Here is a 288,358-nt window from a genome sequence, read left to right as displayed (position 1 = left end):
AAAATGGAAGATTAGAAAGATAAAAAGGGCACATATCCATCTGAACTCTGGAATTTCCCACCTTTATACTTTTTGATATGTGTGATATCTTGTTTGCCCAAAAAAATCAGATCATAATGCAAAGGGCTAATATGCCCCTTGTTGGGTGGTGCAATATCAGAGAACACATGTGGGGGGCAGGGAGAAGGAAGTAAGTAAGGAGGAAGAGCCAATATAAGAAAGCATTATCAAGTTGGCTGCCACTAAGTGTGACTGTCTCCTAAGAAGCCATGTAAACTGCATCTCAGGCCAGTGCTTCTAGAGGGATGGGGTGTGGGTATACTTTCTCCACCAGCTCTCATCTTCCATTGATTAAAGTTTTGCCTATGGTGTATTGATTGCTTCAAACTTCTGAGTTTTGCCTGCCAGGGTACCAGCTCATGTCCCACAGTGTCCAAAAGCTTGGCATTAGTCAGGAAATCTTGGGAAGATGAGAAATGTGTGACCCAGGTGCAGGAATGAGTTGAAGTACAGTCAAATTGCACCTAATTCTCATTAAATCTCAGTGTTGGATAGGAGTCAGGTAAAATGGTGTCTCATGTAGTCCACCCCTTGCATCAATAAGATCCCCCTCTTGACCTCTGCTTTTGAAACAAGATGTCCTTACTTCTTCCCAGAGAGAAAATGTGCAAGTCTAATTAGTCACAGAGTCCCCTTCAAGCTGGTACCCAGCTAAATTCTCTGGTAAGATAAGAGAATTTGTAAAACTATGATCTCGGCTATTGCAGTTGGTTGTGAGCTCATAATTCATGTTCTTCATCTTCACCCTCTACTACCATGCTAGATTTCTCTGAGCCCTTGCCCTTATTGGGCCCTGGTTCCTAAAATTGCCAATTTTCTATTAACTTGGGGCATGGGAGCACCAAAAGATGCTTCTGGAAATTCTCCCTACCCCTATTCTGTATTTGCACACCTAGTGCTTCTACTCAGAATCAATTAACCTCACTGGCACTGTCACTTGTTTCTTTGGCTCCTGACCCACAGGCATGAGGAACCCAGTGCACTGAGAGGATCAGAGTGGCACATGTGAGGCTTTGAATTCAATAGTAAATACTCTGTTGTTTAAGCCACTTTGAGGTGAATTTTGTTTTTTTTCCTGGCAGTCTAAAGCATCCTTAGTAAACATCAGAGGAAGTGACAACTGAGGTTGAGATTTGAAAGAATAGGAGAAATTAAAATAGGCAAAGATGTTGGGCATGTATGTTTCAGGCAGATGGAAAAATGTATAAAAATCTGTAGGGGAATAAAAATGTAAAGTGTTTGCAGTGCTTAAAATGGTGCAGTATGGTCAGAATCAGGATTATTAAAAAAGTTGCTTGTTCAAGCTTCTTGTACAATGTTGGCAACTTGCAAAGGAGAGATTAGTGCCTTTGCAAACCCATCATTAAAAGAAACCTTGTGTCACTAAAATAATAGCTGAGATTGCCTTGTCTTTTGAGAATTAAATAACATTGGCTCATGTCCCTAACTGCATCTCATGCTATTGGATTAGTCTTCCCCAAGATTTTCCTAAATTTTATGGCTTCTGTTCATATCTCCAGCTCTAATTTCCATTACTTTTGGGTGCATTTATCTTTTTCTTTCTGTGGCTATGCTCTTCTCTCTCTCTTTATCTTTCTCTTTTTATTTTTTATTTTTTTGCATCAGCCCAAATACGCAACAAAGCTACTTTTTCCCTGCCTCTCCAAAATGCCAGTCAACTAAAAGAACTGCATAAAGTCGATATTCACTTAACATTTTTGTCAGAGAGGGGAGAGAGGGAGAGGTAATAAAAGGGGTTCGATTATAGCACAGCCAGTGGTTTAAGAGGACATCTTATTGTAAGGTCGCTCTGCCAGGCCTACCAGAATATGAAGGGACTTATCTTTCCCTCACATCATCCTTCAAGTTCTGTCCTGCAGCCATGCTATTACTTTCACTTCCTGGCATCCTTACTGCTCATCTTGCCCAGCAGTTTCCAAATTCCTCTTGTATTATTATATAGAGTCATTCATTTTTTCATGGATGTCCTAATCCTTCCAGACTCAGAGGACCATCTCTCCACAACCAAAATTATTCATCAGTGTGGTTTTACTAAACAATTGCAGTCCTCTGCCCAAATCTCAATTCTTAATTTGAGAATTGTTTACTCTACCTTTCACTGAAGAGAGAAGGAAAACCTGGGAGTAGGAAGGGTTTGAGGAGGGGAACATTCTTAGAGGGGTTGCTAATCCTGAGCTGAGTCACAGAGGTGAAGTTGCAGTTAACTAGAGAAAGAGGTGACCAGAGAACATTTGTTTTGAGCAACGACACTGAGGCATGAGAGTGGTGAATATCCATTCCCTCTGTCTTATTCCCCCTCCCCTTGGAGTATATTTTAACCTTCAACAAATCATTTGAGCCAGTGGATGAGAGAGGAACCCTATGGACTTAATCTGAAAGGCCACCAGTCCAGAGGCCACTAGCGCTAACTCTAACACAGGCGAAAGTTCCTTCAAGCTGTGAATGCGATCATCTAGGGGCAAAAACAGTCAGATGTGTTGAACATTCCTTTTAGCTTCCAGCCAGGCTTCCTACAATGTAGAAGTTAAGTGTACAGACTTTGGAGAGTCAAATCCTGGCTCAACCCCTTGGGAGCCATGGTATCTTGGGCCAGTCACTGAACCTCTCTGTGTGTTGGTTTCTTCGTGCATAACATTGGGATAATGATAACACAGGGTTTTCTGAAGATTAAATAAGTCATGTCTATGTCAACTGCTCAGAACAGGGTCTGGAAGAAAGTCAAACCCTTGTTTACTATTAGCTCTTAATGCAAATCCTTAACTCAGCTCATTGACAGTGCTGGTGGCTTGTGGTACCTCATGTGCGAGGCATGAAAATGAGCTCTTCTTCCACACAAGTTTGTATAATGAGAAATGGATCAGATACCATCAATTGAATTGATGGACATGGCTTGCCTCACTTATACCTCTGTTGCATATAAAGGGAACAAAATTGGGAACCTGAGCATGGATATCAAAAAGAAAAATCATCTCATACATTGCAAAGGAACACCCATCTGCTTCATGGAGCCATTTGTCTGCCTGTTGAGGACGTGGTCTTTAAGTTCCTTTTGGTTGCTACAAACTGTGATGCTCATGGGAGTTTCAAAATATACTGATGCCAGAACTCCACCTTCATGAATTCTGATTGAATTGGTCTGGGTTGTACCCTAGACTTTAGGATTTTTTTAAAAGATTTTATTTATTCACGAGAGACACAGAGAGGCAGAGACATAGGCAGACAGAGAAGCAGGCTCCCTGTGGAAAGCCGGATGCAGGACTCGATCCCAGGACCCCAGGATCATGACCTGAGCCAAAGGTAGATGCTCAACCACTGAGCCACTCAGGCATCCCAACTTTGAAATTTTTAAAAACTCTCCAAGTGGGGCACCTGGGTGGCTCAATCAGTTAAGCATCTGCCTTTGGCTCAGGTCATGATCCCAGGGTCCCGGGATGGCCCTCGCGTTGGGCTCCCTGCTCAGTAGGGAGTCTGCTTCTCCCCTTGCCTGCCTTCCACACCCACTTGTGTGTTCTCTCTCAAATAAACAAACAAACAAACAAATAAATAAATATCCTTATTCTTAAAAAAGGATAAAAACTCTCCAAGTGACTCTAATTGCAGCCAAAGTTGAGAACCATTGTTTTAATTAAAATACACACAAGCAGACCACACCCTGAATAAATTAAATCAGAATCATGTGGGTGAGGCTTGGGCATATGCATTTTTAAGAGCTCTCCTGGTGATTTATTGTTCAGCAAGTGTTGAGAACCACCACTCTCGAGGCTCATTGATTTGGGTTTGATCTCAAGTACTGCTGAGGATTTGCTCAGCACTGTGTCAGTTTTATAGCTTGCAGTGACAAAGTAAATATATCTACCATAAAAAAGAAAACCTTGTGAGCAATATTTCTGCCAAATCCCACCCCCACACTTAAAACTTTGGCTTTGCAACTCTGACATTGTATTTATAAAGTGATTTTTGATAATGTGAAATTTTTTAAGATCACAAACCTCCTCCTAATAATAGTGGACTGCTATGCTTTGATTTCCAGAATTTACCATTCCTCTGGTAAAATTATCCCAATAGTTTTCTTTTCTCTTTATAAATTAAATTTATTTAAACTAGAAGAAAACATAAACAGTTCCTCTATTTCTCCCACCCTCTGCCTCTGGCAACCACCAATCTGTTCTCTGTATCTACAAGCTTGGTTTCTTAATTTATTAAAAAATTTTTTTAGATTTTACATATGAAAGAGATCATACAGTATTTGTATTTCTGTATACTTATTTTACTCAGCATAATGCCTTTGAGATCCACCATGTTATTGCAAATGGCAAGATTTCATTACTCTTCATGGCTAAATAATATTCCATTGTGTGTATCACAATTTATTTATCCAATCATCCATTTAATAGACAGGTTGTTTCCATATCTTGGCTATTATGAGTAAAGCTGCAGTAAACATGAGAGTGGAGATATCGTTTTGAGTTAGGGTTTTTGTTTTGTGTGGATAAATACCCAGAAGTAGAATTGTTGGATCATTAAATTGCTAGATCATGTTCTATTTTACATATTTTGAGGAACCTTTGTACTGTCTTTCATAGTGGCTACACCAATTTACATTTCTGCCAATAGTGCACAAGCATTCTTTTTCCTCCGATTCCTCATCAACACTTTTTATTTCTACTCTTTTTGATAATAGCTATTCTAACAGGTGTAAGGTGATATCTCACTGTGGTTTTGACTTGCATTTCCCCAGTGATTAATGTTGTAGACTATCCTTTCATATACTGGCTGGCCATTTGTATGTTTTATATGTCTTTTTTTGAAAAGTGTCTACTCATATTTTCTGCTTGTTGGATTGTTTGTGGGTTTCTTGGCTATTGAGTTGTATTAGTTCTTTATATATTAGGATATTATCTCCTTACCAGATATATGATTTACAAATAATTTCTTCCATTCAGCAGGTTGCCTTCTCATTTTTTTGATGGCTTCCTTTGCGGTACAAAAGCTATTCAGTTTGATGTAGTCCCACCAATTTATTTTTGCTTTTGATGACAGATTCAGAAAATCATCTCCAAGACTTATGTTGAATTAATTTTTGTGTATGGTGCAAGATAGTGGTTCAGTTCCATTCTTTTGCATGTGGCTCTTCAACAGAATTTTCTTTGAAAAACCGTTCTTCTTTAACCCTTAGCTTATGCTTTTCTTTCTTTTTTTTTTTAATTTTTGTTTATTTATGATAGTCACACAGAGAGAGAGAGAGAGAGAGAGGCAGAGACACAGGCAGAGGGAGAAGCAGGCTCCATGCACCGGGAGCCTGATGTGGGATTCGATCCCGGGTCTCCAGGATCACGCCCTGGGCCAAAGGCAGGTGCCAAAACGCTGCGCCACCCAGGGATCCCAGCTTATGCTTTTCTTTGTTTGTTTTGCTTGGTTGGGTAAAAATGAGGTTCTGACTACCTAAGAAAATTAACATATTCTATCCCTATGGGTATAGTGATTGATTTAAGGCAAGCACATGGTCACTTCCTGGCCAATGAGAGTTGAACTCAGGTTCAGCTCATGGGAAAGAGGAGTTTCATCTCAGTGTGATGGGAAGGTGAGAAGGTGTGAGGTCTGGGGCTGTTGAGATTGGCCAGGCTGTCTGAGAATGAAGCCTACACACACAGGGAAGCTGAGTAGAGTCCTGGCCAACTTTGTTCTGTTTACTTGGTAAAGCCCCTGGGACAGGGGCCAGATTACTCTCTATTTTTTCTTTTACCTGAGTCAATGAATTCTCTGTGAAAGCCAGTTTGAACTAGGGTTTTCACTTAATCACCATAACCATCTATGACATAGCAGAACAGAGGAGAGAATTTAAATAACACAGTTTAGCTTTTCAAAGTAATTTCTTGCCTACTTCTTCATTTGGTCCTTGCCACAATGCTATGGAATCAGTGTAGCAGGTCCCTAGACTGTCGGCTTCATGGGGACAGGAAGCCAAGGCGCTTTGTTCCCTCTCCCCATCACCAGACACAATTCCTCACACAGGGCAGGCACTCAATAAATAATTGTTGAGAGATGAATCATTTCAAAATTTTCCCAATATGGTTTCAGCCTTACTCAGGACTCCCCTTTATCTCAAATGACCCACTCACCAGTCCTTGAATTGACCTGATATTTCTTTGCTTTTGACTGAGAAGGAATCTTCTACCTTGAATACTGTGTCTGCTTCCTTTGCCTTTCAGATTCTCTTAAACTCTTCAAGACCCAGGATAAATGCACCTCCTTTGTGAAGCTTGCTTTGGTTCCAAACAGTTTGATTAAATGGCATTCTTACTCTTTAAATTTCTGTGGAAAAAGTGATAAATACTCAAACAGACTTAGAATTTCCATTGTGTTACTTCCTAGCAGGGTGACTTTAGGCCAGCCATTTAACCTCTGTAAGTCTGGATTTCCTCAGTACAATGTTGGGATAAAAAAATTAAAAAGCAAAACAAAACAAAAAAACCCAACATCCTGCCAACTTCACATACCTGTTTGGATAAAGATGAAAAACACACAGTGTAGAAATTTTCTTTGGATTCTGGTACAGACAAGACAGCAATTTTAAAAGGTATTATTATTTTTTCTAAAGATTTTTAAAAATTTATTCATGAGAGACAGAGAGAGAGAGAGAGAGGCAGAGACAGAGGGAGAAGCAGGCTCCATGCAGGGAGCCTGACATGGGACTTGATCCCGGGTCTCCAGGATCATGCCCTGGGCTGAAGGCGGCACTAAACCACTGAGCCACCAGGGCTGCCCTAAGAGGTACTATTATTAACCCTGTTCACAGGTGAGGTATTGTGCAATTAAGTAATATCTGCCTAAAGTCAAGAGTATTCATTCACTGGTTCATTTATAAGTCATTTATTGAGCTCCTACTATGAGTCAAGCATTCTAGGTGCTAGGGATAGCATGGTAAACAAGTCAGATAAAACCCCTGTTCTCATATCCATGAGACAAAGTAGATCTGACATAAGCAGATAATCATGTATAATGAATGTGACCAAGGAGGAGTATGGAGTACTATAGGGAGGAAATATCAAGAGTTTGGAACTTGGCCAGAAGACTTCCCTGAGTCATGACACTTAAATTGAGATGGGAGAAGCATGGGGATTCTTCCCCGTTACATAAAAATCAGGATCAGCCTTTTTGTTCCTGATCCTGGGGGCTCTGATTGGGCAGCCTGGCAGCCCTTCTCTGCAGATCCAGAGATCTTAGCCAGTTCCAGGGGCATGTGGCAACCCCTTGCCTCCAAAGTGGAGACCATAGGAGGAGGACAGTTCTCTTCATGACTCTGGTTTATCTGTTTCTGGCTCTCCTTTATCAGTACTGCTAGTAATTCTGTCTGCTGCCTCCACCCACCTCTCCTCTCTGACTAGACTTATGATGATGTTTCATTGTTCTCTGAAATTACCTCCATGAGATCTAAATAAAAATGAGAAATGGCCTCTTACAGCCTCCATATTGGCTCCACATTAGTTGCAATGTTTCTTTTCCTTCCCCCACACCACAATCAATGAAGTCTACACGGCCCCTGTTTGAAGACCAGCCTTTTCCAGAAGCTTCTGAGGAAGGATGCCAGAGATTAAAGGGTTATAAACAGGCGGTGCACAGACTGTTGGCACACAGAGTAGTTAAAAAAAATCTGGGAATTTCACATGCAAATCCATATTTCTGGCTTCTCCTGAAAAGTCAGAAGAATTGGCAGCACCATTCCTACAACTCCAAATGGCAATAATCAGCTGTAGGTGAGTGGTATTGTCTTCTTTAGACCCAGCCTGAAAGCCACAGTTCACCTCAGACCGCACTGCTCTCTATTGTCTCTCCAGCCCAGCCTGCTTCAGTCAGTTACCATACATACTTTCTTGGTCTCCGAAGGTACTCAAGTTTGCATTGAATTTTAATTTGGATTTAAAATGGCTCTGGCACAGTGTAAATGCTGAATTAAGAGGAGCTATTATTAATAGTAATCATGGTCATAGTATTCAAAGAGTAGAGCCCTAGGGCTAGATTTAAAAAGAAAAATAGATATAGGACCTTTCCTGCATAGCAGTTGGGCAGGAATAGTGATCACTCAACCAAATATTTAAAATGACACCCTCTGTTCTTCCTAATCAAGACTACTACCTTTGAATATTTCTTAGTAAATTGCACAAAATCCTTACCCATAATAGAAACAGAGCATGTTGCAGCTAGGTTATTATTATTTACCATCATCATATAATTAGACATAATTTCAATAATTGCCCAAACAGAAACTACATGAATAAATATTCCCTAGGAAAATGCAAATTAATGAAAAGACAACTCAAGTTTGTGGTGTTATCTTCAGGGTCCAGAGGACACTTTCTCTTTCTGGTCAGGTCAGGGTGATATGCACAGGGAAGAACCCTCAGGGATGTGAACAGCCAGGCATTTAGTCTTTTTGAGAATGGATTCAGGGCAGTAAATTTTCTCTGGCTCGTCCTCTAGCAAGGTGGCTCAGTCCATCAGTGAGTAGGAATATTAATTTCGCTGAACTTGAATCTACTTTCTGCTAAACTGATGAATGCCTTTCTGCCCCAGCTGATTTTTCCCTCCCTCCCTCCCTCCCTCCCTCCTTCCCTTTCTTCGTTCCTTCTTTCTCTCTTTTCCTCTTCTTCCTTCATTCCTTCCTCCTTCCCTCTCCCCCTCCCTCCTTCCCTTTCTCTTCCTCCTGTCCCCCTCTTCCTTTCTTCACTCTTCCTATGGTCTTCAGGTAGCTGCCACCTGCTGTGGGCGCTGTCCTCCATGCTGGTAACACTGTGGGGCACAAGACAGCCACTGAGACTTCCTTGTTGGGGTTTACAATGTAGCATCCTCCTTCCCTTGGCTCTTGGGAAATGAGATTCAGTCTGTCATTCCATATGCACTTATTGATCACCTATTATGTGCCAGTCAGAGAACTAGATGCTGAGTAATCTGAGGTAATCAAACCAGATATGGTCTTCCTCTTTTGGAGTTCACATTCTGGAGGGAGGAGGAGACTGATAAAACAAATAATCAAAGCAAGAAAATAGCAGGTACTGACAAGTGCTATGATGAAAATAAAGTGGTGTTAGAAGTACCTGAGGAGGAGTGCCTGGATGGCTCAGTTGGTTAACCATCTGCCTTTGGCCCAGGTCATAATCTCAGGGTCCTGGGATCAAGCCGGGTCGGGCTTCCTACTCAGTGAAGATTCTGGTTTTCCTTCACCCTCTACCCTTCCCCCTACCTTGCTCATGCTCTCTCCCACATTCTTTCTCTCTCAAATAACTAAAGAAAAAAAGAAAAAAATTGCTTCTTTAAAAAAATAAGTATCTGAGGAGACACACTTCCAACAGAGCTTGGCTTGTGGGCACTTAAAATAAAGGTTCGGTTCCAGTTTTATTCCATATCTAGACAACCTATCTGATCTTTCCCTTCTCAATGGGTTCCATTCTTCTCTCTCTCTTTTTAAAATATCCTCTTATTTACTTTTCATTTTTGTTAATTTTTTAAGATTTATTTATTTATTTATTTATTTATTTATTTATTTATTTATTTATGATAGACAGAGAGAGAGAGACAGAGACACAGGAGGAGGGAGAAGCAGGCTCCATGCTGGGAGCCTGACGTGGGACTCGATCCTGGGACTCCAGGATTGTGCCCTGGGCCAAAGACAGGCGCTAAACTGCTGATCCACCCCGGGATCCCCCATTTTTATTTTAATTCCAGTATAGTTAACATACAGTTACATTAGTTTCAAGTGAACAAAATATTGATTCAATAATTCTATGCATTACTCAGTGCTCCTCATGGTAAGTGTGTTCTTTAATCTCCATCATCTATTTCACCCACCTCCCACCAACCTCCCCTCTGGTAACCACTAGTTTATTCTCTGTAGTAAAGAGTCTGTTGCTTTGTTTGTCTCTTTGTTTTTTCTTTGTTCATTTGCTTTCTTTCACAGATGAGTCAAATATATCGTATTTGTTTTTCTTTGACTTATTTCACTTAGCATTATACTCTCTAGCTCCATTCACATTGTTGCAAATGGCAAGATTTCATTCTTTTTATGGCTGAATAATATTCCACTGTGTGTGTGTGTATGTGTGTGTGTGTGTGTGTGTGTACCACATTTTCTTTATCCATTCATCTATCAGTGGACACTTGGGCTGCTTCCATAATTTGACTATTGTAAATAATGCTGCTATAAACTAGGGGGGATACATGTATCCTTTTGAATTTGTGGTTTTTATATTCCTCAGTAAACATCTAGTAATGCAGTTCCTAGATCACACAGTCTTCTCCCTTTTTGTCTTCGGGTCTGGAATCAAAAAAAACTTGTGTTCAAATCCCAGCTCTGCCAATATTATGTGTCCTTGAGCAGTTTGCTTAATATCTGAGCCTTAGTTTCTTTATCTATAAAGTGGGTGTAGGGATAGCATCTGCCCCTCAGGACTGAAGTGAGAAATAATGAAATATCACATGCAAAGCATGTATATGATGTCTGTCACATATTAGGCATTCAGGAAATCTTAAAGTGGGTGAATGATCTACTTGTGCTTCCCAAGATCAATTCAAGTCTCACCTCTCATATACAGCATTCTAGTTGTCTTCCCCCACCACCCATCACCACTAACACACACAGTACTGTTGCTATTCTAGGACCAGGTGGCATATTGTTTATTTATTTTACCTGCTAATTTTGTCTCACCAAACCCAACTAAGGTCTTTAGTCTTTTTTGCAACCCCCACTCCCATGCACTGAACACCCTACTGAGTCCTTGGTAGGTACTCGATGCATGTCTGTCGACTGACAACATGCACACAAGTTGATTTTCTTTGTCCTGAAACCTAATCATTTTCTGTAGACCCAGTGGAAGGGAGTGCTGTGTGTCACAGTTTTACGATCACATTAGGAACCCCCTCATTCTGTATAATGATACTGACACATGTGTAAAGCTATTGGGACTATAGTCCTCAGCTTTACAAAGCCTGAATGCAGTGGATAACTCCCACCTTTCTTGCATGAAGGAGAAATAAAGGATAATCGCATAGCTTTCTTCAGCTCCATTTGTGTGTGTGAGGAGCGTTACACTGGCAGTAATTACAGAAAGGAAAGGAAATGGAATAAGTAGCAAAGGAAGAATTAGTTGTACTCGACCTAATTAAAATCCCATGGAAAGAATTCTTCTCTTATTTGGAAAGGTGATCTAACATGACCTTGAAGCCATTGTATTAAACACAGTACTTTTCAGTTTAGGGGGAATAGATGGCAGAAAGATCATTTGGGGGAAGGCAACCCTTCACTTGCCCTTCAGAAATTAAATGACCTTGATTTCTGAACCACTTCCTCCCAATGAAATTAAATTTTATTGAATCTTGTCAGTTAACAAGCGGCAGCTAACCAAACCATAGAAGGACTCACCTAACTGATTCTCTAGCAGGAGGCAGGGGCCTTTGGGGATGAGACAAGGAGCAGTGGGGGTGAGGGCCTTGGGCCTTTGGTCAAAATCAAATGAGTTTTTCACTTTGTTAAAACACACACACACACACACACACACACACACACACACACACCACTTACATGCACATTGAGGAAATGTAGTCTTTCTTCCCAAGCGTTTTTATACTGTATCATGTGTCTCAATAGTAGGGAGGTATTTTCCTACAATCTAGAATTGTTAAGAAAATTTTCAGGCAGATAATCTACCCAGAAGGAGGCTGTGAAAGTCATGTTATAGCACAATAGCTATAACATGTTATAGCACATGTTTTTCTGATTGTACCAGGCCATCTGTACATATTATCTCATTTAATTTTCAAAACTATTCATACTAGCTGCTATTTTCCACTCATTTTACAGATAAGAAAACTGAGGTTCAGAGATGTTGAGTAATTTGTCAAAGGTCTCACAGTTTAATTGAATCCAAGTTTGCCAGATTCTGAAACCACCATGGGTCTTTTTATTTCCCTCAACTAGGTTGTACCTCTATAGAAGTGTTTTTCCCAGGCAAGATGTCAAAAGTTCTTGAATCCTATGTGGGAGGTGTCTTTGGCATACATTGCTCTGGTTTGGTAATGGCAATATATTCTATAACCTGTATTTAGTAGCTGCTCATAATTTCAACTAGTATAAATTGGCATTTGAGAAATGCCTTAGGTAAGGTCAGAAGAGACAGTGTGACTCTTCATGGACTGGTAATAGCTTATCCATCCAAATGTAGAGAATACAGCTAGCAGCTGGGGTAGCTAAGAGACACAGCAATATAGTGTAGCAATTATGAGTGCATGTCCTGAATGCTTGAGTTTTAATCCTGGATCCACTACTTTGTAGTTATGCAACTTTGGGCAAATTACTTAAGTTCTCTGTGATTCTGTTTTTCACCTTCAGAATGGAGGAAATAATGGTACCTACTGCATAAGGATATCATGAAGATTAAATGAGACAGTTATATAATTAGCAAATAGTAAGTGCCTACGGTATATTAGCTATTAGATATAACATTTGGTCTCTGGTCATGGGAAAACCTGAGCTTCTGGAAGAAGACAGAACTGATCAGTTCATTGAAGCTGGTCACCAAGGGAAACTTGCTTGGTGACAATTTGGGATTGAGCTAACCAGAGGAAAAGGGAGCTAGGAGTTAGGATGTGGAATGGTTCATAAGGCTTGCTGCATTCTCAGCAGATGTCTGAAGTAGGTTTCCTAGGAAGGGCTTCTCTCGTGAGAAGAGGGCAGAAGAGAATATAGCTTCAGAGACTCTCTGTATCTTTCTATCATTCAATCCATTCATCTTTCTATCTTCCTATGCTTCTATCCTTCTATCTTTCCATCTCTTCATGCATTCCAGAGTCTGCCATCCTTTCTAGACTTCAATCCATCCTTCCACTTTTCTGTCTTTTTGTTGTTCCATCTGTTCATTCATCCATCCCATCTACCTTCCTATCTTTTTACCTTCAGTATAGTATATGGTCAAAGGGACAGAATATAGAGATGGAGAGCCTGGGTTCCAGTACTGTCATTCATGACTTGCATGACCTTGGACACATTTATTAGCCTCTTCAAGCTTCAAATTTCCCATTTGTAAATTGGGTCTGTCTCCTGAAGGCAAAAGGCAGTGAGTGACACAATAATATTTGTGTTTTTGCAATTTTGGTTCTTCTGCTGTCGGGAGGATGGAGTGTAAAGAGGGAAGAGCAACAAGAGGAAGGTCAGTTGAAAGGTGTTGCCAACAACCAAGACAGAAGATGATATAAACACAGACTAAGTGATGATAGCTATTTCTTACTATAGGTTTAAGGGGTGTCAGAAACAGTGCTCTGTGCTTTGCTCAAATTATTTCATTGGATCCTAATAAGTCTAGAGTTAGAAACTAATTTACATTTTACAGATATGAAGAATGAGGCTAAGAAAGTTTAAAGAACTCACTAAGATCATGTAACTGCTAAGTAGCAGAGCTGGGATTCAAACATAGACCATTTGACTCCAAAGTATGCTCTGTATCTATAGTAGGATCCTTCTGGATGAGGATAGTGAAGATGAGGATGAAGAAAAGGCAAGGCTGAGGAAGTGACTCCACTTCCAAGAGACACTGCTGATGTCAAAAACAACAATATAATCTAATCAATAGTAGGAGGTACTAGTAATGCTGGTAGCTCTTTGGAGGAAAAATGCCCTGGTTTGTAGTCTTTGCTGGCTTATATGGTATAAATCCTACCATCATGGCTGCTTTGAAGTTATTAACATGATGCCACTGAATGTGGATTTGGAAAGAGAGAGTGGAGGGTTAAGGATAAGAGCCAAGAATGCCTCAGGAGTTGTCAGCTTGTGGCTGAGTACAGGTAGGTGTGGTTAACTCTTACAGGGTGTTTCTCATTTTCCTTGGGTCAGATACAGTTTTCAGAATCCCTTGAAAGCTGGGATACCATTCCCCAGAAAACTGCTTATTGTCACAAAATTCTCAGAGTATTTCGAAGTTTTTATTGTTATATAAAGCCTTTACGTTGCATTAAAAAAAACCCACTGGCATTTAATAAATAAATCAACAACAAGCATATATTAGTTGCCATATTTGTGGCTTGGCTGGAGTCCAGGTGATCTAGGCTGAGCTTGACTCAATGGCTCTGCTCCATGTTTTTCTCTCCTCCACCACTCAGGACCAGCAGGCTAACCCAGCCATGATCATGCAGCAATGATAGAAACCCTAGATGGTAAATGGAAACAATCAAGGTCTCTTAAGCCTTAGGTTTCAACTGGCAGCCTATCACTTCCACCTCATCCTATTAGCCAAAGTAAGTAACATATTTGGACCCAAAGTCAAGAGTTGGGGAAATATATTCTGTCCTTTTAGTGAAGGGAAGTAAAAGCCATTTGGCAAAGGGAGCTGTTGGGGCATCTGGACCAATGATTCAGTCTACCACAGGGGCATCTCTCCAGGTGAGCAGAGCAAGTTATGCCCAAAAGTAGTAGTCAGACTTCACCATTTCCTCCTCAGGATATACTTCTAGCCTTTGCTTCACCTCTGTATTTCCTTTACAGGAGGAGAGAGGATGGGAGAGCCTAGAGGTTTGGGCCTCCTTATATTCCTCCTCTGTTCTTGGGAAGGCTGGTTTTGTCACACAGTTTAGAGACCTAAGCATTACATCATCCCTCCTTTGCCATTTTGACAAGCCAAGCGACTTTCTCCCCCACTTAGGGTTTCGAGCGAGCCCTTCAGAAAGGTGCTGTGGATGCAGCTTTCTCTAATGCGTCTTAAAATTAGTGCCTTTTTTTTTTTAAACAAATAGGCCTTATTTATACCACACACACAACAACAAAAAAGGGAAGATAATTAGGCATACACACTGCAATCAAGCATATTGGGTTCGTTGGAATCATTAAACTTAATTACTTTCACTTGTTATTCCTGGGGGCTATAATATCAGTATTAGATGCCAATGGAATCTGCACTATGTTTGATTTAGCTGAAACAAGGATTCAGTAATTTACTGCCTCTCTGAGAGATTTTTATCAAAGTGAGAAATATGCTGAGTGCCTCCTCTTGCTTTTCATGAGGCCTGCTGAAAAACACCTTTGCCAAAAGACTGGGATACTGGCTGGCAACCTATCTTGATGCCATGGGAGATTCTCTCCTTTAAGACTCCTGCCCATTTCTAGTGGAGTTAACCACAAAGGCTAACTACATGTATTAAGCCCTTACATTGGACATTAAATTTCATAATTACCTCATTTTACAGAAGAGGAAACTGAGATCTCACAGTTTATAAGAAGCAAGTCCAGGATTTTTGCTAAGGGGGAAGTTTTCTGAGTCTAGGATGGGTGTTGTGGCTCCTCAAATCTTGGTGTTGGTTTCCCTTCCAACTTCTTGATAAGTCTTATCAAAGACTTCTTGATAAGTCTTATAAATTTTCTCAAACTTAAAAAAAATTTTTTTCTCAAACTTGAGTCCTAAAAAAGCCAAGATTCATGAATATTTGCCATGTACCTGTCACTATACTAAGAGTTTTAACTACTTTCGCTCATGCAGACATCCCGATAATCTTATTCTATAGCATATGATCATAATATGTTATTGTTACTATACTTGATACATTGACACATCCATGTGTCAGGCTGATGTCAGTATCTGTATCAGGAGTATGTTCAGATGGGGCTGATATCTGCCCATGGTGGTTTCATCAAATAGGGCTTTATTTTTTGCCGTAGCAGCAAATCCAGAGAGGCAGCCCAGGCTGTCATGGCTGTCTGCAGTGCTCTTAAAGTCCCACACTCCTTCCATTTTTCAGCTTAGTCATCTTTGGAGGTTGGCTTTTTTCTTCATGGTGGTAAAATGGTTGCTCCACTCCCAGCATCAGTCTTACAGATAGGAAGAAGGAGAAGGTCAAGAGGTGGAGGCAAAAGTGCCCCCATGTGTTATTTGTGAGTGTTATCCTTTCTGAGGTCAACTACTACTTCTCCCCAAAAAGCAGCATGTCATGGGGCCACTCTTCTCTCAAGGGATCCTGGGGAAAACATTTCATTTTAGTTGCACATGTGGATGCCATGAACAAAAGCAGGGTTTCTGTGGTAAAGAAGAGATTGGATGTGGGCAGGAGAGGGAGAACTGTGTCTGGCACAACGTCCTCAGAGGAAAAAATCAACAGGCTCTGCTTATCTAATACAGGTTGAGGTTTTTCCCCTTGAAAAACTTCCTTCCATTCTCTATTATTTCCTTTAATCCATACACAACCTTTTGAGGACGTTAGTTCACTTTCATTCCCAGGTGCTCTCAAAGAACATTTTCCTCAGAAATGAGGAGCAGAAGGAGGAGGAGGGACCATCCCTGTCCTGGACAGACCTGAGCAAAGATCACATCTTCCTCTGACTGCCTATCAATGAACAGGAATGGCAGGCTGGGGAGAGCCTTTTAGTTTGGGAGCTGGGATGGAGGATGGGTGGAGATTTAATGATGCGATTAGCTGGGCTTGGAGTCAAACCTCTCAGCATGCTCCTAATTAATTATCAGATGCACCACCTGCCAACCTTCTCTCCTCCAAAGGCTCCCAGAATGCACTGTGGGTGCAGGAGAGAGCATAGAGTGTGCTCACGCTTGGGGAATTGGGGAGCTCCCTATTAAGTGGGTGTGCAGTCAATTAACATATGAGTCCAGGGACCCTCTGAGCATGCCTCATAATGATCAATTAGGATGAGTGATGAGGGCTACTAGAAAGAGGGAACTGTTTTAGTTTATTGATTATGTGGCGGGGGGGGGGGGCACTTGGTACACAGTGGTAATTTCCAACAGCCATTTCCAGCACAGATAAATTCTGTATTCCAAGGAGGAATGGGATAGGGAAAAAAAAAAAATAGCAACAGAGCACAATGATGACATGGGTTTGCAAAGGTTTTTTTGTTTATTTGTTTTGGTTAATAATTTTAAATTATAAAAACTATATGTACTACTAATAATGTATAATAGCATTTTTTGAATGATCACTATGAACGAGACACTGTGCTCAATGCTTTGCTTCTGGTTTTCACTTAGTGCTTATAAGAACTTATGAGAAAGTTTTTTGTTTGTTTGTTTTTTAGCTTATGAGAAAGTGAACACTTTGTGCTCCAGATGAGGAGAGAGAGGCTCAGAGAGGCAGAGATGCTTGTTCCACAGCCGTGCATACAGGAAGTGGAAGAACAAGAATGTGAACACAGTTTTATCTGACTCCAGAGCTGACATCTATAAGCGCTAGTCATTCTATCCCTAACTCATGTCATTTTAGGAAAATTGGATCATGTTAACAATTATAAAGAAAGTAATCATCCATAATCTCAACACTGAGGGACAGTCTGTACAAGATATACTAATCTTTTCCTCCTGCTGTCTTCTTAGCCTCCAGATCATTTCCATCTCTCTTTCATCTGCCCAACTCCTTTTCACTATAACAAGTGCTAGTTACATCAGGGGCAGATAGCTGACTCATGCTGGGCCAGTTCCATCTGTCTCTCCCAAATTTAGCGTAGAGGTCACAAAGACTGTTAACTGGGGAAAGGGGCAGGGTTGCTAAAGTACAAAGGCATGTGGACCCAATGTGAAGGATCCCATTGTGGGGCGGCCACCAGGGCCTCCATGATGGATCTTGAGGAAGGCAATGAATGAGCAAGCAGTAGGGCTGCAGAGGGTGAAGGAAGAAGAAAGGATGAGGCCACTTTGAGAGAGCAAGTGGTTCTGATAGAGTGAGGTGAAAGGGCACCCAAGAGTACAGCTCTATGAGGCCAGCCTGAACTGTCTACCAACCCTCTTTTAATTTAAGCTTCCTTGAGTGAGTTTCTCTTCCTGGTAATCAAAGGCTCCCTGACTAAAGTACAACTTTAGCTGTACTTTAGCTGTACATTTTGGAGTATCTCCTTCTAGTTCCTTCCTTCCACTCTTGTCTATAACCTCAGATGCAGAGAGCTGAGTTATTCATACTTCCCAGCTCATAGCACATAATCATTGGTTTAGGCAATGCTCCTCTCATTTTACTTATCATCCCCCACCCTGTTCATCCCCAGTCCTTATTCCCAAACCCCTCCCTCATGGGCACCCACTCTAATATTTTTGATATATAACCCTAAAGCTAGTTTACATATAAAATATGCAGGGTTGTTTTCTATGTGCATATTATTTTATTTCATTTTTTTAATAATAAATTTATTTTTTATTGGTGTTCAATTTGCCAACATACAGAATAACACCCAGTGCTCATCCCGTCAAGTGCCCCCTCAGTGCCCGCCCCCCAGTCACCCCTACCCCCTGCCCTCCTCCCCTTCCACCACCCCTAGTTCATTTCCCAGAGTTAGGAGTCTTCATGTTCTGTCTCCCTTTCTGATATTTCCTACCCATATCTTCTCCCTTCCCTTCTATTCCCTTTCAGTATTATTTATATTCCCCAAATGAATGAGACCATATAATGTTTGTCCTTCTCCGATTGACTTATTTCACTCAGCATAAGCATATGATTTTAATACACTTAAATGGTGTTGTGTGATAAATCTCCATCAGTTTTTTTTTTCCCTTTCTTGTAGTTAATTACGTTTTAAAGTTCCAACTCAGTTTATCCCTATGTATCTTCTCAGGGTTTAAATTTCAAATCATCCTTTGTATATAATTTCATGTCCACTTTTTTTTTACTTATACTTTTATGAGAGGAAATTTTGTTTCTTGTAAGGTCTGGCTTTGTACCACACACCTTTCTCCTAAGAGCTCATATTGAAATATGTCTTCAAAAATACCCAACATGGTGAGACAGTCTTATCCTAAAGCCATGCAAGAGGACATTTCTCAAATTTCTTTCCAGTGTCACTGAGAAAGATGATGGAGTAAATTGACAGAAAGGATTCTGGGTCTAAGATTAACTGAATTGTTTGCTCTGCTACCTGGGTGGAGAGCTAGCTAGTTGGTGGGGATTTTAGGAGCTAGATGACATAATGGACTTTACCCAAGTCTGAGCTCAAGCCTTTAGAAGTTCTAGGAAATAAGACTGGTGGGTGGTTGTATTAATTAAGACTCTTGATAGAAATGACAGTAGCTGAATTCAAGTTAGTTTAGGTAAAAAGGGCATTAGTACTGACACATGTACCTTGATGGTCTATGGTAGTACAGACTTCAAGCTTGGCTGTACTCAATGCTGAAAATAAACTGGGGGTAATCAAGGATCAGTCTCTCCCCATTGCTTAGCATTGCTTTCTCTGTTGACTTCATTCTATAGCAAGTTCTCCCCAAAGGGAGAAAGGCATGGCTGTGGATAGCTCCAGGCTTATGCTATCTCTCCTTAGCAGCTCCAGCCAACAGACAGCACCCCCTTTCTCAATAATTCCAGCAAAAGCCCCCAGATTTATTCCAGTTGGGCTAGGACGCATCACTGTGACTGCTTGCCTAGGCCTAGGTTGTATGTGTGGGATCATCTCCATCTAAGCATGTGGATGGAGAAAAGATAAGGGATACCAGCATTCTATTAAAAGAAGAAAAGGGAGTGAGTGGTGAGCAGGCAATAAGCAATAGATATATATTAGCATGGACCAAGGGCAGAACAAACAAATCCTTCATGCGTACATTTAGGGAGTGAGAAAGTAGGAGCAAGAAGTAGCAGGTTAAAGCAGGTAAGCAGAGAAACTTGAAGTACAATAGTTTATCCAGTGCTAAACCTGCATGGGTACCCTATTGCCCATTGTAAAGGCCAGAGTCAAAAGAAGCCACAGAATAAAGTACAGTCTTTGGATTTAGGGAGACCTGAGTTCAAATCCTTTACTTTTTGATTCAGGCAAGTCCCATCCCCCCGCTTTGAGCTTCGTTTCCTGCAATTGTAAAGTGGAGATTCATGTGTAAATACAAGACAGTGACATAATGACAGGACAGTGCCTAGCCAGCCACAGACTCAGCAGTTATGGATGTTTACCTTTCCAATCACATCACTTGCCATGATGTGTCCAAACAATGTATCTGTACATTTATTTCCCTCATTCCTGTGGATATTTTTATTTTATTTTTTTAAAAGATAGTGTGCATGTCCAATGGAGGTAGGGGAGGGACAGAGAAAATCTTAAACAGGCTCCACACCCAGCAGAGAGCCTGATGTGGGACTCCATCTTATGATCCTGAGATGATGGCCTGAGCTGAAATCAAGAGATGGACCCTTAACTGAATAATCCACCCAGGCACCCCTGTGAATACTTAAAAAGCAAGAGCTATGGATACTCAATTTCTGTCTTGCCAATACTTAGAATATAGTAGATATTCAACAAATATTAATTAGATAAATGAACTTTGTTTATTTGGAATCTGGCTTAGGATTAGATGGGTGGCTAGTAATGGAAATGACCCAGAGAACAGGATTCCTTCAGAAATTTCATTTTCATTCTCATTTTAACCTTGACCAGAGCTTCATATCTTTACCTTCATCTAAATCTAAATCCTACTCTGAACCCACCTAAATGCTGAGTGCCAGGTGGACATTAGCCAGTCCTTGAGGTTTATAGAGAGAAAGGTCAGCTAATAGTGAAATTGGGGAGGGCTTTATATGTGAGCAATAGTGTAAGCCGTATTTTATGAGAACTCATAGAGAAACAAATACTCTTTGTAAATTTAGCATGGCAAGATTTTAATAAATGAGGCTGTTGGGATGTGTGGGGCTTTATATATCATGCCCCATATTTATATTCCTGTCAACTTTCTTCACTTAAGCAATATATTTATTATAGTACATTTCACCATTTCTCACAAGATAGATACTGTATCATGTCAGACAAAAAGAAGTGGGGTGGGCGTGGGTCTGAAATAATGAAAAGACTAGCAGAAGAATTTGAAGCAGAAGACATGAGAGTAGTTTATGCTTAAAAAAAAAAAGCCAACAACAACCATTCTCTTTTTTGCTCAAGCAAGCAGGAGGAAGGTGGGTTTGGGTCCTAGGAAAGTCACCAGCTCTCAAATTTTGGGGGCCTTAGTAAATGACAGGTTGGAATAATCTTCTGATAAGCTGAGAAAAGGTAAGAGTTTGTTCATTAGCCTAAAATGTATTCAACATTTTATACCCAACTTCAGAACACTGGTGAAGCCTGATTGGTTCAACCAATGAATGAGGTGATCTCCAAACCAATCAACCGTCGGGTCAAATTGTAAGCTGGTATCTCTGACTGCTGCCATGTTAAAATGGTGGTGATTGGAGGGAGGGTGGAAAAGTTTCTAGGGTAGAGGAAGGGGCTTTTGCTAGAATGATTCCTCCAGGCATCATATATAAAGTGTTGTTGTTTTAATCTGTCTCCTCCTTCACCTCTCACTCTCCCTCTTATTCTCTATCATGATTTCCAAGATGTGCTGTGATCTGACTCCCACCTACTAATACATGCCTATCTCTATTTCTCAATTTGCTCTCTTAAGTTCCAGACATGCTGAACTATCTCTCTGCAGGTCCCAGGACCTGATGTTGTCCATCATGCCTCTAGGCCTTTGCACATACTGTTCCCTGGCCAGAAATACCTTCCTTTGAATTTTCACACAATGATCTTCAAAATAGCTAATGGATTGCCTAGTTCAGAAAGCTTTCCCTGACTTTTCCTCCTCATCTCAACTCTCTCTACCAAGCTGAGAAGCTGTTAGGTTTTTCCAAACATCTTGCTCATATTCTCTCTGCCTCTCTTTCATGCACATTACACACATATATCTCCTTTGCATTGCAATTATGTCTATTTCCCTACCCCACCTATTAGACTGTGAGCTTCTTGGGGTCAGGGACGATCTCTTATTTCTATCTTCAACACATAATCCAGTACTCACCACATAGGAGCTCAATAACTGTTTACTGAATGAAAGAAAGCCCTCTAAGAGCTGAGCCTTATCACAGATCAGAGGAGAAGGTTTGCAATTAGAATTCAGGGCTAGGCACCTAATGATGCAGGAATTATGGCCCTGTAATATTTAGTGGAAAATTTTCAACAAGAGCTTCTTTGGTTTCTAATGAGGGGAATTATGTTAATGAGCCACCTTGCAAAATCTCTGATAATCATGTTCCAGACTTACCCCACTGGGTCTCATTTAGATGTAAAGGATAGCAGAAACACTCTGGTAATGAAGACGATTTCTGGCCTCAATTAGCACGTGCTGCCCTTATTGCACCCCGAGGACCTCCCATCAGCTAAACACAAAAAGCAGACTCAGCAGACCGCAGCCTTGGGGCTTTTCCAAGTCCACTCTTACCTCTTCATTGCACAGTTGCTAAGTTTTCCCTCTCTCAGACTCAATATGTATTTAGTCCACTGATCATCTTTATGGCACTGTCTGACATTAATGTCAAATATTGATTCTTTGACTGTCTCAACAAACATTCAGCAAATGATCCCAGCATCTGGGGAGACATGAATGGGGTTCCATGGAGGTTTTGGCTTTCAAGGTGTTGGCACGTGAATATTAGCCAGAAATACAAGATGACAGGTAAGGATGTGCAAATTCACTTATTCATTCACTCTATCTTTATGTCATGTAGGAGGCATTTGTGTTTATCCACTTAGCCCTATAATGTTCTATAAGAACATTCTATCCTGTGTCCCTCAGTTCATTCAAAATGGGCATTGGACTTCCCCAGGAACTGATAAAGAGAGTCAGTCTGTCTCCAACTGTGGGCATTGTAAGATGTATAATTCAGGAGCTGTCACAATGCAAAAGAGATGACAGGCAAAGAGAGCAGAGATGAAGATGGAAGGAGAGTCTGTCCTAGTTCTCCTTGTTCTGAGGCCCAGACTGTCCCTGCCCTTCATGAGGTTTGATTGTTAACCACATTTTAGGGATTATATGAAGCAATAAATGGCCTAATCTTGTTCAAGGTGGTGATGATTTTCTCCTAATGTCCATTCTTCCTTTCTTATTTAAGACCTCTGATTTCTGGCTGTACACATGGCTACTCAAAATAAAGACCATATTTCCCACCTGTCCCCTTACAACTGAGTGATGCTATGACTGGGCTCTGGCCAATGGGTGCTAACAGAAAGCTTGTGTGTAATTCCTGGGTAGTATCCTTGAACAAAAAGGGTGGATTTTCCCCTGCCTATTTTATTTCTCCCCCTCCCTGCTGACAGGAATGTTGATGTGGCCATAAGTTCCCTTGCATCATAATGATGAGGGCCGCACCCAAGGGATGGTAGAGCAACAAGACTGAGGGAGCCTGGATCCCTAACTTGATGGATCTGCTATGTCAGCCCAGGAATGCTTATACCTAAACTAATACATGGCCTTAATTTTTTGAGCCTCTAGTACTCAGTCTCTGGGACAGCAGCTGAAATTATATTCTAAATAATAGAGTGGGTTTCTGTGGTTTGTCACTGTAAAAATCCTTAAGAATTCCATTATTTATTAAGCATCTACTACATACCAGGTTCTGAGGGATACACTAAAAGAGAAAATAAACCTTGTCCCTGCCTTCATGGTGGTTAAATTTTAGCAAGGGGATATGCTTGTAATTAATTAATTACACAAAAAGCTTTGTAATTTTAAATTTACTCAGTAAAATACAGGAAAGAATACTCTAAGAACAAATACAGGAGGAAACTAACTAACTCTGGACATAAAAAATTGCATTCAGTGAGTCTGTCAAGCAAAGACAGCAAACTGGAAGAAGAAACAGCCTATATAACGTCCCTAAGAAGGGAAGGAGCTCATTCAAGGTTCAAAGAAGTTGAGAGAGCAAAATTCAAAGCTAAAGTTATGGCAAGTGATGGAGGGAAGAAAGTGACCCAAGGTGATGTTTGGGGGTTGACAGTGTTCAGATCCTGCAGGGCCATCTAAGTCAATATTAAGAGTTTTGTTTGTTTATTTGTTTGTTTGTTCTCTCTTAAGAGCAAGGGGAAGCCATGGAGGGCTTTTAGGCAAGATCAGATGCACATTTTTAAAAAGTGACTCTATATGTCAGTGAAGAATGGGGTGGGGGGGAGGTCAAGAGAAGATGTGGGGGAAACAGACAAAGCTCTTGTAGTAGCCATTTCAAGAAATTATGGTGCCTTGAATTAGGGTGGCAGTGGCTGAGATGGGACATCTTAGCCTGTAAGGCTCTGATAATTTCTCTAAGGTCGTGTCTTTAACTCTTATGTAATGGGTGACATTGGCTGCCGCCCACCTCCACCTCCCATCCCTATCAGCATCTATTTATCTCTTTCAAACAGATCCCTGTTTTTTATTAGCTTCCCCTCCCTGACCCAGGAATGAGTGTCAGGGGAAGCTGAACCCAGCCTCAGCACAAGGAGTGAATTTAGTTCAAGGGTAATTTGATATCTCTAATCAGAGAATGGTTCAGAATGAACATATGTCCCCAAAGCAGCCAATAGGAAATGGCAGTAAATTTGCTAGGGACTTCTAGGAAAAGCTTATGGCTCCTAAAGGAGAGAAATGGGAGGAAGTGGCCTCTCTTTTTTGTTTTAGATATTTATCATCTGAAAATAAAGTAGCCCCAACCTGAGGACACTAGACCCTAGGATAACTGAGAGGAGAACTGAAAAGAACCTGGGTCCTTGATAACTGCTGAGTGGCTGAATCAACCACTCCTGAAGCCCACTGTCTTTGGGATAACTGTAGGTGAAAGGAGAGTTTCCCAGCCACTGAAGCCAGTTAGAGTCCTGAATTCTGCTACTTGCAGCTGAGATCATCATAATTGGCATTTTCCCAAATATACACAAAGAAAAACTACTGGGCACCCCAGGGCTTTCCTTGGCCAAAGATCTGGATTCTTTTACCCAAGACATTCATTTTGTCAGCTCAGCTTGTCTGAAGTGGAGATGAACTGGGGAAAAGGGAAAAAGACGATATTTATTGTCAAGCAGAAAAGTTTAGATTTTGTACTGGAGGCAAGGAACAGCCCTAAAGAGATTATGAGCAGAGTAAGAGCAGGGAAGTGGTATTTCACATAGATGAGCTGCAGCTTTGCAAGGGAGATGCTGGTGGGGACAGCTGGGAGAAGGAGGTGTGGGCAGGGCTGATGACATAATGTGAGTATGAGGTGAGGAGGACAGGGGCTGAGATGGTGACTGTAGGGACAGTGAGGAAAGAAAGACCTAGATTTGAGAAATATGCTGGTCTCTTTCCCTTTCCCCACAAGAAGCTGTGGGGAAGGAGGGCACTGAGCTCCTAACTCTGTGGGAGCTTTCCAGGTTCTTGGAACAGTTGGAGACAGAGCTGGTTTAGAGACTTCTAGCCACTTAGACAATCGCAGATACTCTATCTCAAGAGGACACTCTTTGTGGAAGTTTCATTCGTTGATTACTTTCATAGCTTTTTATTGAACATTGTTATAGGAAATACAAATAGTATTTGTGTCTACACCGGTTTCCTTAGCCATGGCAGACATCACTCATCAATCACTCTTGTCTTTCTCAAGGAGGCCAGGCATTACTGCTTGATCTGTGTTAGTTGAGTGTGAGATCTAATGATCTCCTTGACTACCACGTGCCAATACATGTGCAAAGCCCTTGTATTAGTTTCCTATGACTGCTGTAACAAATTGACACAAACTAAGTGACTTTAACACAAATTTATTCTCTCATGGTCCTGGATCTTCCTTTCTCTGCCTCAGTATGCTCACTTGTAAAATAGAGATTATAGTATTTTCTTCACTGGGTTATCGTGAGTGTTAAATGGTAGGGGCGCAATGGATGTGGCTCTTATTATTGGTGGTGGCTGGAAGCTATTCAGGGAAGCCAGTCTGATAAAGCACCTCCAGTTGTTTCTCACTCCAGCAGCTCCAGGGATGAGATGGGTGGGTGTTGGCTCCTGCAGACAGATTCCAGGTCTTTTTGTCCTATACAAAGCTTCCATTATTAAAGCATTCTGTAGAAGCAAGCAGCTCCTGGGATTCTGAGAATTCCACTTTCAGGTTCTAAAAGGCCCTTTGTCCAACTTGAAGGTGGGGGTCTCTTGGACACTGAGGAGGGCCAGTGAAGTGGTGGAGGCCCCTCCCATTGTCTGGGAAGGTACTGGGCCTTGGCCCCACTCCCGTTCTCACCTCTCCTCCTCCTCTTCTCCCTCCCCTTTCCCTCCTCTTACTCCTTTTTGTCCCCGTCCTGATCCTGTCTCTTCCTTCTTCCTTCTTCCCTCCTCTCCTTCCTCCTTGCCCACCAGGGAGGCAACTGGCTGTGCTGGAGATTGGCGATTCTCTTTGCATCTGCCAAGCTGAAGCAGCATATTGATGTTGGCCTGTGAATGTGAAATAGATGGGGAGTGTTTTGCACTTCAGTAGGATAACAGGTGTTATTTCTCCATGGATGGTGGAGGATGGAACTGACTTCTCTTCCGTTGGGATGCAGGGGAGGTGAAGGGAGTCTCCCACTTCACCTGTGCCTTTGAAGATTTCTGAGCACCTGTTGCATACTTTCTGTTTGCTTGCCACTTTACATATGGTATGTTTTACAATGTTCCTCAAACAAAGCCTCCCAGGAAAGAAACACTTATCCTTAAATTTATAGATGCAGAACTCAAGGTGCTGTAAAGAGACACTATATCAATGTGAGATTTCAGTATCTGATTTTGAAGCTTTGGTATTCTCCAGTACTCCACCACTTTGTGCTTGGGAAGACATGCTGAGGGGGTGACATTTGGCTTTCTCACAGCATGCCACATGCCACCTCCTTCAGGTGCTAGACCAGGGTTTGATAAACTTTTTCTGTAAAAAATCCAGATAGTAAATATTTTAAGTTTTGCAGGCCATATGATCTCTGTTCCAGCTATTCAGTTCTGCAATTGTAACAGGAAAGTAGCAGTAGACAATAAGTAAATAAAAATGGGCATGTGTTCCAATAAACTTTATTTACAAAAACAGGCAACCAGCCAGCCATGCAATAATTAGTCAATCTCTGCAATAAATTCCTGAATCTGACTCTAGCCTTTTCCAGTTATGAGTTGTGTGATATAATTTAACCCCTGTGCCTCAGTTTCCTCATCCGTAAAATGGGAATGATACCTGGTAATAATTGTCATAGTTGTAATACCTTACAAAGTTGTTGTGAAGATAAATTAGTTAAATCATGAAGAGCTCTGCCTTAGAGTCAGGGGCTGGTCCCAAATGGCATTATTTTTAGTATCATCATCATCTTCAGCAACATTGAAAAGGTCTGAAGTTGTAAAATAGATATAAGACCTACTTCACAGGGGTTTTTTGAGAGTAAAGAGAGAAAATGTATGCAGAATACCTTAGGCTGTGCTTAGTATATAGTGATTACTCAGTGACCCTGCAGGTGACTCCGCAAGCTCTTATCAGCTCTCCTCTCCTAGTTACTTCTATAAGCCCCTTCCTGCTATTAAAAGAAGAGGGGAGGGACCCAGGGCATGCCCTTAGACTGTTCAAGTCTTAGGGAAGACAGAAGTGTGGGAGAGATTAAGAGAAGCTTCAATCAAACAGGCAAATGACATGAACAAATTTCACCAGAGAAGACCTAGACATGGCCAACAAGCACATGAGAAAATGCTCTGCATCACTTGCCATCAAACCACAATGAGATACCAGATACCACCTCACACCAGTGAGAATGGGGAAAATTAACAAGACAGGAAACAACAAATGTTGGTGAGGATGTGGAGAAAGGGGAACCCTCTTGCACCGTTGGTGGAAATGTGAACTGGTGCAGCCACTCTGGAAAACTGTGTGGAGGTTCCTCAAAGAGGTAAAAATAGATCTGCCCTACGACCCAGCAATTGCACTGCTGGGGATTTACCCCAAAGATACAGATGCAGTGAAATGCTGGGACACATGCACCCCAATGTTCTCCTGAACCCCAATGTTCATAGCAGCAATGTCCACAATAGCCAAACTGTGGAAGGAGCCTCGGTGTCCATCGAAAGATGAATGGATAAAGAAGATGTGGTCTATGTATTCAATGGAGTATTGCTCAGCCATTAGAAATGACAAATACCCACCATTTGCTTTGACATGGATGGAACTGGAGGGTATAATGCTGAATGAAGTAAGTCAGTCAGAGAAGGACAATCATCACATGGTTTCACTCATACAGGGAATATAAAAAATAGTGAAAAGGATTATAGGGGAAGGAGAGATAATGAGTGGGAAAAATCAGAGAGGGTGACCAAACATGAAAGACTCCTAACTCTGGAAAACTAACAAGGGGTAGTGGAAGGGGAGGTTGGTGGGGGGATGCAGTGACTGGATGACAGGCACTGAGGGGGCACTTGATGGGATGAGCACTGGGTGTTATAGTATATGTTGGCAAATCGAACTCCAATAAAAAAAAATATACAAAAAAAGAGAGAAGCTTCTATCAGAAGCAGAAATTCAGGGCTGCAGAGAAGAGAAGCCACATATCTTAAGCCCAGGGGAGACAATCTTCCTGTGGAGGGCACCCTATAGCAGTTGGGCTTAGAGGTGTTGGAAGGGAACTGTGGGGACTGTTTCCTATAGAGACAATCATCACTAACTGCCACTGTGATTGCAACAAAAGGAAATCCTCATCTCGTTGTACCACCCAGCACTGGAAAACCCATCATTGCTGGTTACTGTAAAGCCTGTCCTGGTTTTCCAGCAGATGGCATAACCCTGTGCATTTCAAGGACTTAGTAAATGTCCATATATGTTAGAAATACTCTGTGCACACCCAGGTTTATGGCTTCCTACTAGCTGGCCTCCTCTCCAGTTTCATAGAAGAAGGTAGGTAGAGAGGGCATTTAATGTCTTCTGTAATTTTGAGTTGCTGGTGTCTGCATGTGAGTCTAAGCCATATGGAGGAGGAAGAAGGCAGGCAGAGGCTGAGCTGGGGCTCTAGAGTCAAGAGATTGAAGTTCAAGTCCTCATTCAGCTGCTTGCTCTCTGGGTGACCTTGGGCAGCTTGCCCTGATAGCACATCTGTTTCTCTACCTGTGAAAAAAGGATCCTAACAGGACTCAGGGAAAGTGTACATGGAAGCCCTAGCAAAATGTCTGCCACATATTAAGCTGTTATCATGATGAGGAAGATTGCTAGAACCAAAATTCGGGGGACAGATGGACCTGGATTTGAATTTCATTTGACCTTGGGGATGACATTTGATGCATCTGAAATTCATATTTCTTATCTGTGAGGTGGGTACAGTAATTAAGGATTAAGCATTATAAAATATCTAAGATACTTCATTTAGATCAAAGCCTGACACACTGTACGTAAAAATAAATGATGATAGTTGTTATTTGTATTCGTATTATGGCCTCAGTGGGGCACAGCTTGGATATAACCAGAGCAAATGGCAGGATGTAGGCAATCTAAAGGAGAGAAAAGTCCCTGTCATTGGTCTGGCTCACATGCGTGGACCAATGACACAGGAGCAGGGGGTTGGGGCTAGGCTCCATGCCCCAGACTTCCAGCCTGGCTTTGAGTTGAGTCTCACCATGTGATTTTAATTTGACCCTTGGCTTTTGAAATCTTCTCAGCCTCCTACTGGGGTTTAGTGCTCTACAACTTGAGCTTAATCTAGAGAAACAATGTAGTGATGTTGTGGTTTAGCACAGAGGCATTTGTGTCCCATTGGCCTCCCTAAGACTCAGTTTCTCCTTCCATTTACAAATGATTATGCTGATTTTTTTTAAAGACTCCACATATAAGAGCGGTCAGATAGTATTTGCCTTTCTCTGTCTGATTTATTTCACTTAGCATAATGCCCTTGAGGTCCATCCACATGTAGCAAAGGGCAAGATTTCATTCTTCATTATGTCTAAATAATATTCCATTATATATGTATATATAATTTCTTTAGCCATTCATCCATCAGTGGACACTGAGGTTGTTTCCATATTTTGGCTATTGCAAATAAAGCTTCAATGAACATAGATACAGAGAACAGATTGATGGTTATCAGCGGCAGAGGGATGGAGATGGGAAAAATAGGTGAAGGGGGTATGAATTTATTAAGTAGAAAATTGAAAAAAAATAATTACGGTGCTGATACCTACTTGGTAAATGCTGTTTATAGCACTTAACGTGTACCAGGCACTATTACAAATAGTATAGACCTACTAAATCACTTAATTCTTAAAACACCCTAAGAGATAGCAAATATAATCCTCATGTATTAGTTTCTGAGGCTGCTATGACAAATGACCACAAGTTTTATGGCTTAAAACAACAGAAACGTATTTTCTTGTGGTTCTAGAGACCAGAGTCTGAAATCAAGGTGTCGTTAGGTCTGTGCTCCTGCCAGAGGCTCCAGGTGGGAATCTCTTCCTTTTCTCTTCTAACTTTGCTGGCTACTGGCATCCTGTGACTTGTGGTCATGTCACTCCAGTCTCTGCTCCTGTGGTCACATTGCCTTCTCCTCTTTTGTGTGTCAAATATCGCTGCCCCTCATTTACAAGGACATCTTTGATGGCCTTCAGGGCCCATCCAGATAATCCAAGATATTTCCTTATCTCAAGATCCTTGATTTAATCACATCTGCAAAAGCTCTACCATATGAGGCAATAGTCAAAGTTCCAAAGAAGAGGACCTGACATCTTTAGGAGTCACCACTCAGCCCACTGCATCCCATTTTATGGATGACACAAGAAGTAGGTGGCAGGATGACCTGGCTGAGTCTATACCCTTACCCACTGTGCTGTGTTGGTTACTCTAGGCTGCCCCTCATAGGTGGTTTTCAGGATTGAGTGAGACCAGTACACCAAAGCCCCTTAGCATGGTGAGGGTGCACGGTGGGGAACTCACGGATGGGGTCAGGATCTGAGATGAGGCACAGAGATGCCTGCTCTGTGCTGTTACTAGTAATGAAGAAATCAGTGCTTTTGAGGCTTTGCCAGAATAATCCCTATGGTCAAGTCCAAACCACAGCTAAATGGTGGCTACCAGATGCCACACTCACAGACTGACATCCCTTTCTCTCTGGGACTCTCAGAACAAATGGGTTTTTGCTCATCAGAAAGCTCCAAACCAGAGAAGTCATAAGACATGACTCACCCTTCTCCTGACATCTTGCTCTGGTCCTTACTTTGGTCTCCAAGCTCCTCAGCCTTTGACTGAGAGGAAGTGACTTCAGCCATAGGTGGTAATCCATGTAAATGAGACTGATGCCTTGGCACAGGAAATCTCTCTTGCCCTCTTAATCGGCTTCACCATATGCTCCATGGGCTCTGCGACCTGGTGTCCTTAGCATAGACCAATGTCCTTTGGGATGTGATTCTGTGGCAGTGTCTGTGATGAGTAAGGCTCACCCCTCCCTAGGCAGCCTTGGGCTCGCTGAGGTCACAAATCAAATGCTTTGGGGTCCTTGGCTTCTGGGCCAGATGTTGTTCTCACATTAATGCATAACATTTCAGATGAGGGATTTTCTGTTCCTGCTCACTCCACTGCTGCTCCTGCAACCTCCCGGGGAGGATGTTGTGCTCTAGACATATAGGGGCAGCCAACTCAGAGCCTTGGAGATCCCTGGGGCTGGCATTTGGAAATAATGACCTTCAACAGCTCTTTTGACCCCAGAGCCTCCTAGAGACAATGGGTACCAGTGTGCAGATGGGGGCAGCACTGAGCTAGCTTCTCCTGTGAAAGGGCTCAGTTCAGTCCCAAGGAACATCTACTGCCTAAATACCATTGATTGAGAAACACACAACTATGGGTTGTATACCAACATGTTTCTGCACAAGTATGTTTTTATTCCACTGGCCAACATCCAATGGGTGTCCTCTCTGTTAATTTATAGGGAATATGTGCATGTGGGAACGCTTCATCTGCACAACCCATTGTGTTGGGCATTGTTAGAAGTCTTCTTAAAAGCAACATCAACTCTTACATATTGGGGTGGCGCTGTCATGAGGCCAAGATGTGCTTTGTGCTTTGTACTTTGTATACCCAGTGCATCATGAGACACACTAGCAGTGTGTCCTTGAACAAGCAGGAGAACAACTGACAGTAATAGTAATAAAACACATGGGCAACATGAAGTTTCTGCAGTACTACTGATCATGCCACCTGCACTGTTAGAGATGTTCATTAGTGACTTGTTATTGGACCAATAAAATCACCCACCAACAGCCGATCAGAACAACATCAATGTCATGATGTGAATGAGCCCCAAGAATACCAAAAGGGAGACAGTAGAGCAAAGTGATTAAAAAATCAGCTAAGCTTAGGTTTAAATCCTGACTCTGCCCCTTCTTAGATATATGGCCTTGAGTTAGACTATTCTCACAATCCTAGTTTCCTAATCTGTAACATGGAGATCATTGTTTTTTCTCATAGGACTGTTGTGAGGTTTACATGAATTTGTGAGTATGAATTCTTCAGTGTAGTCTTTGCAGAAAGTAAGCTCTCAGTAAGTGGGAAGTGCATATATATAAAGAAGGGCCTGCATAGTTCTTTCCTTTGTGCACATCTCACAAGGGCTGAGGGGAGGCCGTGGGCCCTTGGAGTTGCTTGTGAATCACAAAAGGTGCATTTTAATCCAGGTAGCACTCTTGCTGTTGCTCCCCTGCTTCTTCAAGAGGCTACTGTTGTGTCCAATGATGCACTGAGTATGGAAAGCATTTCGTGGCTTCAGAGTAGCCCCACCAACCAACAGGAGTCCAACTTATCAAGATGCTCACTTAATGCAAATGGTAGCTTCCAGACAGTGGAAAGAAGCCCCTGACTTTCCTTCTCTTCTCTATCTTAGATTCTGGTTGCAGACCCGGATGATGATATCAGGGTCTCAAAATTGTGGCTGCAGCCCTGCAGGACCCTTGCACATCACAGTGAGATAACAAGTACAATGTGATTTAGTGACAAGGGCACAGGTCTGGATTCAGACTCATGTGGATTTGAATCGTAGTTCAACCACCCATTGCCTGGGTGAACTTCAGTGAGTCATTCTGTGTCTCAGAACTCCACCCTGCAGAGAGAAATGGAGTATCAAAGGAGTGAGATACTTGTCTAAGGTCACACAGCAATAAGCCAAGCAGTTTAATTCAACCCCGTGATGGTCTGACTCTAAAGCTCAGTCTGTTGTTCCTATATCAGACTTTCTGACAGTTTATTAAGACTATTGTTTTAAAATGTAGATTTTATTATTAGTCAACGATGGTGAGACCAATAGGTCATTCATGGCACAAGCTGCCATTGAAAAGATAGTTTGTCACTCAGTTCCCAAGAGGAGGAGTTGCACCAAATCATGCAGGGCCACATTGGGGAAGCACTAGGCTTGGTCAGGTGGCAGAGGAGCAGGAGGAAAGTATGGTCATGGTCTTTATTATGGTTTCCATGGGAGGAAACAGGTGAAGCATGGTAAGCAGATTTAGGATTAGATAGTTTGAATACTTACATTGGGCTCTGCGATTTGGGGATTGTCCTAAATTGTTTTATACCAGGGCTTGGGGAGATTAAGATGAGGGAGTCAGTGGGGCTTTATAGTAAAGAAAGTTGTTGGTGGGGGCATGGGTTTTGGATTAGTTGGTTTGCATATGAAAGCTGTGCTTGCCAGTAAAGTAGTAGTTTGCTCTCTCTAGGAATTAGCTAGCCCTGGGGGGCAGTCTTTCCCAGGTTAGCAAGGCCTCAAGATTTCAAAGCATCAGAAAATAAAGAACATGATTAATATAACTATCCTTGGTGATAGTTATGACACAGCCACTCTTATACTCATGGGGTTTCCAAATGAGTTTGCATGATTTATGCCTGTTTGTAATACAACCGAAACCATGAAGTACAATGAAATGGCTTTAGCCACCAAATAATCAGCTTTAAAAACAATTGCAGGTAAAAAATTTACACCGAAAATCCCCAATAGCTTTCCTACAGGTCAGTAAAAATCAATAATAAAATAAATACAGAATAAAATTTATCACAGTAGAAATGTAACATATCTGGATATAAACTTGATGAGAAATGTATAGATGTTGTATTGTACAGTATTACAAATCTTTATCAAAGGCTGTAAGAGGTAAATAAGTGAAACCTATGTTTTCAGATACATGTCAATTTATCCCAAAGTATATAAATATTATACAATATTAATTAAAATATTAGCAGAATTTTCTTTATTCCTTGACAAAATACTAAAATTCATCTGGAAGAATAGATACATGAAAATATTCTGAAATTTTTTTCAAAAAAAGGACTTTAAAAGACTTGTATCCTTTGGAACAGTAATTCCACATCAGGAAATTGATATGAAAAAAATAGTAAAAGAAGAGCACTCTTCTGTCTGTAGAGGGATAGTCATAATATCTTGAAATTATGTTTTAAGTAATAACAAGTGGAAACAGCCTAAATGTCCTGTGATATTACGCAGCATTAAAAATTATGTTAGGCAAACATATATATTCCCACACAAGAAAGATCTCCACACTATAATTATAATTAGAAAAAAAGGATGTTGCAAAATGGTATGCATAATACAATCCATTTTAGTAAGAAATAATATAATCCTTTTTTGGAAGAAAGATCTAAGATTAGACATAAATTGTTAATAATCATTTTTTCCTGGGTGGTGGAGTAAAGGTGACCTTATTTTCTTCTACTTACTTTTATATGTATCCTGAATTTATTGTAAGGGATGTGCATTTTCATAATCAGAAAAATACTATAAATCTATTAAGAAGTAATTTCTCAGCTGTTTTTCCCCTGAATAGGGGCATTCAGGTGACAGATAGTAAAGAGCATGGAGGATGAAACTGGGTAAAAGGATTCTAGGTTTCCTGCCCTCAATTCTAGTTGCTATGGGCTGAAAATCAGGAGAGAAATTCCTTTGCAGAGCAATTCATTGCTCTGACCTTCACTGTTAAATGAAATTAGAGGCCTGTTGAAAAGAGAATATTTTCCCTCCAAGTTGGCTATAAATATTTAAAGTGGAAAATATGGATTATGTCAGATGTGGTTGAGGAATATGCAGATGTGGTTGAGGAAACTAACACAGAAAGCCCAGGCTCTGTGCGGACACAGGCACGGGGAGGAGGGTAACCAAGGAGGGGAGATGGCCATCTGAAGGTTCAGTTGATTTGGGGTTACTTCCACAGATCAATGGTGTTGATGATGTTGCAGAAATGGCAAGTCTTGCTACACAGTCTTATTAAGCTCCATCATTGAGATCCAAGCATTGGGCTCATGAGGGTAGCACAGGATTTATTATGTTTGAAATGCAAGCAAAGAAGGAGGACATCCCCACTGGCATAATTATGTTCTGGGGCCTCTAAAAGGGTGATTCCTGTTCATTTAGTGACATTTGGTTTCCTAAGCAAGCCAGTCTTGGTAGCTGTCTATCATACAGACATATTAACACATCCATGGAGTCTGCTTTCTCCAGGGCAGGCAGGCATAAAGATGCTAAATAGCTTCCCATTCTCACCAGCCCACCCAGGTATGTTTATAACTTAAGCACCCTTGGGACTCCTGGGCGGCTCCTTCAGTTAACTATCTGCCTTCACCTCAGGTCAGGATCCCGGGGTCCTGGGATGAACCCTGTGCCCAGCATCTTGCTTGGTGGGAAGTCTGCTTCTCTCCCTCTCCTTCTGCCCCTCCCCCCATCCTCATGCTCTCTGTCTCCCTCTCTCTCTCAAATAAATAGATAAAGTCTTTAAAAAAATAAAATAAATTAAGCACCCACCCAAACTTCCAGCTCAGCCCAGTGTCTGGGACTCTGGATGCCATTTTACCTTATAGAAAGCCAAGATGCTGGGATGTTGGAAGCTAAATCAGAAAGAAAAGCAAAATTGAGTCACACTGTTTTTCCATTCATTCACTAAATATTTATTGAGCATAGACAATAAGCCAGGCATTAGAGCTTCAACGATGATCCCTACCTTCAAAGAGTTCACAGTCCAGTGATGGAGATAAATATGTGAACTGGCAATTATAATACCACATGCCCAGGAGGATATATACAAAATATCGTAGACACAGAAAAAGACTTTAGGAAAAATGGTGTCAGACAAGTCTTCCTAGTAGAGAGGATTTTGATGTGATCTTGAAGCATGAATAAAGTTCACTGTATTAAAAAGAAAGCCTGGAGATCTGTGGCAAGGACATTCAAAGAACGAGAAGTATATGTGATGCTTTGATACACCAAAGTCTGTAACATGTTTTGAACATACTGAAAACCCAATAGATATTTGAATGAATAGCTAGATGGTTATCTAGAGGGGAGATTTGGAAAGTAGGCATAGGGTCAAGTTATGAAGGGATATAAATATTTTCCTATGAATTTGACTTTTCCTTGTTTCATAGCTTTGCCAACCCTTGAGCTGAACAAAACTATAGAAGGGAAATCCACGATGTTAAAACAACTGCATTTTCTAGGTTTTCTTCTTGTCCAAATATTCCAGATAATTCAGCCAAAATTATTTCCTAAAGACTTGCAAATGATCTTATCTGGGAGGCTCTGAAATTGAATGAGCTAGGTAGGTTATGTGTAGTAGCAAACAGCTCCAAATAGTAGTATTTAAAATGATAAAGATTTACTAATTGCTTATACTGTATGAGTTCTTGGGTCACTGACTTCATTTTGGGATGTGGGTAGACAGAACCTTTACCATCTGGAGGTGGGAAAGACATGATGAATTATATAACAGCTCTTATAGGCATCCGCCTGGAATTGGCACAGCTCACTTCCACTCATATTTCATTGGCCACTGCAAGTCATATGTCCTTATGGGGTAGAGAGGAGGACTCCTTTCATTTGTGCTCAGGAGGAAAAGAACCAAAATATTTGTGACAACCAATGTTCATACCAGAAGCAGAAGAGTATTTTTCCACTTATTGGCTGTGTTATTTTAGGCAAGTCACTAAACCTTTCTGAGCTTCCTTTTTTTTTTTTTCTTTTCAGTTAAAAAAAAGTACAGGATCGGGGTGCCTGACTGGCTTAGTTGGTAGAGCATGCAACTCTTGATCTTGGGGTTGTAAGTTTGAGTCCCACACTGGGTGTAGAGATTACTTAAAAAATAAAATCTTAAAAAAAAAAAAACCCTATAGGATCTAACTCTAAAATCCTGTTTGTTTTTTCTCTTCTTTTTTCCCTCCCTCTCTAAAGATAAGGATAGGGTGGGACGTGACTGGATACAAAAGGGTCAGGTTTTTTTCTTGGAGCACAAGCAGACGTCACAATGAGCCTGCGAGCAAAGGATGAAACTTAACCTCAGAGTCCATAAAAAATTTACAGAATTGCAAAGCGCCAAGCAAAAAATATAAAAGAGTTCTTTGCACTCTGGGAAATTATTGAAGCCATAAAGATTCCTGCTCTTGCAGATGAGGCAGTTGGTGAGTGGAGCAGAGCAAATCAATAATGTCATACTTCTCACCCGGATCAAAATACTCAAGGAAATAGCTGCAAAGTAAGAGGGAGACAAAGTCTGTCTCAGTCAATCACTGTGCTGGGTAATGCCATAGCAGAGCACAGCCTAATAGTCTGGCCTAGGATTTTGAAAGCCAAAAAAGCATTTAATCAAAATTTGGAGCCATTGTAGATTCTAAAGGATAATTACTCAGCACTCTGGCAGAGGAGAGTCCTGGAGAAAGGATCTGATAGGAGGTTGTGCATATTTAAATGAATACTGGTTTCATAACTATAAAGAATCCTTAGGTAAGACAGGGACAAGAATAATTCCCTTTCAGAGGAATGAGAAATCAGGCATTGCAAGGTGATGATTATAAAAGATTATATATGTGTGTTGCTCACTATTATATCCTTTGCCTTAGCTTGAGGCCAGGGATGTTCATTCATTCATTCATTCATTCACCTGAGAAAATTTATTAAACATTTGCTATGTGACAGGTACAGTTTTATGGTCTGGGGTACAGCAAATGGAGTAGAAATACTAGATGTTTGTCTGCTCTCCTAGAGCTTCCATTGTAGCGGAGAAGACAGATAATAAGAAAATTAATTTTATCCTATCAGATAGTGGTAAACACTATGAAGACAATAGAGTCATGAGCAGGAGGGCTAGGATGCCCTAGGATGCCCTAGGATGCTCAGGACTTTTCTGAGAGGAGATATTTAAGCTGAGACTGGAAAGATAGAAAGATCCAGTCATGACATCCAGAAGGAAGAATATTTCAGGCAGAGGAAAACAACAAGAGCAAAAGCACTGAAATGAGAGCAAATGACAGGTTGAAGGAACTTCAGGGAGGTCAATGTTGAGAGGCCAATGATAGGAGCAGAGGGCAGAGGGGGCCAGAGAGCACAGAATCCTATATGCTAAGACAATAGTAGGTGCTCATAAGGGTTTGTTGAATTATTGACTGACTGAAGTGACTGAATGCAATCATTTACCCTGGGTTACAGAGATATTTGATGATTACGTTGAGACTAGAATTTGAGATGTAGTCTTAGGGTCTTTACATAAAAATCACAGTAACCCCTAGTAGAGTGGGAATAGTAGGAAGTAGTTGATTTTGGCATGATAAATAGTGTATACCTTACATTTATTGAACCCTTATATTCATACATATTTGATCTTCCTACATTGCTGTAGGTAAATGTTATTATCCTTTTTTGATTAATGTGGAGACTGAGGCTCAGAGAGTTTGAGCCACTGTCCTTTTTTTTTTTTTTTTTTTTTTTTGAGCCACTGTCGTTAGTGATCACCAGAAGAGAATGCTCAGTGGATTGTTAATCTCCTGATAGACACCTTTTATTTTGTTCATTGCCTATACCCATAGCTCTTAGCATAGCACCTGTTAAACAGCAACTGCTCGATATATTTTTATTGTATGAACAAATAAATCTGTATCTTAACAGAAATGAAATCATATTCTACAATTAGCTTCTGAACCTACTTTTTCTCTGTGAATATTGTTCACCATTAGTAAAAGTCTACATTGTCCTTTTTTTTAAAATTTTTATTTATTTATGATAGTCACAGAGAGAGAGAGAGAGAGAGGCAGAGACACAGGCAGAGGGAGAAGCAGGGTCCATGCACCGGGAGCCCGACGTGGGATTCGATCCCGGGTCTCCAGGATCGCGCCCTGGGCCAAAGGCAGGCGCTAAACCGCTGCACCACCCAGGGATCCCTACATTGTCCTTTTTAATGGCTGCATTGCATATGATTGTATCTCCATTTATTTTACCAATCTCCTATTATTGGATATTTCGTTGTTTCCATATTTTTACTATTGCAAACTTTTCTGCTGATAAAAAGTCCATAATCTGGCATCTTTGCACATCTGTCTGATTTGTTCTTGAGATAAACTCTCGTAATTGGGTAAAATAGACGCACATTTTAGAAGCTTTAGAGACACAAACTGCCCTTTGGAAAAACTGGGTCCATTTTAGCATGTTCCTTTTGGGATGCTAACCCTTGAGGGGCATGGATAAAGTGCTATGTTTCAGAGGACAGAACCCAAAAGCACACTTGTTATGAGAGAAAAAAATCCCATTTAGGCTGAGAGAGAGGCAGTTCAGGGGAACCCCAATAACAGCCTTCAGATTTGGAAACCTGAGACTCTGATTGCAGAAGGCAAAGAGCCTAGCAGAAACCAAACTTCATGAAAAGTAATCAGTGTTAAGTTTAAATGGTGGAGGCTCTCAGAGAGTGGTCTGGGAGCAGTCAGCCAAGGAGACGTTCATGCAGAAGAAAAGTCATCATGGAGAAGCCATCAGCTGGAAAAATTTATCAGTGGAGTCATTACTGTGAATTGACTTTTGTGAGGCTTTTCCCATATCCTTTTTCCCCCTCTGGGTAGCATGGGGAATGATGATAGTCTTTGGAGATGGGCAGACCTGGGTTTGAACCCAGACTCCATTTACTCACTGTGTGACCTTGGGTTTCCAGATATTTCTAAACAAATGTTTCCAAACATTTCTGAACCTCAGTTTTCATATCTGCTAATTGGAGATAAAAATAAAATCCCTCTCATAGTATGGATAGAGAATTAGATGATATTACTTCCATGTGTGTAATCCAAATGATGAGAACATGAGAACCACTGGCTTCAGCCACATATGCCCCAGTGTGTCTCCTCAAGTATTTCTGAGAGGTTTTTTAAGGGCCCTTCTGAACCACCAATGATTCCATCCCAGTCTCTTCCGCATGCCAGCATAGTGCTGCCTCCTTGTCAAAGCCCTATGAGGGTCAACACTCTGGTGGCCAAAGCTGTCCTCTGCTGATGAACCCAGAGTTACTATGGCCTCAGGAGTGGGGCACTGTTCTCATTCATTCATTCAACACATGTTAATTGAGTACCTACCATGTGCCAGGTAGTGTCCTAGGTGCTAGACATTCAGAAGTGAGAAAAACTGGACGTAGTTCCTGATCCCTGTGATATTTATAATATAGTAGAGAATAAGGACACTGATGAAACAATGCCATGAGTAAATACATTATTACAAATAAAAATATGATAAATAGAGAGTATCAGGGAAAACTTACTGAGTCTTGGGGCAGGGGAGCAGGGGTAAGTAAGGATTAGGAGAGCGTGGCAGGGCTTTCTTGAAGTGACATCCTAGATGATAGCTCAGGGTGAGCAGGAGCGTATAGGCAAGGGTGCTGGGGGCAGGCATTCCAAGCAGATAGGTGTGTGCAAAGGCCCTGAGGTGGGAATAAATGTGGCATTTTTGAGGAGTTGAAGAAAGGCCAGAGTGGTAGGTCTACTTCATCCTAAGTGTGGGGCAGATACTTTGCCTTTATTCTCCACATTAGAACAGACACCAAGATGTAGCTATTAACAAGCTTTTACTGACAATTTGGGACTAGTTGAAAAGAAGCAAAACAGGAAATTATTTACAATAACTGAACAGGTCCAGCTGTCCTCAGCTTCCCTTAACTGCCTGGCTTTGTTCTCTCTTTCAGCCTGTGTTTCCATGCCTGGTCCTGAGTTCCCTCCTTCCTTCACCAGAAATATTCTAGGCATCTCTATACTGTGGAGTCCAGGCCGAACTGACCCCCGGTTTGGAGAGAAGTCCATTCCTCTCACTTAAAACCTATTTTCAGAATCCTCATTTCTTTCTTCAGGATTGACCACTCTTAAAGAGGTTTGACTATGGGAACATTCCTTCTTTTCAGAGGAAACTCCATCCCCACTCACAGTGTTGTAATTTGGTCCTACCACACAGATAGAACAATCCTACATCCCATATTTTAGGTTATTTCATAGTAAGTAATGTTGGAAATGGGGCATGGGCATCCCAGTCTAGATGAGGCTGTTCCTCTATTACAACATCTAATTTTTAGCCTGTACTTATCACAGGTTCAAAAATCTTGCGGTCTAGTCTCATTTAGGATCACCTTATGTGGCACATATTGCTTGTGTTATCCTAATATCTATTATCTTCTTCTTCTATACTAATAGAGCCTCTCACTTCCAACTGGGTGCATGACATCTGAATTAAAGACTATAATTTCCAGCCTCCTTTGCAGCTGGTCATACTCTTTGACTAAGTCCTGGCTAATGAGAAATGTGCAGCTATGCCACCAATAAGTTCATGACTTTAAAGGAAAGGGGGAATTTCTTTCCTACGTTCCTCTTACTAGCTGGCTGAAAGGTAGCAACACACCATCTTGGAAAAGGTGAATGATGGCAATACCCAAAGATGGCAGAGCAACAAGATAGAAGGAACCTGGGATTTCTGACAGCTTGGAGCCCTCACTCACCTTAGACAGCTTACTCCTAGTCAGCTAAATAAGAGAGAAATAAAATTCAGTATCATTTGACTGCTGTAATGTGGGTCTGTCTATTTTAGTAACCAAACTTACAGCCTAAATAACATAATTTACCATTTATAAGATACATATCACATAGTAGGCGCTCACTAAATTGTAGCTACCATTTATTTCTAGAGTTCTCTAGCTGACAGGGAGCAAAATTGCAGGCACTTCAGGAGTATTCATACAGGAATAGCCTTTAAAGGAGTTGCCTTAATGGAGATGGAGCAATATTGGATTAAGATAGATCTTTATGGAAAAAAATGCAAAAGACAGTAATACATTTGGTAAATGTGTGCGGATGCACGAGACATATTTTATGATGTAATGGGGATTTAAATGTGAATTTCAGTTCCAGCAAAATGAAAGCATTGATTTTCTTGAAAAGGATTGGGGCTGGGAGGAAAGAATTGTGGAGAGTCTCTGGAGGCCGTTTAACTTGAGGGTGATCAGCAACCCCTGTGCTGCATCTGCTGTCACAGCCCAGAGCTTGCCCTAGTTTCCCTCAGTTTTCTAAGTTATGAATCCATGAAGCTGCGTTTCTGTTTAACTTCTGTTTATCCAAATCAGTGAGGGGTGTGGTGAGAGCTAAGGTTGTTCTTACAGGCCCACTGCCCTTCAGAGAAGGAGAGGGGGAGAGCATGAAGGAAGAATTTCAGATTTTCATGGGTTTTCCCAAGTAGCCATGCTCACTAAGATGGCCTCAAACCTTCAGAATGGTGGAGCTATCAGCCCAGACTATAGTCTTCTGTCTTAGTGGTCTTTCTGTGAGGGCAGGATTCCAGACCTCCAACAGAAGCCTGTGCTCCAGGCAAAGTGCCCTAACTACCACTCAGAATCCACTTTCAGTAGAGAGAAAAGCACACGGCTTTTGGATTCAGGAAGTTCTGAGTTTGGATTCCTACTCTGCAGCTTCCCTACCAGGTGTGTGAACTTGGGCAAGTGAATTCAGCTTTTTTGAGGCTGGGTTTCCTCATTTGTAATATAGGATTGCTATCTTCTTCATATCACTGCTTATTATTATTCTCCAAGTTGGTTTGGAAGAATACAGTCTTTTTTTAATTTAAAAAAATATTTTATTTATTCATGAGAGACTCAGAGAGAGGGAGAGAGAGAGAGAGAGAGAGAGAGAGAGAGAGAGAGGCAGAGACATAGGCAGAGGGAGAAGCAGCCTCCCTGTGCGGAGCCTGAGGTGGGACTTGATCCCAGGACCCCAGGATCACGACCTGAGCCCAAGGCAGATGCTCAACCACTGACCTACCCAGGCGCCCCTGGAAGAATGCAGTCTTGAGATGAATTTACCAACTCATTGAAAATAAATATGCAAGCTTGACAGAGAATATGATCTTGAACTCTACAGCAAAAATCATTCATCTTCCCTGTGAGAAATCAGGTGGGAATGGGAACTGGGCTTAGCAGAGGGAATGGTTTCTAGCCCTTACTCTATTTCTAACTTAATGTTTGACATTAACTGTGTTCTTCCTATCCTCTGGACCTCTGTTTCTTCGTCTCTGAAGTCCCTTCCATAATTTCTGTTGGTCCAACAAAAGCTGGGCATCAATGGCATGACTTGGTCATGGTCCTAGAGAGAATCAGTAAAGGCCAAGGCTGGACCAAATTCCCAATCTGGAGCTTTGTTCAGTGCTTTTAACATCTCATAACCACCAACTGAGCACTTGTTCTGTGCTGGGGATAGCGGCAGGTGCTATGTGTAGGAAAAACAAGGTTCCAGCTCTCAAAAGGCTTACAATTTAGCTCATGTGACATAGATACAATCACGGTCATTTATCAGGATCCCAGACATCCCTTTCCTGCTCATCATCACTCTATTTGTGTAAAAGAAGTCCCATGAGCCCAGGACAGGCCTGTGGGTCCCAGAGCAGCTACAACCTCACACCTTGCCTCACTGATCCCTGCGCCTCTGCTCTCTCTCCACCTCTAAGCCTTTGCACATGAGAACCTCTTGTTCCTAATCTGCTAGTTTGGCTCTTTGATGTTTATTGTGCACTCATGTTAAGGATATTCTTTAATGATCTTTTGCAAACCCAACATTCACTTTATGAAGTATGGACTATTATTTTTATTTTTACAATTGAGTCAAACTGTGGCACAGGGAGATTTCATTAATTCACTCAAAACACATGGCTAGGAAGTGGCAGATCTGGGATTTGAACCTGGGGAGTATGAATGTGCTAAACCGTTCAGCAGCTGTGTCGTCTATGTTTCTGCCAGTCTCTTGTTTGGGTAACTCAGATATTCCCAGGCTCCCAAAGCTGAGTCTAACAAGGTCATGATTAACAGTGGTCATATCTACTCCACTGACAGGCACCCTTATCTGTATAATAAAGGCCTTTTTGCTCCCTCCCACCCCATTCCACCAAAGTGTCACCCAGGTTCTGCTGGGAGTCCCAAGGAGGTTTCATATCAGCTCTCAAATGACTCTTTCAGGGTATGTTTGCTCTAGGTTGCTTTTCAGTGGCTCTTGCTGGAATAACTTTGACATTAATGTATATGATAGATGGTGTCACCCAGTGGCTCCTCAAAGCTGGAAACCTATAACAGCAGCAAGAATGCAACACATTTAGCAAACACTTCCTATATACCCAGATAAGCCCTCTCTGTGTATTAACTCACTTATTCCTCATAGCAAACTTAGGAGGTGGTCATTATTAATATATCTGGCTTACAGACAAGAAAACTGAGGCACGGACAGGTGAGGGGACTTGTCCAAAGTCAGTTAGGAAGAAGCAAAGTAAGGTTTTGAACCCAGATCCTCCAGCCCATTGCCTGCAACCTGCCCCATGTGTGGGTCCTGCATTCTCAACTTCTTTCCAGAGCAGAAGCCACACTGTGTGCTTGTGCTGGAGTGAGTCAAATCTGCCTGGCTCTGCACGTACCCCACTTTGTCCACTGGCCCTCAAAGTATTGACAGGGGCTCCCTGAGATGCACAGATGCTCCTTCAGCATTTCACCCCAGGGTTCAGACCCTAGCCTTGAGACCAATGGTGACCTCACTTCTTTCTCCCATCTCCACCCATGTCAATCAACTCTTCCACATGGATCACCTCCAGGTGATCCTGAAAGATGGCCTGAAACCCCTTCTTCTCAGATGGAACCCCCATTACATCAAACAAACAACAGCAATAAGAACTCCTATGAAATCTGCTCACTTGACCAATCATTTTCCCAGCGTCCTCTCTCTTTACAGGGAGGCTGGAACCCATCAGAGAGAATATTTACCCAAAGCTCTGAGAATGCTGCTTTAAGAAAATCTTATTTATTTACCTTTTTCAAGTGGGCATTGTTCAGTTGGGAATGTCGGATTGACTTTTGAAGCCAAAATTAAATCTTAGGACCAATTCTGATTTTATGCTACAGAAGATCTCTAAGGAGAGCTGTGATGAGTATTTCATTTTCTCATGCAGTAGGATAGGGATGGAGGCCAAGAGGGTTCAGCCCTTGAAGCTTTCACTGGAAGGTCAATTCCCTCACTGGGTGAAGTCTTTGAAGCTAAAGCAAAGCAGAGCAGAGCGGGGGATGGGGGGGGTGGCAAAGCAGGAGATGAAAGCCTGGAAGCTTTCTGTAAATGCCATCACAGCCCAAGTAAGCTTTGGCTCATCATGATTCCCCAAATCATAATAACAATGTTTAAAACCTGAAGCAAGGCTTTGTTGAGATGCACCTGGCAGGATCTGAGATTGTGCATGCTGGAAGGCTTAGGTTTCAAGGCCTCTGCAGTTGGGAATGATGATGGGGGGTCCAGAATGCTTGGCAGGGACCAAAATCTCACAAGGGGCCAGGGACTCTTCCACATGATTATGTTCACTTCACCTTTCACTTGTGTTTTTTGGTGGTAAAGACTGTATCACTTCTTCCCACACCATTTGCCACAATCAATTTCAACTGTTCCTTGCCCAAACCTCTGCCAAGAAGAAACTTCTTTAGAATCACTGGGTGAAAAATTAGGCTCAGTTGTTAGTCTGAAGGCTGGCAAATTTCACCGTCTCCCCACAGACAATACATCAAATACAACTGCAAATGGGCTTCAAACACAGGCATAATGAATTGGCCACGTACTTAGGACTTGGAGCTGAGCTTGCAGCTCATACTGAGTTTTACGTGTGTTTTCCTCTACAACATTTGGAGTATTTTTGTATAAGCCTCAGTGGAGCTTCCAAAAGTCTTAGGGCATCAAAATCTTCTGGACTCATACATATACTTATCATATGGCCCAGCAATTTCACTGCTACGTATCTACCCCAGGCCAGACATTTGGAAACACATGTACCTAAAAAATCATGACAACATTCTTCATAATAGTCTAAAGACAAGAAACCCCACAAATATCCATCAACTGGAAAATGGATAAACAAAATGTGGTGTATCTATACGATGGAATGCTACTCAGGAATAAGAAAGAACAAGCTACTGGTGCATGCCTGACATGGGTGAACCTAAAAATAATTATGAAACGTTGCAGAAAAAGCCAGACAGAAAAGACTACATAATGTATGATTCCATTTATATGAAGTTTCTAGAAAAGGCAAAATTAGAGAGTACAGAACTGATTGGTGGTGGTTTGGGACGGGAGCTGTGAGCAGGATAAGAGCAAAGGCCAGAAGAATAAGGGATCTTTCTACAACTGGGTGGTGGTGATGGTTTCCTCACTATGGAAATTTACTGAAATGTACTGATTTGTACAATTGCAATGGGTACTTTTCATGATATGTAAATTTTTTAAAAGATTTTATTTATTTGAGTGAGAGAGAACAGATGAGCAGAAGGAGAGGCAGAGGGAGAAGAAGAAGCGGACTCCACGCTGAGCAGCCCGCTGTAGGGCTCCATCCCAGGACCCTGAGATCATGACCTGAGCTGAAGGCAGCTGCTTAACTGATCGAGACACCCAGGTGCCCCCATGATATGTAAATTATATCTCAATAAAGAGACATGACAGCTAAAACCCAAAATCCTCTGGGCTTCCTTCTCTCCTTCCTTCCTCTGTGCTTGATTCTTCTGTTTCCCTAGCTCTCCATTCCTCTCCAGACATTTGCTAAACCTCAGAAATGTTATTGTCCCTGTGCTGGGCACTGCCATCACTCATGCGTCCAGTCACTCAGCAAATATTTATTGAGCATATACTTTGTGCCAGGCACCGTTGAGGATTGAGGAGACAGTAGTAAATAAAACGAAGTCCCTGTCTTTATGGAGCATTCCAGTGGGACACATAGACACATATAAACATCATTTTGGGAAGCCATGAGTGTTTTGAACAGAGAAGGACTGGAGAGGGATAGTCAATGGTCATTCTGGATAGGAGTCAGAGCCTGAATGGAGCAAGTGTTGGGCGGGAGTGTGTGGAAGAACAGGCTGAGGAGTGAGGTGGAGACTCCCTCTGTGTGCCTGATGGGCAAAAATGGCAGGGAGGCCAGTGTGCCTGGAGAAGAGGGAGCACCCATAGAGGGAGGCAGGGGCCAGATGGTGTGGGCCTCTTTTGCCATAGTAAGGAATTTGGGTTTTATTTTAAAAATAAGAAAGCCTTTAAGAAAAAAAAAAAAAAGAATAGAAACTTCTGGATGGTTCAGAGCAGAATATGACCTCATCTGACTTCTATCTTAAAGGGGACTCTGATCCTCTGACTGCTGTAAGGCATAGACTGAAGAAATTGGACATGGGACACAGAGGCCGTTAGGAGGCTGATGCTCTGACGGGAGAGGACAGTGGCTCATGTTCAGCTGGCAGTGTGGTCGGGGTGAGATGTGCTCAGAAATGAGATCTATTTGGAAGGTAGGCCTGACAGGATTAGAAACTGGAGAGCTTGGAGGCTAAAATGAGCTAATAATGTAGCACGGGAAACAGAGCTGTAAAGATAATCGCTATAATGCACAGTTGTAGAGCATTTACTCTGCTAAACACATCTTTTTGATCCTCACTATGAGGTAGATGTTATAATCATCACCATTCTACAAATGGGAAAAATGACACCCCCAGGAGAGTAAACAATTTGCCCAAGGTCAAGCTTCTAGTAAGTGGTGGAGTTGGGTTTGAACCCAGGCAGCCTAACTCAGACCTTACTCTTGTAACCACTGTGCTGTACTGACTCTGTGTGCTGAAGGTTAAAATAGAAGCAAGCAGGAACCAGGGGGGTAGGTAGGTGCAGGTTTGGATGGAGAAGGCAGAGAGGGCTTCCTGGAGGGGGAGACCTTAGACTGTGACTTGAGGAAAGAATAGGAGCTTTCCCTTTCCAGGGGACAAGGTGCAGATGCTGTTTCAGGCAGGGGAGGACATGTGCAAAGTTTCTGGGGCACGATCCAATTTGGCATGAACTTAAAACGGCCTATGATTCCACAAAGTTGGAGTGTAGGAGACCGGGGAAATGAATTTGGAGAGGGAGGCAGAGGGCAGATCCTCAAGTAGTTGGGAATGTCCGGGTGGCCAGTGTTTCCTTTAATAATGGATGCATGGCACATGTGCTAAGCAAAATGGTTACAGGTGATATACAGGCAAGCACCTTGATTTAAATGGTTGTGAATTTCTTATCTATTCATGTTAATATGAATTAGAAAAATATATCATGAGCTCATCAAATCTATGCCTTCATAGATATTGCTTAGGACAGGAGAGAAGTTTTTGGAAACAGTTGATTGAAAGGAGGATGCTATGTCATGAATAGTATAATTGAAAGATTATTCATGCTGTATTGTTTGCTGTATCAAAAGATCAGAAGCCACCTAATTGCTCATCAGTTGAAGACTGGTTGAAGAATGGGGCAAGTGAACACAAAGCAGCCCTAAAAAATAAGGAAGCTTTTTATATTCTGATAATAAAACAAGCTCTGAGGTGCATTGTTAAGTCATAAAAGCAACTGAAAGAACATTATGTCCTATATGCTTCATTTTTGTTTATAAAGGGTGTATATGGGGCACCTGGGTGGCTCAGTCAGTTAAACGTCTGCCTTTGGCTCAGGATATAATCCCGAGGTCCTATAATCGAGCCCCATTTTGGGCTCCCTGCTCAGTAGGGAGTCTACTTCTCCCTCTTCCTCTGCCACTCCCCCTGCTTATCCCTGCATTGTCTCTCTCTCTCTCAAATAAATAAATAAATAAGTAAAATCTTTGTAAAAAATAAAAAGGGTTTATGTGTGTGTGCATGTGTGTTTGTATGTGTGCATCTATTTACTTATATATTAGTAGACATTAGTAGTCTTTTCCTCTGGAAAGACAGACAAGAAACTGATACCAGTTGTCTTTGTTTGCTCAGTCTGCTGTAACAAAATACCATAGGCAGCATGGCTTATAAGGAACAGAAATTTATTTCTCACAGTTCTGGAGACTGGGTTGTAGTAGTAGCCATTGTGGGTTCTGGTGAAGGCCCTCTTCCTGGTTTGCAGCTTGTGTCTTCTCGCTGTGGTGTGTCCTCACATGGTGGGAGGGGCTAGGGATGTCAGGGATGTCGCTGGAGCCTCTTTTATCAGGACACCAATCCCATTCATGGAGGTTCTACCGTCAGGACCTAACTGCCTCCCAAAGACCCCACCTTCTAACACCATCACTTGGGGGCTAGGATTCCAACATGTGAAATTGGGGGGAGGGGAACACATACATTCATACCATAGCAATGGTGGTTGTCTCTGGGAAGAGGATCTGCGTGAAAGGGGAAGGTGAGAGAGTTTTTGCTATGTACCCTTTTATAAGTTTTGCATTTTGAACCATATAAGTGCATTCAAAATAAAGCTTATTTGCTTAATATTAACGCACCCAGGTCATATGTATAGTGAAGATCATTATGGCAAAATATGCAAGTCAGGTATCTGAGACCCATATGGAGGCAGTGAGGAGTTACAGAAGGGCTGAATAGGTGAAGACAGTTTCTTTTCTTTTTTTTTTTTAAGATTTTATTTATTCATGAGAGACTTTAGAGAGGCAGAGACACAGGCAGAGGGAGAAGCAGGCTCCCCTGCCAGAAGCCCAATGCAGAACTCTATCCCAGGACCCCAGGATCACCCCCTGAGCCGAAGGCAGATGTTCAATGGCTGAGGACAGTTTCATAATGGGTTTTACTGAGTTAATCAGTTGTGTGCAATACTTGGCTTCATTTCTTTCATTCTACCCCTTTCATATCTATGTTCATTCCACCCAGTTTCATATCTATGTATCTTATGCTTCCATAAGAATCTTATCTGCTGGAACCCCTCTACAAAAGTAAGCACCATTAATCAGAATATGTGTCTGTGACTCAGACCTGGACCAGCCCTGCTGTGTCCAAGTGGTGTGAGCCACTGGCTTCAATGACCCTGAGCACTTCAGTGTCGGACCTGGTCCAGCCTCTTACTTCCTGGATGAGCACAACCAAGTCATTTCCTTCCATCTCTTGAGCCTCAGTTTCTTCTCTGTAGAGTTGAGATGACAATACTACCTCTGTCCTAGAGATATTGTAAGAAAAGAAAAAGGTGAAACATGCAAAAGGTTTAGCACAGTTCAAGGAAGAGATTAAGGATGTAACATACCTCAGCTCTTGTGTGGGTCATGGCTCATCAGAAAACACCCTCTGGATCAAGAAACATTTGAACACTTACCATAGGTGCTATGGAATATGTAAAGAGCCTTTATCCCTCCAGATTTCACAATTTTGTTACAGAGCCCTAACATCCTCCTGAAAACAAAACATGAAACATGCAAGAAAAAAATAAGCAATGCTGTGTAGTCATGAAGTGGAACTCATGAAGTTATTTTGGGAACTACACAGACAACGATCAGAGCACAAAATGCCTGCATTTCCCTTCTCATATCTTCTTTGGTCTTTCTAAGGTCTCAAGGAGAATATCCCAGTTAGTGCCGATTTGCCTTGAACACCCTCCTAACATTTTCGAATCTCCCTTCATAACAAAGGGAGAATTATACCTTTATACCTTATCCCTTTATATCTTTTTCTCTGGCATATTTATGGCATTATTTATTCATGGTTTTCTTATAATAGTATTGGGTAAAAGATGAAGTCAACTCTAGCGTTGGTATTCCTTGGGTATAGAAAACGTCATGAAGGTGGCACCAGAAAGAACATAAGAGTGAGTCGTGATTCCAGAGGTGCTGGAAGAATGAGATGTGGAAATTCAGAGGATGGTCAGAGTGGCCAAAGTGGGTCAGGAAGCATTTCCTGGAGGGGGCTGTGTGTGATCTAGGGATGAAAGAGCAGAAGGGAAAAGCTTCAGGTTGGGAAGCCAGAGACATGGCATGCTCTCTCCAGACCTCCCAGGAACAAGCTTCCCACACCAGTCTTTCCCTCTGGGTTTCAGTGTCCCTTCTTCAGAGAAGCCTCTCTTGACCTCACTCCAGATCTATCTGGCCCCCTATTTTATCCTCTTGGATCTATCTCTCTTTGCCTTTTTTTTTTTTTTTTTTGCTCAGAATACCTATCACAGTCTGTAATTATATATTTTTTAAAAGCTTTTTAAAAAAATATTTATTTATTTATTTATTTATTTATTTATTTATTTATTTATTTAATTAAAAGAGGGAGAACATGAGTGGACGGCAGGGGCAAGGGAGAGGGAGAGGGAGAAGCAGACTGCCCCCTGAGCAGGGAGCCTGATGCAGGGCTCTATCCCAGGACCCTGAGATCATGACCTCAGCCGAAGGTAGATGCTTATCAGACTGAGCCACCCAGGCGCCCCTGTAATTCCCCCTGTAATTATGTATTTATTTGTATGCTAATTGGATTACTGCCTGAGCCTGCTCACCACCCCCCTATTACACTACAGCTTTTCTAGAGTAGAGACTCTGCTTATTTTTGTTACTGGTACATTCCCGGTGTCCAGCGGAGTGTTTGGCACAAGGTAGGACTCAATCATTTACCTAATCAGTCAATCCGTTAATTCATTCATTAATGACTATATTTTTCACCAAAGGGCAAGGAAAAGAGAACTGGCCCCCAGGGGTCTGAGGCTGTTGTCTAAAGCTCTTGAATGCAAGTATAAAATGTCTTTGAGGCTTTCCTTTTATCTAAGAAGTATACAAGCAGGTGGTATTCTGTGGCACCATAGATCTATTTGCTTTAATCTAACAGTCATGTTTTCAATTACTCATTGATGAAATAATTTAACTTTTTCCCCTAAAACATGTTCTGGTAAATTGACTTTCCAGGAAGACACACCATCTTCATTCTGTGTCTCCAACCACCCCCACTGCATGCCCTGTTTTGAGAAGCATGTCTTTGGAGACCTTTTAAATTTTTTAGCACATTTCATAGCTGTGATGCCAACTCACCTAGGGACAAAGTCAAAGTTGCCTCTGGATTCTTTGGGTCTTTTCTCCCATCCCTCTTTTTTTCCCCCAATTTTGCTCATACTTTCTCCTGCTCTTATCCAGTTTTTTCACCTTGTTCCTCTGATGCACAGCTCGTTGGCTTGAATCCTGTAGCCCAGAGGCTCTCAAACTTGAACATACATTAGAATCGCCAAGGGAGGTTGGAGGGGGCTTGTAAAAACAAATCACTCAAGTTTCTGATTCAGTAGGTCCCTGTGAGGCCTGAGATTTTGCATTCCTAATAAGTTCCCAGGTGATGCTCATGTTGCTGGTCCAGGGAGTACATCTGAGGACCTGTGTTGTCATCTGGACCCTGTTTGCTCATCTAAAACACCTGGGGGACTTAAAAGACCCCAGATATGTAGACTTCCTCCCAGACTCAACTGAATCAGAATCTCTAGAGGGGAGGCTGAGTCACTCATGCATTTAAAGTTGCCTTGGAAATTCTAATGCTCTAAAGCCCAGAGAGGTTGTGATTTGCCCAAGGTCACACAGCACAATGAGGCAGAGGTAAGACGAGAGCCCAGAATTCTTGGATCTTAGAAAAACAACGTCCTCATATACTTTCCCATTGCTAGATTCTTTTATATTCATTAGCATATCTAACCCTTACTTTATAGATTGGCAACTGAGGCTTAAAGAGGCAAAGTCCCCTGCCTGAGTGGGTGCCAATACTACCTGCCTTCAAGTGCTGCTCTGAGGAGCGTATGGAAAAGCCCTCAGCTTTGAAAGCAGAAACACCTGGACTTGCATTCTGGTTCCATTACTTGGTGGGACTTGGTGACTAGGTGAACTCAATTAAATATCAACTCTTCCTTGCGCCTCAGCTCCTCATCTGTAAAATGGGGCTGATGGTATCTCACCCCACAGAAAGGAAATACTCTGTTACTACATGGCCCCATGTCCATCCCTGTTATCTCACACACTGGCCTCCTCACAGCTCCAGTGATGTGTCTTCCTATGGCCCCTCAGGGACCATTCCGGCACCTCCCTCCCCGCTGGACCTAGAGATTCTAGAAGAAATTTCCCTCAGCCACTATACGTATCCGAAGTTAGAAGACAGCTGTTTTAAGCTAACATTCACACATCATCTCCTTTAATCCCTATACCGGCACTCCAAGGTAGATAACCCCTACCCCATTTTCAGAGGGAGACACTGATACTCGGGGGTTGTACTGCTAACAAGAGGCTGGACCAAGAACAGAATCCAGGATCATCTCGCTGCAGAAATTATGCTCTTAACAGGCAAAATGACCACTGTGTGCCAGCAAATCTGCTCATTTTCAAAGTAAGAGCAAAACTCACTCCTTTGGGAAAAAAAGTATTCATTTTCCAAACCAAAGCAGACAGCAGGAGGCTGGCATCCACAGCGATGTTAGTGAGCAGAACTTGCTGCCTTCTCAGTGCCAGCCCTCTCCCCAGTCCCTTCCCCATCCTTCGGGCCAGCTCACACCCACAGCCTCCTGGACACTAACAGCTCCAGTCTGGATGCTGGGGAGCCACTGCTGGGCTTTCGCTGGCTTGGAATTTCTTGAAATCTCTTGGCTTCAAGGGCCACTTGTGTGGTTCATGCTGCCCTCCAGGAAAGCCCAACTCTGTCAACTTCTTGCTTTGCTCTGAAATGCTTCCCCCCACCTTATTCATGCACTACCGTGAAGCCACTTTGAGGGAAAGTGGGGGTGATGTGGTCAGGCTTCTCCAGATCCTCTGGGTGGGACCTTGGCAAAATCCTGTGGCCTTTAGACTAGAAAAAGGAGAGGTTCATTGTTTTGCAACTAGGATTTCTTGTTCACCATTCCTTCTTCTCTTTCTCCTTCTCCTTTTACCTCTCCTTCCTCTTTCTTTTTCCCTCCCTTTCTCCTTCCTCCCTTTCTTCCTCCCTGAGATGAAATCAGTGATAAACTGCTCATCCTTGATAGATCCCCGTGAACTAGGACTCACTCAGAAATCCTCCTGCAGGAGATCTGGATAAATTGAACTTCACTCTCTCACCAACCTGCTCCCCACTGCCTTTCTTGCCAAAGCTTTCATCTTTATGCCAAAACAGTCCCCAAGCTGCTTCCCCCCTCCCCTTGGACAGGAGATTCAGCTCAAGAACTATCTTTCCACTGAGGAGTTTGGAGTCAGAGAGACCTGAGTTCACATCCTAGACTGGTCCCTGACCTTTGCTGTGACCTTGGAAATACACTTAACCTCTCTGAGACTGTTTCTTCAACTGACAGATGGGAATAATAGGCCTCCCGGAGTTGTTGAGATCAAATGGGATACTAAAGTGCCTGGCATCTAATAGGTGTTCAGGGTTTGTTCTCACAGTTACCATGCTCATTAAGCCATCTTTTCTATCAGGGCTGATGGACAGTCACTCAAGTATGACTGTTGATAATTTAAAATATCTACATAATGATTGCTACTTTTAAATGTGCTTTCATTTCTTTCATCTCATTTAATGCCTGCTGTAGCAGTACCTGCCCCGTGTTAATATTCCTCGAAAGCCTACATTTCAGAGGAGGAAACTAAGTCTCAGAGAAGTTGTATAACTTGCCAGCATCAATAAGCCAGTCAGTGTCGGGTTCAGCATTCCAGTCAAGGTGTCAGGGCTCCAGAGCATCTGGCCTGTCCCCTGATAATATGCCAACACGCTATCCTGCCCTGTGGTATTTGCTTCTTTACAAGAAGCTCAAAAAAGTAGTCCCTGGTCCTTTCAGATCTTCTTAACTGGCTAGTGAGAAGACCAACACTGAGGCAGAAAGGCATTCCATAGGGGGTTCTACAGTCCTACAGTCCTATCATGGGGGGCCAGTCCTAAGGGTAGCCTGGCCTTATAAAGCTAACTGGAAAAATAAAAGTTGCTTTTAGAGCTGGAAGGAACCTCAGAGAAAATCCATTCCTTGCTGGCTCTTTCTACATGATGAAGTAGAGGCCTTGAAAGGAATTTGGACCCATGCCTTGTGATCCCCTCTGCAGGTCTCTCTGTATGACTTGAAGTAAAAAGATGACACTTGGCTTCTGTACCCTTGTGCCCCAGTGAAAGCAGCCAGGAAGTCCTCCAGCTCTCAGGGGAACCCTGCCCTCCCTCCTCACCCCATCTTCAAAGGAGCTGGGAGGGAAGCAGGAGGACTCCCTCCTGTCCCCCACCAGGCCCGTTCTCAGGTACTAGGTTGGGGGCTCTGGGGACCTGTGTCATGATTCGGGGAGACTGGGATGATCCCCCACCCTCCCCCCACACTCCCTCACATGCTTCCCACTTCAGGGGAGAGAGACAGGGGGAGGGAAATGGCAGTGACTGAGAACTCCATCCAATGCCAAGCATCGATCTGGCTCTGGGTGTTGTCATGGCAACAGCTCTTCCACTCAGGGAGAGATGGCTCACTACCATGAGGAGACCTTCTCAGCCCCCTCCCCTTCCCAGACCACCCTTCCCTCTCCTCAGCCCCCTAGCAACCTGCCCCAAATAGTCCTAGTCACCTTTCTGTCTTCTCTGGACAATCATCCTGTCCATCCACCACCCCTCTCCCCTCCATCATCCTCCACCGCCACTCTGCCACTCTTCCTTGTGCCCCCCACACACACCTCTTGTCTCCCTGTGCTCTGCTTGCCTGCCATCACTTCTGCAGGCTTTAGAGCCACCTCTCTCCTGGGCACACATAGATTCAGGGAATGGGAAAAGATAGAATCTCCCTCTGAGCCTGGATGCTCAAGGCAGCCTCTTGTTTCCCGCAGGCAGTCCTCCCCACTGCTCCCCAGTAGGCAGCCTTCTCAAGGGGAGCAGGCAAGGTCACTAAAACACTATGTCTGCCTGAGAGGACCCAGAGAGAAAAGAGCTTAGACTTACTATAGGACCATCCTGGGTTCTAGGCCCTGCTCTGCTACTTACTAGCTTTGCAACTGCTGAGAGATTCATTTTCCTCAGCTAAAGAAGAAAATAACAGTATGGTAACAACAGTGGGTTGTCATGAGGATAAAATGAGAGGCCAATAGCAGCCCATATTTACTGAGCCCTGGCTATGTACTAGGCACTGTGCTAGGCACCATATGTGTGTCACTCAATCCTGTGAAATAGCCACATTTGCTGTCCCCAGTTACAAATGAAGAGCTAAAGCTTAGAAAGACCATGTAACTCACCAGAGGCCACCAGCCCTGGAGTTCTGTGGGCAGTCTTTGGTCCCAGTGAGAATGAAACCAAGGTTCTTGGGTTCGAACTCTATCCTTTCTCTCTCCCCATATTAGGAAGGTGGCAAGCAGATTGCCTGGCACACAGTAGGTGGTGGATATTTATCACACACTATTCTGACAGTTAATTAATTAAATCATTTGTTATGTGCCTAACATGTCCTGGGTGTTAGAAGTACAATGATAAATTACACACAATCTTTGTCCTTGAAAGGCTTAAAAGGCTGTAGCAGGAGACAGTCAGGCAGATACTGGCAGTGTGGTATAGGGGTTTGAACCCAGGCTCTGGAGCCACTAAGTCTGAGTACAAATATCACCTGCCCAGGGTACCAGCTGAATAGTCTTAGGTATATCACTATACCTTTCTGGATCCTTATCTCCTCATCTATACAATTAGGTTTTGAATGGAACCTACCTTACAGAGGTGTCGTGAAGACCTAAAAAGAAAATATACACATGACCCAGGACAATCCACAAAATAGACTAAATCCTCCATTAAAGGGCAAAGTCAATATTTTCTTTTTTAGATTTTCTTTTATTTATTCATGAGAGACACACAGAGAGAGACAGAGACAGGCAGAGGGAGAAGCAGGCTCCTTGTGGGGAACCTGATGCGGTACTCGGACCCAGGACCATGACCTGACCCAAAGGCAGATGCTCAACCACTGAGCCACCCAGGTGCCCCCAAAATCGGTATTTTTATTAGCAGCTCAGTTACATTAGAACCGAGAGGAGGAAGTGGTCAGCACTCTGGAGAAATCAGGAAAGGCTACATGAAGGTGGTGAGGCTCTTGCACAATCTTGGAGGGATGGCTCTTGGCCAGGCAATCCAGGAGGGGCAGGTTATCTAAGGCAAAGGATTCATCTGGAGCGAAGGCGTGAGGCAGACTAGTGTGTGTGTGTGTGTGTGTGTGTGTGTGTGTGTGTTTAAGAGTGCACAGCGTGAATAGCAGTAGCAGCATTTATGGAATATTTACTCTGTGCCTGGCATCGCTTGAGGTCAGTGGTTCACTCTCCTGGAGGAATGTTAAAAAAAAAAAAAAAAAAAAAAAAAAACCTATGGAGCTTTGTGTTTGATCTGTTTCAATAAGAATGCTGGACCCTATCCCCAGAGATTCTTATTTAATTGGTCTGGGGTGGCCCCACCATCAGCTCCTTTGGTGATGCAAATATGAATCTTGGATGGCAAAGCTTTAGTCTATGTGTTTTGAAATATTAAATCATCTAATTTCCATGACAACTCTAGAAGTTGGTACCAAGGCTCAGAGAGGTTAAATAACTTGTCAAAAAAAAAAAAAAGCCATAAGGTTGAATTAAGGCAGATCTGACTCCAGGACCCTCTTAACCACTATGCTGAGGATGGAGAAGAGGGTGTTAAGGAATAAATTGGAGATAGCAAGATGGGAAGGATGGTGGGTGGGTGGGTAATAGATGCCATTTGGGCAGCTACTCTGTTGTCAGCTTTGTGATCCCAACTCCTGTGGCCCTAGGCATGGATGCCATCTTCTACAAATATCTCCTGCCTGTGCTTCTGGGGGTCAGGACCTAGGCTGTTGTCCCTAGCCCTAGTCTTCCCTGAGATGTGCACTCAAGATTGAACATATGTATGAACCATCACAGAAAGGATCTTATTAAAATGCAGATTCTGATTCAGTAGGTCTGGGATGGGCCTGGAGATTCTGCACTTCCAACAAATTCCCAGTAGCTCCCAGCAGTTACTCTGCTGATTTGAGTAGCAAGTGAAAAAAAATACAATTCTATCTGTGGGAGCCCATGTGTGTTTGAACTTTGAGAGAGCTCTCTTCTTTATGCCCTTTGAGTGACTTCCATACCTCTACACCCTGTAGAGGCCTCCCCATGCTTCAGAAATGACCGGTTTTATTTGTTCTTCCCTTAAGTGACACTATAGTATTACTTCAGTATGGTTCTCAACTTAAGCATTATATCTGTCAACTTAAGCATTATAAGAGATTATTAATAGAATCTTCTAGAAGGCTTGTGAAAATACAGATTGCTAGGCCTCATCCCAGAGTTTCTGAGTTAGTAGGTTTGGGGAGGGCCTGAGAATTTGTATTTCTAACAACTTCCCATGATGCTGATGTTGCTGGTCTGGGAACCACAGTTTGAGAATGGCTATATTATAGTAACAACTCCAGGACAGCATTTCCTTAGCCATGCCCATTATGGTTAGATGCACTGCCTTACTTGTTCTCTTAATGAAAGAGGCAGTCAGTATAGAGTCAAGTCCCTGGGTTCAAAACCTGGATGTTCCACTAGCTCCATTAGTGACCACATTTGCTATGGACTGAGTTAGCTGCTTATAATGAAAAACCCAAATAACAATGACTTAGACAAAATAAGGGCTTATTTTGGTCTCATATGACATGAAATGCAGAGGTAGGTAACCGAGGGCTAATGTGGTGGGTCCTTGATGCCATCAATATTCCAGACTCCTAACTTTCTGCTCTATTCTCTTTAATTTGTGAGTTTGCCTCATGAACACAAAATATCCACCAGAGCCCTAGCTTTCATGCTTGTGTTCCAGAAGAAGAAAAGGGTAAAAGGCAAAGAGTATGCCTAAGTCAAATCCTCTTTTAAGAAGACTTTTTAGAAGCCGTACCTAACAACTTCCACTTACATTTTATTAGTCAGAACACAGTCACATGACCTTGCCTCCCTAAAAGGGAGGGGAAGCTGGGAAAATAAAGTTTTGTTTTTGTCTTTTTAAAACTGTTCATCATCATCACCAACTAAATCTGGGTTCTGCTTGTAAGGATGAGTAAGAAAATGTCTATTGTGCAGATAACTAGCAGTCCCTAACACAGTTATCCTGGGCAAGTGACTTCCACCCTTGGGCTCCCATCTCTCCAAATATAAAATGAAGTTGGACTTAATGATCAAAGAGATCCCACTCATCTCCAAGGTTGTCAGATTTTATGACTCTATACCTAAACTTATTTATCAGTGACATTCAAGGAAAGTGAAAGAGGCCTGGATATTACTTTCAGATGGTACCCCAGGTATCCTCACTTTTATGAAATGTCAGAAACTATCTTAGCCTGTCCACTCATTCACCTAGACACTTATTACAAATATTTTTGAGTACCTGTTATCTGCGAAGTATGAAGGATACAGCTATGAATAGGACAGATATGTTTTTCCTGCTCTTCTTGCCCTCTTAGAGCTTACAGTTTGGCTAGAAGACAGATATTAACAAATAATGCTGCAAGTGTTCAATAAAGTGCTCTATGAAAGTGGATTGCTACATGAGTGCTATAAAGAAGATGCGGGGGTAAAATTTAGATGGAGGAAACAGAGAAAATCTCCCAAGACTTTATTTTGAAGCTGAGACTGGAAGGAGAAGGAGTGAGTTATGCAAAAAGTCAAAGGAAGTACATTCCAGACACAGAGAACAGCAAGTTCAGACGTAGGCCCTAAGGCAGAAGAGCTGGGCTTATTCTAGGAAATGAAAGATAGCCAGGGTGTCCAAATGTCATCAATGAGGAGGAAGCTGATGTGGAATGAGGATGGAATGGTCAGTAGATACCACAGGCGTAGCTCCTGTAGGCTCTGGGAAGGAATTTGGATTTTATTCTAAGGACAGTGGGAAGTCATTAGTGTGTTTTAAGCAGAGGTGGGACAAGGCTGGTATAATCAAATTTACATCTTTATGGAACCTATGGATGCTGTATGAATAAAAGATTTGGAGGGTAGATTGGAAGTGAAGAACCCTTTAGAAGGCTATTGCATCTATCTGAATAGGAATTGAACAGGGCTTGGATGGGGATGGTGAGGAAAAGTAGTCTTATTGAGAGTTATCTGGTATATTCACCCAGCCACCTACTCATCCATCCATGTATCAATCCACTTGTCCATCCATCCATCCATCCTATTCATACATTCACCCATCTACCCACCCACCCACCTACTCATTCAAGAAACACTTATAAAGTGTCTTTAAGTGCCAGGTTCTTGCTAAATGTGTTGGGTGAATAATATGGTTTATTCTCTCTAGGAGTTCACAAGTTAGAAAGGTAGAGACACATAAACAAATCATCACAGTTCAGCACAGGCCATTATAGCAGTGAGTTCCAAGAGGTGTGGGAAGAGACTCTTACCAGTGGTGATCTGTTTGCCTAGTGCCAATGGAAGGTGAAAAGCCACAGTGTGATTCACAACTCTGGTTGGCAAGGGTGAGGACTTTTCTGAGCCACAGTGAAATAAACATATTTGAGGGCAACAGCAAGATAAGGGAAGTTGACAGCCTTGGAATTTAGCTTGGGAATAGACAAAAATCCTAGGGGATGCTAGGAGTGGACACCTCCAGAACAGATTGAGCTTTCCTATGAATTTATCCTATAGGATCTTTCTGCATAAGTTTGAAGTCTCCGTGTTGACAGCCCATTGGTAATTTATTGGCTAGACTCCAGCAGCTGTCAGAGCAGGACTGGCTATCTCTGCTTTAGGCATTAAACAAGTCCTTCAAACTAGGATGCCAAGGATCTGGGAGCAGAGAAAGTATGGGATCAAAGCCAGATGGGTTCAGGCAGCACAGTATAGCATGATGGTCAAGGATGCAGCTTCTGCAACCCAGCTTCCTGGATTCTAATCCTGCCTCTACTGTATGCTAGCCATGTGAACTGGCAAGTTATTGAATGCCTGTGTGACTTAGTTTCCCATCTTACAGGAGAATATGATTATACCTCCCTTGTGAAGGTTAAAGGACTTAATATTACTGTATACAATGCTTAGATTAATGCCTGCAGCATAATAGACACTGTACATATTTGTTAATAAGATCTAAGATCTGCCCTTAGTTCTTTCTTTCAGGTCTGTAGACAGACTTTCAGGGTGAGACCCATGTGCTTCCTGGCTTCCAGGGGAATAGGACCTAAGAAATGCATCCCAGGGGTAACCATGGAATGTGCTGGTATCAGATGTTGTATTGGGTCAGCTAGAAATCTCTATCTTTCTTCCATTAAACCACATCTTCTGGGTGGCTCAGCGGTTTAGTGTCTGCCTTTGGCCCAGGGCATGATCCTGGAGACCCAGGATTGAGTCCCACATCAGGCTCCCTGCATGGAACCTGCTTCTCCCTCTGCCTGTGTCTCTCTCTCTCTTTCTCTCTCTTTCTTCTCTCATGAATAAATAAATGAAATCTTAAAAAATAAATAAATAAACCACATCTTCTTGGAATGGTTGCCCTAATGACTTACTTCCTGTTCCTTGTGCCTTGTCACTCATTCTCAAGACTGTCACTCTGCCTACCTGTTGCTCCAGTAGGTAGAAAGTATATGGTAGTGGAACAAGCGTGGGTTTAGGAGTCAGACTTGTTTCAACTGCTCAGCTGTGTGTAGATAATTTAACCTCTCTGAGCCCAGTTGATTTAACTTGAACGTGGTAAATTAATGCTGAGTTTGAGAAATCCTAGAATAAAGTAGTTGAAGCCTGAGTTCAGTGACTGATGCATAGTTAGTGGATCAGAGAAACTTGAGCAGATAGAAGCGATGAAGGTCAGAAAGGCATACAACAGTGGTTGAGTGTGGACTCTTGAACCTGACCTCCTGGGCTCAAATCTTCCAATTTCCTCTGTGTTTATGTTGCATTTGGGTCTAGAAAACTATGTGCCCAAAATCATATCTCCACAACTGGGGCATGCCAATGTGTTCTCCTTTGACCATCAGTCCTGGACCTCAGAACATTTTATCAGGCTCTTCTTTCTAACAAATGAGGGTTGTCATCCTCCTTTAGATTTGATAACTGGGGCTCTAAGTTGTGAAGAACTTTGGCCAAGCAGGTGCAGCTGATACATTCTGCTACAAAGTCTACCCAACAAAGTGGCCTATCCTCAGAAAAGTATGAAGTGAATGAATGCTTGTATATTGGGGTTCACACTCCTGTGTCAAGTTTTTTTTTTAATACAAGGTATATGTCTCAAGGTATATGAGAGAACAATATCAGAATTTGGAGATCACTGGGAGCCAAGAGGAGGAATGATAGCCCATTCAAGGTTTATAATTAATAATTTCAACCAATTTCCTTTAAGTTCCAGGCCTAGGTCACCCTGGGTTCCAATTCCTCTCTACCTCTTTCTAACTATGTGATATTGGACACATTTCTTAAACTTGTCTATATTTCCCTTGTCTGTAAATGAGCTCTATTAGTAATAATAACTACCTCATAAGGTTGTGATGAGGAGCTAATTTGTTTGCCTTTGTCAAAATTCCTAACCCAATGCCTTGAACTCAATAGAAACTCAATAAATGCTATGTCCTTTCAAATGACCACATGTGCAGACATATCTATTGACAACAGGAGATGATGAACATCCTTGTTTAATTCTATCCCAGATTCTCCTCCTTGCCCCAGGCACATAAGCACAGCATACTAATATGACCCATAGCAGTTTTTAAGTTTTTGCTTGGTTTGGTTAAGGATGAGGATGGGGCCAGGGAGGAGCCAATTTACCAGTGAGAGTCTTATGCAGACATCCCTGCATGGTAAAACATTTCCAAATTCAGTTACCAGCTGAGCAGTGAGGGCAGCTGTGTTTAGACAAGTCTTATTTTGAACATACTCCCTGCCTTCTACTGTCTGTTCCCTTCTCAACTGTTTTCCCCATGACCTGACTCCTCTTCCCAGAAATGAGTCCTATAAAAATGGCCTTTGAGAGTCAGGCAAACCTGAATTTTGAATATTGTCCCTTGCACCTACTGTCACATCTCATTGACTCTAAGATGACTTTGGTTATAAAACACACCATTTTTTAATGTATCACCAAGAATAAAAGAAAGCTATGACATGCCATCAAGTATAGAACATGTAACTACCTCAGGTTTCATTAAATGTGAAAGAATGTGCTTTTTAGAGTCATTTTCCCTTTCTAAAGAACAAGGTGCTAACATTTAGTAAGCACCAACCATCTACAAGCCCCTTAAGTCATATGTAATTTCAAATTTCATCTTCATCTTCATAATGTGAAAATTAATACAGGGAAACCTCACTAAAGTAGAGTGGGAAGCTAGAAGAGGGAGCCATACCATTCAATGTCAATTACAGGAAGAATTGTCAATTATGGACTCTAACTGAACAATTCTCAATAGGAAAGAATAATCAATTGCAAGCCCCAACAGGAAAAGAAATATGTCTCCTACTAGAAATTGACTACCCCTGCAAGTTAGCCAATGAGAAACCCTCATAACCTTGAACTCCGGCTTTTCTCCAAGGTACTTTGCTTAAAATAACCCCTCCCAACTTCATCCTTCTTCTCCATAAAATAATGCTTTCTCTCCTTTGTTTGTTGAACTTGTCTATGGTTTTGCTATAGTTTCTATGCCCCAAATTGCAATTTTCTGCTATTCCCAAATAAACCATTTTTGCTGGTAAAATAACTTATTTTTATGGTTAACAATAGCAACCCTGTGAGATGGGTATTATCATCACTTATCTCTACTTTAAAGAATAAGAAATTAAGGCTCATGAAAGTTTGGATATTCCTGTAGGCATATAATTTATGACTGACCAAGCTTGGAGTTTTCAGATATGCTGTCTTCTCTGAGCTGCTTAGTAGTGAGTTTCATATCACTGAGGGTAATCAAATATAAGATGGATAACCACATGGTGGCAATGTTGAAGAGATCTAATCAACAGATGGCTGGCACAGTCCTCTATATACTTGTAAAGTACATGCACGAATCTCTATTTTACAAAGGGAGAAACAGAGTTTAAGTGACTAATGAAAGTAAATGGACAAATTGGGACTTGAACTCAGAACTGTTGAGCTCTAGAATCCTTCTTTCACTAAGATCAGAGTCTTGCTGGGAGGAGTGGAAGAGTTGAAGCAGACAATAATATGTAGACGAGTATATAAGCAGAGTTATTATAAACATAATTGTTAAGAGCTGTTAAATATCCTGGGTGATACCATTCAGAGGAAATGGGTGAAGAGGTCTCTCTCAATGGAGTGATGAGGAAAGGACTCTCAGAAGAGAGGGAAACATTGAACCCTCACACTATTCTGGCTTGAGGATTAAATCTTGTAATGCATACGATGCACATAGCATATTTGGCATCTAGGAAGTGCCCAATAATTGGCATCTATTATTAAGAAAAGTAAAATGCTTCCTCAAAGGTCATTGTGGAATCAAAGAAGCAGCATGCTTTGTCCCACCTCCAAAATCCAGATCCTTTGTCATGGAATAGGAGGGAGGAAGACAATTTGGGGAAGTGAGGAGCTTGGCAAATGGGCCTTGGCAGGCTCAGTGCTACAGCATCCGCAGACAACTCTCATTTAGTGCTTGGCCACTCCCCCGCAGAGTGGAGAATGCCAAAGGGCTAAGAGTCATCTCTGCCTTCCAAGCAGTAGCTGGGTGACCTTGGGCAAGTCACGTCTTCTATCTAAGCATCTGTTTGCTCATCTGTAAAATGAAGGTTTGGGTCCTCAAAATGAAGTTCCCTTCCGGCTCTTTCTAATTCTAACCAATACCTCCTTCCTTCTGCAGACATGTTCCCACAGTGCCCTCTGTTGGTCATTCAGTAGAGAAGGGACGGTACACCCTCGAGAAGACAGATGCTCACTATTTAGAGCCTGGGGAAACCAGGCCTGCTAACTCTTTTTTCCCTGTGGAGGATTTAGAAGATTTGGGGGCATATAGGAATCAGCACACCAGGATAAGAGCCAGGAAATCTGACTTCTTACAATCACAGAACCTTGGAAACCTGAAGGCTATTTATTGCAACAACAACCTTAGCTAACATTTGTTTGGTGCTAATCATTTACCAGGCATGGGCTAGATGCTGTGCGTAAAGTGGTGAGTATGACAGGCACAGGGCCTGCTTGAAAGAGGCAACATCTGCACTGAGGCCCAAAGGATGAGTGCTTGCCCATCCTTTAATTGGGCAAAGATTATGACAGCAAGAAAAAAGCATGTGCAAAGTCCCTGAAGGAGAATTCAAAGATCCAAAAGAAGTTCAGTCAATAGAGACTAGATACTGGAGGCCAAAGCATCTTGGAATATTAAAAACATGTCTGGTAAAAGTACAACCATCTTGGACAATCGTTTGTCAGTACCTGCTAAAGCTGAATATACATACTTCACAGAAATGGAAGGCATACTCACTGAAAGGCATACACAAGAAAGCAGCATATCTCACGATAGCTGAATACTGGAAAAACCCATCTACCCGTCAGCAAGGGAAAGGATCAATAAATTAGGTCATATTCTTCCAATAGACTAATGTCAGCAGTTAGAATCATCAAACTGTAATTAAACACAACGACATGGGTCAAGTTCACAAAGATAATATTGAACATAAGAAACAGGCTCAAAAATTGATATCATATGAATCCTTTTATGTAAAATTAAAAAAAAAAGACAAATCTACTCCATGGTGCTCGTAGCTGGGATAGTGGTTGCCTTTGGGAGGTTTTGTAACTGGAGGGGCAAGAAGCAGGCTCCTTGGGGAGTGAGTACTGCTCTATTTCTCAAACTGGGCACTGGTTGCATGTGTTCATTTTGTTAAAATTCATTAAGTTGTGTACATGAGATATGTTCATGATGCACCAATAAAATATAGTAAAAGCACTATGTGGCTACAAAGTGACATTGCCTTTTTCATCACAATCACATTACTGTCACCATCAGCAGGAGCAACACAGCCACGAATATTTTGAGGACAAGGCCCTAAGTGCTACTCTTCCACCTGAGAAATTGCAACCAAAGGAGAACCCTTAACAAGGTAACCAGTTCCACTGAGGTCCCGAAGAGTGAAAAAAGACTGAAAATGGTCTGGCACACAAGGCTCTTCAGAAAATGCTTGAAGGAACAAGGGAGGGAGAGTTTGCCCCCAAGTCATCTCTTAAGTTCCTGGCTGCCTCTCTGCCTGGCATTTCAGAACTAGAGTGGTGCTCTCCTGGGTCCTGAACAACTTGAGAGTTTTCAGCTAAATTTATCAATGGGAATCTGCCTTGAGACAGCCCCAGGCTGGATTAAAGAGGGCCATGCTGGGGCCAGAAGGTTTGACAGCCACAGCCGGTCAATGACAGAGTCATAGACCATTAAGTACAGTGAAGGGGATGTTATTATCTTAATTTACAGATGGCCTGAGGGAAGTTAAGTGGCATTCTTAAGCTCATACATCAGCAGAAGTCAGACTGAAATATGAATTTCTTGATTCCTGGTTCAGTGCCCTCTGGGTGCCAGTTTTCTCATGGACACAAAACGGAGTAGGATTAGATCATCTGTAAATCTTCTCTAGATCTCCTAGGTTTTATGACTCTTTGGAGTTCCTATTGAGGGTGAAAGGAGCTTGAGGATGTCTCAGGATGTCACAGGAAGAGTGTTTTTTATAGTCCTTTAGCCTTGCCATAGTTAATTAGTGGTACACACACATATACACACACACAACATACATGCACACACACATGTAAATACACATGCATAGGTCTTGCTATGATTCTGAGGTAGGTTTTTAGTTGTCAGAGATTAGGCATCATGCAGGGAAGTTTGTCCCTTAGAAAAAAGAGCACGTATTTTAAATTTAAGCAAATCTGAGTCCCAGTCGCCAAGTCTATCACCTCCTCACTGTGCAACCTTGAGCAAGTTATGTAATGTTCCTTAATCACACCTTCTTCATCTGTAAAATGTGAAACTGGAAGTGCTGACTCATCTATATGCACTGAGTAAATGACAAGCATTTGCTGTCTATGTGATGTTGAAGAGTGTCTTAAACCCCTTTATGCCTCAGTTTTTTCCTCCGTAAAGTGGGAACATCACCTATCTTGAAGAATTATTGTGGGGATTAAATTAGATAATAAATGGAAAGTGTTTGGTGCACTGGTTTGTACATATTAAGTGTTCATAAAGTATTCCATGTGCTGAGAAAGGGGATGGTCCCTCCTACGTGCTCCCAGGAGTCCTGTTTCTGGCAAATACAAAGATTCTAAAAAATAGCCCCCTTTTGGTCACATCTAGGAGTTAAGAAGGGAGATAAAGAGGGGTTGCCTGGGTGGCTTAGTTGGTTAAACATTGAACTTGATTTCAGCCCAGGTCATGATCTCAGGGTCTTGAGATAGAGCCCTGCTTCAGAATCTCTCCCTCCATCCCTCACCTTCCTCCCTTTCTAAAAAAAAGGGGGGGGGGGCAAATAAAGAGATGTGAGAAGCAGCTTAATTCATTACAATGGGAAAAACAGTAGGTGATGATGATAATGATGATAATAATACTGCAGTTATCATCTGTATGATACTTCATGCATTGCAAAGTGACTTCACATCCTTTATCGCTTTTATTTCTCTAGCAACCTACTACTCCCATCGTGAAATATAAGAAGTGGGAGTGTTTTCATGGGTAGTTTGGGGCCCAGAACCAAAGGGTTCTGGTCTTTAAAACTGTAGCTCTTCTCAATGAATTTGGAGCCAGATTTAGGCACTGAATGAAATGTGTATGACCAGACCCATCCCTTTCCCTGCAAATCCAAATCACCATATAAAAATATTCCATGGAACAAAAGGAATTCCTCTCTCAGAGAAAGGGTAAGAAGGAATCCACAACAAATGCTTTTGATGCTTGAAAGTCCTTCTCTGTGGCTTTCTAAGATTCGATTGCTGATTGGTTATGAGGGGAGCAGATTTTGCCACCGCACAATATGCCTCTTTGGCATAAGGATTATTTTAAGCTAATTAAAAAAAAAAAAAGATAAAAAATGTAGACAAAGAAGCGGCTCTAAAAACTGAGTAGAAGTTACCCTTTTTGTAAGACATTAACACTTATAAGGGAAATCTCCATTTGAATAGGTTTCTCTCTCTCTGTGTCAAAAAGAGAATGACTCTAAATCTACAGAAACTCTTATCAACAGAAATGGCAAATAGTTTAATCCCCAAAACAATCTTACTCTTGTTTACTGCACTTTTCTTGGTAACTTCCCTGACTCCTTACCTTAACATGTTATTTTGTCTTTAGCTCAAGGTGATATTTAAAGTGATGGTTTGCAAAAAATAAAATAAAATAAAATAAAATAAAATAAAATAAAATAAAATAAAATAAAACAAAAAAGTGATGGTTTGGGGGTGTCTGAGTGGCTTAGTCAGTTGAGCATCTGACTTGATTTCAGCTCAATTCGTGATCTCAGGTCATGAGATCTAGCCCTGCATTGGCGAGGGTGGGGTGGGGTGGTGGTGGTGGTGGTGTCTGTGCTTGGTCAGCAGAGAATCTGCCTCTCTCTCTCTCCCATTCCCTCAACCTTCCCCACTACTCACACCCCACACATTCTCTCTCTCAAATAAATAAATAAATCTAAAAAAAAAAAGTGATGGGCCAAATAAGATAATTACTCAGTTTTCCTGGGTATCTCCCATATATATATGGGAAATAGACTTGTTATTAAAATTCTGTTTATCTTTCTCCTGTTAATCTTTTTTTTTTTAATTGAAAATTGTCTCAGCTAAGAACCTAGAAGTATAGAGGGAAAATTATGTTTCTTTCCCTGCAGCTGTGACATATATTAAGTTCTGGACTTAGTCTTGTGAAACTGAGTAAAGGACACCTCATTTTAAGTGGAGTCAACAGACTAGAAGGGGGAGCTCTAATGTGCTACCATTGTCCTCAATTGTGACCCTAACAGGAAGAGATATATCTTTCATTCCTAGAGTATAAGAAGAAGCCTATATTTAAATACTCCATCAGGAGGAAGGAAGAATGTCTCCCTGGCCAGCAATAAGCTCAGCCAATGAGAAACCATCACCACCCTGAATTCTGACTTTCCTGTAATGTACTTCCTTTCAAAGCAGCCTCTCCTAATGTCCTCTTTTTCTTATTTCCTCTCCTTTCATTTCCCATCTTGCCTATGGTTTGCCATAACTTGCATGTCCCGAATTGCAATTCCTCTGCTATTCCCAAATCAGCCCATTTTGCTGGTAAATAACTAGCTGTTTTACTTTTAAGGTCAACAGTCTCCCAAGCTCTTGACAGGTTCTGTTTTGCTTTTTTGTTTTTTTCCCCTGCTGTTAAGTAGTGATTACTCTCTAGTTCTTTCAATTTATTCCCCACTAATAACCACTCCATCAGCTCCTCAATGAAAAAAATAAGAAAAAGCACCCAAACTTTCAGTCAGCCACCCCCTGAAGCCAAGGAAGATGGGAATTAAAGGGGGGAAGGAAAGTAACCCTTTATAAAATCAGCTGACAATGGGATGGGGTGAGTCTGGGCGAAAGCTCAGAAATCTTGTCTCATGTTCTGATTTGATCCTTTCATCATAATTATCCAAGTGAGAAAGTCTCTTTCGTTTCTGAAATTAAGTGGTTCCTTTCTCTCCTGATAGATGAGAGTGTGATTATGCTGGAAGTAAAGAAATAAAGAAGAAAGGGTATAGCTTATGTCTTCATTTATTCAGTCAGTAATATTTGAATATGGCAAAGCCCTGACCTCAAAGAACTAACAGTCAAGGATGGGGGCTGGGAGGCAGATGTAAAAATAGATCATTTCAGATGCAGATGATGCTTGTGATAATAAGGTTCTGTAGAGAAGTGGTCACAAAGAAGAGTGTGATCAGATCTAGGCCAGGGAGGAGGATCAGGATGGCTTCACAGGAGAAATGACCCTAGAAGCTGTTTAAGGGTGTCATTCCTGGGGGTTAGGGTCTTCCAGACAGTAAGCAGAGTACGTGCAAAGGCAGAGCAATGTGAAATAGGACCAGTCAGGGCATTGTGAGAAATTCAGGGCACCTGAAACATGAGGCATGAAAGGGATAATTAAGTATAAGATCTGAAGCCGAGGAGACAGTCAGGGCTCAGAGGGTGGAAGATTTTGTCTGCCCACTAGCAGGCCAACCTCATCTGATAGAATGTAAAGAGCTGCTGGAGTGATGTAAAGGGAGAAGTAAGCTCGCTGTAAATGCTCAGCAGCTTCTGGGTAGAGAATGGATTGGGGGTGGTGAGACTGGAGAAAGCCCACCTGGGAAGCTATTATAATGGACATTAGCTTAGAGATGGTCAGGGTCAATGGGATTGAAGAAAAATAGATGGATGTAGTAGAGTTTTAGAAGGGAGAATCTAGTATAATGAGGAAGGAAAGCAAAAGGGTGATGTCTAACCTTTTATAGGAGGAAGAGTTTGGAGAAGAAGAAGGGGTGAGGAAAGATTATTAGGTTGGGTAGAACTTATCCTGTAGGGTCCTCATTCCAAATTTTCTTTAGATGACCAGCTTTTAGGAATCTCCTTTCACCCTGCCTTCTCATGCCCAGCTGGTAACAGAACATCTTATAGGGTCTTTTATAGGATTGAGAATGGACATACTACTTCTCTTTTCTGGACCTCAGCTTCCATCTGGAAACTGAAGGGACTAAACTCTGTGAAACAGGTCTTTCCCTGTTCTCCCAAGGGAAGAGTGGAGTTCACCCTTTTCTGGATCTTGCAGCAATGTCTGTCTTGGTCTCACACTGTTTAGCTTTGGCTGCCTAGAATTTGTATGCTCTGGTTTCCCAAACAGACCTTAAGCTTCCGGAGAGTAAGGCTTTCCTACCCTCCTTGCATCCTCCACCTGCTGCTTCTAGGTGCTCCCCAAGAACAGAGATGCCAGTTTCCCTGAATGTGTGTCAGGTCCTTTCTCACTGTCTCCATCATCTTTCTAGTCCAGAACTCTCAGATGCTGGGTCCAGAGCCTGTTTTCACTCTGCCTCTGGTTTGGACTTCTTGTCCCAGGGCCCAGCTGGGCAGGACTAGGGGAAGGAGGAGAGGAAATCTAATGGGAGAGGAGACATGACAAGAGTCTTGGCCTTGGGGGGGAGTGGGATCCAGGTCCTGTGTCTTGTAGGTATCTATGCATATGTTTATGTATCTGAGTGTGTATGTGTGTGTGTGTGTGTGTGTATAGCATAGGATGTGTTTTTTTCTGTACTAAGGTATATGTGTCTGCATTTAAATGACCGTACATAAGTTAGTGTGCATGTTGGCATCTGTACATCCATGAATGTCTATGACTATGTCTGTATGAGGGCTTCTATGTTGGCAAATGTGTGAATGTCCACACATGTCACTGCATATGTATATGTTCCCAGGTGCCTGTATGCAAGTGGATGCATTTATGTACGGTGAAACATGTATGAAAATGAGCGCCTCTTGTGTGTAGGGGGTGCTTTGTGTATAAACAGAGGCAGGATACAGTGTCTATTAAAGCATATTCTCCAAATTCAGGATATCTAGGCCCAAGTCCTTAATTCAGCATTTAAAAGCTATAAGTCCTTGAGTGAGTAATTGCCCTCTTTACGCCTTGGTTACTCATCTCTAAACTGGGAACAAAAATAGTTCCTACCTTCAATATCCAAGGAGAGGGCAGATCGATGCAATGTCCATAATGTGCTTAAAATAATGCCTGGTACATAGGACCTGCTAAAAACGTTAGCTGTTACTAAGTCATTCATGGCAATAAATATGTAAGTGACTGGGCTTGAAAGCCCTGGTGAGGATCTCTGTGTATAGAAATGTGTCTTTGGGTACATACATGAGGTTAGTATGTATGTATGAATCCTATGTCTGAGGGTCAGGGGGTATGCATGTTTGAGTGTGACCTGCCTGTGAGTGCCTCTGTGTGTGTTTGTGCTCCACAGGATTGTGAACCTCTAAAGGCAGGGACTAGACTGTGTTTCATTCATTATTATACCTAGGCCCTTAGGTATAGGATGTAACAATTGCTCAGCCAGATTAGTGTTGACCAAATGAATGAGGTGGACTGGACATTCAGAGATTGTTATTCATTTAGCATGCCCATCTGCGGAAAACAAAAAAGCTGTAACTAGCTAAGTAGATTATAGATATATAGGTAGATAGATGGAGAAAACAAGGCGGCAGGTAAGTAGAGTAGGAGAGTTTGTGATGGATAGATGATAGGTAGGTAGGTAGGTATATACCTACATACATAGATAGGCAGGGTTGGCTCTGGTTGAGTAGAATCCCATGTACTTTACACTGGAAGAGATATTAGATGTGATATATCCCAGGGAGTTCTAGAACTTTGCTCTTGGTAACCGAATGGGTTATCATTGGTTTCTTTGAAGGCCAGAGGATGAGGGAGTCACAGAGGGGAGAGCTAAGCCCCCTATCTGACATCAACAAGAGTCTATTTACATTTAATGTCCACATATTGGGTATTCATATAGAATTATATTTAAAGAAAGGGCTCCACTGTAAATGTTAGAAAATCTTGTTCTAGTCCAGTTCCTTTATTCTATAGAAGGGAGAAGATAAGCCTCAAAGAAGGGAAATGTTAGGGCCACTGACTTCTCTTTCAGGTGCAATGTCAGTGTACCTTCTTCCTTAAAAATGTAGTACCTCTGAATCCTCTGACTTACTGGGATAAAAGAAGCAATTTCTCCCAAGAAATTCTCTTCTTAAGACACCACTATTATAGTAGACTTTTGGGGTATCTGTCCAAGAAACACTGTCATGTGTTTAAAACCTGCCAATTCAGGTTGGCCCATTGGCTATGTTTGCACTAGATGAGACCACTCACCTGGCCTCAGATATTTGCAGCAAGGGAAGCACTTTGACCCAAACAGGGAAATCACATTCCCTCTTGTACAATTTGGATGTAGGATACTAAGTGCTAGTTGGTCTCTGTGGTCCCTGAATTAGAAAGTGAGGTGAAGCTGCAATATCCATATTTAATTAAGACATGATGAGTGAAGAGGAAGAGCTAGTTTCAGAATAAAGAAGACACACCAAAATAAGCAGATATAAAGGCTGTGTGGTTTCAAGACGACCAACATATGAAAAACAGACAAACCTTGGTTTCTGGTGGTTTTCCTCATACAGCCAGGTTGTATCTTCTGTTCTTGGATTTTTTTTTTTTTTGCTCCTATATCCTTATAATTAATTATCCTTTTGCCTGATTTAATTGGAATGGGTTTTTATTTCTTGCAACCATGCTATCTCTGAACATGAGAGCACTTTGGAAAGTCGTTTCCTTCTGGCAGATAAACAGGCTCCACTCCCCTGTGGCCTGGCCCTAATCTGATCATTTTCCCCAAGGCCAGCTTGGAGAGGCCTGTGTATAGCTATGGGAAGGAGAAGCATTCTCTCTTTATGGCATGTTTGTGGAGTTTTTTTGTGAGGGCCCATCAGGGGTTTCCAGAAAGAGACTTCACTTATCCCCCAGGTGCTGCTGTTAGATCCCCATGGCAGGATCAACACAGCATTTTTTGCTGGGACTTTTTGCTTACTCCAAGCAAGCACACCACTCTATTCATGGCTAGAGGTGTGCTCCAGAGTGACAGTGTCTCTGCATCCAAATCAAGCAGTTCCTCCAGCAGGTTTTGGCCTAGTCCTAGGCATATCAAAGCATGTCTATGGTATGGAGGGGGACAGGGGAACAGTGGGAACCGGTCTTCCCTGGAGTAGAGTTTCCAAAAGTGGACCCTTTACAACTTATTCCCATGGTGACTATTGAGACCATGATGGAAATACATCAGAGGACACAAGTAAAAGCAAGGATCAGTCTGTTCAATTCATCAGGAGTAAGAGCAAGGGGTACCTGGGAAGGAAGCATGGGAGGTGCCTTTTTTACAAGCTCATCCCCCTTCTCCTCCCCCACCCAGTGACACAGCCGCTCTTCCCTGGAATTACAGACATAACACATGCTACATTTCTGGTAAAGGCTGGAGCTACAGAGGCACGGAACAAGTCTGACCCCAGGATCCTGGTAATAAATGAAGAAGTCAGGCCAAGACAGGCCAACAGGGCCCCCCACCATGAAAGAAAGAGGAATATAAAAGCACAGAGTGTGTTGAACAAGGCAAAGCTCTTCCCTTTCCCCAAACCTAGCCTGGCCCGGAGTCTATGAACACCAAGATGGTTTCCATGATTTGGAGAGAGAACTGGCATTGCCGATGGGTGACTGGAAGCCATCACCAAAGGGAAGAATGCAAGCTTCAAGGCCAGATGCCCAGCTGAGGTCTCAAAACAGCTCAGCCAGGAGGATAGGCAGGAGAAGCATGGGCCAGGCCACCAGGAACCCTGAAATGCAAGAAAGATGCCTGTCAAGTGTTGGGCTTTGGAACTCAGCAGCCAATGCTAGCTAGCCTCTCTATCCTCTGACTTACAAGGACAAGAAAAGTAATATACCCCTAATATCTGTGCTAGGTTACAGCCCCTAGGAAGTGACAAAGGGGTCATGTGGTAGATGCAAAGCTATCTAACCATCAAACACTTTTTCATATTCCTTTGGGCACACTGGAAACCAATTTTTTCCCTAGCATCCTTTGCAGGTAGGTGAGATCATGTGATTGAATCTGGCCAGTGGAATGTGGGTAAAAAATCACATATACCATTTCTAGACCTGGTCCTTAAAACCTCCTACATGATTTTCCATGATCTTTCATCCACCATCTAGGGACCAGATGCCAAGGATCCAGCAGAGGAATTTCTGGGGACAGTGGAATTGCCAGAAGTTACCAGAAGGTAAGAACCTGAGTTCCTAATGACTGCAAAGCACAGAACTGTATCCCCCAGTGATTTAGTGGGAAATAAACTATTGTGTAAAAACACAGAAAGTTGAGGATTGTTTGTCACAGCAGCCAACATTACTTATGCTGACTAATTACTAAAGAGGCAGAACGACACAGAGGTTAAAAAGAATCTGAGTCCTGATTTCTTAGTTTAGAATTCCAGTTCTAGGGGCCTCTGGGTGGCTCAGTTGGTTAAGTGTCTGCCTTCACCTCAGGTTATGATCCTGGGATCCTGGGATTGAGCCCAGTGTTTGGCTCCCTGCTCAGTGGGGAGTCTGCTTCTCCCTTTCCCTTTGCCCCTCCTCCTTGCTCATGCTGTCTCTCTGAAATAAATATTTTAAAGAAAGGAAGAAAAGAATCCCAGCTCTACAACTAGTTGTGCAGGCCTAGACAAGTTACTGAGCCTCACTATGGCTGAGTTTATCTGTATGCAAAATTAAAATATCATAAGTAGCTATTACCTCATGGGACTTTTGTAAGGCTTAAGTGAGTAAATTCATATCAAGCACTTAGAACAGTGCCTGGCACATGGTAAACACAATATAAATGTTGGTTTTGAAAAATTAGACTCTAAGATCTGGGAGGGTTGGAATCATATTTCCTCTGAAAATGACCATATACTCAGTGATAGTAAAGGGTGGATTCTGAATGATAGTTGCCTTGTACCAGGGGGGTTTGGGAGAGGTATATACACCCCTCCACACCCTACTACAAAGTTATAACATCTCTCCATCCCACAAACTTCAAAGGAACTTGCTAATGTCCTAGAAGGGAGTGAAGAATATCATAATTTTCTGAAATATTAGTGTATGACAATCAGTTTGTAATTATGAAACATAGGCTCCTTTTTCTCTTTGTTTTCAAATATCACCTCCTCTGAACACTTTTCTTGCCATTGACCCATTCTGATATTTATTTTTCCTTCCTATATTATTTTTTTTAAGATTCTATTTATTTATTCATGAAAGACACACACACACACACACACACAGAGGCAGAGACACAGACAGAGGGAGAAGCAGGCTCCATGCAGGGAGCCCAACGTGGGACCCGATCCCAGGTCTCCAGGATCACACCCTGGGCCAAAGGCAGCTCTAAACCGCTAAGCCACCGGGGCTGCCCTTCTTCCTATCTTATTAATAGAACCATCAAACATTGGTTCAGGACATGGCCACCCAGAATAAAGATTACATTTCCCAGCTTCCTTTGTAGCCAGGTGTAACTAAGCACTGACCAATGAGATGTAAGTGGAAGTATAAGGTGTCATCTTCTAGGAATGTTCCTTAACACTCTATAACTTCTTCTATATTCCTTCCAACCTGGTGACTAGATATGAAGAATGGAGCTCTGGCTGCCATCTTGGATCATGAAGATGAAGAAGGTGGAGGAGAGAGCTTAAAAAAACTTGGATTCTTGACAACCCTGTGGTACCTGGATTTCTTGCCTCTGGACTTCATTTATGTGTGAGTAAAATAAATGACTATCTGTTTTTAGACACAATTACTCATGCTGGTAACTTTCTATCACATCACACTCTTCTTTCTAAATTTTCTTGTTAGCTTTTTATTGCCTATTTCCCACACTATAACATAAACCCCATGAGGGCAGGCACCTGGCATATCCTGTTAACTATTATATCTTCAGCATCTAAAACAATGCCTAGCACACAGTAGGCACCCAATAAGTGTTGTTAAATGACTGGCCCCTGCACTAGACTATTAGCATCTCAAGAGCTAGACTTGGGACTGATTAATTTCAGGGTCCACAGTCACTAGCACAGGCTAAATCAATGTGCACTGACTTGAGGAAGAAGAGAGAGTTGGGAGGGAGGGCAGTGAGATAGGAGAAAATGATATACCTGCAGTGCTGGGGGTTCCATCTGTGATGTCAACAGATGCAGAACCTGGGGGCAAGAGCAGAGGTGAAGGTTTCCTCAGTCATGTGCTCATGACTGGCACTGTGGTCATAGCTACTCCAAGTTCTCCCAGACCACCACAGTCATTGACCTGGCCACCCACACTGTTGAGGCATCTGTTACTTAGCAGTTTCCTCTCTAAGCACATTTCATGCTTTTGAAATTTAGTCCTTCCAGCAGATTTGTGAGGCAAGTATTTGTGTCCATTTAACAGATGAGAAGACTGAGGCTCAATTGACCAAGGCCAAGTTGACCTTGTTGTAGATAGCAAAGCTGGGATTTGAACCCTCATCTGTCTGATTCCAAATGAAAGTTCCTAACCTTCCAATTACCCCGTGATACCACATGAAGCTCCAAGTTGAAGGCTTAGTAAAGAGGTAGGACAACTGAAGGCAGAGCCTTCTTTACAAGACAGCCTCAGTTTACTCACCTGGGAAATAGTTCTTACCTCCCTAGGATGTTGTGAGCATTCCATGTGATGATGTATATAAATTTTTGTACCGTGCCAGCCACATGTGTTATTACTATTACTGTCGTTGTTGTTACTAACATTACTGCATCCCAGTTTCTTTAGGACAAAAAAATTGCTTTAATTCCTCTGGGTTTTTTGACTCCTCCATTCCAGCAGGAACAAAAACCAGAAAGTAATGCTGGCCCATGGGTAGGATGGGTAAAAAATTGTGGGACAGTTAGAAAGTTTCCTTTACATCATGCCCCAGAATATTGTAACTAGATTTTGAAAAACATAGTCATTCGCTAGAAAACAAAGTTGAGTTAGGACCTAGACTTTACCCCTTTACCCAAAAGAGGCTGAGGTAAGGAGACCTGGCAGGAGGAGTAAGGGAAAGGACATATGCTGTGGAATCAATCTGAGCTGGGTTCAGTTCTAACTCCAGCTGCTCATGAGCTGAGTGATTTTGGGGTGAGCCACTTAATCTCTCTGAGCTTTAGTTTCTTGCCTGGAAAACAGACTCAGTCAGCAAAATGAAGTGAGTTGATGGATACTTAGAGCTTAGCCTGGTCTCCAGCACATAGGAGGCTCAGCAAAAATGGCAAATGCTATTATTATTACCCAAAGCACCTCATGGAAAGATAGATTCACTTGTAGGGGCTGCAGTGAGGAGGCAGAAAAGGCTCTAGGTTGTTACAATGGTGACCCCAGGCATCTGTGGTTAATTGTCAGCACTTAACCGGCCAGCTTGTCCTCTCACCAGAAGTTGGCCACTTACTTCTCCGAGTGATGGGTCCCAAATCTAGAACCCGAGCTGGGTTGATAGCCACTATTTCACTACGCTGTTGACTTCTCGAGCAAGACTGTGAAGACAGAGAAATCTCATTATATCAAAATTTAGAGTCCTATCCCTGGGATGTTCCTATCCCAGCTGTCCCTGCAATGGGACAAGAATCTGGCCCAAGAATGGGATCCTACCCACCGTGTGGCCTTGACTCTGAGGCTGTGGTTTTCTCAATCTAGAGAATTCTCACTATCATGTCAAGCAAACATGGGTTTGAATCTCATCTCCACCCTCTTCTAGCTGTCCAATTTGGAGCTAATGACTTAACCTCTCTATTACTATTAAACGGTACCTTCCTGTTAAAATGTGCATGTCTGCAATACCCAGGCACATAGTAAGCACTCAACAAATGCCCAGTACTAGCAGGCAGTACCTAACAGGGGTTAAGAACATGGATACTGGAGTTCCCTTTCAGCTCTGATGCTTTCTAGCTGTGCTGGCCCTGGGCAAAAGATCTCTCTGAAGTTCAGTTTCCTCATCTGTACAATGAGGTCATAAAAGAATCTACTTAAAGGGTTGTTGTGAGAATTTAATTAAATAAAGAATATGAAAGTTTTAGTGCAATTCCTGACATGGAATAGCACTTAAAAAGTCAACTATCATGAAATCATACAAAATATATCTTATGCCAAGGAAACCTAGTGGGCAGGCTTCTTCATCTGATCTGCTTCCTGGGGACACAACAATTGCATACACACAGGCTTTTCGGAGGTTGAGTGTCCATCCATTCACCCTTCCCTCCTTCCTCCCCTTCGTTCCTTCTTTCCATCTGTCTCTAATTCCAGTAAATATATATGAAGAGCCTACCAGGTAACAGGCCCCAAGTGAAGCTCTGAATAGTTCACTCCAAAGAGATACTCACCGGCTGGCACTGTTCATTAAGGGAATCGCAGAGATGAATCTCACAATGCAGGAACACTAGGTCATAATTTCCAGCAAACATGAACATCTGAACTGAGAACCGGCTTTCTGAGGACACCCCATTCTCCTCCACATGGATGGTGGAATCATATTGATTTGGGCAGCTGGGAAGGTGACAGGGGCAAGGGGCTAACTTTGAGAACAGCTCAAGGGACCTGAGGCCCTTGGCTATATCTTTAATCTGTATCCAGTATAAAAACATTATCACAGAGAATTAAAGAGTTCCCCCAATTCCCTCCATCCTGACATAGATAGACTTTTATTCCTCTGGGTTTCATTCAAGACATTTATTTATCAGCTCACGTGGTTTCAGTTTTGTGGGGCACAGACTCTGAGGTGAAACTGACTGCTTCAAACTGACTGCTTCGAGCCAGACCCACTTTCTAGCTAAGTGATCATGAGCAGATGACTTAACCTGCCTGAGCATTACTTTTCTTGTCTATACAGACAGTAATCCATACTTCCTGGGGTTGATGTGAGCATTTAGTGACACAGTGCTTGACACATAGCTAAACTCAATGATAAATATTAGCTAGTATTGTTACCATGGTTTGAATCATGATCTATACATATGTATGTTTCCTTTATTTTTGCCAGTTAATCATTTCAATGATATTTTGTCCCATAACACCTGCCATGCCATTTTCACATTGATTAGTCACTGTTAATATCTATATAATAGCCCATCATTACTTAATGGATTCCTATTTTTGAACTATGAACCTATTGCCAAAGTTTTAAAGCATACTGAAATGAAAAATAATTGGCATTTCTTTATCTTGCTGACCTACTTTAAAGCTTTAGGCTAAAATTTCAGGAGTGATATTCCTAGGTCAAAGGTACAGTCATGATATGTAATTCCAGATTATTTTCCAAAAGAGGTAAGCCAATTTACATAACTTCCAGGCAGGGCCAAGGGAACATTCTCCCCTGCAAAACCTTATTCAGGCCAAAAGATAACACAGGGTTGCCCCTTACCTGTTTCTGATGATGAAATATTTCACAGGGTCAGTCTTGTCTTTAGTAGGTGTGGCATAGCAGTTCCTCAACAATAGGTTAAACCGGGAGGTGTCCCCTTTCTCCAAGATGGCACCCACATAGAGCATGGATTCGACAGCCAGCACAGCTGCAGCCCCTTCATAAGGAGATATGTAGCTCTGGTCTTGGAACAAGGCCATCCTGACAGTGAACTCTCCTTCCCCATCCACACTGATGTTCAGAGAACTGAGAACAGGAAAGCCATAAGAGTGTTACCAGTGAGAACAAAATAAATCCATCCCTGCACTTGTGTGAGGCTATGAAGTGAAGGCATGCATATCTTTGATTCCTAAAGGAAGTCTTCAAACACTCAGTTAAATCAAGCATTTAGTATCTCTTAGGCACTAAACTTGATAAGTAGATGAGTGTGTCTCTGGATCTCCACCAGTTCTCCCTGCCTCACAGGGACTGCTATCTCCTTCACTCAAAAATAACTGCCTAGTGCTTGCCTTTGTCTTCCCCTCTGTACAATGGGATCAGTCTTGTGGGTTCATCATTTTAGCAGCAGAACTCCACCAGTGAATCATCCAGTGAAATATCCATTTTAAAAGAGGAATGGCTTTAATTTTTATCTATTATGAAACTTGGGGCCCGAACACAATACAGTCTGAAAACCATTGAACTAGAAAATTTCTAGTCCTAAGAATCCTGCCTCTCTGTGAGCCCAGGAGGCAATGAGGGGATGGGAAGGGCACCCTGGAGTTCTGACACCCTCAGAATGTCCCCCAGCAAGTCTAGGAATGCTGAGGAACCCATTCCACAGGGGCCTCATTCCAGGCACAGTGAGATAGCAGTGACCAAGCATCTTCCCAAGTGGACTCCCAACCAAATTGCTACTTGGTTCTATTTCTAGTGAATTGGGGCTGCTGTTTATCCAGTCAAAGCTGATCCCAGCTTCAATCACCCATGTGCAGGGATGCCTTCCTGTCCCACCATCCCCACACCACCAAGATTAGATCAGGGACCCTTGCTCCCCGATCCCATAGCACCCAGTGCTTCTCCCACATTGCATTCACCTCACTTGTAAATAATTATTGTTGTAATTAGTTCCTTAATTCCTTTCTTCCTCAAGATAAATGAAACCGTGGTATGTTTTTGTTCCTTAGCATATTTAATTAACATTATTTCATGTTGCTGCATTGCTTCATAACAATAATCTTTAATAGCCACAAAATATTCTATGTCTGCCTTGCGCATGCTGAACATTAATCTATGATCAACAAATATTTGCAGAATGAATAATGGGAAGAGTGCGAGTTCCTGAAGGAGGTAGGCAGCATTCTGAGGACATCTTAAGTTGTGCTTGAAGTGAATGTGATCAGTGCCAAGGTTATGGATCAAAGGTTAAGGATCAGTGCCATACCTTACAATGGGATGCAGGGCAGTTTGGAGGCTGACTTTCATGTCCAGTGGGTAGGCACACTGGAAATTGATGTTGAGGATGGTGTCTCTGATGATGAATTCATTGGCCAAGGAGAGGGTGTTTTTGTAGATGGCATGGGTTCCATTTCTCTTTGGCATGAAAACAAGACCACATATATGTTTATGTGTGTGTAGATGTATCTAGAACTCAGGCTTGCCTGACAGCAAGGTTAATGCTCTCAATTATGCTGCCACCCTGCCTTCTGATCTCCAGGAAGCACCCCCACCCGTCAGGCTCTGATGCTTTATGGGAAGGGGAGTGAGAATCCCAGATCAAAAATTAAAACAATAATTTTTGGCCTTTGGAGAGAATCAGCAACCACCATGCTTGCTCCCATGTCGACCTCTCCCACATCACCCCTAATTAAAATAATCATAATGGTAGCTTACATTTATTGAGCTCAAGTAGCAAACCTGTTCTAAGCTCTTTACATGAACCAGCATGTGTAATCTCAGATACTACTAGAAGCCCAGAGAGGGTCAGTGACTTGTCTAAGTTCTCACAGCTACTTAAATGAGTTTCATAGCCCAACTCCCACCCTTTGGCAACAATGGTATAAACACCATTCACCTCCAGAATGTTTCCACAGGCCCTCGCCTGGGTAGGGCTGGTCACAGATATCCAGTTTCTCTCCTCTCTTTGCATCATATTGCTGCAGTTCCAGTCTCGCAGGTAGGCGATGACCTCGTCCCCAAAACCCAGGCCTCCCAGCTGACACTTGTCCAGTGACACCTGGATCTCCTTGGCCCCGCAGTTCAGCCGAGGCTGCAAACTGTGGACATCTGGAAAGTTGAGAAGGAGATAGGTGGAGTGGACAGGGCTTTGGAAGCAGTGGGCAGAGCCCACATTCCGCCCTTTACAAATGCCATCATACCCACTGGGGAGTTGGATAGACTAGTTGGGGCCTGGGACCCATGTAAGATTCACACTTAGGCTTGTGGTAGATGAGGTTGGCAAAAAAAATCCCCTAGTTCAAGATTTCTAAGCATCCTGTGTTTAGGCGTGGGGAGGTCTTGGGAACCCGGGATTAGGGTCTTTGGGGATTGGGGTCTCTAGAGAAGTAGGACTATCCTGTATTCCAGACTAGAATCAAAGGTAGATATATACTACTCTGACTCTCTGGCTTTGTGAAGTCAGCACATATGACCAGGTTCAGGGCCATTGTATTTCATTTGTTCATTCATTCACTAATTCATTCCATTCATTCATTCATTCATTCATTCAACATTTATTCAACAGATACTTCTTGGGCATTTACAATTTTCACTGCTCTAGGTACTGGGAATACAGTGTTTGTCAAAACTGACACAATCCCTACCCTTATTTATGGAGCTAAAATTCTCATAGGGGAGATTAAGTAAACTAAGAGAAATATCAATTTGATTGGATTCATGAATGCTTTCATTCAAATACTTTTAGTAACCACCTTCTGGATGTGCAATGCACATTCAACACAAAAATAAAGAAAACATGGGCCCAACCCATGAGGAGTCCTTGGTCTTGTGTAGGAACCAACATATCAGTAGCTTATTAAGATGCTATATGATTAAAGTACTAACTGAAGTATATTCTAGGTGCAGAGGGAAACACAAGAAGGCATATCTAAGTCTGTCAGCTAAGTCAGGGAAGAATTCACGGAGGGCTGGAACTTGGTTCAGTGGAAGGAGTTTTGCAGGTGCAAGAGAGGGCACCCCTGCCTAAGGGAACAGCAGAGGCAAAAGCATGGTGATGGGAGAGAGGATGTGTGTTTACAGAGATGCAGAGCTCAGGTGTATAGGAACTTAGAATGGGTGGGGGTGGAGTGTGAGAGATGGAGAAGTAAGCAAAAGCCAGATCTCAATGGGGTTGTGCCCAGAAGCAATGGAGACTTGCTGAGTAGCCACCAATGAAGACTTGAGGCAGATCACCTGCCCACTCAATCAGCTGAGAGGACCTGCTAAGGACACCCTTGGAGTCTCCAGGTATAAGGAGGGCATCCTTGAAGTCCAACATCTGATTCTGTGATGGCCCAAAATCTTGGAAACAACAGAGTGTCTGGGGGCTTGCTCACTCAGTGAGCAGAGAGAGCCTTCATGGAGAGCAAGGTTGTTTCCTTATAGTTTCTTGCCCCACTCCACTCTTGCCAGGCACACCCAAGCACTACCTGGTCGACACTACAGCCCAGTTTTCCAAGCATATGCTTGTTCTTGGCTCACTATCTAGGACACCTTCTCTTCCACAGGGACTGGGAGTGTGCTGTGCATGCTTATGCCAATGACAAGAGTCAAAGGCCCTCATTAGACTCCTAGGAGGGAATGAAATAATCTTAATGGGAAACTCATCCAACCCCCATCCAGGGCTTAGGGCTTGTTTATGGCATCTCTACCCATGAGTCATCTGCCTCCTGACTCCTTGCTTACCTCCTGGAACAAGAACCTCATCATCTTCCCAGCCCACCCAATTGGACAACTCTGATTTAATTTTTGTAATTGCTCTTTATGGTGGTTATTTTTACTATTATCTTATTCCCATTTTGCAGATGAGGACATTAAGGCTCAGAGAGTATAGGCGTCTTCCCAGGCCCCAGAGAGCTACTATGTCACAAATCCAGAACTGGCACAGGAGTCTGCCCGTGTCCATCACATGTAGATTCTGCAGCTATTTGAATGAAGCTCCCACATTTGCAGAGTACTCACCTGGCCCTCATGGTCAAGCTCATCCGTGCCAGAGCTGCTTCCTGAACCTGTGATCCAAAGACTGACCTGGAAATTTTTCCCATTCCTGCTCTCCTATCCTTGCAAATGGCTTTGAGAACCTTTATTCCCTGACCTCAGTTCTATCCCCAATGACTCTAGTCCACCTCTTGTCCTCACCCTCTGAAACTCCCTCTCTGCTGTCTTGCCCACTCAGACCAGCATTGTTCCTACTGTCCAGTCCCACTGAGCCACTCACCAGAGCTGTTGAGGTCCGATCTGCAGAAACAGTCCCAGGTGCCATTGAGAAAGCTACAGGCCTCTTCCGGGCGGCAGAGGTTCTTACACTTGTCTGTAGCAGTGGAGGCGTCTGGGGAGTAAAGCACAGAGGAAGAAGATCAGAATGCAGAGCAGTGTGATCTGAGGCCACTAAGGCCAACTCTGTCATTCTACCAGGGTACAGAAGTCCTGCCCAAGGATGTACAATAAGTATGTAATGGAAGGGTCAAACCTCAAACTCAGATTTTCTGATTCCCAATCCAGTGAAATGAGAACCCAGAGGCTGCCATCCTAATGGTTACAATGTGGCAGACACTATTATGAGTACCTTTCACAAATTAGCTCATTCAATTTTCATGGTAATAGTATGAAACTGGGTAGCATAATGGTTAAGTATATAGATTGTGGAACTAGAGTGTCTGGGTTCAAATCCCAGCTCTATCATGTTCTTGCTCTGTGACACTGGGAGAGCTGCTTAACCTCTCGGTGCGCTAGACCTCTCATCAGGTGTAGTTATTTTGTACCTATATCTCATGAGGCTGGTGAGAAGATTAAGTGAGTTATAATCTAAAGCACTTTGGATGGGAGTGAGGACACTGTGCTTTGGCTGTTACTTTTGCCGTCATCCATTTTTACAGATCAGAAAAAGCTCAGAGAGGTAAATTAAGCTGCCCAAATGAAATATAAATCTGAATGAGCCTCAGTTCTTCATATTAGGCTACACATAGAAGATCTATCTTTCAGGAGATTTGGCCCTCAACTCTGAGTTTCTGGCTTTCCTTGAAATGCTGGAAAGCCTGGCAACCTTGGGTGACATCCCCACTGGGCCCTAACAGGCAGGAGCTGAATCGAGGCTGTCCTGCTTAGTCTCCTGGTCTGCTCTCCACTCACTGCTGATGTCTGGGCCCAACTACAGGTAGCCCCACCCCACAGCTGCCTCCAGCTCTCTGCAGCTCACCTGTGCAGTACCTCAGACTACACTTGGGGGTGCCCTCCAGCCGGTACACGTGGAACTCGCCCGGGCAGGCCTTCACCTGCACCACAGTCTTCCAGAGACAGCAGTTGCCGCTCCAGTGGGCACAAGCAGTACGGTTAACAATGCCCTCCGCAAGGGTGGGGTGGGTCCCGTTCAGCCACAGGGGAGCATCTGTCTGGCATCGGTACATTGGGACGCAGGTCTCGGGCATCCTCACTCCTCCATCTCCCACAAAGCGGTACCAGCCATGCTTGTCCTTGTCACACACTTGGCTCCCTTCTGTGTTCTCTGTGCTTCGTGAGGGTTCATCCAGGAGGGTGTAATTCTGGCAGGGGTCATAGGAACGAGTGTTGATGAGGTTTCTGTTACCTGGAAAGCAACAGTGTTTACTGAGCATCCTCAAAGTCCATGGGATTTCAATCCCCCCCCCCTCCACACACACACTCTATTGTTTTTGTTTTGTTTTGTTTTGTTTTGTTTTGTTTTGTTTTGTTTTAGAGAGGGAGAGCAGGCAGGAGAGAGAATCTCAAGCAGTCTCTATGCTTAGTATGGAGCCCAACATGGGGCTCAATCTCATGACCCTGAGATCATGACCTGAGCCCAAATCAAGAGTCAGACACTTAACCGACTGAGACAATGAGGCACCGACACACACTCTCTGTTTTGAATTTTGAATGTGCTTAAGGACCCTAATGAGGACATGAGGCAAACAACCTATTCATTAACCATCACCAGCCTTCATCACCTTAGAGTCAGAATAATATGAGGACTTTTTATGGTATTTTATAGGCATTAAGAACACCAAGGTCTTCACGCTGCACAATTCCAAGGGGCATCCTTATTGAGCTTGGTGCCCTCTCCCTGGCTCTAGAGTTGTGCGGTGCTCCCCTGTGCAACTGTACACTGTGGTCCTCTCTGACCAATGTATTATAAATGTAATATGGGCTCACTGGAAAAACTTCAAATGTCATTAAAATGAATAAAGTAGAAATGAAAGTTGTCATAAGCCCATTCTATTTCCAGAAGTAACCATAAATTTGCTGTACAGTCTTCAGACTTTCTATGCATATGTTTAAAATATAGGGTTTTTAAAGTGGGTTTAAAGCTGTACAGCTTTTTTCCCCATTTACATATTTTACTTACTATATCATAGACATTTTTCCATTATTAATAGATATAGATCTAACACAAGATTCCTCAAGCTCAGCACTACTGATGTTTGGCGTTGGATGATTCTGTGTTATGGGGGACTGTCCTGTGCATTGTTGGATGTAGCTTTCCTGGACTCTTCTTGCTAGATTCCAGTAGTTCCTTCCTCCTGGAAGTTGTCTCCAGACATTGTCCAAATCACCTCCAATGGAGAACCACTGCTCTAACAGGACAATTTCTAATTTGCTGATCTCATGTTTTTGTTTTTTAGGTTTATTTATTTATTTTTTAGACAGAGAGAGGAGAGGGACAGAGGGAGAGAGAAAAGGAGAGAATCCCAAGCAGACTCCCTGCTGAGCACAGAGCCTGATGTGGGGTTCAGTCCCACCACTCTGAGATCATGACCTGAGCTGAAATAAAGAATTCAACCTTAACTGACTAAGCCACCTAGGAGCCCTTGATCTCATGGGCTTTTTTTCTTTCTTTCTTTCTTTTTTAAGATTTTATTTATTTATTTGGAAAGAGAAAGAGAGGGCATGAGTTAAGGGGAGGATAGAGGGAGAGGGAGAAGCAGACTCTCCGCTGAGCAGAGAGCCCAGCTCAGGCCTTGATCCCAGGACCTGGGAAGGCAGATGTGCAACCAACTGAGCCATTCAGGTGTCCTGATCTCATGGTTTCTAACAGATTCAGGAACTATGTTGTGTGAGGAGGCTGAGAGGTCAAGGGGTGGGCTGGCCAGTCAGAGTTTAAATCCAGCTCCACACCTGCTGGCTGGATGACCTTGACAGGTGGTTCAACTCCCCTGAGATTCATCTGCAACATAACACCTGCAGGCTGGTGGTTTCTAAACTCCTTTCCTATGCCTTGAGTCACAATGTTTGCCATATCTGTGTCCCCCTCTCCAATTATCTACTTAATATGTTTCTTTCAATGATTCTCTATAAATTTGTTTCATCTTATGGAATAATATCTGTGATACCATAGGTACGATGTACTAGTTAGATACTCTTAATATACATGAAAAAAATATGCACAGCCATCAAAAAATTCTTTAAGAGCTTGTCATACACCACTGTAGTCCTCTCAGGAGGTGTCCCACATTTTGGGGACATAAAGTCCTAAGGCATTGCTAGAGGATTAAATGAGATAATAAGTGTAAAATGCAAAACACAGCATCTGAGGCCTAGTAGGAGTTCGGGCTGATTCTCTTCTCCAGTTTTGATTTACTGAATTCAGGCTCTCAGTGTAAGAGCCTGAATTATGGACAAATATAGACACAGGATCACATTCTTGTAATACACGTCAGAGGGACTTTTTAGAAAAGGAGATTTTCAAGCCTTGCTTATCTATATGCTTGTTTTAAGAAAAGGAGTCACTGCTGTTCTTGGATTACTTCCCACATACCATCCTTCCCCGCCCCACCACCCCCTCCACAGGTGACTTAGGCAGAAATTTCAGCCTGGTGTTGAGCCTGAAGACCCTTTCTACAAGCATCTGAGATGCCCTGTCCACAGATCTTTGAAAGGACCACCAAGAGATCACTACCTCTAGTCCTTTCTTTTTATAGATAAGCAAACATTCAGAGGAAGGAGAAGGTGCTTGACAAAGCAAGGGCACAGAGTGACTAGGTGATTCATGTCTCCATGAATCTGGGCTCTCTGAGCTCCACATATCTGGGCATGGGAAGTTATGTTAACTGGTTCCATGGTCCTTGAGGGGGGAGATTTCTGATTTGGTTCTTTAAGAGATTATGGCTGCATTCTATTTTCCCTCATCTTGCTCCTCTTGACTTCTAGCTGCTGAGTCTTTGCTTTAGACATGTCCCTGTCCCCTTCACTGACCCTGAACTACCTTCCCTGTGCTCCCCCTCTCCCCAGGTATTACAGAGCATCTGAGATGCCAGGTGAGCAGAGCACACACCTTGCTGTTCTGGAGATGCCAGGGTCAGAATGCAGGAAGCCAAGGCCAGCCACAAGACATAAGAGCCCACCATCTTTTCCATAAGTTGAGGCATGCAGGTCATTCAGCAGCGTGCAGATTCTCCATGCAGCTAGGGGAAGAGAAAGACTCAAATACCATCAGGGTGACAGAGGTTATTTCTCTGGGTATAAGGCTAAGATGGGAATTCACATCAATTCAGCACCATGATTTATACTCAACCCCTCGCATATGTTAGCTCATTTAAGGCTCTGAACCACCCACCAGGGAAGGTACCATTCTTGCTCCCATTTATGGATGAAGAAGGATATTGGACTCAGAGCATATTAATCCCAGAAATATTTACTGAGCTCCTCCTACATGCAGGCACTATGCTGGAAGTGAAACAGCTTGCTTAAGGCCACAAGCCCATGTTCCCAGAAGCAGACCCATGACTTCTTCCATGAAGGGCCATATAGTTTTAAAGCAGGTGTGACTTGCAGAGAGGAGGTGGGATAACGACAGTAGGAGGCTTGCCAAGGGGATGAGGTTGATAGCAAGAAAACCAAAGGCAAAGTTGGTACTGAAGAACATCCTAGAAGGCCTCAGGTTGGCTCCTACTCAAGCATAGGTAGAGGCTCTGGGAGACTGGATGGAATGCTATGAGTATCTACAGACAAAAGTAACAGCTGCTTTCTTAGTTCCGGTGTCTTGGGCACTGCCTTAAGAGACTCCTGAAATGCCTATAATGCATACAGATTTCCTGTAAGGGTAGGACCATGTCAGGCTAGTCCACATTGCTTGCTCCTAGCATGGCGTTTGGCACATATGGGGTGCTCAATAAAGGTCTGAGCAATAAATGAGTAAGTACATGGGAGGTGGGGTAGACAGAAACAAGGAGCTATGAAGAGCCTGTCAACACTAATTAGTAACACTCCCTCTTCAGGGAAACTTTCCTCCAATGAGCAGATCTTTGATGACTTCTTAAAGCCTCTGGAAGACTCAGGTTGAAGCTAGAGATCTATATGTTTCTGGAGCGGATATCATGAATATGTTACTAGAGAGCACCCAGGACTGGTAATTCCTAGGGATGAGATCCCAAGTAGGGGCCTACGTTCCTGGAGGAGGGACAGGCTGAGGGGGGATCTTTAGACCTGGAATAGCCAGCAGGTAGTTGGAACCATGGTTAAGCTGGGCACAGACGACATCTAGAGCACCTGACCGGGCTGAAAGCTCTTCTGAAAGTTTCCAGAAACAAACAACCCTAGCACATCCAGTGAGTCAAGGGTGGTGGGGGAGCCCCCCAAGATCGGAAGAAAGTCTGCTGGGGCTTGAAGTAGGACTTACCTGGGGGTACAAACACAGAGCTGTCCTCCTCTGGTCAGCCATGGGAAAGCCTGCTGTGTACCATACTTTTATTGCAATTTCCCACCTACGTGGCTCTCCATGATTGGTGCCCAGGTAGGACTGGAATTAATCTTCCAGGTAGGTATACATTGGTCTTGTTGGGCGTAGGTAAGATAAGTGATTTACTACAGAAAATAGCAGAAGAATGTCTCCTTCCACAAACCAATGAAACTGGTGCCATATTTATTACCAGAAACCAAACACTGATCAAAAGGGAGCTTAATACCCAAAGGGAAGTGAAAGAAATCAAACAGGCACTTGTTTGCACAATAGATTTCCAATTGTACCTTGTGTTCTTAGCTAATCACCTTAGAACACTTCTGCTTCTGTCTGGATGCCACTCCACTTGCGGCTAGTTAGAGCAAGGGAATAAATAAAGAAGCGGGGGATGGTGTTTCCTATATTTGACCCATAGACTCTACCCACCTTCAGATACTCAGTGTTGAGGAGTCTGGGAAGGGCCAGCTTGGTGAATCATGGAGTTATACCAGAGGACAGACAAACTAAGAGTCAGCATCACCTCTCCTCCAATCCCTCCTAATATGTGGGCTACCCTAGAGATTGGAAGGTATGGAACAGAGAGGAAGCCATAAATCTTGGACTTAGAACTGTCAGGCTTATGCTGAGTGAAGTAAGTCAGTCGGAGAAGGACAAACATTATATGTTCTCATTCATTTGGGGAATATAAATAATAGTGAAAGGGAAAATAAGGGAAGGGAGAAGAAATGTGTGGGAAATATCAGAAAGGGAGACAGAACGTAAAGCCTGCTAACTCTGGGAAACGAACTAGGGGTGGTAGAAGGGGAGGAGGGCGGGGGGTGGGAGTGAATGGGTGACGGGCACTGGGTGTTATTCTGTATGTTAGTAAATTGAACACCAATAAAAAAATAAATAAATAAAAAAAAAAAAAGAAAAGAACTGTCAGGCTTAGACCTGGCTTCCGTAGCATGGTATCTGGACATCAATAAAGAAGTCGAAGCTTTTGCAGAACAAGTGGTCACTGCCTGTTCTGTGTTTCTGTGAGACTCTTTAAGGAGCTGAGGCTACTGAAGGCAGGGAGCACAGAGGTCTTGGCATTGGTCACACCTCCCAGCAAAACCCCAACCCGGGCAAAGAAAAGGTGCTACAAGCCACCTTCTCTACTCCTAGTACATTTGGAGAAAAATCCCCTAAATGTGGAACTTATAACCACCGAAAATGCAGGATTCCATAATTCATCTGGTCCCACAAAACAGTTCCTCCATCCCTCTTCCAACTACTCCATTCCAATCTGAACCATGCCACTAGAGCTGCCCTGTTAAGGCCAGATCTTAAGGTATTTTTTTCTGGCCCCTTAGTACATTTTTTGCTACGTCCTCCAGGCACTCTGCATCTCCCTGTCTCTGCTGTGCCAATGTTTCCTTGATTTGGACACTCTTGCTCTGTCATTATCCTCTTCTTTCAGATGTCCTTAAGAATGCTAGTAGGTCCTATTTTTCTTATCATTCCATATACTGTCACTGGAAGGTGTCAAGTTATCTCCTGGTTTCTAGTATCCTTTACAGGCTGGTGAGTTTCAAATCTGTATCTTTATCCCTGACCACCCCCCTTGAATATCAGATCCATCTGCCCAACTGCCTGCTGGACCTGTCTTCTTGGGCCAAGATGCAGCAGACCCAAATCTGAACTCATCCATTCCCTAAATCTCTCCCCTTTAAATAGCATCGTCTATCTTAACCTATGGTACTGGTATGTACCTGGTCGCCCAAGCTGGAAATGTGGCTCCTTCTTCCCTCACACTTCCAGTAATCACCACAACTTGTTACTCACTTTTCAAATATTTCTTGAATCTATCTTTCCTTCTTTAGCCCCATTTCCCAAACCCTAGTTCAGGCCACCTTCACCTTATGAGGGTGGCTTTAACGGGTGCCTAGTGGAGCTCCTTGCTTTCATTCTTGCCTCCTTTGATTCTGTTACCTCTCCTGCAGCCAGATGCCATAACATCACCTCTCAGCATTACCCCCCACTCCTGGGATCTGACCACTGGCCACAGCTCCTACGTCATCTATAGATTCTCCCCACCAGATTCTATATTCCAGCCAATCTGTGGCTCTCTGAACTCTTCCCCACCTCCTGACTTTTACATGTTTGCTATTCCTTCTGCCTAAATCATACTATGCCTGGCCTCCTACATATTTAGGTCCATCTCTCCCAGGAAGACTTTCCTGAGCACTGTAGGCTTTCTGGTGCTTCTTTTCTCTTCTCCTATGCCTCTATGGGCTGATTCCAATCCCACTCAATTACCACTATTATCTGTCTCCCTCTGAAGGCTGTAAGACCTTTATGGACAGGGATCCTGTCTTTGCAGTTCTAACCAGCACCTAGTAAGTGCTTGTTGGGTAAATCAAAGGAGGAAAAAACATAACATACATGCTTCAGAGCCTCTCCTGTGAGTAATGCTTCAAAACTTATGGCTGTCCAAGTCTTAATGAAACCTTTTGGGGAAGACACAAGATCCTGCCTCAGAGCCTTTACACTTAACTGTAATGCTCTTCCTCAGATATCCTCCTGCTTTGTTCTCTTACTTCTCTCAGTTTCTTTTTATCAGAAAGACTTTTCCTGACTGTCCTATATAAAATAACATCCCCATAGCTCTATTCTCTGTTCCTTATTTTTCCCCCCAAAGTGCTTGTGCCTGACATTTCACATAATTATTGTTTAAATGTTTTCCCCCTTTTAAACATAAGCTCTTTACCAGCAAGGACACTGTTTTGATTACTTGCTATTTCCCTGGTGCCTATTCAGCATTGAATTTATGCTTAAAATATCTATTGAATATTGAGCTTAATACCTGATAAAAAACCAAGAAACTAAAGAAAAGGAAAAAGAACAGAGGAATAAAGGGATTAATTCTAATGTGTTTTCTTTTCCCTGGCTCTTGCCTTTGGCCCCGTTTTTATTTTTCTTTTCTTTTCTTTTTCTTCATGTTCTGTTGTACCTGAGTCAAAGTGAATCTGCACACAATTCAGCCAGTCTCCACTGACCATGGATTGACCATAGACAGGCCTGGGCTCTACCCCAAAGTCCTCCTATATAAAGCTCTTATGTAAAGGCAGCAGGTATAGGGATTTGGTGCATGTCCATATGTCTGCATGTGAGGTCCCTTAACTCAAGATACACATCCCCATAATCCCTGTTTGCTGATACACACGTGTGGTTTTCCCTGAGGTCAGAAGGCTCTAATAATGCAACAGGGCCTTGGTCTGTCCTGGAAAGCCACAGCTGGAGTCCTGGAAAGCAGCTGGTGTCAGGGCAGAAATTTCCCATCAGTGTTGGCTTCCACTGGCCTTGACACAGATGTCTGGCAACCTGGAATATCTTAGTTTCTGATTGTGCCTTCAGTGAGCCTCCTGGAGGACCCTTTGAAGCAACCCTGCCCAAAGAGGGTAGTGGGTCTGCTCTCCACTGCTGCTGCTGCTGTGGCTCTGTACACAGGCCTACATCTTCTGGATGCAGAGGGACGGGTGCAATGGAGGGAGGAGGTCCTTAGGATGTGTCAGTATATCCCCTCTAAAGATTGTGAGACTTCTGAAAACAGGGAGTGCATCTGTCTATTTCACTAGTGTCTCTCCAGCACCTATCACAGTACCTGGCATGTACTAGGTGCTCACATAAATGTTTCTGCAAAGTTCAATGGATCCTGTGAAAGCATCCTTATTATCCCCATTATACAGCACCAGTGGCCTCCAGTTACACCTTCCATTTCTGCCATGCCTGCCACACTTGTCATCACCATTCAAGTTCTCCCTTTCCTGCCATACTATAAGCTCCAGGAGAGAAGGCTTTGCGTTTGGCTTGTTTTCTTCTGTATTCCCTAACACAGTGCCTGACATATAGGAGATGGAAATACTTCTTGAATAAATGGATGAGTGGATGAATGAAAGCATGGGTGGATGAAGCTCGACATCCAGCTGACATGGAGACATTGTGGTTTTTATCTAAGGTTACACAGCAGAACTAATTGAACCCAGTCTCTCCGACTAGAATGTGAACTCCATGAATGTGGGGACATTGCCTGGTTGTTCTCACCACAGGATCCTCAGCACTATGATAAGTTCCTACCTTGGATAGTTGGTGCTCAATAAATACTTATTGAATGAATGAATGACTTCAACGACTGAGCTTTTAAAATTATTATTATTTTGCCACAATCTTTAAGGAGACATGGGGCCTCATGTGCACACATGTCACAAGTCCCATTTTGAAAGAAGGCAGAATTTAAAGATATTAAGATATTTTGTGATAATGAGGATTAAAGGTGGGGAAAGAGGAGCAGGTGACTGAAGTGTGAGTTCCCTTTTCTGTGGCTGGAGCACTAAGCGGCATCATCCCCAGCCAGCAGGAAATGAAGCCACAGAGCACAGGGTTTCCAGCTGCCAATCACTGAAACATCAGGGTCAGGGTGGCCGATAGAAGCAGAGGCAGGCAGACCTTCAGGAACCCTGAAAAGAAAGCAATTACAGGGCTGCTGCAAGCACTGACGTGCCTTTGTGCAAAACTAATGTAAGATGCCCCCTTTAGACTGATCGATTAGGAAAGAACACCCTCTCTGGGCTGGTCAGTTAGAGAAAGGAAGCTTTCTCTTATCTGCCCTGAAAACCAGTTAGAAAAAGGTGCTAGTTGGGGTGGAAAAATAGAAAAAGGGGCCCTCCCAGATGAACCAAATTGGAGAAGACAGCCTTTCCTCTAGCACTGGGATTGGTAGCTCCTCAAAAGGACACTCATGTGCAGTGCCCAAACTACTCAACCATCCTTAGTGACCTCTGATATTCACAGAGGACAAGCCTTTTAGGAACACCTTGAATCTTCAGCTCCAAGCTTCCTGGTGCAGGGTTGGTCTAGATCAGATAAAACACTAGGTTGGTGTAACACTTCTTTCAGATTGAGGTGTCAGAAGCCAAGAAGGGCAACAAGTTACATCAATTCATTTTTCATCCAGATTTTCAGACAAATCAGTGTGTCTGAAATCAAAGGCCATAAAATGCCACCTGTCCCTGGCCTTTGTGGTCAGAGAGGCAGAGAAAGAGGGTTTCTTGTTTATCTAACGTGTTCATCCCGGAACTAAGCATGGTCCTTGGCATGTAGTAGCACTCCACATATATTTGTCACCTGTTGAGTGAACCCTGCAAAAGGTGTTAGAGATGAATCACAAAGCTTCAGGAAGTGCCCAAGGTCTAGATCTAGTGTATGCAGGTCTACTGGGTATAAATTTGTGGAAGTATGTGTATGTCTGTACCTGTAAATATACATGCATGCAACTCTAGCCATCTCTGCATCTGTGTGTGTAAATATGAACACATGCATATGATCTAGTGTGTGTGTGCACACAAACATGTCTGGGTGATGAACACTCTGTGTGCCTGTCTATGCACCCCTGTGTCTGTGTGCACATATGCACTACTGTGAGACAGCACAGGTATATGTGCAGCCCCAGTACCAGGCATTTCCACAGATGCAGTCCCCTCTTTAGAGCTCAAGCCAAGCAGGCCAGGCACTCCAGCACATCCTGGGCCACAGATAAAAGCCCCAGAGGAAGGTTCTAGTGGAGGTCCCCCTGAAAAGAGGACCTGAACTTACCCAAGCTGCTGGAAGCAGCCCTTGAGACCACTGCCTGGACATCTATAAAGGGAAAGAGAAGGATCAGTGCAAAGAGAAGGCATGCAGTTGGCAAGAAACCTGAGAGATATCCCTTCAATTTGCCCTTCTCCTTGCAGTTAGAGTGGTCTTTTTGAAACCCGGATCTGATCATGTCACTTCCCTGCTTTGGACCCTTCAGGGGTTCCCCACTACTTTTGACAGAAAGACCCAAAACCTTAGCAACTTTAAGTCCCCACATGGTCTGAGCCACCTGTATCAGCTCATCCCATACCAATGTCCTCTTACCAGCCTGCCCTTTACTCAGTTCCTCTAGCAGGTTGGGCTACCCACTGCCTCCACCATCCCCCTACCACCACAGGCCCTTTGCCCATGCTGTGCCCTCTGCCTGGGATTCCCTTCCCCTCACCCACTTTCCCTGACCTCTCTTGGTTAATCCCTCCTCAATCTGAATAATGCCTTCTCCACTGGTCTCTAAGCTCCATGTGATCCGGGTCTGTGTCTGCTTACAAGATCCCCAACTACTAGCACAGGATCTAGCACAGAAGAGGTACAAGAATAAATTTGTGCAATGGAATGAATCAATGACGAGGAACCGGTAAAAGGAAGGCAGCTTGAAGTCCACAGAATCCACTTTCTCCAGTTCTTCAGAATCCAGTAACATCCACGTGCCAGGTTCTGGCATCCTTCCTCATCTCCAGAGAATATTCCCCACCAGAAACATGGGGGAGGGAGTGGTTCTCTTACTTTTCCGTGTGATGGGACCCAAGTTCAGGACGCGGCTTTGGTCTATGATGCCTCCACTGCGGAATCTGGTCCCAGAGCAGGTCTGCAGGAAGAGGGCAACAAAGAAATCATTGCATGAGGGAGACTAGATGTGGTCCTGCCATGGGGAATGGGCTGCCCTCCCTCAGGGGCATCCTCCTGCCTCAGGCTGGGGCTTGAGGATGGTCGAGGCAGGAGTTGTCAGGAGATCTGTACATTTGGGTTTATGCCCCACATGATCTTAGGAAAGTCACTTAAGTTCTCTGAGCTGCTCTTGCCATATAGAGAACTAATAACATGCCTCATCTCTAGTTACTTGTGAAGCATTAAAAAGTTAACATAGATAAGGTGCACCTGCTGCTTTAAAATATCCGTGTCTGTTATCAGAACACAAGCTTGCAGATAAGCCAGAGCATTTACCAGCCTGTCACACTGCACTGATCCTGCCTGATTTCCCAACAGTTTTGGTCTCTCACATGGCTATGTCCAACCCCTCCTACTGCTCATTCTCTTCCTGGACTAAAAGGGAAACAGCAGAAATGTTTGTTTTCTTCTGGACCTTGTGGCCAAATGTCTTTGGTTATGGGAGATGGGGAGGAGCCTGAGGGAGAAGAGGCAACTCACAGGTTTGCATTTTTCATTAATGATGTCGCAGAGATACACTTCACAGTGCAGGTAGACCAGGTCGTAGTTCCCGGCAAAACGGAACATCTGGACAGAAAATCGGCCCTGAGGGGACTCCCCATTCTCCACCACCTGGATGGTTGAGTCCGTAGTGCGTGGACATCTGAGGGGGTTAAGTCACATAATGCGGGTGGTGAAGCAAGTGCTCTGGAGCCAAACTTCCTGGGTTCAAATCTCACTCCACCACCTATCAGCTGTGTGTCCTTGAGCAACTTAATTTCTTTGTGCCTCAGTTTCCCCATCTGTATACAGCAATTATTATTGGTGATCCATATCATAAGATAGCTGTGAAGATTCTTTTTAAAGATTATATTTATTTATTCATGAGAGACACAGAGACAAGGCAGAGACAGAGAGGCAAAGACACAGGCAGAGGGAGAAGCAGGCTCCATGCAAGGAGCCCGACTGGGACTCGATCCCAGGACCCCGGGATTATGTCCTGGGCCGAAGGCAGGCGCTCAACCACTGAACTACCTAGGCATCCCAGGTAGCTGTGAAGATTAAACGAGTTAACTTTTCTGATATATATAAAATCTGCTGACATAAAAATGTCATCAGCACAGGGTTGAAATTATGCTATAAAGTCAGTACTTTGGTTCCCCAGGAAATGGCATTCAGGTTCATTAGCTACCATTTGTCAGCTATCTCCTATGTTCCAGCTTCTAATTATAACAGTGGATGCTTCTAAGTCCTGAGGGGCAGTGACCAGATGAGAGAGAGTGTGTGTGTTTGTGTATGTGTGCGCGCGCACACATGCTCCCATGCATAGACATACACAATTGCACCAAAACTCAAAACTGCACCTGCAGAGACTCATGTGTGTGCTGGGCTGGATCAGGATACAAGGGTAGGCAAATTGGGTATTTTCTCAGTTATTTTACATGACTTGCTTGAAATTGATTTAGGAGAGGGGCTGAATGCTGACTGCAAAGAGGAAGAACCAAAAAGGGAACTATGCTTTGTTCAAACAATTCAGATCTGTTTGCAAAAGTGCAAACTCCACTTGACCAAATAAATGCCTTGAGGTTAATGGGACCACCCCCTGAAAGCCCCATGGACATAACCTGAACAGGGCATCCAAGGGTCCCCTCCCACCCCTCCTACTCTCTCCCCAACTGGCTCTTCCTTATATGTTCTGAGATGTTTGGCAGCCCCCCTGAACTGGCACTCCCTGACCCAGCTCCCACACATGCCTAGACAGGAAAACACAGGCACACCCCGCATTTCTTTCTGCTTCTTTTGCAAAACTTCTAAGTGTTCCATGATGTACATGCTCAATCGTTTTACTCTGGGGAAAAAAAAGTTTACAAATCCCTGCACTGTAGGTATTATTTATGCCCATTTCACATATGAAAACATGAATCTCAAAGAGATGAGATGACTTGTGTCTCTGGACTAAGAAATAACAAAGCCAAGATGTGAACCCAAATCTCCATGAATCTCCAATCTCCATCAATGCCTCTTTGCAAATCTTTGCCTTACCTAGAAACCACCTTCATGTGTGTTTTCCTGTGTTTCCCAACACCTGTTTTATTTTTATTTACTGGCTATTTGCCCTAAGTATATGTATCTTTTTATTGGAATACAGCTATTTTTTAGGAGAATCTTTAGATCCTGACCACAAACAGCAAACCAGCATTACTTGTCATAAGCAAAACACGATCATTTATAGATAAATATAAAGTAAAACAGTTGCCATTAAATTTTAGTTAGCTCCTGTCACAGCAAAAAGCTCTAAAACAGACTTCTGCCTACTTTCTGTTGCAAAAGGGATTAGGCAATAACAGAGAGGTATAAACGTCAGATGAGCACCCAACTGATGCTTTTCCTTTGATGGAACCAAGCAGATTCTAAGAACCGAAACAGGTCACTGTGTCTCACAGATGCTTTTTCTGCCTATGCTATGAAATAGCATATGCCCCTCCCCTTTTCCTGCTTTGGATTTTTCCTTTAGCCCCATCACCACTAACATGCTATTGATTCCATCTTGTTTAATTATTGGTCTCGCCCTCTTAGAATATCAGCTGTATGTAGGGGCAGAGAGTTTTGTCCCCTCTATTCACTGTGCCATCCACAGAGCCTGGCACACAGTAAGTTTCCAAAAACACCTATTCTGTTTTGAATGACAGTGTGCATTATCTCCTCACAGTGTGGTCCAGTGTTCTCCAAAAGCAGCACGCTTGTGTCTTCCCTTTTACAATTGGTCCTTGGTTAACTGTGTCTCCATCTCACTCCTCCCACCCAAGTGTCAGCTTGCCTCCTACCCTGGATGGGCGCACCTTTCAGTCAGGTTTCTTAACCTTTTCTTGAGTCCTGGATACCTCCAGCTTTCTGGTGAAGCCTGTGCATCCCTCTTCCAAAATACTATTCTTTTTTAAATTTTTATTTATTTATGATAGTCACACAGAGAGAGAGAGAGAGAGAGGCAGAGACACAGGCAGAGGGAGAAACAGGCTCCATGCACTGGGAGCCCAACATGGGATTCGATCCCGGGTCTCCAGGATCATGCCCTGGGCCAAAGGCAGGCGCTAAACTGCTGCGCCACCCAGGGATCCCCCAAAATACTATTTTAAGTGCATAAAGTACCTAAGCTTATAAAGGAAACCAGCTCAATTGAAGTACAGTTCTCAAAATATTACAGCATTTGATGTATGCATTATATATTTACTTATGTATTATATATAAATACATGTATTTACAAGGATATATTTTATAATGCATTAATAATAATTTCTAGTAGAAACTCTAATACTCTAGTAACTAAAAAGTACTGACATAGGTAAATGTTTTTACCTGTCCTGCTAATACTTCTGTGGTTTGTTGCCTATGTTCATAATGGATGGTGATGCTAAATTTCAGCTAGAGGTTAATGAATATAAAGATGTACTTTTTCCCCCAAATCCAAATCCAAAGGCTGCCCTCTTCTGCCCCAGAATTCCTTCCATGGGCCTTACCTGTCCTGGATGATGAAGTACTTCAAGGGGTCTGTGGCGTTGCTGCTGGGTGTGGCATAACAGTTAGTCATCAGCAGTGCAAACCGGGACAAATCACCCCCATCCAGCATGGTGCCCACATAGAGAAAGGCCTCTGTGGTCAGGGTCACAGAGGAGCCTTGGTAGGGCTGTGTGTAGTCAGGAGTCTGGAAGAGTGCCATCCGCACGGTGAACATGCCTGTCCCGCCCACGCTGATGTTTAGAGAGCTGCAGGGGGAAAGGGGTTGGTGAGAAAACCAGAGCTGAGAACAACAGATAGGCCACGCTTTCTTGTCTGTAGTCCTAGGCAGTCCCTGGCAGTTCTCTGCCTGTTTATCTAGCAGTAGGACTGGAACCCACCAACCACTGTAATGGTTGCAAACTGCAATGGACAGACATGGGTCACCTCAGGATCTTGTTGAAATGCAGGTTCTGGTTTGGTAGGTTCAGGTGGAGCTCATGTTCTGCATTTTCAACAAGCTCCCATGTGATGCTGATGCTGCTGATCCATAGACCACATATTTGTAACATGTCCGCCCCCCTCACTTGGTGGCCCTTGCCTTTAAGAAGTCCAATAAACAAATTCTCAAGGGAGTCACACACACATTCCTTCTTTGGTCTCAACCTGGAACAGTTAAAAGGGATGGCTATGAGTCCTACAGGCCTAAGTCAGAGTTCTGGTTCCACCTACAGTAGAAGATAGAGATTTTGTAAATAGATTGTTTTTAACCACATTGAAAACAGCTACACTGGTTTAGACTTCACAGGATGAGCCAAAAAAGGACATCATAGGACTGATATGCTGGGAAATAAGGCACATGATAAAAACTCAGTAATGTGGAAGTCCATTTTGCAGGTGAGAGTTGCGCTATTGGTTTGGACTAGGGCAAGATATCTAGCTCAAACCAGAAAGACATCTGCATACAGATGTGTTGCTCCCTGAAGTCCATCAGGCCTGTGACATGGCCCCATTGCTCCAGGACACTACTTGGCCAGACGATGCTCTGGCCAAAGGCCGACAATGAGCAACCTTCTTCCCTCAAGTCAGCCATGCACACTCATCAGTGCCTAGTGCCCTTCCCAAAGAACGTGTAACCATGGATGAGCTTCATAGTGAAGGTCATGGTAGAGTCGGGGCTCTGGGCTTGGAGGCCTTGATTTAAATCCTAGCTCTGCCATTTATTAGACTCTAACTTTGAACAAGTTACTCAATCTTCTCTGAGCCTCATTTTCCACACCTGTATAATGGGAATAAGAATAATAGTAATGGCTACACCTCTTAAGGTGCTCTAAAATTTCTTTTTTTAAAGATTTTATTTATTTATTTATTCATGAGAGACACAGAGAGAGGGGCAGAGACATAAGCAGAGGGAGAAGCAGGCTCTCTGCAGAGAGCCCAATGCAGGACTCCATTCCGGGACCCCAGGATCATGACCTGAGCCAAATGCAGATGCTCGACTGCTGAGCCACCCGGGTGCCCTAGTGTTCTAAGATTTCAATAAGATGTTTCCTATAGAGCACTTAACACAATGCCTGACACATAGTCAATTCTTCATAAATACTTGTTATAATTACAACTGTAATTTTTTTCCAACATCAGCATCATTGGCCTATGATTCATCCCACTCAGAGATTTTCAATTTTATTTAGCAACACTGTCTATTTATTTATTTATTTATTTATTGTAATAATAAAACTTCTTGTAGCACTAATATGGGTGAAACTTCTCTGGTTCACCCTGCAGGCATCCCCAAGCATACTTCCTTAAAGACCCTCAACTCTAAGAGGCATAATTTATAAACATCTCTTTAATCAAATTCCTATTTATAGATAAGGAAGGAAACTAAGCTCCAAATATGGCATATGATGGATATATCATACATAGCAGGTCTGGACCAAGAGCCCTCCCTTCTTCCATCTGGTCCAACCACCCTGTCCCTCTTATAAGCCAGAGGCCCTAATATTTAATCCACATATGCCAAGCACTGTTGTGCTTCTAAGAAAGGTAGTACAAGTACCACTAAATCAATTTCACAGGTGAGAATACTGACACCCAGAGTGGGGCTATATCAATTTCCAAAGCCGTCTGGTTAGTATGAGCCTAGACTGGAGTCTGGACTCCAGGCTTCCTAGTTGGGCTCCTCCACTGGAAATACTGCCTCCCAGTCCCCCCACCCAGCTCTTAATGGCTGATAGTTAACAGGAAAGCTGAGGACCTGGTGAGTAAGGGGTTGCAGTGTAGAGATGGTCAGGGGTACTGGAGACCCTTTCTGGCCGTACCTGACTATCGGCTGCAGGGAGGTCTCCAAGCTCACTTTCATATCCAGGGGGTAGGAACACTCAAAGTTGATTTTGATGTTGCGGTCACGGATGATGATCTCATCTGCCAGGTAAAGAGTGTTGCTGTATGTGGCATGAGTTTCATTCCTCTGTATTGAGGGGTTGGAGAGAGGAAAGGGCCATGAGAATCTGAGTAGGATTCAAAACCAAACGGGTTTCTCTGGCCACCTGTGAGCTACCCTCCCAGCTGTCATGATCCAAAGTTACAATGACAGCAGCCATTTATGAGCTGGGCCCTGGGCTAACCACTCCTCCTGCTGCACCACTGCATTAACCCCTCCAATGACCCTAAGAGGCAGGGCTACTAGCCTCCTGCCTCATGATGTGGAGACGGGGGTTCATAGAATTGGAGTAACTCTTGAGTAACTCTCTCACAGTACATGGGATCTAATAAGCCTGGGCTCTTCGAATTAGGCCACACTTCCTCTCAAACAGTAAAAACACTAAAAACTATGTCCAGACTCATTATTAATGCTGGAATTTCAAACACTGTGCTAAGCAAATAACAATTCTTTTCTTCCTTTCTTTTGACTTCTTTCCTTTTCTTTTGGGGGGATGATGGAGTTGGAGAAGCCTGTGTTCCACTCAAACATTGACCTCTGGGTCACTTTTGAGGAGGTTTCTGGAGGTGAAGGCCTGGTTCTGAACACCAGTGATGCAGACCTTGCCCCTCTCAGCACCACCCAAGACAGACAGACCTGCTTCCTAGCCCTGTGCTAATACCTCTGGCTGAGAAGAATCACTGCCCTCTCTGGGCCTTTCTGTTCCCATCTGTAAGATGGGGAGCTGTCACCATGGATCATTCTCTTTATTTAAAGCTAGCATTTATTGAGCACTTACACTGTGCCAGTCACTGTCCCAATCAATTCCTACATATTAGCTCATTTAATCCTCTTAACAACCCTGTGAAGTAGGTACTATTACCATACTCCATTTTACATTGAGGAAACTGAGGCACAGGCAGGCTTATACAACTAGGAAATGATAAAGCCGGGACTTGGACCAGGCAGTGCTCCAACCCTGTCCCACAATGGCCAGGACATACCATCATCACTGTTCCACAGGGACCATCCCTGGCTGGGGTCACCACAGATACCCAGTCCCGGTCGCCCCTCTCATTGAAGCCTGAGCACTGGCTGTCACGCAGGTACATGAAAACCTTCTCAAAGCCCAGGCTCTTCAGCTGACACTTGCTCAGGGACACCTTGATATCATTGGGCCTACACTCCAGCCTGCGGTCCAGGAGGGAGAGATCTGAAATAGGCAGAGAAGGCAGGATTGGAAACCTGTGACCACAATTCAGGGCCCAGCTGGCCACCAGCTGAAAGCATTCAGATTAGTTTCTGTCTCTTTTTGTGGTCTCCTCTCAGAGAGACAGAGACACAAGATTGGATTCTGAACACCACTAGATGGATCCAGGTGGCCAACCATCAGCTCCATGTTGCCCTAAGTGTGCATTGTATACAAAAAGCAATATTATTTTTGTGTAATCCACCCCCCAGAACTAAATACATTGAATCTTGGGGCACCCGAGTAGCTTGGTGGTTGAGCGTCTGCCTTTGACTCAGGTCATGATCCTGGAGTCTCAGAATCAAGTCCCACATTGGGCTCCCTGCAGGGAGCCTGCTTCTCCCTCTGCCTACGCCTTTTGTCTCTGCCTCACTCTCTGTCTCTCATGATTAAATAAATAAAATCTTTAAAAAAATACACTTAATCTCAGTAAAACAAAACAACAAACTAACATATTAATTACAATTATCTTTCCATCCTTTCTATATCAGAGAGGTAGTCCACACTAGCTACTGAAGTTTTTAAAGTATACATTTGCTAATTTCTCTTTTAAAACAACAGAGTGCAGACATCAGGCTAAGTGTTTGGGGCACACAATGACATCCAGCTGGATTTTTTTGAAGTATTCCAGCTGTAATACTTCAATTAAATTGCTGCTGGAATTTAAGAATTCTCTTTCACTGTATTTATTTTTACTGTTACCTTCTAAGGTGTTACTTGCCACAGATAGATGTAGCAGTGGCCATAAATGTCCCAAGTTTATATAAAAGAAGGATTCAATCAATTTAAAGAACAAGTTAATAATAAAAATCATAGTCTAGGTAGTACTTGGATAATACAAAATTATAAAATTGGTACTTGGATGTGACTAAAATCATGACTAAAGTTTGGGAGATACTCTCCTGCTTCAATCATTGTACATATGGGGAAACTGAGGCCCACGGAGGTCTGCTTAGGATCCTCTGCTGGTCAGTGGAGGACCCAGCCCTCCAAACCACAGGCTGGTCACTACTCCTCTGTTCTTGAGCTGCAGAAATATGGCCTAGGCAGCCTTTGGACAACATGTGGCAGCCACCTGTGCTGTGATGTGGGAGCCTCAGAAAGGAGGCTGGGGGTAATGGGGTCCCCCAAGCTCTCGGAGCTTTGGGGTCAACTAAAGGGAGCCTAGGAGCCCAGAGAGCTTCTCCTGTTTGGGGGGTTCTTTTTTGTTTTGAGTTTTTAAAAAAGATTTTATTTATCCATGAAGACACACATAGAGAGAGAGGCAGAGACATAGGCAGTGGGAGAAGCAGGCTCCTCACAGGGAGCTGGATGTGGAACTTGATCCCAGTACCCCAGGATTATGCCCTGAGCCGAAGGCAGATGCTCAACCACCAAGCCATCCAGGCACCTCAAGCTTCTCCTGGTTTTGACAGATATTACTGGATCCACTTTTCATTCACATGGGATGATATGCATCCCTGCATCATCCCCACATGTCCCCAACTCACACACAGCCATGTATCCCTCCCCCAGTTGCTGCCATTTCTCAACGCATCACCCTCCTCCCACTGGCCTCACCAGTGACATTGAAGTCCTGTTTGCACTGGCAGCTCCACATGCCATCATGGGATTTGCAGTCCTCTTCTACACTGCACTCCTCACATGTCCCCAACACAGAGGTGGGGTCTGCAGGATCACAGACACAGACAGTCAACAGGGATGCTCCGGGGTCTCCCGTGGTGCCCACCCAGGCCCGGAATAGGGGGTGGAGGAGGGGGGGAGGCGCCCGCTCACCTGTGCAGTAGGCCAGGTAGCACTCAGGGGTCTCCGTGAGGTTGTAGACATAGTAGCCGCCGGCGCAGGCCTTCACCTGGATGGACGCATCCCACAGGCAGCAGTGGCCCCTCCAGTGCGCACAGGCTGTGCGGTTCACGATGCCCTGGTCTCTGGTCGGGTGTGTGCCATTGAGCCACATGGGCGCGGCCGTGTTGCAGTGCAGGACTGGCACGCAGGTCTCCGCCAGGCGCACCCCACCTGGCCCTGTGAAGCGGTACCAGCCGTTCAGGCCCACGTCGCAGGTGTAACCTGCCCCGTACTCGGTGCTGCGCCAGTACTCATCCAGGACGCGATGCTCCTGGCACGGGTCCGCGCACACCAGCGCGTCGCCCACGGGCACGCAGTCCAAGCCCGGGCCGCAGGAGCCCGGGGAGCACTCACAGTGCTGCCCGTCCCCTCGGTAGCCCGCTGGGCACACGCACGAGTAATTGCCCTTGTTGTTGATGCAGGTGGCCAGGGCATGGCAGCGGCTGAGCCCCGGCTCCGAGCACTCATCCACGTCGATGCAGCCCAGCCCCGGTGTCAGACGGAAGCCGTCGGGGCAGGTGCAGAGGTAGGAGCCCAGCGTATTCATACAGCTGCTCCCCTCCGAGCAGTTGTGGGCACCAGGAATGGCACATTCATCCAGGTCCACGCACTCAAAGCCGTTGCCAGTGAAACCCACCAGGCAGGAACATGTTGTGACCATCCCATCCTCCATGCAGGTGGCATTGCTGTGACATTCAGAGCAGCTTCCTGTGGACAAAAGAGCCCAGCCTCAGAGTGGGAGCAGCTGGGCCAGTGGTCACCCAGAGTCCTCCGCATCCCTTAGGGTACCATGTTTTTTTTAAGACGTGGTCCCTGGATGACTCCCTCCAAAACAACTAAACAGAACTCCCCTGATGATTCCACTGTGCATTCTTCTCTGTTAAGCATTACTTTCAAACTGTGTCTTCTTTTAAAATATCCATGTTTCCACATGCAGAGGAATAATGCAGAGTTCTTGACACTTTGGTAAGATTTAGGTGTCCATGTCACACACACACACACACCCTTTGAACATTTAACAGATCTTCCCTGCCTTTCCTCTGAAGACTTCCCCAACTCTCCCTGATAGGGGCAGTCACACTTTGTGTGTCAAAGTCACACTTTGACATCCTCCACGACAATGAAAACAATAAAGATAATGAGCTATCGTTTATTAAGCACTTACTATATGCCGGACACTAGGCTTTTCACTCATTATCTCATTGAATCCTCCCTAGTGGCCCTGTGGGATTGCTTTTGTATTTACCCTGAGCAAACTGAGATTCAGAGGGTTTAAGCCACTTACTCTGTTAGTAAGCAGCAGAACCAAGACACAAACACAGGCGGCAGGACCACAGAGTATACGCTCTTAACCTCTTAACTATGACCCTGAAATGGCATTTACTGTTCCCCAAAGTGCTCCAGCTCAGGGGAGATATTCGGCTCCCTTCTCCAGGAGAAGCTGAAAGCTAGATGAGGATAATGCAAAATCCAATGGAATGACCCCTTAAGAGTGCAAGGGAAGGTGTTTGGAAACCACTTAGGTGTGTTCCAATCTCCTGTGTGGTTGAATATGTTCCTGACCTTCCAGTAAAGTGCCAGGGGATCTTAGTGGTATTCTAGACTCTTGCCTCTCAATGTATGATCCAAGGACCATAGACAGCGTCAGAATTACCTGAGAGCTTGTCAGAAATGCAGAATTTCAGACCCTACCTAAGGCCTACTGAATCGGAATCTGCATTTCAGCAAAATTCTCATCTGAGTCCTATATACATTAAAGTGTAAAAAATAGATTTTGAATAAATCAAATTCTAAGCATTATAGGAGATGGAGCCAGACCTGCTCTGTTAACAGCAGCATTGTTCCCTACACACACACACACACACACACCACTTACTTGCTTCCACAGTATCAATGTTTGCAGCTATGATGACCCAAGAGGTTACCACCACTACCATCCACACCGAGGTCAGAGAGGAAAGCTGCCCCATTTTTTTCTGCTCTTCACAGTTACTTCTGGTCTGGAGAAGACCTGCCCAAAGGCAAGGACAGGTTGACCCCTTGGCGTTTCCTCCCTGTCTGTGATGCCTGGAGTCCTGTGGAACAGAGATGGGTGGGATAAATACATGATTGAACTCACTTCTCCACAGTTGAGAGGAGTGCTTTGGTTGTGCACTGCACAACTCCAGAAGATGCCATTTATATGAATGACAAAATATGTGCAGTATTGTGACCCTTGCTTTGGTAGTTTTCCCATCTGTTACCCAACTCTTACTCCCACCCGCATATTAGCCTCTGCTTCCCCAATCTCAGTGCATCTGGAAGAAGTGAGTCTCTTTTGAAACAGGAAGCAGCAAGGTAGGGTAGCACGTTCTGGACTCACCATCTTTTTTGGAGGTAGCTTTGCTTAAGATAAGTAACTCAAGAGATGATGAACCTTCACAAAAGGTTTTAGTGTTTCCAGAGCGGTCACTTATTATTTCACTCAGTTGGTGAAATAATCCTAGGTGAGTATTACTATTGCCTCAATTTTTATAGCTGCAAACTAGAGTAGTATAGTGGTTAAATGTGTGGGACCTGGAGCCTGCAACCAGGATCCAAATCTGTATTTCACTAATTGCTAACAATGTAACACTGGGAAAGGTATTTCAATTCGCTAAGAATTAGTTTCCTCATCTATGAATAGGGATTATTGTTTTTACAAACTGAGTGGCTGTGATGTGCCAGGCTCAGTTTGAAATCCCTGTGATCAAAGAACTTGTGTTCTGGAGCTGTGTTTTCCAAGCCTTTGTAACCACAATCTGCTATAAGGAAAATATTTTTTGCCATAACCTGGTGCTGTTGCTTGTGTATGTACATGGGTACACACACACACACACACACACACACACACACAATATAATACGTTTTCTAAAAAAAAAAAAAAAAAAACCCTTATCATTACTGTTTGCATTGCTTGCTGACAGAGTCTATAAAATTTAATTAAAAGAAAATTTTGGGGGATCCCTGGGTGGCACAGCAGTTTAGCGCCTGCCTTTGGCCCAGGGCACGGTCCTGGAGACCTGCGATCGAATCCCACGTCAGGCTCCCGGTGCATGAAGCCTGCTTCTCCCTCTGCCTGTGTCTCTGCCTCTCTCTCTCTCTCTGTGCGACTATCATAAAAAGAAAGAAAGAAAGAAAGAAAGAAAGAAAGAAAGAAAGAAAGAAGAAGAAGAAAAGAAAGAAAGAAAGAAAGAAGAAAGAAAGAAAGAAAGAAAGAAAGAAAGAAAGAAAGAAAGAAAGAAAGAAAGAAAGAAAGAAAGAAAGAAAGAAAGAAAAGAAAATTTTGGATATAATCCACAAGTGATTTCATGATTTACTAATGGGTCATGACCTATACTTTGAAAACACTGTGGCAGATGATAACTGACTCCATGTTGTCATGGAGATTAACTAAGATGATATAAGCAAAGCAGGATCTGACACATAGCAAATGCTATTGTTCACTGCCGTACCCCAGTGCCTGGTACATAGTAGGCACTTTACTAATATTTGTCGAATAAGTGAAGAAATAGTAGTCATTATTATTAGAAAAGCATAGCCTCAAAGATAGGGAGATTGACCAACAAAGATAATGAAGCCAATAGTCAACAGAAGAATGACCCAATCTAGGTCTGACCCAAGTGTCCAATCTCTTCATTTCCTTTCTGCCTCTCCCAAATGGAATGGGAATTAGTAGGCAACTAGGTGGGGGGGAGAAGTGGCTAGGAGAAGAGAGAGCCATTGATAGCCTTACCTGAAGCCAGAAAAGTAGAATTAGTCTGTTTACAGGTGTGTGCCTCCTATATATACATCTACCCCTGGCTGGCAATCTCTCCTCCAATTATTCTCTGGTTTTGTTTCTTGAGATTGTTTTCTTGAGGGTGGAATATTTTCCCCTTTGGGCACAGTGTTTTCCTTTCCTAGGCTGTCAGATTGTTGTTGTTCTTTTTCCTAATATGTGGACACCCCAAGTGGCTGACATTGGGGGGTCAAACTTGTGCCTGCAAATATAAGGCCTCTGTTTTGCACCTTTTGGCATAAAGAGATTCCTTAGTTAGAAATTAACTGAAAAAGCAGTGCCAGGGTACTAGGCTTTTTCTTGGTTACTGAGAAGGACAAGGTAGACCCAAGGAGCCAGGCAGAGGCCAGTATCTGAAGCCAGGCTGTGCTGGGGAAAAAGCGGTATTTGTTAGCACCATTAAGACATGCACCTGTGGCCATTTGGGTTCCCTGTCCTGGGGTGGGCACTCTGCTGAAGCATACTCTGTCCTCATGGGCTCAGCAAACTCCTCTACCATCCAAACATGAGCAGGAGAGGAAGTGAAAATAGTTGAAGGTCAAAGTGAGAAAATAATTCAGACATTACCGGACCAGACCCAGTTTGTAAAAAAAGGAGGATAGGCCCCTTTGGGAGGTGGATAACTTTCTTGACCTAGTAGACTGGCTTTTGAGTCAGTGTGCCTGGCTCCAGATCAGCCATTTATTGTGTGCCAGATGGCTCATTTCTTAATCTTCCTGAGGTCATTTTTATTGTCTGTAAATGGAAAGTATCCATCTCTTAGAGTTGTTATGGTGGTTAAAGGAGAGGATGTGAGGACAGAGGTATAGTAATGACTCTATCTGTGGAAGTCACTTCAATGCTGCTTTGCTGATGTACAGTCACAGGAGTTGAAATGGTAGAGCATGGGTTCAATCCCATGGCTCCTGACCTATTCCCAGATGGCAGTCCAGTCTAAGAGTCAATCCCACTGAGAAAAACTGAATGTGTGTAGACTTGGGCTGAGCAGGAAATAGAACAATGACCCACTGCATTTATTTTTTCAGCATCTTTCTTATCCTGCCTCATTTAGTGGTAGGGTAACCATCAAGCACTGTGCAATATACTCCTCAGGATAATTTTGTAGGAGTGAAACTTCTGGGTCAAAGAATGATGCCATTTTAAGAATTTTGATACTTCCCAAACAGCACTCCAGAGAGAGGTTTTTCAAAATAAACTAGTTTAGGGGCACCTGGTTGCCTCAACTGGTTAAGCATCTGACTGGCTTGGGTTGTGATCTTGAGGTTCTGGGATTGAGCCCTGCATTGGGCCCCCTGCTCAGCGATGCTTCTCCCTCTCCCTTTCCCCCTCCCCCTGTTTGTGCGCTAGCTTGCTCTCTCAAATAAATAAATAAAATCTTTAAAAAATAAATAGTTTATAATCCCACCATAGTACCAAGCCTGAGCATTTTTGCTTCATCTTTGTCCTTCACCTTTCTCAAAAAAATAAGTGAGAAATCTCATTGTTTACTTTTTCAGTTCTTCAATGAAAAGAGAAATCATTATCTCTCCATTTGTGTGTTATTTTTTTCTCAACTGGCCATGTCCTTTTTTCCCTCCTATAGGAATGTGTCCTTCCTCCTCCTCCCCGCCCTACTGCTTGAGAAGAAAATAAGTGTTCTTAATATTCTTTTTCTCCATTTTGGATGGTGAATATCATTTCTGGTTGGTGCCTATGAGGCCCTGTCTAAACCCGAGTCAGGGTGTCCTTAAAAGATTAAATGGAGGCTCCAGGTAGCTCCTGGAATTGTCTGGGCAAAGGCTACAGACAGGAAAGTGGGGCATTTGTGTTGGAGATTATTCATCAGTCTAATAACCACATTTTTCATTTTTCTAGTTTCTATATTTGTTGCTTGTACATCTTGGGGCTTTGGTGACTCTATAGGGACTGCCCCTCCCAGTCTAACTAATTCCTAGAAATAGTGATAGCAAACAGATGACCTGAGATCTGCCTTTCATATGCAAACCAACTACCCAGAGCCCTCCTTTGCTGGGGACTCTCACACTCTGGGCCACTATTCCCCTACCCTAATCACCCCAGGGCCAGGCACCAGACAACCTGGGACAGTTCCCTCATCCCAGGGCCTGTGGAAATTATTCACACTATCCAATCCTAAACCTGCTTACCCTGTCTCTCCTGTTCCTTCCCATGGCAACCACAAGAAAGGCTGTTGCTCATATCTCCCCTCTCCCTTGGCCTCCTGATTGACCCTGGTGCCTCTTCCTGTGCACCCCCTCCTTAGGATCTGTGAATATAATCAACCGTGTTCTCAATGGCATTCACCTTCTCATCTGTGAGCCTTGCTATATCTGAGAAAATAATAATAAAAACCTACCTAAATAATAAAACCTACATTTGTGCCTCCCCCACACTCAACACAGCTGGATCGTCCTGTGGTATTTTTCTAGTTGGTTGTTTTTCCACTCTTCGAAATTCCTACTGTCTCCCATCCCCACACATTTAATGACATCATGATCTTCTCTATTGGAGTCACTAAGCATTGCTTCCCTCATCTTCTCATCTTCCTGTCTCTGGACTCATCTTTCATATCTCCTCTCCTGCCATGATGGGGGCATCATCCTTCTTCCTGGGCTCATAGCCTTTCTGACTTACCTTCATTTATCCCTACCTCCTGTGACTTTCTCTTCTCATAGCTTCTTGGAGTATTCTCATCTGCTAGTTCCTTCTTTTTTTTTTTAATTTTTATTTATTTATTCTTTCTGCTAGTCCCTTCTATAGAAACTTTCCTTTGACCCCACACTCCCTCCAACCACCATCCTACTTTCCATCCTATCATAGCCAAACTTCACAAAAGATTTATCTGCACACTTTCCACTCAAATTCACACTGATACACTTCCTGAACTGCCAGCTCATTGACATTGCTCATCAAGATCACCAAATTTGACCTTTTTATCCTTTATCTTACTTCCAGAAAAGTAATAAAAATCTCTGAACAAACCTTATTCAGCTTATCAGAAGTTCCCATCTTCTTGGAATGCTCTTCTCTGAACTTTTAAACATGGGTAAGAAATTTGATCTTAATACTCTTGACAGCTGTCACCTTACTGAGAGTCTCTCTCTCGGGTCAGAGACTATATTGAATGCTTTCACATTTAGTGTCTCATACAATGAGGTGCAGCAACACATTACCAAGAAGACTGTAGTTCAGAAATATTGAGTTGCTTCCCTGAGATTATGCAACTAGCCCATGTTAAATCCATACTACAGCCTGTATCTTTTTTTTTTAGAAAATACTTTATTTATTCATGAGAGACACGGGGGGAGGGCAGAGACACGGGCAGGGGTAGAAGCAGGTTCCCTGCAGGGAGCCCAATGTGGGACTCGATCCCAGAATCCTAGGGTCACAACCTGAGCCAAAGGCAGATGCTCAACCACTAAGCCACCCAGCTGTCCCTACAGTCCTTATCTTATTCAGATTACTCATATGATGCATTGCACTCCTTGAGATAAAAAAATATTCCATGCTCAGTCATGAGGGATAAGTGGTTTCAGGTCTTTTTTTGAAAGAATGAAGCTAAGGTGTGGAGAGATTTGAAAAACGGATCAAACAGAATAGAAAGGATTTATGTGAGAGTAGTGTGTGTTATACGGGGTAGAAACTGAACCAAGGGAGAAGATCCTCCCAACAGAGGGTCATCACCAGCCTTACTTACCTATAACTGCTTATCCCAACCTGAGCCCCCACTTCCTAAAGCCCCAGATGCATTTGCATTTGGTGGACCTGCAGGTAGTACATGCATTCTCTGGCTGCTGGCCAATTGGGGACTCCGTTCTGCATGATTTACTCCTAGCAGCCTCCATGAACCCCTCCTATGACCAGGAGCCATATAGCCTTAGGGCTGAGGCAGGTGAACCTTACACCACGTCCTGAATACTAACACCTGCTCCTGTCAGGGCAGTCTGGCTCAGGTGAGTTTTAGGGCCTCAGGCTGTTCCCTGCTCCATCTGGATGTGGACAGGCCAGATTTAGAGGTGGGAGAGGTAGGCCTAGGAACTGGATCAGGAGGCCTGAAAGAGTACAAACAGCCTTTCTCTTACATGACAGGTGAGAAGTGGAAAGGCCCAGAGGATTTGTAAAGACCTTGGTCTGTAAGATAATATGCCTCCTTTTTCTAAGAGGAGCTCTGTTATCACTTGGCCAAAAGGATTATCATGAATCAGCAGCATGAATCAGTAGTCAGCTGAGTGATGACTTCCCAATACATCTATGTCCTAATCCCCAGCAGCTGTCAATGGTACCTTACATGGCAAAAGGGAAGTTCAGGATCTTAATGTGACCTTACCTGGGCAGGCCTACCAGCTAAGGAATGCAGGCTGTCTCCAGAAGCTAAAAAAGACAAGTCAGGGTACTCCTCCAGAGGGGACAAACCCTGATGACACCCTGACTTCAGTTAAGTGTAATTGACTTCTGATTTCTGGCCTTCAAATCTGTAGATAGTAAGTTGGTACTTTTTCAAGCCACTAAATTTGTGGGAATTTGTCAGAGCAATAATAGGAAACTAATACAGAATCTAATTTGCAGTGGGGGAAGCAAGCAATATATTAGTGCACAGCAAATTAAGATGCAGTCAAATATTGGTATCTAGAAAGGCCTCTTTGAGGTGGTAACATCTGAACTGAGGTTTGAAGGATGAAAAAGACACATCTGCATGAAGATCCTTGGGAGTGTATCGTGTGTGCTTTTAGGCAGAAGAAATAGCCATGAGGAGAGAGAGAACTTGAACTAAAGAATAGACTGGAAGCATGGCTGGAGGCTAGAAAATGAGAGGGAGGGTGGAAAAAGCAGAAGAGATCTGTGAGGCCAGAACTTTCTAGGCCTTAAAGGTGTGGTAAGCAGACTGGATCTTATTCTAAAGGTGATAAGGATTCTGAGTTGGAACAAGGTAGTGTTGTAAGCCTTCAAGACAATGGCTTTTTAAAAGATCATTTCAGCAATTTTATGGAATATGGATGGGGGAGTGAGCACAGAGGTACAGAATGGCAGTAGAAGCACACCATTCAGGACACTTCCAGGGCTGAGAATGGTGGGAGGAAGTGGAGCAAAGTGGGTGGAGTCACATGGAGGGAAGTGGGTAGAGTCCTGTAAAGATAAGTGAGGCCTGTGTCAGTGGATAGAAGTAGGTGCGGGTCAGTGCAAGTGGGTGGAGTCACACAGACTGGTGGAATTATTTTTAGGGTAGTAAACAAAGGGAGTTGAGCATTATTCTAACACGTTGCTGCTTAAGAAAGTGGATCACTTACTGAGATATAGAAGACTGGAGACACGTTTGGGGCCAAATCTCTTTCTGTCAAAATGCAGCATAAGCAATCAATCCCCACTCTGGGGACTCCAACCTAGTGGAAGCAGTGTCTGCATAGTAATTAAATGCAATACCTGGAGTGAGAGTGCCTGGGATCATATCTCAAGGGCTTCCTAACTGTGTGATCCTGACTGGTTGTTTAACCTCTCTTTGCCTCAGTTTCCCCATGTGTAAAATGGGGATAATGAAAGGGACATTGTGAGAATTGCATGACTGAGCAGCATGTTGTAAATGCTCATTAAATGTTGCAGTTATGGCTTGGCTTGCAATGCTGTCTGAATTCTGGGCCAAACAGCTTTTCTAAGACAGCAACAACCAGGAAAAAGAGGCAATAAGTAGAACAGAGCCAAAGATATTCAGCACTTTTTAATTGTCCAGCCTCCACTCCCACCATTATATATAATTTTTTTGGACTATATCCATTTAGAAAATGATGCCAGGACCTGGGAAATGGCTCTTGGCTTTGGAGAAACTACAGTTCTTCCTTCACTTTTGGTTTCTTCTCTTGTTTTGGAGGTCCCTTTGGCTTAGCCACCTTTTCTTTCTCCTCCTTGGCTGTTTCCTTCTGCCCAGCTGGCTCTTCCAGCTTTGTCACATTCTCCAGCTCAAGCACCTTCTGTTCAGTTAACTCTTCCTTGATAAAAGGTAACTTCTTTTCTTCAGCTAATGCCTCCTCTTCTGTCAATTCACTTTCCTCAATAGACAACAGCTAATCAAGAAAAGAGAAGAAGGAGGGAAGAAATAGGATAAAGAAATAAAAAGGCAACAAATATGTGATAATTGTGATTGTAATTACCAAGCCTTCTTTTGCTGGTAATGCCCAGAGAGAGGCTCTTGGAGGATCCTCATAGATACAAAGGCCCATTTGGCTTAGGTGAGGAAATTCCCAACATGGTTTGCCCTCCAGAAATAGGGCCTTTGGGGAATCCCATTCCTCTACTCAAAGGCCACAGGCTTGGCTGCCCAGGGCTGGGCACATGACCCAGGCCAATCATGAAATTCCTATCCAGGACTTTGCTAGGACTACTAAGAATTAGGTGCTTACTTTCTAAGCTGGGAGGATATTAGCTTAAAGCTGTGGGGCAATCTTTGACCTTCCATGGGGAAATGACTGCTTGGGAATAAAGCTAACATAGAGGAAAGCAGAGATGGGGAGACAGAAAATGAGTTTGGACTCCTGAATCCACCTATGCCTAATGTCCTACCAGTTATATAGATTAAACTCCCATTGTTGCTTCAACTAAAGAGTAGTATTTCTGACATTTCTAACTGAAAGGGTCCTAACTAGTACAGAGGGCACTTTCCTGCAGCTGGCCTCATTGAGGTGTAAATGGAATTTGAGATTTGGAGAGAATGGGGATGGTTATTCCACCCATCAAGAAAATAATGCCAGAGCACTGGATCCTGTCAAGACATCTGGTTACCAACTCAGGAACAGTGGACCCAGGGAAGCAGCCTTAGGAGACGTCACAACCTTTCTCTCTGCTTCTAAAGCCTGCCATCTCTGCTTCCTTGTAGTAAGTGCCCTTGAAATAAAGTCATCCAGTCTAGGTAGTTGTTCTCCCGTTGCCAACACTCTCTAGAGAGCACAAGATTATGGGACTTTTGGCACACTCCTTCCTAGTTGTTTGAGTTCTTGATGATTCTGTATGGAACAGAATAATTGCAGGTACTACCGTTTTGCCTTACCTCATCCTCATCCTCAATCCTGGTCTTGATTTGACTTTCCAGGAAGTCAGAAAAGCCCTTCATGGTATGTTCTCCTGTATACATTATAGCCTAGAAAGAAAACAGAACAAGGTTAAAATGGTAGCCTCTTCCTGCAAAATAGTCAGGGATTGCTACATAAAATAAATCCAAGGCCAAATTCCTAACAATCTGAGTACAGTGAGCTTGTTCCTTAGCCTTTCTGAGCCTGTTATCATGGCTCTAAGATAGGGGTAATAAAAATTCCTCCATCATATGCTATAATGTGATGCTTCAGAGCATGGACCTCGAAGCCACCCTCTCAGGGCTCAAACCCTGTGTAACCTTACTATGACTCAGTTTCCCTCTCTGTAATGTGATGATGATAACAGTATCTACCACATAAGTTGTTAGGAGAATTTAATGAGTTACTAGATGAAAAGCACTTAAAACAGTACCTGACTTGGGGCATCTGGGTGGCTTATTTGGTTAAGCAGCTGACTCTTGGTTTTGGCTCAGGTCATGATCTCAGGGTTATGAGATTGAAACCCACATTGGGCTCCATGCTCAGTGTATAGTCTGCTTGAGATATTCTCTCTCCCCTTCCCTCTGCTCCTCCCCACTGCTTGCTCTCTCTCTCTCTCTAAAATAAATAAATCTTTAAAAAATAACAATACCTGCCTCATAGTGAGCATGGTAGATGGTTGCTATTATTATAACAAGGAGAATAAGATTAGTTATCATTTTACAAAGCATCTGATGCATGATTGTTGCTCGGCCACCCCTACGTCCCTTTCCTCTTTCAGTCTTTAAGAAGATTATGAAGCTGCTTACTGCCCACTGGTTATCTACACTCTTTTTTGGATAATGGAAGATCTGGGACAGCTCCACCCTCTCAACCCAGCCTCATTTCCCACAACTGCCCCAAATGCATGTTCTGTACCAAGATGGCTTCTCCTTCAGCACTGTGGCCACACTTCTGCCTACTTCCTCATGCCTATTATACTTCCTGCCAATAGTTCACACCCCTCTTCTAATCTGACTTAAATCCTCAGCATTCTTAGGGCACCTAGGTGGCTCAGTTGGTAAAGCATCTGCCTTTGGCTCAGGTCATGATCTTGGGGTCCTGGGGTCAAGCCCCACATTGGGCTCCCTATTCATTGAGGAGATTGCTTCTCCTTCTTCCTCTGCCATCTGCTCTCCCTGCTTATATTTTCTCTCTCTGTCAAATAAACAAATAAAATCTTAAAAAAAAAATCCTCAGCATTCTTTAAAATCCCATGTCTGCATGGAATAACTGCCCTCCAGAATCTGTCCCCTTAATTCCAATTGCATGTGGAGGTAGATCCATATCATGACCTCTTTCCCACACTCAATGGGCAGGAACCTTCACTTGCAGTGCTTTGATGGGCACCTTTGCCCATGTGCTAAAGCAGCATGGAGGGTATGTTCCATGACACTGACAATGCTTGGTGATTGTGATATTGGTGTGTAAAAGACATTGACTGTTTTTCTATCATGTGTTCTTCCTTCTTCTTGTAGTACCCTAGCCCCAATATTCACATGGAGATTACCCCTACCATGTTCCTTATCATCTGAGTAGAGCTCTGCCCCAATACCAGAAGGAAGTGGGCCTGGCTAATCAAGACCCCACATCATTGGGGTCATTGACTGGGTCAAGACAGAACAGCTGACTCAAGGTGGATACAATTTTAGCAAGTCTTGGGACTTCTGGGGAAGCTAATGGAGAACACTCTTCAAATTGAACATGAGAGGATAATGAGAGATGGAGCTGAGAATGTAGCTGATTTGGTAGAAGGCAGAGCTGGCGATCAGGAGAAACTAGGTCTGTGATAATCACATATGTGGGTCCCAAGAGCCCCTTACTTGTTGAGTGTCGGTGGGGAACAGGTTGAAAAAGGGGTACCGGTCTAGGTACATTAGCTGAATTTCATTTGCCGTGATGTCAATCTTGGCAATGGTGACTGTCGAGTGGTTTTGATACTTTCTGCCCAACTCCTCCAACACTGGGAACAACGCCTTACACTTTTCTGACCAGGGTGCATCTGGAAGAGAAGAGCTGTTGTGCAAGCTCACACATAATAAAGATGGAAATCCAACACTGCCCCAGAAACGTCACCGTGTTCTACTAGTCGTTCTGCTATTATGCAAATGTCTTTGAATAGCATATTACCTTATTTTACATTTCAACCACAGTGCTTGGTCACTGCAAAATAAACTAGAAAAAAGTTGATCTAGTCCCCTCTACCCAGATGTTACCACTTTGAGCATGCTGGGACATTTTCTCCTATTCTTTGTTTTTCGTTCAACATTGCTTTCCACTCCAGTTGAAGAAGAAAAAAAAAAGAAAAATATTTATACCAGACGATTACTCATGTTCTGCTAGAAATCGTGTATGTATGTGTGTGTGTGTGTGTGTGTGTGAGAGAGCGAGAGAGAGTGAGAGAGAGAGAAGAGAAAGCACAAGAGTTTTCCAACAGAGGTTAAGTCACGGCCCAAGGTCACCCAGGTAATTAAGCAGAGGAAGTGGGATTTGAAGTCAGGTTGCTTTAACTTGTGACCATTATACCACAGTGACTTTTAGTCCCGTGGAGGATAATACATCCAAGAAGTGAACAGGAGGTTATGACAAGGACAATGACCCCTGAAAAGGGGACAGCAGACTTCCTTAGGGACAGTTCCTTTAGCTCTGAGTCTGGCCCGGGCACCTAGCCCTCTGAAGAGAATCAGAGACCAGCTCTAACCTTCTCTGCTCATCATCCCATTAAAGTTTCTGGCTCTGTGGGAGGGGTGGCCTCAAGGGCCCCGACACTCTACATTTGGATGATCATCCCTCCATTTACAAACCAAGTGCTCCCTGACCATCTGTTCTCCCCGCATCTCCCCTGGAGCCGGATGGACCTGGATTGGAAGAGGAGGAGAGCATAATGGTTGCAGTCCCAGGGGGCCAATCTGATAGGCCTGCTTCCAAGAAAATGAGGCTGCTTTTACCTTTTACCAGAACCAAATGGGCATTCTCCTAACTCTGGTGTCAGTTAAGTATACAAAAGCTGCCCACCTCTCACATAAAGGCAACAGATCATGGTTATTCAACCACATGGACCTTAAACTTCTAGCCCTGTGGATGAGAGTCCATTTCAGTGTGATTTTAAAAGGCTTGCATGATGCAATGCAGCCTTCAGGAAAGAATGGCATCAGAGTTTGATTTGAACTTTTTGCCCTGCAATATATTTACTGTGCAATTTGAGGTAAGGTAATTAATCTTTCTGAGGCTTAGTTCCCTCATTTGTATCATGAGGAAATCCACTGGACCTTTCTAAGAGGCTTGTTTTGAGGAGGAAATAAAAGCAGGTGTGTAGATAGCCAACTCATGCCAGGCTCATTGTAGGTGCTCAATAAATGGTAAAATACAAGAGACGTCTGATGTAACTTCAGTGTCATCCTTCTCTGTGTCTCAGGGTGGGAGGGAGATCCCTGGCTTATGGCTCTCATGTGCAAATCAGAAAGAGCAGAGAGAGAGAGAGCAATAGTCTTTAGGTAGGCAAGGAAATAATTACAACAATAGGAATAACAATAGCTGTCCTTTACCAAGGATTTGCAATATGCCACACACTGCTAAGCCCCTTACCTGCATGATTTGAGTCTCCAGTTTGGTCATACCAACTCAGGTAGGTTAAATACAGGCCATCTGTTAAGTTACATAATTCCAGAACTGCCATTCTGTATAGCAGTGACCAGCCACTGGGGTCAGAATGCCCAGGCTCCAATCCCAGTTCCAGCACTTGCTTCACCTCCCCAAGACTCTGTTTAGTCCTATGCAAAGTGGGAGCAATAATAGTAGCTCCTTGTGAGGATTAAGTGAGATAACATATAGCAAAAGGCCTGGCATGCCATAGCATCAAATCAATGTTAGCCATCAGCATTATTATTGCTATAAAAGCCACAGGACTGGATTATATGGAAGATACTCCACATGTTCCAAGAATTAGATTTTCGAGGATAGTTGCATTGCAGTGGAGATAGCATCTTGATCCAAACTCTTTGGTTGTTTGAAGAACATCCTTGGCATGGTGCTTTGATAGATTTTGGGGATTTGGGGGCTCAAGAATTCAGGAGCAACACTTGAAAAGTAATGTCTGGGCCATTGCCTTCTATGGCTTCTGCAGAGATACTTACAGAACATCACAAATACATCCCTTTCCTTGTCAAAGACCACCACGTTGAAGTTCTTCCCAACGAGCTGCTTAACTGGCCCCTGGTCCCAATATTTTGGAATGTCTTCACTGGATTGATGTTTCTAGGAAGCAAATTTGAAATGGTCTAACAGTCTCCAGAAAGGGGTTGGTAGTTGGGGCTCCCTCCCCTGATGGGAAACAACAGAAAGTTTTCTCTTGTTCTTACAACCGCCTTGGGAAAGAATTTGAAATGCCTGATGTCTAGACTAGATTATGCAGGGCAAAGTGAGATCAGAGGGCTGGGGAGGAGGCAGGTCTTCAAACTGGGATGAATTCTAGCACCAAATATATGATTCTTGAGATTCTTAGATGTGAATAGGGTTCATGTCTTCAACATCTTAACTAGTTTGTCCCTCCCTCCCCGCAAAATTCAGCTGTTTCCAATTACTCCCAGAATCAAAACCAAGATAATTTACATGACCTATACTCCTGCCAGCCTCATCAAGCTCATTACCATTCTTTCTTTGCTTTCTTCAACCATATTGGTCTTCTATTTACCCAAAGGGCTATCCTTCTTCCACCTCAGACCTTTGTTCATGCCATTCCTCTGCCTGCAGGGCCTTCCCTACTCCTCATTACTGCTCTCTGTTCTTCATCCAATCAACTCAGATTTATCCTTCAAAGTGATCTCAAGGGAAGGCTTCCCTAACTCTCCCCAGACTAGGTCAGATTGTGCTACCATAAATTTTCATAATGTTTGGTATTTTTCCTTGTATCACTTATTCAAGTTTATCATTTATATCTTACTTTTCTGGTTATTTGATTAATGGTGTCTCTACAACACTAGACAGAATGTCACAAGGGATTTTTCTTTCTTTATCACTGAGTTTCCACAGCCTGGTACGTTGTAGGTCCTCAATAAATATTTTGTGAAGGAATGGACCTAGCTCTGCTTCTTTTTGAAGGATGTAATAGAAATCTCAGAACATATGCTTTTCTCTACAACCATTGGTTCCTGCAATTTCTTGAATCCATGCACTTCTCTCCATCAGCACTGCTGCTACCCTCGCACAAATAACATTCATCTTTTACCTTCATCACTGTAATGGCCTCACATAATTCTCTCTGCATCTCCTAGCCTTCTCCACCTCTTGATTCTACCAACAGGGTTCTATTTTCACCATACAAATTTGGCTTTCCATTTCTCTTAATACTCAAATCCTTAATATGTGTAGCTGTCTGGCTTTTGCCTGGCTCTCCAATTCCTACAATACTTCTCTCATCTCTATATCAGTCTCTGGAAAGGATTGAAGATTCCTTCCAAGGGAGCATAAAGGGGGTAGAGGCTGGGTGTGGAAAATGGGAAATGATGAAAAAGATGGAAATTAGAAATGGGCCAGATCAGGCATATGACATCTCATAAGTCATGTGAAGGATACTCATCTCTATTGTAAGAGCATGAGAGGATATATTGGCCCTTGAGGAGGAGACAGATACCTACTAAGGTAAACTGGAGGGAAGAGAGAGAGAGTGAGTAGAGCTCCAGATAGGTTTGTAGATATGGTGATAGAAAATGAGGGGCCCCTGTCTTAATGATATATGGGCTTGTACTCAGCTGATATTGGAAGTAGGAATATGGAGACAAAGAGACTCAGAGATTCAGAGAGTGAACATACTAAGAGAAATTTATATAGAGATGTCAGGACATTCCAGAGCTTATAAGAGGTTTGTGATTCCATGAGGCCACCCTGACTCATGGCGGTATTTTTTTCTCCAGCATTGGTCTGGAAGAAATAGAGATATTAAGTGGGTTGAACCAGGGTTGTGATTTTTGCCTCATAAATTCTATAGGGTGTAAAGAAGGTAGAAGGTGGATAAAAGAATAAAGAGATCTTTATCCCTTTAAGGGAATCATCGCTATGAACCATCAAATCCAACCAAATTCATGAGGAAAGACAGTAAACAGATCGTGAAATGGAATCAGGAAATTGGAGACCATGAGAAAGGTAAGGAATTATAGCAACATGGATACTAGAAATGGAAGTATAATAGGACGAGAAGCTTGAAATCAGGTTTTTGGAAGGGCTGCCATCTCTAGAGTGTGGCTACAGAGTAGATGTCTGGGATGGCACAGACACACCAATTATGAGAGAAAAGAGAGATCGGGATTTTGGATACTGGCATCTCTGGAAATGATAGCAGAGAAGGGAGAGAGGGAAGTCTGAAATAAGGAGCTTAAGTCCTCAGACAGTGAAAGGGACATGCCCAGGGGACAGCAGTGGAGGGTGGAAGCAGGCAATCTAAAGTCCAAATGCATGGGCTCTGGGGTTTTGAAGGTAGAAGGAGGAGAAATGGCATGGAGGAGATGAGGAGCCTCACCGCTTGGCCTGTGATTATTTGTGTCAGAGAAAAAATGGCTTTCATTTGAGAAGAAGTGTCTGTGCAGGAATTGACAGAAAGGTAATGGGAACCCTCAGAGGGAAGGTGACCAAACATTCTGGTTTTCTGGAAAGTTCCAATTTATTCCTTTTATTCCAGGATACTTTTAAAGAAATATTTAAAAGTATTCTGTACCTCTCAACTCCTGCATTACTCTCAATAGTGTTCCCATTTGAAAAATAAAAAAATATGGTCATCTATTTCAGCAGGGTGGCTGGGGGACATTTCAAGTGCTACATAAACATCAGAGATATGTGTTGTGTATGATCCTTTTACGGTCTCTCCTTCCTTTTAGCAAAACAGACTCCTTTCTAACATTTGAGGATAAATCCTAATTGCTTAATACATCCCCATCCTGTCTCCTCATCCAAAAAATCCATCTATCCTTAAATCTTTCCCATAAGAGTCTGAGAGGAAAAGGGTCACCTCACAGAGAATGTTGGCCAGTGGGAGCTCCCTGCACTTCAGTTGGGAGTTCCTACAAAGGAAATGCCTTTCAAAAATAAAGAATTAATGTGGAATCATAGGGTCAGATAGGTCAAAGTTGAAAAGATTGAAGATGGAGAGATATAGTTATTTCCCAACAATGAACCATGAGATCCTGCTTCTCTCTATTCAGATGACCAAAGCCAGCAAATTATGAAATTTTGAGTAAACCTTGTCAAAGAACAAACTTACCTTGGCACTTCTATTCAGGAAGCTGCGGCCAAATTTCTTGAGATTTTCATAGGTTATCTCCTCAGAAGGCATTTTGTACCTCGCATCAGAACTTAAGTTTAAGATTTGGACACATGGGATATTAACCTCTGTGATCCTGAAATATTTGAAGATGTGTCCGTTTCTGGGTTCATCTGCATCCACAAGGATGAAAAGGATCTGCCAAATCAAATAAAACCTGAATCTTTCTGGGATTGGAGGTCATGAAAAGGGTAAAAATTGAAATTGGCTAAGGAATCCCTTACTAAGGGAGAGAAAATTGGGAAGCCTTGAGAGAGCACTAAGAGAGTATAAATAGTAGGATTTCTGGCTATTTCCACCTGAAAGACAGAACAAAGCTCCCTTCCAACTGGCAAGGGCAGCTCTGGGCTTCAGGGCTCAGACAGGCTTCTGGCCACCAGCCTGGTTTCACAGTCCTTATATAGGATACTACCCACACAATCATAGGAAGTCAGGAGGTCCTGAGCTTTCATCCAGGTCCTTGGGCAATACAGTAACTAACCCTCTCTGTGCTTTGGTTTCCTTACCTATAAAGTGGTGATTAAAAGAGTACCCACCTTATAGGGTTGTTGAGAGAATTAGATAGGACAATGTGTATAATAACCAAACTGTGGAAGGAGCCTCCATGTCCATCGAAAGATGAATAGATAAAGATGATGTGGTTTATGTATACAATGGAATATTACTCAGCCATTAGAAATGACAAATACCCACCATTTGCTTCAATGTGGATGGAACTGGAGGGTATTATGCTGAGTGAAATAAGTCAATCGGAGAAGGACAAACATTATATGTTCTCATTCATTTGGGGAATATAAATAATAGTGAAAGGGAATAGAGGGGAAGGGAGAAGAAATGGGTAGGAAACATCAGAAAGGGAGACAGAACATGGAAGACTCCTAACTCTGGGAAACAAACTAGGGGTGGTGGAAGGGGAGGAGGGCAGGGGGTGGGGGTGACTGGTTGGCAGACACTGAGGGGGGCACTTGACGGGATGAGCACTGGGTGTTATTCTGTATGTTGGCAAATTGAACACCAATAAAAAATAAATTTATTATTAAAAAATAATAATAATAAAATAAAATGTGACAGAAAAAAACTTAAAAAAAATAAAAAAGAAAATAATAAAAAAAGAAAAGGACAATGTGTATAAAGACTTGGTTCAATAACTGGGAGGTAAAAATGCTCAATACATGTCCACTCATTATTATTCTAGATTATTCTTCTGTCAAGGAAATTCATGACTTCATGCACTCATCATTCAACAAATATTCACGGAGTGCCTAATAGGTATTTTGCTAAGCATTAGGGTTATAAACAGCCCAAGGCAGACAAGATCTGTGTTTATGGCATTTATGTTCTAATGAAAAAGACAGACAACAAAGGAATAAACAAATTAACAAATTCAGATAGCAATGAGTGCCAGTTAGACAGTAAAACAGAGCACCATGATAGAGAATGACCATACAGGTGGAGTGAGGTCAGAGCTCAGTGTTAGGTAGGAAGGTCAGGAGGAGTATCTGAGAAGGTGACATTCTAACTGGAACCTGGGTGATGAGATAACAAGTCAGAGGAACATTGAATCAGGCACTGGAAACCACTGTTAGTGGAAAGGCCTGGGGTCAGGGAGCAGCTTAGAATGTTCTAGAATAGAAAGGAAAAGCCAGTGTGGCTTTGGCACTATGAGGGAAGAGAGTCACAGGAGACAAAGTTAGAGATGTATCAGAGATGAGATCAGAGCTCCAGTAAAGACACTGGCTTTTATCTGAATAAGATAGAAGGCTACTAAAGAATAGTGAGAACCAGAAAGTACCATGTTAATAATTTTTAAAAGATGACTCTGGTTGCAGAGAAGTAAATAGCAAGAGTGGAAGCAGGGACACCACAGCAAATGCTGATACGCTCAGGTCATTCATCCATCAAAGTATTAAGAGCCCTATTATGTGCCTGACACCCTTCTCTCTGCTGAGGAGTTGAAAACAAAGCAACAGATTAAAACCATCCTGGCATACTTTCAACAAATATTGACTAGCTGTGAACAAGATAAGATATGGGGGAATGACCTCTTATAATATCATCCATTTATTTTTGACTCTAAAATGGATCACTATCAGTAAAGGGCATTCAGGAAGCTAGATAGGTGGAGTGTAAAGGCCATTTAGAAACTTATCTCACAATATATGCCAACACAAACTTCACCTAGATTAAAGAGTTAAAAAAAATCTGGAAGAAATATGGCTACATATTGACTAGTATAACATAAGTACAGGGAAGCAATCAGATTGTGATCAGCTGAATTACTTCAAAAATTTATAATTGAATACACCAGGAAATATATTTACAAGAAGTATTTCTGTAATTGGAATAAACTTCCTGGAGAATAGTGTGGCAGGATGTAGCATGAACATTAAATATGTTCATGCCCTAATGGCTTTACTGTGTGTTTAATTATTTCATTTGAATTTTAGAGTAATTTTCCTCAAAAGGAAAATAATCTGCCATTACCATACTTTATTTTTTTTTAAGATTTATTTATTTATGATAGACACAGAGAGACAGAGGCAGAGGCAGAGACACAGGCAGAGGGAGAAGCAGGCTCCATGCAGGGAGCCCGACGCGGGACTCGATCCCGGGACTCCAGGATCACGCCCTGGGCCAAAGGCAGGCGCCAAACCGCTGAGCCACCCAGGGATCCCCATTACCATACTTCTTATAAAAAATAAGAGATAAGTGAAGTAAATGGCCCCCATAGTTCAAGTGGTGGTACATATAGGTATAGTGCTTGAGAAAAACAGATTTGTTTCTAACAATGATAGCAATAATAATAATAGCACCATCACTGAACATTTGCTCATTGCTTTACCTGTGGCACCTCTAATTCTTTCATGCAGTTCTCCATTTTACATAAGGTGACTGAAACTAAGTGGCTAAGAAACTCATGACAAAATTGCTTCTAAGAGGAAGAGAATTTGAACCCAGGTCTGCAATGCTAAAGCTTTGAGTCTAAGCAGTCACTTATCAGACAATCTGTGCTGCTTCACACCTTCAGCCTGTTCCTAATCCCTGACCTCAGGCAGAAGTAATCTCTCCTCCCCCTCACTTCTAGGTCAAAGACCACCTGCACTCTCTTTTGCTAGAGCTTGGTTCATCGAAAAAGCAGCCAAACCATCATGTTCCCAAGTAGACTTTCATAAAGATGAGGGAAGAAGAAGCATAGGTATGGCAAGAAAGGAAGAGATACTGGGCAGGAAGAAGGTAGGAAGCTGGTTTAAGTAGGAAATAATATGTAGTATCCATATGTAAATAAGGACAGTTGTATGCAGATGGATATGCAAATCACTCTTAAAATTTACAATAAGAAGGGCAGGCAAAGGGCATTAGTGTCTATGGGTCCTGGATACTCATCCAACAAGGGCAATAGTACTTTCCACAAACCTTGTTTGTAAATTCCTTTGATGCCAACTTATAATGCTTCATTATCATACCAAATGATTCTGAGCTTTTGGAGGCGAAGAGCAGCATGTGATTCAGGATATGCAATTCATAAATCAGGTCCTTGTTCTGAAATTACCAGGAAAACAGTTCATCCATGCACACAGCTGCCCCACCCACCCTTCTCCCAGGGACCCTTTGGCTTACTAACCTCAGTGTTGTATTCAATAACAAAATCTGTGAGGTGCTGTTTTATGACTTGATTGATGACTTGTTTGTTGGTAATGTCATTAATAAGCTCCTCGCGTTTCACAATTTTTCCCTTGGACAAAAAGAAGAAAGCATTGGAGGGCAGTAGCTTCCATAATGTAGACACTTAATAAATATAAATAGCATAATTTTTCCCATGGACAAAAGGAGAACACCATAATGACAAGTGTAATCCATAATCTAGGTATTTGGTAAATATGAACGGCCTGGCAGATTATTAACCTGTGAGTGGAATATGGGTCTGTGGCGGTTGTTAAAATTTCCAATCTACAAAGCAGGGAGTATAGTCAATGGTCAGTGAGTTGTTTCATTTTGAAATCCATCCAAATAGCTGTGCTAATGCTGAGCAGTTTCTTACCCACTGCTCCTAACCAATGACACTGTGTCAGGGATACTAAGGCAAGCTCATTTCTGGGAGATGCGGGACTTCTCTGGTAGGTGACATTGACCAGCTTTCTTAGAACTTCACTACAGTCAGGGGACCTTCCTTCTTTCCAAAGGGTCACACCAACATCATGGCCTGATGCGTCTCCTCCAGCTCCCTCCGTTTCCCTTCATAGGCATTTTCTCCAATATTTTGCATGCCTAATCCTGCTTGACGACTGCTTCTCAGAAGGACCAGGATTAACACAAGGAAAGAAATAATTCTCTGTGGCCCGAGATCAAAATCTTTGGGGGATGGAGAACAAAGACTTGGCTCTCTCTGGCTGATTTCTCCCAACTCTGTCTCTTCCCAACTCTTTGCCTTCACTGAGCCTACTCTCTAGTCCAAACCTCTTTCCTGAATTCCTACTAAAGCTACCTAATAATCTTCCAATTTCTCCCCTTGTTTTTCTCCCCTCACCTTTAGCCAGAGTGATGCTCTTAGAAAAACAACTCATGTCATTCTCTTTTTCAAATACGTCACAGCCCGTTGTCCTTTTTTTTTTTTTTTTACTGGAATTTGATTTGCCAACATATAGTATAACACCCAGTGCTCATCCCATCAAGTGCCCCCCTCAGTGCCCATCACCTAGTCACCCCATCCCCCCGCCCACCTCCCCTTCCATTACCCCTGAACAGAAATTTCACCAAAGAAGACATACACATGGCCAACAAGCACATGAGAACATGTTCCTCATCATTTGCCATCAAAACCACAATGAGGTACACCCCTGCTGTCTTTTGAACAAAGCTGAAACTCTTTTCTGGTCATGACAATAGTCTGATAATGCTAATCAGAATTATTGAGAGCTCATATTGTCCCAGCCATAATCCTAAATACATTATATGCAAGAATTCATTTAATCCTCATAACATCTCACTGAGCTATGAATCATTATTTCTCCCATTGTACAGTTGAGAACATATGGTGAAAAGTGAAGTGACTTGCCCAAGGTTGCTTACCTAGTGATCCCAACCAGCAGTCTGACTCTAGAGCTCATGCTTTTATCCATTAAAATAGACTGACTCTGTCCTAAGTGCATTTTTCAAATTTGATCTTTGGCTTTTGATATTGTGCTGAGGTTTATTCTGTGGAATTTTAAAAATTTTATGTGGTCCAAACTTTTTTTTTTTTTTTTTTAATTTTTATTTATTTATGATAGTCACAGAGAGAGAAAGAGAGAGGCAGAGACATAGGCAGAGGGAGAAGCAGGCTCCATGCACCGGAAGCCCGATGTGGGATTCGATCCTGGGTCTCCAGGATCACGCCCTGGACCAAAGGCAGGCGCCAAACCGCTGCGCCACCCAGGGATCCCTATGTGGTCCAAACTTATCAGTATTTCTTTTCATAGTTTCTGGGGTTTCTATCATGCTTTATAAAAGGGCTTTCCAACTCCAAGTTTAGAAAGCAACCCCCCGCCCCGCCATGGCATCTTCTAGTCTTTCCATGGTTTCTTTGTTATATTTTTAAATCAGAAATCAATCTGCAATTTAATTCAGTGGAAGGAGGATATATAGATTTAGCTTTATTTTTTTTTCTAAATGGCTACCCAATTCTCTCAACTCTAGTCATTAAATAATATATTTTCCCTATTGATCTAAAATATCTTTATCATATACTAGATTTCCATATATATTTGGATCTATTTTTGGATTCTGTTTTCTCATTCAAAGACACAAATCACGTTATTTTATTCTCCAACTTAAAACCTTGTAATAACTTTTAAGAGCCCAAATGAAAATGTAGTGACTCACAGTCTTAAGCAGATCAGTTTACCTATCTCCTATGTGGCTTTGGGCAAGTAACCCAATCTAAGCCATATCTATAAATAACATGATTATTTTAAGGATTTGGCTTTCTGTGGGGAGGGAGTAAGGCATGTTCCAGGAACCAGACTACAGTGTCTAGAGTAACACAGTTCAATAAACTTTCTGTGATGACAGAAATGCTCTGTATATCTATGTTGTCCAATAGATGCCACTATCCACATGTAGCTATTTTGATAGAGGAACTAAAATATTAATTAATTTTAATGTAAATAGTCACATGGGACTAGCAGCTGCCATATCAGACAGCTCAGATGATCTAATCTCAGATCAGGGAGGGAAAAGAGGAAGATGTGTAAAGAGGCTAGACTATGGAAAGCCTTGTGGGCCTTATTAGGGACTTGAGTCTTTATCCTAAGAATAATAGGAAGCCTTAAAGTGCTTTTGGTGGGAAGCAGGCAGGTGGCCATCACACTGAGTTATGGAAAGATTACTCTTCAGAGGATAAAAGAGAATGTGGCAGGCCAGTGGGGTGGATATTGCATTAGGCTATGGGATATGATGGTCACTTGACTTAGGACGGTAGCAATAGAGAGAAATAGATAAACTCAAGGGATATTTTTTTTAATAAAAAGTTTATTTTTTATTGGTGTTCAATTTGCCAACATACAGAATAACACCCAGTGCTCATCCCGTCAAGTGCCCCCCTCAGTGCTCAAGGGATATTTTGAACTTAAAATTGGTCGGTTTGGGGTGATGGACTGGTTATGAAGAGTGGAGAAGAGGGAAGGGTTAGAATAATGCCTGGGTATTACAGCTTTGCTCAGATGGGAGATTGGAGAAATGGTGATGCAATTCATTGAGAGAGGAAAAAAAAAAACACTGAAAGAGGATTTGGAGGGGAGATTATGAAGTTAGGCTTGGTCATGTTGAGAAATCTGGTGTTGGATATGAAAGTCTGGAGATAGAGAAGTCTGGCTGGAAATGGAGATTTGTAAGTCATGGGTGTATGGGTGGCAATTGCTGATGGAGGGTGGGTGGGAGAGCATGGACTACAAGAAAACACAGGGCAAAGGACTGAGCCTTCATGAATGGCATTTACTGGTTAAAAAAAGGAGGAGGAACTTACAATGGAAGATGTCTAGAAAGGCCAGAGAAACTCTGGGAGACTGTGATCTCACAAAAGCTGCCTAGTCCAATGCCACTTAGCTCACAAGTGGCAGAACCAGAATTTGTACTCAAAGCCTATAGATACATTCATAGTCCACTATTTTGAGCTGGAGACCCTTAACTAGCAAAAGAATGCAAGTCTTACCTTTTTGAATACCAGAAGACTGTCAAGGGTGACATGGAAACGCCCAATGGCATTGCTAATTGATATTACTCCAAATGTTAGTTCTGGGAAGTCTTTGATCATATCAAAGAACAACTCTGCCACTTCTTCCTCTAAATCCTGTTTGGGAAAGGATGGTTGGTGAGGCTTTGGTAGAAAGCAAAACATCTGGCTTATTTAAGGTCAAGGTGGAAATGGTGACCAATTCATCTCCTCACCTTTCCAAGTTCTGGGGTTTTCTTGGGTTCCCTAAGTCCCCTTTCATGAATGTTTCATACTCAGGATACTTCTATGGCTATGACTAAGGCCAAAATAGGCAAATCCACAGAAATTAATGAAAAGAACGGAGAAGTTCAACTTTTTCCAAGTTCTTGGAGTGAGGCTGTTCTAACACACAGGTTGAAACTTTTAAGCATTTTATTCCTTTAATTGCTTTCAGAGGCGGCAAATGATTTGACCACATAGATCACCAAATATAAACTTGAAATCAAGATATGGCTGTAGTCACAACCTTCATTCTAGAACTTCAAGAAAATCAGGGCTAGAAACACTGTCAAAAAGTGAGATGAGACAGAAAGGTACATACTCTCCCCAAGTAAAAATATAATGCCAAAGTTCTGACTTCCACTGGGGGGAAGGGAGGAGCAATCCAAGTTCCAGGAAATGAGTAAAGACATATAAGAAACTCATTCTCCACAAGGAAAAGCAATTTGCAAATTATTCGTTATCCAGTGATATTCTAAATAGACCTCCACAAGATCAGTTATGATATCAAAACCATTTTTAAAAATGTTAATCTCCCCTCTCTCTGCATTCCTATCCACCTTTCTGGTCATCCTCTGTTCTTTCCTTCTTCATTTTAACTCTGCAGTTACCCAGAAAACCAGCTCATTGGAAAAGGAAGAATGGGTATGGCATTAATCCAAATGAAAGACCTCTCCCCACCCTCATCCCCTCCCAGACACAGGAATCCTCACCAATTGAAAAGCCGCCTCCCACCCCTTGACCCCAGTACCTGGAAGAAGCCAACAATGACCAAGGGCCTAGATTTCACAAACTCTAACACTTGCTGGGTGTTATTGAACAAAAATGCTTTCTGGCTAATTTGTCTTCTCAACCAAACGACCAAGGCAGCAGATTCAACCACTCCTAGAGAGAGAGAGAGAGAGAGAGATAGAGAGCGTGAAATGGATCCCATAGCACTTTCCTCCTGAACTGGAGCAAGGCCTATTTTCTTCAAGTTCAATGAACAGAAATATCTGGTCTTGAGCTCCCACCCACTGAAGGCCAAGGTCAGTCCTTTCACTCCTTCCAGCCTCAGCCTCAAAGCATGAACATTTATAGCAGCAGTTAAACTTCATGGAGCACTTTCTAAGGACAAGGCACTGAGCTGAGCAATTTGCATGTATTACATCCCCACAACCACCCTACCCTATGGGATAGATATTCTTCCTCTCCCCGTTTTAAAGATGAGGAAATTGAGGTTAGACATGCCAGTGGCTACCTATTACTAGTGAACCTGAGAATCAAACCCAGGAGGAAGCATGCCCAGTCTTCTTTTCTTACCTACCTTCCAAAGTGACAAGAAAATTAATTTACTTTAAAAAAAATGTAAATGAATGAAATGTAATAAAAATACCAGTTAGCTCTATGACTCTGGGAAAACTCCATTATTGTCTGTGCTTCCACTTCCTTAGCGGAAGCACAGATGTCCCCTAAGGTCATAGAGCCTGACTTCTATTTCTCAGCTATCATAGAGGGGGTTGCCAAGCACACAAAAATCTTAGCTTCTAAAATTGAGACACATATACCATATCTGGGGAGATGAAACATTGTGCTAGAAAGTACGTTAGGCTACAGGTGGACATGCGTTTTTTAGGATCATCAATTCTACATGATAGTAGATAATATAGAGTATTATTTTCTATCAAAGACTGCTATAAAATGGAACATTTAAACTGAGTTTTTGAGATAATGCAATGTTTGCTGTGAGTAGCTTTGGACTATTATCTATAGGCCTTTATTCTTTTACTCACCATTCATTCCTTCACTCATTCATTCATTTGACAAATATGTGCTGAGTACCTATTATTGTGTTGTGCTTGGTCCCAGGGATATAATGGTGAGCAGAAACAAACACATTCACTGCTTTGCAGCTCTCATTCTGTTGAGTAGGACAATTGTCAAATAATTACACAAGTATATAATCAGAGCCTAAGTAGGTATTCACAAACAAAGTTCTATGAGCCTGTAGCAAGGATACATGTCCTAGACTGTGAAGTCAAGGGGGGCTTCCCAGAGGAGATCACTTATGAACTGAAAACTGAAGGACACATTAGGAGTTAATAAGGAAGTAGGAACAAGAAGAACAGAACTGGACAAGGAAGGAGAGGGAAAAGCTTTTGGGCAGAGCAAGCAGCCTGTGCAGGACAAATTGCAACATGGGGCTTGATGAATGCATGTTGAATTGGTAAATCGACTGGAAAGGACTCTATTTTCAGCATCTTTGCTTACATTTCCTGAGAACATAAGGCCATTTTAAAAACTTACAAGGACATATATTTCCATGCAGAAAGGTGTACAAATTATAATGTATAGTTTGATGAATTTTTACAAAATGAACACACCTGAATACCACTCAGATCAAGAGATAGACCATTACCAGGCCCTCCAAAGACCACTTGTGCCTTCTCTCAGCCCCTAACCCACCCCTACCTGAGGGTAACTGCTACTCTAATAGCATGAGTTAGTCTGCCTACTCTTGAACTTCACACAAATGGAATCACACAGTGCCTGTTTTGGAATCTGGCTTTGTTACCTGAGATTCATCCATATTGTTGCATGTTCTGTGTAGCATTCTGTTGCGTGAATGTTCTATAATTTATTTATCCATCCTCTATTGGTGCACATTTGGGTTGTTTCCAGTTTGGGACTATTAAGAATTAATTTTCGTGCATGTCTCTGGGGGCACGTTGCATGCACTTCTGTTGAGTACATGCCCAGGAGTAGAACTTCTGGTCATAGGGGATGCCGTGTTCAGCATTAGCAGATACCGATTAGGCCATTTTAAAAGCCACAGTGAGTCAGGCCAATAGAAGTTCATAGAAGGACGATGTGCTGGCCTCAAGGGACAGAGAAGGGTTGTGGGGGACACTCCGTGCCACCCTCAGACCACAGCACTCCACCCTGCTGCAGTGCCCCTCTCTCTCCTGGATTCAGCCCCAAAGCTGAATTTCTATTTTCAACATTCCAAGCCATCTTTCAGGAACAGGCACATATCATGGAAAGTTTCCCTTATAAGCATTTGTCTGAAAAAAATTATGTTTTAAGTGCTCTGGAAGGGACAGGTTTCAAAGTTGTGAGGATACTGAAAAAAGGTGAGCAAAAACCCTCCAAATGCATTTGATTTTCAGGTCATCAGAACCATCGCTCCTATCTCATTTTGTGCCACTGTCTCCTGTGGTCCACACGGCATTCGTACCCTATCCTCCAGCACACCAGACTTTGCCATCTGCCAGTCCCTCTGCCTGGGCCGCTTTCTCCTCAGCAGTCAGGGTAACTCTTCTGGCTTATTTAGTTTGAGGTTTGGGTGTTTCTTACCACCCCCAACCCCATCAATCATATCATTCTCTAGTTTATGACCTGTTGCATTTAATTCATCGAGTCAGTCTTTTTCTGAAATTGTGATTTTTGGTTAGCTTGCTCACTAGCTCCTGTAATGTCTGGCTCGTACTAGGTGCTCAGGAAATAATTATAGGATGAATAAATGAGGTGAATAAATCATAACATAAGCTGGCTTGAAGGAACTTGATCTTGAGCCATCTTCTCTGGGATATCTGAGCTCTGTTTGCCCCTCTGAACCCATGGGACCAAGGTAGGTTTGAATCTGGCAAATAGTTTGTTTACTTGCAGATCAGTCACTGCCTCTATTGGGCAGGTGTCTCCCTGGCACTTGGCTCTGAACCAGAGGACATGGTAATAACTGAGGTGTGAACACTATGTCAATGATTGACTGGGGCTGTGGCCCCACTGCATATTTCCAGACACAAGCTGTGAATGCATCATTAACTGAGGCCCTGAAGCTAAACTGAGTTCCCCTCCCTCCAGGGAATCTCCCACCATCAATCCTTGGGAGACTAGAGGAGAACCAGAACTATGGCTTTGACCCAGCAAGGACTAAGCCCCACATGTCTCCTGGAAAAATTTTCAGAAAAGCTCGTACAGGAGACTAGTAAAGCTCTGTTGCCCCTCTTAGCTCAGGGAAGCCCTGTCAAGTTGGCAGAACTCTTTAGGAAATGAGAAATTGGAAGACTGGCTCAAATTCTTTTTTTCTTTTTTTCAAGATTATTTATTTATTTATTCATGAGAGACACAGAGAGAGAGAGGCAGAGACACAGGCAGAGGAAGAAGCAGGCTCCATGCAGAGAGCCTGATATGGGAATCGATCCCGGGTCTCTAGGATCAGGCCCTGGGCTGAAGGCAGGTGCTAAATCGCTGAGCCACCTGGGCTGCCATGGCTCAAATTCTTATAACTAGTGTTTGTTCTAAATCCAGGCCCTGGCTCCCTCCCAGCATCCCACTGCCTCTTTCCCTGGTTGGGGATAATACTGAAGACAAAGAGGGATGAGCAAGATAGAAATATGGGCTGACTCCTTACCCCAAGACTGCCTGCAGTGAGCCCTTGCAATTCTATCCCACTCAAACTCAAAAACTACTCAGGAAGTGTTCCAGGCACTGCACAAGGGTCTGGAAACTAACAGTTTGATAACAATAAGAACCACATCTGCCATTTACTTTGAGTGCAGCACAACGTAGAGCAGAGATTGGTCAATGACAGCCCAAGGCATTTAAAAAAAAAAAAAAAAAAAAGGGATCCCTGGGTGGCGCAGCGGTTTGGCGCCTGCCTTTGGCCCAGGGCGCGATCCTGGAGACCCGGGATCGAATCCCACATCGGGCTTCTGGTGCATGGAGCCTGCTTCTCCCTCTGCCTGTGTCTCTGCCTCTCTCTCTTTCTCTCTCTGTGACTATCATAAATAAATAAACATCTAAAAAAAAAAAATGACAGCCCAAGGGCCAAATCTGACCTGTAGTTGACTTTATAAATAAAGTTTTATTGGAACCCAGTCACACCCATTTGTTTACGTAGGACTGCTTTTCTATTGCATCAGCAGAGTTTAGTAGCTGCTAAAAGAGATAGTCTGGCTTGAAAGGCCTAAAATATTATCTGGTCCTTTGCAGAAAACATTTGTGGGCTGCAATGCTTATTAGCTGGGGATCCTGGAGGAAGTTGTTCTACTTCTCTATGCCTCCAATTCCCGATCTGTAAAAGTACCTGCTACACTGAGTAGTTGTGACATAGGTAAAAGGGGCCAGAATAGTGCTAGAGCACAGTAAAGGGTTCAGATATGTGTCGGGGCCTTGTCCCTTACAAATTTGTTTCACCTAATCTGTGACCCTAGGAGGTAGATACTGCCACCATCCCCATTTTACAGACGAGGAAAATACAATGTGACAAGAGGGAGGAACTGTTCTTCAGGCACACGGCAAGGATTTAAAGCCAGCTGGGGTCTGCCAGTTGTGGCAACCTCTTTAGAGCACCCAGGAAAAGAAATGAGATCAACTCTTGCCCTTGTGCTCTTTCTAGACATTGAAGAACAGATATGGTTCTGTGAAATGAGGGCCTTGAGGTGGAAGCACAGGTGCTTTGGGACTCCAGAGGAGGGCAGGCACCCTGATCTGAGCAGTCAAAGGAGACTTCTTAGGGGAGGCAGTGTTGCAGCTTCTTGCATGAATAGAGGAGGTCCCAGGCACCAGCTCCTACCTAAAGGGGCTCAGACAGTCTGGAAGTTGCCACATTGTCACCTTTATTCAAGAGGAGCCCGACCTCACCTCGGAGGGGCCCCCCTCTTCACTACTGTCAACCCCCCTCCCCCATTGTCCCACAAACCTCCAGGGAGCCATTGCACTGCCTGGTCTTGTTTGTAATCCACCCTGAGGCTGGCGCTTTTCGCTGGCAAGTCTGGCCTGTGTCTCATGCCCCCTTGTGTCCGCTCAGGGAACTGCAAGGCATCCTGTGGCACCTGCAGATGGTGGCACTCTTGGTTTCTGCAACAGGCTTATTTCAGACTTGCTAAATGTCAGACCCTGCAAAAAACTATCTCAGTTTCCTGATTCAATCATTCACACATGTATTAGGAACTTTCTACTAGCATAGTACAGGCTGTGCTGGGCACATTGGCATTTGTCAGTTTCATTTTATCCATCCATCAATTTTGTACACATTTATGCATTTATGTATTTAGCATTTTTAAAAACTAGGACTACCATGTGCCGCACTGAGTCACATAATTCTTCAAGCATCCTTGACACCAAGGTAGGGCTTGAGGCATGGTAGTTTCTCAATAAAAGAGTGTTGAATAAATGAATGAACAAGTTAACGAATGAAGTGGATGATAGAAGCTAAAGTGTTTGGTAGTCACCCTGTCCCAAATCTGTCTTGTTTCATCATCTCCTACTCTCTCCTTTCTTGGCCTAGGACCCTGCTAAAATCATTCTAAAGTAGAAGATTGGGGTGGGAGATGGGATGTGGGGTTAGGAACTCACTCTCTGGTCTCTGGCAGCTTACGAACCATGCATCTCACTATCTCCCACCTCATGGTGCTTCTACGGCTCATCAACTAAGATGCAAGCTGTGGTGGAGGCAGCTATGTATTCACTAAATTTTTCCTTATGGACACAGATCAGGGCCATATTGCTCAGCCATTCAGTTGAGTGGGTCCACTTAGAATTTTGGTCAATGGAAAGAGATGTGAGGTTTGCCACTCCCAAGCCTGGGTCATGAACATCAGTGGCAACCCTCTGCCTTCCTGCCCCAGCTACTGGCTAGATACAGAAAATGGCAGGGAGCTCAGAAGCCCTAAGGGAAGTCAAAGCTGCAAGCTGGAAGGAACCTGGGTCCTTGATATTATGCCACTGAAATGCTGGTGTTTGTGTTTCCATAGCTAGCACTACCTTGATTGACACACAAGCATTAATTACCTTTGCAACTGATGGGTTCCGACCTGTTGCCTTCAAAGAACAGCTTCAACTCTGGGGCCTTCTTAACATCAAACTCCTTCTGAAGTTCCTTCTCGACTGTAATGTCCACTTTGCCAAAGCCGAGCCCATTCTTGCCTTTGCCCATGACTTCCACGGCTTTGCCCAACTCCTTAGCCAGGTTCCTGGATTGTTTGGAGGATGGGTTGTCTGAAAGAGTCAGTATAAATCAGAACTTGCTAGAGCCTCTCCCACTCCCCATCTCCCAAGGAGGAGGCTGGGTTTCTCCCACTTAGCTCCTGGGCCTTCCTCAGGCCCTGCTACAGTAGGTAATTTTTCAGCAATGTGACAGGATGCAAGGCACATATTTCATGAAATTGGCCATTTTGGAGGCACTTCAGGGAACTCTGGGCTCAGCAACACTGGAAGTAATACAACTTTGGGGAACTCGTTCCAAATCTGCGAGTCTCACTTTCTTCATGGGTAAAATGAGAAAAATTTTATCGACTACCCCATAGAGTTCTCAGCCAAGTAAGACGTACTTAACAATCAGTTATACAGTGCTTATCAATTTCTAAGAGCTTTCCGTGCATTGAGCCATCTAATCTTCTCAGCATTCCTATAGGGTAGGTGTGGTTATTATCTCAATTCCATAGATGAGAAAACTGATGGGAAGTAAAATGTCCTACTTGCCCAGGGCTATGTGGCAGTGAGACATATAGCCAGGATCTGGAAGTACTCAATCGCCTCTCTAACCAACACTGGGTGTGTCAAACCCTCAGCATAGTGCCTGGCACATGATAAGGGCCGCTGTTATTATTATTATTGTACAATTTCTGTGGTCAGAAGTTAGAGGAGAAAAGAATGAGGGAGCATGCGTGCCATCTGGTGGAAAGTCCTGGAGTTACAGGCCACATTGAGCCCTTCCAATTGCCCTGTGGTTGCTTGTAATACATCAGGGACTCTTAGTCTCAAATAAGGAAGTCAGGTGTGAGAAGAGGTTACAATGCTCCCCCACCTTCTCAGAGTCTTCCTCTTGGGGTAAGTGGTGTCTAAGAGACCTCACACTCTGGATTAGGATTCCTTGGCCCCTCCTATTCCTGGGCTGCAGGGTGGGGGTTAGGAGTAGGGAGCCTCTTTCTGGAAAACCTTAGGGAGCTGGCATGGAATTCTGGCCCCAAGCAGGCCTTCCTGGCCTAAATGAGAGAGCACTAAAAGGTGCTTACGTTTGCCTTCCTTTCTCCTGATAACCCTGAGAGATTGCAGGACCCTCCCTGCCTTGATGTCTGCGGCAGGTGGACTGAGCCAGGGCAAGGGGTCATTGATTCCCTCTCAAGCCAGAATGCATTGTGTCAGTCCCCACCCTTCTCCTCTGTCCATCTGGAGCACACTTGGAGAAAGTGCAAATCACCTCCACTGCCTGGGCAACTTCCAAGTCCAACAGAGAGGGCTTTTGTAAAGCAAAACCCAGAGAGCCAGCTCCAGGACAACTGGCACATGCCCCACCAGTCAGTCAGCACACCTGTTCCTGCGATGGAACACGAAAGTGAATGATTGTTTTCATTAAATTCCCAATCAATGCATAGGGAATGCTACTTTTGCCTCTCCACTGCCTGCTTTGTCACCATCATTGTCTTTGATACCCCCCATCCATCATCACCAGCAGGCGCTGGCCTATTGCCAGCTGCTCTAGCCCTCAGGCCTCATCCCTTGGCTTCCTTGTGGATTTAGTCCTGCCTGGCTCAGGGTTGCTGGTTGACAGTGTGTCCAAAGCAGAGTCCCTAAGGCAAGCAGCTGAGAGCAAGAAAAACACATGGAATAATCGTCCAAATGGTGGAACTTTTAGAGCTTCCACACACAATCCAGTGCTCCTGAGTAGCTAGAATGAAAGTGAGAGAAATAGGCTGTGATAACGGGAATGCTGGGATCCTAAAGCTAGCTGGATAGGATCTAACAATAACAGGAATTGAGATTTATCCATCCATCCATCCATCCATCCAATCATTCATAATTCATTCAACAAATCTTTTCTGGAATCTACCATGTGCCAGACACTATTCTAGGTACTGGGGATTTAACAATCAACAGATCAACATCCCTGCTATTGTTGGAGAAGGCAGAAAATAAATAAGTAAAATATATACTATATAAGATGCTAAGTGCTATGGAGACAAAAGAAGCAGAGCTGGAGGTTAGGAGTGTTAGGAGGATTGAGTTTAAGTAGGGAGGCCAAAGGAGGCCTCACGGAGAAGAAACATTTTAATAAAGACTGAAGGAGGTGAGGGAGATGGAGGGACAGAGGCTATGTGGATATCTGGGGGGAGAGAGTTTCCAGGCACTTACGGTTCCCATAAGTGTAAAGGCCCTGAGGTGGGAGTATGTGCAGCATGTTTGAGGAATGACAAGAAGTCCATTTGGCCTGAAGCAGAATGAGGGACCTGGGGGTCAGACAATATAGGGCCTTACTGGCCACTAATAGATTTTGGCTCCTCTCTCTGAGGGTTGTGAAAAGATACTGGAGGGTTTGGGGCAGAATTAGATATGACCCTACTTACTTTGTACCTGGACTGTACTTAATGTTATATGAACACTAGAGTAAAAGGGAAAAAGAGTGGATCCAGGGAGACCAGTTGGAGGCCTCTGTAATAATCCAGGTGATAGACAGTACTGCCTTCAGCCGGGGTACTGGCAGTGGAAGGAGTGGGAAGTGGTCAGAGTCTGAGGGATTTTGGAGAAGATGAAAGGTGATAGATTGGATAGATGGGAGGAGATGATAGATTAGATGTGAAGTATGAGTGAATGAGAGGAGTCAAGGATGACTGAGATTTTGACCAAAGCAGCCAGTTGGCTGATGATGATGATGAAGGTGATGATGGTGATGGTGACAGTAATGATACAAGGTAACAACAATGACAACTTATTGAGCACTTACTGTGCCAACCATGTTGTGAAGTGTTACCTGTATTATCCTGGTTAATCCTTGAAACAACCTCTGAGTTACCTATCATTCCAGGTGAGGGATGTTACAGACAAGAAACAGAAGCCCAGGACACCTGGGTGGCTCAGTCGTTAAGCATTTGCCTTTGGCTCAGGTCCTGGGATTGAGCCCCATGTTGGGTTCTCTGCTCAGTGGGGAATCTGCTTCTCCCTCTCTCCGCCCCCCACTCATGCTCTCTTGCTATCTCTCTCTCAAATAAATAAATAAAATCTTAAAGAAAAAGAAACAGAAGCCAGAGGTCTTACAGCTAGTATGTGGTTAGGCTAAGACTCAATTCCAAGGCTGTCTGACCCCCAGATTCAGGCTCTGATGGACCATGTGGGTAAGTTGGTCTAAAAAAGTTTCCTTTTTTCCTGGAGGGGAGAGATGGGGTGGGTTTTCCATCTCCCCTGCTCTGGGTGGTTTCCATCAGAATCGGGAGAATCTGTAGAGACAAATCCATTCTTTATGATTTTCAGTCCTGCTTTCTGGTTTCTTTTTAAAACTTACAAATCGGTTTTAACTCTGGGGCTCTGCAAACCAAGTCTGTAAAGGTGGAATGAATGTATACACCTCTGAGGTCTTGGTACCTACGTCCTGCTCTGGCCAACTGGAAATGCCAGCTTGATTGGGGTATGGGAACAATTCTGATGTACATTGTTGCTTGGGCAGAGTGGAGCCCAGTGGGCTGTGGATGGGCAGGGAGTCCTCTGCTGGGAGGCTGAGAGCTCCTGCGAGGACAGCCATCTGTGGGTCCTAAGATGTGCAAAGTTCTGGCACAGAAGTGCCCCCAAAATATTAACCATTATGATGATATAGGTGGAGAACCCTTAATCTTGCCCTGAAATCGTCATCTAACCTGCTCCCAGAATTCTTGCCTCTCTGCTTTAGAGGTACTTCTTAAATGACCCTAGAGACAGCTCTTGATAAACCTCACTTTGACTTCTCCCCATTAAAGGTAGCTTACCCTTTTCTCCTTGCCTCACTCATGCACAACATTATGGGCTCATTTCAGTCATTCATTCTTTCAGCATCTCATGCAGGCCTACTAAGCACAATGCCAGATATTAGTAATCAAGAGATGAATGAGATTTGGCCCTGGTCCCCCTCCATGGAGCCCACAAATTTGAAAGCAGTTTCAATACAGTGTGATGAACTGATGAACGGAAGTGTACAGAGGGTTGCGTTAGCATGGGAGGACCTGCTAGCTAGTGCAAGTGGGAGTAAGGGTGGACACAGCCTCCTGACAAAGTGGCTTCATAAGTTTAAACCTCACAATCCAGGTGAGGAAGTGTAGGAAGGACACTATGGGCAGAGGAAATTTTAAGAGCAAAGGCCCTGAGGCTGAAGCCAGTGTGGCCTATCACAACCACAAACTACTCAGGAGCTAAAGCATAGCTCTCAAATAAAGTGGGGAAGTTGGCTGAAGCTAGACCCAGTGGAGGACACTGTAGCCATGTTAAGGAGTTTGGGGTCTTAGAGAATCACTGAGGATTTTTAATCAGGAAGTAACCTGATCAGACTTGGCATTTTAGAAAAAAATATCTCTGGGTGCACTATAGGGACAGCATCAGAGGAAGTGGGCAGATGCTCTAGGGGGTGCTATAGTATTTCAGGTAGGGAACACTGGCCAGAACAAAGGTAGTGGTAAGGGGGTGGGAAAACTGAGGATTGCAGAGGGCTTAAGGAGGTGGTGTCAACAGAACCTGGTGATGAGTTGGATGGGAGAACAGAGAGTCAAGAATGATCTTGAGATTTCTGATTTTGACACTGGGTAGAGAGAAGTGCTGTCAGCTAAGGCAGGGCATGAGAAAAAGCAAGTTGTAGGGAGCAAACTAAAAGTGCTGAGTGCTGTTTAAAATACATGTGGCATTTGAGACATGCCAAGTCAGGAACATGCAAGAGAAAAGTCCTACTGGTCATTGACTCTTGAGCCTGGAGCCCTCAGAGAGCTAAGAAAGTGGGCAGCAGCTAAGGATTTGAGAGAGGTACTATGCAGCATGTCCTTGGGACAATATTGGAAAAATAGTTTTTTGTAAAGAGCCTATTTATTCCTGGGGGGAGGGGGGAGAAAAACGTTTATAACGCTTTCCCCAACTGATTAGTTTTTCCAAAGGTCACTTTAGAAGGCCTGCCAGTTTTTGAGAACTCATTTTGATTTCAGTTGTGTATTAGAAGAAATCAGATATTCAAATGTAATGAGCCTGAGTGTCTCCTTTAGATAACAAAATCTCTGTTGGTGCTTAGTGTTGAAATACGGGCTAGTGGGAATGCTTTAAATTTTAAGTATTCAAATTGGTTGTCATTGAATGTCATTAAAGAATGTAAAATTGAGGGCAGCCCTGATGGCTCAGTGGTTTAGCGCCGCCTCCAGCCCAGGGCCTGATCCTGGAGCTCCAGCATCAAGTCCCATGTCAGGCTCCCTGCATGGAGCCTGCTTCTCTCTCTGCCAGTGTCTCTGTCTCTGTGTGTGTGTGTGTGTGTGTCTCTCTCTCTCCCTCTCTCTCTCAAATAAATAAATAAATAAATAAATAAATAAATAAATAAATAAAATCTTGAAAAAAAAAAAAGAATGTAAAATTGATTGGATCTCTCTGTAGCCCCAGGTTCAGTGTCAATCCCTGAGTTATAAGATGTCAGTTAAAGCCCCAAAGAGCCATGGATTTCCCCCCTTTTGCCCTAATTAAAACAGAGCAGTCACTGGGCAGAGATTTGCATTCTCATGTGGGGAGGATAGGTTCTTCCTTCTTGTCTACCTGCTGCATCATTTTTGGAAGGGTAAATGTGCGTTGTGTCATGCAAAGTGTGTGGCTCTAATTCCTTCAACATTGAGGGTCCAGGATCAGAGATTAGGACCACAGCAAAAAAGAGAAGATGGATATCCTTCTTGGATGTCTGACCTGGGCAAACCATTAGCTTACAATTCTTTTTTTTTGTTTTTAATTTTTTAAAAGATTTTATTTATTTATTCATGAGAGACACACACACACTTGAGAGAAAGAGAGAGAGAGAAGGAGAGAGAGAGAGAGAGAGAGAGAGAGAGAGGCAGAGACACAGGCAGGCGGAGAAGCAGGCTCCATGCAGGGAGCCTGATGTGGGACTTGATCGCGAGTCTCCAGGATCACACCCTGGGCTACAGGCAGCACTAAACCGCACTGCCACCTGGGCTGTCCTATCTTAAGATTCTATAGCAGGCAGAGTAGAGCTGCAGGATTCTCAGCTCTTCCCCGAAGAAACCATGAAACAGATTCGTAAGTGGTGGCCCCTGTCCTAGCGTGGATGAGGGACATGTAGAATCAGCTAGAGGAGTCAATCAGCAAAGTAGAAACACCTGCCCTGCTCACAGGCTTATGTAAAGAGAATGTCCCAAACCAGATCACCCCCCCACACACACACACACAAGGTCTTGTTTCATAGGCTTGAAGGCAAATCCAGCATGCACCCTGGTACAATGAAAGAAACCATTAACAGACTGGGCTAGATGGAGATCAGAAGCTTGGAACTATTTTGATGGAATTTTATGTATCAGGCATGCTCTATATTGGATGGAAGCAAAAATGACCCAATCGGATTTTCCCTTCTGGGAACTATCAAGGTTAAAGGCACAAAAAGAATGTTTTTGTTTCATGTTGTATGAAGTGCCTGCACAAGCCAGCTGAGGAGGCTCTGGGACCCAGGGCAACCACATTGTTGAAGACCTGATTTTCAGACAAGGGGACACAGACTCATGCTGCAGTGGTGAGGCAAGGAGTGTGACTGTGTGGGGTTGGCTGGGCAGGGATGTGACAAACTGACAGAATGTTTTCAGGTCAAAAGGGAAAATCATGACTCAGTTCCAGCCAGTTGTTACGTTGCAAGAATGTGGGCCTGTGCCTCTAGATCTTCTGTTTCTTCAAAAGCAGATGTAAATTCCCCTTTAACTGTGAAATGTTTCCATTTTTAAAACACTGTGTGGCCCAAACATAACCCACCTGCTGGCCATCTTCAATCCATGGACTGCCTATTACATCCTTGATTTCAGTGTTATGGGAAAGAAGAGGAAGCATAAAGAAATGAGAAGTGAGCCAGAGAGATCAAAGGAAACCAGACGAGAATGGGCAGAGGGTCTCAGGTTGGGCGTGCAGAGAGATCAAGGAAGGTGAGGACTGACAAGTGCCTATTGGATTTGGGAACCTAGTGTCCTTGGAACATTAACCTTAGCAAATAGTCCATAAAGTCAACCCATTGCAGGAAACAATTGTTGACATTCCTGCCCAGAAAAGAAACCTATTTCTGTTGGCTCAGTGTCTGGAAGAGCTCACACCACCTGGCTGCCTCTCAGCCACCTCAGCTTCAGGTTGTGTTAGAATCAAAGGCTGTTTCAAGGCTTCTATGAGGTACAGTGTGATTAAGGCAGATAATGCCATGTGTTCCCCAAACCCTGTTTCTTTTTCCTCTTCATTTACACTGCTGTACTTCATTTCCCAGCCTCTCTTATAGAGCTGTGGCCAATGAAACATGGGCAGAAGTGGTGTCACACATGCTTCTCACCCTATAATGTCCATGTGACTCAACTGTGACTCTTACCCAGTAGGTCTAGAGCAAGGCCTGGTATTTTGCAATCCCAATGAGCTTTTAAGTGATGCTGGCACTGCTGGTCCACAGACCACACTTCAGGTAACACTGATGTGATTGCACCATTCCCAGGGCTGGCCTGGCCCAGAAGCATGCCCTCTATCTTTCAATCTATTTGCTGGCTGGAGGCAGAGGACTCAGTGGAGTACTCTAGGCCTTAAGGAATGCTTGAATCACTTGATGAAAGGAGACTGGGTGCCTGAATGACTATAAGGAGCAAAGCTCCTCTGCAGACCTGCCTGAGACTAAGATTTAAGAAATCAACCTTTACAAACTTAGATTGGGGAGTTTGTATAGCACTTACTTCCCCTAACACAGTGATCTTTAAAATATGTAATAAAAAAATAAAAAAATATATATAATCAAAATCAGAATGATGAAGGGCACCCAGGTGGCTCAGTTGGTTAAATGTCTGACTCTTGATTTCGGTTCAGGTCATGATCTCAGAATCCTGAGGCTAAGCCCCACCTTGAGCTACATGCTGGGCATGGAATCTGCCTAGGATTTTCTATCTCCTTCTGCCCCTCCTCCTGCTTGCTCATGCTCTCTATACATATATATATATATATATATATATTTTAAAGATTTTATTTATTTATAGACAGAGAGAGAGAGAGACAGAGGGAGAGGGAGAAGCAGGCTCCATGCAGGGAGCCCGACGCGGGACTCGATCCCGGGGCCTCCAGGATCACACCCCAGGCTGCAGGCGGCGCCGAACCGCTGCGCCACCGGGGCTGCCCTACATATATTTTTTTTAAATCAGAACAATGAAAGCATTTGGGTGCAAAAGTGGACAATCAATCCTTGAATTTATTTCATTATGGGACTTCATTCATCTACCATTAAAAATAGAACTATAATATGCAAAAAACCAATAAGATATTTGGCACCTTTAAGTTAGCCTACAACCTTGAATCTTGTGGCAAATGCTATGAATCAACCATTCTCAACCTCTTTGCCCCCTGGACCATAGAGATAGAGATCTGAAACATTCACCATTTCAGATGCCTCCGTTGGGAACAGCCATGGCCTCATTCTAGCCATGGAATGTTCTCTAACACAGAACAGAAGTCACTGGTGGGGCTTCTGGAAAAGTTTTGGTTTTTTTCAAGGGATATATACTTGGCTGACACATATTTTGTCCTTTTACTATTTGCCTGTCCCTCCTTTTCCCTAGAAAAATGTACAATACAATGCAAGAGGTGCCCAGCCATCTTGTGACCATGAGCTACAACATGTCAGGTGTTATGAAGCAAGAAGACAGAAGGAGCCTGTGTCCTTGACACCATAAAGCTGCTTGGACAGCCATTGACTGCCTATCCCTGGTCTACATATGAGTACAGGAGATAAATCTTGGATTTAAGTCATGATTAGCAGATTCTTTATTCCTTAAAGTTGAACTCAGTCCTAATTGATAGAAAGTTTATGATCGGTTTTGTGCCCCAGGGCCACAGGAGGATCAGGACTCATTTACTCAGTCCAAGTGCCAGATCCTTCATAGATACTCTCAGTCAATCCCCATTATGACTCCACCACTTATCTTATTCCTACTCTGGAGATGAAAGTGAGACACAAAGACCCAAAGCCACAAGTCTAGGTCATAGCAGTATTGGGTGTCACACTCAGGCTTGCCTGGCTCCCAAACCCATGGACTTTACCCCAAACTTTGACATCATTTACAGACTTTAAAAGTGTGTGGGTGATTCAAATTTAAAAAAATACTTTAGGATTTACCAGCACTTGGCATGTGGTCTTTGATAATTATTGATATCAACAATGATAGATTTCCAGAGTGCTTACTCCACTGCTCTGGCTAAAGATTGCCCATCACTGGGTGTCACTGGGTGGCCAAATAGCAAAGATTTCTCTCAATTCAGGCCAAACTTCAAGGTTCAAGATGCATTTGCATTGGCATGGAGACCTGTGCGCATTCTTGGATACAAGGATGCAGGATCCAAGCCCGAGGAGGCTTCTCAGCTGGTTTGCCGCCAGAAGAACCATTTCTAAGGACAAGTCCAAGCTATCACTTTCCATAAGGCCCCCAATGTATACAATTTAGACTATCCTAATGGCATGAATATTGTTGTAAAGAGTTTCTCATATTTTGTGACATTCCTGGCTTTCACTACAAAGTCTTTGAGAACGGAAACCAAAGCCCCTGTTTTCTGGGGCTCCCATAGGGTCCGTCCAAGGCCTGGCACTGAGCAGAGCTGAGTAAAAGTGGGGTGAATCAGGATGCAATCATAACAGTTTCAGCCCAATGAATGCTCCCTAGGCACTAATGACTGCATATTTGAGCCCATTTTCATCATCACAACAACCTGCAAGGGAAAAATCATTAATGCTTTTGTGCAGATGGGGGGAATCTAATGATGATGATAAAGAGAATGACAGCCAATACTTTCTTAAGCTCTTATCATGCACCAGGCACTGTGCTAAGCACCCCAGGAATTATATCGTATTATCAAATTCTCCATTTCACATCCAAGTAAAGAGAAGCTCAGAGTGATCAAGGTCACCTGCTCAAGGCCACATGGCCAATAAGTGACAGAGCCCAGCATTTGAGCCAAGGGCCATGAACCTCTAAAGCTGAACTTCATCCCAGTAAATGCATTGGTCAGACTGGAGAGAATAGGAAGCCCGTGAGGGGTCAGGGTTCAAGGAGAGAAAACTGACAGAGGGGAGAAAAGGCCACCAGAGCAGCAACCAAGAAGAAGGGAGGAGAATGCGAGGGGAGGGGTGCATGGAAAGGGGCAGAAACCAAGAAGGGGCCGCACCCACCCTGCCCTGCCTTGCCTAGCTCTGGAAGCTCAGGCCTTGCTTGGCCTCCAGGCCTGCTAGTCAGGTCAGGTACATCCTGGAAGCAGGTCTTGGGGACTGACATAGCCAGACACTTCCCAGAAAAGGCTCCACAGGATTCTAGAATCTGGTGTTCTCATCTGCCTTCTGCACCCTTGCAATCCTTCCAAGTGGGAGCAGGTATAGCACAGGGTCTGTGGTTCCCACTTGTGAGAGGTTTCAGATACACATGGTGATCTGTAAATCTTTGCCCAAGAGCTTGCCTGTACCTGCCATCATTTATTGTTCTCTGGTTGTGTTCCAGCTGCTTGACATAATATCTCATCTAACCTTTACAACAATCCAGTATGGTCATGATGCTCATGCCCATTTTACAAAGAGGAAAGTTGAGTTTCAGAATGTAAAGATACCAAAGAATAAATCTTGGCTTTTTACCTTCAGTGAGATTGAGGAGCAACATATAAATCAAGACTAAAGTGGAAACGTAGTATCTTGCAAATTGTTTAACCTCCCTGAACCTCAGGATTCTCATCTGGAAATTGGGAATGATAGTATATACATATTATTTTTAAGTATCTTAATAACATGTGTTCTTGTGTGGTTAGCAATATATAAAACTCTTCTGGCTACCAGGAGCAAGGAGGCAGATATTGTCCCCTCCCCATCAGCCACCACCCAGGAGTCAGGGATACTCACGGAAAAGCACCATGAGGAAACGAGTCTGGTTCAGCATCTGGATTAGGCCAGGAGGTGTTAGCACTAACAGGTTGCCTTCCTCCACGATATGCAAGGGCTGGGATATGTTGATGCTGGCTTCCCTAAAATCCTCCTCTGGCAAGCCCTGGACAGTGGAGACGCAAATGGCCACTAGCAGCAGGGCCATCCATAGCAGCTTCATGGCTGTCCTTCAGGGGTACAAAGAACAGGAGCCCTTATCAACACCGGTGGCAGGGCACCATGTTATTACTCCATTCCCCACCCTTCCCTGCCCAGCCAGTTTATGTACAGAGAACATGGCCTGAGCAGTGCCCACAGCTTGGCAGGGCACTGGAAGAGGCAAAGTGTTAGCTTACCCTCAGCCCCTGTGTAAACTGCACAGGGATAGCTCAAAGCAGGGCCCCACTCAGAGCAACAAGAATCCTATTCACAGGCCAGCCACTTGAGCCCACGGGCTCCCCCAGACAATAGGTGAGACTTTTGCAGAGATGAGTCCCAATCCAAAGTCCTAGGGTGAGCCTTTGGGCCTCAGAGATAACTGGTCCACTTCTCCATCACAGCCTCTGCTTCATGGTCCTCCAGCTCCTGCTTGAATGCCCCTTATGATGGGACACTCACTTCCCATTCACATCCCCATTTGATACTTGAAAAAATTTTCTCAACAGTAAATATTTCTTTTAAAACTTATAAGTAGGGATCCCTGGGTGGCGCAGCGATTTGGCGCCTGCCTTTGGCCCAGGGCACGATCCTGGAGACCCGGGATCGAATCCCACATCGGGCCCCCAGTGCATGGAGCCTGCTTCTCCCTCTGCCTATGTCTCTGCCTCTCTCTCTCTGTGACTATCATAAAAAAAAAACAAAACAAAAAAACTTATAAGTAACATTTGTAAAAATTCCAAACAATATAATAAAAATATGTTAAGTACAAAATAAAATCTCTCATAATCCTCTTTCTGAAGAAGCTACTATTAACAGTTTGAAATGAATTCTTATACATATTGAAAATTCCTATATATGCACATTCAAACGTACAATTTTAAGCATAAATGGAGTCAGCTAATGCATACTGTTCAGTGTTCTGATTTTCTTTTTTTTTAATAAATTTTTTATTTTTTTTATTTTTTTTATTTTTTTATTTATTTATGATAGTCACAGAGAGAGAGAGAGAGAGAGAGAGAGGCAGAGACACAGGCAGAGGGAGAAGCAGGCTCCATGCACTGGGAGCCCGATGTGGGATTCGATCCTGGGTCTCCAGGATCGCGCCCTGGGCCAAAGGCAGGCGCCAAACCGCTGCGCCACCCAGGGATCCCTGATTTTCTTAATAATATGAAATATATCACATATATCCTATAAAAATATAAAAATATATTTTAGATCTATGGCATGATTTCCTTTCCTAATTCTTTCCTTTTTTTTCTTCCTTCCTTTCTCTCTTTTTTGTCTTTCTTTCTTTCTCTCTTTCTTTTTCTTTTCTTTTCTTTTTTTTTTTTTTTTTTTTTACTATTTTTAATTGTTAGAATGGTCTGGGTCAGAAGCTGCCCTTCTGTAAGCTCCACTTTCCCTAATTATGTCTTCTTTAACAATTTAGAGCATAGAATCACATCCTCAGATCTTCATAAGTACTCCTGAGGCATAGAGCTGTTTCTCTGTGTGGCATAGACTATATGAGTGTCTTAAATAAGAAGACCAATAGCAGTATATTCTAGGTCACACCTTCAGATTAAATTTATAGGGATCTTAACTTCTTTGTTGACTGCTGTAGTCCTAGCACTTGGCATTTATGGTAAGAAAATGAATGAGTGACACAAATAAATACATGAAGGAATGAATAAACACTTGGTATTTGCCAAATATGTTTGTCAAACTACCTGAAGTTTCTAAAAATTGACCTAATGTAAATTTTTTTTGCCTAAAATATAGAGAATTGTGACCAATTCTGGCACTAAAATTTATAAGTACTTATAGCTAAACGTGCTTCTCATGTGCCAGGCACTGGTCTAGTGTTTTTCATACCATCACATCTCTTATGACAAATTATGAGGTAGGAATAGTACTATTGTACCCCTCATTTAATGAGTATAAAATAAGGCACTGAGAGGTTAAATCATATGCCCAGCGTCACACAGCTAATAGGTATAGAGGCTTTATTTATTTATTTATTTATTTATTTATTTATAAAATTCTTTATTTGAGCTCAATTTAGTTAACATATAGTGTTTTATAGTTTTGGAGGTAGAATTTAGTGATTCATCAGTTGCATATAACACCCAATGCTCATTGCATCACATGCCCTCTTTATGCCCATCACCCAGTTATCCCATCCCTCACCTCTCTTCCCTCTAGCAACCCTCAGTTTGTTTCCTAGAGTTCAGTGTCTCCTTTGTTCTGCCTTGGGTGAATCCTTTCAACGCCTGGGCCACACCAGCTTCCACCCGATCATCGCCCCACATTTGGGGACAAGCAACCTAGTTACAGAATCCATGCCCCTAACCACAATGATGTAGTGCCTATCTAGTGCCCACTGCAAAACGGATGCAGTGAACAGGGGCGCCTGGGTTGCAAAATCGGTTAAGCGTCTGAGTGTTGGTTTTAGCTCAGGTCATGATCTCATGTGTCAGGAGACTGAGTCCCACATAGGCTCCAAACTCAGTGCAGAGTCTGCTTGTCCCTTTCTCTTTCCCTTTGCCCCTACCCCCAAACCCCTCCCCCTGCTCTCATGTGAGAGCTCTCTAAAATAAATAAATAAAACATTCTTTTAAAAAATGGATGCTGTGAACAATATTTTGAGACATTAGCAGAGCTCCTCCCCACCCTCCACCCTGATACCCTCTACTCTCCATCGTCCAATTGAGTCCTGCCTCAGGAGGGGTCGGGTGAGGCTGCAACAGAGAACAGAATCAGATTTTTTATTAGGGGTTGCAAAACAGGTTTTTGAAACTGATAGCAGGGACCAGGCACTCCTGTTTCCTTTGGAAACTTCTTTTATCTCTACCCCCACCAAGATATATCTTAGCATATATTAGCAATCATCTCCCTAGCATATGAGTTACCAATATACATCTGAAGGGTCTCATGACTGAGGCTTTACTAGACAGTAATAAATGATCTTTTCCTAACAGTAGCTAGCCCCCTCAAGGTCCTGGGGACCTTGCTTCCAAGATTCCTTAGAGACATAGGTTGTCCCTAACCTTCTCCCAACTTAAAAAGTATATAATTGACCATCCCTCCTGACCCCAGTGCAGCTCTTTCTGCCCCACAGGTCATGTCCCCATGCTTTAATAAAAACACCTTTTTGCATCAAAGACATCTCAAGAATTCTTTCTTGGCTGTTGGTTCCAAACCCCAACATTTCCTACATTTCCTAGGTACAATTATGATGCCGCCTTCATGAAGGTGGAGACTGCTATAAGACCAGCCATTAGGTAGATGAAGGAGCACATGGGCTCAGGTACACCTAAGCCCAATGTCTGTGGTCTAAACTGGGGTTCAGGAAACTGGCCCATTGCCTGTTCTCACAAATACAGTGTTACTGGCTCATAGTCACGCCCGTTCTTTTGCTATTGTCTGGCGACTTTTACTATAATGGCCAAGTTAAATAGTTGCAACAGAGACCATATGTGGCCAGCAATGACAAAAATATTTATTATCTGGCCCTCTACAGGAAAAGTTTGCAAACCTCAGGTCTAAATGGCCATACCACACTGCCCACGAGCCCTCGCTCACCCCTCAAATCTTGGATTCCTCAAATTTGTGAGTCCACTATTAGAGCTTAGTGTCTTCATCTGTAGAATGGGTGAATAGTGCCCATCCCAGGGTAGTTTCAAGGATATGATAAAGAACTTGTACTCCATTAGCATTTCTTATCCCAGGTTACACATTAAAATTCCATTGGGAGTTTTGTAACAGTACTGATGCTAGACTCAACCCAGATTAATGAATTCAGAATCACTCAGGGTGCAGTCCAGATATGTGTATGTTTTAAAAGCTCCCCAAATGATTCTATTTTTTTAACTTTCTATTTGAAAAATTTTGAATGCAAAAACAGAGAAAATGGCTTGTGTGCCCCAATGTACCTGTCACTCAACTTGAGTACTTGTCACCACCAATCTTACTCTCACCACTCCCTGCCCTGTGAAGCCAGTCCCATGTATTACATTAGCTCATCCATAAATAATCCATTATGAATTTCTAAAAGATAGAGGTTTCTTTTTAAATAAAACATAACCACAATACTATTGTCCTACTTAACAAAATGAAAGATAACTTCTTATCAAATATTCAGACAGTGTGAGAATTACTCTAGTTATCTCAGAATTTAAAGTTTGTTTGAATCAGGATCCAAATGAGATCCATGTATTGTCATTGAAAACCTTAGTTAATTAACCCTGTCTTGCAGTCTGTAGGCTGAGAACCATACAAATGAAATCAACCAAGGCAAGTCATCCAGCTGGAATGGACAGTAAAGCATCTGAGTACTAGCCAGGCCAGTCAGGGCTATTGTGGCTCCCCTTCCCATTCTCCCCTCATACGCCTTTGACAAGAGTATTCCCATACACAAATGGCCAACAGACATAGGAAAATGTGCTAAAAAAGACAAGAAAAAACAGATGTTGGTGAGGATGTGGAACAAAAAGAACCCTCATGCACTGTTGGTGGGAGTGCAAACTGGTATAGCCACTATGGAAAACACTATGGAGGTTTCTCAAAAAGTTAAAACCAGAATCATTCTATGATCCAGTAATTCCACTACTGGGTGTTTACCCAAAGAAAATGAAAACACTAATTTGAAAAGATAATGCAACCCTATGTTTATTGAAACATTATTTATGATAGCCAAGATCTGGAAGCAGCCCAAGTGTCCATCCAGAGAGGAATGGATAAAGACGATGTGGGGTATATATTTGCATGGAATATTAGCCATAAAAAGAATGAAATCTTGCCATTTGCAACAAACATGGATGGACCTAGAGGATATAATGCTAAGTGAAATAAATCAGACAAAGACAAATACCATATGATTTCATTCATAGGTGCAATCTAAGAGAAAAAACAAATGAATAAACAAAGAAAAAGAACAGACAAAAAACAAACAAACAAACAAAAAAACCAGACAGAGATCAAACAGATAGTTCCCAGAGGGGAAGTTGGTGGGAGGATGAGTGAAACAGGGATTAGCAGTACACTTATCATGATGAGCACTGAGTAAGGTATAGAAATGTTGAATCATATTGTATACCAGAAACCAATATAATACTGTGTTAATTATACTTTAATAAAAATAATGTATAAATACCAAAGCTGAGGAATACTTATTTAAAAAACAAACAAAAAGCATTCTCAGAAGTTCCTGATCAATTTATGGAGATGGGGCAATGGGAGACCCAGAGAGGGAGGTAGGAGGTTTCCTGCTAACCTGGGGCAGGTTTGAGTATAAGCCTAAAAGGTTTCTAGTGCTTAGGCTTCACAAGATAGAGACCAAGCCCCAGCAACTGGTGGACAAATCCCTCCATGGTCAGACTTCTGTGGACCCTGGTAATAACTCCCATTCATTCACTCATTCATTCATTCATCCATTCATTCATTCATTCATTCATATATATAACAAGCTCAAATATGTCTTGAGGTCTTAATAAATATATGCCGAGTACCATTCGAGGTACTGGAGATAGAGAACCGAACAAAATAGACAACATACCTTGTGTTCATGGAGCTTACCCTCTACAAGAGAGGGATACAGTGAATGAGATCAAGAAATAGATTCTATGACTGTATGTCAGACGCTGATGAGTGCTAAGGAGAAATGTCCATCAGGAAAGATTTGAAAGGAAGAAGGTGAAGGGAGGCACACTGACATTTTTAAATAGGGTAACCATGAGAAGCTTCACTCAGAAGTTTCTGTTTGACTTGTTAAAAACAAGACAACAGGCTCCAAATGGAGTCACTTGTGGCAGGTCCCGTGTCACCAAATGGAGGCGTAACTTAATTACAGTCTTTGGCTCTCCCAGAAATGGAATATTAAGCCACTCAATCAGTAGTTAACCTGATCAGCATTAGATAGATTATCTGCCACCCGCTAAAGGAAAGCAACCCTGTAATTACCAACCAGCTTTTTGTGTAGTAGAATTTCCTTGTTGCCTTGTTCTTGCTCCCTTCAGCCTATGAAGGTCTTTCACTTGTAGAGCATCTCAGAGCTCCTTTCTATCTGCTGGATAGGATGTCGCCTGATTCATGAATCATTGAATAAAGCCAATAAGGTCTTTAACATTTATTTTGTTTAACAGACTGAGGGAGCAAAAACGTGAACTATATGCATTTCCAGGAAAAGGGTAGCAGGGCACAAGTTGTTCTCTCTCTGCCCACCCCCCTCTCTCTCCCTCCAGCTCCCCCTTTTGACATGCAAATCCTTGTTCTCTCCTCTGAGACCCTCACTGGCCACAGCTCAGCCTTATTTCATCACAGTGCTCCCCCTCAAACTCTGGACCCCCTTCTGATTCAATCCCTGACATTGTGCCCTCAGCCCCCTGCCCAGGGATCCCACTTCTCCCAGCACCCACCCCTCTGGCCTCACAACCTCAGCGACCCCTCTGTGTCCCTCTGGGGAACTGTCAGCCCTTCCACACAAATTTCAAGCCTGGTTCCAGTCTCTCTATTCCCAATCCCCACATAGGTAGGAGTGCCATGATAGGAAACTTCTATGAATAAGAATAAATAAGAATAAGAGCAGCCAATACAGATGGGCTTGCTACCAGCTGCCACTGCTCTGAGCACTAAATGCCCTGGGTTTCCACAACCCAGAGCCTCAGGTCCCAGCCACTGTTGTCTCTGGTCTGGTCAGAGGAGCATTAGCCTCCTCTCTGCTTATTCTTTTTTATTTATTTATTTTTAAAGGTTGCATTTATTTGTTTAACAGAGAGAGCCACAGAGTACAGGCAGGAGGAACAGCAGAGAAAGGCGTTGGATCCCAGGACCTGAGCCAAAGGTGGACACTTAACTGACTGAGCCACCCAGGTGCCCCTCCTCTCTGCTTATTTTTTCCTTCCTCCAGTTCATTCTTCACACATAATTTAGAGATTTCCTTCTGAAACATAGCTTAGATCACATCACTCTCTTGTGGGAAAGTCCAGGGGCCTGCCATCACATATAGTGCACTGGCAGCTCCACACCCCCTCATCCTCATCTTCTGACCTTAGCTCTCTGCTCTCCCTCCCATTCACAGCATGTCATCCATGCTGGTTCCTTCCCTTTCATCAGGCACACCCTGCCTGGGACCTCTGCTTCTGTCTGGAACACCCTGACCCTGATATGCAGCCTTTCTTGGTCATTCAGGTCCTGGCATAAACACCAGCTCCTCCAAGGAAGTGTCTTCCCAGGCTGCTTTGTCTCCCCACTACCACCTCTGCCTCCAGCACTCTTGGCCCCATCACTCTTGTTTGCTTCAAATCCTGTATTATTATTTCTGAGTGTACGTTGTTTCTATTTCTAAACTTCTTCATGCACCTGCCTTTGTTCACAGCTGTTTCCCCGACTCCTAGAACAGTACATGGTCCGGATCTAGAGCTCAGTGAATGTTTTTGAATTAATGAATGAACAAACAGCTGAATTTAATTCTCACACAAACCCCCTAATCCATTTCAGTGATTCTCAACTGTGACTGCACATTAAGATCTCTTGGGGAACCTCAGAAAAATTGACGCTGAAACCCAAACACACTAGATTCTAATTTCATTCATCTGTCTGAGTCTGGGCATCTTTTTTTTGAGGCCCCTTTGGTAATAACACTAATGTGTAGCCATCTACGCAGTGAAGCACACTTAAATTTGTAACAGCCTTGGCAGAAGGAAGGTGGCCAGGGCAGGGCCCGGTGGTCAGAATTGCCAGTTTCAAGCCCATACCTGCAGGAAGCCTGGTTATGCTCAGCCTGCTGGGGCCAAGCTGGGCAGCAAACTCCAGGGCACTTGTGGCAGGAAGTCAGGTTGTGGCCTGGAGAACAGGCTCCTGGCTTCCCTTTGTGACAGAGTAGGTTATGACTTGCAGACTGCTGAGTGTTCTAAAGAAATCCAGAGGCAGAAATAAAGTCCCTTCCTGGACACACTGGGACTGTACCAGCCTGAGCAGCAGTGTTCCAAGTTCTGGGGTTCTGGAGGACCAGGATGACCTTGGAGAAGAATGGCCATTGTTGGGTAAGAAGACCTTGCCCTGCCCTTGCTGAGAGGAGCATGCCCATGGACAGGGGCGGGGTTGGGGTTCACAGGGAGCACCAGAAATAAAACACACCCTGGGATGCCAAGAGTGGCACATGGGGGGCCTGAACTCAGTGCCTAAACATTGGAATTTGAATCCCAGCTCTATCCCTAAATAGCTGTGTGGCCTTGGGCATGTCACTCACCCTTTCTGAGGCTCGGTTTTCTCACATGTAAAATGTCATAGAACTCGCAGGGCTATTAAAGCGTTAGATAAGCTGACCTGAGCAAAGTGAGCTGCAAGGTACCCGGAGGGCAGAAAGCTGGTCCTCATCCTACCTCCTAGCGTCTGTCCCACTTCCTGTTCTAGCCACACTGGCCTTCTTGTCATTCCTCCAATATGACAATCACATTCTCATCTCAGGGGCATTTGTAGTTTCTTCTGCTGACAGCACTTCACTCGGCTGTATTCAGGTTCTCTCTTATCTCCTCCAAGTCTTTGCTCAAACACCTCCTCCTCAACCTGGGTCTTTCAGATCACTCTGTTTAAAACCATTCATTAACTTCCCCCAACCCACTCTCAGGTACTCTTTCTAGGCCTTCTTTTCTTCCCAGGACTAATCACCTTCTAAATTTCCTATAATTTACTTTGCATAGCAGGTAACAGGTACTCCAAAACATTTGTTGAATGACTAAATAAAAGGCAGTTATTGTCATTATTTGCATCATCATCATTTTTGTCAGGTTGCAGCCCCCCAGTTTTGTGCTGCCTGATTCTTATCATTGATGGATAGCAGTGATGTTGAGATCAGGTTGCCTGAAGAGCAGGCCCTCTGTCCATCCGCCTCCCTCAGAGTAGAGATTGTATCTTTGGATTTGGCTGCAGATTTACAGATGAGAATGATTGCCCGCGACCCAGTAGAGGTCTGAGGAAATGGTATTTGAAGGCCAAGGAGATGATTCTCTGGCCACGCTTGGCAGGGAGGGAGAGGAGCTGCCTCCACGGAAATAGGCCACCCTGGCCTGGTCAGAAAATGAGCCTGAGCCACAGGAGAATAAAACACAGTGGAGGATCAACACCCTGTGTGATGCTAGCTACCGCAAAGCCAGGTAGCTGGCATGTCAGCACCTACTCCCAGAGGCACCCAGAGCACTTCCTCCATCCCTAGAATCCAGTTCCAGGGGTGGGTAAGGAAGGTGCTCTGAAGAGTAAGTGAGCCTGGAGTTCCCGTAGATACTGGGAACTTATACCAGCTTGGATGTGATTCTGGGAAAAAAACAAAAAAAACAAACTTTTACCAAAAACGCCTGCGGTTAATTTTTACTTGCTACACATAGCAACATCTGGCAGATAGAAAATGTTCACTAAATATTAGTTCTCATTTACTCGTCCTTGGCTTAACAAATATTTACTGAACTCTTACTACATGGCAGGGTACTGTTTTATACAGCTGTACCGAAAAATCTAAAGTCTCTATCCTTGTGGAGTTTATTTTCTAGTGTACGTGTGTCGTAAGGGAGGTGACAGGTGACACAGTGAATAAATAGAAAATATTGAACCACAAGTTTGAGAGGTGATGGTTGTATTAATTAACTGCCGTAGCCATTTATGTAATATACAAATTGTATACCTTAAATATATAGGATTTTATTTTTTTTAAGATTTTATTTTTATTTATTTGACAGAGAGAGCATAAGCAGGGGGAGCGGCAGGCAGAGGGAGAGGGAGAAGCAGGCTCCCCTCTGGGCAGGGAGTCCAATGAGGGGCTCAATCCCAGGACCCTGAGATCATGACCTGAGCCAAAGGCAGATGCTTAACCGAGTGAGCCACCCAGGTGCCCCAAATGTATTGAATTTTATCTGCCAATCATACCACAATAATATTGGATAAAAATATATATTTACAAAATACATTGAATGTTAGGAAGTGATGAACTCTAAGGAGGAAAATCAAGTAGAGAAGGGAGGGTGGGAAGTGTCAGATGAGAGAGGATTCTAGTTGGGGTTAGCGCTGTGGCCCAAGGCGCAGTGAGCAGGGCCTGTGTGTGAGTGGTGATGTAAGGCAGTGAACTGCCTAAGTTGCAGCAACTTCTTGGCAGAGAAACCAAGGAGCACAAAGGCTTGAAGCGGCACTGACTGGGGCCAGCGCACATGGGCACCAAGGACCATTCATAATCAGGTGAAAACCAATAATAATAACAAATCAGTGTTAAAACTCTGGTTGCTTGAAATTGGCCATGCCACCATGGGAACATTTAACCGCAGATATTGGCAAATACTGCGAAACAGGATCTTTTTTAAAAAGCTATTGTTCTCAGGGATTCAGCTTGCCAAGTGGCAGAGAGAACAAACAGCAGGTGGACCAGTGTGGCTGGAGCAGAGCTAGCGAGGGGTAGGAGTAGAGAGCCAGGAAATCATGTGGGGCCTTGCAGATTGCTCTTGGAGCTTTGGCTTGGATTCTGAGCCATGCAGGGAGCCATAGCAGGCTTACCTCGCCTCTCAAAAAAAAGCTGTATTTAGTTTTAATTTTACATACCACAAATTCATTCGAGTATGTCATTATTATTAGTAGCAACAGTAGTAGTAGTAATGCATTTACAGATTTGTGCAGCCATGATCACAGTCCAGATTTAAAACATTTCTATCCCCTCAAAGAGATCCGTTGTGCCCATATGCAGCCATTCCTTGTTTACATACCCAGCTCCAGGCAACTAACTTCTAATCTACTTAGATCTCTATGCATTGGAGGGTTTGGTGCAGAAAAGGAACATGGTTAACTAATATTATTGTTACTATTGTATCCTAATCTGCTAAAACATAATGAAGTTCCTGTTTTCTTTTTAGATGAGGTGGCGACCTGAATTTTCTGGGAAGACATCCAGAGCCACTGGGAGCTGTGAGAGGGCCACTCTCACTGGCTCAAAATGAGCTGGCCAGTTGAAACCGCTGTGTCCGCTGCTGGCTTCGGGCTCTGCTCTCTCTTAGTTGCATTTTGGGTCAAAGCTCCCTGTGGGAGGCTGAATCAGCAAATTGCCTTCTCCAGTGTCCTGGAGGTACCTAAAGGTTTAAGCCCTGTGTTTAGTTGAAACAACGTTGGAGCCCTTTCACATTTCTTGGGTTCAAGAACAAGGTAAGACAGAAATCTTTCAAGGACAGGTGTCAGCTGCCTCTGTTGGCCCTTGCTACTTCAACCAAGAAGGGGCATGCCTAAAATGGCCTGGGTTTGGAAGGGATGCCAGGGGATTCTAATTATCAGCTGTCAAGGGGTAGAGGAATCCAAGGGAGGGAGGCAGAGGAAAAGGCTTGGGGCAGAGCAGAAGGGGGGAGGGGAGAGTAGGGAGAGGGTCAGAGAAGGGGAGTCTGAGGCCACAGGGCTGGGAGCTACGACAGAGGCTGGGGCCTAGGCCTTTCTGGTAGGTGAGTCCTTAAGTCATTTGTCCTCTTCAAACCTGACTTTTTGTGTATCTGTAAAACAGAAACAATAGCAGTTATATCATAGAGTTGTCATAAGGATTAAAGGAAATAACATCTGCAAGGTACCTTCCAAATGCTTGGTACACAGTATTAAGCCTTCTGTGAATGGCAATTATTATTGTTTATCTTGTTATTGTGACACATTCTTATTGTTGGTTATTGTCTTAGTCCGTTTGGGCAGCTGTGGTTTAAACAACATTTATATCTCACAGTTCCAGAGATTGCAAAGTCCAAGGTCAAATTGCAGCAGGCAGATTCTGTGTTTGGTGAGAACCCGCTTCTGGTTCACAGATGTCCGTCTTTTTGCTTTGTCCCCACCAGGCGGAAGGGGCAAGGGAGCTCTCTGAGGTCTCAGGATCTGATTACCTCCCAAAGGCCCCCACCTCCTGCTATAATCACAGCGGGGGTTAGGATTTAAAAAGAATCCGAGGGAAGTTCAAAGTCTTTAATCTCTGGCAGTTACATTACCATATTCTGTTGTTATTATTATGACCAAGAGGAATTTGGTAGAAAGAACTTGCATCTATGGATGCAGCCTGTAGACTGCTTCTCTTGGCTCCTGTGGAAGTGCAAGGTCTAATTCCACAGGTCTAGGGCGGGGTTTGAGGTTCTGCAGTCAACACAAGCTCCCAAGTGATGCTAATGCTGCTTGCTGTACCATAGACCTGACTTTGAATAGCAAGACATTGAAACTGCCCTGTCCAATATGGTAGCCACCAGCCACCTGTTGAGCCTTTGAAATGTGGCTAGTCCAAACTGAGGTATGCTTATAAGGGTAAAATACATGTTGGATTGTGGGGACTTAGAACCAAAAAGATAAAAAATAAAAAGAATGTAAAATATCTCTTAGGTAATTTCTTTTTACCTTGATAATATGTTGAAATTATAGGAGTTAGCCAGTGCTAACCGAGAAGAAAGGCAAAGCTGAAATAAAAAGGAAACATTTATTTGGGGTCTCAGAATTGTGATTCAGAAAACACAGATTTGGGCAGCAATCCAAATAATGCCACTACCACCCACCACCACCACCCCTACTCCAGGGAACAAAAACCAAGTTTTTTTTGGTAAGTTTTTCTTTTTTAAGAGAGAAGGGAGGTGGGCAGTGGGAGAAAGAGAGGGAGAATCTTTACGAGGCTCTATGTTCAGCACAGAGCCACTGCAGGGCCACTGTGGGGCCAAAGGCAGGGCTCAAGGCAGGGCTCGATCTCACGACCCTAAGATCATGACCTGAGCTGAAATCATACTGTAGAAAGTTGCAGGTACTCAGGCTGAATCCTTGGAATATTTGTGGTTTGGCTCAGTTTAAAAGCTCATGGTTCTACCAGTGAGGACGTGCATAAGGCCCACCACCTTCATGGATGGCCTCCAGGTTCATTTTAAAATTTAATATTTTATATTTTTAGATTTTATTTATTTGAGAGAGAGAGAGAGGTTGAAACAGCATGAACAGGGTTAGGGGTAGAGGGAGAGGAAGAGAGAGAAACAGACTCCCCAATAAGTGGGGAACCCAACGTGAGACTGGATCTCAGGGTCCTGGGATCATGACTTGAGCTGAAGGCAGGTGTTTAACGGACTGAGCCACCCAGGCGCCCCCTCCAGGCTCATTTTAAAACCCCTTGACATGCATGACCCCATTTTATTTCACCTTTCATACTAGTTAAGTAAAATAATATTATAATTCATTTCACCTTTTTTTTTTTGAATGAAGCTACTAGAAAAATTGTACATTATGGGTGTGGCTTACATTATATTATTGGGAAGACTTGAGAAGTTGGCTCTTGAGTTACTGACCTCAGACCCACAGAGATCCACAGGGAGTGAGAGGTTGAAGTGATGGATCTCAGGCTCAGGGAGATGGAATGACTAAAATCACATGATAGAATTAAGACTAATGCCCAAGACTGTGTTTACAAATCAGTGTGTACTATAGTCACCATCATGGCTGCCACAGATTTCTCCACAAAGCCCAGAATTCAGGATTGTGTTATTTCTCTTCCCTTTGGTGACAGGCTACACAATAACATGATGCCATGGCTAAGAGGACGGGTACTCTGGGTGCTGAGGAATGCCCGGGGATTCTGTGGGCTTCGTGGGCAACAAGCCCCTCTACCAGACCCTCAGAAGCTTGTGGCCACCTGGGAAGCCATCAGCCTGGGGAGGCAGCCAGTACCTGAGTACTTCAACTTTGCCCATGATGTGCTGGACATGTGGAGTCAGCTGGAAAAGGTGAGGCCCGCTGTGTCCTAGTGTCTGTCTTGGGCCTCAGAGGCTGCTCTCAATTACCCCAATGTGACTCAAGGCTATAACACAGGTGGACATTTGACCTGGTAATTTTGCAAGTCCTAAAACTTAAACTGTTAGCATTTAAGCCTTAAGGGAAAAAGAATTATGACCAAGTTTCATGAGCTTTAGACACTTAGCCGAATCCCTGATGCATCTCATATTCTTGAACACAAATCACATAGTTGAGACAGTTGTGCCCACTTTGATTCTCTTCCCATCATTCTGATCAAGTGAAAGAGAAAGTTTGGTTTTGATTCTTTTCTGTTGTTAGTATTTCTCTCACTATTGCGTTCTCCCCCCTACTTTCTCTCTCTCTCTCTCTCTTTTGAGAGAGAGAGTGCAGAGGTGGAGGAGCAGAGGGAGAGGGAGAGAGAATCTTACGCAGGCTCCACACTCTGTGTGGAGTCCACAGGGGGCTCGATCTCATGACACTGAGATCACGACCTGAGCCAAAATAAAGAGTTGGATGCTTCCTGAACTTACTTCCTTTTAAATAAGGAGAAAGCATGGTTGAGGCTCAAAGCTTTTCACAGATCACAGCAGATATGTAGGATTAAATTAAGATTATCTTGATTTCTTTGTGTGTGTCTGAGCATGTACTTCCTTCTTTAATTTTCTCTTCCTTAGCTGTCTGTTGTGTCTCTTGCTGTATTTTATAGTCACTTTTTATTTATGCTAAAGATGCTTTTTATTTTATAGTAGGAGAGTATAAACTTTATCTCAAAGCAATTTACTTATGTTAATTTTAAGAAGAGCTTGTGTAAGGAAAAATGGTGAGGAAACTAATACTAATAGTAGACTCAATAGAAGTATGCTGTTAGTGGATATAGTGAAGTATGAAGGCAGCTTTGCAGTCAGCTAGAAATGGTGCATCCCTGGGACACCTGGGTGGCTCAGCGGTTGAGCGTCTGCCTTTGGCTCAGGGCGTGATCCTGGAGTACAGGGATCGAGTCCCACATCGGGCTCCCTGCATGGGGCCTGCTTCTCCCTCTGCCTCTCCGTGTCTCTCATGAATAAATAAATAAAATCTTAAAAAAATAAAAATAGAACTACCGTATGATCCCGCTATCCCACTTCTGGCTATACATGCAAAGGAAAGAAAACCACCATCCTGAAGAGCAGTCCGCACTCCTGTGCTTGTTGGGCCATTACTCATAATAGCCAAGGTCAGGGGAGCAACCTGAGTATTCACTGATGGATGAATAGATAGAGAAAATATGGCATTTACATGCAGTGGCATATTATCTCAGTCATAAACACTGAAATTCTGTCGCAATATGGGTGCCCCTGGAGGACAGCTTCTCCCTTTGCCTATGTCTGTACCTCTCTCTCTCTCTGTGTCTCTCATGAATAAATAAATAAAATCTTAAAAAAAAAAAAAAAGAAATGGTTCATCCACTTGAAATGTGACCTTGGACAAATGCCCTAAGCTCTTTGGATCTCAGTTTTCTCATCTATAAATTGGAAGCCATACCATCTGCTCACAACCTAGAGTTGTTGTGAGAATAAAATAAGAAGCATATAGGAGATGGAGCTGAGACACCCCATTCCTGTCTACAAAGTCTGAGCTCTTTTTCCACACTGAGATCGTTCTTAGAGAGTTTCTCATAATGATAAATACAAACAGGGTTACATCTGCAAAAATGGTGGAATAAGGGCTTTCTAAAATGTTATCCTCTATAAAAACAACAAAAATTAAAAAAAAAAAACTTGGAAAAATTGCCAGAATCTACTTCTTAAAACTGGAAACTAACCAAAGGCTGGAATAGCTCAGGGAGTGTTTATTAAGCACTCATTAAAGATTTGGGTGAATCTCAGAATGCCCCTGAGATATTGCCTCATTATGCAAAAATAACATATCCCTCATAACAATTTTGGGAAAAGTTTAAAACACATCTGATGAATTTCAACTTTCAGAAACAAGGACCACCAGAAAATATTAGTCTCAACATTTTGTATGCTGAAGTCTGCCTTTGATAAAGTTGAACTGTACATTTTTTAAACTTGATTGCCATCAAAGCAGAAATTATAAAGTTGCAAAACAATGATAACACATCCCAAATTGATCTAGACACTCAATATAATCTTTATTAAAATCCCAGTAGACTTCTTTGCAGAAATAAATGATCTTGTCCAAAAATTTATGTAGAAAGGCAAGGGACCCATAATAACCAAAACAGTCTCTCTTTTTTTAAGATTTTTTTTAATTCATGAGAGACACAGAGAGAGGCAGAGACATAGGCAGAGAGAGAAGCAGGCTCCCCGACTCCATCCCAGGACCCCAGGATCACAACCTGAGCCAAAGGCAGATACTCAACCACTGAGCCACCCAGGCATCCTACCACAACAGTCTTGATAAAGAAACAGAACAGGATTCACACTTCCCTATTTCAAAACCTACTACTAAGTGACAGTAATAAACTGTGTGAAAAAAAGAAAGACAGTGTGGCGCTGGTAAAAAGATAGATATGGATGAATAGGATAGAATTGAGAGTCCAGAAATAAACCCATAAATCTATGGTCAGTTGATTTTAAACAAAGTTGCTAATAAATTCAAGGGGGAGAGAATTGTCTTTCCAACTTGTAGTGCTGGCACATATTGTATGATTCCATTCATATGAAATATCCAGAATAGCCAAATCCATAGAGAAAATGTAGATTAGTGAGTGGTTGCCAAGGGCTGGGGAAAAAGGGGGATTAGGGAGTGCCTGCTAATCTGTACCGTATTTCTTTTTAGGATAATGAAAATGTTCTGGAATTAGATAGTGGCAATGACTTACACCGTTTCATGAATATACCAAAAACCATTGAATTGTGCACTCCAGAATAGTAAATTTTATGGTATGAGAATTATATCTTAAAAAAAAGAAGAAGACACAGAACAGTGTGAATCATATGCTACCTATTGCATTAAAAAGATGGTACAGAAAACAGAATATACTTAACATTTCCCTAAAGAAACACTGAACAGATATGCAAGAAACTAGTAATATTTGTTACACATTGAAGCAGGTGAAATGGGGAACAGGGTAGATGGGCACAAGATGGGAGTAAGCCTTCTCAATGCATCTTTTCATTGTTTTGAATTTGAACCCTGTGACTATAACACTATAAAAAATAAAATTAAATTTAAAAAATCAAGCAAACAAAATTCCTAAACAAATGTTTTCTATTTCTTTTCTGCCTATGCTGCTGTCTAGGCTGGGCACCGGCAACAGATCCCTGCATTCTGGTGGGTCAATGGCCTGGGAGAAGAGATCAAATGGAGCTTTGAGGAGCTGGGGAAGCAATCCAGGAAGGCAGCTAATGTGCTCCAAGGCATGTGTGGCCTTCAGCCTGGGGACAGGATAATGCTGGTGCTCCCACGGCTCCCAGAGTGGTGGCTGGTCAGTGTGGCATGTATACGGACAGGTCAGTGAGCAGGGCTGAGGCTACCAGTTGGGGTGGACACACCTGCCAGAACTTTGCAGAATCCACATGTTTTGGGAGATGCAGCAAAGTGAACCCTATGTGGGGTTTTGTTTACTTCCCCTTTGCTCCACAATCACGCACTTGACTGAGCCCAGGGGTCAGATAGTAATGTAATTGATGAAAGTGGGTCAGTGTGAGGCAATTAGAAGCCCTGGGGGCTTTACTAAACTGGACGTCACATGCCTCATCACACAGGGACAAGTGCTTCTCTCCCTCCAACTAGATGTTTCCATGTGTGAAGGAGGGCCAATGTTTCCGGCACTTTAGACTTTGTAATAGAAAACTCTGGATTTTTATGAGGAAGAAAAAAAAAAGCTTCTTATCTTTTAATGTTGAGAACTAAATAAACTTTTAAAAAATTCTGAGTGGGACAAACCAAACATATCTTTGGCTGGTTGTAGCTTGGGAGGTGCTAGTGTGTGGAGAGTAATGCAATTACAGATAAGAGACCTTCATAATCAATCCACATTAGTTTCACTCTTAGACTTTATGGCTCTCACCACCACAGCATCTACCAGCTTCCAAGGGGAAGAAGAGGGGACAAAATAATCAAAGCAATAAGATAAGCCCCTGAGGGTTCCTCCTCCTGCTGTAATGAATGGCCAAAGCAGTGGACCATTGATCTTCCTGAGATGATTCCTCCAGCAGAGGAGCAGAGGAGGCAAAAGGACACAGTCCATAGAACTCACAGGGCCTCTGCTGATCCTGTCTTATTGAAAGGACTGGAGGGTTTTTTGTTTTTGTTTTTGTTTTTTGCTGATTTTACAAAAGCAAGAGAACTACTTTTAATGGAGAGCTGATTCCTCCATCCTCTGGAAACTTTCCATCACTTAGAATGTTTCCGACCCCCTCCCAATCCTGTCCATAGAACAATCTGCCTGAAATACAGATGCTTTTACAAATAATGTTTGCAAAATAGAGGGATATAAACTCACACCAAACAATTAGGTTGCTATATGAACAAGTTGAGTCAACCATTTTTTGAATGGATTGTCAAAAAAAAAAAAAAAAAGGAGGCAGGAACTTTCATTTTATTTTTATATATTTTTGCACAGTATATAGAAATGAACACCATTCTAATGTCTACAGCTAGAGGAAAAGAAACAGGCACACAGGTTTGAGGAGTTCTCCATATTCAGCCATGACATATAAGGCTTATTTAAACGAAGGCCAAGGTAAGGGAGCCCTTGGACTTTTCTTAAGGACCTACTATGTGCCATGCACTGTGTTGCGTACTTTGATAGATCAAAACTTCCTTTTGGGGTATGATTTTAATTATTTTCCCTGTTACCTAAATGTCTCCAGTTTCTCCAATCATGCAAATTCATCCATTTCTTTGATGTCCAAATAAAATAACTCAAGGCGACATCACACATGACTATGTCAAGCCCAACATCCTCTCCAACATCTTAGAGGATATCCAAGGTGGATGCCCTCACATTCTCACATTCCCATGTTTTCCTGATGTGCACTGATCACCTCTCTTCCAGCCTGTGGTGTTGGACTCATTTCTCTTGCTGATAGCCCAGCTGTCCACTCTCTGACTGGGCCCCCAAAGCACACCACACACAACTCAAGGTGGGACAGACTTATTCTGGGAATCGCTAAAACAGAGAGATGAACTGAGGAAACACTGTTCAGCTTCAAAAGTGTTCAGGTTAGGGTTTAAATCCAATAAAAGTTCAGGAGATAAAGCAAAGTGTAACGGGAACTCTGGTGTGGCTCCCATAGCATTTGGGATTGACCACTTCTTCTGTCTACTGTCCATACTCACTGGCCATGGCAGGATAACCAGTTCCTTTAGGAGCTCTCTCTCCCCCCCTCCTCATCTGTGAAATGAGAGTGCTGGCTTCAATGGAGTGTTTACAACCTGTTCTGAGATACTCAGGTGTCTTTACAGGTGTCTGATTAAAATTTGTCCCTGCTTTCTGCTTCCTCATCCCTTCCCCTTGGGAAGAGACAGACTCAGCTACCTTCAGAATGGCTTTGGTCTTATATGAGTCCTGGAGCTCCCACCTACTAAACCTGCCCTCCCACCACCCACCCCAAGAGATCCACCCTCAACACTAGGATTTGTTGTAGCTTTTTGTTTGCAGGCATGGAAAATCATTGAGCTAGGTTATCTCTAAGGTAGTATAATATAACATTCAAGATCATGGACTCCTAGGTTTACTACCTCCTGGATTCACTATCCCAGCTCTATAATGTGTTAGCCACGTGATCCTGGGCAAGTTATTCCATTTAATTAAGGTATAAGGGTCTGAGTCTTAGTTATTGTTGTTTAATCTGCAAAATGCATAATAGCACCTACTCTCCAGGGTTGTGAGAATTAAATGAAATAATGCATATATAGGTCTTAGAACATGTAAGTGCTCCATAAACATATTCTAGATTTCATTATTATCATTATTGTTACCTTTCCCAGTTCAAGCATTCCAACCCTTACTAGTCCCTTCCTTTCCTATCTCTTGGGGCTATCTGGTCTGGACCTCTTCGCAGGGGTCTTCCCCAGCTGCCCAATCAATATCCCCTCTCTGTGTGGTACCAGGGGCTGTTATGATACCAGGGTGTCTCTCAGCTGACGGAGAAGGACCTCAAATATCGGCTGCAGGCATCCAGAGCCAAGTCCATTATCACTAGTGACTCTCTGGCTCCGCGGGTGGATGCCATTAGTGCTGACTGTCCCTCCCTCCAGTCCAAGCTACTGGTGTCCAACAGCAGTCGGCCAGGCTGGATGAACTTCAGGGAACTCCTTCGGTAAGTTGGGGTTCTCTAGAGAACAGGATAAAGATAAGGCCAAGGCTTTTCTCCTTTAAGTACTAGGAGACGGAATACAGTGCTGATTATACAGGAAGAAAGCGAACCAGAAAGGAGCACTCACTGTGGAGGCCACATGGGCTAAGACCAAATCCTGGTGACCACCTTAAGATCCTTCAAAGTCACTTGCTTAAGCAGTACTAGAATTGTCATTAGCCTTTTTGGGTGCCATTTGCTTCTGCAGTGGTGGTAGTGGTTACAGAGCTATTCACCAGAGTAAACAAGATAACCCATATGATGCATTTAGGACATAGTAGGTGATCAATTAGCAATATAATAATAGCTACCATGCATTGAGTGCTTAGTGTATACTAGGCAAGCATTTACCTACATTTCATTCATACACCAAAGGTGTAAGGAACATCTGTTTTGTGATAAGCATTGTGTTTAAGTGAGTCACAGCATCATTTTTGAACCTCCATTTCCTTATTTACAAAGGGTTCTAATGATAGTACCTACCCCAGGAGGTCATTGTAGGACTCAGGTATGCAAGCTGGAGCTTCCAGCACAGTATAAAAGTATGTATTTTTAAGGGTTTTATTTATCTATTTGAGAGAGAGAGTATGAGAAAGTGCAGGAGCGGGATGAGAGGCAGAAGGAGAAGCATACTCCCCACTGAGCTGGGAGCCTGACAGGGGGCTCCATCCCTGGATTCCAGGATCATGACCTGAGCAGAAGGCAGATGCTTAACCAACTGGGCCACCCAGGTGCCCCTCATGTAACATTTATTAAAATGGTGGTCAATATTGTTGTTATAAATATTACTGTTGTTAGGACTAATTTTTACTACTTATAATATTACCTAAGATTTTTATATTTTACAGTGAGGCATCGACAGAGCACAACTGTGTGAGGACCAAGAGTCAAAACCCTATGGCTATCTACTTTACAAGTGGCACTACTGGAGCTCCCAAGATGGTCGAGCACTCCCAGGCTAGCTATGGACTGGGCTTTTGTGGCCAGTGGAAGGTACCAGGGAAAGTTCATTTGCTGGGTCCTGGGAACAGAAAGTAGGGAGTGAGCTGGAGGAATATGAGTAAGAGGCATAGTGACAAGAGAGCTAACAGTGGCAAATTGGGTAGAATCTGAAGGCTTTTGGCTTGCTTTAACTTTGAGCAAAGTGAGAAGCCATCAGAGGATTTTGTTTTCATTTTTGAATTGTGGTAAAAGATACTTAACATAAAATTTACCATTTTAACCATTTTTTAAAGTATAGACTTCAGTGTCATTAAGGACATTCACATTGTTGTGCAATCATCCCCAGCATCTATCTCTGGAACTTCTCCATTCTGCAAATCTGAATTCACATTACACAAGACATGTTACACAATAATTCCCTATTCCCTCTCCCCTCTGCTCTGACAACCACCATTCTACTTTCTATCTCTATGAATTTGACTTCTCTGGAAACTGCCTGTAAGTAATCATACAGTATTTTTCCTTTCATGTCTGACTCATTGCATTTGGCATAACGTCCTCAAGTTTCATCCATGTTGTAGCATGTGTCAGAATTTCCTTCCTTATTAAGGCTCAATAATATTCCGATATATATAAATAACATCCCAATGTTGCTTATCCAGTCACCCATGGATGGACACAGGTTGCTTCCCAACTTTTTGGCTGTTGTGACTAGTGCTGCTTTTAACATGGGTACATAGCATCTATTCAAAACTCTGCCTTTAATTCCTTGGGGTTTATACCCAGAAGTGGAATTGCTGAATGATATAGTGATTCTATGTTTAATTTTCTGAGGAACATTGGAGTATTCTGAGCAGAAGAGTGATGTGGATCTGATTTGTTTTTTTAAAGGATCTCTCAGGAGTTTGGGTTGAGAATAAACCATAAGAGGGACAAGGGGTGAAGCAGAGGTCCACTTCAGAGACCAGTGCATAAAGAGGCAAAAGTAGAGGCTTTCCAGAGGGAGTGAGAAGAACTAAGATTCTGAATGTATTTTGAGCATAAGCCTAATAAGATTACTTGACAGGTTTGACATGAAGTGAGAGAGATGAGTCAGGGATGATGCCAAGTTTTATGGCCTAGCAACCAGAAGCATTAACTGATAGTGGGAAGACTAGGATGAGCTGTCTGGTGGGAAGAACGTGAGCAGTCCGTTTTCAGCATTCTAAGTTTGAGATGCTTAGTAGACATCTCCATATCCTGAGTTAAGGATGGAGACACTGAGGATACATGTGTAGAGTTAGTAGGAAAGATTCATGCTGGAATTATCAAGAAAGTGGTACTTAATGCCTTGAGATTGGATGAGATCAGCAAAGAGTAATGAACACTGAGAATGTCAGTTCATTGTCAGTGAATGAGCACCAAATGTCTGAGGCCTTTCCACAATGAAGGGATAAGCAAGGAAAACTCAGAGGAGACTAAGAAGGATCACTTGCCATCAGGGAAATACAAATCAAAACCACAATGAGATACCACCTCACACCAGTGAGAATGAGGAAAATTAACAAGGCAGGAAATCCACAAATGTTGGAGAGGATGCGGAGAAAAGGGAACCCTCTTACACTGTTGGTGGGAATGTGAAATGGTGCAGCCACTCTGGAAAACTCTGTGGAGGTTCCTCAAAGAGTTAAAAATAGATCTGCCCTACGACCCAGCAATTGCACTGCTGGGGATTTACCCCAAAGATACAGATGCAATGAAACGCCGGGACACCTGCACCCCGATGTTTCTAGCAGCAATGTCTACAATAGCCAAACTGTGGAAGGAGCCTCAGTGTCCATGGAAAGATGAATGGATAAAGAAGATGTGGTTTATGTATACAATGGAATATTACTCAGCCATTAGAAATGACAACTACCCACCATTTGCTTCGACGTGGCTGGAACTAGAGGGAATTATGCTGAGTGAAATAAGTCAATCGGAGAAGGACAAACATTATATGGTCTCATTCATTTGGGGAATATAAATAATAGTGAAAGGGAATAGAGGGGAAGGGAGAAGAAATGAGTAGGAAATATCAGAAAGGGGGACAGAACATGGAAGACTCCTAACTCTGGGAAACGAACTAGGGGTGGTGGAAGGGGAGGAGGGTAGTGGGTGGGGGTGACTGGTTGGTGGGCACTGAGCGGGGCACTTGACGGGATGAGCACTGGGTGTTATTCTGTATGTTGGCAAATTGAACACCAATAAAAAATAAATTTATTATTAAAATTAAATAAATAAATAAATAATAAATCAGGAGCAGCCATTGAGTAGGTTGAGGACCAGGAGACCATGTATTCCAGAATCAAGTGCTGAACATGATCACTTTTCTTTGCTCGCAGGCACTGCTTTCCCTTCTTGGTTGTGCTTCCTTCTCTGACTCCCCTGTGTAGCTCCTATGCATCATTTGCATCTCACTCAGGTCTCACCTCTTGGGGAAACATTTCTCAGATTCCATCTCCATCCTTTATCTGGGTTGGGTGCCCATTCTCTGTAATTGCATAAGGCTCTGTGTTTAACTCTATGAAAGCTCACTCTACAGGGGCCTCCCGGAGGGACCTATCATCCCTCAAAGCAAGACTAATCATTCTTTCCTACACGCTAATGCCAAGTCCTGAGTAAGTGTTAAAGAAAATGCCCTCATCACATTGTACTGAGATTATGTGTTCCCTTATATATCACTCCACTAGACAGTGAGCTCTTAAAGACATGGGATCTGTCTTTTTTTTTTTTTAAGATTTTATTTATTTATTCATGAGAATACACAGAGAGGAGAGAGAGAGAGGCAGAGACACAGGCAGAGGGAGAAGCAGGCTCCATGCACCGAGAGCCCGACGTGGGACTCGATCCCGGGTCTCCAGGATCGCGCCCTGGGCCAAAGGCAGGCGCCAAACCGCTGCGCCACCCAGGGATCTGTCTTTTTAATTCTATATCCTTCACCTAGGGAATAAATACATAGAATATACTCAATAAAAGCTTGTTGAGACAAAGATTGACTTTATGGTTCTTGTACAGATTTGATAACTATAAGTGAGTATCCACTGTGGGCAAGGCTCCACATAAGGTTACATGGATAATATAATCCTTTTTAAAGGTAGAATCATTGCTGAGAGTTCTGACTTTCTTTAATTTTTGGCAGGCAGTGGGTGGATTTGACCAAATCGGACATCTTCTGGAACACGTCTGACACTGGCTGGGTAAAGGCAGCTTGGACCCTCTTCTCTGCCTGGTCTAATGGATCTTGTATTTTTGTACATGAGCTGCCCCGAGTTGATGTCAAGGTTATTCTGAATGTAAGGAACAAAAACATGACTTATGAGTTGCATGTAAATGAGTGGAATATAGGTTTTGAATTTGCAGGAGAAAAGGCATGAATAAGTGACAGTAAGGCTTCTTTGGTGGCCTCCTTCCATATCTGATTTCTGCTCATTTGCCTATCTTCAATTATTGCCTATCCTCTAACTAGATCCCTAGTCATAAGACCATTTCATGTCTCTAAACATTTGCATATTCTATTTTATCTGCATGAGGTAGCTCTCCCTCCATCACCTTCTTCTTTATGCTCCTGTTAAAACCCTAATTATTTTCCAACACTTTGAGAAAAATCATAGTCTACTTCTCAATTCCATGTGCTACCATCCCTGGGGCTTAGTGTGTTTTATCCAACACTGGAGTCCTGGTGACTCTGGACTCCAACCTCCCAGGATTTTCTCATAATTATTGAGCCCAGTGAAGACATGGGGCACCTTTCTTCTGCCCTCCACATTCTAATCGCCATTCCTTAAAACATCTGAGGCACCATCTGCCTGTGCCCTTTGCATGGAGGTAAGCTGTCACCTGGTGGCTAATAGCATAGGCTGTACCATCACTCAGACCTGGTTTCTGATCCTGCGTCTTCCATTTGCTAGCTGTGTGTCCTTGGGGAAGTCACTGAATTTCCCTGAGCCTCAATTTCCTCATCATCATCTGTAGGAAGAAAGGGATAATTCTATGTTCTATGGAGAATGAAACTAGGCATAGGGCCCAGCACATATTGATTATTATTGCCACGATCAAGCTTACCATCATCATTATTCACTATGGGCTTGACCAGCCAATGTGTGCCTTGTCCCTCTACTGCCCATAGCCCTTACTTCCATAGTGTTAGTTATCTACTGTAGTGAGTTAGCCCAAAACTTAGCAGCTTAAAACAAACATTTTTAATCTCAGTTTCTGGTGGTCAGGAGTCTGGGAGAAGCCTAACAGCTAGTTCTGAATCATGAGATTTCAGCCCGGTATGTCCATGTTTAGAGCAGCATTATGCCTAATGGCCCAAAGGTGTGGAAGCAATGCAAGTCTTATGGGCGATAAACAAATAAACAAAATATGATACATACAGGGATCCCTGGGTGGCACAGTGGTTTGGCGCCTGCCTTTGGCCCAGGGCACGATCCTGGAGACTCAGGATCGAATCCCACGTCAGGGCTCCCTGCGTGGAGCCTGCTTCTCCCTCTGCCTGTGTCTCTGCCTCTCTCTCCCTCTCTCTGTGTGACTATCATAAATAAATAAAAATTTTTAAAAAAAATATGATACATACATACAATGGAATGTTATTCAGCCTTTAAAAAGAAGAAATGGCACATGCTATATCATGGATGAATCTTGAAGACATTACATTAAGTGAACCAAAACAGCCACAAAAGGGCAGATAGTATATAGTTCATTTATATGATGTATCTAGACAGGTTAAAATAATAGAGACAGACAGTAGAATGGTCAGGAGCTGAGGGAAAGAGGAAATGGGGTGTCAGCATGTAATGAGCACAGAGTTTCATTTTGGGAAGATTTTTTTAAAGTTCTGGAGATGGATAGTGGTGATGGTAACCATTCAATGATCACAACAATGTAAATGTATTTAATACCATTAGACTGTAAATTTTTAAATGGTTAAAATGGTAAATTTTATGTGGTGTGTATTTTTTGTAGGATTTTATTTATTTACTCATGAGAGACACAGAGAGGCAGAGACATAGGTAGAGGGAGAAGTGGGCTTCCTGTGGGGAGCCTGATGCAGGACTTGATCCCAGGACACTGAAATCATGACCTGAGCCAAAGTTGATGCTCAACCACTGAGCCACCCAGGTACCCCTATGTGGTGTGTGTTTTACCATAATAATAAAAAAAAAGATGCCTGTCAGGATCACAATTATCTTAAGGCTTGACTGGGACTACAGAATATTTTAAAAACCCACTCATGTGATTTTTAAAAGACTTTAGTTTCTCACGGACTATTGGCCAAGGGTTTCAGTTTTTTGCTATATACATTCCAGTATATTCACATCATGGTGGCCTCTTTTCCCCAGAGCAAGTGACTCAAGATAGGGAGAGAGAGGGACAAAACAGAAGACAGAAGCTCTAGTCTTTATATAACCTTTATATAAACTTTATATAATCTTGAAAGTGGCATCTGTCACCTCTGAGGTATGCTATTGGTCACACAGACCAAACTTGGTTCAATATGGGAATGGATCCCACAAGAATGCAAATATCAGGAAATGACATCATTCAGGGCCATCTTGGAGGCTGGATGCCACACACAGTTTTTACCCACTCTCTGTTAATGAGAATATGAAGACCCAGTTCACTGCTCCATCTTCACAAAGTCCCACCCCAGTACCTCTAAGAAGATCTTCTACCCTTTGTTTTTGTTTAGACTCTCTCCAGGTTCCCGATTACCACCTTCTGTTGTGTTCCTACCATCTTCCGGCTGCTGGTACAAGAGGATCTGACCAGGTACAGCCCATCTGTTGGTGATTTGGGGACCTAATATGTAAATATACAGCAGTATATATACACATTGACACTCACCCTCTCATATCAACTCTGTCTCAGTCTCTCTCTCTCTCTCTCTCTCTGTGTATACACACACGTCTGTGATTCTTTATGTATAGAATACATATTTGGAATATAGATATATCTGTGTTTCTCTATCTCACACACGCACACACACACACACACACACATTCAACCATACACATATACACCTATTCCTTTGCAGATGCCTCACAAAAATAAACTGCACCACCACCCCCTGCCCAGGAATTTCCATTCAGATGGAATTGGATAGATTTAAGATAGCCTGAAATTTAGCACTTGAAGTAGACTGTCTACCCATAGGCCATTCTCTCAGCAGTGTCGGCTACTTCTGTGAGGTTGGAAAAATTGTTGGCCACCTTTGTAATGGGATTTGTGGTCAGAGCCTTAGGTCTGGTGGGACTAGCAAGCCTACCACAATAGATGTGCCATCCTTCATCTGAAGACTAACTCCATTCAGCCATGCTGAGTGAATGCCATTGGGCATCCCACAGAAGACAACAAGACACTGTGTGTGCATGGCTCCCATCCAGGGTGAACCCAAAGCAACATCTGCTAGCAGGACAAGTCTAGTTGCTGGAGTGTTTGGAGACCTGTGACCCTTCAGTAACTTCCTGACTCTTATCTTTGTCTATTCTATTCTATTCTCTCCTCTCATTCCATGTATCTGTCCATGAAGCACCTAAGAGAGAGTTCTTACATGATTCTCCTGGTGAATTCTTCTCTAGTGTAAGAATTTATCTCATTCATTGATCTGTTGTGTATACCTCACACATATTCAACCATACACATATACATCTATATCCTTTGCAGATGCCTCACAAAAATGAACTCATGATTTTAACAGCAAGCAGACTTTGAATAATTTGCTCAAAAACAATTTGGCTAAAAGGCATTAGGTAACACTAATTAATAGTCAAACCAAGTTTATCCAAAGGGAAAAAAATGGTTGAAATGTATTTGCAACCACCCATTTTTTACATTTTGAGTAATTTGTTGCATAGGGGAGTAGTTTTACAACATATTTAATATCTGTAGGAATTTTTGGCCTATTCATCAGAATTGTCAGATTTCTAGAGGGCTACTTTTCACATTTTAATTTGTAATCAATTTATCTTTTTTTTTTTTTTAAGATTTTGCTTATTTATTCATGAGAGACACAGAGAGAGGGGGAGAGAGGCAGAGACACAGGCAGAGGGAAAAGCAGGCTCCATGCAGGGAGCCTGACATGGGACTCGATCTTCAGGATCACACCCTGGACTGAAGGCAGCGCTAAACCACTGAGCCACCAGGGCTGCCCTCGATTTATCTTTTTTAAACAGGTAGCTGTCCTAACCAATTGATTAGGAGTTTGTTTTCAACCAAGTTATTTTGGCCAATTTACCTGGAATTCACTACGTTATGCCCAAACCTACTCTGTGATGTTCTGATTTTATTTCAAAATCAGATAGGATTGATTTTTTAAAAAATGTATCTGCCCATGAGGAATATGCCTGCAAAGCCAGAGGACAGGGCACTTGGAACAGATTATAGAACCTGGACTTTAGCCTCCAGTGGCTTTAGATGTTTAGACCTGAGCAACAGTGCTGGAGGGTGAGGTGGGGGATGGAGAGATCCTGACCAGGTGACCTTGTCTTCCAATGGAGAAAGGTACCAATTTCAGAGCCTGAGACACTGTGTGACAGGAGGAGAGGCACTGAATCCTGATGTGAGAGAGAAGTGGAAGAGCCAGGTGGGCCTGGAGCTGCATGAAGGCTATGGCCAGTCTGAAACAGTGAGTGCTACTGGGTCCCGGGTCCCTGCCACAGGTCACCTCCACCTGAGCCCTCAGCCACTTGGTGGAGATGGCCGTTCCACAGAGCTTCTTGCCTTTCCAGCTGTGACACCTGTCAGGGACTACCCTGCCCCCTGGGGAAAACTGATAACAAAAACCCATCAGCTTTTCTCTTTTTTGGTTTAAAGATAAAGTGATTTCACTAAGACACCATAGCCAGCAAACCAACTCTTATGGCCACGGGTGCTGCTTATCTCCACCAGAACAGCCTGTATCTGTCTCTGGTCAGAGCACAAGATCTTACACAGTATTCCCCACAGCCATCTGGGCAGCAGAAATTTGGTGGTCAACCAAGTCTTTTGGCTTAGCAACACATTAGGTTCTTTATGTGTCAGTGTCCAGTAGGGTATTCAATAAATGTTTGTTGACTATGGAAAGAAGGAAGAAGACAGCAAGAGAGGATAGGAGAGGAGAGAGGGATGGAGAGGTAGAAGGCTGAGTAAGAGAAAAGACAGGCACCAGGAAGGAGGCTATGGGGATACATCTCCACCTTACCGGATCTGCTTTCTCTCCAGGTTTTAATCTGTGCCAATCTAAAAGGCATGAAAATCAAGGCTGGATCCATGGGGAAAGCATTCCCACCTTATGATGTGCAGGTAGGCAGCCTGCCCCAACTGCTATTGAGGCTCAGTTTAAAGAGGAGAACAAAGTGCATGTCCTAGGTTAGCAACAGCAGGCTCAACTTGTGGAGTGGTCTGGCTGTGTAGATATCCAGACGTGGCTCTATGATCTCCCTGCCAGGTCGTGGATGATGAGGGCAACATCCTGCCTCCAGGAGAACAAGGGAATATTGCTGTCCGAGTCAAGCCCACCCAGCCCTTCTGTTTCTTCAGTTGCTATTTGGTAAGTGGAAGGAATGGCCATTTTCACAGTGATTTCTGTGTGATGAGCTTTGCCTTCTGCAATTTATAAATACTTCTTTGTTTAACCCTTGTAATTACTGCATGAGTTAGGTTGGCACTGTTGTGCCCAAGATCGCAAATCCGAGATACCGCCAGGGGGCCTACACCGATGCAAACACACAAGGGTTTATTTACAAGTTCGAGCCTGGGTCCAAGTGTACCTGACGCAGCGGAGCAGGGACTTGGACCCCGAGACTAAGAGGCTTAGCAACTTTATAGGGGCCAGTGGCCAATGGGATACGCAGAAAGTTGCACAGTCATGCTGACCCAGCACTATTATTGATAAGGTGCTATAATCGATAAGGAAGTGAGAAAGATTGACTTATCCAATGTCAAGCAAGTAGTATGTGCAGGACATGGATTTAAGCATGGGTATGTCTGAGAGTGCAAATTTATAATGTAGGGGTCAGCCCATCGTTTTAATGATGGGAAAAATGCAGCTCAGAGAAGAGAAGGGACTTCACAAAAGTCAAATGCAATTTGTATCAGAGTCTAGTTTTCAGAATTCTTTTTTGTCTTGAGTCTTGTGTGGAGAGGGGTCTGCTGGGAGGGCTTGTGTCCAAAGGATTCTAGTCTTAAGTTTCTGTGATTATCCAGTAATGACCTCTCCCTTGGGCCCACTTTGGCTGGTGTTTGCTGTAGACTTTCTTTTTGGCAGACTCTTCTCTATAAAGCTCTACTGACCTGGTTTTGGTTGCACATTAGAAATACCTTGGAAGCTTCAAAATATGATGGATACTAAAGTTCTGCCTGATGAGATCAACCTTCCTAATGATGTGGATCAGTTCCTCTGGTGATTCAAAAGTACAGCCAAGGTTGAGAACCATGGCTTTATTAGGAACTCCATCTGTTGTGCATATGATGCCATCAATCAGCTATAACACTGGAAGGAACAGATAAAAATCAGTCCATTTGTTTTTAGAATGATGGATATGTATTTTAGTGGCTTCTCTGTGACTATAAGAGAGACAGTCTTTCATGATATTTCATTTAAAGTCACAAAAGCTTACCTACCAGAAAAAGCCAAAAACAAAAACCAAAACCAAACAACAACATAGTAATACACCAAGAAGAGATCATTTTAAAATTTTAATGCATTTCTTTCTAATCATTTTTGCAAGCAATAGCAAATCCTTGACTTTTCTGAATAATGTATTCATTCATTATTTATCGAGTTGCTACTTGATGCCACAAGTCTACAGCAATGGGCAGAAAAGACAAAACCCTGGTTCTCACAGAGCTCACATACAGGACCTTTCTGGGTCTGTGATCATTCCGATGGGCAAGTCCAATAATTTGTAGAGTTATTTCCTGGACAAGAACCTTTACTTGTTTCAACTTTTTCATTCTAGCACTAGCTGTTAGTTTTTTTCTTGGGTCATTTTTAACTAAGAAAAAAAACCATTAAACCTCAGTGAGATAAAAGCCATCTGTCATGTCAGTTTGGTCCGAAATAAAAGTTTGATATATTCATACGTAGCTAAGTTTCGGCAGTTTCTTCTATTTAGTTGGTCATTTATTTTATCCCTGTACTGATAACATAGAGCCTCATCCAGGAAAACATTCTCCTAAGTCTTAATATCTACTAGAGCAAGCCTCTCCTTCCTCAACTTCTTTAGAAATGTTTTAGCTACTATCAGCTCTCTATTCTCTCATGTACGTTTTAGAATCAACTTGTCAAATTCCATGGGAAGTGTTTATTAGTATTTTAATGAGTGTCCCTAAGTCTATAGATCAATTTGGGGAGAATGAACATATTTATGACAGTAAGCCTTTCTATCCTTCCATTTATTTATATCTACCATTTTGTGGAGATTTAAGTTTTCTCTTTATATTTCTCTCATATTTTGTGTGAGATTTATTTTCAGGTATTGACAGCTTTTTTCTTTTTTCTTAGAATACAGTTTTTAAATTGGGGCACAAGTTACATACAAGAAGCATACCTATGTTACATGTATATAGGTCAGTGACATTTGACCCATGTGTACACTTGTGTGACCACTACCACAATCAAGATCTAGAGCATTCTTATCACCCCAAAAAGTCCCTTGTGCCTGCTAGCAGTCAATTCCCAAGCTATTAGCAATTACTAAATTGTTTGTTGTTACTAATAGAATACTTTTGCCTTTTTAAAAGAACTTTATATAAATGGAATCATAAAGTATTCATTTATATGGGCTGATTTTTAAAAATTCACTTATTTTACTTAAATTTTACTTAGTTAACATACAGTGCAACATTGGTTTCTGGAGTAGAATACAGTGATTCATCACTTCTGTTCAATACTAAGTGCTCATTGCAACAAGTGCCCTCCTTAATCCCTATCACCCTCTAGCCCATCTCCCACCCACCTCCCTCCATCAACCCTCAGTTTGTTCTGTATCCTTAAAAGTCACTTAAATGGCTTGTTTGCCTTTCTCCTTTTTTTCTTTTCTCCCTTTTTCCCTTTGCCTTCCCCCTTCCCTTATATCCATCTGGTTTCTGTCTTAAATTAAGTGAGATCATATGTTATTTGCCTTTCTCTGACTGACTTACTTCACTTAGCATAATACACACTAGTGCCACCAACATCATGGTCAATGGCAAGATTTCATTTTTTGATGTCTGAGTAATATTCTTTTTATTTTTCTATATCTATATCACTTCTTCTTTATCTATCCATCAGTTGATAGACACTTGGGCTCTTACCATAGTTTGGCTATTGTAGATAATGCTGCTATAAACAACAGGGTACTTGTAACCCTTTGAATCTGTATTTTTGATCCTTTGGGTAAATACTTAGTAGTGCAATTGCTGGATCATAGGGTAGTTCTATTTTTAATTTTTTGAGGAATCTCCATATTGTTCTCCAGGGTGGTTGTACCAGTTTGCATTCCCACCAACAGTGCAAGAAGATTCCCCTTTCTCCACATTCTCACCAACACCTGTGCTGTGTTGTTAATTTTGGCCATTCTGACAGATGTGTGGTATCTCCTTGTGATTTTGATTTGTATTTCCCTGATGACAAGTGATGTTGAACATCTTTTCATGTGTCTGTTACCCAACTGAATGCTTCTTTGGAAAAGTGTCTGTTCATGTCTTCTGCCCATTTCTTAACTGGATTATTTGTTTTTGGGATGTTGAGTTTGGTAAGTTCTTTATAGACTTTGGATACTAACCCTTTATCAGATATGTCATTTGCCATTACCTTCTCCCATTCTGTAGGCTAGCTTTTAGTTTTGTTGATTGTTTCCTTTGTTGTACAGAAACATTTTATCTTGATGAAGTCCCAATAGTTCATTTTTTCTTTTGTTTCCCTTCCTGGTGACATGTCTAATAAGAAGTTGTTATGGCCAAGTCAAAGAGGTTTCTGCTTATGTTCTTTTCTAGGATTTTGATGGTTTCCTGTGTCACATTGAGGTCTTTCATCCATTTTGGAAATTCGTTCCTGCTTTGTCAAAGATTGGTTGACCATACGGTGGAGGGTCCATTTCTGGGCTCTCTATTCTGTTCCATTGATCTATGTGTCTGTTTTTGTGCCAGTACCATACTGTCTTGATGACTACAGCTTTCTAGTATAGCTTCTAATCTGGAATCATGATGTCTCCAGTTTTTTTTTTTTCTTTTTCAGGTTACTTTGTCTATGTACAGTGTTTCGTGGGTTCATACAAATTTTAGGATTGTTTGTTCTAGCTCTGTGACAAATACTGTTGGTATTTTGATAGCGTATGCATTAAGTATGTAGATTGCTTTGGATAAAATAGACATTTTAACAATGTTCTTCTAATCCATGAGCATGGAATGCTGTTTCCATTTCTGTGTGTCCTCTTCAATTTCTTTCATAAGTGTCCTAGAATTTTCAGAGTACAGATTTCTCCCCCGCCCCCTTTAGTTAGGTTTATTCCTAGGTATCTTATTTTTGGTACAATTGTAAATGGGGAGCAGCCCCGGTAGCTCAGCAGTTTAGCGCCGCCTTCAGCCCAGGGCATGATCCTGGAGATCCAGGATCGAGTCCCACATCCCACTCCCTGCATGGAGCCTGCTTCTCCCTCTGCCTGTGTCTCTGCCTTTCTCTCTCTCTCTCTCTCTCATGAATAAATAAATAAAATTTAAAAAATTGTAAATGGGGTTGATTCCTTGATTTATTTTTCTGCTCCTGCATTATTGGTATATAGAAATGCAAATTTTCTGGACGTTGATTTTATATCCTGCAACTTTGCTGAATTCATGTATGAGTTCTAGTAATTTTTTTGGTGGAGTCTTTCATGTTTTCTACTTATTGTATCATGTCATCTGCAAATAGTGAAAGTTTCACTTTATCCTTGCTAATTTGGATGCTTTTTATATCTTTTTGTTGTCTGATTTCTGAGGCTAAGACTTCCAGTACTATGTTAAGTAGTAATGGTGAGAGTAGACATCCTTGTCTTGTTCTTGACCATAGGGGAAAGGTTGTCCATTTTTCTTCACTGAGGATGATATTAGCTTGTGGGTATTTCAGTTATGGCCTGTATGATGCTGAGGTCTATTCCATCTATCCCTACTTTGTTAAGGGTTTTTATCACGAAAAGATTCTGTATTTGATCAAATGCTTTTTCTGCATCTACCAAGATTATCATATGGCTTCTATTCTTTGTTTTATTAACGTGGTGTATCATGTTGATTGATTTGTGATTATTGAACCACCCTGCAACTCAGGAATAAATGCCACTGGATCATGGTGAATAGTTATTTTAATGTACTGTAGAATTTGATTTGCTAGTATTTTATTGATAATTTTTGCATCCGTGTTCATCAGGGATACTGGCCTGTAATTCTCCTTTTGAGTGAGGTATTTGTCTGGTTTTGGAATGCTGGCTTTGTAGAATGAATTCAAACGTTTTCTTTCCATTTCTTTCTTTCTTTTTTTTTTTTTTGGAACAGTTTGAGGAGAATATTTACTAACTCTTCTTTAAGTGTCTGGTAGAATTCTCCCAGGAAAGCCATCTGGCCCTAGACTTTTGGTTGTTGAGATTTTTTATTATTGATTCAGTTTCTTTGCTGGTTATGGATCCATTCAAATTTTCTATTTCTTCCTGTTTCAGTTTTGATAGTTTGTAGGTTTGTAGGAATTTGTACATTTCTTTCGGGTTGCCCAGTTTGTTGGCATATAATTTTTCATAGTATTCACATATAATTGTTTGTATTTCTGTAGTGTTGGTTGTGATCTCTTCTCTTTTATTTGTGGTTTTATCTATTTGGGTCCTTTCTCTTTTCTTTTTGATAAGCCTGGGTAGGGGCTTATCAATTTTATTAATTTATTTGATAAACCAGCTTAGTTTTATTAATCCATTCTATTGGGGTTTTTTGTTTGTTTCTATATCACTTATTTCTGCTCTAATCTTTATTATTTCCCTTTTCCTGCTGGTTTTAGGCTTTATTTACTATTCCCTTTCTAGCTCTTTTAGGTGTAAGTTTAGGTTGTGTATTTGAGACTTTTCTTGCTTCTTGAGGTGGGCCTGTGTTGTAATATGCTTCCCTCTTGGATTGCCTTTGCTGCATCCCAAAGATTTTGGATTATCATGTTTTCGTTTTATTGCTTCCATGTCTTTTTTTAGTTCTTCTTTAATTTCCTGGTTAATGCATTCATTCTTTAGTACGATGTTCTTTAACCTTCATGTACTTGTGGTCTTTCCAAATTTTTTCTTGTGGTTGATTTCAAGTTTCAAAGCATTATACTCTGAAAATATGCATAGTATTATCTCAGTCTTTTTGTATTTGTTGACGGCTGATTTGTGACATAGTATATGATCTATTCTGGAGAATGTCCCATGTGCCCTCAAAAAAATGTGTATTCTGCTGCTTTAGGATGAGATGTTCTGAATATATGTGTTAAGTCCATTTGGTCCAGTGTGTAATTCAAAGCCTTTGTTTCCTTTTTGGTTTTCTGCTTTGATGATCTGTTGTCCACTGCTGTAATTGGGGTGTTTAAAGTCCCCTGCTATTACTGTATTATTATTAATGAGCGTTTTTATGTTTGATATTATTTGACTTATATATTTGGGTTCTCCCAAGTTGGGGACACAAATATTCACATTTGTTAAATCATCCTGTGGGATAGACCCCTCAATTATGATATAATGCCCTTATTTATCTCTTATTATAGTCTTTCTTTAAAATCTAGTTTGCTAGGGTGCCTGGATGTCTTAGTTAAGCAGCTGCCTTCAGCTCAGGTCATGATCCCAGGGTCCTTGGATCAAGCCCTGCATTGGGCTCTCTGCTCAGTGGGGAGTCTGCTTCTCTCTCTGTCTCTCCTCCTTGCTTGTGTTCTCTCTCTCAAATAAATAAAATCTTTTTTAAAAATCTAGTTTGTCTGATAGAAGTATGGCTACTCTGGCTTTCTTTTAGCATACATTAGCATGATAAATAGTTCTCTATTCCTTCACTTTCAATCTGCAGGTCCTTAGGTCTAGAATGAATCTCTTATAGGCAGCATACAGATGGATATTGTTTTGTTTTGTTTTTTAAGATTTTATTATTTATTCATGAGAGACACAGAGAGAGAGAGAGGCAGAGACACAGGCAGAGGGAGAAGCAGGCTTCACGCAGGGAGCCCATTGCGGACTCAATCCTGGGACTCCAGAATCAGCCCTGGGCTGAAGGCAGTGCTAAACTGCTGAGCCAACCAGGGATCCCTCTAGATCTTGTTTTTAAAGCCTTTCTGATACCCTATGTCTTTTGATTAGAACATTTACTCCATTTATATTCAGAGTGATTATTAAAAGATATCAACTTAGTTCCACTGTGTTACTTGTAGAGTTGTGTTTCTGGTGATGTTCTGATTTTTTCTAGTCTTTGTTGCTTTTGGTCTTTTTTTCTCTATGCAGAGTCCTCCTCAAAATCTCTTGCAGGGTTGGCTTAGTGGTCACAAACTCCTTTAGTTTTTGTTTGTCTGGGATACTCTATCTCACCTTCTATTATGAATGACAGCTTTGTTGGATAAAGAATTGCTGGCTGCATATTTTTCCCATTCAGCACAGTGAATATTTCCTTCCACTTCTTTTGGCCTGCCATGTTTTGGTGGTCAGATCTGCTGCGAACTGATCTGTCTTCCCTTGTAGGTTAAGAATCCCTTTCCCCTTGCTGCTGTCAGGACTCTTTCCTCATCTTTATATTTTGTGAATCTGACTGTGAAGTGCCTTGGCAATGGTCAACTTTTTGAATTGAATGGGAGTTTTCTGTGCTTCTTGGATTTTAATGCCTGTGTCCTTCCCCAGCTTAGGGAAATTTTCAGCTCTAATTTATTTGAATAAACATTCTGCCGCTTTTTCTCTCTCTTCATCTTCTGGGACTCCCATGATATGAATGTTACTATGTTTTAATAAGTTGCTGAGTTCTCTAACTCTATCATCATGGTTCATCACCTTTCTTTCCCTCTTCTTTTTAACTTCATTATTTTCCATAATTTTATCTTCAGTATCACTGATTCACTCCTCTGATTCATCCATCCACATTTTGATGGCCTCCATCTGGAAGTGCATCTCAATTATAACATTCAAAATTTTGGCCTGACTAGATTTTAATTTTTTTGTCTCTGCAGTAAGAGATTCTCTAGTGTCTCGCATGCTTTTTTCATACCCAGCTAGTACCCTTTTAATTGTTTTAAATTCTAGTTCAGACATCTTACTTATTTCTGTATGGATTAAATCCCTGGCCATGAATTCTACTTCCTACTCTTTCTTTTGGGGGAAATTTCTCCATCTCATCATTTTGTCCAGAAAAGAAAAGAAAGAAAAAAAACAAAACAACAGCAACAAAACAAAACAAAAACTAGATCCTGGATGCATCTTAATCTGCTTATTAAAAGGATCTAGATCCCAAAAACAGAAAAAATAAAAATAAAAATAGCCTCCTGGGTGGCTCAGTGGTTGAGCATCTGCCTTTGGCTCAGGTTGTGATGTTGGGGTTCTGAGATCCATTCCCACATCAGGCTCCCCACAGGGAGTCTGCTTCTCCCTCTGCCTGTGTCTTTGCCTCTCTCTGTGTGTCTCTCATCAATAAACAAATAAAATCTTTAAAAAAGAAAATACAGTGAAAGTACACCAAAAAATTTAAAATATATCTAAAAAATTTTTAATTAATAAATTTTTTAAAGAATTGAGAAAAATAAGAAAATAAATGACAAAAATAAAAATAAAGAATAAAAGTACCAAGGAGGCTAGATGCTATTTTCCCCTAGAGCTGAAGCTTTGCAGCCCTCTATGTCAGTAGACGGTGTGAGTGAGTTGTTTGTACTGGTTTTCTGGGGGAAGGGCCTGTTGCACTAATTCTCAGGTGAATTGGTGAAATTGGCTTAGTGGAAATGGGTCTCAGTTGGCAGGGCTTGGTGTAAGCTGCTCCAGCCTCCACTAAGGTGGTACTGTTCTGCTCCCTGAAGGCTTTCAGTGCTGATGGTGGTGGGGCAGGAGGTGAATATGGCAGCCCCCCAACTCCCGCAGTTGAAAGTTCATGCCACCCACTCTTCAGTAAGCCCTCACAGAAGAGCAGTCAATCATTCTTCTGTCCCCAGTTTCCATCACAACCCTGTATTCACCCTGCCTGTGTCTGAGATTTTTATCTCAGGCACACAACTGAATTTCAAAACTCCAAATTTTAGGAAGTCCTAAAATTTGTGGTCAGAATGTGCTGTTCTTCCCAGGTTTGGGGGCATAGGTTGTTGGGAGGGTTCTCCCTAGCTTCTGCTCTTTGCCAGACCTGTCCCAGGAAAGCAGTCACTGGACCTAGGAATGATTCACAATTTATGGCAAAAAAGAGCAGAAAGCCAGCACCTAGACTGGCTGTTCTCAACTACCTCCCACCCTCCTATGCCTGGGAACAATGCAGCATTTAGGTACCATCCATTCTTTTGTGGCCCAGGGGATCCTGAGACCATGGTGTCACACTTAGGTTCTTACCTGTTTCACCACCTGAGCACCTTTAAGCCAGGCACATACCTATGGTAGCAGACCTCTAAAAGTTCCAATTCTGTGCTCTGCTGTTTATAATACTTTGCTGTAGTCTCCACCCCCCGGGCTCTCTCCCTAATGCTTTATCCGCAGCTATATCTCTCCAAATTCATGTCTCTGCACCTCCTACCTTCCAAAAGGTAGTCACTTTTCTACTTGTAGACTTGCAGCTTTTGTTCTCTCAGAGCTCATATTGATGTCTCAGGTGTTCAGAATGATTTAATAACTAGCTGTATTGAAGGGATGAGACAAGCTTAGGGTTCCTCGAATTATCCGCCATCTTAACTCCCCATCTGGTTTCATTTACTCAGCATAATGGTTTTGAGATGCACCGAGATAGTTGCACAGTGCAGTAATTTGCTTCTTGTTGAGTAGCAGCTTCTTGAAAGCTTTGAGAAACAGAATTTTTTTTAAAGTTAATAAATTTTTATTTAAGATTTTTGACAAGGTTAATAAATTTTTATTTAAGATATTTGACATGTGATTCCGTCTGCCGCCAATCACCATAGTTCCACCAAAGCCAGAGTGATGATCTTAAAAATAGCACTTTTAAAACAAACTTTTGTTCAATCCATAGCTGTCACTGTCCTGTAATCTTTGAGGTCCAATTTCTTTAGAGCCCCATTTAGGGTCTAATTAGATAAATGATCTCCCTGGTTCTCAAACATCCTTTAAGTCCAGACACTGTTTTCAAGTGAAAAAGCCTTAATATTCATATTCCTATCTTCCTTTTCGGACCATTCTATCCTCTGTCCCATGTTTTTGGATTTTGATGCTCTCTTTTTAGATGAAGCAGCTTCTTCAGGATATTCCTCTTGTCCTAAATACAGATTCATTTTCTTTGGTATTTCAGAACTTACTATGAAATAATTATTGTCCACCAATTTGATATCACATCCATCATCATGTTAAAGTTGTTACAGCCTCTTCCACTGTTTCTGACTCTTCGATAGGAGAGAGAGATCCATCATCATCCAAGTATTTGTATCTACGACTGTCAAAATCTTCCCCTTCTAAATCTTCACCAACATTCATTTGTTTCAAGGATTCCTTGAGATAGTATTAATACTTCAATTTTTCAAGGTAGTTGAAAAATCCTCATGCCACTGCTTGCTCAAAGGTTAAAATCTTTCTCCATGGTAATGGCTTTTTTACATTCTCAGATTCTAAAAATGGGAACCCAGATCCTTTGTCTTTAACTTGTTTCTTTTTTTTTAAATTTTTATTTATGTATGATAGTCACACACAGAGAGAGAGAGAGAGAGAGGCAGAGACATAGGCAGAGGGAGAAGCAGGCTCCATGCACCAGGAGCCCGATGTGGGATTTGATCCCGAGACTCCAGGATCGCGCCCTGGGCCAAAGGCAGGCGCTAAACCGCTGCACCACCCAGGGATCCCTAACTTGTTTCTTATTTATTTGGGAGCATCTAGTGGTTTTTCTTCCTTTTGGTCTTCCCCTTAGTCTTCCTTTTGGCTTATATTTCCTCTTTTTACGTTTCTTTCTTTCTTTCTTTTTTTTTTTTAATCTTTCAAAAATAGCTTTTAAAGTCAGTGGTCTTGGTTCAAAAGAGGAGTCACTAGATGAATCCCTTGCTTCAACATCTCCAGATGAATGAACAAACTTTCTAATAGGGTTTCTTTGCCCCTGTTTTGGTGAGTAAGGGACACACTGAGTCTTAAATAAGCTGCTACCAGAAGAATTATCACTTTCATTGTCAATTTCTACAGCTGAATCAGATGCTATTATAGGTTGAGAAAATTCGTTACATATTCTCCCCCAAGTCCTCTCCAAATTGTATTCACCACTTGTTTGCTTCAGAGTTCTCAACAATCACGTGGAAGGAAAGCGAGAATCAGAGTTTGATTCATTTTTCCCCTTTCTTCTACCCTTGCCTTTTGGCCAACTGCTCACTTTCTACCTTCAGTGATTCCTGAGCACACAGAGTATCAGTGTGCTCTTTTATCCTAAAAAAAAAAAACAGAGCCAATGGCCTTTGTCCACTCTCCTACATTAACTATGCTTCCTTGGACCCTTCCAAGGGATGGTTGTGAGTGGCTGTCCTTAATCATTCCCTGGCATTTCCTTCCATTTAAAAGAGAGAAAATGCACAGCTTTACAGCTCTTTGTCCAGTGAGAAAGTCTGGCCCAGATGGTCTTTGAGAACTCCTGGACTTCCAATTAGGGGTCCCCAGCCTCCTGTATGGGCCTTTGAAGACCATAGCTTTCTTGAGTTGATGTGCCAGGATGGCCTTTCATGGGCTTACTTTATCTTCCAGGACAATCCTGAGAAGACAAAGGCAACAGAACGAGGGGACTTTTACATCACAGGAGACCAAGCCCACAAGGACAAAGATGGCTACTTTTGGTTCACAGGAAGAAATGACGATGTGATCAATTCTTCAAGGTCAAGTTGTCTACTCTGTCCTTCTCCCTTTGAAGCCTCCTGGGGGAGGGGAGGTCACTTGGAAGAGTTTGTTTTTCTCTTCCAGCTACCGGATTGGGCCTGTTGAAGTGGAAAATGCCCTTGCTGAACACCCTGCTGTCCTGGAAGCTGCTGTGGTCAGCAGCCCAGACCCCATCAGAGGGGAGGTAACTAGTCCAGCCCAGAACATTGCCTCCTGGTTCTGTACCTGTTAGCACCAAGCAGAGTAAGCTGAAAGACCCAGATTATCCCATATTTCACTCCACCCAGGTACTACAAAGTCTGAAATACCACCATGAGGCACACATTCCTTTTGGTTAAGCATTACCCTCATGTCTTTAGAGACATACTCTGGAGAGGAATACAATGAGGAGATACCAACACTTTCATGTCAAGTGGACACAGAACTGAGTCCAAAAGAGATGGACTGTTGGACAGAAGATCTTGGCAGTGGGTGCAGGCTCTGTTATCCATCCTGGCCAATAAAGAGTCCTTTCCCATTTGCAGATGAATATATAGCAAGCACACCAGACATGGCTGCTGATGGTTCTAAACTGGGAGGAATATCCAACTTAAGGGATGACAGGATAAGTATCCAAAGTGACCCTGATATATCAGAAAGATGGGCTGGATTTAATAAGCTGAGCTTTCTCATGAGAAATGCAAATTCCTTCCCATGGGTCCCAGAGGAATAGATAGAATCAGAAAAATTAAGCTCATAGGGAGACCTATGTGCTTTTCACTGGCTATAAATCCAACATAATCCTACAGTATAGTGTAGTTAACTTATGAAAGTTAGTAAAGCATCAAGCTGTGTTCTCAGAAGCACAAGGGCCAGTGGAGTGGTTCTCAAGGTCTGGACCCTGGACTACTGGTGGCTGCATCACTGGGATTCTTGTTTAAAATACATATTTCTAGACCTCAGGTTAGCCTTGCTGAATCAGAGTGATTGAGGATGCAGACCAAGCCTTCTTCATTTTGACCAGAAGCCCTTGTCTAAGTGTTTCTGATGCCCATTAAACTTTGAGGCCAATGATTTAGAATAAGAGAGGTGGGAGCCCCATGTATGTGCTAAAGAAATCATACCTGGAAAACAATACCTAGTTTTGTATATGACAAATTAGCTAGGGCTGTGACAGATGGCTGTGTGTGCTGTTAATCTGCGTATAGTACTCAGAATAGAGCCTGGCACATAGAAAGTACTCAATAAATGTTTAGTAGCTTTAACAGAGAGAGCCTTTCATAATAACCAGATCTGTCTGAACATGAAATGTAGTGAGATGCCCACCTTTGGGAAGCATGCAAGGATGGTGAACCCCTACCTAACAGGATGTTGTTGAGAGAGCTATATGCTTGGGTGAGTAAGCAACCTATTGGCCTTTGGACTCTTCCATTCCTGTCAGAAACCATGTTCTGTTGTGCCTGAGTTCAAGACTCCTCCTCCTTGGTGGGAGGCAGCCTGCAAAGAAAGGCTAAGGCAGAAACAACCAAGGTTCAGAATGTCCCTTGGGACATCTGGCACGGAAGAGGTGAGCAAAATGTTTGCTGGTTGCAAATGCAGACTCAGAAAGACTCACCACCCCTTGGAAGTGGTCTGCATTATTCCCAATCCTGCCTATCCAAGCCTCTGCCAGCTATCTTTCTGGCTAGAAAGACTAGAAGTAATGGACCCTGAGGAATTTATGAGGATCCTTTCTCCAAAGTTTTTGCGTCAGAAGAGAAGCTCATTGGCTGCTCACCCTGTTATTTCAGGAAAGAGGAACAGTTTGGGAAATAGGTAGGATCCTAGGATCATTCCACAAAAGCCAGTGCATCCAATAGTTGGTCCTGGAATGGAGGCAATAGGAAAAAATCTGGTGTTGCCCATTTTGCTGGCTGAGCCCAAGGCACTGGTAGGACTTTCATGCTTGGCTGGCAAATGTGAGCACTTATTCACAAGGCTAGGTTAAGGAGAAAAATATTGTTATAGAAGTTTTGAGGGTTTTTTGTTTTCTTTTGGTAGGTTGTAAAGGCATTTATAGTCCTTTCTCCAGCTTACTCCTCTCAAGATCCTAAGAAACTAACTCAGGAGCTCCAGGAGCACGTGAAAAGGGAGACAGCTCCATACAAATACCCCAGGAAGGTGAGCACCCCAGGAAGGGCTTCTAGGACTTGATGAACTGAGAAATCACCTGAGCACACACTACATGGGCTCTCACTCAGAGCCAAGCACATGGTGCCGGGGGAGGGGGGTGGATGAAGGCACAAATAACCGAGCTACTCCTTCAGCCTTTTCTCCGTTTCCTCACTGGCCCTGCCCCAAACCACATTTTGTTCCTACTCTAAGAATTGATGTAAACCAGATTGGAGGGGGGCAGGGTGGTGCTGGATCACATAGGCCAAGGTCATGTGCCCCAGGCTCTATCCGTTTTGGTCATTGCCATTTAGAGAAAACTATAAATCTGGGAAGCTTTCCAATAAAGTGGTAGAGGGTAATAACTTTCAAGTTAAACGTGTTTCTAGGAAATGAGATTTCAAAATGTTTTTGTTTTATGGTCACTAGATGGCCTTTGTTTCAGAACTGCCCAAGACAACTTCTGGAAAGATCCAAAGGAATATATTGAGAAGACAAGAGTGGGGAGAGATGAGAGGCACCCCCCAAAAAGCCCCATAAGCCTCTGAAGCTTCTAAGAGGAACTGGTCGGATCACTGGTTAGTCCTTGTTTGGTGCATCATCCTTTCAACCCTTCAGACATCAAAAGGCTTTCAGTTCCAAATGGGCATCTCCAGAATCATTGGAGGACCCCGGAAGAGAGCAGAAGAATGTCACTAACCCAGAGTGCACAGTCCTTGCCAGTCTAGCATATGTTTCATGGCTTGACTTCCCCCTCCCCTGTCTGAAGGCATCTTCAGCAACTGCCCACTGCACTGGTCTTACTCCAGCTGGCATCCTGAAGGTCAGGTCACCATAAAGTCAGTACATGATTTCATTCACTGTGTTCTTATTCACTGCCAGTGGGGGTGTAACCTCTTGACCCTTTTGATAAAGCCATTTGGTAATTATATCCAGGGCCATGAAAAATTGGTTCTACGTTTTAGCTCAGAAATTCCATCTTTTGAATGGATAAAGAAGATGTGGTTTATGTATACAATGGAATATTACTCAGCTATTAGAAATGACAAATACCCACCATTTGCTTTAACGTGGATGGAACTGGAGGGTATTATGCTGAGTGAAGTAAGTCAGTCGGAGAAGGACAAACATTATATGTTCTCATTCATTTGGGGAATATAAATAATAGTGAAAGGGAATATAAGGGAAGAGAGAAGAAATGTGTGGGAAATATCAGAAAGGGAGACAGAACGTAAAGACTGCTAACTCTGGGAAACGAACTAGGGGTGGTAGAAGGGGAGGAGGGCGGGGGGTGGGAGTGAATGGGTGACGGGCACTGGGGGTTATTCTGTATGTTAGTAAATTGAACACCAATAAAAAATAAATTAAAAAAAAAAGAAATTCCATCTTTGCCAATCACTACAAAAAAAAAAAAAAGAATTCAAGGATATTTACTGGAGCATTATTTAAAAGTGTAAAAAAAGGCAGGGGGGACCAATGTCCAAAGACAGTGATTAACTAAATTGTAGTAAATTAACTTAGTAACATATTATGTGACATTTAAAAATATGTCTTGGGGCACCCTGGGTGGCTCAGCAGTTTAGCGCTGCCTTCAACCCAGAGTGTGATCCTGGAGACCCGGGATTGAGTCCCACGTCGGGTTCTGTGCATGGAGCCTGCTTCTCCCTCTGCCTGTGTCTCTGCCTCCCCCCCCACCTCTCTCTGTGTCTCTCATAAACAAATAAATAAAATCTTTAAAAAATATATATATGTCTTGGGGCAAACTTGAGCTAAATTCATTTTAAATCAAAATAAAAATAATATATGTGTAGTGGAGAACCACAACTTTGAAAGGTAAAGGGAAAACTATGGGGAAAAGCCTGAAAGGAAATACAGATGTTAAAAGCAATATGTTAAAATAATATATGTGTAGTGGAGAACCACAACTTTGAAAGGTAAAGGGAAAACTATGGGGAAAAGCCTGAAAGGAAATACAGTTGTTAAAAGCAATATGTTAAAAGCTTATTTTCTCCTTTCTTCTACATTTCTCTATTTTCCAAGCCTCCACAGTGAGCATGTATAACTACTGTAATGAAAAAATTATTTTAAAGAAACAATCTCCCCAAACCACATTCTGCCTCCAACACATCATTCCTCAAAAATTAGTGTATTATGTTGTGCCCGAAAGACACTAGGACCTGAAGTTACACCCCAGGAGCAGAAACAGGAAGAGGTGACTCTGGGCCTCTGAGACCAGCCACGTGGTGATGAAGCAGATGGAAACTCACCATCATCTTCAGTGCTGCTCACCCAACTCCAGGACCTCCATTCACCCACCAATCAGTATTTATTGAGCACCTACTTAGTGCCAAGCTCTGGGAATACAATGATAAGCAAAAGCCAACCCAGTCAGTACCTGTATTAGTCTGTTTGTGCTGCCATGACAAAGTACCACAGACTGGGTGGCTTTACCAACAGAAATTTATTTCCTCGGTTCTGGGGGCTGGAAGTCCAAGATTGAGGTGTCAGTGGGGTTAGTTTAACTCTGAGGCTTTTCTCCTAGGTTTGTAGGTGGTGGTCTTCTCCTGTGTCCTCACATGGTCTTCCTTCTATATGTGTCTGTGTCCTGATTCCTGATCTCATCTTATAAAAACACCAGTCAGACTGGATGAGAGCCCGATGAACTCCTTGTAACTTAATCACCTCTTTAAAGGCCCCATCTCCAAATACAACCATATTTTGCAGTACTAGGGATTAGGACTTCAGCATATGAATTTGGAAGGACATGATTCAGCCCATGACACTACTCTTGTGGAGTTAAAGTTGAGTGGGGCGGTTGATGTTATTTGTCAAAGAGTAAGACAATGCACAATTATGATAAATGCCATGAAGGAAGAGTTTAGTGAAAACAGATGGGGGGAATGATCAAGACTGTGGGAGGCTCAGGGTACCAGGACAGCCTTCCACAAGGAAGTACCTGGTGAACTGGAATTGAAAGAAAAGTGGAAGTAAACTAAGTAAAGAGATTGGGGCCCAACATTCTGAACAAAGGATATAGTGTGTGCATAGGCCCTGAGGGGGAGTTTCTAAGAACAGCTCACACTCATCACCAGTTATGTCCAGGTACAGTTCTAAATATTTAATTCTCAACTCTCTTATTGAACAAGTACTGATAACATTCTCATTTTATAGGGAGAATGAGGAGGTTAAGCAATTTGCAGTTCAGGACAGCTGGGTTTCAGAATTTTAGCCTTCAAAGAGTACAAGGGAGCCACTGAAGGTTTATGGCAAAGAAATGATCCTCTTGAAGTTTCAATAGCCCTTAAATGAAAACAAAAACAAAAACTTATCAAAGTGATTTACTTGTTCTCTAAGTCTTTAGTTTTTTTGGCATTCCTAGGCTGGGTAAATTTGCTTTATGTTAAAGGTGGGAATTCAGAGGGCTTTGGTGATTCACCCCAGACCCAACAGGTCTGACTTTGCCAGTTCATTAGTGCTCTTGGGCTGGGGTTTGGAGTCGTGCATCAGACACTGCTGGAATTCCTAATGAGCCCCCTAAAATGTCAGGACATTGAAAGCCAGGGGCTTGGATGGAAATGCCACCCCAGGAGAAGTGGCTCCTGACATCACTGTGTCACTGTGGTTACATTGCTGCTTTCTCTCAGACTCAGACTCAGATGCAGGGAAGATGGACCCCAGACTCTCCTCCTCTAAGCCCCTGGGCTGACCCAGTCTGTTCTTTCCCAGCTGTAATCAAGAGCTTCCCACCCAGTGGCCTCCGTACAGTCTTCAGTTGGCATAAGCCAAGGATGATGAAGGGTGGGGGTGGGGGCATGGAAGGCCCACCCATTCACCCCCCCCACAGCCTCTTCCTACCCGCTTCCCACTCCTCCTTTCACCCTGCTGATGCATTTGACACACCCTCACCCCAGCCAGCTCTCCCACCGTTGCTTCAGCCCAGCTCACCTCGGAAAGGAAAAAGACAGAAATCCCAGCTGCACCATCAGGAGCCAGGTGCCACCACCCCACACTTCCCCACCAGCAGCCCCAGCCCTAGAAGTCATCAGTAATCTTAGCAGTGACAAGAACTGCTACCTTCCCGTTATTGACACTGTATTCCACACCCGGCATTGTGCTACATGCTCTGCCTAGATCCTCTGACTCCGTTATTCTGCACTTTCACTCACTTCCCACATACTATCTGTGCTATAAATCAACTCACTTTTAAAAGAAAGCATCTTCACCCTAAGCAATATATATATATGCATTAGAGGATGAGTCTGGAGTTCTGTTCATTTTTTTCCTAATGCACACCAAAAGAACCATGAACGAGAATGCTGTCCAATGAAAATCACCTTGCAAAACTCATTTTGGGGAAAAATGGATCCAATCAATTTTTCACTCAAATCCTGAAAAGAAAGCATTAGAATCTCCATTTAACAGATGGAAAGACTGAAGCTGGGGACATTTTGCCTAGCAGTCCCTCCCTGGGTCTCCATCCCTCTCCAAGACCCCTGCCCATCTTCTTCAGATTCCCACCTCTTCCTCCTTCTCACACTCTTTACCCCATTCCTTTTCCTTTTTAGTGTTGTATTCATTTTAGGTGTACAATATAGTGATTCAACACTTGCATATGACACCCGGTGTTCATCACCACAAGTGCACTCCTTAATGCCCATCACCAGCTTCACTCATCCCCACCCCACCCCCACCTCCCATCTGGCAACCATCAGTTTGTTCTCTGTAGTTAGGAATGTGTTTTTCAAATAGTGAAAGGGATTATAGGGGAAAGGAGAGAAAAATGAGTGGGAAAAATCAGAGAGGGTGACAAAACATGACAGACTCCCAACTCTGGGAAATGAACAAGGGGTAGTGTGGAAGGGGAGATGGGCGGGGGGATGGGGTGCCTGGGTTTTGGGCACGGAGGGGGGCCCTTGACGGGGTAAGCACTGGGTGTTATACTATATGTTGGCAAATCGAATTCCAATTTAAATGTGAGACAAGATTCCATCAAAATCCTAGAGGAGAACACAGGCAACACCCTTTTTGAACTCGGTCCACAGTAACTTGCAAGATACTTCCACGAAGGCGAAAGAAACAAAAGCAAAAGTGAACTATTGGGACTTCATCAAGATAAGAAGCTTTTGCACAGCAAAGGATACAGTCAACAAAGCTAAAAGACAACCTACAGAATGGGAGAAGATATTTGCAAATGACGTATCAGATAAAGGGCTAGTTTCCAAGATCTATAAAGAACTTATTAAACTCAACAGCAAAGAAACAAACAATCCAATCATGAAACGCGCAAAAGACATGAACAGAAATCTCACAGAGGAAGACATAGACATGGCCAACAAGCACATGAGAAAATGCTCTGCATCACTTGCCATCAGGGAAATACAAATCCAAACCACAATGAGATACCACCTCACACCAGTGAGAAAGGGGAAAATTTACAAGGCAGGAAACCACAAGTGTTGGAGAGGATGCGGAGAAAAGGGAACCTTCTTGCACTGTTGGTGGGAATGTGAACAGGTACAGCCACTCTGGAAAACTCTGTGGAGGTTCCTCAAAGAGTTAAAGATAGACGTGCCCTACCACGCAGCAATTGCCCTGCCGGCGATTTACCCCAAAGATACAGATGCAGTGAAAAACTGAGACACCAGCACCCCAATGTTTATAGAAGCAATGTCCACAATAGCCAAACTGTGGAGGGAGCCTCGGTGTCCATCAAAAGATGAATGGATAAGGAAGATGTGGTTTATGTATACAATGGAATATTACTCAGCCATTAGAAATGACAAATACCCACCATTTGCTTCGACGTGGATGGAACCGGAGGGTATTATGCTGAGTGAAATAAGTCAATCGGAGAAGGACAAACATTATATGGTCTCATTTATTTGGGGAATATAAATAATAGTGAAAGGGAATAGAGGGGAAGGGAGAAGAAATGGGTAGGAAACATCAGAAAGGGAGACAGAACATGGAAGACTCCTAACTCTGGGAAATGAACTAGGGGTGGTGGACGGGGAGGAGGGCGGGAGGTGGGGGTGACTGGGTGGCAGGCACTGAGGGGGGCACGTGACGGGATGAGCACTGGGTGTTATTCTGTATGTTGGCAAATTGAACACCAATAAAAAATAAATTTATTATTACAAAAAAATAAACTAAAAAAATAAAAATATACATATAAAAAAGAATGTGTTTCTCAGTTTCTCTCTCTCCCACCCCTCTCTTTTTTCCTTTACTTCTTTGGCTTGTTTCTTAAATTCCACATCTAAGTGAAATCATGTGGTATTGGTCTTTCTCTGATTGACTTATTTCACTTACCATTTCATCTGGCTCTATCTATGTCATTGCAAATGGCAAAATTCATCCTTTTTATATGTATGTATATATAAAAGAGTAATACACACACACACACACACACACACACACACCACATCTTCTTTATCCATTCATCTAGCTGTGGACACTAGGGCTGCTTCCACATCTTGGCTATTGTAAATAATGAAGCTATAAACATAGGGGTGCATGTATCCCTTTGAATTAGTGTTGTTTTATTCTTTAGGTAATACCCAGTAGTGCAACTGTTTGTTCCTAAGGTAGTCCTATTTTTTATTTCTTTTAAAAGATTTTATTTATTTATTCAGAGACTGAGAGAGAGTCAGAGACACAGGCAGGGGAAGAAGGAGGCTCTATGCAGGGAGCCCGACGTGGGACTCGATCCCGGGTCTCCAGGATCACAGCCCCGGCTGCAGGTGGCACTAAACCACTGCACCACCGGAGCTGCCCCCTATTTTTAATTTTTTGAGGAAACTTCATACTGTTTTCCATAGTGGTGGCTGCACCAATTTGCTTTCCCACCAACAGTGCAGGAGGGTTCCGCTTCCTTTTTCTCCACATCCTTGCCAACACCTGCTGTTTCTTGTGTTGTTGATTTTAGCCATTCTGACAGGTGTGAGGGATATCTCATTGTAGTTTTGATTTGTCTTTCCCTGATGGTAAGTGATGATGAGCATCTTTTCATGTGTCTGTTGGCCACTAGGTGTCTTCTTTGGAGAAACATCTGCTCATGTCTTCTGCCTATTTTCAATTGGATTATTTGATTTTAGGTATTGATTTTTAAAAGTCCTTTATATATTTTTTATAATAACCCTTTTTTGGCATGTCATTCGCAAATATCTTCTCCCATTCAGTAGGTTCTTTTTTAGTTTCGTTGATTTTTTCCTTTGCTGTCCAGAAGCTTTTTATTTTGATGTAATCCCAATAGGTTACTTTTGATTTTGTTTCCCTTGCCTTCAGTGATATATGTAGAAAAAGTTGCAACAGCTGATATCAAAGAGGTTACTACCTGTTTCCTCTTCTAGGATTTTTATGGCTTCAGGTTTCACATTTAGGTCTTAATTAATTTTATTTTTGTGTGTAGGGTAAGGAAGTGTTTCCTTTGTTCACCCACTTTGCCTTGTGGGCCTGAGGTCTCAATGGTACTAAGGCTCAGCTTTTAAGTCACTTGCAAATCTTTCCCTGCCATCCATTTTAGGGATCTTTTTGGGGATCCCAGTTTACCCTACTTAACCATTTGGTGGCAGAAATAATGGAGATGCTGAGTAGGCTGGGATTCATGGCCTATAGTTGACAATAGCTTTCTGTTTTTTTCCTACAAGCCACTGATATTCAGACCACTATGTCCACTCTCTCTCTTCTTCACCTAAAGGACTGTATACCCTTGGACAGATCCCTTATCTCTTTATTCCTTCTCATGCCTCGTTTTCAGGCATTAAAATGTTTAGTCCAAACTTAAATCCAGCTTAGACATGGCTCCTCTTCTGCAGCCCAGACTCACTCAGGGTGTGGGTTTTTTTTTTCATACACCTGCAGTCTATGTTTTTCTTTGTAGCCATTACTCATTCACTGTAATGCTTCCTGAGTACCTACTGTATGCTAGAAACAGTTCTAAGTTCTCGAGCTAAATCACTTCCAAAACAGGCAAAGATCTCCTTCCTCGTGCATTTTATATTCTAATGGGAGGAGACAGAGGCAAGAAATAATGAATAAGTAAATTTTATAATATGTTAAAAAGTGATGAGTATTCCAGAAAAAGTAATACTGCATAAGGGTGGGGGAGGGAGAACCACTTCAGAGACAGATTGCCATTTGAAGTAGGTGGTGAAGGTTAGCTTCGCTGAGAAGGTGAGAAAAATCTTTGGCAAAGATTTGAAGGAGGAGAGAGGGTTATCTATAGATACCTGGGAGAGAGTGGTCTGAGGAGAAACAGCAGGTGCAATAATACTGAGGCAGGGTGTGCCAGTGGGTCTGGGAGGGCACGGTAAATGGACAGAACATCAAGCCAGAGAGGACAGGAGCCTGTGTGAAGACCATGCAGGAACTTGGATAATGTGGTGAACACTTGGGCATGAAACTGGAATTCGTTGGTGAGTACTGAGAAGAGGTTTGACATGATTTCACCTGTGACCTAACCTTAGCAGCATCTAAAATGAACATAATCGTCTTCTGTGTTAGTAGCTATCTCACCTCTAAACTGGGAGAGATCTGTTTCAGTCACCTTTGTGTCCAGCTGAAAGCAGCAGTCAATAAGTGTCTGTTGACTAATTGGCAAAACCAGCTATTTCCAGGGGAGATGATATTCCATGGCTTATCTAAGGGTAGTACTTGGCTCCAGAACTTCTAAACCAACCAGGTCTGTTGGTTCTTTAGCCCCTATTTCTAAGAGGATAAATTACTTTTTCTTGAGCTTCCTTCCACCTGTGGGATCCTAATTACAATTCCAGAACCACACTCCTCTTTCAATAGGAATGGTCAGTGAATCCCAGGTGTGTGGAGTCCAGAGCCTATTTTCCAAGTCTCCCATTCTCGTCTTGCTATAATTTGCTGAATGTTTTACTATATGAGAATGCATTTTTTTAAGAAAAAACTTTTAATTTCTTTTTGAATAAGTAAATGTAGCTGAGATTAAGGGGTACAAGAGCTCATGGCCCCAAGGGTCTCAAACAGACCACTGGTGTTTGGCCACTCACTGCTGACACATTCCAAAGGCAGAGAGAGGAATGGTGGTGAATGTGAAAGAATTTATTTCAGTGAGGCCAACACCAGGAAGACAGCAGACTATCATCTTAAAGGCCATCTCCAAAGTGGAAAATATTTCCAGGCTTAAATATGGAAAATGTGGGCCAAAGGTCGGTGGGTTTGGGCAAGGGGGAGGTAAAGGTCAGGTGGATCATTGCCTTGGAGTCAGTCCTGTGGGTCCTGCTAAACCAGGGCAGTCCTTAGTGCTTGAGGGAGTAGCTTCAGTTGAGTCAGGGGATACTTTGCCCACAAGGTCTTTTGCCTGAGTTAAAAAGTAAGCTGGAACGAAGAATTTAGACATTAGAAGGTACAGTTGGAGGTTAAAGTAGAGGTAAGTGGTTGAAGTCCTCTTTCATAAATAAAAATTTAATTGGAGTGACTTAATAGAAAAGCCCACTTTGATCTGTTTCAAAGTCCAACTACTTCCTCTCTCCAGAAGCAGCTGAGACGAGCAGTTTCTAGTGCCTCCTACGGGAAGTATCCTAAACAGCTTGATGCCTACTATCAAGTTTAATCCTCACATGTCTAAATGGTCTCCTAGGACCATCCCCCATTTTCAAATTAGAAGACTGAGATTTGGGACAGGAGTAACAACTTTAAAAGCACACAGCTCAGTACCAGAGGAAGCCAAATTCAAATCCAAATAGACTTTGGGTTATTGGTCCTCACGAACTTCTATAGCTTCTATATAGCTGTACTGTATAATGGATAAAGAGGTAGCTAAACACTGGAGCTAAAGAACCCGAGGGTCTTTAAACAGGGAAGAGGGGGTTACTGGTGCAGGAGAAAGCACAAATCCAGACATCAGAAGAGAGATATGTAAGGCAAGGAGACTAGCGCTGTGCAAAAATGGATGGGATGGGGTAAAATCAGTAGCCCCTCCCCAGGACAGGGAAGTAAATGAGGCAGAGGTAAACAGCTTGGATGTCTCAACTAGGCACCCAATAAAGAACACAACAGGAAGAATAGCTGATCCTCTGGGACTCCTCATAGACCAGGAGAGAGCCTGAGATTCCTAGGAACCCACCAGGAGGTAACTTCTTATTTCATGCCACCAAATTCCTTCAGAAAATATCATCTCCCTTTCCCAAGTAGATACAACTATTTCTTAAAGTCCTTTAACAGAGTCTTAGAAAGGGACAGCAACTCGTTACCTAATTCTGCAGGATTTAGGCTTCTATGTGCTGGGGTCCTGTTTTCCCTCCCCTCTGTGGCAAAGTGATCAAGATAAAAGAAATCACTGGACAGAAGGGAGAGAGTTGTCCAGGTGATTTCCTGTTCCCGGTACTCTGAAGCCCCATTGTAGGTAGGTGACAAGAGGGCACAGAATAGCAACAGCAAGAGGCATTTAGGGCAGACACTAGGGAGAACTTCTTGGCAGAGAATCAAGAGACTTATGACTGTGTGATTCTGAGGTATTTAGCACTACTTATTTCAGGGATATTTAAGAAAGGACAGATACCTTCAGGGACAGAGGGGCTAGGTGGTTGGTAGAAGCCTATGAATTTTCCCAGGGTAGGTGAGGAATTCTTCCCAGGACAGGACTGCTGCTCAACATAAGCAGGTTTTTCAAGCCATACTGTTTCTAGGTTGCCCAGAGAAAAGCATAAAAAGGAACCAAATTGCTTCTAGTATTCTGTCTAAGTGTGTCTCCCCAGACTCCCACCTTGGATCCTGGCTTCTACAGTCTGTAAGCCCTCTGGCTTCCTCAAAAGTCTTCTGATGTGGGTCTCTGTCACCATGCCTTCATTGACAAGTAACTGGCACGCTTATTTTGTCCCTGGCTTGTGAATCTCCATTTCCAAAGTTCATGTCTCCAACAGAGACCTCTGCATTTAGGGAGCCCCAATCCCTGCTGGTCATGAGGGCACTTTTAGTGTATTAACCATGGCTGGTCAGCATCCCAACAGACTAACTCTTGAAGAGTGGACCTTTGGGGTGAGGAATAGCTAGAGTGAGAGCAGACAGGCAATCTCTATGCATTGGGGCACTTTTTCCATCTGGGAGGACATAGGATCTGTGGTGACCTGTAATGTCAAAAATCCCTTATTCAACTGCAAAATTTTTCTCTTTGGTGAGTATTTCTGGAAAACAGCTTGTCTCAGAAGCTGAGAGCCCTCTGCTTTTCAGCTTTTTTTCTTTAAGATTTGTATTTATTTATTCATGAGAGACACACACAGAGAGAGAGGCAGAGAGAGAAGCAGGCTCCCCACAAGGATCCCAATGCGGAACTCGATCCCAGGACTCCAGGATCACTCCCTGGGCTGAAGGCAGGTGCTCAACTGCTGAGCCACCCAGGCATCCCTGCTTTTCAGCTCTTATCTTGGGGTCTGAGGATCCACTGCCAGTCAGCAGCGTGGGCAGGTGAGATCCATTCTACTGGGAAGTTAGTGTTCTAGGCCTGAGTCTGAGATTGACTTGCTGTGTGACTTTAAGGAAGTATTGTTCCACTCAGGGTTTTCATCTTATCCCCTCAATGACCTGGGAAGGTCTTTGTTTTTCTGACCCAATGACTCAAACAGAGCTACAGAAGAGCTAATACTAATTGAGTTGGACAGGACAGCAGGTTGAGTGGGATAATTTGCAGAGACAGAGAATATTAAGTTCTCTTAATATCTGGGCAAAGTATGTTTGACATGCATGATAGATATCCAAGAGAAGAAGTCAAGCAGATTGGGTTGCAACAGAGAGATCCAGGCTGGAGACATGTGTGAGGGTCATCAGCAAGGAAGTTGGGGTTCAAGCTACCATATCGAGTGAGAGCTTGTATGGAGTGAGTGTGGACATAGGAGATGCGTCAGAATCATCAAAAGAGAAAGTGAAGAAAGGAGGTGAAAGAAAGTACATCAAGCCTATGGGAACTCTGTTTCTCTCTTCCTGGTTGGAGCTAGAACTTGCTGTCAGTCCTGGGCATAAATCTGCTCTTTGTCCCCTGGATTAAAAGAACTGTCCCTGCTGATCCCCAAGCTCTGGGGTTGTGCATTGCATAAGCACAGCAGGAGGACTGCCATCACCCCAACTAAGTCTTGGGTTATCCATAGTTAATGATTAGCTGTGCTCTCCATGAAGACTGCGGGGATTCCGGGGATTCCAGGAGCTATCTGCTCAGGAGGAGGGTGGACCAAGAAATCCATGGAGAAACTGCCCAAAGGACTTTGCAGGTGAGCACCATTGTCAGTAATGGTGACCTAATGGGTCACTAAATGATCTCTAGATGTCAGGGCTAGGGAGGAGAGTAAAAATCTCCAGGAAAAAGCAATCTGCAACCCTAGGGACCTTGAAAGGGTCAAGTCTTAGTGAGGATGCAGCACTGGGCAAAGGAAAAGTATCTTTAGCATAGCAAAGAGAAGGACTGGAGTGGCTGGGAGAAGGACAGTCAAAGGGGGTGAGAATTGTATAGTAGTCAGGGAAGGAAGCCTGCCTGAGGAGGTGAGGCCAGAAGAATGAGCAAGAGACACCCATGGAAAGAGAGAGGAACCAGAAGGTACAAAGGTAACAAATATGCCCACCTAGGAGCTGGTAGAATATCTTTACATGTTTGTGTAGAAAATAGGAGAGGAGACACAAATGTTCAGAGACCTGAACATTCTGGCTCCTGCTGCCTAGACAATGAAGGATGGATCCAGCCATTGGTGGTTTAGATCACTACCTGAGAGACTAATGGATCATAGAGAATTGCTTATTGTTAATAAGTAGAATAAATAACAGATCTTTTACACTATTAATAAAGTTTTTTTATTGCTTTGAGGTATGCCTGGAAAAAAGGAGCTATCTCAGTCAAGATTCAGTTGAAGGAAATAGATGCTACCTGTATTAGTATTTACTGTAGTAAAAAACATCCAGGAGCTTATACTCATACATATTATTTTGCATGGGCTTGTGTGTTAGCTGTGGCTGTTAGGTTTCAGTTCAGCTCTACATGCGCTATCATCCAGATATGCTACTGGGATATGCTATTCTTATAATAGAAAACAGAAATGCAAGAGTTCCTGACCAGCTGCACAGTCTCATCTACTCACATCTCATTGACCAAAGCACATCCCATGAATAAGCCAAAGTCAATGAGAGGTAGATACAATCTCTTTCCCAGCATGCACTGTGCAAGTCATATAAAAATGAATGGGGACATGAAATCCTACTGTAGGGAACAGGCAATTGTTGGGGAAAAAATTCATTCCACCACACCACACTATTTTAAACACAGAGGTATTTATTGCATGAAATTAGGTGTTTATAGAATTATCAGATGGGTTAAAGAGGCAGGATTTGGACTGGGCATTGTGCTTTTGGAGAATGGCACACCAGAGGGAAACAGAACTGAATGCTGAGTGCCAATTTACTCATAATCAACACAAAATCTTTTCTGGAAGAAGCCTGTAAGGTTGTGATGAATCTCATTAAGCAGCTGACCTAGAGCAGTCTATACCAGAAAGATTCACCACTGTGACCTTTTTGCTTCACAGGTGTGACCATGTATTGGCTGCGGAAACTCCAGGGGCTCTGTATCCTATGGAGGACCCAGATCTCTAGTCGTACTGTCCGCCTCCATACCAAGCAACTGGCATCCCTGCAGTGGGGTCACCAGGAGGTCCCTCCCAAGTTTAACTTTGCTAGTGATATGATCGATCACTGGGCTAGCATGGAGAAGGTAATGGGGTAGAAAAAGGGCACAAAACTGAACAAAGTTCATTGATTCATCTACCCATTCCATAAATATTCATTGAGTACTTATATGTCAAGTACTATGATGAGCTATGAATAATTTGTCCATTTTACATGAAGGCAGCATAAGTAGGAGCAAGAGAGTATGGGGTTGGCAGAAAAGAGCTCCCGGGGGCTGGTACCAGGTAGATCAATCTGGAACACGTCCCCACCTTGGCCTGAGTAGATCAATCTGGAACACATCCCCACCCTGCCCCGGACAGCCAACACACAGTTTGCCAGTACATACATGATCTGTTGTAACCTCCCAGGGTAAAACAGGAGAAGGGGGCTGTCATCATAGAGAAAGTAGATTTGAGTTTAGTAAGACAAAATCAGCACTGACCAAAGGTTGAGTCAGTCTTCTCAGAAAAGTATGGGTTCTTGTCATTAGGGGTGTGTAAGCAGGGTGGCCAATAGGCAGAGATTGTTCAAAGGGCTCCATCACGAGATATCAGAGAAACAAAGCAATGTGGAAATTTTTGTTTCCTTTCCCTCCCTGGACTTCTAGAATTCCACCCCATTCATTGCCAATCCTGCTACTGCCTTCACCTGACATTCTGTGCACCTTTCTGGAGCATGGAAGATGAATTCCTGGCTAGTATAAGGGAAGAGGTGGAACATGGCACTCAAAGGAAGTCATACCATGATGTTGGCTTGAGGTCCCATGACATAGCCTTGATGTGCAGATCACAAATGCTGGACCTCTAGAGGAAGATGGCCCATGGTGCAGGGAACGCTGAAAAAATTAGTAGTAATAAGTCAACATTTTTTTTCCTTTTCATTTGTTTATGTATATTTTTATTGGAGTTCAATTTGCCAATATATAACAACCAATGCTCATCCCATCATATGCCCCCCTCAGTGCCCGACACCCAGTCAACCCATCCCCCCACCCACCTACCCGACCCCTACGCCGTGGTCATTTCCCAGATTTAAGAGTATCTCACATTTTGTTGCCCTCTCTGACTTTTCCCACTCATTTTCTCTCCTTCCCCTATAATCCCTTTCACTATTTTTTATGTTCTCTGTATGAGTGAAACCGTATAATGATTATCCTTCTCCGATTGACTTACTTCACTCAGCAAAATACATTCCAGTTCCATCCATGTTGAAGCAAATGGTGGGTATTCCTTGTTTCTAATGGCTGAGTAATATTCCATTGTATATATAGACCACATCTTCTTTATCCATTCATCTTTCGATGGACACCGAGGCTCCCTCCACAGTTTGGCTATTGTGGACATTGCTGCTATAAACATTGGGGTGCTGGTGTCTCAGTTTTTCACTGCATCTGTATCTTTGGGGTAAATCCCCAGCAGGGCAATTGCTGCGTGGTAGGGCAGATCTATTTTTAACTCTTTGAGGAACCTCCACACAGTTTTCCAGAGTGGCTGCACCAGTTCACATTCCCACCAACAGTGCAAGAGGGTTCCCCTTTCTCCACATCCTCTCCAACATTTGTGGTTTCTTGCCTTGTTAATTTTCCCCATTTTCACTGGTGTGAGGTGGTATCTCATTGTGGTTTGGATTTGTATTTCCCTGATGACAAGTGATGCAGAGCATTTTATCATGTGCTTGTTGGCCATGTCTATGTCTTCCTCTGTGAGATTTCTGTTCATGTCTTTTGCCCATTTCATGATTGGATTGTTTGTTTCTTGGGTGTTGAGTTTAATAAGTTTAATAAGTTTAATAAGTTCTTTATAGATCTTGGAAACTAGCCCTTTATCTGATATGTCATTTGCAAATATTACCACAAAAATTACCATAGTCTTTGGCATAAATGTTAATTTATCTGATATGAGGATGGCTACCCCAGCTTTCTTTTGAGGACCATTTGTTCTTTTTAAAAATTTTTATTGGAGTTCAATTTGCCAACATATAGCATAACACCCAGTGCTCATCCTGCCAAGTGCCCCCCTCAGTGCCCATCACCAGGTCACCCCCACCCCCTGCCCTCCTCCCTTTCACCCACCTCTTGTTCATTTCCCAGAGTTAGGAGTCTCTCATGTTCTGTCTCCCTTTCTGATATTTCCCACTGTTCTTTTCTCCTTTCCCCTTTATTCCCTTTCACTATTTTTTATATTCCCCCAAATGAATGAGACCATATAATGTTTGTCCTTCTCTGATTGATTTATTTCACTCAGTATAATACTCTTTTGAGGACCATTTGAGTGGTAAATGGTTCTCCAACCTTTCATTTTCAGGATGGAGATGTCCTTGATCTAAAATGAGTCTCTTGTAGACAGCAAATAGATGGATCTTTCTTTTTTATCCAGTTTGAAACCCTGCATCTTTTGATGGGATCATTTAGTCCATTCACATTCACAGTTACTATTCAAAGAGGAATAAAGGGGAAAAGAGAGAAATGAGTGAAAATATCAGTGAGGGTGACAGAACATGAGAGATACCTAACTCTAGGAGATGAACAAGGGGTAGTGGAAAGGAAGGTGGGCAGGGGGTTGGGGTGACTGGGTGACAGGCACTGAGGGGGGCACTTGACAGGATGAGCACTGGGTTATATGCTATATGTTGGCAAATTGAACTCCAATAAAAAAAGAATATCACTACTTAAGTATGCTTAATTTAATTAAGTCATATATCAAGGGTGTGAGGCCAGGGTATATTTTAAATTATTGTGGATTTAAAAAGTGGCAAATGACAGTTAAGCTTATAGAGGCAGGATGAGTAGGATTTTTCCTATTAAATTTTCATAAGTTTGGGAGCTTTTGTGAATAATTAGGTCAATAAGTAGTGGTGAGAAAGCCAACAAGTTCAGTTTTATGCCACCATTCACCCACATCAGACTTCTAATTATGATTCATCCCATGGACATGTATGGGTAATACCCTGCAAAACTTGCCCTGAAAGTTAAGTGTAAGTATATTCTCAGTTTATAATTATAGCAGTGTTACCTCTTTGTGCTTATGGAGCATGAAATCATGTAACTTTGGGTTTTTTTAAATGTAACTCCCCCTCCCCCCAAAAAGATATGAATTTAGTTTAATCATAATACCTATTCAGTCCCTGTTTTTGTGGATTATTTCTTTGGGCTTCCTCTTTCTCTTTCAGGGTCCCTTTTAATATTTTTTGCAGAGCTGATTTGCTCGTCACATATTCTTTCAGTTTCTCCCTATCTTGGAAGCTCTTTATCTCTCCGTCTATTCTGAATGAGAGCTTTGCTGGATAAAGTATTCTTGGCTGCAGGTTCTTCTCATTTAGGACCCTGAATATATCCTGCCAGCCCTTTCTGGCCTGCCAGGTCTCTGTGGAGAGCTCTGCTGTTAATCTAATATTTCTCCCCATATAAGTTAGGGATCTCTAGTCTCTCATTGCTTTATGGATTTTCTCTTTATCTTTGGAATTTGCAAGTTTCACTATTATATGTTGAGGTGTTGAACGGTTTTACTGATTCTGGGCGGGGCGGGGGGGGGGGAGACTCTCTATCTCCTGAATCTGAATGCCTGTTTCCCTCCCCAAATTAGGGAAATTCTCAGCTATGATTTGTTCAAATATGCTTTCTGTCCCTCTGTCCCTCTCTGCATTTTCCCAATTATACGTAGATTCTTTCTTTTGAAGCTATCATTTATTTCCCTTAACCTTTCCTCATGGTGTCTCAGAATTGTTTTTCTCCTTTTTCCTCAGCTTCCTTCCTTGCAATCTACTTGACTTCTATGCCACTCACTCTTTCTTCCACCTCATTAACCCTCGTGGTTAGAACCTCCAGTTTGGATTGCATCTCATTTCATTGATTTTTTTATTTCAGCCTGATTAGATCTAAATTCTGCAGTCATGAAGTCTCTAGAATCCTTTATGCTTTTTTCCAGAACCATCAGTAGCTTTATAATTGTGCTTCTGAATTGGCTTTCTGACATCAAATTGTAATCCATATTCTTAATTCTGTGACAGTAGTACTGTTTCTGCTTTCTTTTGTGGTGAATTCTTCCTTCTAGTCATTTTGTTCAGTGAGGAGTGGTCTATGAGTGGGCTGAGTCTAGAATATCAACCACAGCCTAAGCACATGTATTACCCTAAGCAAATTTCACCTTAGATGATTCTGATGAGGTCAGAGACCAGAAAATGAAAACAAAGATCAGAAAGAAATATAACAAAAGGACCACTAAAGTGAAAAACAAATTTTAAAGCAAAGTAGTAAAATATACAAGGCCAAGAATCCCAAAGAAAAAGAAAAAAAAAGAAGATAAAAAAGCAAAAGTAAAGAGGGAAAAAAAGAGAAGAAAGAAAAAAGGGTGGGGAACTGGGAGATGGTGAAGAAGTTGTAGTGGAGGGAGAATGTAGTCTACCTGAGGGATTCTAGAAGGTTATCTCTTGGTTTGGAGTGTATTACATTCTGTGGGTTAGAAGAGGCTCTGTCCTAAATTTATATAAACCAGCAATACGGTAGAAATCCCCAACATTGACCACCAAAAGATAAATGAGACAAAAGAGGGGGGCAAAATGGGAATGAAGAGAGAATATAATCTCACAGAATGAACCAGTATGGTATATCACTTGGTGCTGGGTGCATGCTGGTTATGTTTTAGAAGGCATTAACTTTTGCCATTGTAGGACAAAATGAGGCAGAAAAAACAAAACACACACACACACACACACACACACAAATCTCCTTTCTCTCCCCAAATTGAATTGATTATGTTGAAGGGAATCTAGTAGTGGAAAATATATCTAGGACGTGTAATTGTAGAAATATGAAAGTCAAAAAGACAGAAACTTAAAAATGAAGAGGTGGTAAAATATTGTAGTTAAGGTGGGAAAAGAGAAAATATATTGAAAATTTTTAGTCTGATATAAAAATGAGTTGTACTGGTAAAAGGAGGGTCAGGGAGGGTGCCCTCTAGTTCTATATACTAAATCCCTTGACTTTCCCGGGAGCTTTCCAGCACTGCTTGGTCAAGAACTTGCTCTTCCCCTGTTCTTCCAGCAGTTCTCCTGGGGGAGGGGACTGCTGTGCTGATTCTCAGGTGTGTGTACCTGGGGGAGATGCCCCCCCTTCTGGTGCTGGGCTCAGTGGGAGCTGTTTATCCTGTGAGGCCCCTGCTCTCTGGTGGCCCCGCCTCTCCCAGGCACATGGTGAAATAAGGAGGAGCAACGACAGTGGCTGCAGCCAGGTCTCCAGCTCTGGAGTCCGCCCCCTACAGTAACTAAGGCAGTCTCCCAGTCCGCACTGGCCTAGAAGCTCCCGGGCTGGTGGGGGGCCTTGATCTGCACAGCTTGGGGGCGCCCAGCAGGAGAGTCCTCACTGTCCTGTGCCTTCCCCATCTCCGCCTGTCCTGCGGGGTGAGGAATCGTGGGCTGTGTCCCCCAGCGCCCTGGAATCCAGGACCCTGCGCTGCTGGAAAAGCGCTTTTGGGGCCCGCATCTCCCGAAGGCATCAGAGCGCAGACCCCTCCATCCAGAGCAGCCCGCCTAACCGATGGACTTCTCCCAGATACCCCGTCAGGTGCACTCCAGCCCTTTACCAAAATCAGCCCATGGTTTGTGGTGCGCGCTCCCCTGGGCGCACTTCCTCTATTAGCGACTCTGGGAAACTGTAGGCTTCACTGCCCCCCTGTGATTCTGCCCAATTTCCCTGCTGAGCACTTTTCCTTCTGGGAAGAATCGGTGTGGATTTTTAAGTTTCTGCTTCTCCGGGGCTGGGCTTTCCTGTCCCAGAGGCTCTCACTACCTGGCCTTAGCTGGGCATCTCGCAGTGCCCTTCCCCCACTTGATTCTTCTTTATTTTATTTTTTTCCGCCCTCCTACCTTGCTAGACGTGAAAACCCTTCTCTCTGTAACGTTCCAGCTGTTCTCTCTTTAAATATCAGGTCGAATTCGTAGGTGTTCAGGATGTTTTGAAAGTTATCTAGGTAAGTTGGTGGGACCAGGTGAGTTGAGGACCCTACTCCTCTGCCATCGTGCCCTGCCCCCTAAGTCAACATTTTAAAATTGAAATTTTTCAGATAAAAATTTAGGTTTCTGGCTTTTCTTTAAAAGTTATATCTCCTTAGAATAATGAAGAAGGTCTTTGCTACCATGATTCAGAATTCTGAATCCATAAAAGAAATGATTTAATAAATTAGCTACATAAATATAAAAAAACCACTACATTGACAAGCAATACCATAAATAAAATAAATGATTGACAATCAGGGGAAGATATTCAACTCCTATGACACCATAAGAGTTAATATTCCCAACACAAAAAGAGCTCCTAGAAATCAAAATAAAGAGATACAACCAAATGTACAAGTGGGCAAGGTGTATGAATGGACAGTTTACAGAAAAGTGAATCCAGGGGTGCCTGGCTGGCTCAGTTGGTAGAGCATGTGACTTTTGATCTTGGGGTTGTGAGTTCAAGCCCCATATTGGGCATAGAGATTAATTTAAAAATAAAATCTTTATAAAAAATGTGAACTCAAATGGCCCTTAAATATAAGAAAAAATAATTAACCCCACTCATAATAAGAGTGATATAAAATTTTACTGAAATAATATTTTTACCTACCATTTAGTTAAATACAGAAATTTGACAACATGCTCTGTTGACAGGACTATGAGAAAAATGACACTTTTACACTTACTTGTCAAAGTGCAAAATGATGCAACTATGAGGAATTTTGAAATATCTAACACGATTACTATTAAATTTTATCTTTGACTTTGTAGTTCTGACCTCAAACTATGGTATGGAATCCCAGAGGATACCTGAGATTCTTTCAGGGTAATCTGTGAAATCAAAACTATTTCAGAACAAAGCTAAGATAAATTGGAATCCTTGTGCATTACCAGTGGGTTTGTAAAATGGTATGGTTTCCATGTAAAACAGTGGGGCAGCTCCTCAAGAAGACAGATCATACCATGCCTATGTTCTCACCACAACACTGTGAAACTTGAATTCAACCACGAGAAAAAAAATGGGAAAGACCACAAATACATGGATGTTAAACAATATGCTACTAAACAATGAATGGGTCAACCAGGAGATCAAAGAAGAAACAAAAAAATACATGGAAATGGATGAAAATGAAAAGCAGGGTCTTGAAAAGGTCTTGGAAAGATATTTGTACACCTATGTTCATAGCAGGATTATTCACAATAGCCAAAAGGTAGGGTCAGTAAATGAATGAATTTGTCCATTCAACAGAATGTGGCACATCCATATAATGAAATATTGTTCAGTCTTTTAAAAAATTAAATTTCCATTGTATGCTACAAGGATGAACCTTGAAGATTTTAGGTTAAGTGAAATAAACCAGTCAGAGGACAAAAGTATGGTTCCATTTATATGAGGTTCCTAGAACAGTCAAATTCATAGAGACAGAAAGTAGAATGCTGGTTGCCAGGGGCTGGGAGGAGGGTGAACTGGGGATTTCTTGTATAATAGGGACAGAGTTTCCATCCAGAAAGATGAGAAAGATGGATGGTGGTGATAATTGCACAGTAATACAAATACACTTATTACCACTGAACAGTACACTTAAAAATGATTGAAATGGTAGATTTTATGGTATGTATATTTGACCATAATTGAAAAACAAAAATATATACGTAAATAGAGGGAGGATAGCAAGCAAATAAATCTAAGATAAATAACATTTGCCTTTTTTGCTGTCATACTCTGACAAGTACACAGTGGTATTTTCCAGAGAATATATACATAGCAGGTGAAAAGAAAGAAAGAAAGTGATAGAAACAGATACCAGAATCCAACTGTCTTCTATTAAGGAAGGTGCTAAAAGTGTTAAAGAGGCTTGAAAAAATGTGAAACAAAGTCACTTTCTTTTGTTTTAGAAAGTACACACTCTTCATTGAAACATATTTGTGGTAAGATATAATGGCTTGTTACTGTTATTTGTAAAAGTACACATTTGTAAAATTTCTCAATTTCTAATATAGTAAATATGGATAGATAAAAGCCATATAAATAAAAGCTCTTTGGAGTGTATAACGGTCCTGAGATCAAAAAGTTTACTAAGCATTGATGTGACAATTCCAAGACAGGATTTATTCTACATGCCTGTGAGCCAGCCCACCCTGATCAGCAGGTGTTCTCTTTCTTCAGGCGGGCAAGCGACCTCCAGGCCCAGCCCTATGGTGGGTGAGTGGTGATGGAAATGAACTAGTGTGGAACTTCAGCCAACTGAGTGAACTCAGCCAGCAGGCAGCCAATGTCCTTTCAGGGGCATGTAGCCTGCAGCGTGGGGACCGTGTGATGATGGTGCTGCCCCGAGTGCCTGAGTGGTGGCTAGTGACCCTGGGCTGCATGCGAGCAGGTTGGTAAATGACCACCTGGCCTGATTACTATTTCCCTGGTGAAGCTGATGGCAAAGAAATTCCACCACCTGCCCCTCCCAAAAGATGCCCCCTCTACTTAGCATGCTGTCTCTCCTCATATGGAAATACCACCCTTCTTCCAATTATTTAAGTAAACTGCACCAAGCACTGTGCTAGAGGTTGCTAATACAGTAAACAAAACATGGAATATAAATTCATGGGGCTTAAAGAGATTTGGAGAGAGATAACTTTAAACTATTAATTGCACACATAATTATTTAATCACAATTTTGATAAGTGGCACAAGAATTTCATAAGAAGCTATTAGAAGAAAAAAGTTGGCAAACTATGACCTATAGACCAAATCTGGTCTGCAGCTTGTTTTTGCAAATAGAGGGTTGTTTTTTTTTAACACAGCCATGTCCTGTTTATGTATTGTCTGTAGCTGATTTTGCCCTACAATGGAAGATTGAGTGGTTAGGACAGAGAGCATCTGGCCCACAAGGCCTAAAATACCTACTGTTCGACTCTTTGCAGAAAAATTTTGCCAACCGCTATTATAAAATCTGAGGGGGCCACTGAAGTCTCAGTGGAGTGATATTTGGGCTAGGATCTGAAGGATAAGTGGGATTCAGCCAGAAGAAGATGCGGAGAGGAATGCCCCAAGCAGAGAGAACAGCACAGAGAGGAAGAAACCTTGCAAGTTATGCAAAAAACTTAAAGGGTATCTGCGTGTTTAGAGGCAGCAAGGATAAAGTAGTGGCAAGTGACCCTGGAAAGATGGGCAGTGTCCTGGGGGCCATGGTGAGGGGTTTGCATCCTTATCTAGTGAGGAATGGAAAAGCATGGATGGATTGAGTGACATGATCATACTTTGTTCCTTAGGGGTCACTCTGGATGGTGCATATTGATAGGATGAAGGAGGGCAAGAGCAGGTGTGGGAAACCCAGACAGGAAATAAGGAATGATGATGGCTTCAACCTTGGATAGGGTTTTGGAGATGGAGGTAATTGGATGGATTTAAGAGGTAATTAGGAGGAAACTGAGAACACCATTTTTTGATGAATGGCATATGATAGAGGAATAAAGCCAGAGAGATGGGGAAGTCATAGATACTCTGGTACTGGGTGGGTGACGTGGGCTTCACTGAAGTGAGAACCACAGGGAAAAGTAGGTATGGGGCTGTCAGGGTAAGATGGAAGGTTCAGTTTGGTAACTATTGAGTTATGAGGTATCCATGTGGTTTTCAAGAAGGGATGAGAAGTTCCAGTTATAACATAACATCCGGAGAATGTAATGTACAGCATGGGAACTGTATTGTGTATTCGAAAGTCGCTAAGAGAGTAGTTTTTTAAATAATAAATTTATTTTTTATTGGTGTTCAATTTGCCAACATACAGAATAACACCCAGTGCTCATCCCGTCAAGTGACCCCTCAGCGCCCGTCACCCATTCACCCCCACCCCCCGCCCTCCTCCCCTTCCACCACCCCTAGTTCGTTTCCCAGAGTTAGGAGTCTTCATGTTCTGTCTCCCTTTCTGATATTTCCCACCCATTTCTTCTCCCTTCCCTTCTATTCCTTTCACTATCATTTATATTCCCCAAATGAATAAGACCATATAATGGTTGTCCTTCTCCAGTGCAATTGCTGGGTCGTAGGGCAGGTCTATTTTTAACTCAGTGTAAGAGGGTTCCCTTTTCTCTGCATCCTCTCCAACATTTGTGGTTTCCTGCCTTGTTAATTTTCCCCATAAGAGAGTAGATCTTAAAAGTTGTTGTCGCCAGAAAAAAAAAATGTAATTATGTGTGGTGATAGATGTTAACTTAGAATGGTAATCATTTCATTAATATATCCATATATCAATTATATCAAATTATTATTATGGTACCCCTAAACTAGTACACTGTTATATTTCAATTATATCTCAATCAAAAATATGTATGACAAAAAGAAAAGGGATGGGAAGTGAGAAGTTGCATTGAAGGGCACAACATCTGAGATGGAGCCAGTAATTCAAGAATCATCAACCTTTAGATATGAAAGAGAGGAGGTGTAAGCAAGAGTCACAGAAACTCCTCTACAACCTACCCTCATTCTCACCCTACCCATCCTGGCCTCCCTCACACATAACAGGTATTCTCATCAATAAGGTGGAAGATGTAAGTATGATCAAGACGTAGGAGTAATCAGAGGAAGTAGAAACAACTGTAGGCCTTTGAGGCCCCACAAGGAAGATGATGCACTAAGAGATTATGGGAAGGAGAAGTCAGTGAGGGAGAGGTTATTCTGTGTCCCTGACTCAACATGGTCATCATGCTGGAGATACACCAGAGATGGTTAACAGATCTGCAATATGGATCCTGAAGTGTTAAGAATGGGAAGAAAGTGAACCAGGGGTAAAAGCTGTTCCATCAGGAGGAACGTGTGAAATCAGCTCTGTGAATGGTGAACTGTAAGTCTAGTTATTGTCCAAAGAATAAACAAAATTACCTGAGTCTCATCAAGATAGGTAACAAAAACAGAAAACCAAGAGCTGTCTTCCCCAAGAAAATTCAGTGGGTTCCAGGTTTTGGAGAAGTAAGCAGGCCCTAGAACAGGACCTGCATTGCAGGATAGAGAAATTTCAAGTGCCTTTCCTTAGTTTAATTACTGTGTGAAAGTCTTTTGAAACAGGAAACTCCTTTAGGGCATTGTGTGTGTACGTGTGTGTGTTGCATATCGGGCAACTCAGTTTCTGTAATCCTGGTAGACCCCTTATAGTTCTAACACCCCCGGAAATATGTGTTCAAATCTCTCTGACCTTGGATGCCTTGTTATTGATATCACCCATTGGTCACCCCTTCTCCAACCTCTCTTTCCCCATTTGTTCCCCACTGGTTGTTTACATCAGGCTTTTCTAGGGCAGAAAATAACCCTTCCTTTCCAGTTCTCTCTAAGACATTTGGCTTCTCTAGGCCTCGTCTTCATTCCCGGGACTATCCAAATGAGAACCAAGGACATTCTCTATAGACTGCAGGTGTCTAAAGCCAGGGCCATCGTGGCTGGGGATGAAGTGGCCCAGTTAGTGGACACCATAGCCTCTGACTGCCCTTCTCTGAAAACGAAGCTTCTGGTGTCTGAGAAAAGCCGAGATGGGTGGCTAGACTTTAGGACACTACTACGGTGAGTATTTATATGTCTCAGCCTACCTTTTCACCAAAGGTAGAAACTGAACTTATGAGCAGGTGCTTTATTTGGGAGGTCCAGGGAACAGACCATGGGACTGGGGAGTGTGAAGCAGTGAAGAAGGAAAAGCTAATTTAAGAGTTTATTATCAAGTCACTGCATGGGATAAGTGGGCTTGATCTGCAGGAACCTCACAGAATGCCTCCCAGGATTATCCAATGAAGGGCTGACAAAAATTGAGCCATTAGCACCTAACCCCATTGGTAGAGAGTTGTACAGGGGATGGGGGTATCATCCCACATGCATGCATACAGAGCAGGCCTGGAGTCTCATGCCATGATGGCAACACAGAAATCCTAGGGCACAAAGTGAATCACCCATAGTCCACACCAGAAGCACCAGCAAGTGGATTGAAATGTTCAGCGCTGTTTACTGCAAACCTGGCAGGAATCAGAGGTGAGGCCAATAGCATATGAGGTAAAATAGAAAGGAGGCTGATATACTGAATATCCTCTCTCACCCTCTGCATATCTCAGCTAGGTTTCTAAAGCAGAGAACTCTGAGTCCTTCCAACAGCGTATGGCAAGCTTGGCTGGAAGAATGAGTTTCCCTGTTACATGTCTGGACTCCCTCCATTAGAGACATAGATCTTAGGAAACCCTTAGGGAGAACAAAAGCTTTTTCTAACATCATTATTTTAACGATAACTGTCAGAGAAGGAGACAACATGCAACCAGCTTTTAATGACTTGAAATTGGGACACTAGAGGAGAGGGAGGTCAAGGGAACAGAAGAGGTTGTATTGCAAAAGCTAAAACTAAATGAGCACCTACTATTTACCTGGTATCATGCAAGGGCTCCTAACAACAATCAGATTAACATTTATTGAGTTTTTGCTGAATAACACATTTTCTTTGTGTTAGAGTTAGTTTTCTCAGTAACTCTATGAGATGGGTATTATTGATGATATTTCACAGATATAGAAAGTGAAACTCAGAGAAGTGAAATAGTCCAAAGTCACATAGTTAAAGTGCCACATTTCAGTGGCATTTGAGTCCAAGTGTGACTGACTCAGAATCCCTTGATCTTAACCATTCATAAGCACACCTTCTGAAGTGCGTTGGCTGACTTGCCCTTGCCAGTATGGGGGAATGTGAGAAGAGATGAGTTGCCAGGACATCTGGTGTCCAGAGAGCATCTGAGAATGTGACAATCTGTGTCTTTGTCAGAGAAGCATCTACCACTCATTGCTGTGTAGAGACTGGAAGCCAAGAAGCAGCTGCCATCTACTTCACCAGTGGGACTACTGGCCTTCCCAAGATGGCAGAACATTCCCACTCAAGCCTGGGCATGAAGGCCAAAATGGATATTGGGTAAGAGAAAACCTTTCTCTCTACAGAGAACTACAGGGCTTGAGAATTAACCAAGCTCAAATACAGTTCTCTTTGAATGGGCTACCATCTGGTGCTTCTGAGAAAGACAGTCGAGAAGTGGGGCAAGAGGGAGCATAACTTAGCAAGCTGAGTATCTAGTGACCTTTGGTGGGACATTTTTGTTTTGGATAACTTGATATCTCCAAGTACTCAGTGCTTTGAGTACTTTAAGCCATATGTCTAATGGGATTACCACAGGGTATATGCATTTCCCCCCTCCAGTCCAATCTATATCTTGTTCTTGGAATGCTGGTTTCGTTTTGATGCCACCCACATTCCAGGAGGGCATTTTGGATATCAGCATCAAATTACTTTTCAAATATGTTGAGGTAGAAGCTATAATTGGATTATAGTATACCCTTGAGTAATACAAGGGTTAGGGGCATTGGCCCCTGTGTAGCTGAAAATCCAGGGATAACTTTTGACTACTCCAAAACTTTTTTTTTAATAATAAATTTATTTTTTATTGGTGTTCAATTTGCTAACATACAGAATAACACCCAGTGTTCATCCTGCCAAGTGCCCCCCTCAGTGCCCGCCAACCAGTCACCCCCACCCCCCGCCCTCCTCCCCTTCCACCACCCCTAGTTCATTTCCCAGAGTTAGGAGTCCAAAACTTAACTACTAATAGGCTACTGTTGACCAGAAGCCTTATTAATAACATAAATAGTAAACATATTTTGTATGTTATATGCATTATATACTCTATTCTTACAATAAAGTAAGCATGAGAAACGAACATTTTATTAAGAAAGTCATAAGGTAGAGAAAATACATTTACACTATTGTACATGTACTCTATTGAAAAAAATCTGCATGTAAGTGGACCCATGCAGTTGAAACCCACACTGTTCAAGCATCAACTGTAATGAGGTGATGTGAGATTCTATAATTCAAAATTACCTTTTGCTATATATCAACCTCATCAAAGGAATCAGAAAATATTGTGCCAAGGTTGTCATGCAATAATACTAAGAGATATTAAGAGTCTTCTTTTCTTTTTTCAGGATATCCTGCTTATCATGTTAAGTCTATTATTAGAACTGGAAAAATATTTTAATGCAAAAAAAAATCTCAAAAACTTAAATGTCCCATCTATGAACCTGTAGTGCCAGAAGATTAAATTAGTTAATAGAAGAGCTATAGTAAAAATGCAGTTTCCAAAAGGTGGAGTGATAAATCACTTAAATGTAAGATATTAAATTTCCACCCCTCACCTCAAAATTTGGTCCCAATAGGACACAATTTCCCCTACAGAGCTGAAAATATTAATCATCTTCAGTAAGAGACTGTGATGATTCCCAGGCACAGGGAAGTTCTTTGTGTCTAGCCTGAATCATTTTGCTCTAAGACAGGGCTAACAACTTTTATTCTGGTCTGAAGAGAGAGACACATTTCATCCTGTATAATACCTTCCACTGTGATAGGCAATTCATGATTCTTTAAGAAAACCAAAGGTCTATCTGGTCAAACTTGAACTTAGCAAGGCCACTTTTTTTAGAATATTCACTTCTATGTCTTTTGTTAGTAAACATTTTCTGGGTAGTTACCTCATGCCCCAAATTACTAAGTTCTGGGGATAAAATGAGAATGAGACCTAGTTATCTGTTAAGTCAAGTCTACTGGGATCACACCTTCTGAATACTCGCTTCTTCTTGAAATAGGGGTGTGTGGATAGAACAAATCCCCTTCTGCCTGCCTCCTTATAGTTATGCACAGTGCTACAAATACACAAACACACACACACACAGACACTTAGATATCCATACACTTATGCAAACACACCTTCCCCTCCCCCCACCACACACTCATTCTCCACCTATCCCATCATGCACTCATGTATATACAAATGTATTTCTTCTATATTCTCAGTGTATGGACAGACATGCAGCCTTCTGACATAATATGGGTCATATCAGACACAGCTTGGATATTGAATATCTTGGCTTCATTTCTGGAACCTTGGGCAGTAGGAGCATGCTCATTTATCCATCTCTTGCCAAAGTTTGACCCAGTCATCATTCTAAAGGTAAGATAGGATCCAGTTTGCACCAGATGGTCAGAAGAAGTTCAAGGTTTGCACATTCCAATTTATTATGGTTTCTTTCAACTCGGCATTTTTTTTTTTACTAAGTCTTGCCACATGGATGGACAGTATTCAGTAAGTGAGATGGAAAGGTCCCTGCCCTCATTGAGCTCCTGATCCAAGAAAGCAGAGAGACCCATACACAGATAAAAGAAATATGTTTAGGAGGCAGTCATCATAGGCCATTCATTACCCAAAACATATTTAATGGGCTCTTGCTTTTTGGTGTTGAATATTAGGTAGAGTTTTTCCTATGGAAATTCATGGGTCAGCCATTAAATAATATTTATATATTACATGACCCTGTACCATCAAAGCCATGGAAATGGGTTTATTTTGCTTGCAAAGTCATACACTATGTTAGATTCTACTTGTGATGGAGAATTGGACCCTTGATGTTCTGAGGCCTTCGGGTCTCTGAAGTGATTAATGGCTCACTCAGATTTCTGTTTGGCCAGCAATAGAGACCCTGGGAGCAAACTGAGACATGGATGGCATACTTAAAGATCAAAGGTCAAGCATGGTCTAGGTTCTCTCAAGAGATTCTTTACAGATGGTTCCATTACTCTCTATTTTAAACAAATTTAAACAGTAACTGCCTCCTTCTGAAAGGATTTGAAGTGGCTTGTGTTAAGTGTCAAAAATAGAAAACAGATGTAAAGTTGTAAAGCATATTAGGAAAATATAGGATGGGGATTTCAGTGGGTTGAGAGGGTGGAATTAAGAAAAGTAAGGAGAAGTATAGCAAATAAGTAGCTGATTGCATGTTGGGCTTCCTGCAAGGCAAAGCAATAAGGAAAATGAGAAAATTTTCATCACTTATACCAGTTCATCAAGAACACTCAGAGGAAATAACTGTGTGAGGTGCTAATGTTAGTATTTTTTTTCTAGACATTTTTGCCTGAACCACTCTGTAATAAAGTATGTGTGAAGCAAAACATGGGATGGAGTTGGTGTTGCATAACAGTTAAAAGTACAGGCCAGTAATGCTGGTTCCACTCACTGCTGGTTGTATGACCTTGGGCAAATTACTTAATTAAACCTCCTAGTTTTCCCTTCTTAAAATGGGACTGATAATACATACTCCATGAGGTTATTGTGAGAATTCAATGAGATAGCACAGGGGCTGGCAAGTATTCAGTTCTAGCTATTTTTAGTAACATTTCTACTGAATTGTCTATAGGCACTTATAATTTTTCTTTTTTAAAAAAATATTTATTTACTTTAGATAGAGAGCATGAGAAGGGGGAGGGGAGAGGGAGATGGAGAGGGAGAGGGAGAGGGAGAGGGAGAGGGAGAGGGAGAGAGAATCCTCAACCAGATTCCTTGTTGAGCATAGAGCCCAACAAGAGGCTAGATTATGACCCAGGCCAAAACCAAGAGTTGGCCGCTTGACTGACTAAGCCGCCAAGGCACCCCAGTGCTTTTAACTTTTCAAAACACTTTTCTACCTGAATTATGTCCCAAAAATATCTTCAGGAAAATAGGGCTGGAATTCATCTGTTAACAAAGCTAGTCCTGGAAGGTTAAGTAACTTAACCAAGACAATATGTCTGATTTGCAACAGTAACTGAGCTCCTTCCCTTGGTGACTAGGGGGTGTGTTAATGGGGGCTGGTCATTAAATTGGCAGGAATAGTGAGCCAGAATTTGACAAAAATATTCCAAATTAGTCCTGGACCCTTCCTTTAAAATGTTAGGTGGTTATTTTTCTATTATTTTTGACTTAAGAATTTGGTCTGAAATAGAATAAAGAAAGTAAGATTTCCAGAGCCCAACTCCAGGACCCATGCTTGCAACCACTATGCATGCTGGTAAGTTCTGTACCTAACCTGGTGCTTAGTGTCAGTCGGCTCTCTCCCTCCAGGTGCTGTCCAGCTACCCAATCAACAACTTTGTAGGAGCACCCATCATTTACCAGATGTTGATACAACAGGATTTTCCTAGGTGATGAGGCTTTGGGGGTTGGTAAGAGCCTGTGGGTTTATTGGCCCATCCTCCTGTGTCCACCACATACACATATGCTCATCTCTCTGACTTGTTAAGCATGGGTTGCCCTGTGAAGCCTACCTCATCATTAAAGTACCTAGAATCCTCTCTAGGCCTGGACAGAGTTGGTTCTAGGGAGGCTCAGGGTGAATATTTACCTCTCTTCTCTCCTTCAGCTACAAGTTCCCACATCTACAGAACTGCTACAGTGGAGGGGACGCTCTCCTTCCAGACATTTTGGAGAACTGGAGGGCCCGGACAGGATTGGACATCCGAGAATTGTATGGCCAGACTGAAACGGTACCTACTCCTAGGGGAACCATGTGCTGGTGAACCTGGTGGGCTTCCAAAGGCTCTATGATAATAAAAATATGAGCCACTACTTATCATGCACTTATTCAATAAATATTTATTTTGCAACTACTATGGAATAGGTACTGTTTTAGCATCAACAAAGCAGCCAAAGCTCCTACTGTCCTGGACATTACATTCCAGTGGAAATGGGGGTGTTGAGACATAAACTAATAGATATATAACATGGCAGACAGTGAGACATTTTATGGAAAAAAGTAAAGCAGGTGAGATGGGGTGAGATAGGCTGAGGAACTGGTATTTCAAATATGGATATCAGGGAAGTCCTCTTTAATGAGGTAACATTTCAGCAGAGACCTGAATTTATCAAGCATGTTATCCTCTGTACTAAGCTGCTCAGACTAAAGTGAGGAATGGGGAGAAGAACCCGCTAAGACCCCCACCTTACCTGCTGAGATGTCTTCTTGGAACTCTTGGGCCCCTTGAGCATGAGGTGAATTCATATTGCTCTGTACCACACCGCTTATCAAAAAAACCCTGAGGCATAGTTTCCCCAGCAACTTTTCCAATGCCTCTTGTGACTCTCAGTACCTCTGGCCTCCTCCTCTCCACTCTTTTATCCCACACCCCTCTGTGGCTAATAGGTTTCCCTGGCAGGATTCCTGAGATAGCTTGTGGAAGAGAGTGATATGATGTAGAAGAACTTTGCAAATGTGGGTGAGGACAATGGCTATGTGGCAAGGACTTCCAGCTGAAATGTTTAGGGAATGTTCCTTTCAATACCAGCATCTCTGTCAGATTCATTTTAGGATTCAAGCAGGGCTAGCTCTCTTATGAGAGGTAATTTAATCCCATACTGTTTTAAAGGATTTTTGTTGTCCATCATCCTTATTATAGTATAGTTCCCTCTAAATAGATTATGATGTGGCTGGCAGTTCCTTTTCCCTGGGGAGGGATCAGTCAGATTGCTTTCCCAACAATGTAGTGCAACCCCTGAGGATGGGGGTTCCAGTCAAGGGTTGGGGGAGGAACCAAGAAAAGGGACAGAGGGAGCTACCAAAGAAAAGGCCACTTCATGACTGTGTTAGGATCTGCTCTGTTCTACTAAATCTTTGTTTTTTTCTGTGACCACATGACTCCTCCTGAGGTTTGCCAATCCATCTACCACTTTCTGCAGGGAATAACTTGCAGAGTTTCCAAGAACATGAAAATCAAACCTGGTTACCTGGGAACTGCTATTCCTCATTACGATGTGCAGGTTTGTTAGGGGCTCTAAGAAGGGAGGGAAAAATAGGGAATGCACTAATTTTTCAGTAATTTATTTATTACATTGTTCACTGAGGAAAAATAATTGAAATTAAACATATTTAAATCATATTTAAAAAGGAAGAGTAACAATGAAAAGAAGGAAGGGGGATCCCTGGGTGGCGCAGCGGTTTAGCGCCTGCCTTTGGCCCAGGGCGCAATCCTGGAGACCCGGGATCGAATCCCACGTCGGGCTCCCGGTGCATGGAGCCTGCTTCTCCCTCTGCCTGTGTCTCTGCCTCTCTCTCTCTCTCTGTGTGTGTGACTATCATAAATAATAAATAAAAATTAAAAAAAAAGAAAAGAAGGAAGGGAGGGAAGAAGAAAGAAAGGGAGGAAGGGAGAAAGGAAAGACAAAAGAAAATTAATCATATTTATATAATCCAGAGAAAACCACTTTGAATAGCAAATTAAGTAACTAGCTATTTACATAAATATACACACTTTTTAAAAAAATAAGAGTCAGTCTTGACATATCATTTTTTTAAAAGGGAAGCATTTTTATCCAGTTCAAATGTAGATATTTTTTGTCAAAGCTAGCAAAAATATGCACTCTGATACAAATATATTTGCTAGATACTACTTATCTATAAAACTTAAAATTCACTCCTAAGTTTAAAATAGACTTTAATATCATTTTGTAACTCACTTTTATCCTTGAGCAAACTTGAGTGACCATCTTTCCAGGTCAAATAATATCTACTTATAGCATGGGTTTTAATGACTACCTAGTAGTAGATAGTATGGTTCCACTACTCTTTATGCCTTTCGTTGGTCAATGGATGATTTCCAAAATTTTCACTAGTAAAAACATTAAACAAGGTGCTTTACCTAAAATTTTGCTCTTTTCCCTTATTATTTCTTTGGGCTAAATTCCAAGAAATAGAATTTGTGTCTATGGTTACATGCATAGATATATGTATCTAAAATGTATAACAACTTACACTCATTATTGAGTGTTATTTGTAATTGCCTACTTCTCCCTCCCCCTGACTATGATCATAAGTTTTAAATTTTAAATCCAATTATCCAACATATAGTAGTACATCATTAGTTTCAGGTATAGATTTCAATAATCATCAATTGTGTATGACACTCGGTGTGTAATCATTTCTTAAAGATTTTGTTTATTTATTTATTTATTTATGAAAGAGACAGAGCATCAGTAGGGGAGAGGGAGGAGAAAAGGAGAGGGGAAAGCAGGCTCTCCACTGAGCAGGAAGCCCGACATGAGGCTCCATCCCAGGAACCTGGGATCATGAACTGAGCTGAAGGCATATGCTTAACTGACTGAGACACCCAGGTGCCCTGATAATCATTTTTAATATCCTTTTAAAAATATTTTTCTTCATTCTCATATAATCCTGTGACATAAGCTGTTATTATCTCTGTCATACAAATGAAGGCAGTGAAACATAGAACTTAGGCAGCTCAAAGTCAAGTAGTAAAGAGCCATAATTTGAGTTTTGATCTGTCTGATGTCCAAGTTCATGGCCTACAAAGATCATGGGAAGCTATTCTATTTACTAAGCTCCCACAGACAGGAGGTTCTCTTCCCAAGGTCATCTGGTGCAGTCTCAATAAGGGGGTTTACCTCAACCATACCAGGTAGATGGATTAGAGGTTGGGATGTAAAATTCTTTGCTCCTCTTTGTTTCTGGTTCTTGTTTTCAATCACCACTAGAGCAAGAGGGTCTTCCATCAGACCAGATCAGCTCTTCCATGGTGCTGCTCCAGCCACATAGAATCTACTTTCTATCTGCTTCCTCCTTCAGGTCTTGGATGACAAGGGCAATGTCTTGCCCCCTGGCATCGAGGGAGACATTGGCATCAGAGTAAAGCCTATCAGGCCTATAGGCATCTTCTCTGGTTATGTGGTGAGGAACCAACTCCTCCCCTCTGTTCTCTATGAAGATAGTGGACTCTGAGAGGGATGGGGGGGGCAAAGTTATGTACCTCCCAAGAGGTAAACCATGACAGGACATGGGACAGGTCCAGTGTCCAAGAATAGGAACTTTGTGGAGAGAAAAAAAACTGGGTATTCACCCCTGCCATCCTTAACCTACCCCAAATTCTATTCTTGAAGAATTATCTTTCTCCTATTACCCTTTTCCACCCCCCCAAAAATGTTCCATGTCAAAAAGTTTATTATCCCCAAACTACATAAAGCAGTACTCTCCCAAGGCAACCCTGCCCCTCTCCAAGTATCTGTCCCCCATTGATATACTTTAGAGCCATCCTAGACATGACACTGAGACCTTACCATATAGATGGAAACTTCCCTATCTTCAGACTTTGGAACATTAGAAATAGATGATCCTCAAGCCTGACTGGCTTGCTATACAGATGAGGATGGATAGTGAAGTCAGAGATTACAAGAGTCAACCAAGACCACTGCTATTGAAAAAATGGGCAGCGGAGACCTCAAACACACACCTTCTGATACCAAGATGATGAAATAATCACTTAAATAAATCCAATGCTAATAGTTGCTGCCATTTATTGTGTGCTCACTACAACATAATGCCCAAGAGCATAGGTGAATAAATGAATCAATAGTATCCATCAGACTGGACCCTGGAGAGTAGTTAAGAGACACTAAGTACAATAATTGAAATAAAAGGGAAAGTTCCAGGTCCATCTGAGGGCTGAGGGCAAGACCGTCATGTGTAGTTGTTCAATCTACAAATCTGTTCATGCCAGCCCTGGGGCAGAGGATTTAGGCTTTGCAGTTATAGTGACTATGGCTCTCTGTGGTTACCAGGACAGTCCTGAGAAGACAGCAGCCAGCATTCGAGGGGATTTTTGGATACTTGGAGATCGGGCAATCAAGGATCAAGACGGCTATTTCCGGTTCATAGGCCGGTCAGATGATATCATTAACTCCAGTGGGTGAGCTTTGTTTCTGGGCTGGAAAGGGTAATCTGGATCTTTATTCTGGATGGTTCTGAACTTTTGGGCTGGCCAAGAAGTTGAGTGTCTAGTGTTCTCTGAAAGACAGGCTCTTCTACAGGTATCGGATTGGGCCCTCAGAGGTGGAGAATGCACTGATGGAGCATCCTGCTGTAATTGAGACAGCTGTAATCAGCAGCCCAGACCCTGTCCGAAAAGAGGTGACATGGGAGCACTAGCCTATGGCTGCAGGGGTAGGAGGTGGGGTGTGCAACTTTTGGAGACGTGGGCACATGGCTTGGTGGTTAAGATTTGATGAAATCTATGGGCTGGAAAGCCCTACCACTTACTACCTGTGTGACCTTGGGCAAGTTACTCAGCCTTTTTGAGCCTCAGTTTCCATCTGTAAGATGAAGTGTTATTGTGAGAATGAAATGTGTTAATATTTGTAAAGTGCTTGCAACAAAGCCTGGCGCACCATATAAGGACTATTATTATGAGGCCACAGCTATTTCATTCTGCTGGTTGCCATTTGAATCCCAATTTTATTCCTGACTAGAACAGAGGAGGGATTTGAGCCAAGGGATAGAGCCCCTAAGCCATGGGGTTTACGAGAACATAAGGAAGAAGACCCCTTTGATGTTACGGTTATAGAAACAGGCCCAGATGGAGTCTAACAGACTTGGTATATGTGTAGAGAAAAGTAAGGTACAGAGGTGGGGGGGGTCAATGTCCAAGTCCATTTTGATAGGGTACAAGTTGAACATCATATCTCTGGCAGATATGTGTCATATCACCCATGGAAATCATAGGAGCCACTAGACAAGGGAAGCCCAAACGGGATCCTCTACTGAAAATCCCTCTGTGCCAAGCACTGAGCTATGGCTTGCTATATATGATTTCATTTTATTTCCCATGAATTAATTATGACAATTGGGTTATCCTTTAATAGAGGTACAAACTACAGTCTTTGTTTTTTGCTCTTCTAAGAAGTTTCTCCCTGTCACTCTGTTATCCCTAGGTTATGAAGTGAGGGTACTTTTTAATTTATAGTCCTGCCTATCCATCCAATAAGCCACTTGAAAGAGAACTGGAACCTTAGGTATTGTTAACCCTATTTGTTCCCTTTCCTTTGCTCAAATATCTGGAGGCACAGTTGAGGGGATATAAAGGTGGTAGATTTGGTAGGAAGCCTTAACTCTACTTCTGTATTATTCCAGGATATGGCAACACACTGATCCTTTCTCTCTTGGCCCTCATCCTCCCGGTAGGTGGTGAAGGCATTTGTAGTTCTGGCCCCACAGTTTCTGTTCCACAACCTGGACCAGCTCACCAAGGAGCTACAGCAGCATGTGAAGTCAGTAACAGCCCCATACAAGTACCCAAGGAAGGTGAGGCCTCCGAGCTCCCATGCTCCCCTCACTTGAGGAACAAGAGATATTTCTCTTCTTGTATTTATCTTTTTCAGGCTGTGGGTAATGCCTATAATGCCAAAGTTCTGCCTGACTGTAACCAAGCAAGTCCCAAAAGACCATCCAATAGCTGTTTAGATGCGTGAAAATTGGCCTCAGGCTTGCTGAGCTTGCTTTGAATTGAAAGTTGAGGGCTCCCATGGGAACAAGTTCTGGCCAATACCCCATCAAATTCCTACTCTCTGCACTGGGGTCTTGCTGTTTGTTCAGGATTCTTTCACTTGTCAGAAACAGAAATCCAACATGAACTGTATCGCTCACACAATTGAAAAGTGCAGGGACGGGGGCATCTTTAGTTGTGGCTGGTACCAGACATTCAAATGATATAATCAGGGATGGTTCTTTCACCTCTTGACTCTCTTTCTTTCTGTACTGGCTTCATTTCTTAAAATTTTCCTCCTTTGTACTGGCTACCAGCAGCTCCAAACATAGGTTTTTAGCAGTTTAGCAAATCACAGTTATAAAAGAGCATCTTTCCCCGCAAGGCATCAGCAAGTCTTCAGGTTGATGCTCATTGGACCAATTTAGGTCATGGGCCCATCATTAAATAATCCCTATAACTAGGGTGAGGGAACACTTTGATTGGCCAGTTCTGGGTCATGTGATCACCTCTGAAACAAGTTCAGGAATGATGGAGAGAAAACTGCTATACCCATGATATGGATGGAGGGAGAGAAGGGTGGCTTCCCATAGGAATATGGAAGTGCTCTTACCAGAAAAGGCAGAAAGTATATAATCCACTGTACCTGTTTTCATTCTGAGACAGGGAACTAAGGCATGGGAGTGGACACTGAAGGGGGACCCAGTTTTTGGAGGTAGGTAGGAGCTTGCCCCAGGGAAAAGAGAAAAAAATGTTTTTGAGTCTCTGGTAGAGATGAGAGCAACTATATTAAATTTAAAGCTACTGAGATGTATACCTAACGTAGAAGCTCACCAATGCTTTGTCAGCATAGGTTAATTGTTGCAAGTGGATTTTCCAAGAAACAGACTAGATTAACATATAAGAGGTTTGTTAGGGAGTTCTTCTGGATCAATGTCTGGAGAAAGAAAGAGAAGGGAAGAGAAGGGTGCAGGATTGGGCAGAAGGTGAAGATGCACTGTGATATTATTATGTCACTGAGGGCCTCAGGCAACCCCATGGGGAGTTCTGCAGGCAGAACAACCTTTCTGAGATCCGGAGCTGCAGGTGAGGTTGGGAGAGTGCTGTATAGTTCCATGTAGATCAGGAGTGGATGTAGGCTGTGCTGGAATGGGGATGTGGCCCTGGGAGAGGCAGCTCTCCTTTGGCTGCAGCAGTCCCCAGGGAGATCTGGCAGTGAGAGCTGGGAGGGTTAAATCATTCTTGCAGGGGAATCTAGCAGCCCATCAAAGATTCCACCACATAGACTTTCAGCCTCAAACTCATAGTAAGGCAGTCAGTACAGCACAATCTATAGAATAAGGCAGTTGCATTCAAAATTGATCTCTATCACTTACTCAACAATCTCTCTATGCTTCGTTTTCCTTGTCTGTGAAATGGGGACAATAGTGTTACTCCTTTCCAGGTTGTTAATAAGAAGAATTAATATTTGTAAGACATAGGCACTCAGAAAATTAGCGCATAATAAGCATTTAATAAGTATTTTTAAGGGGAATTAGAAATCTAATAACACCCAATATATTATGAATTTTGAATTGTAACTGAATATTTTGGAGGATCCAGTGGATCCACAATATAATGTTATATTACTCAGTAGATGTGTCTCTTTTTAAAAGTCTCTTCTCTAAAATGCTTTGGGCAGGATTCTTTGATCTCTTCCCTCCTTCCTAGGACCAAACCCTTCCTAGATCTCCCCTGTGGCTTCTCTTTACCCTGCATCTATAGCCTTTACCTTCTACCCAGTTCTGCCTTATAGTGCTAAAGCATCCAGAGACCACAAGAAATGAATAGGTGTAGCTGTGTTTCAATAAAACCTCATTTACAAACATAGGAGGAGGGCTGGATTTTGCCCTCAGGCTATAGTCTATGAATCCCTGCTCCATCCCATTGTGATTTTACCAAACCCCTCCCTCAACAAAGTCAGTCTTGCCTATGTAAGACCCCCACATCAACTTTTAAGAAGATAACTTTTTCCATATTAGTATTGGTATCCCTATTTTTATTACTTTTATCAAACTCACAACCATCTGACTCCTGGACCAATGCCCTGGCAAGCTGAGCCTTGTAATAAGGAAGTCTCTGTGAACTGTCTTCATCATCCATATCTTAGGATTCAGGAATATTAGAGATGGAGGGGTCCTCGACTTCAAACATTTTTTCCCCACAGATATAAAAAATGAGATTGGAGAGATCTTATAGTTCTGCCAACAGGAAATGACTGAGCTGGAATTCAAAGTCAAGTCTCCTAGCTCTTAAATATTTACTGTCTGTAGTCCAGGTTAATAACCACAGCTAATATTTTGAGTGTTTACCCATGCCAAAAACTTAGCTTGCCTAATTTCATTTTTTCCTCACAATAACCCAACAAAGTTGTTACTATCCTACAGTTAACTCAGTGGGAAAATTGTCTCAGGAAAGTCAAGTGACCTGTCCAAAGCCAGGGAGGCAGTAGAGGAAAGACCATAGGCCTTTCCTATGGTGATGTCAAAGCTCAGGTGTTTGAGGACTGCATAGTGTCACATTTGCTGTGCTGCTTCTCTTCTGTCCTAGGGTATGTTAGACACCATTGGCTGGACCTTTATGTACCATTCCAGCCATTGTCTTCTTGCCTTTGTCCCAGAACACTTTCTGAAGCTTCTTATTGCTCAGGGGCTGCCCTGGGAGTGTTCCAATCTCAGTCTTCACTCACCTGGAGCCTCCAGCCTCAAGAGCTTCTTCTCACCCTATAGCAGTTCTTCTGAAAAATCTACCCCTACTCGGGTCACAGATGGCCCACACTAGGCTAACTTTTCCCAACAGGTGGAGTTTGTTTCTGAGCTGCCCAAGACTAACACAGGGAAAATCCAGCGGAAGAAGCTTCGAGACAAAGAGTGGAAGACATCCAGGCAAGCTGAGGCCCAGTGAGACCTACATGGGCATCCCTTTGGGCCCTACACTTCTTACTTCCATTTCCCTTTGGACTTTCTGTTTTCCTCTAGGGATAGAAGATTCCTTATGACAAGACAACTTATTTCTGTCTTTCCCTGGAAAGCACAAAATCTTACTGTATTAGATGTTGAAAGAAGAAAGGGGAGGGGGAATAAAAGAGAGGAAAAAAGAGAGGAAGAGAGAAAAAGGAAAGAAAAATTAGAGAAAGAATGAAACAGCAAAAGAAAGCAATTAGGAAAGAAAAAGAGGGAAGGCAGGAAGAGGGGGATGGTGGGATAGAGGAAAGAGAATTGGAGGAAGGCAGAGAAAGAGAAGAAGGAAGGGAGGGAAGAAGGGAGGAAATAAAAAAGCTTGATAAAAATAGTAAGAGAGAGAAAAAAACCCCAAGATTTTGACAAATAACCTAGTGTCCTTTATATAATGCTGAAATATAACTCAAGATTGGCTAAAAAAAATAGTAAGAGACTGATAAAAATGATTTATCTCACGGAGAAGTGAGGGCAACTAATAATTATTCTCACAGGTAGATGGACAGTGGCAGAGTCCAGCAGAATCCTAGATCTTAGGAAGAAAATGAAAAGTCAACGCACTTCATCTTACCCCTGGACAGACCTCCTTACAGACAGGCTTGCGCCTGTGGTTAGGACATTGGAGGCCTCCTCAGGTCACCTCAAACCTCAGGACACACATGACCAGAGGAGGGGAATATCCACTATTGAGTAATTTCCATATGCCAGACACTGTCCTAAGCATTTTATAAATACTATCATGTTTTACCTCTGTGTGGCATCTACAAACTTTGGCACATAGGTGTGAGAACACTATAGGAACCTCAAAAAAGTGTCCCTTCCCCATGGCTCATGTTTGTGGTAGTATCTACTCTTCCTAGAATCAAGTAATTGTTGGGCCAGTGGGATCAAGGGGGATCAGGAGGCACCAACTAAATGGCGGCAGACCCTCCATCTTGTTACCCTCCCCTCAGAACTTTCCCACCACCGGCAGACCGCCCAAGGACACATCATCAGGTGGAGACAGGACCTATGCAGGAAACCTGAACCACACCTTACCCAAACCCCATATAAGGGCATAAGCAGTTATCACCCCATACAGACACAACTCCCTACCCCTCTCCCCTTAAAAGCTCACATGTACTCCCTTTGGGCGCGCCTTCCCTGGCCCATGACTCCCCACTCTCTCCCTCTCCTGTGGGCCATGGAACCTTGCCTGAGAGCACGTCTCATTAAAAGCTTGCCTCAACCAACTTTTGCCTGGCCTCTCTATTTCATTTCACTACCAATTGGATTAAACCTGACATTTGGTGCCGAAACCCAGGAGGAGATCAAGGCCGCACTCTGGTGGGGAACCTCTCTCCTCTCTCACCAGGACCTTGTCTGAACCCAATGCCTTGGATTGGGCCGTTCCCCCAATTCTGTGCCCCTGTCCAGGTGGTACTGCCTGAAGCCACAGCCACACCAGGGCAACTCCACTGAGCCACCGGGTGGCTTTCCATTGGTCCCTAGAGATCAGGAGACATCCTCACAGTGACCTGTTTCTATCCGTGACCCTGAGCTGCAAATGGGGACACCTGTTTTCAGTGTCTGGGTTAACTGGCAGGAATCGTGGGAACTGCCCAATCCAAATTTGACCCCCAAAACTACCTTGGGTTGTCTACTGGCCAATTTTGAAACTCTGGAGTTCTCACAGGAACTCAGAAAATGCTGACTTACCAGACCCTTACAGATCTGAACAACCTTTGTCAACGCCAGGGTAAATGGCCTCAGGTCCCTTACATTCAGGCTTTTTGGAACCTCTGCTCTCGCCCTTCCCTCTGTTCCACTGCACAAATCCTTCTGGCATGAGCGCCACCTTCTTCTACCCCCAAAACAAAAGCCCCTGATTCCTATCTTCCTTCCCCCCTCTTGGAACCTCTTAAGGGTCTCACTCGTCCCCCAGTCAGGGGAATCCCTACCCCTCCTCCTCCCTACTCGAAACCTTCTGCCCCCCCTCCCTTTCCCTCTGCATCCCAAACACCCTTACCTATCCCTGACCCTCAACCTTCACTTCTTGCCTCCCCTCCAGGCTCTACCCATACAAGATCTCACAGGGTCTCTTCCTCCCCTGACCTACTCTGTCCCTTACCAGAGGTGGCGGGTGCAGAGGGCATTGTACGTGTTCACGTCCCATTTTCACTCCAAGATCTTTCCCAAATCTAGAAACAGCTGGGTTCTTACTCTGTTAACCCAGGAAACTATATCAAGGAATTCCAATATTTGGCCCAGGCATATGGCTTGACTTGGCATGATTTGCATGTTGTCCAGACCACCAGCCTTACAACAGAGGAGAGGGAACATATTCAGGCTGTTGTCCAAGAACACTCAGACCAGGTCCATTTGACCAATGCCACTAGCCGGTGGGTGCTCAGGCAGTTCCTGCTGGGGATCCTGGATGGGATTATCAGACTGGCCAAGATGACCACTGCCGCCGCCACCGCATGATCCATTTTCTTATTGCTGGCATGTGGGCGGCCTCTAACAAGGCTATCAACTATGATAAACTCTGGGAAGTTGCTCAGAACCCAGATGAAAACCCTGCAGTTTTCCTTAATAAGCTCACTGAGGCCTCAACCCAGTACACTGGCCTGGACCCAGCCTCCCCAGAAAAGCAGAAATGAGCAGTCTTTTTCCTCCCTAGCTGGGGCTACTGTCTTGGCGACCCATTTTTATCTCTCAGTCCTCCCCTGATATCATAAAAAAATTTTAAAGGTCAAGGAGGGTCCTCGAAACTCCCATTTCTGACCTGGTGAAAATGGCATTTATTTTTTTTTAATTTATTTTTTATTGGTGTCCAATTTACTAACATACAGAATAACCCCCAGTGCCCGTCACCCATTCACTCCCACCCCCCGCCCTCCTCCCCTTCCACCACCCCTAGTTCGTTTCCCAGAGTTAGCAGTCTTTACGTTCTGTCTCCCTTTCTGATATTTCCCACACATTTAAAGTCTTTAACACCCGAGAGGAAGCTGTTGAACTTAAGAGGCAGGCTAGACTCCAGCAAAAGGTCCAACTCCAAACCCAAGCCGCCTTGGTAGCAGCCCAGCCCTTGGGCTCTGGAAGCCAACAGAAAGGGGAAATCAACTACACCCCGCCTGGGGCTTGCTTCAAATGCGGAACTGAGGGACACTGGGCCCATCAATCTCCCAATCCCAAGGAGCCAACATGGCCATGCCCTCAATGCAAGATGATGGGCCACTGGAAATCCGACTGCCCCAGTCTTGGAGGATCCTCGGCACCTCCACGAGGTGGAAACCCTGAGCCGGTAAGTCCAGTCTTCCAACTACTCAGATTGGATGATGACTGACGGGGCCCAGACTCGGACACCTCCCCTAACCCAGGCTAAGCCCAGGGTCATGCTCCAGGTAGTGGGTAAGTCCATCTTTTTCCTGTTGGACACGGGGTGACCTACTCTATCTTGCCTTCCTACTCGGGTGCCAGTTTCCCCTCTCCAATAGCGGCGGTGGGAATTGATGGCACCTCCTCCGTTCCACAAACTACCCCACTCCTCTCTTGCAGCCTGGATGAGTTCCCCTTCTCACATTCCTTCCTTATAATTCCTTCCTGCCCCGCTCCTCTCCTCGGCCAGCCAGGATATCCTACACAAACTCAAGTCCACCATTCATCTTTCTCCCTCACCGTTTCTGCTCACCTCATCTTACCCTTAATCTCTCCTGATCCCTCCCCACCACCCCATCTCCCTTTACACGTTAACCCCCAAGTCTGGGAAACCTCTAAACCAATTGTGGCCACTCATGACCCCCCCCCCCCCAGTAAAAATCCAGTTAAAAGATCAAACCTCCGGAATCCCTGGGTGGCGCAGCGGTTTGGCGCCTGCCTTTGGCCCAGGGTGCGATCCTGGAGACCCGGGATCGAATCCCTCGTCGGGCTTCCGGTGCATGGAGCCTGCTTCTCCCTCTGCCTATGTATCTGCCTCTCTCTCGCTCTGTGTGTGACTATCATAAATAAATAAATTTAAAAAAAAAAGATCAAACCTCCTTTCCTTCTCATCCCCAATTTCCAATTTTGGAAACTCACCAACGGGGTCTTAAACCTATTAATTTGTCCCACTGCTTTAGCTGTGCTGCCTTGGGCAAAGCCCCCGGTAGCTGTTCTGCTCCCTAATCATTTAACTGCACCAACCCCACACCCACACCTCCGGGACCTTCTCCCTCTCTCCACAACATTTCCTTATTCACCGACCCTCTCAACCACCAATTTCCTTTCTGTTATTCCACCCCTAACTCTTCCCTCTGCAATGTCACCCTTTCAAATGTTACCTCTCATCACGCCCCTATTGGCAGTTGCTTAGGTGCAATGGCACCCTTTCTAAGTCTCTCAATACCTCTGCCTCTCTCTGTTTGCCTGTCTCCTTGGTTCCATGATTAACTATCTATAGTCAGGCAGAATTAGCCCTCCTTGCCAGGGCCCCCAAAAGCAGAAACGAGTGGTCTTTTTCCCACTAGTTATCGGGGTCTCCCTGGCCTAAACCCTGGTGGCCACGGACTGGGGACGAGGGCCTTACTCCACTCTGTATATTCCACCAGGGACCTATCTGAAAGGCTTCAAATGGCCATCGAGGCCTCGGCAGAGTCTCCGGCTTCCCTACAACACCAGGTAACATCAGTGGCTCAAGTTGAGCTCCAAAACTGACAGCCTTGGACCTCCTCACCACAGACAAGGGCAGGAACCTGCATGTTTCTCAACGAAGAATGCTGTTACTACATCAGTGAAACAGGTGTAATTGAGGCCAATCTCCACACCCTTGCCAAAGTTCGTGAGTCTCTCAAACCCGGTACCACCGGGGCGGTCCAACTACACCCCAATGGTGGCAGACCCCACTAACTGCATGGCTCCTCCCCCTCCTAAGCCCATTCCTAATCATCAGCATATTATTAACAGTGGCCCCTTGTGTTCTCCGATTTATCCAGGAACGAGTTTGAGAAATGTCTCGAGTATCTGTCAATCAACTCCTCCTACACCCGTACTCCCACTTGCCCACTTCTGAGGGACCCCAGGATGCCCCCTACTCAGCAGGAAGTAGCCAGATCTGAACCAATGCCCTATAACCACAAAAGGATTGGAATGTTGGACCGGTGGGATCAAGGGAGATCAGAAGGCACCAACAAAATGGCGGCAGACCCTCCATCTTGTTACCCTCCCCTCAGAACTTTCCCACCACCAGCAGACCGCCCAAGGACACATCATCAGGTGGAGACAGGACCTATGCAAGAAACCTGAACCACACCTTACCCAAACCCCATATAAGGGCATAAGCAGTTATCACCCCATACAGACACAACCCCTTACCCCTCCCCCTTAAAAGCTCACATGTACTCCCTTTGGGTATGAATTCCCTGGCCCACGACTCCCCGCTCTCTCCCTCCCCTGTGGGCCACAGAACCTCCCCCAAGAGCGCGTCCCATTAATAGCTTGCCTCAACCAACGTTTGCTTGGCCTATTTCATTTCACTACCAATCGGATTAAACCTGACAGTAATAAAATCATTTTTAAGTCAAGAGCATGGGGATTGTGTTTGGAGAAAGTAAAGAAGTGGGGAGTGGCATTGAATGATGAATCACAGAATCCGTTCCTGAGGGCTTTGGGCTTCATTTCCAATGAAGGGATGGAGGATGAACCTTCCTAGCAGGTACAAGTGAGCTGGAGAAGAAAGCAAAGGATCTCTGAGGGTCTAGGCTCTTCTCTGTCAGAATACTTTGTAATAATAGCAACAACAGTATTAAGAATATCAATCACTTATCAAGTCCTTACCAAGTGTCAGGCACTATGCCAAACAAATACATATGGTGGTTAATGTTCATAGTCACCCCTTGATTCTGGTAGTATTATTTTTTTCCATTTTCCAGAAGAGAACGCAAAGACTTGGAGACATTAAGTGATACTACCCAAAGCCATGTAGCTGGTAAATGACATTTACAGGTTCAAAATCTAGACCCATTTGCCTACAACACCTATGTATCCTTTCCTCTTGCTTGCCTTCTCTTCCAGCCCCTGACAAAGCACTTCTCTTGAAGCCATCTTAAAATGCCCACTAGAATTGTGTACATCCTGTGATATACTTCTCCTGGGTAGTATATGGGGCTCTGGATGACACCAGAGTTTTATGTTCATCCTAGCAGAGAAACACAGTCTGCTAACCAAATAGCAAAACTATGTCTTTCTCTGTCTGAATTTATCTACATTTAGAGGAGCATCATTTAATTGACAGCTTCCAAAAATTTAAAATCTAACAAATTGCTCATTTTGACATTTTCAGTACTATTTATCATTTTTAATCATGTCTCCCACTGACCACACACTCACAGTCTCCTTATCTTCTCTAGGTTCATAAATGATTGATGATGGGAAGGTTATACAGCTTGTATAAAGTAATCATAATATTTCTCCAGTCCTTTTCACAAAGATTGGCTTCCTGTGACTATAATGAAATCACTGAATATAGTCTTTTTCAGGATGAGATAAAGATAGACCACCTCATCCTTCCTATTCTTATTTAATAAAAGCCTGTAAGATATCCCAGTAACTCTAAGAACAAAGAGGTAAGGGTTTCCAAGTCCCAGCGGTCCGATATGAGATGTATATAACTTCCCTGGGCAATTATTAGCTCTAGGGGGATCCCAGACTAACCAATCTGTGTGTTTGTTTGTGTGTGTGTGTGTGTGTGTGTGTGTGTGTGTTGATGGCATAAGGTGTCCTAGGCTTATTGCCATTATTTGTAGATATAAGGAGGAACTTAGCTTAGGGAAAGTACACTCAGTATTTCAACATCAAGTTCAAGTTCTGAATGATAAAAGGAAGATCATTATAATACATGCATAAATGGTTTGGACTTCATCTGGATGGTAATGAGCTCAGTCAACAATGCATTTCTAAATTATTATCTTGGTAGCTGAAAAGTGAATACATTAGAGGTAAATTTGAGAAATTGTTTTTCCCTTTAATATTTATTTATTTACATAATCTTTATACCTAACATGGGGATCAAACTCATTCCCCCAAGATCGAGAGTCATATGCTCTTGTGATGAAGCCAGCCAAGTGCCCCAAATTTGAGAAATTCTTAGAAGAATTTCTTCTTGGAACTTGGTGACTTAGTGACTAAATAAGGCAAGTGGGGTTAAGGTAAAAGAGGCACTTAAGTATTATGTCTAGGTTTTTGATTAGTTACAATTAGTAGGTGATTATAATACTTTCTGAGAGAAACAGGTTTGAGGTGGGAACATTGAATTCTGTCATGGTCATGTTAATACAGGGCTGGTATGTATTTAGTAATCAGTTGGATATTTAATTTTGAACTCAAGGGAGAGGTCATGATTTTAAATGTAGTTTAGGAAATTATCCAGAGAAAGAGAAAGAATGAAATAGAAAGTTCCTAGAGAACAAGAGGAACTATTCACTGAAGATAGGTCCTTGGAGAACAAGGCTATCTAAAGAGAAGAAAGAGGATCTCATGGACAATATTGAGAGAGAAGACTCAGAAAAGGCAGGATGTGATAACAGAAAGAAGAGAGCAATTAAAGAGTTCATTGACATTGCCCAGAATGACCAAGAGTGAGAACTGAAAAGGATCCATTTATCTGACAGCAAGAACATTAGAGAACTTGTTTCCAGAAACAAAGAAACAACAGTTTCAATGAGTAAATAAGGGAAGAAAAATTAGCTGTGGATTATGACAAATAAAAAAGATGATAACAGCTAACGCAGTCTACTCTGTCCAATAAACATTAATTGGAAGGGGAAGAAACAAAAGAAAAGATACATAATCAAAGAAGCAACTTTCAAGGAAGGAAGGACTTGAGCCAGTGTGGTGAATATTGCTTTTCTCCTGTTGTTATGGCCTGAATTGTGTCCCCCAAATTTCATATGTTGACACCCTAACCTCCAGTACCTCAGAATGTGACTGTATTTGGAGATAAGGTGTTTAAAGAGGAAATTAAGTTAAAATGAGGTTATTAGAGTGGCATCCTCATCCAATCTGACTGGCATCATTAAAACGAGAACAGATTAGGACACACAGAAAAATACCAGGGGTGCATGCAGAGACAGATGACCAAGTGAAGAGGCAGCAAGAGAATGGTTATCTGCAAGCGAAGAGGATACCAACCCTGCCAGCACCATAATCTTGGACTTCCAGCCTCCAGAACTATAAGAAAATAAATGTCTGTTGTTTAAAACACCCAGTGTGTACAGTTTTGTTGCACAGCCCTAGCAGACTAATACACCCATTCAATGACCTTCCCCACAATCACCTCTATACCAGCTTTTTTACCAGGTTCTGCTAAAAGAACCCTGATTTTGTCCAAAACCAGAGTGAGCTCACCCTTTCCATTTCTCTTCCATTAAGTCAATTAGAAAGTCTCAGTTTGTGACTTCTATGTCTTCTGCTCCTTTGTGGTATGATAGATTTGTTTTCCAGCAAATACTCATCCTCTACTCACCCCTTCCCCCTTACACATCTGATGCAGGGAGGAATATGGTTCTCTGTTTGTTGAGTTGCACTTGGTCTGTGGCTTGCTTTGGCCAATAGAATGTTAATAGACATGATGCAAATAGAAGTTTTAAATGTCTTTATGGTGTTTGTCTTGATTTTATGTCTACTGTGGAAAGAGCCACTAGTCTGAGATTTGTGAGAAGGAATTGTGTGTTAAATAAATGTGCACACTGTTTGTTATGCAATATTATCATAGCAATAAATAACTGAGGAACCTTAATTTCCTTTTTTAACAAAAAGATAACAAGGCTGGTCTCACATATTTGGCAGGGTACTCTACTGGAAACAGGGTTTAATAACAGAAACAATTTTTGCTTTCACTGTATTCATTTTTAGTTTCTTCCCTGTAGTAAGTAAAATAATTACTTAATTATAGTAGTGGTACAGAGTTTCATTTGGATTGCTATGGGGGGTTTTCCTGTTTATTTAATATTTAAAGGAAATTCATGTAAAAGAGAATATTGAATAAATAACAATAGAGGTAATCATGCATGGTTATAACAAAAAAGAAAGGAGAGAAGGAAGGGAGGGCGGAAAAGAAGGAAAGAAACAAAGCAAGAAAGAATGAAAGAAGGGAAAAGAAAAGAAGGTGAGGTATGGCTAAGTTTGAGAAACAGTAAGAAGAGGACAAAATTCCAGATGGAACCAGATTGGAAACCTAAAAGAAAAGGCAAGTAGTGTCATCATAACCCAAAAGAAAGTATCTAAGAGGATCCATGGTGAAAGGAGCCAAATTTTTTTTTTCCTACTTAAAGAATATACTGATTTCACACAAATCTTAAGATAATTTGTTCCAACTCTCTGAAGAAAGTCCTTGGTATTTTGATAGGGATTGCATTAAATGTGTAAATTGCCCTGGGTAACATGGACATTTTCACAATATTAATTCTGCCAATCCATGAGCATGGAATATTTTTCCATCTCTTTGTGTTTTCCTCAATTTCTTCCAGAAGTGTTCTGTAGTTTTTAGGTTATAGATCCTTTGCTACTTTGGTTAGGTTATTTCTAGGTATCTTCTACTTTTGGGTGCAATTGTAAATGGGATTGACTCCTTAATTTCTCTTTCTTCAGTCTCATTGTTAGTGTATAGAAATGCCACTGACTTCTGGGCATTGATTTTGTATCCTGCCACACTGCCCAATTGCTGTATGAGTTCTAGCAATCTTGGGGTGGAGTTTTTGGGTTTTCTATGTACAGTATCATGTCATCTGCAAAGAGGGAGAGTTTGAATTCTTCTTTGCCAATATGAATGCCTTTTATTTCCTTTTGTTGTCTGATTGTTGAGGCTAGGACTTCTAGTAATATGCTGAATAGCAGTGGTGAGAGTGGACATCCCTGTCTTGTTCCTGATCTTAGGGGAAACGATTCCAGTGTTTCCTCATTGAGAAAGATATTTGCTGTGGGATTTTTGTAGATGGCTTTTAAGATGATGAGGAATGTTCCCTCTATCCCTACACTCTGAAGAGTTTTGATCAGGAATGGGTGCTGTATTTTGTCAAATGCTTTCTCTGCATCTATTGAGAGGATCATATGGTTCTTGTTTTTTTCTCTTGCTGATATGATCAATCACAATGATTGCTTTATGAGTGTTGAACCAGCCTTGCATCCCGGGGATAAATCCCACTTGGTCGTGGTGAATAATCTTCTTAACGTATTGTTGGATCCTATGGGCTAGTCAGGGGAATATTAAAAAAGAAAACCATAGCTGGGGGCATCACAATGCCAGATTTCAGGTTGTATGACAAAGTGTGGTCATCAAGACAGTGTGGTGCTGGCACAAAAACAGACACATAGATCAATGGAACAGAATCCAGAGTCCCGAAATGGATCCTCAACTTTATGGTCAACTAATATTCGACAAAGCAGGTGAGACTATCCACTGGAAAAGGACAATCTCTTCAATAAATGGTGATGGGAAAATTGGACAGCCACATGCAGAAGAATGAAACTAGACCATTCTCTTACACCATACACAAAGATAAATTCCAAATGGATGAATGTTCTTAATGTGAGACAAGATTCCATCAAAATCCTAGAGGAGAACACAGGCAACACCCTTTTTGAACTTGGCCACAGTAACTTCTTGCAAGATAGATCCATGAAGGCAAGAAAAACAAAAGCAAAAATGAACTATTGAGACTTCATCAAGATAAGAAGCTTTTGCACAGCAAAAGAAACAGTCAACAAAACTCAAATACAACCTACAGAATGGGAGAAGATATTTGCAAATTACCTATCAGATAAAGGGCTAGTACCCAAGATATATAAAGAACTTATGAAACTCAACAGCAAAAAAACAAACATTCCAATCATGAAATGGGCAAAAGACATGACCAGAAATCTCATAGAGGAAGACATAGACATGGCCAGCAAGCACATGAGAAAATGCTCCGCATCACTTGCCATCAGGGAAATACAAATCAAAACCACAATGAGATACCACCTCACACCAGTGAGAAAGGGGAAAATTAACAAAGCAGGAAACAACAAATGTTGGAGAGGATGTGGAGAAAGGGGAACCCTCTTGCACTATTAGTGGGAATGTAAACTGGTGCAGCCACTCTGGAAAACTGTGTGGAGGGTCCTCAAAGAGTTAAAAATAGACCTGCCCTATGACCCAGCAATTGCACTGCTGGGGATTTACCCCAAAGATACAGATGCAGTGAAATGTCGGGGCACCTGCACCCTGATGTTTCTAGCAGCAATGTCCACAATAGCCAAACTGTGGAACGAGCCTCGGTGTCCATCGAAAGATGAATGGATAAAGAAGATGTGGTCTATGTATACAATGGAATATTACTCAGCTATTAGAAATGACAAATACCCACCATTTGCTTCAACGTGGATGGAACTGGAGGGTATCATGCTGAGTGAAATAAGTCAACAGAGAAGGACAAACATTATATGGTCTCATTCATTTGGGGAATATAAAAAATAGTGAAAGGGAATAAAGGGGAAAGGAGAAAAAATGAGTGGGAAATATCAGAGAGGGAGACAGAACATGAGAGACTCCTAACTCTGGGAAACGAACTAGGGGTGGTGGAAGGGGAGGTGGGCGGGGGGTAGGGGTGACTGGGTGACGGGCACTAAGGGGGAGCACTTGATGGGATGAGCACTGAGTGTTATGCTATATATTGGCAAATTGAACTCCAATAAAAAAATAAATAGAATAAAAAAAAGAAATGTAAAGCTCAGCCAAATTTTGGGAAAAAAGAAAGAAGTAACCTCTTAATGTTATTTACCTTTCACTAAACATTTAGTCTTCCAAGAGATCCAGTCCGCTACAGAAGGAGGGATAGAGGGGAAGAGTGAGCAGGAAGGGGGCATTGGCTCAGAAGAGCAGGAGTATTTGCAGAAACTAAGATCCAGCTTGTGGATGCAGTCATGGTTGTTGTTGTTGTTTGTCTGGCCATTCTTTTCTATCTGCTCATGGGTGTCATTCCATCTCCTATGTCCCTCTATGGTCTAGGTACTCTGAAAAGAAAAGGATCCTTGATTAATAGAAACAGACACCCCTGAGGCTGTGATCTGGATAAGGAGCCTATCCCACAATTAGTTTGGGAGATCAAGATATCCAAGCAAACCGTGCAGAGATATGAGACAATATGGTATCTGACAGCTATAATGCAGAATGGGCCTTACAGATGTTCTAAACGAAAGATTCACAGCAGCCCTACTCTGTTTCAAAGGGGGAAAATGCTTTATTGATATAATAAAAATCGAATGGAAATAGAAAAAAAGAGAAGGGAAAATCTATGCATAGATGAAGGCAATAGTAAGCAGTAAAGGAGAATAAGATGAACGCAAGGCAACTAGGAGGCTCAGTAGGCTGAGTATCCAACTCTTGTTTTTAGCTCAGATCATGATCTCAGGGCTATGGGATCCTGCCCTGTGTCAGGCCCTGCTCAGTGCAGAGTCTGCTTCAGATCCTCCCTTTCTCTCTTTCTCTCTCTCTTTCTCTCTCTCTCCTCTCAAATTAAATCTTTTTTTAAAAAAAGAATAAGACAAAGTTATATCAAAGTTAAATCAAATCAGGTACTTAAAACATCCAACCTCATTAGGTTGGAAAGCCCCATGGAGAGATCCAGGGTGGAATCTGGATTGAGAGGCCAGGGCAGAGCATTCTCCCTTCAGGTGAGACTTCTGAGAGACCATCTCCATAATGGCCATATTTATAGGGTAAATGATGGGGGCTGAAGTTTAATATTTGTTTGCCTATGGGCACTTTGGAGTAATCTGAATTTCTATATCATCATGTCTTTACATATTCAAGGAGACTGGGCTAGGTGTACTTGCCTCCCCTCCCCTCCCCTCCAGATTCCATTCTCGTGGGCAGGGAGTGGGGGAAGGCTAGCCTGGAGCCAGAAGACATGCAAGGAAAAATTTATAGCTCTTTGCATTTCACACCAGAAGGGCCAATTCTGATCTGTGAGGCCAGCTAATGTCAACTAACCATGTTCCAAGGTCACTTATATAGCACTAGTCTCACAAATAATTTTCTTTAGCCCACCTGCATACATGCAGGTCTCTGACATATTTTGATGTTACTATCTCCACACAGTTTCCAGGACTACTGAGTCAGGGGAAGAGAGATCGAGGACTCACACCTGATCTTAAATGCCTTAGACCAGATATGACTTGTTTGCCTAGTGTTCACTGTCCAGACCTGGAATTCAGTGACCTCATTCTAACTAAAGAGAGTCATGAAAATGAAAAGAGAATGGAATCTTCAGAGAATTCCACCATCTTTACCATAGACCAGTTGTTACAGATGACCAAACTAAGGCACAAGGAGATAAGAAACCTGTTCAATGTTACAGAGCTGGTAACTGGTGAAAGCTAGACTGAATCCAGACTGCCTTCCCCAGAGTTGGTCTTCTTTGCCCACAGCACCAGTGTTACAGTACCATACAGGAGATCCACTGAGATCCACAGTGTGTCTTGTAGACTTTTCCACCTATCCCCATTTCCCTCCCCAAAGTGACTGCCTCTTCTGCTTGAGTAGCAGGGTCTTTTATACTTTGACACTTTGGCTGTTTAATCTTTACTTACTATGGCTGGTCAACTACCATTGCCTTCTCACTCGCTCCTCTCCACAAAAAGCCTGTCTTGAGCTGAAAACAGATCATGAATGAATTGTCCGGGAGGAGGACAATCTATCTCTCAGAAGTGAGGCTTCCCCCTCAGCCCCAGTGGGAATGTTCTAGATGTTTCCAGCAATCTTTGTGGTGACTTCAAGTAGAGGTACTTTTGTCCCTGGTTCATTGGGAGGTGGGAGTGTAAAGGTGCTGGGAAAGTTGGGCCAGAGTCCTAAATATCCCCATACCCCAAAAACACCCCCAAATGCCTCTAGTAGAAAACTAACAATACAAGCCACTTCATGCAGCAATCCAGACTTACTCACAGGCAACATCAATATCAACTCAACACTTACATGCATGAGCCAAGTGCTGTACAGACTTTATCTGGTGCAACTCTTTCAAAGGTCTCAAGGAACAAATCTTATTAACAATCTTTTTTTTTTTTGTTAGAAGAGGCAAATAGTTTGTAAGCCATTTTGTAAGTTGGTGAGCCTGGATTTAAGCCCAAGACCTGGGGATTCAAAAAACCCTGAATTTTGTTAGTACACCAAATTGTTTCTCAAAGTCCCAATTTTTTAAGGTTTTATTTTATTTGAGAGAGAGAGAGCACACATAAGCACAAGCAGGAGAGAGGGAGAAGCAGGGAGCTTGATTCCAGCACCCTGAGCCAAAGGCAGATGCTTAACCTACTGAGCCACCCAGACTTCCCCAAATCCCAAATTTATAAAAACAGCCAATATTGATTATGCAGGCCAAGCACTGTGTTATGTGATCATCATGAATTATTCCATCTAATCCTAAGAATGCAGTAGTGAACAAGACAATCATAAGAAACAGGTGTCACTATTATCATTCTCATTTTAACATGTAAGGGAGCAAGGGTAGAGAAAGGAGGTGAGTGAAAGTCAACAAGATTGTAGGTGGCAGACTGTAATCTTAAACTCAGATCTTTCTGCTTCCAGAACACAGGCTTTAACCACTAGGCTATTCTGCCACTTGACTGGCTGTCATTTAAATGTGAACATTGGAAGTATGGGGCTGGGAAAGAAAGCAGGTTAGCCAGAGTTAGTGAGAATCCTCCATTTCACTTTATTTGTTCATTCACATCATATACCATCCCACAAGAACTGGAATGACTTCATATAGTTTATTTTTCCAACTGTCTGTCCATAGAGGGGTGTGATTGTTTTCTGTGTTGTTCTATCTGGGCATCTACTCCCACTTCAGGATCATCCAATTCGTGCCAAGTTCTCCTCCATAGAGATGGGCAGTTCTTTTTGCTTGCACAGTCCTAGGAACTTTCCTGATCAGAGACAACTGAATATATAAAGTCCCCATTTCTATACCACTCCAAGATGAAGCCCAGCTGTTTCCTAGACAATACTAGGTAAGACAGAGGTAAATGACAGCTTCTTGGTGAGGTGTGTGAGTGTGTGTGTGTGTCAATGCACCCATCTGTCATAGGGCAGTGAAATATTTACAGAGCCCTGAACTTAAAATCCAAAGGCTCAATTTCAAGTTCTGACAATGTCACTTAAAAACTGGTTGACTTTGGGCAAGGCTGTTAACTTCTTTTGACACTTCACTTCCTTGGTATTGGTGGTGATCTCTCCTTTCTCATTCATGATTTTATTAATTTGAGTTTTTCTCTCTTCTTTTTATTAAGGCTGGCTAATGGTTTATCTAACTTATTAATCTTTCAAAGAACCAACTCCTGGTTTTGTTGATCTGTTCCACAGTTATTCTCGTCTCTATTTCATTGAGTTCTGCTCGAATCTTTATTAACTCTCTTCTTCTACTGGGTGTAGGATCTATTTGTTTTTTTTTCTCCAGTTCCTGCAAGGTTAGCTTTTGTATTTGAGTTCTTTCCAGTTTTTTGATAGATACTTGTTTTGTGATGTATCCCCTCAGGACTGCTTTTGCTGTATCCCAAAGATTTTGAACAGTTGTATCTTCATTCTCATTAGTTTCCATGAATCTTTTTAATTCTTCAGTAATTTCCTGGTTGCCCCTTTCATCTTTTAAATATTTATTTATTTATTTACTTATTTATTTATGATAGACCCCTTTCATCTTTTAGCAGGATGGTCCTTAACCTCCATGTGTTTTAAATCCTTCCAAACTTCTTATGGTTTAGTTCTAGTTTCAAAGCATTCTGGTCTGAAAATATGCAGGGTACGATCCAAATCTTTTGGTATCGGTTAAGACCTGATTTGTGACCCAGTATGTGGTCTATTCTGGAGAAAGTTCCATGTGCACTTAAGAAGAATGTGTATTCAGTTGCATTTGGATGTAAAGTTCTGTAAATATCTGTGAAATCCATCTGGTCCAGTGTATCATTTAAAGCTCTCGTTTCTTTGGAGATGTTGTGCTTAGAATATCTATCGATTGTAGAAAGCGTTGTGTTCAAGTCTCCAAGTATAAGTGTATTATTGGGGATCCCTGGGTGGCGCAGCGGTTTGGCACCTGCCTTTGGCTCAGGGCGTGATCCTGGAGACCCGGGATCGAGTCCCACATCGGGCTCCTGGTGCATGGAGCCTGCTTCTCCCTCTGCCTGTGTCTCTGCCTCTCTTTCTCTCTCTGTGACTATCATAAATAAATAAAAATTTAAAAAAATAAGTGTATTATTGTCTAAGTATGTCTTAACTTTGGTTATTAATTCATTGAAATACTTGGCAGTCACCACATTAGGGGCATAAATATTCATTATTGTTAGGTCCTCTTGTTGGATAGATCCTATAAGTATGATATAGTGTCTCTCTTCATCTCTTACTACAGTGTTTGGGATAAACTTTATTTTATCTGATATAAGGATGGCTACCCCTGCTTTCCTTTGAGGACCATTTGAATGGTAAATGGTTCTCCAACCTCTTATTTTCAGGCTGCAGGTGTACTTACATCTAAAATGAGTCTCTTGTAGACAGCAAATAGATGGGTCTTGCTTTTTTATCCACTCTGAAACCCTGCGCCTTTGATGGGGTCATTAAGCCCATTCACGTTCAGAGTTACTATTGAAAGATGTGAATTGAGTGTCATCATGATACCTTTTCAGTCTCTGTTTTTGTGTATTATTTCTTTGGGCTTCCTCTTTCTTTTACAGAGTCCCCCTTCATATTTCTTGCAGAGCTGGTTTGGTGGTCACATAGTCTTTCAGCTTCTGCCTATCTTGGAAGCTCTTTATCTCTCCTTCTATTCTGAATGAGAGCCTTGCTGGATAAAGTATTCTTTGCTGCAGGTTCTTCTCATTTAGGACCCTAAATATATCCTGCCAGCCCTTTCTGGCCTGCCAGGTCTCTGTGGACAGGTCTGCTGTTAACCTAATACTTCTCCCCATAAATGTTAGGGATCTCTTGTCTCTTGCTGCTTTAAGGATGTTCTCTTTATCTTTGGAATTTGCAAGTTTCACTATTAAATGTCGAGGTGTTGAGCGGTTTTTATTGATTTTAGTGGGGGTATTTCTCTATCTCCTGGATCTGGATGCCTGTTTCCCTTCCCAAGTTAGGGAAGTTCTCAGCTATGATTTGTTCAAATACACTTTCTGGGCCTCTGTCCCTTTTGGCGCCCTCTGGAACCCCAATGAAATGTAGATTTTTCCTTCTGAGGCTGTCATTTATTTCCTTTAACCTATCCTCATGATCTTTTAATGGTTTGTCCTTTTTTCCTCAGCTTCCTTCCTTGCAATCAACTTGTCTTCTATGACAAGTTGTTCTTGTCCCTCACTCATTCTTCTACGTCATTAACCTTCGTCGTTAGGACCTCCAGTTTGGATTGCATCTCATTTCATTGATTTTTAATTTCAACCTGATTAGATCTAAATTCTGCAATCATGAAGTCTCTTGAATCCTTTATGCTTTTTCCTAGAGCCACCAGTAGCTTTATAATTGTGCTTCTGAACTGGCTTTCTGACATTGAATTGTAATCCAAATTTTGTAACTCTGTGGGAGAGAGGACTGTTTCTGATTCTTTTGTGGTGAGTTTTTCCTTCTAGTCATTTTCTTCGGTGCAGAGTGGCCAACAGCAAGTTGTACTGGAAAAAGGAGAAAAAGAGAGAAAAACGAAAAAAATCGGGGGGGGGGGGCGGGGACAAACAGAAACCAAAAAACAAGGGGGAGTATCCTCTGATTCTATATACTGTAAATCCCTCGACTTCCCCTGGCACTTTCCAGCGCTGCTTGGTCAATAATTTGCTCTTCCCCTGTCCTTCCAGCTGGCCTTCTGGGGGAGGGGCCTGCTGTGCTCTCAGGTGAGTGCATCTGGGGGAGCTGCCCCACCCCCCTGCCAGGTGCACGGCTCAGTGGGAGCTGTTTATCCTGTGAGGCCCCTGCTCGCTGGCGGCCCTGCTCAGTCCCAGGCACAAGGTGACACGAGGAGGAACAACAACAGTGGCAGCGGCCAGCACTCCAGCCCTGGATTCAGCTCCTGCAGTCACTACTGCAGCTCCCAGTCTGCAGGGATCTGGATGCTCCGGGGGCGGGGGGGCGCTGATCTGCACAGCTCAGGGGTGCCCGGTGGCAGGAGCGTCCTCGCTGTCCAGTGTCCCCCGGGCCTCTGCCTGTCCTGGGGGGTAGCGCCGGATCCTCGGCTGTGTTCCGCGGTGCCCTTGGCTCCAGGGCCTGCGCTGCTGGAATCACTCTCCCGGGCTGCGCAGCCCCCTCCTCCCGGGGCCACCGCCAGAGCTGCCTCCCAGCTGCTCCCGGGTCCAGCCGGGCAGCGCTGCAGACCCTTAGGGAGCTCGATGGCGGGGTGTGGCGCCGCTCTCCCTGGAGCGCAGGTGCTCTGTTAGTGACCCTGGGAGCCTGAGGGCATCACTGCCCATCCTGGGGTCCTGCCCGTGCTCCTGCGAGCGCCTTTCCCTCCAGGAAGATTGGTGAAGCTCCTGCTTCTCCGGGCCTGGGCTTTCCTGTCCTGGAGGCACTCGCCCTGCGGCCTTAGCCAGGCTCCTGGTGGGGGCCCCTCCCCTTTGGATGCTTTTTTATTTCTATTTTTTTCCATCTTCCTACCTTCATAGAAGTGCGAACTCTTCTCACTGTAGCGTTCCAGCTGTTCTCTCTTCAAATCTCAGGCCAAATTCGTAGGTTTTCAGGATGATTTGAAAGTTATCTAGGTAATTTGGTCGACACTTCACTTCCACAATACAAAATGAGGATGGTGATATTGAATGAGAAGAATAAATGAGAATACATATGTGATATGCTAGCACATAGAAGGCATATAGAAGCCGATCTATTTAATGTGGTAGGCTGTGGAGGAGGTTACAGAGGGGAGTAAGAAAGACCCAGAAAGTTAATACTTGAAAGAAAATTCTGCAATGCAGAAGTTGGTTCATATTATATAAAGTGAATGGCTTTCATTTTTTTTTAAAATGCTTTTTAAAAAAGGTATCTAACTGGAGGGGTTTGGCTTCAGAATTTGCTGGGAGTTCGAGAGCACTTCAATATTTATTGAGCTCTTTTTGTATATTAGACACAACTGCTGGCAACATAATTTATATAGATTATCTCACTAATCCCATGGGAAGCTAGGTGGTAGATATTACTGGTGTGTTTTCAGGTTCAGAGACATAAACAGAGGCCACGATCCCTCAGCCTGTAGGCAGTGGAACCAAGTTTGACTGTGTAACTCCAATATCCCCTAAATATGTTGTTTCATAAAATAAATAGCTGTTTCAGTTCAAAGACTTATGAAATCAGAGCTCTGTTGCAGGAATCTTTTTTTTTTTTTTGTATTTTTTTAAATTGGAGTTCGATTTGCCAAAATATAGTATAACACTCATTGATCACCCATTAAGTGCCCCCCTTAGTGCCCAACACCCAGACACCCCATCCCCCTGCCCACCTCCCCTTCCACTACCCCTTGTTCGTTTCCCAGAGTTAGGAGTCTCTCATGTTCTGTTATCCTCTCTGATATTTCCCACTCATTTTCTCTCCCTTTCCCTCCAATCCCGTACACCATCCTTTATGTTCCCCAAATAAATGAAACCATATAATGATTGTCCTCCTCCGATTGACTTACTTCACTCAGCACAATATATTCCAGTTCCATCCACGTTGAAGCAAATGGTGGGTATTCCTTGTTTTTAATGGCTGAGTAATATTCCACTGTATACATAGACCACATCTTCTTTATCCATTCATCTTTCGATGGACACCAAGGCTCCTTCCACAGTTTGACTATTGTGGACATTGCTGCTATAAACATCGGGGTGCTGGTGTCTCAGTTTTTCACTGCATCTGGATCTTTGGGGTAAATCCCCAGTAGTGCAATTGCTGGGTCATACGGTAGATCTATTTTTAGCATTTTGAGGAAACTCCAGAGTTTTCCACAGCGCCTATAGCAGTTCACATTCCCACCAACAGTGCAGTCCACATCCTCTCCAACATTTTTTGCCTGTCTTGTTAATTTTGCCCATTCTCACTGGTTTGACGTGGTATCTCATTGTGGATTTGATTTTTATGTCCTTGATGGCAAGTGATGTAGAGCATTTTCTCATGTATTTGTTGGCCATGTCTATGTCTTCATTGGTCATTTGCAAATATCTTCTCCCATTCTGTAGGCTGTCTTTTAGTTTTTTTGACTGTTTCCTTTGCTGTGCAGAAGCTTTTTATCTTAAGTCCCAATAATTCATTTTTGCTTAGGTTTCCCTTGCCTTCATAGATGTATCTTGCAAGAAGTTGCTGTGCCCAAGTTCAAAAAGGGAGTTGCTTATGTTCTACTCTAGGATTTTGATGGATTCTTGTCTCACATTTAGATCTTTCATCTGTTTTGAGTTTATCTTTGTGTATGGTGTAAGAGAATGGCCTAGTTTTATTCTTCTGCATGTGACTGTCCAATTTTCCCAGCACCATTTATTGAAGAGACTGTCTTTTTCCCAGTGGATACTCTTTCCCGCTTCGTCGAATATTAGTTGACCATACAGCTGAGGACTCATTTCTGGGTTCTCTATTCTGTTCCATTGATCTGTGTGTCTGTTTTTGTGCCAGTATCACACTGTCTTGATGATCACAGTTTTGTAGTACAACTTGAAATCTGTCATTGTGATGTCCCTGGCTCTGGTTTTCTTTTTCAATGTTCCTCTGGGTATTCGGGGTCTTTTCTGATTCCACAGAAATCTTAAGATGATTTGTTCCAACTCTGTGAAGAAGGCCCATGGTGTTTTGATAGGGATTGCATTGAATGTGTAAATTGCCCTGGGTAGCATAGACATTTTCACAATATTAATTCTTCCAATCCATGAGCATGGAATGTCTTTCCATCTCTTTGTGTCTCCTTCAATTTCTTTCAGGGGTGTTCTAGAGTTTTTAGGGTACAGATCATTTAACTCTTTGGTTAGGTTTATTCCTAGGTATCTTATGCTTTTGGGTGCAGTCGAAAATGGGATTGACTCCTTAATTTCTTTTTCTTCACTCTTAGTGTATTGAAATGCCACTGACTTCTGGGCATTGATTTTGTATCCTGCCACATTTCCCAATTGTTGTATGAATTCCAACAATCTAGGGATAGAGTCTATTGGGGTTTCTATGTACAGTATCATATAATCTGTGAAGAGGGAGAGTTTGACTTATTTGCCATTTTGAATGCCTTTCATTTCTTTTTCTTTTTGTTGCCTGATTGCTGAGGCCAGGACTTCTAGTACTATGTTGAATAGCAGTGGTGAGACTGGACATCCCTATCGTGTTCCTGATCTTAAGAGAAAGGTTCTCAGTGTTTACCCATTGAGAATGATATTTGCTGTGGGCTTTTCATAGATGGCTTTTAAGATGCTGAGAAATGGTCCCTCTATCCCTACACTCTGAAGAGTTTTGATCAGGAATGGATGCTGTATTTTTCAAATGATTCCTCTTCATCTATTGAGAGGATTATATGGTTCTTGTTTTTTCTCTTGTTGATATGACCTATCACATTGATTGTTTTATAAGTGTTGAACCAGCCTTGCATCCCGGGGATAAATCCCACTTGGTCATAGTGAATAATCTTCTTTATGTACTGTTGGATCCTATTGGCTAGTATCTTGTTGAGAATTTTTGCATCTCTGTTTATCAGGGATATTGGTCTATAATTCTCCATTTTGGTGGGGTCTTTGGTTTTGGAATTAAGATGATGCTGGCCTCATAAAATGAGTTTGGAAGTATTCTTTCCCTTTCTTTCAGAACAGCTTTAGTAGAATAAGCATTGTTTCTGCTTTAAACGTCTGATAGAATTCCCCGGGAAAGCCATCTGGCCCTGGACTTTTGTGTCTTGGGAGGATTTTGATGACAGCTTCAATTTCCTCCCTGGTTATTGGCCTGTTCAGGTTTTTTATTTCTTCCTGTTTCAGTTTTGATAATTTGTAATTTTCCAGAAATGTGTCCATTTCTTCTAGATTGCCTAATTTATTGGCATAGAGCTGCTGCTCACAATACGCTTTTAAAATCTTTTGTATTTCCTTAGTATTGGTTGTGATGTCTCCTCTTTCATTCATGACTTTATTAATTTGAGTCTTTTCTTTTTAATAAGGCTGGCTAATGGTTTTTTTTACATATTTTTAATTTGGGGTTCAATTTGCCAACATATAGCATAACATCAAGTGCCCCTCTCAGTGCCCATCACCCAGTCACCCCCACCCCCGCCCACCTCCCTTTCTACCACCCCTAGTTCGTTTCCCAGAGTTAGGAGTCTTTCATGTTCTGTCTCCCTTTCTGCTATTTCCCACTCATTTTTTCTCCTTTCCCGTTTATTCCCTTTCACTATTTTTTATATACCCCAAATGAATGAGACCATATAATGTTTGTCCTTCTCTGATTGACTTATTTCACTCAGCATAAGGTATTATCATCTCCAGTTCCATACACATAGAAACAAATGGTGGGTATTTGTCATTTCTAATGGCTGAGTTATATTCCATTGTATACATAGACCACATCATCTTTATCCATTCATCTTTCGATGGACACCGAGGCTCCTTCCACAGTTTGGACATCGCTGCTATAAACATTGGGGAGCAGGTGTCCTGGCATTTCACTGCATCTGTATCTTTTGGGTAAATCCCCAGCAGGGCAATTGCTGGGTCGTAGGGCAGGTCTATTTTTAACTCTTTGAGGAACCTCCACACAGTTTTCCAGAATGGCTGCACCAGTTCACACTCCCACCAACAGTGTAAGAGGGTTCCTCTTTCTCCACATCCTTTCCAACATTTATTGTTTCCTGCCTTGTTAACTTTCCCCATTCTCACTGGTGTGAGGTGGTATCTCATTGTGGTTTTGATTTGTATTTCCCTGATGGCAAGTGATGCGGAGCATTTTCTCATGTGCATGTTGGCCATGTCTATGTCTTCCTCTGTGAGATTTCTGGTCAGGTCTGTTGCCCACTTCATGATTGGATTGTTTGTTTCTTTGCTGTTGATTTTCATAAGTTCTTTATAGATCTTGGATACTAGCCCTTTATCTAATATGTCATTTGCAAATATCTTCACCCATTCTGTAGTTTGTCTTTGAGTTTTGTTGACTGTTTCTTTTGCTGTGCAAAAGTTTCTTTCAAAAAACCAACTCCTAGTTTTGTTGTTCTTTTCTACAGTTCTTCTGGTCTCTATTTCATTGAGTTCTGCTCCAATCTTTATTAACTCTCCTTTCTTCTGGTGTAGGTTTTATTTGCTGTTCTTTCTCCATTTTCTTTAGGTGTGAGTTAGCTTGTGTATTTGAGTTTTTTCCATTTTTTTGAGGGAGGATTGTATTGTGATGTGTTTCCTTCTCAGTACTGCTTTTGCTGTATCCCAAGGATTTTGAACTGCTGTACCCTCATTTTCATTAATTTCCATGAATCTTTTAAATTCTACTCTAATTTACTGGTTGATCCCATTCATCTTTTAGCAGGATGCTCTTTTACCCCCACGTGTTTGAGTTTCTTCCAATTTTTCTCTTGTGATTGAGTTCTAGTTTCAAAGCTTTGTGGTCTGAAGATATGCAGGGCATAATCCCAATCTTTTGGTATCACTTGAGACCTGATTTGTGACCCAGTATGTGGTCTATTCTGAAGAAAGTTCCATGTGCACTTGAGAAGAATGTGTATTCAGCTGTTTTCAGATGTAAAGTTCTGTATATATCTATGAAATCCATTTGGTCCTGTGTATCATTTAAGGCTCTGGTTTCTTTAGTGATGTTGTGGTGAGGAAATCTGTCATTTGCTGAAAGTGCCATGTTGAACTCTCCTCCTATTAGTGTATTATTATGTAGGTATGTCTTTATTTTGGTTATTAATTGATTGATATACTTGGCAGTCACCACATTAGGGACATAAATATTCATGATTGTTAGGTCTTCTTGTTGGATAGACCCTTGAAGTATGATATAGTGTCCCTCTTCATGTCTTACCACAGTCTTTGACATAAACGTTAATTTATCTGATACGAGGATTGTTATGCCAGTTTTTTTTTTTAGGACCATTTGAATGGTAAATGTTTCTCCAACCTTTCATTTTCAGGCTGGAGATGCCCCTAGATCTAAAATGAGTCTCCTGTAGACAGCAAATAGATGGATCTTGTTTTTTTTTTATCCAGTCTGAATCCCTGCATCTTTTGATGGGATCATTTAGCCCATTCACATTCAGAGTTACTATTGAAAGATATGAATTGAGTCTCATCATGATACCTATCCAGTCCCTGTTTTTGTGGGTTGTTTCCTTGGACTTCCTCTTTCTTTTACAGAGTCTCCCCTTAATATTTCTTGGAGCTCCAGTTTGGTGGTCACATATTCTTTCAGTTTCTGCCTATTTTGGAAGCTCTTTATCTCTCCTTCTATTCTGAATGAGAGCCTTGCTGGATAAAGTATTCTTGGCTGCATGTTCTTCTCATTTAGGACCCTGAATATATCCTGCCAGCCCTTTCTGGCCTGCCAGGTCTCTGTGGAGAGGTCTGCTGTTAATCTAATATTTCTCCCCATATAAGTTAGGAATCTCTTTTCTCTTATTGCTTTAAGGATTTTTTCTTTTTCTTTGGAATTTGCAAGTTTCACTATAAAATGTCGAGGTGTTAAATGGTTTTTATTGATTCTGGGGGGGATTCCTCTCTATTCCTGAATCTGAATGCCTGTTTCCCTCACCAAATTAGGGAAATTCTCAGCTATGATTGTTCAAATATACTCTGTTCCTCTGTCCCTCTCTGCGTTTTCTGGAACCCCAATTATACATAGATTTTTCCTTCTGAGGCTTCATTTATTTCCCTTAAACATTCCTCATGGTGTCTTATAATTGTTTGTCTCTTTTTTCCTCAGCTTCCTTCCTTGCAATCAACTTGTCTTCTATGCCACTCACTCTTTCTTCCACCTCATTAACCCTTGTGGTTAGGACCTCCAGTTTGGATTGCATCTCTTTTCATTGATTTTTAATTTCAGCCTGATTAGATCCAAATCATGCAGTCATGAAGTCTCTAGAATACTTTATGCTTTTTTCCAGAACCACCAGTAGCTTTATAATTGTGCTTCTGATTTGGCTTTCTGACATTGAATTGTAATCCATATTCTATAATTCTGTGACAGTAGTACTGTTTCTGCTTCTTTCTTTTGTGGTGAATTCTTCCTTCTAGTCATTTTGCTCAGCAAGGAGTGGTGTATGAGTGGGCTGAGTCAAAATTATAAACCATGACCTAAGTAAATTTCACCCTATATGATTCTGACATAGTCAGAGACCCAAAAATGAAAACAATGATTGGGACGAAATAAAACAAGAGGATCACTAGAGTGGAAAACAAATTTTAAAACAAAGTTGTAAAAAATAAAAGGCCAAAACTCCCAAAGAAGAAGAGAAAAAGAAAAGGAAAAACAAAGAAGAGGGAAAAAAAACAAAAGAGAGAACAGAAAGAAAAAAGAAAAAAAAGGAGGAAAAAAAAGGGTGGGTAACTGGGAAATGGTGGTGGTAATTAAGTTGTAGTGGAGGGAGAATGTAGTCTACTTGAGGGGTCCTAGAGCATGATCCTCTTGGTCCTGAGTGTATTAAGTTTTGTATGTTAGAAGATTCTCAGTCCCAAATTTATTTAAACCAGGAATAGTTGTAGGGACCCCCACCATTGAACATCAAAACATCAATGAGATTAAAGAGGGGGGCAGAATGGGAATGAGGAATCTCACAGGGGATCCCTGGGTGGCTCAGTAGTTTAGTGCCTGCCTTTGGCCCAGGGCGTTATCCTGGAATTCTGGGATGGAGTCCCACATTGGGATCCCTGCTTGGAGCCTGCTTCTCCCTCTGCCTGTGTCTCTGCCTCTTTCTCTCTCTGTGTCTCTCATGAATAAATAAATAAAATCTTAGAAAAAAGGGAATCTCACAGAATGAACCAGCACTGTATACCACTTGGTTCTGGGTGCATTCTGGTCATGTTTTAGAAGGTATTAACTTCCATAATTGTAGAACAAAATGAGGCAGTGAAAACAAAAAAAACACAAAACAACCCAAAAAAAACAAATCTTGTGTATCTCCCAAAATTAAATTGAGTATGTTGAAGGGAATCTAGAAGTGGAAAATATATCTAGGATCTGTAATTGTAGAAATATGAAAGTCAAAAAGACAGAAACTTAAAAATGAAGAGGTGGTAAAATATTGTAGTTAAGGTGGGAAAAGAGAAAAAAATATTGGAAATTTACAGTCTGATATAAAAATGAGTTGTACTGGAAAAAGGAAGGAAAAGTATAGGAGGAGCACCCTTTAGTTCTGTATACTATAAATCCCGCAGCTTGGTCAAGATCTTGCTCTTCCCTGTTCTTCCAGCAGTTCTTCTGGGGGAGGGTCTGCTGTGCTGATGCTCAGGTGTGTGTACCTGGTGTGATGCGCCCCCTCACCACGTGTGGGGCTCAGTGGGAGCTGTTTACCCCATGAGGCCCCTGCTCCCTGGTGGCCCCGCCTCTCCCAGGCACACGGTGACACAAGGAGGAACAACCACACTGGTGGCGCCAGGTCTCCAGCTCTGGAGTCAGCTCCCCGCAGTAAGTAATGCAGTCTCACAGTCTGCACTGGCCTAGATGCTCCCAGGTTGGCAGGGGCCCTGATCTGCACAGCTTGGGGGTGCCCAGCGGCAGAAGAGTCCTCACTGTCTTGTGCCCTCCCCATCTCCGCCTGTCCTGGGGGGAGTGCAGGATCCTGGGTTGTGTCCACTCTGCTGGAATCGCGCTCCTGGGGCTGAGCCTCTCGAAGGCAGCAGGGCGCAGACACCTCCGACCAGAGCTGCCTGCCTGACCGAACGGCTTCTCCCAGATGCCCCGTAGGGTGTGCACTCCCACCCTTTACTGAGATCAGCCTAACGTTTGCCCTATTAATGACTCCAGGAGACTAGAGGCCATGGTGGGCAGCCTGGGTGGCTCAGTGGTTTAGCACCTGCCAGGGACCTGGGATCGAGTCTCACCTCAGGCTCCCTGCATGGAGCCTGCTTCTCCTTCTGCCTATGTCTTTCTCTCTCTCTCTCTGTCAAATAAGTAAATAAAATCTTTTAAAAAGAATGAAGTCTTTGTCTAGTAATGGAAACCTGTGTCTCTTTAGGGTCAGTTTCTGGAAATTCATTTTGTTCCTTCTAAAGGGGAACATGGCCTTGTGATCTGTTGTTGAATATTGGATATTTGAAAAAAAATGCAGCCAGACTCTGTCTTTGCAGCTGGATCCTTGCAAAGAAAGGCCTTCAGTAATCTGACCAATATGAAAACTTAAGGTCTTGGGCATGTGTCCTTCCTAGGCCTGTGCACATGCTTTTTTCCTCAACTTTCCCAAATATGTTGCTGCTTTTGCATGTTTTAATTTCTTTAAAAGTCTCACACCTACCTCGTCTTGGGGCTCTAGATGTTTTATTGTTCTTCTTCTGTCTGTAGTCTTCCCCCAAGGTGGCCACGGTCTACAGTTTCCACTCACTGTGGCATCTGCCACTGCTTTTAGATACCTCCAACCTGATACTCAAACCATGGCACCAATCTTTTTTTAAAATAAAGATATGATTTTTTAAAGATTTTATTTATTTATTCATGAGAGACACACACAGAGAGAGAGAGAGGCAGAGACAAAGGCAGAGGGAGAAGCAGGTTCCCCACAGGGATCCCAATGTGGGACTCGATCCCGGAACTCTGGCATCATGTCCTGAGCCAAAGGCAGATGCTCAACCGCTGAGCCACCCAGCCATCCTGTATGGCACCATTCTTATCTGAGCTCCAAGTTGGATAAAGCAGAAACCAGTCATGATAAGCCAGAATATTGAAACAAATTCCAGTCTTTTCCTCTGTCCCAAGGGAGAGGCTAGGAATTGGATGGCTTCCTCCTATTTCACACAACACCAGAGAGGGGATGGGGCAAGGGTAAGCAAAAACAACATAAAATTTCTTACCATTTTGAGTATGGATTTTTAATGTTTGGACATTTGTTGGTTGCTGCAGATCCTTGACTGCTCCTAAAGTTCCTACAAAGCTATTTTAGTCTATTGTTTACATTTCTGTGAGGGAACAAAGGTTACCTTGGAACTTCCAGGTCTGCCTTCTTGCTTATTTCACCTCTAGATATACCATAATTTTAAAAATAAATTTCCTCAAATATTCAAGAATTAGTCTCTTGTTTTGTTGTAATAATAATAATACTAACAATAATGGTAATTTTATTGAGTACCTACTATGTGCCAGGCATTCATTATTTAAAGAGGTAAAGTGTATGTGATATGTGTATGTATATGTACACTTTATCTCTTTAAATAATGAATTTAAACTTTACTGCTTTCTAAGAAGTATTGCACCCATTTCATAGGTGAGAGATGTACCCATTTCATAGATGAGAAAACAGGCACAGAGGAGAACCTATTGTCCATATGAAACTGAGACAGACACATGGGGGAATGAAATTTTAAGGCGTTAATAGGTACCATGAAGGCTATTCATGATTTTATGTGACTTAAGAGGAGGTGGTGACGGTAGACCAGAAGAAGTTGACTGGATCATACACTCTATCCCCAACTTCTTATGGTTCTATAAATGCATTAAAATGGGATCTCAGTCCTTGAGCTACACTTTCACTGAAATGTGTCTATGGTAGTAGATTGGTGAGGTAAGTGGCCCTTTTCTTTAAAGTAGAAAGTAACACTTGGTATATGATCTTGACCAGGAGGGCAAGAGAGGTCCAAACCCAGCCCTGTGGTGTGTGAATAACCAAGGGGATAAACTGAAGTGGAGTTTCAGAGAGAAAGCAGACTTATCCCACTGTGCAGCCAACGTTCTTACCCAGACCTGTGGCCTACATCAGGGAGACCATCTAGCCTTGATCCTGCCCCGTGTGCGTGAGTGGTGGCTAGTGACCATAGGGTGTACCTGAGAAGGTCAGTGACTCAAAGAGACCCCAATAGATTTAGGTCGGGTCTAGAGTTCATTGGTCCTGAAATATTAATATTCCCTACCATGTTTTTAAATTCTGCACAGTCTTTGTCTTTCTCAGATTCTCTCAAATACTCTTTTACTCCTTCTCTCTCTCCCCTTCTCTCTCTCTCTCTCTCTCTCTCATATTTACACACCTTCAAACACAATGTCATAACTCTCTAATTCATCCACACACACACACACACTTTCTCCTGCACAGTCTCATTCCTTGTTTTTAAAGATCCATCAGGTAATGAGCACTGGGTGTTATATATGACTAATGAATCACTGAATTCTACCTCTGAAACTAATAATACATTATATGTTAATTAATTGAATTTAAGTAAAGAAAGAAAGAAAGAAAAAGATCTATCAGTTGTTAACATTTTGAATCTCTCCTACACTTAATCATTTAAGTATCGGTTGCAGACATTGGGACATTCATAAACACCAGAAAACCATCCATAAACACTGGAGTATGCATCTGCATTGATCCAAGACATTCTCCTGACCTAACCACAACAGAGTTGTCATACAAGACATCTATCACTGATACATCCATAGTCAAAATTCTTTAATTGTCCCAGTAGTGTCTTTTTTTATTTGAATCCAAAATCCAATAGAGGATCATGCATTGTGTTAAGTTGTCACACCTCCTCAGTCTCGTTCAATCTAGACTTTTCTGCATGAACAAGTTTTGGAAATGTCTAAGCCAGTTGTTTCGCAGAAGGTGCCACAATATTTGTATTTCTGACTCTTTCCTCAGGATTATATTCAGTTAAACACTTTTAGTTGGAGTACTAAAAGGACAATTTGCTTATCTCATGCTTTACATCAGGAGATACATCAAGTTGGTTTGTCCTACCATCAGTGATATTTACCTTTGTAAGGCACCTTTTCCCTTTGTTTTGTTTTGCTTTTTTACCTTTTCCCTTTGTAATTAGTAAGTAATCTATGCTGTAATACTTATGAGATTATGTGAATATCCTGTTCCCCAACTGTCTTTTACCCTGTGACTTGAGAATCCATTGATGATTCTTGGTGGAATTGAATATTATTATGGTGGTTTTATGTAAAAATTTTCTACTTCTATTATTCTTTCTATATTTATTAGTATTCTCCTATAAAAAAATAAAAAAAATAAAAAAAAGTATCCTCCTATAGATATTTTCCTTCCCTTTTTAATTGCCAATCTATTTATCTGTATAATTTAGAATTGGTGTGGGACTTATGGGCTGTTTTTTGAATTACTTTGTAATGCGTGTTCATATATTCTCTCACTAATAAAATACTAGATTAATCCGTCAAGGTCATGTGGAATCAAGAATTAACAGCAATGGCAAGTATAGAGAGTATAGAGAAGCCATGTCCTCTTAGAGCTAAGAGATGGCCCATGGGAAACTCAAGACATGAGCTGAGCCCTCTGGGAGAGGCAGAATTAAAGGATAGAAGCAAAGGAAGGGAATTGCAAGAATGGGCATAGCACACGCAAAGACTTAAGAGTCAGGAGAAGCTTTATGAAGAATAGCTATCTTGAAAAAGAGAATAGATTTTCAGGAGAGAAAGATGGAGGGTGGGCAGTGCCTTCAGTGTTGGGTGGAAAGTATGATGTTTTCCTGGGAAGGTAAAGGTGCTGGTGAAGAGAAGAAAAGTGGAAGGGGAAAAGTCGGGTTCTATAGAACCTGAACAGAAAATAATATGGAAGTTGGGTAGGAGGAAGACTCAGGATAAGGCATCTGGTGGAGAGATTAGAACCTAATAGGGCCATATGAAGACTTGAACTAATTGTTGGTGATAGAAGATGGAAGAAGGGAAAGCAGGTGATTGAAAATGGAAGGGGTAGTACGAAGTTCAAAAGATAATGTAGTTAAATTTAGATATGAAAAGTGAGGGAAAGAGAGACGATTCAAGATTATATAAGGCCCAGACAGAGAAGGAAATGAGAGGAGAAAAATGGAGACAGGGATGTAGCTAATCCTGATGTCAGGGACACTGTCCATAGTCCCAGATCCTGTATAAACTAGGATCCACCTGTCTACTGGCTAGATCCATATAGAGTAGAAAATATTAGGGCAGGCTTTTCAAATTTCAATGTGCATAGGAATCCGTTGGCCATCATGTTCAAGGGAAGATTCTGACTTGGTAGGCTTGGGATGGGGCATGAGATTTTGTGTACTAATGATGCTGGTCCATGGACCATACTTTGCACGGCAAGAGGCTAGTGGATTTCTATGTAGATAAGCCAGGCCTGAAACCCAAAAGTTCCTTTTTCATTCCCAGGAATAATCTTCATACCAGGAACCACCCAGATAAAGGCCAAGGACATTCTCTACCAATTACAAGTGTCTAAAGCCAAGGGCATTGTGACCATAGATACCTTTGCCCCAGAGGTGGATTCTCTAGCTTCTGAGTGTCTGCTCTGAAAACAAAGCTCCCAGGGTCTGACCATAGCCATTAAGGGTGGCTGGACTTACGATCATAGATGAAGTGAGTTTCTGTTCTGATGAATATGCTTTCCAAGGAAAGGCAGGAGAAGGCCATTTGCTCCCAAGTGCTGGTAGACAATTAGTGGGAGGCGGCTCACCAGGTCTGATGGCAGAAACCTTTTTTAAAGATTTTATATATTTATGCATGAGAGACACACAGAGAGAGGCAGGCAGCAACATAGGCAGAGGGAGAAGCAGGCTCCCTGCAGGGAGCCCAATGTGGGACTCGATCCCGAGACCATGGGATCACGCCCTGAGCCAAAAGCAGCTGCTCAACCACTGAGCCACCCAGGTGTCCCAGAAACCTTTTCCCAGTTATGCTACTGATTTGGTGTGTTCCAAATCAGTTCCTTCCCCTTTCTTGAGTGCAATTGCTTTATTTGTAAAATGAGGGTACTGAACTTCCACACCTCTGTCACTAAAGTATAATCACCCCTATGCAAAGGAGATGTATAAAGTCAGAGAGTTGTTGTGTTGTGTCTTTCTTGTAGGTAGGGAAACTGAAATATTATGCTTATATAAAAAGTAAATATATGAAGAGGTTGAATGAAAGATTAAGGGTTGAATTTTTAAGGGAAAACCTGATACTGCAAGAAAATTGAGCCTGTTGCTGGCAGGCAGCTTGGGGGAGAAAACACTTTCCATCTTTTAGGGACTGCATACCTTTAGAGTATTGAAGGTAAGAAAGACCACTTCCACCTCCGAAATTCTGATTCGGTAAGCCTTCAGATATATGAAAATCATATAACCCACAAACCACACCGGGTTTCTTTTCTTAAAGTAACCCCTCAGTTTTTAAAGTCCTTTACTTCAGCCTCAAAAGGCAAATATCATACTGAAGTCATATCTTACACTGGATTTTAAAGTCAATTAGAAGAAAATGGTGTAAATAAAGAGTATTCTCTAAAACTCCCTCAAATTGCCAAAAAGTCAATACGATATCATTTTACAGCAAGAGCCAGTGTGTCCTGCAGCCTTGGGATCATTTGCTGATCAAACACCATAGGGAACTTGCATTTATAATAGGTATAGGCTCGAGAGACTCCCAGTCTAGGAGAAGCCTCCAAGAATTAGGCACACTGGGGGACCCTACAGATTCTACCTACCATCTCAAGCTTACACAGGGGCAAATGTGCATCCTCATTTTCTCTTCCCTACCCTTCATTGCCAAGGTTATGGGGTGAAATTCCTATAAAACTGGTTCCTGTAGAAAAAAAGCTTAACAGTGTGATTATGAGCACAGTCTGAGGATCAGACTGAGTGAATTTGAATACTGGCTGGACCATTTAATGAATACATGTCTTCTGAGCCTCAATTTTCTCATCCACATAATGTGAACAATAAGAGCAGTATTCGCCTATTAGGGTTGCTTTGAATGTTGAATGAGTTCTTATTTGTAAATCATTTGGAGTATTGCCTGGAAGAACTATTTCAGTGCTTGTTACATGTAAAATAACCCACTTTATTCCTCCACCCCTTTTTTAAATGAAGAAATGTCAATCTACTTATCCAACTCACTTTCAAACTCTGTTTGATTCCTCATTGTGGGAGAACCAGTTTTCCCTCCAGTATTAGAAACCTCCAGTTTTCTGACTCCAAGCCCCATATTGTTTCTTTTGCTTCTCCGGGGATGGAAAAGCAGTAAATATGACTTCTCTCCTTTTGTATTGAATCCCTTGGCATATCAACATCCCCAAATTACACCTGTATTAAGTCAAAGACACTGGACCTAAGGGCCATCTTCTTCACCAGTGAGACCACAGGCTTACCCAAGATGGTGAAACACAATCATGGACTTGCCTTGCAATCCTCTTTCCCTTCAAGGTAGGAATGAAAGCATTGATTTATGGGCTGGGACACATATCTGGGGCAGTGTGTGTGTGTGTGTGTGTGTGTGTGTACATGTGGGTTGGGAAAAGAGCTCTAAGCAGAATTGACTCCATCTTGTTTCTCCCTTTTGTGCTATTTGGTTCAGTCTGATGAGAGTCTGAGAGTTAAATGCTGGGAATCCTTACTTTTTGCTGACAGAGGCTCTGATGACAAAGAGGGGACATTTAGGTCCTGCACCTTGACAGGAGGTATGTAAGAAAGTCATTGTGTCCATGTCAGTGGACTCAGAGTTTGGTGAGGAAAGACAGAATGTTTTAACAATTTCACTTGAAGTGACAGATCCTTTCCTCTCCCCAATATGGACAAGTGAAATTTAGAGTTACCCCATCATGAACTGTTAGGGAAAATAATACCTAGAACCAAGACACACCAAGCCATTGCCCCTAACCTAAAACAATCTTAGAGGCTGAAGCTGTAGCCTTGGGTTAATCTCTTAATCAAATTTAAACTAAGCCTATTTTCTCCCCTCTGCCCCATCCCCAGATAGTAATATTCAGACAAGAACAAGTTTTGTTAATAAGTTTTCTAACTTATTAACCAGACCAGAGGGAAGTCAAGGTTTTTGGTGGACCACGGTTATCTGTGATGATGCAAAGTTATACAATGATAACAACTGAATAGCAAGACCCTGGAGGAATGGGGGTGGGAAGAAGAGGGAGGCTTTCTGTGCAGTCTGAATAGCAAGAGCAAAGGCACAAAGACATAAAAAGTAGCATTTATCAAACTATAGAGACAAGGATAGCTGGTTCTCAGGGTATAGGGTAAGGGATAGACAAGAGTTGGGAAAGTGAGCAGGACCCAGATCATGCAGGATCTTGTGGGCCTTGGTATAGAGATTGGAGGGTATCTTTGAAAGAGGGGAGGTATTGGAGTAATAGCAAAGGAAAGCCCTAATCAGATTGTGTTTTGAAAAGATCACTGTGGGGGTACCTGGGTGGCTTAGTCTGTTCTGTGTCTGACTCTTGATTTCGGCTCGGGTCACAATCTGGGGTCCTGAGATAGAGCCCCATTGTGGGCTCTGCATTGAGCATTCTGCTTGAGATTCTGTCCCTCAGCCTCTGCTTCTCCCGCCCCCTGCCCCTACACATACAAACACACACACACACACACACACACACACACTCTCTCTCTCTCTCAAAAAATTATTTTTTAAAAGGAAAAGATTATGTGGCTGCAAGATAGAGAATGTGTTGGAAAAAGATAGAATGGCCAGCTAGAAGGTCTTAGAATAATTCAAAATGGTGGTGGCTTGGAAAAGGTGCCAGAAACATTAAAGAAGTTTAAATATTTGAGATTTTAGGAGATAAAATGGACAGGATCTGTTGTCTAGATGTGGAAGATAAGAGAGGGGCAAGGCCAACTCTCAGATTTTGGGCTTGGACAGTTTCATGGACAGTAATGGCATTCACTGAAATACAAAGAACACTGGAGGAGAGTTAGTCCACGGGAATTAGGAAAGATTAGGATCTGCTGGGTTTGAAGTGCCTCAGGGATACTCCAGAAGAGATGTTCAGTGGGTAGTTGGGTCTGAAGCTGAGATCCTCCTAGCTAGTCATGTCTTGTGGGTGAGCCACAATCCTAAGAGAGCTGGGATAAGGGAGATTGGGTTGTTTTTCAAATCCCTTTCGTATTAATAGTAAAGTTCTTTAAAGCCATGGCCTGCTAATGGGAGGGTTGTGTTTTCTTAAGGAGTTATACACACAGAGGTCCTACAGAAGCAGTAAGGTAGGGTAGAGAAATGAAAACCCTTATCCACTCCACCTTCCAATTTTTGCCTATTGTCTACTTGTTTCTGGTCCTTGCCAAGTTGGGGAATTAAAAATTAACTCTGGGAAACTAACTAGGGGTGGTGGAAGGGGAGGAGGGCGGGGGGTAGGGGTGACTGGGTGGTGGGCACTGAGGTAGGCACTTGACAGGATGAACACTGGATGTTATTCCTTATGTTTGCAAATTGAACACAAAAATAAATTTATTATTAAAAATAAATAAATAAAATATGTTAACTGACAAAAAAATTAAGTCTTCTCCCTCTCTCTCCCTCTCTCTACCTCTCCCTATCTCCCTGTCTCTCCCTTTCTCTTTCATTTTCTCTTTCTTTCTCTTTCTCTTTCTCCATCACAAATGACAGACATCCCAATCTAAACTTCTTTAAGCTAAAAAGTAAATAAAGGAATTTATTGAATCACGAGGCAGGAAACTCCAGGGTTTGGCTTCAGACATAGCTACAGAGTCTCTGGATTCAGTTTTTGTCTCTCCACCTGTCAGCTCTGTTTCTGATATCTTTTGATGCTCTTCTCAGAAAGGCTAATCTCTTGTTATCCCCAAATGGCTGCCAGCATTACTTAGGACTATATCAGTAACAGAGTCAAATCCAAGAAAGAAGCTACAGATTTTGTCCCCATATTCCCAGCCTTAAGGAGCATTATAACTATACCAGATGAAGGCACACATGATCACGAAATAGGATTTGGCATACTCTAGGGACCTAGCATGGGAGTGTGTCTGGAGACCCACTCAAACCACATGTGCTGAGAATGAGCGGTGGGTCACCACCTGAAAACCAGAGTCCCCAGCCCTTGATCACATCCTCTCATAGCTGAGACTACTGTATTTTGGAGTTAGCAGGAAATTACTGCAACTCAAGACATTTGATATCTTCTGGTGCTTTTCGGACTCAGGCTGGGTTTTGGCTGTCTGGGGTTGTGTGCTGGAACCATGGACAGCAGCGGCTACAATCTTCAGCCATCATCTGTCCCAGTTTGACCCCAAGATCATTGAACAGGTAAGAAGACCAACCTTCTGGTATCAACAAACTCTTAGAAGAAACTCGTGTTTCAAACTCAAAAGCTGGGCCCTGCTGAGAAATATTTTATTTAACAAAAGGTCCTATAAGCATTATATAAACCTGGTTCTGGTTTTCTCAAAGTATAGAGCACTGAATTCTTCACTGTATCAGAATCACATTGGATGAAACTTTGAAGAAAATACAGATTCCAAGTCCTTCCCCACACCTATGCATCAGATTTTGTGGACTTGGGACCCTGACAACACATTTTAAGAAATTAAAGAAATCAGAGCAAGGTCACGTACCCTGGATCCTGAATCTGCCAGAGCTAGGTAGCTGGTGTGTAGTGTGTGTGTGTGTGTGTGTGTGTGTGTGTGTGTGTGTGTGTGATGGTGATATTGCTCAATTTAATGAAATGTTTAAAAACAGAGCCCTTGGAAAATGACACATCTAGTTTCTTATCCCATGTTTAACATTTATTTGTGGTTTCCTTGCTACTCTGAGCCTCACATTCTTCATCTGTAAAATGGGAGTTTTAATAATTAGCACATCACAAAGTTGTTGGAATATAAAATAAGATGGTATAGATAAAGTGTGTGAAGATCTTAGCTCTGAGATGGCATACAGGAGGCATCCAGCAAGCAGTGGTGCTTGGTGATAAGTCACCCACGTGAACCCCCTTCCTGTACTTTCCCTTCACCTGAAAATGCTCTTTGGATCTCTATGCACACCTTTGTTTTCCATCTCAGAGGCAGACCTGCCCCTCTACCTTTCAATGTTTAGTCTGGAGAGCCTATTCTTTTTCTCTGTCCTTCTGTTAGGAGCTGTTCTCATTAATCTTTTATCCATTAAACCTTTTCTCCCATATTTTTAATCTCTCACTTTGCCCCTCTTCATTAATCTTTAATCTATTAAATATTTTCTCCCATATTTTCAACCTCTTACTCTTCACTAACTCTGCTCCCTTAGTCTGTAAACACATTCAACATTCCCCATCCTAAAAAATACCTTCCTTGCACTCTGGTGCACACTGGACTAACCCTATTGTTCCTCCCTTAGTATCAAACTCCTCTATAGAACATTTTCTGCTTACTGCAGCCACATCCTCTTCACCCAGCTTACTTCTGAATACTTCAGTCCTCCAAGGGTCTGCCCTCACCTTTCCTCTTCCTTCTAAACAATCTCCTCTACTTCCATTTCACCTGCATGCACATCCATTTGGGGGGCTCTCAAAACTATGCCTTAAGTCTAGTCTTCTCCTTCCATGCAAATTTCCCCTCATTTATCTCCCTCAAGTCCATCTGATGATCCCTCCAGCATGTCAGATTATATTTCCCATTTCTCCTTCCCTGCCTCATGTCAACATCTACCTCTCCATCATTATTTACTGTACACAATCTGCCAGTCCCTGAGGGTTAAAGCTGCACAAGGAACACTGAATCCAATCCACCTTTCCCCTCCTCACCTCCACTCCATGAGTGTCCCCAAAGTCTCAGTGTGTTTTAAGCTTGAATGATTTCAAAGTATTAATTCTACAAATTTACACACATACACACCAGCATTTGGAAGTTTATTTTGATTTATTTTTCACTTGTTACCTTTCTGAAGTTTTAACAATAACACTTTTAGCTTCAATTTCTCTTATTGAGGATGAGAGATACTGATTAAAACAAAGAATGTTAAATTAAAAACGTACTCTCCATATAATTCAACACAAAAAAACCCCTCCAAATAATCCAATTGAAAATTGGCAGAAGACATGAGCAGACATTTTTCTAAAGAAGACATACAGATAGCCAACAGACACACAAAAAGATGCTTATCACTCATCATCAGGGAAATACAAATCAAAACCACAATGAGACATCACCTCACCCTTGTCAGAATGGCTAAAATCAAGAACAGAAGAAACAACGAGTGTTGGTGAGGATATAGATAAAAAGGAAATCTGGTACACTGTCTGGTGGGAATGCAAGCTGGTGCAGCCACTGAGGAACACAGTATGGCGGTTCTGCAAAAAATTAGAAATAAAACTACCATATGATTCAGTAATTGCACTCCTATTTAGCCAAATAACATGAAAACACTATTTCAAAAGGATATATGCACTCCTATGTTATATTTTACATCTTGACTATAAAAGTAAAGTTCCTTCCCTTCATTTTCTAGATGTTGTTCAAATACCCCATCACCCAGTGCCTTGCTGCACCAGCCGCATATCGAATGATTCTATAGCACACTTCTACCAGGTATAGTAAAAGTGGTGGTGGCTGGTCAAAACAATCTTTGGGTAGGAATTTAAGGAATCCAATGTACCATCATCGATTTTTAACTGGGGTTCTTTGTGTGCATGTGTGTGTGAGAGAGAGAGAGAAAGAGAGAGAAAGAGAGAGAGAAGTGTTGGTAATTAGCTCATTAAAGCAAGACTGAGATCCAAATGAAACACTCAGTGAGCCTTGCAACATTGCAGTTTATTCTTTTTAAAATATCTTTTCTTATGAAAAGATGAATATACAGGAAAATGCATAAGATGTAAATGTATAGATTAATGAATTATTGAAAATAAAACTGTGCCACCACTCACCTGAGTCACAAAAGTAGAATATTGCCCACACCCCAGAGATCTCTTCGTGGCTCTCTATCTCCTCTAAAGGAATTTACTGTCTTGACTTTTATGGTGTTTTATTTCCTCATTTTCCCTTATAGCTTAAGGAAATTTCCCTATACAAACTATTATATTTTACTTGCCTTTGAACTTTATATATGTAATCATATACCATTCTGCAGTATCAGCATTATGTTTTTAAGATATGTCTGTGTTGTTACATGTTGCTATAGTTAATTTTCATTGCTGTGTAATATCCCATTGTATGAAAAAATGGCATGTTTTAATCAGTTCTACCATCAATGGACACTTGGAAAGTTTTCATTGGGGGACTTTAGTGATTAATGCTGCATTGAATTCTTGCATGTGTACTCTGGTATATATAAACATGCATTTCTGTAGCATTTTTTCTGGAAGAGGAATTGCTAGTTCACACTGACACTACATTTTACCGTGTGATTCTCAAAGTATTGAATCAGTCTGTGCTCCCACTAGCAAAGTAGGAGAATTCCCATTGTTCCAAACATTGCTAATATTTGTTATTGTCATAGTGTTTAATTCTGGTCAATCTGAAAGATGCAGAGTGTTACCTTACTATATAGTTTTATTTTTACATTTCCCAATATTTTCGAGTTAATTTTAGCCAAATGGATAGCTACTCTTTGAAACTTATGGGCATTTATGTATCTTTTAAAGAGTCTCAGATTAAAATAAGTACTTCAAAATTCAGAGTAACAAATTAATAAAATCATGAATGAGGAGAGATCACTACCAACACCAAGGAAATACAAACGATTTTAAAAACATATTATGAACAGCTATATGCCAATAAATTAGGCAATCTAGTAGAAATGGACGCATTCCTGGAAAGCCACAAACTACCAAAACTGGAACAGGAAGAAATAGAAAATCTGAACAGGCCAATAACCAGGGAGGAAATTGAAGCAGTCATCAAAAACCTCCCAAGACACAAGAGTCCAGGGCCAGATGGCTTCCCAGGGGAATTTTATCAAACGTTTAAAGAAGAAACCATACCTATTCTCCTAAAGCTGTTTGGAAAGATAGAAAGAGATGGAGTACTTCCAAATTCGTTCTATGAAGCCAGCATCACCTTAATTCCAAAGCCAGACAAAGACCCCACCAAAAAGGAGAATTACAGACCAATATCCCTGATGAACATGGATGCAAAAATTCTCAACAAGATACTGGCCAATAGAATCCAACAGTACATTAAGAAAATTATTCACCATGACCGAGTAGGATTTATTCCCGGGACACAAGGCTGGTTCAACACCTGTAAAACAATCAATGTGATTCATCATATCAGCAAGAGAAAAACCAAGAACCATATGATCCTCTCATTGGATGCAGAGAAAGCATTTGACAAAATACAGCATCCATTCCTGATCAAAACTCTTCAGAGTGTAGGGATAGAGGGAACATTCCTCGACATCTTAAAAGCCATCTATGAAAAGCCCACAGCAAATATCATTCTCAATGGGGAAGCACTAGGAGCCTTTCCCCTAAGATCAGGAACAAGACAGGGATGTCCACTCTCACCACTGCTGTTCAGCATAGTACTGGAAGTCCTAGCCTCAGCAATCAGACAACAAAAAGACATTAAAGGCATTCAAATTGGCAAAGAAGAAGTCAAACTCTCCCTCTTCGCCGATGACATGATACTCTACATAGAAAACCCAAAAGGCTCCACCCCAAGATTGCTAGAACTCATACAGCAATTCGGTAGCGTGGCAGGATACAAAATCAATGCCCAGAAGTCAGTGGCATTTCTATACACTAACAATGAGACTGAAGAAAGAGAAATTAAGGAGTCAATCCCATTTACAATTGCACCCAAAAGCATAAGATACCTAGGAATAAACCTAACCAAAGATGTAAAGGATCTATACCCTCAAAACTATAGAACACTTCTGAAAGAAATTGAGGAAGACACAAAGAGATGGAAAAATATTCCATGCTCATGGATTGGCAGAATTAATATTGTGAAAATGTCAATGTTACCCAGGGCAATATACACGTTTAATGCAATCCCTATCAAAATACCATGGACTTTCTTCAGAGAGTTAGAACAAATTATTTTAAGATTTGTGTGGAATCAGAAAAGACCCCGAATAGCCAGGGGAATTTTAAAAAATAAAACCATAGCTGGGGGCATCACAATGCCAGATTTCAGGTTGTACTACAAAGCTGTGGTCATCAAGACAGTGTGGTACTGGCACAAAAACAGACACATAGATCAGTGGAACAGAATAGAGAATCCAGAAGTGGACCCTGAACTTTATGGGCAACTAATATTCGATAAAGGAGGAAAGACTATCCATTGGAAGAAAGACAGTCTCTTCAATAAATGGTGCTGGGAAAATTGGACATCCACATGCAGAAGAATGAAACTAGACCACTCTCTTTCACCATACACAAAGATAAACTCAAAATGGATGAAAGATCTAAATGTGAGACAAGATTCCATCAAAATCCTAGAGAAGAACACAGGCAACACCCTTTTTGAACTCGGCCACAGTAACTTCTTGCAAGATACATCCACGAAGGCAAAAGAAACAAAAGCAAAAATGAACTATTGGGACTTCATCAAGATAAGAAGCTTTTGCACAGCAAAGGATACAGTCAACAAAACTCAAAGACAACCTACAGAATGGGAGAAGATATTTGCAAATGACATATCAGATAAAGGGCTAGTTTCCAAGATCTATAAAGAACTTATTAAACTCAACACCAAAGAAACAAACAATCCAATCATGAAATGGGCAAAAGACATGAACAGAAATCTCACAGAGGAAGACATAGACATGGCCAACATGCATATGAGAAAATGCTCTGCATCACTTGCCATCAGGGAAATACAAATCAAAACTACAATGAGATACCACCTCACACCAGTGAGAATGGGGAAAATTAACAAGGCAGGAAACAACAAATGTTGGGGAGGATGCGGAGAAAAGGGAACCCTCTTACACTGTTGGTGGGAATGTGAACTGGTGCAGCCACTCTGGAAAACTGTGTGGAGGTTCCTCAAACAGTTAAAAATATACCTGCCCTACGACCCAGCAATTGCACTGTTGGGGAATTACCCCAAAGATACAAATGCAATGAAACGCCGGGACACCTGCACCCCGATGTTTATAGCAGCAATGGCCACGATAGCCAAACTGTGGAAGGAGCCTCGGTGTCCAACGAAAGATGAATGGATAAAGAAGATGTGGTTTATGTATACAATGGAATATTACTCAGCTATTAGAAATGACAAATACCCACCATTTGCTTCAACGTGGATGGAACTGGAGGGTATTATGCTGAGTGAAGTAAGTCAGTCGGAGAAGGACAAACATTATATGTTCTCATTCATTTGGGGAATATAAATAATAGTGAAAGGGAATATAAGGGAAGGGAGAAGAAATGAGTGGGAAATATCAGAAAGTGAGACAGAACGTAAAGACTGCTAACTCTGGGAAACGAACTAGGGGTGGTAGAAGGGGAGGAGGGCGGGGGGTGGGAGTGAATGGGTGACGGGCACTGGGTGTTATTCTGTATGTTAGTAAATTGAACACCAATAAAAAATAAATTAAAAAAAAACAAAATAAACAAAATCACCATCATTAAAATAATAACAAATCTGAGTAAATGATGGTGGCATTAATGAGTCAAAAAAAAAAAAAGTAAACTCAGTCATCCACACCATGGAATATTACTCAGCAATAGAAAGGAATGGACCATTGACACATACTTGGAGGGATCTCAAGGAAATTACATGGAGTGGAAAAAAGCCAGTTTCGGAAGACTTCGTACTGTGGTTCCATTTATAAAACATTTTTTTTAAATGACAAAATTACAGAAATGGAGAACAGATTTGTGGTTTTCAGGAGTTAGGGAGAGGCAGAGGAAAGAGGTGGCTGTGAATATATAGGGGTAGCAGGAGGATCCTTGCGACGAAATTCTGTAACTTGGCCATAGTGGTGTTCACACAAATCTACACTGATAAATGCTTAAATTAAACACACACACACACATGAATGTAAAACTGGTGAAATATGAATAAAGTTGATGGATTATATCTTTGTCAGCTTCCTACCTGTGATACTACACTATAGCTATGCAAAATGTCATTAGTAAGGGAAACTAGATGATGAATGTATGGAATGTCTGTAATTACTGCATAAAATTGCATATGTACCTACAATAATCTCAAAATAAAAAGTTTAAAAAGTGAAAAAAAAATTCAGAGTAACATATCTTAAATATAGAATTAAAATATTAAGGATTCTGTGACTACACTTAAGAAGCTAACTCTGAAACACAACTTGATTTTATTCATAAAGCCTCAAGCTGGTTGGATTCTGTTTCCATCTGTATTTCAAAGATCATGTTAGGCTACTTTTTGAAACATTCCCCAGTTGATTATCTCTCTCCAAGCTCAGTAAAAATCTGACCAAAGCATACCTAATTACTTCATCAGAGACTCTCCCCATTTTATCTACTTTGGATAAAGCAGCAGAAGAATGAGGAAGATACCCTCAGTGAAACCATCCCTCCCGTCCCTGATTCTGACTCTGTATGTAACAGGACAGGGTGACAAGGATAAGAAGGTGAACCAGACGTCTGCTACCTCTCTTATCCTCAAGAGCTCACCTGGCTCAGCCCCAGGCCACCTGGTACTCAGACCTTAATCACTTTTCCCATGTCCTTCAGGGAACCCATCATTATTTTGTGTTTTTTTTTATTAGTTACAGAAAATGTTATGAGGAAAAATGAAGAAGAGGATTTGCATCATACAATGTACCTACTACAAATGTTCATGGCTGACTTTTCTGCTCTCCCTGAAATTTCTTCTCTTGGGGCCACTGTCTGCAACTCTTCTCTCTTTTCCCACACTCATCTCAGTCTTCTTTGATGTCCTAAGCAATTCATTTCCACCCTGTAACTTGCATTCTCTTCTCCGAAATACAAAAGCCCTTCAAAGCACATGACCCTACTCTTCATAGGTGACGGTGCAGTTCTGTTATCATCCCAACATGCTCTTGAGGCCTTAACCCCCACCACATTATGGTTTATTAAATACCCTCTTAGCCATAGAGAATGTGAAGGCAAGGTCTGATAAAAAAAAGTCTTTGCCAACATTTTATGTCAACTTCCAATTTTGACCCAAACCTCTGATCCAAACCCATTAGCCTCACCACCACCACCACCCCTTGTCAGAAGAATTAACATGAACTGACAGAAAGTGAGTGACCACTTGGCTTGGCTTTGACCACCAGCAAATTGCCCAATAGGCAAGTAAGAATGTGAGTAAGCAGAAGCGCAAATGATCCAGATGACAAGGCTCTGAGTTCTTAGCACTCTGGGCCTGGGGCAGAGCACCCAAGGCTTGACCACAAGTTCTATTGTCACTTCACTTTCCTTTAAGTCTCAAGTTTCCTACCCTGAAGTACTGCACTACTGGTGGGGAGGCTCTGCTGCCAGAAGAGCAAGAGGAATGGAGAAGACGGACAGGTCTTCTGCTCTATGAGGGCTACAGACAGTAGGTAAATGGTCCTTTCTGGGTCAGTCAGGATGTGCTTAGCCACTGAGCCCAGTAGATGAGCTGAAGCATGTGTGTGCAGAGGTCCCACTCTGCTCACAGCATTGCCTGAAGCCAATGCAAGGTTTCAGAATTTTAGGCTAGTTTGCTGCAAATCAGTGTGCATGAAGACAATTCATAGTTCATCAATTTGTCAAGAGACTAATGTACTGAAAACTTTTAGACAAAACTTTGAAAGAGGTCTAAGAACATGGTGCTACTGTCCTTGTGATTATTAGCTCTAGGGAGCCCAGGAGGGGTGGTGGGATGAGAGGCTCTCTCCAGTAACATGAAGGCCACCTGCAAGTCCTGCTCACTTACCCATCCCTTCCTAGGGTGGTAACCACAGGCAATCAGGAGCTGGCCCCAGAGGTTCATTTCTGGGTGTTTATATGGACAGCACATAGGTGTGATTGTTGAACAGTAGCTGGAGTGGAGGAGGGAGCAGAGACTTTCTGAGTATACCAAACACACACACACACACACACACACACACACACACAAACACACACAAACGAGTGTGGCTCTCAAAGGCATCACTCAGCCAGGTGGCAAGACATTCAGAGTATTATGCATGTCTTGAAACACAAAAACGTTATCAATGACAGTACATTTCTTCCAACACATTCTCAAGACATTTCTGTTGCTGGACAGAGCCACTTACCCCAACTCTGTTATTCCTGTAGCTGACAGGGGGATGACTGCCATCTTGGGAGCTATAGAAAAATAGCTATTTTAGTCTCAATTCATATACCTGTCTGACTTCTTGTGCAAAAATAATTATTTTAAATAATCAGTTAATTGGTCTTAGGCTTCCACGCCTAAGAAATATTAAGACTCTAGGTTTGTCCTTGTATGGTTCATAGTTTATATTTGGACAAGGAGGAGGGTGGATGTGAACTATAATACACCCATAACCCAGGTCCCTTTGCATCAACTATTTGCAGCAACAGGATACTCCCTTATACTCCCTCATAGCTACTTTCATAGCTACTGACTCACTCTATTTCCTACATGCCTGCACTGTAAGCAGCAACATAGCAAAGGGGAAAGAGCTTTCCCTCTCAGAAACTCAGAACCTGGTTCAAATCTCAGCTTGCCAATTACAGGCTTCATTGCCAATAACAGTCTCTGCTCCCTCCTCCATTATAGGCTTCAAGGCGACAGGCATAGTATTGAACCTTCCAGAGTCTCTGCTTCTCTGTTTCCAAAATGAAAATATAATCCAGTCTTGCTGGGTTGTGATAAGAGAAATGAAATGATGTATATAAAGCTCTGGCTAAATTCCCAACTCCTTGTATATGCTTACCTTGCAGTTACTCTTGTTTCCAAGTAAGTATTGTGCTAGATGCTAGGATAGTAGACATGAATGGGGCAATCTTTATTCTCAGGATGCTTGTTATCCACTGAGAGAAACAGATAAGTATAAGATAAGTGTCATAATTACCCCCCCCTTTTATAGAGGAGTAGATCTAGGGGGATTAATTGGCACATGGCTGGAGTCAAGACTCAAATCCCGGGCTGACTTAGTTTTAGAAAGCATGATATTTTAGCGTCCTTATTCCTACCGTAAAGGAGGAATAAAGTTCATCAGGAAGAGAAATGAGGGTAGGGTAGTTCCCTAGTAGAGGGGACAACACAATCTGAGTACTCTCAACACATTTTCAAGTAGTTGAGACAGGGTTCCTATCACTGTTTAACAGCCTGAGTAAATGTTAAATGGCTTCATGGCCTTCCTCAAGCAAACCAACACATGTCTTACATACAGTGGGCACTCCACACCTCACATTACATACCGACAGCCCCAGGCTCACCTATTTGCTGCCATTTGTTGGCCCCTCCAGCTGGACCTAGTAGCCCCTAGGAACTTGCCCAGGCTTAGCCCATGTCCAGTTCAGTGACTATCTGCTGACCAGAGTTGGGTCAATGCCCTGAGCCTAGAATCTGGACCTTCTCACTTCCCCACTAGGACTCTTTGCACAGCATTAAATGACATAGATGAGTGAGGATGCTGTGTGTGCTTCCTGATGCTTTGTAATCAGCCTGGACTCTTTGACCAAACCCATTCTCTTTTGTTAATAGGGAAATAAGTTGTGGTACTTCCCAGGGAATGAAGATCAAGCGGGGTTCCCTGGAGAAAGCCATCCCCCCTTTGACATCCAAGTCTGGTCCTGAAGGCATTTGGTGGGAGCATTTAGGGATTAGCTGGGATTGGACAATTGTGTGACACCCACCCCACCCCCAACCCTAGACATCGTCCTTCCTCCTCTCTTCCTATTTCCCCTGGATTTCTTGAGGCAGCTTCAGTTGATAACTGCAGTATCCTGGGCATGAATACTGCTCAGTCGGGAAGCCTGAAGCCTCACACACAACAGATGGGATCAGAGCACCTGGAGGGAGCTCTGGCAGCTCTCTCCATCAGCTGGTGCTTCTAGATTTTCCTGATCTTGAAGCTTGAAGACACACCTTGTCATATCTGTACATCATCAAACAAATAGACTCATAACTTGGGTTTCACCATTTTCTGATTTCAGAGACTTCCTACAGTTTTAATCTTTTTTCTGATAGGGCTCCTCCCCACATTTATTCTCACTGGTGTCACACAAGTAGGTAATGTTTGGGTGAGGGAGGTGTGCTAGGGTGGCCCTGCAGGGTGGGATTCATAGGCCCCTTGCTCCAGATCATTGACGACAAGGGAAATAGCCTGCCACTCAACACTGAAGGCTACATTGGCATCAGTATGAAACCCACAAAGCCCACTGGGCTCTTCATGGGCTATGATGTAAGTGGTAATCCTCACCTCCCCCCTCCAGGCCCCCCAAATCCCTTCAGGGAGCTATATGGGTGCTAAGGGGGGTGGATTCAACTCTGTGTCATGAGCCTTCTACACACCTCCCTTCGTTCACTCCAACTCAACAAAGCCTCTTCTAATTAATCTCTAAGTAAGCTCATAGTGTGTGTGTTCCCAGATCCTTTCCTGTCCTAAGCCATCTGGCATTTAAGTGCTGATAGGGTGGAAAGAAGCCTGGCTTCAGAAGCACCAGACTTGTTTCCAATGATTTCTTGAGCTTGAGTGTACAAGAACCTTTGACTGGCTTCAAATCCTACAGTCCCACTCACCAACAGGGTGTGTGCAAATCTCTTAACCTCGCTGAGCCTCCAGGATGCACCATTGTCCCCACTTCACAGAGGAAGAAAGAGTCCATTGGAAGTTTTGTTTGTCTTCCCCTGTGTGGGGGTGGGCAGTCTAGGATTTCCAAACCCTACATAAGAAATCCAGGGATTACATAAAACTGTGATAGGCTCTAAGGAAACCTGAAACTCTTGACCAAGCAAATTCTCAGCTTCCAAATTTGGTCAGGGGCAGATCTTGAAATTGATATCAGACCCATCTCCTTTCTCCGCAGGAACAGCCATTGGTATCACTGTTGTCCTCACTCTATGGTCATGGTGCTGCTCCTTTTGTGATATTATTGCCCAAAAGCAAATATACAGGCCCTAGCCTTAATTCACAGTAGCACAATTTTAAGCTTGGATAAAAGAAAAAATAAACACAGAGTAACATTTATATAGATCAGTAGTTCTCAACTCTGCCTATATGTTAGAATCATTTGAGGAGATTAAAAACAAATAATTCTTGATTCCAACCACAGAGATTCTGGTTAAATTAAACTGGAATGTTTCAGAGCAATGGCATTTTTTTAGATTGCAAATATTTTATTTTACAAAGATGTCCTCATCTATGCCCACCACACCTAAATACATATATATCCCATTTCACATGCTCTCATGATTATAATATGTTCTCCCTCTTCCACTGAGATTTGTTTGCTTTTTTCCTTTCTTTTACTGATGTAAAACATATAAAATCTACTCTTTTCACCATTTTTAAGCATAGAGATTGGTGGCATTGAGTAAATGCCATTACCACCATGCATCTACAGAAATTTTTTCCATCCCCAACAGAAACTCTGTGCCCGTTAAACAATAACTGCCCCACTCCTCCTTGTATCCCCAGCATTTGGTAACCTTTAATATACTTTTTGGCTTTAAGAATTTGCCTATTTTAGGTACCTCTATTAAGCGAAATTGTACATTTGTCATTTTGGGTCTGGCTTATCTCAGCACATGTTTTCAAGGTTCATCCATGTTATAGCATGTGACCAAATGTCATTTTCTAAAGGCCGAATGGTATTATATGGGTGTACCATATTTTGTCTATCCATTAATTTCTTAATAGACATTTAGATTATTTCCACCTTTTCACTACTGTGAATAATGCTGCAATGAATACTGGTTTGCAAGTATCTATTTGAGTTTCTGCTTTTACTTCTATTGAATATATACCCAAAAATGAAATTCTTATATGATAATTATATATTTAGCTTTTTGAGGAACTGCCAAATGTTTTCTACAGTGGATGCATCATTTCGTATTTCTATCAGCAATGCACAAATATTCTAGTTTCTCCATATCCTTGCTACTCCTTATTATTTTCAGATTTGTTTCTTTTTTGTGTGTATAAAAATCATTCTAATGGGTGAGAAATGGTATCTCATTGTGGTTGATTTGCATCTCCCTAATGACTAGTGATGTTGAGCATCTTTTCATGTGCTTATTGGCCATTTGTGTATCTTCTCTGGAGAATTGTCTATTCAAGTCTTTGCCTATTTTCTAAATTGGATTGTTTTGTTATTGATTTGTAAGAGTTCTTTGTATATTCTGGATATGAGTCTCTTATCAGATATATGATTTGCAAATATTTTCTCCCATTCACTACATTGCCTTTTTACTCTTTTGAAGTGTCCTTTCATGTGAAATTTTTAAAATTTGATGAGGAACATTTTATCTATTTTCTCCTTTTCTTTCTTGTGCTGTGGGTGTCATAGTCAATAATTGCCAAATCCAAATTCATGAAGATTTCCTCCTATGTTTTCTTCTAAGAGTTTCAGAATTTTACCTCTCATGTTTAGGTTTTTTATTCATTTTGTGTATATAGTATAAGGTAACAAATGTTCATTTGCATCTGAACATCCAAGCTTCACAGTACCATTTGTTGAAAAGATTGAGTTTTCCTACTGAATGGTCTTGGCATTCTCATCTAAAATCTATTGACAATATATGTGAATGCTTCCTTATGGGTTCTCTATTCTATTCCAATCATTTTTGTGTCTTTTTTTATGCCAGTGTCACACTGTTTTGATTACTGTAATTTTGCAGTAAATTTAAAAACCAGGAATGAGGGGCACCTGGGTAGCTCAGTGGTTGAGCATCTGCCTTTGCTTCAGGTCATGATCCTGAGGTCCTAGGATTCAGTCACACGTCAGGCTCCCCAGAGGGAGCCTGCTTCTCCCTCTGCCTATGTCTCTGCCTCTCTCATTATGTCTCCCATCGAATAAATAAATAAAATATTTTTTAAAAAAATCAAGAATGCAAGCTCTTCAACTTTCTTCTCCCTTTCAAAGATTGTCTTAGCTATTTAGAATCCCTCAAGATTGCATATGATTTCTCATTCATTTGGAGAATATAAATAATAGTGAAAGGGAATAGAATGGAAGGGAGAAGAAATGGGTAGGAAATATCAGAAAGGGAGACAAAACATAAAGACTCCTAACTCTGGGAAATGAACTAGGGGTGGTGGAAGGGGAGGAGGGTGGGGGGTGGGGGTGAATGGGATGACGGGCACTGAGGGGAGTACTTGACGGGATGAGCACTGGGTGTTATTCTGTATGTTGGCAAATTGAACACCGTTAAAAAAATAAATTTATTACTTAAAAAAAGAATTTTAGGATGAGTGTTTCTTTTTTTTTTTTTTTTTTTTTAGGATGAGTGTTTCTATAACATTGAGATTTTGATAGGTATTGTACTGAATCTGTAGATAGCTTTGGGTAATATTGTCATCTTAATAATTTTAAGTTTCCAAGCAATACAGTAAATCTTTCCATTCATTGATGGATGGAGCTTTTCACTTTCTTGACTAAATTTATTCTTAGTTTTATATTCTTTTTGATGCTACTTCTAAATAGAAGAGTTTTCTTAATTTCTTTGGGCTATATATAATATCTTCTGGTTTTTAGTTCTTTGTTCATTTTTTCCATTAGTTTTTGATCACATTAAACATATTTGACTTATTATTTTTCCTTCTAAGTTTTTATTTAAATTCCAGTTATTTACCATACGCTGAAATATTAATTTCAGGAGTAGAATTTAGTGATTCATCACTTACATACAACAGCCAGTGCTCATCATAACAGGTACCCTCCTTAATCTGCATCACCTATTTCACCTGTTCGCTGGCTTCACCACCCCCCAACCTCACCCCTCCTCTCTGGTAACAATCACTTTGTTCTCTACAGTTAAGAGTCCATTTCTTAGTTTTCCTTTCTTTATTCCCTCCATGTTTAGGTTTTTTTCTTAAATTCCACATTTGTTTCTTGAACTCTAGAAATCAGATTCTCCCACTTTCCTAGGGGTTGAGGTTGCTGGCATTTTGTTATTGTTTTGGTTTTGGTTTTGGACTGTTGAAGGCTATAGTAGTCCTTTGTTGTGGTACTTTTGCAAACTCTTTAAAGAGTGTTGTTTGTCATGTGTGATCACTGAAGTTTATGATCCCTTAGTTCATCTTCAGTTAATGTTTTGACAGAGATTTCCTTGAGTGGCAGGAGCTCAAATGAACAGAGTAAAACATCACCAACCAAAAAAGAGAGAAAACAACCACTGTGCAGACCAGCTCAGGGTTGGAACACAACTTCACCACTTAGCTGGACCTGCTCTGAACCTAGGGATCAGCCTGAGATGAAAGCTTAAGGTCTTCTCAGGACTTTGCTGAGCATGCATCTTGCCCAAGCAGGTTCATGGCTGCCTAAATTCCCTCATGTACATAGCTGTCTTGAATATCCTAATTTCAAAAAAAGAAAAATCTCACCCCAGCACTTCCCTCAGATCTTGAAGGTCTATTGTATATCTCCACCCATAATCTCTTACCTCAGGTGCCTTCACTTTTGTAGTCTGCCCAGTAACTTCTATAAGCAGCGCCTGCTGCTTTTTTTCCATGTGTGTTCTGAGTTATAGAAAATGAGTACCTTATAACTGTCCTTCAAGCAGCTCCCAGATAGGTTAAAACAAGTGCACATAATAACCATTATTTTACTTTAAAACATCTGTTTTTTTTTTAAGTTGATTTGGTATCACAAGAGGGACAGTATCATTTTCCAAAAACAGAAGGCAATTATAACCGTAACTATAATGCAAATAGACAATTCTTCTTGAATTCTAGCTAACGCCATGCTGAGTGTAGAGCCTTACACGGGGCTCGATCTCACAACCCTGAGATCATGACCTGAGCCAAAATCAAGAGTCATCTGCCCGGCCAACTGAGCCACGCAGATACTCTGCAAACATACAATGATCTTAAAATAAACAGTTTAATTAGACAAATAAAAGCCCTATAGGTTTCCAGAAGGATCAGATGAGGTAGTATTTTGGGAAGGAAATTCATTGAACAAAAGTTTATTGACACCTCTCATTTGTCCAGGCACTATGTGAATGCTAAGCTGAGTACAATAAATAAAATAAACAAGGCCTGTGTCTAATGGAAAGTTTATTCTTTTTTTTAATTTATTTTTTATTGGTGTTCAATTTACTAACATACAGAATAACCCGCAGTGCCCGTCACACATTCACTCCCACCCCCCGCCCTCCTCCCCTTCTACCACCCCTAGTTCGTTTCCCAGAGTTAGCAGTCTTTACGTTCTGTCTCCCTTTCTGATATTTCCCACACATTTCTTCTCCCTTCCCTTATATTCCCTTTCACTATTATTTATATTCCCCAAATGAATGAGAACATATAATGTTTGTCCTTCTAGAGTACCACACAAAAGTGAGTTAGTGCTTTAGAAAACTATCCTTAAAATTGGCTCAGTATTGTCCACTAATTGACAAGTAGTGTTAATTGGGTACTTGGATATAATGAAAATAGACTCAAAGAGATTACAAAACTTGCCCAGGTGCCACATGGAGCCAAGGGCAGGATCCAAACCCAGATCTGAGCACCAGATTGTGGCTCATCATCTCTAAACTCATTGCCTTCAACAAAGGAGTGGTGTTCTCTTTGCAGGAAAATCCAGTAAAGACAGCTGAAATAGAGTGTGGGGACTTTTATAACTCTGGAGATAGAGCAACTATGGATGAAGAGGGCTACCAAAAAAAAAAAAAAAAAAAGAAGAGGGCTACCTGTGGTTCCTGGGGAGGAACGATGACTTCATCAAAGCCTCTACGTAGGTGTGGCTGACCTGAACTAGGAGGATTCACCCTCATTTGCCTCATAGAATCTAGCTTGTCCCAACATTCAACCATGCGTGGTGATGGGACTCTCAGGCTAACTCTGAACAGAGCTCTGTCTCAGGGCCCTTTTCTAGGGATATCTGTGCACCTCCCCCCACCTCTGCATCCAGAAAAATCAATCAAAATGTAGCTCAAGATGGTCTGCAAGAGGAACCATAATAAGACATTATGCAATTTGAAGGATTTAGACAGAAGACTTTACTTAGGCCCCATTGGCTAAGGAAGCTTACTCTATGTTTAGCTCCTCTAATGGGACACAACACAACGTTGAAAAAAATAATAGCAACACAGAAACCTTTATGGGGCACTTACCATGGGAAAGCATGCTCTGCAGTGCCTTATACAACCCACTTCTCAATGCTAGAAGATAGATGCAATTTTGCCCATTGATAGATGAGGAGCTGAAATGCTGACTGTGAAGAAAGTTCCCTAAAGTTTCAAAGAGTACTGGGTACAACCCAGATTTACCAACGTTGTCTGTTTCCACGTCAGTTGTCCCTAAATGTTACGTGATTTAGAAAGAAAATTAAAAATTATACATTGCACCAGAATAACAAGTTCCCTTGGATATTTCAGGGAAATTGAATTTGTTTACTTTTAAAATTTCTAAAACATGCTAAAATAATGGGGAACAGCATGCAGAATTTGCATGACTGTTTAAGATAAAGGTTAAGGCTCCACTAGGTTTCATGCCAAGGGTGGTTGCTTGAGCCAAGTCCCTGAGCTCAGAGAGGACTAAACATTCACCTGACCAAAAGCAGTGAGGTGAGAAACTCTGGGTAGTCTGTGAGGGTTGTATTTCTCAGGGCAGGGTGCCCATTCTTCATGTGTGGGGCCCATGACAAAGCCAGCCGACAGATATCTGGCTCCCCGTGACACTTATCCTGCATGCCAAGGGAGGATGTGACCCTCCAAAACATGAGACTTGAGGGTATGGGTTACCAGGCCCTGGCACCTGCTCAGAAACCCAGAAGGAACCATTGACCCTCCAGGTACTGCATCCGGCCCGCAGAGGTGGAGAATGCCCTGGCTGAACAGCCAGCAGTGGCTCAATCAGCTGTGGTGAGCAGCCCGGACCTGATTCGAAGGGAGGTAAGAAGGAGGACACAGAGGTCATCGTGTCTGTGTGTGGGTCCTGGAGGACACGTGTAGGGGAACCTTCCAAGAGGTCTCATCTCCCCTGCCTTGCACCTAGGGTGGAGGGAGGGCCCAGGCGGTGTGCATATGCATTTACACTGTGTGGTCACCAGAGGACAGTGTGGCCTCAACTGTGTATGACAGAAACTGATGCTTGAGAATGTGGCTTGCTGCTGGGGCTGCTGCTGCCAACCTCCTGTTTACTGAGCCCTTCTTACCTGCCAGCTCATCTCTCCCTCACAGTAACCTAATTAATTAAGGGCTCCAATACCCTATTTTAGACATAAACAAGCATAAGGAGATTAAATAACTTGCCTGATCACAAAGCTATTAAGTGGTGGAGCTGGAATGGGAATCTGAGCTGTCTGGCTCCAGAGCATGTACTCATGCATTCAACTACTGTGTGCTGAATTCCTACTGTTTACAAGGGCCTGTGCCCTGTAGTAGGAACATAAATAACACAAAAATAATTACCAACATTTATTTAATGCCCACAGAATTCTGCCTACAATAATAGTAAAAATGGTGCTGATAATGATAGGAATAAAAATAGCCAAACTGTGGAAGGAGCCTCGGTGTCCAACGAAAGATGAATGGATAAAGAAGATGTGGTTTATGTATACAATGGAATATTACTCAGCTATTAGAAATGACAAATACCCACCATTTGCTTCAACGTGGATGGAACTGGAGGGTATTATGCTGAGTGAAGTAAGTCAGTCGGAGAAGGACAAACATTATATGTTCTCATTCATTTGGGGAATATAAATAATAGTGAAAGGGAAAATAAGGGAAGGGAGAAGAAATGTGTGGGAAATATCAGAAAGGGAGACAGAACGTAAAGACTGCTAACTCTGGGAAACGAACTAGGGGTGGTAGAAGGGGAGGAGGGCGGGGGGTGGGAGTGAATGGGTGACGGGCACTGGGTGTTATTCTCTATGTTAGTAAATTGAACACCAATAAAAAATAAATAAATAAATAAATAAATAAATAAATAAATAAAAGAAAAAAAAGAAAAAAAAAATAAATAAATTTAAACTAGTTTCATGTTTTATATGAATTATCTCAATGAATCTTTTTTAAATATTTATTTATTTGAGAGAGAGAGAGAGACAGAGCGCACAAGCAAGGAGAGGGAGTGCAGGCTCCCCACTGAGCAGGGATCCCGACTTGTGGGGTGGGGTGGCACTCATTCCCAGGACCCCTGGATCATGACCTGAGCTGAAGGCACATGCTTAACCAACTGAGCCACCCAGATGCCCCAATCTCAATGGATCTTGACATACATGCTCTGAGGAATGAAGCTGTCTGTTCCCACATCACAGACAAGGAAATGGAGGGCCAGAGAGGTGAAATAATTTTCCAAGGCAAAGAGTAGAAATTGGAAGCATGGAAAACTGGTCCGTTATTTTCCAGAGGTTCAGCTGTCAAGTTGTTTTTCCATTTATTTCATAAACATTTACTTTTTAAACTACACACTTGGTTGTCACTCCTGCTGAGCCTCCACTCTGGTTCTCCACTGCAGGTGGTAAAGGCATTTATCGTCCTGGTGCCAGATTTCCTGTTGCATGACCAGGACCAGCTCATCAAGGAGCTGCAGCACGTGAAGTCAGTAACAGCCCCGTATTAAGTACCCCAGGAAGGTGAGTGAGGGCAGAGGGATGGGATCTGGTCCCCTCCACTGGGCCCTGGGACTCTGCTGTCCCAGATCCATAAGGTGGCTGGGCAGAGCTTATATAGCCAAGGAATGAGCATTTTTTCTACCGGATTCAACTTAGGGGTTAATCAGATGGAACCTCTATTCTGTGTCAGAAAACAAAAAGAATCCATGGTTGGTATGTCAACCTAAAGAAAAAAAATCAGTCAAGAGCCTAAAAATATCTGGGAAGGTTATTTGTAATCTTGCATAATTTGAAAAGGAAATTCAAGTCAACAACTCCCACACTTTTTAAAAACATTATTTGGGGACGCCTGGGTGGCTCAGCAGTTGAACGTCTGCCTTCAGTTCAGGGCATGATCCTGGGTTCCAGGATCAAGTCCTGCATCGGGCTCCCTGCAGGAAGATTTCTTCTCCTTCTGCCTGTGTCTCTGCCTCTCTCTCTGTGTCTCTCATGGATGATTAAATAAAGCTTAAAAAAATAAATAAAAACACTATTTGTATTAAGAAATATATACTAAATTGCAACCCAATACGTATGTTGATACATAAAAAAACAAAAGCTAACAAATAATACTTATTCTAGCATAAAATACTTTCTGATAGTTATTATTCTACCTCATTTGTTTTCAATGCCACGTGTGACCTATGAAAATGTTCCACAATAGAGAAATGATTAAATTATTCATGGTATTTAATGCTGTCCTATGATTTAAAAAGATGATGCAGATCTTTTATTTGTAACATAAAACATCACAAAAATATCTTATTAAGAGACAAAGCAGACTGTGAATAAATATATATAATATTATTTGATGTGCTGAAAAAGACATTTGACAGGATACCTGTAAAAAAAAGTTAACATGTCCTTCTTTGGTAATACTATATTGCTGTGTTTTATGAAGTTTATAATCGAGACATAAATGTATACAGCGAATATTTATTGAACATTTAGTGTGTGTTCCAAGCTCTGGACTCAAAGATCTCCATGTATTGTTATTTCATTTAATCCCCTCCCAACCTGAGATCGTACAACCATCTATTTTACAGAGTAGAAATGGAGGCTCAAAGACTCAAACCAAATTGCCTGAGGTTGGAGCGAATCAAAGGGCAGGGCTAGAACTCAAACCCATGTGTATCTGACAACAGAGTTCACGCTCGAATGTTAAGCTGTGCTGCTTCATAGAGAGCAGAACAGAGGATGCATACCAGTTAGGATGGACT

General features: G+C 42.5%; 6 protein-coding genes, 4 long non-coding RNA genes and 1 other non-coding gene across 22 annotated transcripts; 6 read left to right on the top strand and 5 right to left on the bottom strand.

Moving 5' to 3' along the window:
- Positions 1 to 37,020: 37,020 nt before the first annotated feature.
- LOC111096498 lies at positions 37,021 to 41,604 on the top strand. Its single transcript, XR_005360363.1, has 3 exons — positions 37,021 to 37,242; positions 40,773 to 40,954; positions 41,272 to 41,604. It is a non-coding gene; the product is annotated as an uncharacterized LOC111096498 (long non-coding RNA).
- A 24,126-nt stretch (positions 41,605 to 65,730) lies between these two features.
- LOC119872189 lies at positions 65,731 to 146,476 on the top strand. 2 transcript variants are annotated; one of them, XR_005360866.1, is made up of 4 exons: positions 65,731 to 65,830; positions 74,473 to 74,540; positions 75,918 to 76,050; positions 146,316 to 146,476. It is a non-coding gene; the product is annotated as an uncharacterized LOC119872189 (long non-coding RNA). The 2 variants fall into 2 exon arrangements; XR_005360867.1 differs by lacking the exons at positions 65,731 to 65,830; positions 74,473 to 74,540 and adding an exon at positions 122,039 to 122,137 and having other exon boundaries at positions 75,876 to 76,050.
- Positions 73,131 to 89,625, bottom strand: GP2 (glycoprotein 2). The gene is made up of 11 exons (NM_001003371.2): positions 89,520 to 89,625; positions 88,176 to 88,305; positions 85,089 to 85,475; positions 84,111 to 84,221; positions 81,750 to 81,961; positions 81,120 to 81,268; positions 79,697 to 79,942; positions 78,660 to 78,822; positions 77,732 to 77,816; positions 76,446 to 76,490; positions 73,131 to 74,096 (listed from the first exon to the last, which is right to left on the bottom strand). Exons 2-11 carry the CDS (start codon positions 88,276 to 88,278, stop codon positions 74,038 to 74,040), a joined length of 1,560 nt encoding a protein of 519 aa, NP_001003371.2. The 5' UTR covers positions 88,279 to 88,305; positions 89,520 to 89,625; the 3' UTR covers positions 73,131 to 74,037.
- On the bottom strand, positions 93,737 to 108,885 carry UMOD (uromodulin). The gene is given in 11 exon segments (NM_001003003.2): positions 93,737 to 94,060; positions 95,196 to 95,237; positions 95,961 to 96,042; positions 96,603 to 96,765; positions 99,617 to 99,862; positions 101,915 to 102,063; positions 103,020 to 103,228; positions 104,825 to 104,932; positions 105,041 to 105,817; positions 106,986 to 107,184; positions 108,864 to 108,885. Coding segments are annotated over 10 exon segments (1,932 nt in total). The 5' UTR covers positions 107,080 to 107,184; positions 108,864 to 108,885; the 3' UTR covers positions 93,737 to 93,998.
- On the bottom strand, positions 114,601 to 157,447 carry PDILT (protein disulfide isomerase like, testis expressed). 5 transcript variants are annotated; one of them, XM_038540198.1, is made up of 13 exons: positions 154,758 to 154,999; positions 154,350 to 154,372; positions 148,634 to 148,842; positions 137,551 to 137,757; positions 131,528 to 131,661; positions 130,495 to 130,632; positions 126,931 to 127,041; positions 126,723 to 126,848; positions 123,249 to 123,446; positions 120,133 to 120,253; positions 117,823 to 118,001; positions 115,939 to 116,028; positions 114,645 to 114,958 (listed from the first exon to the last, which is right to left on the bottom strand). In XM_038540198.1, the coding sequence occupies exons 2-13, from the start codon at positions 154,358 to 154,360 to the stop codon at positions 114,722 to 114,724; spliced, it is 1,761 nt and encodes a 586-aa protein (XP_038396126.1). In that variant the 5' UTR covers positions 154,361 to 154,372; positions 154,758 to 154,999; the 3' UTR covers positions 114,645 to 114,721. The 5 variants fall into 5 exon arrangements, with proteins under 5 accessions (XP_038396127.1, XP_038396126.1, XP_038396129.1 ...); XM_038540199.1 differs by lacking the exon at positions 154,758 to 154,999 and having other exon boundaries at positions 114,601 to 114,958; positions 154,350 to 154,444; XM_038540201.1 differs by lacking the exons at positions 154,350 to 154,372; positions 154,758 to 154,999 and adding an exon at positions 157,174 to 157,447.
- Positions 156,686 to 192,759, top strand: ACSM5 (acyl-CoA synthetase medium chain family member 5). Its single transcript, XM_038540204.1, is given in 15 exon segments — positions 156,686 to 156,834; positions 159,679 to 159,964; positions 162,318 to 162,534; positions 165,792 to 166,028; positions 168,629 to 168,819; positions 169,704 to 169,834; positions 172,930 to 173,111; positions 175,511 to 175,590; positions 177,322 to 177,445; positions 178,021 to 178,101; positions 178,247 to 178,348; positions 189,645 to 189,772; positions 189,858 to 189,957; positions 191,793 to 191,912; positions 192,333 to 192,759. Coding segments are annotated over 13 exon segments (1,791 nt in total). The 5' UTR covers positions 156,686 to 156,834; positions 159,679 to 159,964; positions 162,318 to 162,330; the 3' UTR covers positions 192,444 to 192,759.
- A 2,239-nt stretch (positions 192,760 to 194,998) lies between these two features.
- Positions 194,999 to 206,502, bottom strand: LOC119872188. Its single transcript, XR_005360864.1, has 2 exons — positions 206,319 to 206,502; positions 194,999 to 195,203 (listed from the first exon to the last, which is right to left on the bottom strand). It is a non-coding gene; the product is annotated as an uncharacterized LOC119872188 (long non-coding RNA).
- On the top strand, positions 203,983 to 232,928 carry LOC479822 (acyl-coenzyme A synthetase ACSM2A, mitochondrial). 5 transcript variants are annotated; one of them, XM_038540195.1, is made up of 15 exons: positions 204,180 to 204,464; positions 205,436 to 205,620; positions 213,736 to 213,946; positions 216,903 to 217,110; positions 218,342 to 218,485; positions 220,418 to 220,574; positions 222,498 to 222,577; positions 222,796 to 222,919; positions 224,109 to 224,189; positions 226,012 to 226,113; positions 227,001 to 227,128; positions 227,250 to 227,349; positions 228,400 to 228,519; positions 229,367 to 229,415; positions 231,539 to 231,690. In XM_038540195.1, exons 1-15 carry the CDS (start codon positions 204,416 to 204,418, stop codon positions 231,553 to 231,555), a joined length of 1,755 nt encoding a protein of 584 aa, XP_038396123.1. In that variant the 5' UTR covers positions 204,180 to 204,415; the 3' UTR covers positions 231,556 to 231,690. The 5 variants fall into 5 exon arrangements, with proteins under 5 accessions (XP_038396124.1, XP_038396123.1, XP_038396125.1 ...); XM_038540196.1 differs by lacking the exons at positions 204,180 to 204,464; positions 229,367 to 229,415 and adding an exon at positions 203,983 to 204,133 and having other exon boundaries at positions 231,539 to 232,928; XM_038540194.1 differs by lacking the exon at positions 229,367 to 229,415 and having other exon boundaries at positions 204,184 to 204,464; positions 227,001 to 227,101; positions 231,539 to 232,928.
- TRNAK-UUU lies at positions 211,973 to 212,045 on the top strand. Its single transcript has one exon. It is a non-coding gene; the product is annotated as a tRNA-Lys (tRNA).
- Positions 232,929 to 237,200: 4,272 nt separating the features above from the next.
- On the bottom strand, positions 237,201 to 259,709 carry LOC111096289. Of its 3 annotated transcripts, none has more exons than XR_005360863.1 (3): positions 259,630 to 259,709; positions 243,471 to 243,702; positions 237,201 to 237,378 (listed from the first exon to the last, which is right to left on the bottom strand). It is a non-coding gene; the product is annotated as an uncharacterized LOC111096289 (long non-coding RNA). The 3 variants fall into 3 exon arrangements; XR_005360862.1 differs by lacking the exon at positions 259,630 to 259,709 and adding an exon at positions 244,836 to 244,901; XR_005360861.1 differs by lacking the exon at positions 259,630 to 259,709 and adding an exon at positions 244,739 to 244,876.
- Positions 259,710 to 260,155: 446 nt separating this feature from the next.
- LOC119872128 (acyl-coenzyme A synthetase ACSM1, mitochondrial-like) lies at positions 260,156 to 287,107 on the top strand. Its single transcript, XM_038541720.1, is given in 15 exon segments — positions 260,156 to 260,161; positions 260,394 to 260,604; positions 262,922 to 263,053; positions 263,056 to 263,110; positions 264,787 to 264,951; positions 267,640 to 267,799; positions 269,972 to 270,051; positions 275,845 to 275,980; positions 278,105 to 278,117; positions 278,120 to 278,160; positions 278,678 to 278,779; positions 284,114 to 284,185; positions 284,218 to 284,273; positions 285,333 to 285,432; positions 287,003 to 287,107. Coding segments are annotated over 15 exon segments (1,434 nt in total).
- The last annotated feature ends 1,251 nt before the right edge of the window (positions 287,108 to 288,358 follow it).

The sequence above is a fragment of the Canis lupus genome, chromosome 6, assembly GCF_011100685.1.
Source record: "Canis lupus familiaris isolate Mischka breed German Shepherd chromosome 6, alternate assembly UU_Cfam_GSD_1.0, whole genome shotgun sequence".
Lineage (NCBI taxonomy): Eukaryota > Metazoa > Chordata > Mammalia > Carnivora > Canidae > Canis > Canis lupus.
The sequence above is the reverse complement of the archived record's forward strand: the minus strand, read 5'-3'. Positions and strand labels throughout refer to the sequence as shown.

Excerpts from the sequence above, each read along its gene's own strand:
- GP2 (NM_001003371.2), bottom strand. The coding sequence starts at position 88,278 with ATGACCTGCATGCCTCAACTTATGGAAAAGATGGTGGGCTCTTATGTC. Across the intron at positions 81,962-84,110 it reads ATCGGACCTCAACAGCTCTG|ATGTCCACAGTTTGCAGCCT; the intron begins GTGAGTGGCTCA and ends TCAACTTTCCAG. Across the intron at positions 76,491-77,731 it reads GGGACCCATCACTCGGAGAA|GTTCTGCATCTGTTGACATC; the intron begins GTAAGTGGCCAA and ends TCTTGCCCCCAG.
- PDILT (XM_038540198.1), bottom strand. Across the intron at positions 123,447-126,722 it reads CAAAGGAATTTACAAACAAG|ATCCTTTTCATCCTTGTGGA; the intron begins GTTTGTGGAAAG and ends TTGATTTGGCAG. Across the intron at positions 120,254-123,248 it reads TCCTGAATAGAAGTGCCAAG|AAACATCAATCCAGTGAAGA; the intron begins GTAAGTTTGTTC and ends TTTGCTTCCTAG.
- LOC479822 (XM_038540193.1), top strand. The coding sequence starts at position 204,416 with ATGAGCAAGAGACACCCATGGAAAGAGAGAGGAACCAGAAGGTACAAA. Across the intron at positions 204,465-205,435 it reads AGGAACCAGAAGGTACAAAG|GTGTGACCATGTATTGGCTG; the intron begins GTAACAAATATG and ends TTTGCTTCACAG. Across the intron at positions 222,920-224,108 it reads TGTATGGCCAGACTGAAACG|GGAATAACTTGCAGAGTTTC; the intron begins GTACCTACTCCT and ends CACTTTCTGCAG.